The sequence below is a fragment of the Myiozetetes cayanensis genome, unplaced genomic scaffold, assembly GCF_022539395.1.
Source record: "Myiozetetes cayanensis isolate MyiCay16 unplaced genomic scaffold, myiCay2020 scf1, whole genome shotgun sequence".
NCBI lineage: Eukaryota > Metazoa > Chordata > Aves > Passeriformes > Tyrannidae > Myiozetetes > Myiozetetes cayanensis.
This window is the reverse complement of record NW_026086604.1, coordinates 93,924,846-94,189,703: the sequence shown is the minus strand read 5'-3', so window position 1 is coordinate 94,189,703 and position 264,858 is coordinate 93,924,846. Positions and strand designations below refer to the sequence as shown.

General features: G+C 38.3%; 4 protein-coding genes across 8 annotated transcripts; 3 read left to right on the top strand and 1 right to left on the bottom strand.

The window, feature by feature from the left end:
* Positions 1-13,162: 13,162 nt before the first annotated feature.
* On the bottom strand, positions 13,163-37,682 carry BRD9 (bromodomain containing 9). Of its 4 annotated transcripts, none has more exons than XM_050324511.1 (18): positions 37,552-37,682; positions 36,400-36,620; positions 34,627-34,759; positions 32,884-32,944; positions 31,822-31,966; positions 30,566-30,676; positions 29,608-29,783; positions 27,467-27,556; positions 26,527-26,659; positions 24,201-24,276; positions 22,838-22,933; positions 21,947-22,079; positions 21,027-21,138; positions 19,380-19,418; positions 18,855-18,926; positions 17,441-17,543; positions 15,459-15,626; positions 13,163-14,755 (listed from the first exon to the last, which is right to left on the bottom strand). In XM_050324511.1, the coding sequence occupies exons 1-18, from the start codon at positions 37,622-37,624 to the stop codon at positions 14,655-14,657; spliced, it is 2,043 nt and encodes a 680-aa protein (XP_050180468.1). In that variant the 5' UTR covers positions 37,625-37,682; the 3' UTR covers positions 13,163-14,654. The 4 variants fall into 4 exon arrangements, with proteins under 4 accessions (XP_050180468.1, XP_050180478.1, XP_050180484.1 ...); XM_050324521.1 differs by having other exon boundaries at positions 29,608-29,723; positions 37,552-37,676; XM_050324527.1 differs by lacking the exon at positions 27,467-27,556 and having other exon boundaries at positions 37,552-37,675.
* Positions 37,683-37,794: 112 nt separating this feature from the next.
* On the top strand, positions 37,795-50,551 carry TRIP13 (thyroid hormone receptor interactor 13). Its single transcript, XM_050322553.1, has 13 exons — positions 37,795-38,190; positions 39,728-39,893; positions 40,193-40,322; positions 41,516-41,571; positions 43,309-43,399; positions 44,769-44,841; positions 45,777-45,840; positions 46,083-46,169; positions 46,887-46,993; positions 48,034-48,187; positions 48,370-48,482; positions 49,663-49,732; positions 50,299-50,551. The coding sequence occupies exons 1-13, from the start codon at positions 38,099-38,101 to the stop codon at positions 50,392-50,394; spliced, it is 1,299 nt and encodes a 432-aa protein (XP_050178510.1). The 5' UTR covers positions 37,795-38,098; the 3' UTR covers positions 50,395-50,551.
* A 25,105-nt stretch (positions 50,552-75,656) lies between these two features.
* Positions 75,657-198,650, top strand: LOC126643665 (collagen alpha-1(XV) chain-like). Of its 2 annotated transcripts, XM_050322187.1 has the most exons (43): positions 75,657-75,956; positions 76,076-76,158; positions 117,022-117,569; positions 120,474-120,548; positions 120,976-121,068; positions 126,650-126,776; positions 128,054-128,172; positions 130,324-130,452; positions 131,030-131,056; positions 132,865-132,927; positions 136,951-137,028; positions 138,051-138,113; positions 140,299-140,424; positions 141,808-141,870; positions 144,924-144,959; positions 145,418-145,570; positions 149,564-149,632; positions 152,533-152,577; positions 154,935-154,970; positions 157,419-157,481; positions 158,387-158,422; positions 158,516-158,599; positions 164,580-164,645; positions 166,473-166,508; positions 168,926-168,988; positions 170,965-171,042; positions 171,162-171,197; positions 175,228-175,281; positions 175,362-175,421; positions 177,197-177,265; positions 177,632-177,673; positions 179,882-179,927; positions 180,714-180,803; positions 183,291-183,340; positions 185,098-185,208; positions 186,597-186,741; positions 190,245-190,309; positions 191,472-191,600; positions 191,780-191,839; positions 193,212-193,271; positions 194,151-194,336; positions 195,339-195,454; positions 195,803-198,650. In XM_050322187.1, the coding sequence occupies exons 1-43, from the start codon at positions 75,946-75,948 to the stop codon at positions 196,017-196,019; spliced, it is 3,906 nt and encodes a 1,301-aa protein (XP_050178144.1). In that variant the 5' UTR covers positions 75,657-75,945; the 3' UTR covers positions 196,020-198,650. The 2 variants fall into 2 exon arrangements, with proteins under 2 accessions (XP_050178144.1, XP_050178153.1); XM_050322196.1 differs by lacking the exon at positions 131,030-131,056.
* A 12,914-nt stretch (positions 198,651-211,564) lies between these two features.
* Positions 211,565-245,957, top strand: TGFBR1 (transforming growth factor beta receptor 1). The gene is made up of 9 exons (XM_050308374.1): positions 211,565-211,707; positions 218,697-218,948; positions 219,342-219,584; positions 224,558-224,788; positions 232,045-232,212; positions 232,795-232,951; positions 239,033-239,157; positions 239,813-239,943; positions 241,305-245,957. Exons 1-9 carry the CDS (start codon positions 211,617-211,619, stop codon positions 241,428-241,430), a joined length of 1,524 nt encoding a protein of 507 aa, XP_050164331.1. The 5' UTR covers positions 211,565-211,616; the 3' UTR covers positions 241,431-245,957.
* Positions 245,958-264,858: the final 18,901 nt, after the last annotated feature.

Here is a 264,858-nt window from a genome sequence, read left to right as displayed (position 1 = left end):
GGAAGTTTCACTGATTTGTTCTTTTGTTGATGTTGTTCTTTTTCTAAAAAAAAAGCTCTTCTCTGTGTAAACTGTGTCCTTAATCTCAGCAGATAATATAGGAAGTGCTATAGTTAGCCAATTGTCACAGTGTTTACAACAAATACTTGCCTATTTAAACAAACATTGAGAGTAATTTTCAGTTCAGTGAATATTCTAGCCACTTAGAGCTTGGCAGAAAGCCCTGTAAAAACAGATACAAAGCCTACAAAAAGAAAGGCAACACAGAAAGTACATTTCATGCTTACACTCTTATGGCTGCTACATGACATTAGTCATGGAGTAATGGTGTAAGTATCTAAATAAACATTCAAATAGCGACAAGATTAATTAACTCCAGACTCCAACCCAATTAAAGTGGCTCAAACTGAGAATACTCAAAGCAGTTCTTTACTGTCCATAACCTACTGACAAATTCTGTGCACTTCATTAGTGCAGAAAGCGACTTCTGCACTGTTTGTTCCTCCAAATAGCATCGAACTGGGGTTAATTGGGATTTGCAGGCCCTTACAGATCTTACCAGTTTTAGAAAGGCAGTTGAACATCAGGGAATAAAATGTAAAGGAAAGACCCTGCAAACTAACCTGTCACTACCTTATTATTAGCTTGATATCTTCTGGTACTTAGAGTAAAGCAGAGAAACCCAGTATGTATCCTCATAACATGAAAAATTGATCTCTTTGGTTCCATCATCATACACATGCAGAGTATAAAAAGTAGCAAGAAAAAGGCAGACTGAACAATGGAATGTTCTCAAAGGAACCTGATGCCTCCATAAGAATTTTGCAATTGCAAGTTCTCAGTATTTTAACAAACACTCTTCTAAAGTAGTTTACACTTACTCTGATTAAACCCTTAATTTATGCTCAAGACTGTGATCTAAAGATCAGCAAAGCATATCGTTCTTGTTCATCAGCAGAACAGGAAGCAGCAGCCAGAATCAGTGCTCAGGAAGGTGAGCTAGTTGCTCCTTGGCCAGCCAGGCCTTCCTACTATTAAAATCGTTAATTAAGTAAATGCATTGATTTAAAAGCACATTTTTACCTGCTCAAGGCTCTTACTTATTAGGTATATCAATGGTCGAAGTGTTCTTTCATTCCAGCGTGGGCTAAAATACATTCAGATAAGGTGTGTGTGCACAAACACACCCACAGTGCATCTCAACACCCTCCAGCCAAAAATGGAGAAGGCCAAGACAGTTCTTATCTTTTACAGCAACCCAGGTTGCAAGAAACAAGTTTGGCCACTTCTTTACACAGGTATTTGTAATTTCCTGGGGGAACAATGCCCGCTCCCCACAAGCCACGTGGAATTTATAGGTGAACAAAACAATGCTGAACCACAATGCAGGTTATCAAAGGAGCCTTTCCTGTCAGAATTCTGTTTGCACTACAGAAAATATCTATACAAGCACTCAATGCAACTTCAAAGTTAAAATGACATATTCTAGGTGAAAGGGCATTTACAAATACTTATATTTGGGGGTTCCAAAATGAAGAATTTTTTCCCGCATTAAGATTTTAATCTTGAATCAAAGATCTAGAAAGAAGAAAGCTCACCTGTTGCTTCAAATTCATTTGTAGGAAGAACGTGCAGAACCTGCTATAGTTCCACAGATTTAAAATACCTATTTTTAAATACTTATATGAAAGTACAGAGCTCAGCATCTCACATGCCAGTGTTTTGACACTGTATGGAAATATTCTTTGTGGTTGTTTACTTCTCATTTTGAAACAATTGTTCAATTTTGTATATCTAGGACTGGGCATGGTAGGAAAAAACTGATGTAAAATACATATATATGTATCTTTCTGAAAAATTATAAAGAATTTATGAACTGTTCCTTCAATTTAACAAAGGAAATTTCAAATAGTTGCCAATACCCAGGAGCAGAATAAAGAACTAACAAACAAAATGGGTCTTCTGAGATTAGAAAGATTTTGTTTTATTGAAATACCATGGTCATGAAACAGTCACTGCGGTTCTAAGTACAGTGTTTTGATAAACATGTCTGTAATTCAATTGCATGTCATAGCTCATCAATATCATCTCTTTAATTTTCTGTGGTACAAAGTGATTTCTTTAGGTTGAAAGGCCCATTGAAATCTCTTCCATAGGCTAAAAAAGTGTTTCCAGGCTTGGTCCAACTCAAGGACTGTCTACATCTTTTCTGCAAAACCTCAAAATATACAATGTTTTCTCTCTGCATTGCTGCTACTGTTTTTTCTACTAAGAATAACATGAAACAATCTAAATTTTGAACACACTTTCTGAATTTTATTCCCACTCTTTCGCCTGGGTGCAAGAATGCTTTTGTATAGATTTTACATTTTGCCCTCTTGCAGTGATTGAGATAATCATCTTTCCAGGCACTAGTGCCCACAATTCCAGTATTCTGCACCAAGGCAGCCAAGAAGAATATTTATTCTGTGTCAGATCATTTCAGTACTGCAGGTACAGGGGCAAAAGAACTGCAGTAGACTAGTGTCACTTAATTTTGTGACTGTGTATGTTTTGCTTCAAGTTCTCCAAAGATGCTCTTTTTAGCATTTCTGCTAATACCCAAATGATTTTCCATGTTTCTCTTGCCCTTTACAGAAGGTATTTAACTAAAGGTACAAGTATAGTTTCACAGTTTCAAACCTGATTTTTAATGCAGAAAATGACTGGACATTATGTCTGCAGGTTTCTTTAGTAGCTGTAGACTTCTAGAAATTATTCCTCAGACAATACCTAACTCTTTGAAAAGCAAATCTGTTCTTTTCTCCAAAATATGGGTATGTGTCTCATAAAAATAGTAGTCCTGAGTTTATCATAGAAGCAGCAACATAAAAAACTGCCCATCCATGCTGTCAGTACTATTACCATGTCCTCATTAAATTGCCTCCAAATTGGCTTGAGATTTCTCAGTGGCACAGGTGAGACTGAAGGCAGCTGTTCTAGGGTTGAGTAGAATGGGTCTATATTGCTTCTGCAACAGCAAAAGGAGATGATCTAACATGAGGCAAACATGTGCCTAAGACCTGGAAGGCTTGGTTTAGTTTTCTCACTGCTGTTTGGGAGACAAGAAAACTAGGAGAGGTGGCAACAACTTGCTCTGCCCCACCCTTTCCTTGCCATGTTGTACTCGGGTGCCCCCGATCTCAGCCATTCTTTCAGCAGCAGGCAAGCTCACACTCAGGAGTAAAAAGCAAAAAAATAAATAATGAACACAACCCCAAAGTCCAGAAGAGAGAAGCAATGAAAATAAGGTCAGTAATTTTCATCAGAAGACATTCAGAGAAGCACACTGCATTCCTCTCTAAGATTAATCTGTTGATGAAGAATATAATTGTCTCATGCCTTTTCAGTATATGTCAAAACCAGTTGCCCACTAACTCTGTTGTAAAACTGGAAGTTTCAGTGAAAGATCTGAACACTTTCCCCCCAAATACACTTACCTGATCTCTCCCCCTTAGACAAGAAGCTGAAGGCACCAGAACAAGGAAAGGTTGCTATTTTACTAAGACATGTATGCTGAATGATAACAATCCAGGACGTCATGTCCAGTCTGTAGGAGGCTTTTGTTCTGAATTTTGGATTGCTTCCATGGCAGGAAGTTGCTTCAGTTGTTGCATTAGAGTTTTCTCAGAATCACTATAGCAACAGAAAAAAATGCCTTAGAGCAATCAAGGTTTCTGGTCTTATTAAAAATATTCATTGCTTTATTGTTTTGTGCAATGATCACAAAGTTATAATGAGACCATGCACATGTTTCCTACTAAGTCCATTTCAAAATGCTGCATCAGTTTAAGAAAAGAAAATACAGATTGCTTGTTTCTCTCTGCTAAGCTTAATAACTTTTGTCAACTGTTGAAAATGATTGTTTTCTTCCTCAAACTTACTGTGGAACTTATTCACAAAAACAGAGTGCTAGACTCTAGAAATTATAAAAATCACAAGCTAAAAAAAAAAATTCTACCGTCCCTATCAGGAAAAGCAGTATTTTCCCCATCTCTGGCTTTAGGTTGTCTCAAAGTTAAACCTTTGAAAAACTGAGAATTGAAAGGGATGAAAGGGAGTATATTTGCTCTGTAGAGTGAAATTTCACTCGTTCTGTTTAATGGAAAAGAGAGTATGAGAAAAATTCATAGAATCCGAACTTTGCTTTAAATTTATGTTTCTATTTAAATACCAACATTAGACCTTAATGTTAACTAAATCAAAACTCAATATTTTTGGTTTAAGTCAAATAGTATAGCAAGGTTGATTTACAGTTAATCTAAGATCTTGGCTTTTTCCACTTCTTATATGGATTAGTGAAACACTAATAAGTTAAAAGCAATCCTAAGAGAATTTATTACCAGCTATATCTCTTTTGTTAAAAAATTCTATTTTGAAACACACATTTGTATGCTATTTTAGCCACACAATTATATGAAATTCTTAGCTTACATCTTGACTTTTTCTACAAGTTTGAGTGTTGAGCTTTAGTGTTTTGCCCTACTGCAGCTGAGGATTTTCCTGAGAATTTGTCTTTACCAGCCCCAGATATAGCTAGCAGCTCAACAAGGAAGCTTCAAAGAGCCTCCAATGCTCCTGTCCCTCAAAATCAACAAAACTAAAATATGCTGATGATCTCCATCAGTTCTGTCAGCACTCAAGAGCTTTAAAACTCTGATTTCTAGAAGGAAATGCAAACTGACAAGGAATTGAAAAAATTATTATTTAATGACAAAAAAAAAATCTAGAACGGATGACATGAAATCTTTATAACACAGAGAAGATTATAACATGCATGGTCAAAAAGATAATTTTGATATTAATAAGTTAAAATTGGAAAGTAAATTCTTCCCATTAAAAAAATCATGCCTTTACAGTTTCATAGTTTGTTTTCTTCATGTCCTCAACTGAACATTTTACTTCAAAAAGTTCTTGTTAGTTCTGATTTGATTTAGAAACATAAGAAAACATCTTGCTTTCTGCTGAGTTTTCATACTAGTGTGTGGAACATATATAAATCTCATGTTGAATAATTTATTTTATATCTTCCTCTTCATTCTTTCCACACACTCCACCCTCCCCCCCAACACACACTTCCTTAAAAAAATAAGCATGGTCTAAACTGAAGCTTTTTTCTTCATATTCATAGATCAAGAACTGAACAAGTTCAATTGATTTGATTTTGTTTGATATAAAATGGAAGTTGATATCAACTTATATAATCTTATAGCCAGTGAAACTCTCCATTTTGGAAAAATACTAGTGATGCTTAGTTAGTTTCCAACATCCCCATGTCCCATGTCTAAAATACATTTGTTGCATATTTTTAAATAGAATACTTTTTCCAATTTGGAAAACACAAGACCATAGAAATTCAGAGTTCATGAAGAAGTTTTAAATGGAAATGCAAATAAGATAAAAATTTAAAATAAAGTACTAAAGAGAATAAAATGGTCAGAATATAGCAAAAGAGATCCGGCACTAGGGCAGCAAAAGCATATGGAATAGGAGATCAACATATGACAGTGTGCAGGTGCAACTTTCAAGATAAGTATCTCTAGTTTGAAGCATTTTGCTTCACTTGAATCTCAATGAAAAGTAACTAATTTGTCTGCAAGTCCTGACATTTTACTCAGTGACTGACTATTCTTCCTTACTGTTTAGTTACTCTGATCTTCGACCACTATAACTGATCCAAACTCTCTGACAACAGAAGAAGGCTCAGAGATGATGACCAAATGAACAATTATCTCAGGAAATATTTAAATAATGCTCACCAATTATTGTAGAAAAAAGCTGAACTTAACACAAAGGGGATTGGAGGATACTCTTGTTTTAGATAATGAAGGCAGCAGTGGGGTGTATACCATGAGGTGACTAGTGGAGACTAATGTCTTCCTGTGACAACCAGACCAGCATGGGGGAAGTGGGTATGTGGTTCAGCCCAACAGAGAATATAAAAACTGAGCAACTGATAAAACTTGCTTTAGTTTGTGCCCATTTTCTGTTGTCCTGTCAGTAGGCATTGCTGAGATGAATCTATCTCCCTCTTCTTAACTCTCTCCTGCTGGATATTTGCACACGCTGATGAGACTTTTCTTCTCCAGACCAAAGAGTTCCAGCTCTTTCAACATATCCTTATATGAGAGGTGCTCCACTTTTCCTCACCAGAATCGGCCAGGAGATGATTTTTTCTGAAGCCTTTCATAGAATTTCTGGCAGCAAAGTAGCATGTAAGAACAGAATGCTAGAGATAACCTCCTATGTTATCTCAGTTGCTAAGCTATTGCTTGAGTCAGTTAACAATTCAAAGGCCAGTATAAATATTTATATTTTATTAACATTGGCCAAGCCCTAAGACAAAGGAAGCACCTTAAAAGAGAGGACCTAAAGGTGCAAATAATTTGAAACAGAAGCTACACATTTCTGGTTTAGAAAGACCGTGCACACAACTTAAACTCTTAATTATTCATTGTCATGACCCAGAGGATTTTAAGAACCAATGAAATGTTAATCCCTAAAAAATTATTTAGTAATTTCATTCATCAGGAACGGCGTTACAAATTTTCTGTGTGTCTTATGTCAGAAGCAGTTTAACCTGTAACGAGTGAGTTCAAAATTTTTCACGTTGTACTTTAACGACCAGAAGACAAGAGAACAAAATGCTCAGAACTCTGGCTCTGAGGCAGCATAAAAGGACAACAAAATGGAAAAGAACAACAACCCAAGACCTTCAAAAATATTACAAGCTTCAGACTGATTGTTCTCAAAGTACAGAAGAAGAACCTTTGTTAGCACTTCATTTAGTATATAATGGTCTGGAAAATTATTAGATGGAAGATCTGCCACTACTCTCAAAAGGTAGAACCTGTTTGTGCCTGATAAGGAGAGTGCATTTTGTTGTCCACAATATATGCAACCCTACATACATCCCATTAAGGTTGCAAATATTTAACTTCAGAGCCATTTACACGGATTAACTGAACTGACAAACAGCTGACCTAAAAATGGAACCAGTTCTCTCTACACTCTCTAGTGCCCACTCAGTTTGGCTAAATGTATAGTATACAGCAGTATACAGCAAAATGCACACTACCCAAACGAGAGAGGTCCAAACATGTCTAAGGAAATATATAAATCCACAAGATCCCAAACAAATTTGAGTAATCACCATTTTACTTCCAAATGTCAAACTGTAAATTCCAATAAAATAGTTTCAGCTCTGCCTTTGCACAGCGTGGCAGAAGAGGGAAATTGTCCATTGCTATTTTACCAAGATACTTATTTTTTTTCTTTTCTCTCTCCTGCCTACGTACAGCATTTATAACAGCATCAATTACTTTTACATTCTTACTGATCTACACAACTCATTGTTTGGTTTTTTCAAATTCAATCCTTTAAATAATGGTCAACTTACTGCTCAGCCTACTGCTCATCTAAGACAGAGGTTGAGCAGTGAGAAAGAGAAATCATCTGGTTGCTCACAAGAAAAATGACCAAAGCTTATCCTGACCCATTTCCCCTATCACAGGCTCCTAACACAACATCTATTCCTCCTCTCTCTCTTACATGTTTTCAAATTCTTTTGACCAGGTTCCTCTTACTGCTCATAGTTTGGCAATATATACAACAGAAAAGAGTATTCTAGACACCTGCTGCAAATTTTGCCTCCACTTAAGTGGATCTTCACTGTGATCAGGATTTTGTCCACCATGTTAGCAGAAAAAAAGATCAAACTGTGTACAATAGATACCAATGTTTTGCAGTTCATATAAATCTTGCCAGTGGACAAGGACCAAATATTATATTTTTTCTTTATTAGATTAGCATTCTTCAGTTGAAGAAAAAAAGACAAACATGGATCTTAAAAAAAAATCTGTATAATAAATATAATAGGTATTTAATTTTGCTTAATGTTTTAAAGAATGAGCCTCGTACACATAAATTTTTAGATCACATACCACATATAAAACAGCACAGAATATAGAAAATTTTCCAATTTTCTCTCTATAAATTAAATATATACATGAAATTAAAAGCAGTTAGTGTTAGTTTTGTTATATTACATCCATTCGGCACTCAGTTTACCTAAACTTAAAAGCTTGAATGTAATATTTCTGCTGCAACCAAGCTGAAGATAAGATCAAAGACATTAAAAAAGAATGTACTTGAAGATTTGCATGGCTCCAGGAGTGCTACTGTTATTATTTTTAAATTCTGTGAAGCTCCTGTAGTAGTTTGTTGCTTAGTTTTTCCTGTGCTAAAGAACACAAAGACTGGTTATTGCCAGAGCCCCCATGATTTCAGTGCCAATCCCACCCCAGTTAGTTGCAGAGGTGTTCAGGAGCAGGGCAAATAGCTACTAGGAACAAGTTGATCACTCTACACTGGTTGGCCTGTCATTCCCCTCCCACCTCCAAACCTGCTGCCCATCTGCCTGAGAGAAGCCCAACAAAACAAAGCACTACAACTCCCCACACACACCTAGATCATTGTTCAGAAAAAACAATCCATGCTAGGCTTGAACTAGAGGACACCTCTTGCCCTGGATGAAAACCGAAGTGTTTTACAGCCAGAAGAGGTATCACATGTGCAACACTGAAAATAGTTGCCACACCATGTTTTTGTTTTGTTACCATGACAGCAATTACCAATATTTTGAAGAGAATGACTGCTCACTGACACAACACAAGGACAATGGGAAGGTGTGTTTTCTTCACCAGTCCAGGAAGTCTCATTGTGTGCCCAAATGGAATTATTTCCTATGATGTTTAGGCAAAGTTATTCTTCATCCAAAACAGAAGAGCAGCTAAGCTGGTGAAATCTAATTCAGAAAAGACCAATGCAAAGATACAGTTTCAGGATTTTCCCTCTTCAAATACTTGTTAAGAGGTAGAAACTTAAGGAAAAAAAAGTATAAATATTTCTTGTATTTAAATCCTGTGTCAGTTAGAACATAGAAACACTTTGGCAAATAGGTGAGAAATGTCTGGTTTGGCTTCCTTTTCTTTTATAGTTTTGCTAATGTTAGAATAAAAAACTCTTACTACATTCAAGATACCAGCTTTGGTATGTACCAACTATATTTTTAAAATGGCATCAAAATCAGACTTCATGAGAGCTAGTATGATTCTTCAAGTCTTCACAGCTTAGACCTATCTCCTTCTCCATAGAGAGATAAATGGGAAGTCCTCTGAATGGACAACCTCATCTGTCGTCTCTTTCAAGAATTCCTGAGCAAGAAAAGGGTTTACAGGTCTGTCTTCCTTTCCTAGATCTCTCCTGCATTGTAAATGGTCATGGGATACAACATAGTTAAAGTGCAAGTCCTCAGCTGATAATACAGAGGATGCACATAATTGAAAAAACAGGACTGCAGGCACATCAGAGCTTCAGCAAGGCTGTTAATTACTCACCTATAAAGACATGATGTTTATCAGAACTGTGTTTTTTCCCTGTGTGTTAAAGCTGTCTTTCATTTTCAAACAAAGTAGAAGAAGAAGCACAATTAATAGTCTGTTTTCTTAAACAGATCGCAAAAACTTGGTAATTAGACCTACAGCTATGCTAACTACTCAACCTCTGTTTCAACAAGAATTACAGTGCTGTCATGAGAGTGTTCCATTGACACCCTACCATTTCCTAGCAACAATCTATGTTTTGTACATAAAAAAGTGAATGAAATACTGTGTATCAGTGTTTTCTTTCTCGTTATGCTGCTAAACTTTCTCCCTCTCCTATGTAAAAGAGCCTTGTTTGGATATAATGTAGAATTCCAGACTGTGCTCTGCAATATACTGAATTGACAAAGAACAAGCAAACCTAACAAAAAACAAGGTGTTTCAACTTATCCAAGCTGACCCTTCTAAAAACAAAGTTTGTGTTAGTTCATAATTCCACAGACTCACCAGTTTTCAATCCTGCAATGATGGACTGAGAGCGCTATAAGCAAATACAGCGAAGGGCTTTCTGCTTTTCACAGGGCTGCTTCTGAGGGGTCTTTCCTTGCAAAAACAGCATCTGTTCAAACCCTTCATGAGTCAAAGTACTAAGCAGAAATAATATTTCATTCATTCTTCTATTCCCACTAATTAATCCCCAGTGACAATGGCAGCACACCTGCACTGTCACACATTACTTCTGCAAAGCAGCACCGAGTGCACTCCAAGCACATAATGGCAGCCCAGAGTAACCAGTTCATGGTAGCACTGCAGGATACCCCAACATTTATGGTAACACTGTAGGATACACCAACATTTATGAGTAGAGAGACCTGGACCATGGGTAGTCCAGGAGATTCCACGGAGTTTGGTTTTGTGTGTTTCCTTTATCCAGTATGTGGAAGAGCAACATCATTCTGCCCTGCCTCCTTGCAGATTTTTGCTGAGGACAACTCCTCACCTCCAGTCATCTTGATGGGACAAGAGCTGCTTGGAATTCGTTTCTTCCCTGCACTGTGAGCTGGGCTATAGAGTACATATGGTGGAGGTGGGCACAGTGAAGAATACTCTCAAATTCATGTAAAGATGTACTTGCTTCCTATAGCATGTTATTTTATCAGTATATGAAGGACTTGAGATTTAAAAAAGACCAAAAAAAAATAGTCTGTTTTCCTAGTTCAAAGACATACCAACATTTCTCTGCAGGAGGATATTTTCTGTGATTTATAGTAATTTTTGATCAGTCTAGGAGAAATCATTCAACTGTGAATTGCCTCCTGCTTCCAAACAACTGTGGCTCTTCTTCATCTCCTGCACCCTGCCCCTTTTCTTCCAGTCACCACCTAAGTTAAAGGATCTTTCAAAACCTAATTAACTATAATATTTACGAATACCGAGTTACAAACACACATGCCCTGCTGCAAGATGGGAAACAACACAGATCCAAATAATCTACTTCAGCTGAGTTCTGCAACATTCAACTGGGGGTTTCAACTCACTAGGAATAAATGTCATTCCTTTGGAAATGCCCTATTTCCTTTGGAAATACCCCACCAGTAGCATAATTAGGGAGGTGGGTGGTTTTTGTCCCCTCCCCTTAATTGGACACAAATCAGCCTTTATAGTAAAACATAATTCAAGAAGGGTGGTAGAAGGTTAGAAAAGAAAAACAAACCAGAAAAAACTGCTTGTTTCCATCCATGTGGCAGTAATGGTGTGTAGACTCCTAATCCCGTGGTAGCCAGGTAGATAAAAAGCTGTAAAGCAACAAATACAAAAAGGAGTGGCATGGTGAGGACAAGCCATTCACTATGGAATGTAGGGGTGGAGACATCAGGTTATTTCTGTTGGTCAGCTGTTCAGGTCTCATCTGCATTAATCTCTCATCATAGCAATTCATCCGCCAGAAAGCAGAAGAACTACATGATGGCAAAAATACCCCAGTGCTTTTTCTTTCCTTTTTAATAAAGAGCAAGGGAGACACATCAGGAAGATTTACTATTATTTTTTTCTCTAATATTTTCATGTAAATTTTGTCCCTATACTTGTGTATCTCAAAACAGACCGTGGAAGAAAGTTGTTTCATGCTGAATCCTTGTTTACAAATATGTTTGAAATGTGTGCAGTACAGTCTCAACATTCCCTTTGCTGCCACTGAAATGGCTGTGCTAAAACATGAGATTGATGAGAGATATTCAAAAAAGTAAAAAATTATTCACAGTTATTTAGACCTTTCTCCATTTTCATTGATGTATTCCTATCCTGTGGAAGAACACAAGTAAAGAGATTTCTCTTACCATTGCTTACATCCTTCATGCAACACAGGCTTTGATACAGCAGTATTAGAGGAAAAAAATAAATTGCAAATGAATCTTCAGTGTTTCCTTGAAATCTTTCAATGCATTTAGAACAAATGCAATTTGTTTTCTCAATTTTTTATAGAAACACCCTGGGAAACTCACCTCTATTTCAATGGCAGCATCAGAAATATTCAAACTGATGGGAACTCACATAAAGTGTGTTGACATATGGTGCCACCTAGCTAGAAGATGTTATGTATTACGGATTTATATGTGTTGCCATAGACACGCAGTCCTCTTCCAAACGAGCTAAACAGGAAATACCTACCAGATAAACACCATCCCCTTCTAGTGTATATGGAATTAAATAAACAATGACATGTGTTAAATAAACCTACAGAAGTAAAGCTTTTCAAATTCATAATGTTTAGCTAGGACCATAAGATTACAGGCCTTAACTGGTTATTTCCAAGCTTTTCAATGCATTTTAGCAAGAACTTACAGCCTGCATAGACAAGAGCAAATGAGACACAGCTTAGGAATTTTTTCCCCTTTCAAATAAGTAGGAGAAGGACTGGCAACATTGCATCCTAAGGCTTTTTTTGAAATAAAACAGAATAATTTTGAAAAAGCAGCAGCATTATCCTGGTACAAGCAGAGGCACACACACAAACAGTGAAAAGGAGAAAGAGATTTTCTTTCAGCTTGAGAATCAGTAAAAATGCACTATTACAAACAAGTGACTGAAAGAAGTTACTTCAACCACTTAAAAAAAAATGCTAAAGTTTTAAAGTTTTACCAGAGGCTGCAAACTCAAGAGTCCAATCTTCCCATAAAATATATGAGAACGAGATTTCTGGAAGAAAAACAAAAGCTTTTCTTGAGGCATTTAGTGAGCCCAGTCATGTGTATCAGTACATTCAGCAAACAGGTTACAAATCAATGTCTGCCATTTTTGGGAAGACACCACAGCAAAAACATTTATATTTGCCTCTGGGAAGAGGTTTTGCCCTAAAAGCATTTTTGTCCTGGGGAATATAGGCAGTAGGCCTATTGAGAGGATTGTCCAGCACCTGTAGAACTGCAACTGGAGTGCTTAGTGTTGTGCATAAGTGACATTGCTTAAGGGTCAGACAGGCTAAATAAATAAGCAAACCATCCCCAAGCAGAAAGTGCTTTCTGGTAAGGTAGTGATACAAACAACATACAGCCTTTTATACAACTAACTCATGGAGCCCATAAAGGCTGTTTTACAGAGTTTCAGAAAGCTTGAATGCATTCTGTCTGAAATCCAAGATGAAGATACCAAGTAAGATACTGCATGTTACTTCAGACTTCATTAGTAAACACTGGAGTTTAAACAAAAACCAAAACAAACCAGCATACTACTCTAGAGGAGCATTTTGAACATTCTACTGTGGAATTTTATTCAAGAGCTCAGGCAGGCAATTCAACAGCAAGTGTTTCAATAAAGATTTCCTCACCAACTGCAACTATCACTTAGAGTATATTACAGGAATCAATTTATATTTACTGTATGAGAAATTAGACCTATTAGAGATCAAGACCATATTAGTTATAAAGACACTTTTCAATTAAAATTATTTTAGGGAGCTACAGAGCGAAACAAGGCTGTGTGTCCATGCAAACACTTTCCAACAGTCAACACTGTCACAGTGCAGCAGATCATACGTGTTACTTCCAAGAACCCCTGGCCATGATAAATCAGAATGCAAGAGCAGCAGAGAGACCCACATTGCCACACACATTCCTGACAACTCCCAACAGAAAAACCAAGCTGTATGCTTTCTTCAGCATATCTGCTTTGAATGAACAAAATCTCCCTATTTAGACTTTATCAAAGCTTTGCCATCAGTTATCTGACAGACTTCCTTGATGGTACCTAAACATTCACAGGTGTTTTTCTTTTTTGTTTATAGCTACATGTGGCATGGTGACATTTATCTTTGAAGTAGCATATAAATTCAGACCCAAAACTCCTACTATTTCAGACTTAGTAAAGGAAGCAAATTTTCTCCTGGAAAGAACAAGATATTTGCAAACATCAAAACTGCTTTTCTATTTTTATTAATATTTACAAAATATGGTAAATTTATAACATTTGTCTGCTTGCACATAGCAATAGTACAAAAGCCCTCAGTTTCGCTACTGATGTATTATCCTAGTGTATTATAAAAGTTTTATTTTGAAATTACTGAAAAGCACACCTTATTCAATATTTTTCCCATTCTACGTGTCATATTAAAAAATACAAGTATTGTATTTTCTTGGTGTTTCAAGATACAAGGGATCACAAAAACACCCATCTTTTTCAAATCCAGGGTAGAAGTCTTGTAGTGAGCATTTTACTGCAACTACCAAGTACTGGTTACTCTCAAATTAAGTATCTTCTGCATATTATTAGCATTAGGAGGTGGGAAAAAACAATGATCCCAATTCAAATAGTTCTTTGTTTCTCCTTGGATATGTTCAGATTAAGATCTCAACAGAACTAGTAGATAAATATAGCAGAAACATTTAATGACTGTTGCTATGATTCTGGGAAAATTATAACTTTTTAATTTCTATAAAATACAAATTTTTCTAACACATTATTTGTTGTTTTTCAGTCAAGACTCACACACCAGTAGCCAACAACCTCCCTTAATGCACAAATTGAAAGCAGTTCTTGGTACATTGCTAAAAACACAATGCACTAAGTAGATTTTTCTTTTATTTTTTTGTTTGTTTGCTTGTTTAATCCTGCATATACATTAATATTATACAGGAATCCTCATACAAAAGAGGACAAAATTGAGGTTTCTGTCATGGACAAAAACTTTATAAAAACATAATACAATTAAAATACAAAATATATATAGTACATGTCAGATTAGTTACTAGTGGCATTTGAGGTTTCTGGAGACTGAAGAAATTCATAGGGATCATGAACCATGTCTTGCTGTTCTCCAACACTCAGATGAGAGGGGCTTCCTGTAGAACACAGGGGGAAAAAATCAAAACCTTTAGAAGTACAGAAATTTAATGAAGAGATAGTTATGTATATGAACAGCATGGTTATTCCGTATGTTCAGTTTATACTTTGAAATTATATTTAAATAAATAGGAGATCATGAAAAGGAAACTACAAGATTCTTAGAAATTTAGCTAATCTTTGGAAAAGTAGTCTGAGTTGAAAAATTATACAAAATGCAACTGGGTATCATCCAACCAACATCTCCTACCTTCTCAGAACGGCACCGAATTGTTAAGCAGTTTATCACTGATTTTTACAGTTGAAAATGGAATGCTGTTGAAGAATCCCACTTGCTACTTTGTGCATACAACTATGCTGACGCAAAATAAACATTACATACTCCTTAGTATTTCTAAAGCCATTTTATGCAAGTCCTTATAGGGATTTGCCAGTCAGTATCAATTTACTTCACAATTACTTCAATCACACCTACTCAAAAAATAAGTAACTACAATTAGTGCCCTTAATTCCAGAGGTCGAACGTATGTCTTCTTAGTTGTCTTTGCCATATATATTTAAAAATTAAAACATGATCCTGCAGTCAGTACACTGTTTTATCAGCGTAGTTTCTCCCAAAGGTTCTGTAAATTAAAATGTAAGTTTAAACCAATTTCAACTAGAACACGAGCACTGCAACTTCTGTGACACAGCTAACTTTACCAAGATGATGTTGGTCTCTTTCAGAGGTATTGGAGAGGGAACTCAAATTGGATGAAGGCCGGGATCCCACTCTGTCAGCCTGAGCTTCATGAAGGTCCTGCAGCAGCTTAGTTGTTTCATCCAGATGTAAATGATTATCGTCATGGTCAAGCTCCTTCTTTACTTTTCCTAAGAGCCACCAGTTACCAACCAAAACCCTTAATTAGCATATGTACATTGACTCATGAATTACCAAGTCTTATAAAAAAATTCTAAACTAAATTAACACAAGTGTTTTCTATTACACAAATGACCTCAATCTTGCATTTTCCTTCGCACTTCTAAAAAGCAACAGCTGCAGATCTGCATGATATTGGAAGATGAAGGAAAGTGCCACAGTAAATGGCTGAAACTGAACTGACTCCCTCTAATTAAACAGCTGTAAGAGCTGAATTTGTCTTCCTTATCTTTTAAACTCCAGACATGAAATCATAGGATGGTTTGCTTTGGAAAGGACCTTAAAGATCATCTAGTTCCAAACCCTGCTGCCACAGGCAGGGACACCTTTCACTAAGCCAGGCTGCTCAGAGCTCCATCCAACCTGACCATGAATACTTCCAGAGATGGGCCATCCACAGCTTCGCTGGGCAACCTGTTCCAGTGCCTCACCACCCTCACTGTAAATAACACATTTAGTTTGCAGCAAAGAAGAGATGTCAGTAGAAAGATCACTTAAATATCTAACTTAAAATAGTTATAATAGAACAGGTCATTTATGGAAGCAAAGAAATCTCTATCACAGAAGGTTTTAAGAACAGTATCTTCTCCAGCTATAGTGATTTTATAATTAGCCAAATAAAACTGAAATTGGAAAGAACTCGAAATATGTGCCAATATATGCTATTCCTTCATCTGAAGACCTAAAAAATATTCACTGAGCTTTAAACAGGAAAATAAACTCTTTCCCTTTGCTTTCTTCAATTCAATCCTTACTAACTTTTCAAGAATTATGATAAGAAGTAATGACATAAACTCTCTCTGGAAGCCAACTAATCTAGAAGTATTTACTTCTAGTTCAAAGAAGAAAACATAAGCAGTTTTCAGTGGCACAAGAAATTCACAGTAAGACTGATATGTCTAAACATTATCTATAAAATGGATATTCATTTTGTACTGAATTAAATAAAATTAGAGTGTGCCAGCACAATCAGAGCCTATCAAGGGTTGGACTTGATGATCTCAGGGGTCTTTTCCAACTCGCTTGATTCTATAATTCTATGCTTCTATGAAATCTGTAGAACTCCTGTTTTCCTTTAAGTCTTTCATTACCTTGATTATGTTTTATAATAGATAGTTTGGCCTCTTTCACATTCTGAATTAAAAGCATCTTAAAACATAAGCAGGTTGTTAGCTTGGACGTCATCTGTTAAGGCATTTGACCAGCTCAGCAGCCTGAAGAAATGGCAACAGTACTTCTTGTAGCATTTATAAGATACCTATCAAAGGCATGCATTTGAAACTGCATCCTAATACTTTTACACAACTGCCTTATCTGAAGATAGTCTTTCCAGTGCCTGAAGTTTCTTCTGATTTTTGTTTTGGGATATTCCAAGTGGCGATACGACTGTGCTTTACATACTTACCTAATTCCCAGGTTATTTGAAAGACATCATATGAAGTAATTTTAGCTCATCATTTATGAGCTAAAGCTCCACGCTGATTCTTAAGGTTTATGTTACTATGAACACAAAATACAAGTAAAGATATCAAAATTGTATTTCTTCACTTGTACAAGCAAAGTTAGCTTGGATAGCACATGGATGTCTCAAAGGAAAAACAGAGCAAGGTTCATTTATCTTGTACCAGCCCTAGAATTTTACTTATGTCAAATGTAGACTTGATACTACTTTTTGAACACTTTTTTAATCTTAGCAAATCCAGCTGTCATTTTGTCTGTGGTACAACTAAACCACAACTGATGTCCTGTATATTTAATTACTTACCTAACGAACTTAACATAGAAATATCAAGAGATACATCTGAATATGGTTTCATAGAGAGAAAGTCCAAGTCAGAAGAGTTACTGTCTCCAGCAGATTCTCCAACCTATTAAAACACAAGAAATAGAAAGACTAGCCATAATGACAAGCTGTCATAATAACTCCCTACTGTTTAAGATAAATGCACAAATCCATTCCCTTAAAAGTGTGCATCAGAATGGGGCATCCATAACCATCCTGACCAACCTGAAATTCACAGACACTTCAAACATGCTTCCAGGACAGACCAGTCACATGAATAGCAAGGGATGTGCACAGTAATCTAAGTATCTTTTACCTAATATCCAGAACTGTTGAAACTCAATTACAGACTCAACTCCTTCATGTCTCACAGAAGAACCCTGCTAGGTGTTCCTATCATGAACCACTCCCAGATCCCCCTTTCTATCATCTTCTCCATGCATGAACACTGGATTTATTGATATTTTTAGTATGGTGGGCCTTCTTATACACAGGATCAGCTGGAACTGGCCTCTCTAGTATTTCTTCTATACACTTGCATAATGACGTACAGCCTGCACTACAACAGCTTTGTTTCTTTCCACACCTGTTGCCACACTGCTAATGTAATAGTACAAAGTTGGAAATTAAAGTAAAAGTCACTAAGCTTCAAAACCTATTCTAAACAGAAGTCTCTGAGGATGCCTATTCCAGGAGAAATAAGACACTCAGGTAAACACACAAACAGGTATTATTTTTTAGAAATATGAAACTTCGCACTTTCATGAATTAATTTAACCAGTCACCTTCTAGAGAAAGGTGACTTTTCACAAAACATAAGGAATACTTACAAAACTATACAATTTTATTAGTTGCTATATTGTGATCCATATAATTTTTATGTGAATTGTCATGGAATGCAATGAGTTAGTTCTGCTGTCACAAATAAATTGAAAGATAAAACCTGCACTGCTTAAAGAAAGATTTGATTAGTAGCTGTGAAAGCATAAAAGATATGCGTTATTTACCCATGCTTTCTATGACATTTTCAATGGATGTGGTAAAACTAATCAATACTAATGATTTTTTACAATTTTACAGTAGGTTGAACCTTAAATATTCATCAGCAGATCAAGTATCTTTTTCAGATTCCTAAGTTATCTTTCTGCTTTGGATTTAATTACACATGCTGAAATAAACTGGAGAATACAGAACAATAAAGCCAGTAACTAAAATAGCCTAGATGTCAGAGAATTAATTTTCAGTACTGAAACATTATTCTAGATACTGTAATTTTGATATTCTATTTCAGACCATGCACATCCTTGCTCTCAAACAAAATGCATGTCTCAATACTACTTTTTTTTTTGGGGGGGTATGGTTTTTTTCTTCTGTTGTTCCTCTCCAACCATCTTACCATAATCTGTTTGGAAGAATCCAGACAGGTATTATGCAACTTGTGTTCTTCTTTTATAAGAACTGGCAGAACCTAAAGAATAAAAGAGGATTTTAGATCTTAGCATTTCATAGCTTATGCTTGTATTTCCCAAAAATGTTTTCTAATAATGCTTGTGTAATCTACTGGTTTACCACAATGAGATCCCGGACCACCACAGAACACTATCACATTTTGTGATGTTTGAGTAGAACCTCTATGAAAAAAAAAGACTAGCTCTTCTCTAAGGGCAACCATATACACTCACATAAACACTTTAGAACTAACCAGGACAGCCTCTTCAGGGCCAGCCCAACAGCCTCCTCTTTCTCCTGTACTCCACTTAATATCTTTTTCTGCATTACTATACAGAACAGATGCACATTAAATAAAATCAAGAACCTGAATGCTGGAAGCTCTGAGAACATCACTTTCTCTACCTTAAATGCCCAAACACCTTTTCTAATTAAAAAAATCCCAAACAGACTGAATGTCAGCATAACTTACCTTAGCTTCATCCAGTGGTTTTACTGGGATGTTTCGCCTCTGGAAAGAAAGAATACTAACAATTGCTTGTATTCAACATATAATAAAGACCTCTTTCTTGTACAATTTCAAGTATTTTAGAACTTCATGCACAAAAGAAGGCTGGAGAAGGCTAAGTTTTTCACACATCTGCAGTGCAATTACAATGTAACTGTTAATGTTCTGCAATAATCTAGCATTATGAATTTTAACTAATCTTTGAGTCCCCTTTCCTCTGTTCACAAATTCTATATTCAAATTCAGTATCTTAGTCAGTAAGATATTTCTGTAACTTCTTATCACAAATTAAGGCTGTACTTTCAGAGGTATTCAAATGTAGCAGCATGAAATGTTCAAGCATAAAACACCATGGCGTATCATCACTAAAACACATTTCATCACGTAAAATCAGCGTATATCGACATATCTCACAACTGAACAGCACTTTTAATTGTAAATACCCATTGACCATTTGAGAGGTCTTCAGAAGTTCTCATTTGGAACCACATTCATAGAGCATGGTGGCAAAAAAGATAAGGCACGTTTATAAATCTAAGTTCACTATGTTGTATATATACATTTCTATATGCAGAAGAGTATTTAAAATACAGGGTTGTAACTTTCTGAACTAATCCTTTACATTTCTTCCTGTTTCATATACAATCTTTTTCCTGTAGGGAACTGGTAAAAAATACCCAGAAAATTCTGAAGGATCACTTTGAGGTTTTCATTCTATTGCCTCCTTTTCCTTAAACACCACACCCCTTACTCTATTTCTAAGGGTGCAGAGATTTAGCATAATCTCATTTCCACCACGTCAGGAAGCCTAAGTACCTTCCATCTTCCCATCCTGCCTCTCTTTTTTTTATTCTTCAATCATTCACAATGTCAGCATTTTAAATAGCAGACAATTATTTCAAACTAAGAGTGGTTTTCAGAGTGAAAATAACGTGAAACAAAATCTTGCAGTTTCTATTAGTCTATCTGGTCTTGGGAATGCAAACATTCCCACTAGAATCATACATATTTCTGAGAAAAATCTCTTCTCCAATCTTAGTATGAATCCCATTAGGAAAGTGTTTTTGCAAAGAAGTTAAGTTTTTCCTTCAGACATACTACATGAATTTAAAAGTTAGCACAGTTGGGTAACAGATACCTGTACAGTGATATTAATCTGTTCTTCAGCATTACTTCCACGTTCCAAATAATTAATCCTTCCACAAGAAGTATATTTTGCATTTCAATTAAGAAAAAACCAAAAACCTCAATAAAAGCATTGCAATATAGCTCAGAAGTAGATATGTAAGTCATCCCATTGAGTGACAAGGCTGCCCAAACACTATTCACTTGGTTGGGCCCTGCTGTGTTGCATCCCCCTGCCTCTTCCTTTCTGCAGCCACACAGTGAACCACACTGGAGAACTGATCGAGCCCGAGAAAAGAAAAAAAATTACTCCTCTGTTGATTAATTCAGTCTGTAATTTGGTTCACAACACAGCTGCTTGAACAGCTAAGCTTGACCTGCTTAAACTTACAGTGGAAAGCAAAGCATCTCACGCAACACTGAAAAACAAACAGGTTCGTTCTTGTTCTGAGGAACTTGTGACACTTCTGTGCATCAAGGACACACCTGCTTTAGCTGATAAATAGTTTTGGAATGATCGCCACCAGTGATCTGGTCCAGAAGATCATCCACTATTTTCTTGCTGTAACTTCCAGCATCCTTCACAAATTCTTGTAAGCTAGCAGGAATGGAGATAAGCATTACAGAAAATGTTTATTTTCATAAAAAATACTTCAACTTCAAATATGGTTTTCCCCAACAACACTACATTACAACTATATTTTCTTTGCTCTTAACTCTTCCACATTTCTTCAAAAAAGCAATTAAGGCCTTCAAGACAGTTTTTTCACTTTTCTCTTTGTTAATAATATGTAAATATTATGTAGATAAATGTATGTGTAAGCTTGTTTTTCACAACTACCAACAAATTCTGACTTGAACTATCATTGGTAGTGGGTTAAAAAACAAAACACAAAAAAAGAGGAAAAAGCTTGCAACTAATTCTTTCCCTCCAAGATTATAAATTTAATGAAAAGTGGCATTTTCCTTTTCAAGTATCTTTAACTCTGTTGAAATTCCTTGAAAAATATCACTGTTTTAAAGCCACTGAAAACTATTACTTGCCTATTTAAACTAATTTGCTGCTGGGTGTAAAGCAGAACACTAAAACTTCAGCAACCTGTAATACAGTGCTGTTGAAGACCCTAATAACAAGAGCAATAAGAGCCTTGCAATAAAATTTAAAAGAGTAAATGGGAAAAAAAATACATCCCCCCACCTACAATCAAAAGCAAACAAACAAAAAACCAACACAAAACCCCCACCAACCAGATGAAAGCTAGCTTCAAGTTTTATAGTGATTCATTTTAAAAATAAGTTTTAGAATAAAATATCAGGATTTGAACACTTTTAGTTGGCGTTTAGTCCAAATCACTTTGCATAAAATTGCTAAGAGAAGTTAGACTTTCTAATTAGGAAGTGCTTACCTTAAGGCACACTGTATTCCAGTTTCATCACCATATGCCGAGTACAAGAGTTCCATCTCATCCGGTTTCAAATCATGAAATATAGAGTTGTTTTGCAAGGAAGGTGCTGTATTAGCACTTGTAAGAAAGGTTACTAAGGTAAAAACAAGAGATGAGAAATGATTCACACAAGTGTAAAACACCACTTGGGGAAAAAAATTGTCTTCTGAAATGGATACAGAAAGTGCAGTGTCTTTTTTCTCCAACTGAAATCAAGAGCAATATCTCCAGGACACTTCAGGACTTTAGAATCAGTGCAACTATTTTAACCATATAAACAAACATATTTAAACTACTGGAAAACCAAGAACTAAGTTAACCACCCCATTCCCAGAAATAAAAAGATTCATGGCCACACCTCCTTTTATATTTCTACTTTTTGTATGTGTCTACTTTAGTGTTGGTTGACAGTCAGTTTCTGGAGACCAGATTAGAAACTATTAAAAATGTCAATAACAGGAAAAAAAAAGTCCACAGTCTGCAAAATCCTTCTCATGTAATGCAAAAATGCAAGTGACTAAAAGTTTTTTTCCCTCAACTGTAAGCACAGTTAGTCTGGAAAAATTATCTCTCACAAACAAAACACACTACCATTATTGGAAAGCTTCTAGTGTGGCTGTAACATTAAGGCAAAACATTAATCCATAAGCTTCCTAATTAAGTGATGCTTAATAAGCAAAAAAGTCAATTTAAAACCGCATTCTGCTATCAGCGATTCGAATAATTACACACTATAAGAATAACCAAGTGAACTTTCATATCAAGACAGGTAGAATCTGAAACTATTTTATATCAAGTAATTGCTCAAATATTTAAAAACCAAAAAGCTAAAACATGTCCTTTGGCATTTACCTTTATTTCTTCGTTCATCTTTAAAGCCCAGTGTAGTGAAGCCAGGTAATAATTTGCTTGACAGCGAACTCAGATCCACTGGGTGAGTCTCTTCCTCTAATAATTTGATTTAAAAGAAGACTTAGAAAAGCATTTCATGTGTACAATTTATGGTGAATATTTAGATTTTACTATTCTAAAAAGTTGCAGTTAATATGAAGACTATATGTCTTTTAATCTAAACATTATGCATAGGTACTGTAATTCAGGTTATCCATTTAAACTTCAAACACATGCTGTAAGTATGTTTCCGTGTCTAATTGAAAAGATCTGTGGTTTACTTAGTTATTTCATTTTTAGAGTATACATCAGCGTGTAATTATTTTACTAGCTGATTCACAACCATTTAAGACCCAGATTTTATGAAGTCATAAATGCAGTTTCTTATGTTGATTGAGTGGTAGTTTGTTTATAGAAATCCAGACACTGTTACCATCACTGTCTAAACTTTCAATGGCATAAATTTCAGAGGTATTAAAGCACATGAATTTTATTAATTTTTTATTTTCAGAAATAGGCAAGGGCATGTTAGCAGACAAAACGCTCAATTTCATTCCAGAAGAATTTACTACCAAATGAAAAAGCACTGAGACAATAACAGTGTTAAAGGCTCGTGTCTCCCAAAGTCACTCCCAAAGCACTCCCATATTCATCAATGAAACAACAGATAAGCTGTGAATGAACTCCAATCTCAAAAGGTGAAGAGAAGAAAGTGATTTATCATCATGACGTACAGGAGCATAAAGACTATGACATTTCACTCATTACAGACTTTCAAAACTTCTGCATTTTGAGCTTGAAACTAAAACCAGTGAAAAGTAAAAGCCAATATAAATAGCATAGACTAGTAACAGAACAAAAAAAAAACGAACAGAAAAGATCAAGAAATTAAGCTAATGATTTAAATGAGGATAGAAAAAGGTAAAAGATTATTCTGAATTTGCATCTGTGCATTGCATGTTTTACACAGGATTACAGCACTTTCATTCACCTTTAGACTAATAGGTTTTAACACTACAGTGTACTTGCAGCAAAAGCTTGTATTCCAAGTCTTTATAAAGTTGTAGCAACAACTAAGTGCTTATAAATAGATATTATTTTATCTTTTTACTGTTAGAATAGTAAAACAGAACATCTGAAGAGTGAAAATGTGGAAGGCAAGGAGAAACAACTTTGTGGTGTTTGGGAAATAATGAAAATAATAAAAATTGTTCAAAAAATTAAAAAAATTTCAAAACTCATCTAAAACTACATTGAATTCGTACGTACAGTTATGACTTTAAAATTTGCTAGAACATTCAAGACTAAAAATGTCTGCTTTTACCTTCTGCTTCAGGATCAGATGAATTTACTACGCTAAATAATAAAGTTCCATCTCCATTTTTTTTCAGATAACCAATCTGTGAAGAGAACCACAAACATATAGAAGCAATCATTCCAAACTGTTCAAACTCAAAGAAGGAGTTACGAGAAAAGTATAAAGATCATTTTTAGCTGTATTGGGATCCTGCACTCTGGTATTCACTTTTTAATACAGAGACTCATGGGTCACAACTATTTAACACTATGTAGCAAATGCTTCAGAACAGAAGACTTAGGAGTAAAAGTTCATATATGCAACTCCTTATTCACCTTTCCATATCAGATCTAAAGTTTTCATCCAAACAAACCCAATTCCTTTATCATTAGCATGGAGCCAGCTTCTCTGACTGTTAAATCTAGAATACACTTTCTTTTAGAAGCAGAACTGGAACTCGTAGCCACAGTCTAAGTCACTGCTTATTTTCAAATCTACAATAAACTGCTTGTTTTCATATCTCACCCTTCTAATTAGAAGTACTTTTATGAACACACTGTCAAATTCTTAAAGAGGAAGAAGTGCTGTGCCAGACCTACTGAATCACACAAGCACAATGCTCAAAACGGATATGTGAAAGACAAAAGAGTACACCAAGGCTCTGTCAAGATAGAAGCCAGATCTGATGCAACAAGCAAAGCTGATGCCAGAAACTGATTACACATGAATTGGGCAAAAAAAAGACTAACCTCTCAGTAAACGGGGAAAATGAAAACTATTCTCTCCCTACAGAAATATTAGTAAATACTTTGAAGTAAATTGAAAAATAAATGTCTCCCCTGTTTTGTTTTTTTCTCCCCTCCCTCTGAAAAACTTTAAAACTCTCTCTATACAGGAGGCCAAAGCTAATATTGGCATATAATAAAAACAGAGGTAAGAAATGCTGGAGAGAGAACAAACAGGAAAAACACCTTCAAGTGTTGATGGCAAAAGTTAACAGTGGCTGAGCTCTAAGAACACGCTGATTAACAGCCTAGACAATGAAGAGCTGCACATCTCAACCAACTTTCTCAAAAACAGACTGCATCATCATGAAAAGCCTTTTTAGTGGAGCTAGCAATTAGCAGAAGACTGGTATTGCTTTAAAGAATTTTTAAAAAGCCACTGCTAATTTGGAGGTTTCAAACAGCCTTCAATCCAGCCAGCAAGTCTTCTGATTATCTAAAGAAACAGAAATATACTGAAGCTAAATCTTCACCCACTATTCTTTGAAGCTTCACTTCCTAATCCAGTTGAGCCTAAGGTGACTGCATAACAAGGGCCACTGCTCAAGAAATAGACATTTAAGTTTGAGGACACACCACCACTAACGCTTCAAAGCAAAGTTTCTTCTGCAACAGTTGTTAAAAAATTATGTAGAAAAGTCAGGATGTAGCAACATCCTGATTCTTTTCTCAACTGCAGTGGCCACTAGAGTAAGTGACAGATGAGAAACGAGAACAAGGGTAGTAATAAGACTCCACATGATTCAACCTAAACAGAGTAAACGTATCTCAGTGTAGGTCTGTACTGAATGTCTGTAGCCTTCACTCCAATCCCAGCATGAAGAAATGATGGAATCCACCACCACTATCACACTGCTTAAAAAAACCACAGCCCACAAACAGATTGTTCTGAGAAAACTGCAACAACAGCATCATTGTCCTTCTAACCTTTGGAAGTGTACAAAAGCCAAACACATGGAACAATATCAGAATCACATTCAAGACTATCCAACTTGCTCTCTTATACCAGTCATTGAAGGATGTCTGTATTTTGCATTCACGCTACAGCTGACAGCTACTGCTTGTAGGTACAAAATTACAAGAGGTTACAGACTCTTCTCATTGAAAACTTCTCATTAGAAACAGTAATTTAACACTTAAAAATTCCTAAATTCCTTTGGGGGGGAATGGGGAGCGGGCAGGGAAGGAGGAATCCTAATAACACTTCAACCTATGCATAGGTTGCTTTTTCTGAGGTTGCAACAATAAGAAGAATGTGATGTTATTTTAATCACATGCTGATGGCTGCAATTCAAGACTGAGCAACATTTCACTGCTTCCTGCAAGTGAGTGAATTTCCAAGGATGTTCAACACACGATACAACCCGAGATCCATTTAGGACACCCTGCAATGGCTTTCAGTGGGAACTAAATGACACAAAACAGCCAAACTGGCAATCCACACAGAGCATGCATCCTAAATGTTACAGCCCCAGAAAACGTAACACCAAAGCCTGTCTCCTAGCATGAATCAAAGCATTCAATAGTCAGACACAAAATGGAATTGCAAACTGCACTGTGCAGTGGACCTTGCTGTTGGGCAGATATCGATTGATCCTATCCCGAGCTTCATCCGCTGCATGTTCCACTAGCGCCAGGACATGCTCTTCAGCAGTGCTGTCCGTCAGGCTGCACGCGTTTCCCTCAGGTTCAAAAATGCAGCTACAAAACAGAAGAGGAACAGCTGTAGAAATTAAAAGCTAAAAGGAAACAAAGGGATGAATTCTGGGTTTTCTTAACAGAACAATCAGTCCCACTACTCTCCCAGGGTCAGTCTACTTCAGCACTTTAGTGGAATTATGATCATAATTTAAACTGAAGTTTTGCAGCAGAAGCTGAGAACTACCAAGCTACTGAACTTCAAAAATGTAATAGTTTCTGTACCTTGATGAAAATAAAGGAAGTATTACAAAACGGAGACTGGGAGTAAAACTGCATTAATAGAGGGTGAGTGCTGTATGCATCCTTCGTCTCCCACATGCATGAATATGCTATTTTCAAAAATTCCAAACAGAAAGATGCAGAAATTACTTGATGAGGGAGAGAAACTATGTAACTAATCAGAGAAAAAACACAACAGGCTGCATATCATATTGTTGTTTGCAGTAGGACACAGTTCCCAGTCTAACAGGGAGTCCTTTAATTCCTCTGTTTGTTAGTATTGGTAGCATTCCTAATCAGCATTAATCACACCATTTCTTGTAATTGAAATTACTGAATTTAAAATTATCTTTCTGTAGATCCCTTTTCATTAAAGCACCAGAAAAATAAAATTGTAACAGATAGGCACAGCCAAGATGGAACAGGACATAGGTATTACATAAAATCAGAAGAAGGTAATATCATAAGGACAAGTGTGAAGATATCATAGAATATGGCAGTCTTCATTATATTTTACAGATAAAATAAGCTTGGTATATCAAAATATTTCAGGGCATTATAGGGACATTAGACACTAGGGCCAAACACCTTAGGTACTGGGTAGAGCATCTCCTCACACCAAATCCATTTCTCTCTCCTGGGTTATCTTCTTCCATTTGCTTAGCTAAGAATTTCTCTCTGTATAGAGATTCAGATCCGATACACAAGTAAGTTTTGCTATTAAAGACAATAAAAAGATCACAGGATCATACTATTATGAGACAAATGTGTTATACGATTTTTGTTTCATTGAAACTTCAGAAACGGTGTACACAGCAGGAAACTCCTCAACAATTGGCACTTTCTATCGCATCCTACAGAATACTTGAAGGACAAGAATTTTGAGAGAATGTTCAGAAGGCTGCAACATCCTGAACAAAATTTTCAAAAACTACTTAAACATTAGGATGTCCAAGTGATCAAGGCACTTTTTAAACTACAGTATAGAGGTCTAAGCTGCTTTAACACTTTCCAAGTACTGACTTTACTCTTTCCCTTTTTATAACTGTGAAATACAAAGGCAAAAATATCCACTATTAGGTTCAGTTCTCCCCCCCAAAGCTCTTACTGTTCATCAAAAAGAATAATACCAATCCTACTGATGCAAAAATACAAGTGTTTAAAAGGTCAAGTTCACTAGAAAAAACAAATCAATTCCAACGACTAAAGTTACATAAACACTAAAAAGAATAGGAAGGTAAATTCGTACCACAGACCAATTGCAAAGAAACCGGTGCTCAAACAACATCAAAGATCGGTTCTTTCTAACTGTGCAAATTGTATGTTAAGGTAGATATTAAAGACAGAGCAGTACTACATGGATTGGCAGTGCCACTTTCTTGCTCTTTGGCAAAGTACAAAAATACTCCTGTATTGGAGTTTATGCAAGAATTAATCCTGGGCACCATACAAAACAAATCGTGTATTTCCTAAAAAAAAAAAAAAAAAAGAAACAAGAACCAAACTACCTCCCCCTCAAAAAGGTGCTTTCAGTCGATTTCTATATACAATTCAAAACAGAAGGAACAAATGACATTTTGTTAGTTCTCCATTACACAGCAACAAGTATGTTTGTGTATGCTGTCAACAGAATAGTTTCCACTAAAAAAATTACTCTATTTAAAAATTTTTTTTGAAGATACATGTTGCAGTCTTCTATTTCCACAAAACAACTGCATTAAAATACCACTTCTTTCATCAGACATTAAGAAGGACTACAAAAATCCTTGAAATGTAAAAGAAAAAAGATCTGGCTCATTAGAACACTAAAGTTCACTTAAAAAAAAAAAAAAGAGACACGACATTTCACTTTTTTTACTTTGAAGGTTTAGGAAAGAAGCCTGCAGAACATATCCACACAATCGGATTATTTAAGACATAACTAGTGACGCTCTGTTACAGGTTTTCTTCCTTAAAATTGCAGCTGATATAATGCTTTACAATTTAAATTCAACATCTATCTTCAGATGTCTATGCAAGAACACTGAACAAAAGTTGCTTGTAAATTAGTTTCTGCTTAGATCTCATAAAATAAGTTGACTAAATTTAGATTCAAAAAATTTTACTAAGATTAGATTTTAACAATAAAAACATGACTTTGTGGAATGTGGGTGCCTATTATTACCTGGAAGACTACTATTGCCTAGCAATGTTATTTTATAAAAAAATTGAATAAGACATTACTGGGGAGATGTTATCATCTTCTCCAGAAATAATCTCCTGTATCTACACATCATGCCAGATAAGGTTGAAGTTAAATAAAATCAGTCACTGATCTGGGACCACTTTGCCCTCCCAGAAAGATCCTGTTACATTTTGATACAGTCACCCATTTTAGGAAAGGAGAAAAAAGGGACAAAATGCAAAAGGTATTTGTGGCTATATTCAAAATAAAGTAATATTTCTAACCATCATGAGAAGAAACTACTCATTACTTAATATAAAGAATGATAAGAATATCTATATAGACATTAACTGTAAGTGTTTAAAAGAATAGGCAGTCATCTTTTGAATTGTTTGTTTCAAGTTGGGAATTCCTGGGTTATATAATGACTTCTGTAAATAAATAAGCAAGTAAAATACAACAAAGGAAAAAGGCTGAAAAGAGGGTTTTTTCCTCAGTTCTTTGCTGCTGTCTAACATTACGAAAGCTGCAACCAAGCAGTAAGCGTGCCCATTAAAACCTTTACCTAATAACTTCTTTATTTTGCTTTTTGGATTTCTTGGTAGTCTCTGCTTGTACAGGAACAACTTCAGGGACAGGTTCTTCAACTGCTGTATCTTCATCACCCAAAAGAGCTGCCTGCTGAGAAAAATCCATGTCCTGCATAAACGACATGCTGCGCTTCAAAGCTAACAGCCGTTCCTAGAATCAGAAAGGACAGAGCGGCAGGGACTTAACCTTTCCCTCATAGCCAAGATGCTATGATAATGGGATGGGATGGGAATGGCCATGGCCTTATTTTGTTCTTAATGTCTCCCTTCCAATGGCGATGCAACATGATTTGGTCATGGTAGCATGGCATCAGAATTTCTGCAGCCCAACTATCAAGAGAGAAACAAACAAACAAACAAACTGCATATAGAAAACCAACTATTTTACACAAAACTTACCATCACTGTAACACACGCGCACACACACACACACACACAAACCATGTGCACACAGAGCAGCTCACCAAAACTTCATTTTAAAAGCCAACAACTCTACTTGAGTAAAAAGCCGATTTGCAACACACCTGAAAACTCCCCCACACCCAACATCTTCAAAAAATTAGAGCTTTCCTGTTTATGCAGAAGTAAAACTTAAATGAGGTCCTGTTCTCAAAGTTTCAGCCAGAAGTAATATTTGACAGTAGGGTTTTATACATGTGAATCTTAATTGCTTCCACTGAGACCAGGGGAAAAAACTCCTACAGACTTTTGCAGTGCAGATATAGTTGAGAAATAAATAAAAATTACTGAGTTATAATAAGACTGCTATTGAGCCCTTAAATATAGCAGCACTAACAGGCACTGCTATGGTTAAACACCGAAGGATAAAATAACATTTATCATTGTCACTAATTATGTTCCTTTTAGGTATGATAACAGCAACAAAAAAAAACCAACAAAGTTTCTGCTTTTTGTTTTTAATAGGTCTCTTACTTTGCTCATCATCTTAAAGCCTGTGTGCAGTATCTTCTTGGCTAGCTTGTAGTAAACAGTATCTGGTCTGTTGTAAGTCATTGCATTATCACACATCAGTTTAAAATCTGCCTGTAAAAATACAAGACAAAAGAACTGTTAGAAATTCCAAGATCTTTATTAAATAACTGGAAGATACCATTCCACCATGGTAGCTCTGTGGCGAACACAGTAATATTTTAGCAGCAAATTCATGGAATAAATGCAAGCCAGAAAGTAACAAAGAAATGCAAACAAGCCTTTTTTGATTCTTCAAGATGCTGCCAAACTTCCCTTTTTAAGTAGTTGAATAAGACAGTCCAGCAAGCCAGAATTTAGAGACCTGAAGGCTTTGCTGATGGCAAGATTATTATAAATACTTTTATACTATTTCCTATAAACCTCTATAGCATACCTAACAAAACAGAATAATCTTTGTCAAAGCACTTGTGAGAAATATCAACCATTCTTTGCTCACCTTGCTGGATCTTTCAAGAGAAGAGATTAACCCTGAGAAGCAAGCCAATGCTCTCTGACAAGTTTATTGTTTTATCAACACCACTCTAGGAAACAGTAATTCTGAAGGCAGCTACTAGAACTTCATGGATCAGTTAAGGAAAACTCCTTCCAGGAGCTGGTGATATCATGAAAAGATTTCCTACTGCACTCTCTGTAAGACCATGGTGCATCTAATAAAGCATTACAACAATAATAATATGTAAGTTAGCTAAGGCAAGTTGCCAATAAATTTGCCAAGTAACTTTCTGCCATTTCAGATGATGCCATATGGAAAATAAGACAATTAAAGATAAAAAATACGTAGTTGTTATTGACTCCTATACAAGAAGTTTCAGTATACTCATAGTTTTCTTGCAGACAAGTCAAAATTACATTTTAATCAATCTAACCAGGTCTGGATCCAAGAAGGAAATTAAAATGAGAGGCAGGGAGAGCTCCAGGTTCTTCAACCACTTAAGTCCTTGTGATAGTCTCACTCCTGTTTCAGTTTAGCAGCATGCTTTCCATAGAACTTTAGAACATGTTCTTGGTATCCACAGTAATTTATAGTAGACTGCAGTAGAATCTGACAAATCCAGAGTATTTGTAACACACTGAATACACAAAAGTGCTCAGTTCTGAACAAAATGCACATTAATTAATGTCAGAAAGGTTTCTACAGTTAAAAAGAATCTTCAGTTTCTTATTAGCTTAGAAATACTACATCTTTATTAATTCACCTTGAATTCAGTGACTGATTTGTATTCATTTGCTGCGATTTTTTCCTTCATCGTGCCAAAATCCATAGGGTGTTTTATTATCATGGAATATCCAGGAGCGATGGCATCCGTGACTGGAAAAGCGAAAAACCCATGAGGATCTTTCCTAAAAATAAAAACAAGACATTTAGATTTATAGCAGCAGGCAAAACAGTCCCTGTTTTTAAACCACATTAATGATGTAATAGTACTACTAAAAAAAGAAAAAAAAACACTAAAACCGTTTTCATAACACAGAAGCATGTTTGAAAAATTTTTTTATAAGGGAGAGCATTTTGATTATACCTTTGTAGACTTTTTGAAACACATTAAAAAAAGTCTTTCAATTCAATGATCAAATGATTAACTCAAGCTAGTTCTTGTATTTTTTAATTAATTTTTGTATGTTTTCTACATCTCTACAATCCAAATTGGTCTTTTGGCTTCACTGAGTAAAAAACCTCAATTCTTCTTGTTCATAAGGCCCTCTAAAAATAAACACAATGTTTAATATTTTTGAACTAGTTCCAAATTCAGCTTATTGCAATGTAATAAAAAGGATTTTTTGTTTTTTACATGAGGTACAGGCTTAAGATCTTATTGAAAACAGTAAAATAAAAAGCCCCTAAGCAAATTAGGGGATTATCAAGTAAGCAGGTATGAATTTATTTTGTCTTTGACAGAGGACATAGAAATAAACATAATTAAAACAGTTTAATCTTTTAAAGTATTATAGAATCATAACTGGGTTTTAATCCCTAAATTAAATCATTAACGTTTAATAAATTTAAAATGGCAATTACACTGGCCCAAAACGCTTACTTCCCTGCTAAAAGCTAGAATGGCAAAGTTGGTAATAATTTTCCCAAACTAATCTTTAAAAACTACCGTGTCTGGCACGATTGCAAAGGTTAACAGATATACTACAGTCAGTCTTCAGGCACTGTTTTCAAACAGAAAGCCAGGAGAAGAAGTTCTAAAGTAGCACATATAAATATGCATTACACACTGTCGACACAGTTGAACATACAACACGGTTTATACCTTTGAAGCTGGCGAAGGAAGTGTTCTAGTAATTGTTGGATTGGTGTGCTCTCATTTTCAGCTGCATTTTGAGATGAAAACACAGATAAGTGCAATGAAACAGAATATAGGTATATTTATTTAAAAACATAAATACCAGAGAGAACATCTCAACTACTTGTACATCTGAAGCTCAGTGAGACAGATTTCAAAGCAGAAGCACATCAGATTTCTAAGCATACAGCACCTATTTCTTCTCCTTTACTATTTTCTGAGCTTTCATCACATTAAAAACTAAGAGACATTAAATCAGATGTAATGCTAAGTCTAGTAGCTCTAAGAATATATTTTCATAAGATTACAATGTTATATATTTTTACAGGAAAAGAAAAGTGAAACTTGGTTGCTGAAATCATGCAGTTGGGAAATCCACATTCTTACAACATGTTATCAGTGCAATTTTAATGGTTTCTTTACCATTAACCCCATGCAATAAGCTTCTCTGAACCTTTCAATCACCGAGTGACAAATAGATGCAGATTTGCTGGCAAGTGAGGTACTGATTACAATTTCACTTCCTGTACACGTACAAATAACACTATTAATACCACTTGTTAATTACCTGTTCCATACACATAGTTCAGAGAGACTGCCTTTAATGTGAAGTTTGAAACACTAAACAAGCAGCATGCTGAAATCTAGAATTAAAACTCCAACTCTTCACCATGATAGTGGAGCGACATTTCCTTTCTTAACCGGAACAGGCAAGGTAATTTATATGCTTTCAAATATCATTTTACAAGCAGATGAAAATAGAATAATAAAGTTTTTAGCCTGGCAGTTTTCCAAGGTTCCTGACTACCCTGAGACATAAAACTCTGACCAGAAAATTTCAGTTACCTTGACAGCTGATGGCCAACAATTTAATGTGCAGTCATAATTAGAAAACTTCCCAGTGAATTACTTGGCCAGTCAAAGGGTAGTCTTCCAAAGACAAGACTCACAATATTCCTAAAGACACAGCTTTTGCTACCAGGTTCCACGTTAAGCATATAACTTAGAAAATTATGTATTTGAAAATTCGCTTAAGTAAAATTTCCACTGGATAACACTGAGTTTTAACTATCAAGCAACAGCTATAGGTAGAAAAAGCATGATAAAATGTGAAATGAATAAACACACAGAAGTTGCCACAGACAGTCCATAAATATTTTGGTTGGTGACAAGAATTAAAGAAGATTGGTCAATGAAAAATAGGGTGGTGGGGGTGGGGTCTATGGTCTTTAGAGACACTCTATCACAACTTCCTGTTCATTAAAACAGAGATAATAAAAGTCCACATAGGTTATAAAAGACTGTAACAACAACTAAGCAGTATTCACAACATTTGCTTTGCCTTGAACTAAGGAAAACTTAAATTTCAGACATTCTGATCACTGTTTGGTAAATGTTAAGGAGAAGACATTAGGGGAACACTGTGCACAATAACACTTTTATGCTAGCTTTATTCTGCCAAGTAATAGAAGTCAGAGACAGATTTCCTTGGCAACTTCAGTCACCTGAAAAAAAACCTACTAAAACCTGTAAGCACCATGAGGAATATTGACTTTTCAGACAGCAGAAAGTTCTAAATGCTGGAAAAAGTAAAGTCTCTAGATTTCAGCAAATCTTCATGAAAATTTTACATTTTGGTACCTTTGACAAAACTTCGTTGTGCATGCTTTTAAAAACAACCAAAACTATTCAATTTCTCATGCTGCTCACCTGGTTGAGTTCTGCATGCTCTGACAGGACGATCTGGAGGAGGTTCAACCTCTACTTTTTTCCCAGGATCAAAGTCATCAGTTTCTCCTTCAGTGTCACACTGTTCTTTCTCTCTTTTCCTCTTTTTCTCTTCCTAGCACAGCAGGAAGAAGGCATCTTTTAGAAGAACGTACTTGGAATGTGCAATCCCACACACCAAAAGGAAAGAGACAGTGATTTCTTTCATTTGGAATAATCATTCTATATCTGAGTCATAATATGGTTTAAACAACACTGCATACATTTTCACTATCACTTTCTCAATTTTCTTCTCCAATTAAAACGAAACTGTTCATCTTTTGCTACCTTGTATTTAACATAATATTGTACTATCATTGCTGTACTTTTACTGGAATAATGTTGAACTCAAGCTGTTTATATGTAAAACTGCACTATAACAAAGGAAGTTAATTTACTATTCCGTAAAGATCAGCCTGTAGCTCTGCTTTGATCAGTGTGCTTTTGTTTGGTACATTGAATGGGAATGAGTAAAGTAGGTGATAATTCAGAAAGCCTATAAAAGAACCATAAGAAGTGTTACCACCACTGTAACAGCGGTGGTAATTAATGACCTCTTCTTGAGCTCCACAGCAAAAGCAAGCCTAAGCCATTCCTGTAATCTTGCAGTCATTATCCATGTTTTCACAGAATAGCATATTTTCATTAGCCTTCTTTAGTCTGCAGTTTTGCTTCTTAGCTATCTGTTAGCTGATTTTAAATGCACCAATAATGAAGTTCTGGGAAAAAAATCCAAACAACCCCCACACTGTAACTTAGTAAAGGCAACTGATGGTGCAATATCTTATATGAAGGACAGTTGTTTTGCTACATTTCGAGTCCCAGCAATACTCCTAAGTGAAACATTTGTACTAAGAAAATTTTGCACTGTCTATGCTGTATTCAAGAGCTTCTGAACGATCCTATGAGATATGTCATTTTCAAGTAATTGAGTCTAACAAATGACAGATGTTAGCCACAAACCCATACAAAGTAGCACCGAAAAAATGACGATATGAGCAAAACTACGTAACAAAAAAGAACTAAAAAAGCACAGAGGTCAAAGAATCATTAGTACACAAAAGAAATGCTATTAAAATTAAATCGTACAAGTCACTGCACTGTCAGTGCCTTCTTGCTGATTTTAATCTAACTCCTCAAGGTTCAACATAGACAACTAAGGTGACCACACCATTTGCTACTAACAAAGCCACAAAGCCTTGCATGAAGGCTATTCTAAGAGCCAGCCTAACTATTGTACCACAGTACTCAACAGATCAGAGCTCAGAAAGCTGTTTGGAGTAAACATACCAATTTCAATGTCCAGTAACTTCACGCATATCTCAGGAAGAGAAATGCAACTAAGATTTATTTGAAAAGCTGAAAATACCCCTGAAAGGGTTGCAAAACATGATTGTGACCCAGGTGAAATACAAAACATCCAACTTAAAAATGGAAGTATTCATTCAAAGCAGATAAATAAGAAAAATAAGCAGTTACAAGAAGGAAGCTTTTACTTTGTTCACAGACTCACAAGTACATATCTCCTTTAAATAGCAGAAATATACTAATACATATGCAAAGGTTTTCTAAATTTATAAAGTGCTGAGTGCAGACAGCAGGCTCCTTGGAATAGTGATTTAAACAAACAAAATCTCTGGTACTCTGCACCAGATTTTAGATCTGATAAGCAAGCTTGGTGGCTGATATGCCTGAATTCTAAAACTCACAGCTTACCTTTCTCTTTCTTCTTTCTTCATCATCTAGATGCTTTTCTTTTTCTTTCTCAGACTTTTTTTTCTTTTTTTTCTTCTTTTCTTTATGTCGTTCTCGCTCATGATCTGATCTGTCATCGTAGTAACTAGAATCATGCCCTGACCCAGAGAGTTCGGTCACTTCACTTCCTCCAACTTTAAGCACCAGCTTTAAGGGTTTTTCCAAAGGTTTATCCACATAATCTAAATAATAATAATAAAAAAAAAAACAAACGCCAAAACCAACATTTCATAAATGCACAGGGAGATGACAGCACACAGCAATTACAGAATCACATAACCAATTAGGTTGGAAAATACCTCTGAAGTCATTAGGTCCAACCTATCACTGAATACCATGATGTCAACTAGATCATGACACTAAGTGCCACATCCAGTTTTTCCTTAAACACCTCCAAGGACGACAACTCCACCATATCCCTAGGCAGCCCATTCCAATATACAATCACCTTTCCTCCAAAGAGATTCTTCCTAATTCCAACCTGAACCTCCCCCACTGCAGCTTGAGGCTATGTCCTCTTACTCTAACACTAGTTCCGTAGGAGAAGAGCCCAATTCCCACATGGCTACGACCTCCTTTCAGCTGTTTCTACAGAGTTATAAGGTCATGCCGGAGCCTCCTTTCTTCAGGCTAGAGACCCTCAGCCCTGAAGCTTCTTCTAGAAATACTGTTTGTAAGAATTTGCTGCAGATCAAAAATATACGCAATACATTTGGAAAGAAAACACCACCTAAGAGTCATAAATCCAAACTAACGAGACAGTCGTTCAGCACATGTTACGCTGTGATTTTCCACCAACCTTGAACACGGAATAAACCGACTCCTCGGCTTCCCCTGAAAAACGCCGCAAGATCCTTGCCAGAGCAAGGTGAAATTAAGCATCACTCGAGCACCGCAGACGCCGGATCCCATCAGGAAGAGCCGCAGAAACCGCCCGGGCTCACAACCCACCCCTCGCCCCCCAGGCCGCCCCCGCCGCCGGCAGCCCCGGCACTTAAAGCCAGGGCCTGTCCCTGCGGGCCCCCCAGCCCCGCAGCGGTGCCGCGCCCCGCCGACAGCCGGGCCGGAGGGAGCGTCCCGGGCACAAAGAGGGACCCCCCCTCCAGCGCTTACCGCTGTAGGCGGTGGCGGAGGTCGAGCGCCATTCTGCCTTCTCCGCTTTGTGCTTCTTGTGCTTCTTCCCCATGGCAGAGCCGCAGCCACAGCCCGAGCCCGCACCAGTGCCGCCGGAAGCGCCGGGACGGGCGGGCCCTCCCACGGCGGGCGGAGGAAGATCCGGGTGAGGGACCGACCGGCCCGCCCTCCCCGCCCGGCGCGCCCTTTACGAACGCTGTGCGGCCGCGGTGCGCTGCCCCGGCTCCCTCCCGCGCTCCCGGCATCCTTCCCGCTGCGCTGGCGCGCCGCTCCCGAGGCCGTGCCTGCCGTGCGGGGATTCCCGGTGTCCAGCGTTGAGGCAGGAGCGGCCCGGCCGAGCTCACGGGCTGTCCCGAGGGCCGACGTCGCCATCTCCTGAGGGAGGGAAGTGCCGATCCCGATCCTTGCGGTGGGCGAGGTGCACGCGGCCGGGGCGCCGGGAACGGGCTGGCTGTGCCCTTGGGCGTGCAGCACTCCTTGGGGTTTGCTTCTCCTCGGTATCGCTTTTCCCCTAGGAGCGAGAAGGATGGATGATGCCGCAGGAGAGCTGAAGCAAGCGCTCCCAAACGTGTGTGAGAACGTTCAGATCCATGTGGAAGTTCATCAGAAATCGAGCAGGTCTCTATGATCGCCCTGTAACTTTCTGTAACTTGTGCCTGTTTCCTTTTGGCCTCCTGCTGTGCATCCTCAGGAGCCCGCAGGATTCTGCTCTGCCTTCTCTGTGCTCTCCCATGAGCTTCCGTGCGTCTCTTCCTAAGATGGAACAAATCCATTTCTCTCAATTTCATCTGATAATCAAGTTGGTGGCCACATTCAGGACTTGCTCTGGTTTATCCTTGCCTCTCTTATAGCAGAGCTTGAAACTGCACACAGTAGTCCAGGTGTGGTCCCATAGAGGCAGTGAATGGAAAGAATCGCTTTCCCTAATGTTGACACTTTTGGTGGCACAGCCTAAAATAAGGTTGTCCTTATTTCTAGCAGGGACACACTGCTGTCTCACTGCTGTTTTGTCCACTAGTACCCCAGGCCCTTTTCTGCAAAACTGCTCTTCATCAGGTTGACCTCTGCTCTGTTCTATTATCTGAGCAGTGAATGGAGAGATAGGATTTTATGTTTACTTTTGTTGAACCTCAAGAGGTTCCTGTCAGACTATATCTCCAACCTACAGATGTCCCTCTGAACGGCAGCCCTGCTCTCTAGAGTACTGACAGTATCCTGCTTTGGTGTTATCCATAAACTTGCTGCAATTGCTTTCCATTCCATTGTCAAAGGTGTAACTGAGGGTGTAAAAGCAGTGTTAGCAGTATCCCCCCACCTTTTCCAGTCTGAGTTATTGGCAGCAGTCTTTGTGTTAATAATCATAACCCTCTGAGCTGGACAGTCCAACCACCTCACTGTCCATTTATCCAGTCCTTATCTTACCAACCTGGCTATGCAATGGGAGAGCGTGTCCAAGATGCTGCAAAAATCAAGTTGTAAAATATCCACTGCTCTCTTTTTGTCAGGCTTAAAAAACAAGGAGCTTGAAGTTCGCACTGGTTATACATCACTGAAATTGCAAGACTTAAGTTAAAGCCTTTCAGAAATCTTCAAATGGTGTTCCTTTTCCTGTAGCTTTTTTCCTTTTACTGGAATTCTCCTTATAGTATGTCCCCATCCTGAGGTGTCAGCTGTCCTCAGACTTGAAAGTATAATGGAGGTTCCAAGCTAATCTTACCAAATTCAGTCTAGTAGCTTGGCTGTGAGTTTTTCTGTTTTTCCTGCTGAAACACAATCAGATTGCATAACTGATTTTCATTCTTGAAATCTTCTAGCTGTGTCATTCTGTGTCCCCTGATATGACCTCAAACAGAGCAAATAGTATTCTTTGGATTGTGTCTTTTAATGCACAAATTAAAAACAAGTATCAAGTTTGTTGCTTTTGAAAACAGACTGAATTTGATAGTGGGGTTTTTTTCCTGCAGAATGTCATGGGGGAGTTAAGTGGGGTTTTTGTTGGTTTGTTTTGTTGTTGTTGTTTTGTTGATTTTGTGCGTGTGAGATGGAATCTGTTTTCCATGAAGGCTTAAGTGTATGAAATAATACACTCTGACATGAATTCATACTTCCTTATAAACATCAATGCCATGAAGTAATGGTGTTCCTTTCTCGTTAGTGTGGCCAAGGAAGAAGATATTAGGATGAGTGTCCTAAAGCTGTTGAACAGACATACCATTGTGTTCGGTGATTACAAGTGGACCGAGTTTGATGACAGTTTCCTTAAGAACAATGTGCAGTCTGTGTCGATTGTGGATACGGAGCTGAAGCTGAAAGACAGACAGGTATTTGCAGTCAAGAATGGACAGGTCTGTTCATATGCCTCTGAATTAGTTGTAGGTAGACTGGTGGTGGCCTGAGGACATAAGCAAGACAGGATCTATAAGATGACATCTTATTAATCTGACTAACATAACCAGGAAAACGTAGCTAAGTTTTTGGGCCTACACTGCTTAGTAAGGTCTGAAACAGAAACAGTAGGCTTCAGAGATGAATGCCATCTTAGAACTGTATCTTTCTTTTGTTATAATTAGCTTTGAATAGGAAATATGATGCATTAGAAGTCTTTTCATGTTCATTCTAGCCTATTGACTTGAGCAAGAGCAGTCTTTCTCTGCATATTTTTCATCTGAATGAAGAAGGACCAACCTCTGAGAACCTGGAAGAAGAGAATGAGGATATCACAGCAGCTCACCACTGGGTACTCCCAGCAGGTACCTGTGTGATATTTCAGAAAGGTCTAGAGCAGTTATGATGAAAGAAAACTTTGGAAAGGCTGGAAGTGTTTAAGGGTTACCTGTTAAAGGTATTATCTGTATGTGTTTTTTAACTTTGTCCTTTGTCTGTGGAACCAATATATTTGGACTTTTTTCTTTATGGTTTTGACCGAACTGCTACAGGCGTTCCAAAACACATCATTTATTTCTGTAATACTCATGGATGCCTGGAAATAACTGGTGTTGTGGTCTAAAATGTATAGTCATAATCAGAAGCATTCAAGTTTTTAATCCTACAAGCTGCATTCCAAGTTGTAACTTGGAGACCCACAAGAAACTCATCACTTTAAATAGTCATTTTCCAGAGCTCACTTCTGGTGTCCAGCCCCCAAGGCAGTGTCGCTTTTATATCTGAAACAGACAAACAAAGAGATCCAGAGTCCTCAGAATGTTTTCTGAAGAGAAAAATAAGGCAGTAGAGCACGACTTGCCTGTTACTATCTTGAGCTTGGGGAAGTTGGATTCTATACCTGGAGGGAGAAGCACAGGTGTGAGCTTAAGCTCAAAGAGACAGTTATTCTGAAGTGTTTCCTACTCTCTCCATGTTTCAAAATGCCTAACTATCCATTAGATTTATTTTCAGAAAGAAGTCAATCTGATACACTGACACTATTCTTACGTTATTGTGGTTTATAGTTGTTCCATCTATTTTGCTTTTCTTTGCTGAAAGTTAGAAACTAACTGCTAGGAATGACTGATACTCAAATGACAACTTCAGTTTTTTGTGCATTATTCAGCCATATGCTTTTTTTGGTTCTCTACATCTTGATGTTAATCCAAAAAAAAAAAAGGCAAACCTGAATAATAAAAATTGCCTTAGAATGCTCCTCCCACCCCAACTTCTCATAGCTCTCTGTATTTTTCCTTTCATGTTAAGAAACCATTAATTTCTCAACACAATAATTTGACAAATTTGAGCAGTTTGAGAAACTGCTGAATTTGTCTGTTAGGAAGTAGTGTTTGAATTTTGAGAAAAATAACTCATGAGATTTTTTTTACAGATATTTTAATTGCTCTCATTTATCTAGTTTTAGTTGAGAATAATTTGAAAACTGCTTTATGTTCCAGTGGTAGGCTACAAGTTTCCAGACTGATTTATCCTGAACAGGTATTTAATATTGCTTTTCCAGCTGAATTCCATGGCCTTTGGGAAAGTCTCATATATGACAGTGAAGTAAAAGCAAATGTAAGTTGAAAATTAATTACAATTAAGATTGCTTGAGGAGAAGTAAGAGCTGAAATGAGGCCTGTTTGAAGTTTACTGCATCCCTTGGAGACGTGGTGGGTGCAGATTAGGCAGAAGGGAATGGGAGTTTAAATGTGTGTTTCTGGCAGCAGCTAAACAATTAATTGGCTGGCAAAAAAAAGCCAGCACTGTCACTGTTCATAAAATGCACATTGAATGACTGGAGTTTGCTTCCACTTGAATGCTGGTAAGATGTTTGAAAGAAACAGAACAGTTCCATGGGGTCATTTTTTGGCTCAAAGATTCTGTGCATTCATCAAAGGTTGTGATGGTAAATGCCACAGCTTGTAGAATCTGGAATCTAGTAATTGTGATGTGACTATAGACCACAAGTGACTCAACTCAGTTGTTCTTATGTCAGCACTCATTAAAATGTTTATTGTACTTCTTAAAAAAAAAGAAGCTTCTGACTGACATTTTTGGACACAAATAATTTATTCATTAGCTTGTTTGTAATACCATAGGTGCAGTATTCTCACTTAAGTTTTTATAAACAAATATAGCAAAGCAAAACGTTCCAGTGATTGTCCTTCTTCATTTATAAGGTAAATATGAATAAACATGTCCACGTTTGTCTAATTTATGACACTGATTTCCAAGTCATCTATGAAATGACAAGACTATCTTATTAGACTTGCTGGTGTACTAAATAACAGCAAGCTGATCACTGTTGACTGTAAGTGTATATTGGTAGAAAGAAATGGTTGCTTTTAATGACTAAAACTAGGACTAATTCTGTAAAAATAATTGTGACAAATCTTCATTCTTTAAAGCATGGAAATGCTTGGGCATGGTTGGGTTCTATGGGCTCTGAAATGGTTGCTGTGAATTTTCGAAATAGTATGGTCTGTGTCCATGGAATATTGAAAAACATGTGGATTAAGTTCAGTTGGTTTTGCTGTTGTGTAACTGCTCCACCGTGAGCATGAGATTTTGCAGGAGTACTGTCGTATTGTCCTATTAACACCTTTGGATCAAAAGCACGTTACAGGTAAGAGCGCCAGAAAGTAATGTGGTATCAGGTGTTATGATAGGTAAAAGTCAGTATAGGTTCACACCTGAGGTTCATACTCATTTTGTTGAAAGAGTTCTCTACTTCATACTTCTAGAAATTCTAAAATGAAGTAGCAGGATTTTTAGAAGCAAGCATTCAGGGAAGTGTATAAAACTTCCCTTATTTGGAAGGGTTAAACAATCTACAAATGTGTTGCAGTAGCTGATACAAATGCTTCAGTAAAAATGAAGTAAATTGTTAAAGGAAATGCTTTGGTGGGCTTTGTACAACAAACTGAACAAATGAATAGCTGTACAAACAGGACCAAGAGTTTGAGTCTTTGACTCTCTGTACTTGGACAGCTTGTGTTTTATGGATGCACTGTAAGTGGGACAATGGAAAATGAAAATAATTTCCCTTCCTTAAAGCACCTAATTTATTAATTTAAAAGTTCTACATCTCTATTTGTGCCCAGTACATGCTATTTGCATTCTTGGGAGTAGGACAGAAATTAATTCCCATACTTTGCAGAAATAAGTTTGCCCATAGCTAAAAGACATGAGCTCTTTCTTTTGTTGTTGTTGTTGTTATGAGTACATAGTAGGCATGATTAGAATATTGCTGCTATCTGTAATTGTATTTGCTCTTATGTCTCTGTGTCTATTTTTCTCCTCTTCAATTAGTTACTTGATTACGTGACAACAACATTATTATTCTCTGACAAAAATGTCGACAGCAACCTGATATCGTGGAACAGAGTTGTTTTGCTTCATGGTAAAAACGATCTCTCTTAAATCAAGTAGATTTGTTGGCCACCTGTTTATACTTTCCTTCTGGCAAAACTTGTATTGCAGGCCTGTTGTAGTGAAATTAGATGATAAAAAAGTAGCACGGAAATATCCTCTCTATTATGCAAGTTTAAATTAAATGTAATGTCAGAGTAAAATCAATGTTCCCTTGTACTATGCTTTGCAGGAATTTAAATTCTAAAATTTACAGTGCAGTGACAACTGTGGGGTTTTTAATTTTCATTTTTAAGATATTGCAGCTTTTTTACATAAAGAGCAAAAATAATGCAGATACTGAAAACATTAGGCTGCATATATTAGTTTCACTTCTATCCCAGTATTAAATATCTTGTTAGTTATGACTTTATAAAAACTTTGAGGAAACTGGGAAATCAATCTGTGTGTTGTGGTTTTGACCCTGTGTGTTTTATTGCCAAGTTTGAAGGCAGTACTCTCAGTAATTTAGTTGTTTCCATGAAGCTGTAACCTTCAGTCAGTCCTAGCTTACTGTGGAAGTTATACCAGAAATGAGATTAGCATCCACAGAATCCATTTGCTTGAAAAATGCAGTTTGCTATTGATTAATTGCAATAACTGTCAATTTAAAAGCTGCAGGATTTTTTTTTTAAACTATTTATTTCAAACTGTTAGCAATGTATTTACGATAGTTATATTTAATAACGAGCTAATTATTGTGATCACTGTAACGGCAGTACTGTCTTTGAATGAAAGTACTGTCATTTGGTTGACATTAGCACTTTGTTTATCATCCACACATCATTTTCAATAGATCCATACTCTTGTATGAATCACTGTGCTTGTACTTGCCTGTTTTGGAGAAAGTCTGTGTAGATCTTCCATAGGGTATCAAGCCAGATCCAAAAGGTTTCTTCCAGAGCATACTTCCCAAGATACTCTGGATTGCCCCAAGGAAGAAATTTCCGGGAAAGTGGGCAGCTGATCAAACTGGTCGTGATATGTTTCCATTTTCCATGTTAGAAGAGAATGTTTCAGGAAGATACAAGTTTAAGTGTAGCACCAGTTGTTGAGAATGCTGATAAGCATAAGCCCTGCTAGGGTGATACACCTTTCTCTGTGACTGTTGAGTGTTTTAACTTTACGGTGTCTGCATACAAACTGGTACACTAACTATACTAATAACTGAAAATTATATAAATTCAAAGGTCAGCTCTGGAACTGTAATGGAATAAGGAATTTTCTCAAAATATTCTGGTCTACTGTGTTTTTAATCTACAGTTAGTGCTGTGATGAAATAGAGTAGTTAAAAAGCTGTTACATGTCATTAACAATCTGATGCAGATTCTATGTAATGTATGGATGTGATTTCAAATCAGGCCCTCCTGGAACTGGGAAAACTTCTCTCTGTAAAGCGTTGGCTCAGAAGCTGACAATTCGACTGTCATACAGGTGATAATGTTTTTGAAATTTTTCACCTTAGTTTACTATTGTAAACTGGTTGTTCTTTTTCACTAGCCCAAATATATGTAATATTTGATTTCAAGTAACTTGTGCCAAGTGCTAATATCCTTTTTTTTATACTGCACCCAGCTAGCAATAAAATTGATCTGATAGACTGTCTAGGATATTTAATGCTTTTTAAAATGTGTCATTGTTTGTGCCCAGGTGTGTAAAACAAATTCCAGTTACAATATAGTAATTTGTGCTCACATTGTACATCAATGAATATTAAAGGGCAAAGGATCACAGATTATTTTGTTATTTCTATCTTCTTGTCCAAAAAAGCCTGTTCTTAACAGGTAGCAATTTGTTTTGTACTTGGGTTGTCCGAATAATGCAACCTGCAGAGGTCAGTTTGTATATCAGACAAGTAATATGCATTAGCCTTAAAGTTTATAGCAACTTAACAAATTTATTTACAAAAATAAATGTTACAAAGTGTAACGTAAGTAATGGGAGTGATCTGAAAGTTGAAAAACATGGGCTATATATTGTGTGGTCGAGATATTTTGTCATAAGGAGATCCATGCACAGCTAAGTAAATAAGTTTCCTACTTTTATATGAGTTCTTGCTGTACTGAAGAAAATCTTACATGAACAGAAGATTAAAGCAATTAGCATGGTAACTGTTACTTAAACTATATTTAAATAGCACCTGTTCTAATGGAGACATTGTAATAGCAATTTAATGTGAAGAATTTTAGTGCGACACGTTGCTGGAAATGACAATTGAAACAGGTATTATGTCTTGAAAAGTAGGTAATTTAAGGCACTAATTCACAGAATCCCAGGGTCAAAATGGCAGGAATGAGACAGGAGTTAATTGATATAGCTGACTTTTATTTAGAATAGAGTTAATACTTCCTTTTCCCTTTATACTTTAGGTACAGGTATGGACAGTTAATTGAGATAAACAGCCACAGCCTTTTCTCTAAGTGGTTTTCTGAGGTATGTATTGATGTAGCTAATTAAGTAGACACTGGGTTTTAGAAATTACACTGTTTCTGTTGAGCTTGTTTCATGTATGCACCGGAGATTACTCACAATAATTAACATGTTTGAGAATGCTTAAATAGAAGTTATATTGAAAGTTATTTAAAAAAAAAAAAGATATTTCCATCTTTAAATATGGTAAGCCTTGGAAAGTTGTGTGGTAAGGAAATAAACATATGCATATGGTGTCTTTACAGAGTGGCAAGCTTGTAACCAAGATGTTCCAGAAGATTCAAGAGTTGGTTGATGACCAAGATGCTCTTGTATTTGTACTGATTGATGAGGTATGATTCCAATAGCGTTGTTGTACATAAAATTTAGCAGGAAGTAAATTGCTGGGGAGAAACTGTAATAGTGCTCATTTGTAAAGAACAATAAAAGCACATCTATGCTGTTTTGTAAGCTACTTTGTGCAGAAGAGTGAATTTTAATCTTGACTGCTGCAGATTTGAGAGATTTGGAAGGAACACAGTGCAATTTAGCAGGCAAATTAGAGCTGAAAAGGAATTGAAGCCTTTCTTGGTGGGACTTCCTTGCTGCTGTGTGTTTACAAGTGGAGTAAAAGTAGCCTAGATTTGTATTATTTGTAGTCTTCTATGTGTTGTAAAGCTCCAAAATACATTAATATGGTTTAGTTCATTGTCTACATTTTCTACAGAGTTGCATACATAAGGAACTCAGTAAGTAGGTACTTTACTATCTTGTTTTATTGAAATTCCTATGGGAAAGCTCATTCTAAATTCAATATATTCATTATTCTGGTGGTGTGTTCCATTTCACTTTACTTCATTGACATGCCTTTCCTTCTCCCCCTGTAATTTCCTACTTAACCAAAGATTTTGAAGATGGAGTTTTAGATACCAGACACAAGCATCTGAAGGTATATTGGCTGGGTTATTTGTTTGCTGCCAGGACGCCAATTGTGCAGTCTTTTTGGTTTTTTCTTTTGGTGTTTGGTGATTTTTGTTGTTGTTTTGGTTGATTGGTTTGGGTTTTTGTAGGTGGAAAGCCTCACAGCAGCCCGCAGTGCCTTCAAGGCAGGCACAGAGCCTTCAGATGCTATTCGTGTGGTGAATGCTGTACTGACACAAATAGATCAGATTAAAAGGTAAACTCATATTATTGCAACAGCAAAAGTTAATTGACAATTTCAGGATTCCTACTAAATTTCATTTCCTACAAAAACAAATTGGTTAGTGAACTGTTTTTTGTTAATGATGATAATTCTGAAAAGACATAGGAGTAATCCAGCAGAGTATTTTGCATGTACCTGAGTGTACAACCAAATCACCAGGCTGTATACTTCCCTTAAAGATAGGGAGAGAAAAAAGACAGATCATCATGATCTTGTCTCTTGAAGAAACAAGAATAAGATGAATGAAGAATTTGTTCATTCTGTACTGCTTCTGGGTGTCAGTCTAAAGCAGACTTGGACAAAACATGGTTTAGAAGAAATTGTTCATATTGCTTGCTCCACTTTGTGTGCTGGATTTAGTGCAGCATACCAGCTTTTTTTTCATTCCTGCCACTTCCCTTTCCTTATTGTACATCCTTGTCATTGTTCACAGAACAGTTTCTTAGTATTTGGCACTGTCTTGCAGCTAATTAAACATGTCTTATTCCTATGTGAAAGCTGACAGGTTTCATCTAAAAACAGCTGTGGTTAAGAATGTTCTTTCATTTCTTAGAACAAGGCTATGTTCTCTTTTAAGCTCACTCTGAAGTCATTTGCAGTTAGAATATGTCACATTGCCCGTTAAACTATATGCTTTCTATTAAATTGAAACGGAAAACATGTAGATTAAAGTTTCAAAATTATGAGTCTTCATTTCAAAATATTTTTTTTTGTTGTAGAAACTATGCCAATAGGCTCTAGATAGTTAGATAGTTAATGTATATCACTTCTAGAATAGGATTAGAGAAACTGTGGACACTTGAGAAACAACTAAAAGAAAGAGACTATGCATTGAAATAGGCTGGTGGTAACTGGCCAAGAGCTTGAGATCGTTTAATGTAATTGCTGGTTGACAAGAGGGATGGGAGTGCTTATTGCAAGAAATTACAAGAGTCATAAGAGGGAAGGTCTTGATTTGCCAGTCACAAAAGGAGATAAAACATGTGACCTAAAAATCTGCTTTTGTCTTGAAGGTATCCCAATGTAGTTATCCTGACTACTTCAAATATTACGGAGAAAATTGACATGGCCTTTGTAGACAGGGCTGACATAAAGCAATACATTGGACTTCCATCTACTGCAGCAATATTTAGAATATATCTTTCTTGCTTGGAAGAACTGATGAAGGTAATATTTAAAAGCAAGACTGCAAAATGTCCTATTTCAATATGTTTGACATTTTAATCATACTTCCTAAGTAGCAAAAATGCAAAAAATTTAATTCCTTCTCTGTATTTCGACTCCTGCTGTAGAATTTAATTTTGAATGTATTTGTTTTTCACACAACAATGCATAACTCTTCTTTCTAGTGTCAAATAATATATCCTCGACAGCAGCTTCTGACACTCAGAGAGCTAGAGATGATAGGCTTCGTAGAAAATAATGTGTCAAGGCTAAGCCTTGTACTAAAAGAAATCTCAAGGTAAGATTCTGACATTTTACTTTTTTTCATATATGTGTTGAGTTGTGGAACGATGTGTAAAAGTAACTGAATTTTAGAGCAGTTAGAGTTCTGAAACATTCCAATTTTTTTCTATTGGGGATAGTGCAAAACCTTTTAGGGGACGAAAAGTGGAAGAAATCATGATTTGCTCACATTTCTTAGTCTCAGAACAGGCTTGGCTTAGTACTGCTTCTGGTTTCTGCTCTGCCATTTGAAGTCCTCTTGGCAGATTGCTGGCTGGATTAGTGAGATGCCTTAGGTTTCAGTGGATATTGGGAATTGTAACGCAGGTTAGCAGAAATAGCATGGCCCTCAGGTCCTGCTAAGAAAGTGTCTTGAAATACCTAGCAATCTACTAAATCAGTATTTAGCATGGAGATGTGAGTGGGCAGAAGCAAGGGGGAAGGGAATGAAGCGTAAATGGACAGTGTTGTGGTTTTCTGAGGATGCTCAAAGAGCAAATAGTCTTTCACTGCAGCTTAACAGTTCTTGAATCAATAAATAAAAATTATATTTATGGTATCAAGCAATATTTTTTCCAAAGTGCTGGTCCCTATGGAACAAAATAACATAAAGTTAGCAAAATGTGTTTTCTTTTTTCCTGAAGTATGCAATCTGAACCAGTGAGGAGTGGAGTAAAAGCAAGTAAGTTTTTCCAGGGATAGAGGTTTGCCTTTTATGAACGCAGAGTCGTGCTTGGAGAAGACAAGAAACATATTTCAAGTAGGTGAGGTGAAGGAAACTGTAAATGGTGGGTAGAAAGAGGAAAAGCAGTAGCCATGAGGTCCAAACTTCAAAACAGATTTTTTTTCAAGTCCTTCCAAGAGTGGTTATGTCTGTACCATACCCTTTTGGTGTGGACATTCCCCCAGACTCATGAGATATGGCACAGTGATGTGAAGGGCGTGATGTAAGCATTGGCAGGCAACTGTGACCATGCTATTTCTGTACTCTCGCTTCCTTTTCCGTACTATGCGCTATTGTCTCCTATAAGCAGAATTTGTCTCTTCTCTTCCTGCTGTGAATTGTGGTGACCTGCTGAATTGTGGTCTGAGGGTTTTTTTAGAGCAACTTAGTGGAGAAACAAGAAAAAGAAAAGGTCTTCTTTTAAGAGTGGACACTTAGCATTTAAGCAGCGCTTGTCTCTGTTTTACTGTAGAAGAAGTGAAGGTCTTGGTGGCCGGGTCCTGAGAAAACTTCCTTTCCTAGCACATGCACTTTATATTCAAGTAAGTTTATTATATTCAACTGAGTTTATTGTATTCATTATAATTTAGTTTGGGTTTGAGAAAGGCAGGAATACATTTGGACACTGACTGAAGAAAAAGATTGGTCTAAACTCTCCCCGCTTTGATCTAAATTTCACTGCTTTGTAGACTGCAACAATTATGTGCTGACCATTACCTAAAATGGGATTGAAGAAGTGATGTGGGATTGACTTGTAAAGCAGCATTCTACTTTTAATTAAATTAATGAATATTGATATTGGTTCTCTGATAATTCCTTACTGAAAAAACCCTCTACCACTTTATAACTAGTATTAATTTGTTAAAAACCTTTTTTAAAGCAAATCTACAGTAATAGTGATTGACTCTAGACCTTGAATAGCTTGAATTTGACTTTGCCATGCTAGCTTTTTTAAAATAAACTTGCAATTTGTTTTGTAGCATTTTGAAAAATTTGTAACATGGAAGTCAAATATTTCTCTTATTGATACTGTGATTTTTATGTTAAATATTATGTCTGCCTTGCCTATTGCTGTAGTGTGTCTAACAAAATGTTCTCTTATTTTCAGTCCCCCAGTGTTACAATGGCAACATTTCTTCAGGCTCTTTCACTTGCAGTAGACAAACAATTTGAAGAAAGAAAGAATCTTGAAGACTCTGTGTGATACTCTACTGTTCTGTAGTTGACTGCATTGTTATATTTTTCATACAAATTGTGCAACATTTATGCATCTGTAAAATAAATTGTCAGCACCTTAAAAAACCTGGAATACCCTTTTCTAGTTTTTAAAATATTCTTTAATAAACAATTAAGAAAGTTTACAGCCTCTTTTTCAAAGCTTTATTTCAAATGTCATTAAGAAGATTGTAAAAAGGTTTTGTTCTAAGTCAGTTACCTTTCGCAGTTACTAAAAATGGGCAGACTTCTTTTCCTTACTTCTTAATCACTAACTTTCTATCCATGCCTCAGGTTTTATATTTCTGGTTTCTTTTATATTTTTCATAGTAATAGACATTCTCTCTTTAAATCTGATACTTCTGCTATAAATGCAGTATTTGTTATTGCTTTTGAAATAATGAGGATGAAACTGGGAAGGGTTTAAAGTGCTCAGTGATAGATCAGACTTTTTATACTGACATCTCTTTATCTTGAAATTTAATGCAAATTATTACTTTTTTTAATTACATCAGATTCAAAAAATTTAATGAAGAAGTTACTTAATTGTATTTTGTAACACTAGGGGAATTTTTTTTTGAATTTGTGTTTTTGCAAGAATGTTAACCAGAGTGGACCATATTTTCTCCATGAAGTGTAACTAGAGTTAGAAGTTAAAGAACGGTTCTTTAATGCATGAAGTTTGGTTTGGTGTTGTTATATGAAAAAGAGAAAGGGGGACTTTTTACAAGGGCATATCGTGATAGGACAAGGGGGAACAATTTTAAACTGAAAGAGGGTAGGTTTAGCTTAGTTATTAGGGATAAATGCTTTATTGTAAGGGTGGTGAGGCATTGGAACATGGGATCCCTGGACTTGTTCAAGGCCAGGTTGGAGGAACCTGGTCTAGTGGGTAGAATCTCTGCCATGATAGCGGTGGAAGTTGGAAGTAGATGATCTTAAGGTCCCTACCAACCTGATCCATTCTATGAATTTTAAGGGAGTTTCCAGAATAGTTTTCCTTAAATAAAGATAAAATGGTGAGATTTAAGTTGATGGTATCCAGTTGATGCATGTCTCCCACAATCTTTTACCAGAAACAATAACTTTCTAATCTGTTAACAGATTAGTTTTAATTCTGCTCAAAGCCACTAGATGGCAAGAATGAATCCTTGAGATTCAGCAAGTCATGTGAGAGTGGGAATGCTGACTGAATGTTTCCAAAACCCTAATGAAAAAGACTTACTTTGCCACACTCAAAATCCCTCTTCAAAATGCAATGTTAGCTGTAATGCAATGTAACACCATAGAAATTCTCTACCTAGCCTAATAGAAAAATTCTGGGATTTAAAATGTTTTGCCAAATACAAGGAACCTGTTGCAGAACTCGGTCCAAAGATGAAAAGCAGTGAGTTCTCTATGCTACAGCGGAAGTTATTTTGCAGTGTGCTTTAACCATCTCATCCACTGGGTGGTGTGTTTAGAAAAATATCTGGGATCTAGGTCACTATAAGCACAGATGATGAAATATTAAACCTGTTGAATGCAAAGACTTGCAGCATAAGCACCTAAAATGTGGAATTTTAGAACAGTAATCCTGAAACAGAAAAGTAAAAACTTTTCTTTTTCTTGCAAAAAGCAAATATAGATCCTTTGCAAAGGTGAGCATAGCTTATTTTGTGAGATATTTCTGTGACTGATGTTTTTTCAAACAGCAAAGATTGTCCATTACTAATCCACATCCTATGACGTGATTTGCAAAATTTGGGTACAGAGATTGAAGAGGGAAGGCTCTTATTACTTGATTTATTTGCTGGAAATGGTGCAAAGACTGATTTTTTTAAAGTGCATCTTCAAAGTTTCAGACAGTTATTTAACTTCTGAGCTGCAGAAATAATTAATTTCAAAATGATCCTACTTTCATGGCTCACTGTCAGTGCAGTGTTGCGCTTCATAATTTTCAGTTCAGAAAGGAATGAGAACCCAGGGTAGAAGAATCAAGGCCATACACTCAGAACAATATGATGATTTTAGAGCAAGTTTTTGGAAATCAACAGAGGTTTGGTATTGCACTTCACAATATGCAGCAAGCTAGGCTAGGGAGATGCTGTTTTCCAAGCAACTTTTCTTTCCCCCAGATATCTTTTGTTATGCACAGAAATAGCCATAATCATTAGAACTGCAGAAATATTTGTACAGTAGTTTGCTCTGGAAGCCCAATTACGACCCTGTGGAAGAAGTCAAGAGCTGTCATAGAAATATCTTTAAGGATTTTTGCTGCTAGAGAGAATGATCATCAATTTAATCCACCTGAGATAATCATTAATCATTAAGTAGGGCAGTTCCCTTACTTCAGTTGGTAATCCAGGCATAACACTAGGCTGCCACTCAGCCTCCCAAGCAACCCAGGTGTGAAGCAAACAAAAATCACTCTGCTCCCAGGGAAAGCACAGATGTTAGAACTCCTAATCCGGAAACATTTTAAGTAAACTAATTCTAAAAGTTAATATTTTCAACACACTTACTGCACAAATAGAATTGCCAGGACCTACCACAAGTAGAAGTGCACCAAACGGGGAGCAACATCCCTGCTGATCTTTCCCACCAGAAAAAAGCTGTCTAGGGGACCAAGTTCCTCTAAGAAAGCAGGCCCTAGTTCTGATGGCTGGAAGATTATCCTGTCAGCTCAAATGAAATGTAAAACAGATTTTGAAACTGGACTCAAATATTTAGTCTTTTAGTAGGACGCTTAACTTTAAGTAAGATTGCCTAACTTTTTGTGACTGTTTGCAATTCTAGCAATCATTTTCATAAATATGTTTTATTCATGTAAAGCTGGGGTTTGGATTGTTTCATTTGGGGTTTTTTTGGGGGTAGAGATTGTTGGTTTGTTTTGGTTTTTTTTTTAATAATCTTGTCTTTAGACCCTGTCTAGTCTGTAACTCACCTGCACTAATGAAGATATTAGTATACACTGGTTTATCCTTCAGCTGACGTATGCTATTCAGTTAGAACCTGTGGACTTACCTTCCTCAGACTGCAAAGAGCTGCCTATAGGGTATTTATAGAGTGCTGTTAGAGGCAACCAGATCTGGTGATATGGGTTATAGAGTTTTGTCAAGCAGCTTTAAAGCAATAAAGGGTTGATGATTTGAGAACCCTGCAAAAACTTTGACATGTTCAAATTCAGAAAAGCACCTATCTGGAGTACTTCAGCCTAGTCCTTTGCTTGAGTCGCTCAGGAAGAGACTGTTTAACATCTGGTGCCAAAGTTAGGTTTTGAAAGGGCATTGGTCCAAAGTCTGTGACAGTCTAAAGGAGTTTTCTTATAACAGATTTTCATTAAGCTGCTGTTTCATCTACTTGACACATCTGCTGTAAAGCATCTCATCTGAACTGCTCTGCATGCTTCTCTTCCACTTAGTCCAGGGAAGTCTGGAGTTTCTAATGGAACCTAACTAAATGACAACAGAAGAACTGTCATGTGTGCACACAGAAGCTAAGGTGTCTTTCCAACTACTGGCTTACTTATGTTGTTTTTATTGCTTTCTGTTTCTTGAATTACCTCATTATGTATCCCTTCTGACAAGTCCAGATAAGTTGTATGGCCTTATTTCAGTGTTTAAGCATCTCTGGTACAACCACTTAGGTGCCAAATTAAAAATTAATTTCTGAGAATACCAAGCTCTGTAGTATTGAAAACATATTTACAAATAAAATATGATAAAGAGAACTCTGAAAGCATTTCCCCTTCCCAAAGGTATAAACTTGACTGAACTGAAATCTCAAAAAAAATCAATCAAGCCAACAAACAATTGATTGAGCATTCTAGGAAGGTTCTTGATCAGCCCAAGGAATTATGCAAAGCAGAATCAGTATGACTGATAAGAAAAAGGGTATGGGAATACATCAGAAGTTGTACAACATCATTGGAAGGAGCAGAACAAAAAATCCTTACAAGAGAATATTTCTTTGAAAAACGAAGTTATTTGTGTGAATAACTAGTGAGATCACTGATACAAACCAGGAATTTTCCCATGAAGGTGATGATTAGGCAAAAAATGCATTTACACAAGCATGTCTATATGAGCCTCTCTCATTGTGGTAATCATACTGTGCAAATTAAATAAATGACTCCACGAAGTCTTTCAATGAGAGTTTGCAACTAACCTATTTTAGTAAAATTTTAGTAAAACCAACTTAAACTTTGGATTATTCTAATTATTATCCTTTCTCAATAAAAGAATTTGGAAACTTGACAGAAAAAGCAATCTGACAGTAAGGCTGGAGTCTTAGGGGGAATAATAATATTACTTTGAGAATTTTGTGTAGGAGTTTTAACATTTGTTCTGCTTTCCTCTTTTCTCTCAGGAGTATAAAACAAATATTGGGAGTGGTGCCATGGGAACTAGAAATGCATTTACTTTTCTGAAAGCCCTCTTTTCTGCATTAACCTGCTACCAATTATTATTTAACATTCAATTCTTATTTGTAGATTGAATATTAAACATAATGTGGAGCAACACTTGTAAAATGAAACAGTAAATTATGTCAAGTTTTCACATAGCTAAATCAGGGAGCCTTTGGGGACTGTAATCTAGCTCCAAATGGAATAAAAGATTCACATCAGCTGATGGCTCTTTTGACAAGGCAATTAAAAGTCAGGCGCAGTTATTCTGAAGTTTTTATATCCAAAATCCAAATTTCATTATCCACATCAGGGGTTATTTCTTTCTCAAGACACTAACTATGAACAGGTTTCTCACCAAAAAAAAGAAGTGAGTAATCAGAAGCAGAATTGGTAAACTTTCTGCTGATGCTTTGATTAAAGAAATGAGAAGACAAGCAAGAATCTTTGACTTGGGAGAAAAAAAAACCAACTATGCAGAAAACAAACAAACAAACAAACAACAACAAAAACCCCACACACAAAACAAACAAAGTCCACACTCACACCAATTTTCCTTTCTTTTTCTGGGGAGTATGCCAGAAGGTAGCCAACTTTTGGCTTTCCTTTTGGGGGAAAACCTGTCAGATGCAAAACTCTTGCAGCTCCATGTCCCCAAGTCCAGCCAGCCGCAGGATTGAGCCCACATCCTGTGCTGTGGGTGGAGGCACCATGTCTGGTGTCTCAGTGCCATTAAGGCAGCCCTAGTGCACTCAGAGCCCTGACTCCTGCCTGGTGGTGTCGGCCCCTTATAGCTAAATGGGGTAAAAACACCTCAGATGGTCTTCTTTGTGTGGTGTCTGCATTTTGAAACAAAATAGAACTCTGATGAGCATAGGATTGCCTGCAAACCTGTTTTGCAGCTGTTGCAATAGTTTTAATACTTGGACTCTTGTCCAATGTAAAATCTTCTCCACATCCTTGGCTGGGTTTGGAACCTTCTGAAGGCAATTAGATTCATAAATGGGAGGTGATCCAGGTTTCACTTCTCTGAAAGTGCCTGTGGGATTCACTTTGTCAAATAAATACTATTTTTTTTTCTTCTCTCTGTTAGCTTTGTTCTTCTACCATTTTAGTATTTTTCTTTAGTTTGCATTCAATACTTGCAGCAGCATAATGTGTAGTGTTTATAGTTCTCTGTTACTGTTCTTCTTTCTAATCATCCACATCTGTTAACTGGGAAGCTGGAGTGCTCAGCAATTATTTACTGAGGTGATTAACTAAGTTGCATTTTACAATATTTGAATTTTTTTTCAGTTACTGAAATAAAACTGAATGTGTATTGTGGATATTTGCACAGGGCTAATTACATTACTGTTTTTCCAGCTTTGTTCAACATAACACTAAGTATTTTCACAAAAAGAAAAATCAGAAAATGTGACTGATATGCTTGAGCCAGATCATTGCTGGTTTTATAGCAGCCTATGCCTGGCCTTGCTACTGATTGTTAAAGAGCTTTGAACAACTTATTTCAGCTTTATGCAAAGTGTATTGAGGTAGGATTCATGTGAGTGCCCTTAAGAACAACCTTCATATTTCTGTAATGCCTGTGCTTTCGAATACACGGGGGTGTTAATGAAAACAGCTCTGGGGCACAGGGATGCAACAGTGGAGAGGAAATCTCGCCCTGGCCACTATAGCAGCTACATTAGGCTTGTCAGAAGACTCAAACTGCCCAGCAACCAGTGAGGTCATGGTCAAGATGACACTAATTAATCACAGCACAATCTCCTGGCCAGCGTCCTATTCACACACCTGCCTGGTGGTGGTGTGTTCATTCTGTTCATCATCAATTTCTTTATGGCTGTGGGATGGGCTTTACGAAGAGAGTTTCTAGACCCAAATAGCATCTTCTGAAGGACGTGTAAAAGGCAGACTTGGTATTGGTCTCCTGCTGAGAGGTTCTCACTGCTCGTACCTCAGGACTGCATGTTGGCAGTGTGAATGGGCCCTTACAGGCCTCCTCTCCTCCAAAAGCCCCTGTGGAATCACAGACCTTTCCAACAATTTGTACTGGAAAGGATTTCCAGATGACAGCTGGTCCAACCCCTTGCTCAAGGTAGGACCAACTTAGGTCAGATTGCCTATGGAATATCTCCAAAGAAAGAATTTTTAAAACAATTAGCCCCATTGCCTCCTGCATTTGCTCACTCTCACGCATACAGATGAGCAAACCTGGGCCAGGTTCCTGCAGTTAGCACTGTGGTTAACATCATACACTGTGCTGACAGTGGGACACATGGGTAGGCCCAGAGGTCGAATACACTCGGATTTTGTACCCATGAAGGAAATAAGGAGATGGGTTCTGTACTCGCCTCCCTGAAGGAAAAACAGGGAGCTTTATTTCACTCTTCTACAGAACCCAGACGGAGAAAAGGCTTCTTCCTTACATATTGTCTGTGTACTACCTGACCTGCACACTGCTAGACAGACTGGCTACTGTGTCCTTTTCTGATTGCGTTTCTTAATGAAAAATCCTTGTCGCAAAGAAATCATATATATTTTCATTTTGCACTCCTGTGTTTTTATGGAACTTCTTATTCTTAGTCATGCAAATAGTATAGTCGTTCTCCAGGGTAAGCCTGGACAGAGGAAGAAGGAAGATATCATGTCTCCAAATGCTCTTTAAAATGCTCTCCCTGTCTCTATGCAAAGAAAATCCATATTTCAAGATGAAATCTGACTCTAACATTTAGCTATTTTGTTCCTTATATTAAATCTTTTCTGTAATATTATTATCAGTTTACTTGACACACTTCTTGATAATAATGAATTTAGTCAACAGCATCAACCTCCTTGGAAGTGATTTTTTCACTTCTTGTACCATATAGATTTGTGTTCATATTCCTTTAGAATATAAAAACTGCTCATAAATTAAGAAATTTTACGGTTTTTTTCTTGTTGAGGTTTGTTGGAGAAATACAGAAAAACCAGATCCTGAAAATATAGCAAATCACTGAGAAGTGACAGAAAAACTGGATGTTCTATCATTACTACAGCTATAGAATATTGCTTCTATATATCCACAGGAAGAGCTAATCTATAAGAACCACTTTGTTTTATCCCAAGCACCTGTGATTTTATCACTGCATTTCTTGACTGAATGACTCTGACTTATAGACCTGGCTTTTTCTGGTCACAAACACCTGTAAGAACAAATATTTAATTAATATGCAGTATACATGTGTGAATGCATATGTACAATTTTTTTATACGATCAGCCCATCTTAATTACATAATACAATATTTGATTATTATATTAAATTATGCATTATGTTATATAGAGGTATAATGACGGTTTGTATTTTATATGTGGCTAACACATTGTACTGAGCAAGGAAATAAAACTGTTCTGCTTTGTGCACATTTAGTGCTCTACTTTGTGACATATTTAGTACAGCTGCACATGTGGTGTTTACTCAAAGGAGCCAGTAAATTCCTATACCCTTAATATTCATATCAAGAAAATGTGAGGCATTAGCTGTAGTGAAAGAAACCTTCTGTTTATGTGGAGGCAAGCAACTTTCATGCACTGCTTTGCTCCTGTGCCTCAGAGTGAGCTTGGGGAGAACAGCTTTCAATAGGAGTGCGTCCATCTGCTGTAACCTGTTTAACATCTAGGAGGTCTTTCCTTTTTCTATCATAGACTACACACTGTGACAGAGACCTGGGAAGGTGGGTGTAGTCCAATCTTTCAAAATATTTTTTATAAATTTACAGATTTACTGGACATGAAGAAATAACTGACAGTTCTTTACTCATTTTACTGTACTTTTTCAATTTGAAAATATGCAGTGCAAGGTGAAGTACTAGCTTGGAAGATTCTGCTTATATCTGAATACATTTTGTGTTGTTTTCTTTATTTTGTCTCATGTGGGGGAAGAGTTCTGTGGCACGATGGTCTTCTTCTGGTGTTCAAAACTGACCAAAAGAAAGAAAGAAATGGTCTTTCTCTCCACCTCTTGCTGCTCCTGGCTGTACATCCATGCAAATTCCTCTTCCTGACCCTGGCTCTCAACTTCCATGCTGTAAGCCAAAAGTTCTTGCTTGCACAGCAGAAATGGACATAATAACCCTTTGCCAGTTTAGTGACCTCACAGAAGAGTGATGTGTGTGAGAACTGATGAAAGACCATGGACAGATTTGTACTGATGGAAATCTCATTTCTAGGCTTTGGCTTCACAGCAACTGAAAACAAACTTAGTGCTCACTGTCACGGTCTTGTACATCTGCTGCCCCTGGCTGTGGGTTCCTGCCCTTACATTCTACCTTACTCTGATCTTGCTCTGAGTCTTCAGTTGCTTAAGTCTTTGAGAAACTACACATTTTGTGTTGGAACAGTTTTTCTGATGGCTTAGTACAACCCCTGTTCATAAATCTCAGTGGGCTTGCCAGTGTATCTATGGTGGTAGTGGACAAGAAAATTTTGGAGGCAATAGGCAGAAACAGTGCACTGGTTTGGTTTTTCCCAGGATACTGGCCCTGCTTACAGGATGTGTGCTCATTAAAATCTATGAATATTTTTGCTATGTGTTTTCCTTTATCAAAAATAAAAGGTGTACTAAAAGCACACAGCCATTTTCTTTTCAGTGGAAAGTACATGAATTCCCCTCAAGTGATCGCTCTGCCAGCACAGAATTTATTTAGAAGAAAGTTTTGTAAAATGAATTTAGCATGTCCTCTTATTTTAATGAAACTATAAGTTTACCAGGATTCTGAATATCTACTTCTGAGAGATGAACCAGTTGTTTTATAAAAGTCTGTGTGCTATTTCTGTTTAACAGATAAAAAGAAATGAGAAGCCACTGGAGGCAAGCTCTCTCCCAGAGCCAACCTGTGCACGAGATAGAAGTCACTAGAACCACCTGTAACTCTCACTGATGAGGGCCAGAAATGGCCCTAGTTCTCCTTCCTGTATTGCAAATGTATTTTGGGGAATTTTTTTTCCTGCTGACAGGAAACCAGACTGAAGAGTTCTCCTACTTTGGTTGGTAGTTTAAACATCAGATACAAGTGTAAAAAAAAAAAAAAAAAATCTAAATTTATTATTCTGGAAATCCCCCAGGTAAGAGCAGATATAGATTTTTAGTCCAACAATTAGTTACTGTTACATTTTCTATCTTATGATTAAAGTGACTAATTTGTTTGCAGGTTCAGTTTTTGGAATGCACCATGGGATTTTGGGTAGAGCATATTTTCTATGTTTCTGTGTCACCCTTTGCTTTTCATTTAATAAATAGTAAACTAAACTTTCAAAATCTAAAATTTCACCTTAAAGGATGGCTTTCTAATTTCTATTTTTTTAACATGTAAGGAACTGTTTAGAAATCAATATTCTTCTTAAATGCAGAAGCAAAAAAAAAAAGGAAAGTAAGTACTGACAGTAATCTGACAGTAATTTCTATATTGTGGAGAGCATCATGCATCCCTTTCAGGAGGTCTTGTTAGTGTTGAGGGCCAAAGAATGTAGGAACATATAAATATTGGAATGATAAATGAGTCTTACTCTAGACAAACATTCACATTAGTTCTACACAAGATGTTTGTTCAAATTATTTTTACTAAAATGCCAAACATCATTATGTAGGCACTCCTAAACCTGTTTAAGTCTGGTTTATATTCAACAGTGTAATGAACTCACAGCTGAGACAACCACAATCACAGTTTTCAAATATTTTCATTTGAGTGACTGCAGGCCCTGCTTATGCCACATTCAAACTATGTGTTGGTTGCATGAATCCTGGAGCAGACATTGTCTACAAAGGAAATTGTATTTCTAGCATAACCATGTAATGCCATGCACCAACAGCCTTGATCTCATACTTCTAGCCTTTGACTCCTGCTCCAAAGGCACTGCTCTAACATATTCTGCATTCAAAGTATTTTTCTGCTCCTCCTGTTTTCCTGCTTCGTGCAGGTGTGTCAGATGGGAATATTAATAAAGTCAGAGAAAGTCAGTGAGGTTTGGGTTGGAATCAGACCAATAGGAGTGCAAAAAAAAAAAAAAAAAAAGAAGGAGCTAACAGATGTGACAATCTATGAAGCAGTTTCCTCACTCTGCCTGTACATGTCCTAGAACTTGTGGGAACATTTGAGATCTTCAGAGAACTAGGAACACTTCTTCAGGGTGCTTGCTAGAGTCTAGAGGTATTTGCTGGTAGCAAACTTCAGCCGTTTCTAATCACTTCTGCCAACCATTCCTTATGAGCTGACTGCAAGGTGTAGAGAGAAGCTCACTGCCTACAGCCACGTGGGACTCATTATGGGATGCTCGGCAGAAGCATCTTGGGATTGATTAAGGGAAGGACTAAAGGTGGAGATAGATGGGCCAATCACAACAGTTTGGGGAGGAACAACCATGGGAAAATAGATGAGTGAGGGGGAAAAGGGACTGGTATGTGTAAATAGGTGTCTGGTCAGGCTGTTTTTCTGGTCATTTGCTGCCTTAAGGCGTTCTCTAGTCTGTGTGGATGTGTGTGTATGGAGTTTAAGTGGCAGGAACTGGACAGGTCACAATTAAGTCGGAGCTGTATACTGCAGAGACCTGAGGGTGTGTGAGTTGGCTACTGGAGTGAGCAGAAGGTTCAGGCCAATTTCTGGAGAGACTGTAGTGCCTGGGAGTTGGTTGTTGGCAGGGCTATAGGACTGGACCAGCTATCGGACAGAATTGCTTGCATGTGTTATGTCCCTGTGTGTGAGACAAGTGGAAGATCAGAGGATCAATGGGACAGCAGCTGGACAGGCTGCATGTTAGGATGGGCTTCCATCCTAACCAGTCACGGGAAGAAACAGGATGGGGCTCTCTGTGTTTGTGAGTTCTGTGCTTTTTGTGTGTGTTGGTCTGTGTGACCTTGTGGGCCTCTTGGTAATACATGCTCAGTCTCACTACTGGCAGGACCTGAGGAAAAGGCGCTCACCTCTCTCAGGCCACTGGATTTGACAACCTCTGATAGATATTCATTATATTAAACCTTCTGAATAGTCACAATGTAAAGGACTTTTTTTTTTTTCCAGTCACTGTAAGAGAATAGATAGGATTCTGGATTTCAGGACTCAAGTTAATATTTTCAAGAAAAAATGATAAGATAAAGGTTATTTAATGTAAACTGTTCTTTTTTTAGAGTTGTATAAACTCAAAGCTCAATTAAAATATTTTTGAAGTAAGAAAAATTAATGATTCCTGTGTTTTTCTCTAAAAGAATTTCACCAAAATAGACATTTTCCTAAAATATCCTAACATATGCATTTTTTTGTAAAGCTTGGACGCATTTTCAGCTCACCCTAATGGAGATAGAATTGTGATGAAATAGCATAGGCCTTTTGGAGCCTGTGTCACAGAGCAGGACTGTGTGCTGCTCTGTAAGGGAAGGTGAGCCAGGAGCTGAGAGTGATGGCAGCTCAGGTAGAGAGACACCTTGCTGTCCAAGGCACTGTTCCACAGCACCTGAGCCGGACAAGCAAAGCAGGGTGCTAGTAACAAGGTCTGTTCACAGTTCCAGCTGAGGCAAAGCAATCACTCAGATTCCTCAGGTTCCACTGAGGAATCTAGTCAGAAAAAAACAGAGCCAGGGCTGGAGATGAGGCTTCAGTATAGGTCCAGAGTCCATCCAGGAGACAAGCTAACTGCAAGGTAGGTCCAAAGCCCTTCCAGGAGATGGTAACAGAGATAGGAGCACAGATAGTTACACTTGCAACATACCCCAGAGACTGAAACCCCTGGCCTGATCTTTGATACAGTTCTTGAGTGAAAGTCCTTGAAGAAGCTGCTTAGAGCAATTACTGCCTATTGGTTCACTCCAGACCTTGACTGTCTGCTGCATTCTGCATCAAAGCACAGTGATACTATTGTCTTGTAGTTTTTTCATGTATTTAGCTTGATATCTCACCATTTTTTTCTTTTCACTGTCACATGAAAGGAATGAGCAACTTAAGGGCACACTAACAAAGGGACAATAAATCCCTGAGAAAATGTTACTGAGGAGAGGAAGTTCATCTAACACAGCTGCCAAGAATGAGGCAAATGACCATCTGCACTGGATTATAATGCTTCAGGAAAGCTAAAATGAGTCTGTGCTAAAAGAACCTTCTGTTAATCTTACTTGTTTTTTCCATTTCTCCTTTGTTTACTCTTTCTTGGAGCCAAGGAAACACCAGTTTTTTTATTAGTGCAAGCAAGTGCTTGAAAAATTTTTACTTTTTTATATATACTAACATCAGGGCTAGTAACAACAAGAAAACAATGCAAAACTTCAAGTGTTTTTTGACAAGTCATCTCTGTAAACACAAACTTGGCTTGAAACAATCCCTATACTCTGCAGCAGCAGCTGCTTTAGCCAGGAACTGGTTTATTCAGTGCTATTTGTAGGACTTCTAGAGGAAAAAAGAGAAAATTCTTCAGCAACAGAGCAGAAGTTCTGTGAACAGCACATAGCCTTGATCTATGGAAGGACTTCATAAACCTGCATAGGCTCTCTATAATTGAATACTGGTCACACCTTACTATATGCACTCAGTTTTCAAATTTTTTTGGGCAATACTCAAGAAAAGAGTAGAAGCTGGGCATGAAGGACAGAGAAGAATGAACATCTGGAAAACTAGCATTTTGTTGCCCTAGTTAGCAAATATGATTGTTAAGTATGTCATCTGGTTTTTGTTGTTTGTCTTGTTTTGTTCTCATCCAAGAAGCAGAACTTCAAATAACTGCCATGCTTCACTTTTGGAAAATCTAAAATCTAAGAGCTGTTTCTCCTTGTTTCTCTTACTATGAACATTCAGAAATTTTTCTTTAGCTTTTTTTTTTAAATAAATCCCGCTAGTTTTGTTTGATTGATTGTTACATATATAACTTTAAACTGCTGTTTAGTTTTTAAAAAGGTTGAGGTTACCTTCAGTCTTGGAAGAGGAAGAGAAATACCTCTTCTCTCTCTATTGCTGTACAATGCAATGACTTGTGCATGATCCTGACTGATGTAAAAGTAACATGCAAAAATATATTTTTCCTTCTTTGGCTTACTCTTTGCAAAGCATACAATCTTAAAGGTTTTCCTGTTCTTTTGTTGGTGTTTTTGTGTTACCAGGACATCAGAGAAGTGGGGTTTACATAGTCATTGTGGATGATCAGAGGTTTGTGGCTGCTCCAGCTGAGCAAGGCAGTTAGAAGAAAACCCTGAAACCCAAGTAGAAGGTCTACACATACATACCCTTCAAGGATGGTAAAAACAGAAGTGTTGTCAGGTGGTTTGGCTGAGCAACAGTATGAATAGATTCGCTTATCCTTATAGGTAAGGAATATTTGATGTCTTGAGGAGTGACTGACATCGTTAGTGTATTAGCTCCCAGTTTATACCACAGTAGCAGGTATCACAGTACCACAGAGGGTACCACACTGGCAAGTGTAACTCTGTACCTTGGGCTTGTTTCAATTAATTTAGTCCTATCACATAAACACAAGTGGAAACTTAAAGCATGTTAATTTAAAACTGATAAGAAGAAAACACTGAAAGGGAATGACGGCGGATTTTTTTTCCATTTGAGAGTAGATGAGATTTCTAGAAGAATGCCGGGATGTTCTGTATGTGTGCTGAGGAGAAATGCTTGTTGAAGCACAGTATTGGCTTATGCCCTTAAATGGTTTATATTTGCTCAGTTTTGTTTGATTTTGTTTGATTAGCTACTACAATTTCCTACCCAAGTTGTTCTCCTTAGGTTCTGTTATATGGAACTTAAAATAATTCAACAATGTCTGATGAAAAATGGTTTAAAGGAATGAAATGGTGTCGAAACTGGCTTTACATCTTATGAGAACATGGACAGACAGGTGAGGACTTGTAATCAAATGAGTGATGGAGTGGATAAGGGGAGTGAAACTCAGGACTGTGGGAGATTGGTATATTTTCTTCACTGTTCAGCTGGTTTCTGAAGCAACGAAATGTGATGACAGGGTATTCAGAATAGTGTTGAGGTAATCAATGTTCAGGTATTACAAGACTGTACGTCAGGTAGGGATAAAACAGGTGGTGAGTGAGTTAGCACTTCCTGATTTGTGCATTAAGCAAAGAAGAAAATAATGATTTTGTAGATACAGGCCATCATAGATAGACCCAAAAATCCAGACGGAGAATATTGGCATGGGATTAATTAATTTACTATTTCTAAGTAATTTTTTAGAGTTTACTTTTTAGGAAGCAAACAATGCATCTGGCAGAAAGAATTTGTGTCATCAAAATGTAAACTAAGTTTTTGCAGTTGTTTGGTTTTAACCTATAAACAAAGTGAAGCTCATTGCATCTCAGCAGCAAAGGGAGAAAAAAGAGAATGAATCCTTTAAGCTGATTTGCTAACAACAACCACAGCAATTACAGGTAGTGAGAGTCTTGATGGATGGACAAAACAATTTAGACAGTCTTGGCTAGTGTCAACAAAAATAAACAGAGTAGAGCTGTCAAAGATAGAAATTTCCTAACCCCATAGTGGTTCTCATGGCTTGTGTGGGAATGAGATTCTCCCTCCCACTAGGCTACTGTTCCTACTGGTATGAAGGCAGCAGAACTGAACTCTGTGTCTCTTCTGAATGGAGGTGGGGCCATCAGTGCACCAGTATTGCTCAGAGTCACTGCTGCAGCACAGCAGAACACACAGAAGGTGTGGTGGGAAACAGCATCTGCAGTTCTTCACTTAGGGGGATAGATGATGTAAATCTCTAGGAAATCAGGAAACATATCCTGCATCTCTCTGAAGACAGAAGCAACCACCTCTAATTACAGGCCTTGTCTTATCTGTGTGAATTCTTGTAGCAGTACTGAACAATCCTTGCTGCTGTGTCAGAAGTCACGTGTTTGTCCAAGTTGTGGAAGAAAGTCTCTTTGTCCTTTTGCTTGGTTTTGTGCAAAGCATTATTGGGTGCGTTTTTGTGCCAAACACCTCTTCCTAAAATAAAAACAATGACAAAGAAAGTCAGACTTAAAACATGAGAATCATGTTGTTGCTCAAAGTTTGTTTTGCCCGCATGATATTTTTAAGATCTATAACTAACTGTTTTTTCAATTCTGGTAAAAGAGTCAAGCACATGGGTAATGTGTTTATTTCTGTCTCATAACTGTGGGTGGTAGCTATCCTGTAACAGTCACACTCAGCGTAAACACACTTTTTGTCCCGCTGGCATTGTGTGTTTCCTTTCTGTGGTTCTTCAATGCCAGCTTTTCTTTCCCCTGCTCCCTTTAATTAGAAGTCTCACTACCTGTGGGCAGGTTTCAGTTTTAACCTCTGCTGCCTACTCCTGAACGGGCATTCCAAAGGTCTTGCCCAGAAGGTGATCAGAAGAAGAAAAATCACAATCTGTAATGGGAGGATAGGCAATACAGAAGGCAGAATTTACTGTATTTTAAAAAGCGAGGGAAACCAGTTCACAAAATTGCATGAAAATAGTCTACCATTTGGAAAGAATTTTCCAAAATCACACAGATGAAGTAGAAATGGACGTACTAGGATAAGAGCAAAGAATGCATTTATCTGCTAAAATCTGATGCCAGACTAAAGTGGCCATATACGGTCTTTAGTTTTAAAGTTCTTTGACAGATGACTATCTCAAAGAAAATTATTCTTGAAGAAAAAATTCCATTCTGTAAACTGAAAAGTGAAACTTCAGACATTAAAATTGACATTTTTATTTAAATTGAGTTTTGCTTTGAAAGCTTTTTTTTTTAATGTCCCTTTAGTCTTAAGAATAGATGGTATGGAGTTTTTAATTTTTTTTTAAATAATTTACCAACAGAATGTTTTAAAGATTATTTGAAAATCCCTTGATCATTTTCTGCTTTTGAGTAGAATTAGTTTTCCTAATCATTACAAATTTCTTCTATTTTTAAGATAGTTGGATACCTTAATTTTTTCTAAGTAGTATAACAGCAGCTGAGCTATTGGATAAAGGAGATTTGAAGAGGGAAGAGAAATATTTTTCAAAGATCTTTGTGACACTGCTGTTCTGTGTTAGCAAATAAAGCACCTATCTGTAACACAGAGCCTTGTCACTTTGGAAATGAAGTTTGGTGTTCACCAGAAATATATTTTATACACACAAGTATGAATAGATCATCCTGCCAGCAAATGTAGCATTCATATTGATGGCCATCATATACAGTGGCCTTGACTGACATTTTTCCACTGACAACTGGTGACAACTGCACCTTTTAAACTTCATGAGCTCAGGAAATTCTGTTCTGACACCTCTAGTGTTTGGACATTTCCTCTTAATATGTGAATTTTTTTTTCTCTGAACACATCTTAGTTTTAATTTATATCTTAGTCACAATTAATATCTTATTTTCATCTTTTATGTCCTATATTCTGTTTAAATTTTTTTAAATGTCCTAAATTCAAAGCAAATGTATATTAGGTTAGAGGAAGAATAAACAATCAGCTTGAATATAGTATTCCTTCCAGTAAAGGACTCCAGCTGAGAACTTGCTGGAAGACCTCATCCTCATGGCCAACAGCAGAGTGAAACCATCAAGACTAGGACCCAGAGGAACAGTGGAAGGGTGAGTATAGCATCAGCAAAGGGTTAGAAGCTAAGATATTTGTGTGCGTGTTCAATTTTAATGGTAGTATTGCTATTACTGCATCTTTTCCTGTACATTACTACTCTAGCTACTTTATTTTTCATTCTTTTTCTGCATTAATTAGGTGAAGACTAATGGTGATCCTTGAATTAGACTGTTAAAGATTCCATTGTATTAACGATCCCAGAGACACAGATGGCTGAGGTGGGAAGGGATCTGGGAAGCCGTCTGGGAATAGGTCTGGTCTAACCCTGCTGTTCACACAGGAGTAGGTTGGAGTTGGCTGCTCAGCACTATGTCTGTCTGGATGGTTCCTGAATTTCTCCAAGGATGGAGACTCAGCAACCTTCCTGACCAACCTGTGACAGTGTTTAATCATGTCACAAATGTTTCCTGATGGTCAGAGGGAACCTCCTGTGCTTCATTTTGTGCCTATCGCTTCTGCTCACCGGGAACCAGTGAAAAGAGACTGGCTCCCTCTTCTTTGCACCTTCCCTTCAGGTATTCACATACACATTGATAAGTTCCCCCTCTGAACCTTCTCTTCTCCAGGTTGAACAGTCACAGATCTCTCAGCCTTTCCTCATAAGAGAGATGCTCCAGGCCCTCCATCATCTTTGCAGCTCTTCATAAGACTTTCTCCATTATGCTCATATCACTTCTGTATGGGGAGCCCAGAACTGGACACTTTACTCCATGTGTGACCTCACCAGGGCTGAGCAGAGGGGAATGACGACCTCCATCAAATTGCTGGCAACAGGAATGGTCTGTAGGCCATCCCACCGTGTCTCCATGACTACAACAAGATTACAACAAGCCCTGCAGCTGCACACAGATCTCTAAATCATCATGTTTATTCCCTGTGCTATGTACATACACTTCAGAGAGTCTCTCTAGAATCCCAAGAAACCCAAGGGCCTGTATTTTTCCAGTGATGTTGCCTTGGTTACACGCAAATTCTGGAGGTGCCCCTATTTAAGACTCATTTTGTTGATTTTGTGCATCCTTTCTGACACATCACCTCACGCTCTTTGCTTATCAGCCTTATCCATCTCACTCTCACCGGTCTGCTGGTAACTCTGTCCCTTCATTTTGACTCCTATTTTGAGTCACTTCTTCCCAGGCCAGCTATCTGGTGGCCAAGAAGCCCTGTTTATTGAGGTGGATCCCATTTGTCCTAAAATTCTAGGGTTTATATATTGCATTCTAAGAGTTCTGGAGTCATTTTGCCCATAAACAAGATTCTGAGTGTAGCAACCAGATCTGGAAAAAAATGTTGCTGTGTTCTTTGCTACCATGCACATCTCATCCTGATCATTGTCTTGGTCTAAGAGTATATTTAGGACAAGTATGTTGGGTAAAATCCTCACACTGTAGGCATCTGAAAACCTTTTTCAATAAGGTCAGATTTTTAATCTTTAGCTAAGCAAAGTACTTGTACTCCTTTTAACTATGAAGGTGGATTATCAGTCATAGAATCATAGAATGGTTTAGGGTAGAAGAGACCTTAAAGATCATCTCTTTCCAATCCCCTGCCATGGACAAGGACACCTTCCACTATATCTCGTTGCTCAAAGCCCTATCCAACCTGGGCTTAAATAATTCCAGGGATGGGGCATCCACAACTTCTCTGGGCAAGCCTGGGCCAGTGCCTCATCACCCTCACAGTAAAGGATTTCTTCCAATATCCAATCCAAACCTACCCTCTTTTAGTTTAAAGCTATTCCCCCTTGTCATGTCACTACATGTCCTTATAAAAAGTCTCTCTCCAGCTCTCTTGTAGTCCCCCTTCAGGTACTGAAAGGTGCTGTAAGGTCTCTCCAAAGTCTTCTCTCCAGGCTGAACAACCCAAGCTCTCTCAGCCTGTTTCCACAGAAGAGGTGCTTCAGCCTTCAAAGTATCTCCATGGACCTCCTCTGGACTCCCTCCAACAAGCTCCACATCCTGTCCATGGCCCAGGACACAGACGGCTTTCTGGGCTACAAGCACGTATTGTTGGATCATGTTGATCTTCTTGTCAACCAACACCCCCAAGTCCTTCTCCTCAGGGCTTCTTTCAATCCATTCCCCACCTAGATGGTATTTGTGCTTGTCATTGCTTCAACTGAGGTGCAGGACCTTGCGCTTGGACTTGTTGAACTTCACGGAGTACACATAAGCCCAGCTCTCAAGCCTGTCCAGTTCCCTCTGGATGGCATCCCTTCCCTCCATTGTGTCAACTGCACCCTGCAGCTTGATGTCATTGGCAAACTTGCTGAGAGTGCACTCAATCCCCTGGTCCATGTCACTGACAAAGATGTTAAACAGTGCTGGTCCCAAGACTGAGCCCTGAGGAATGCCCCTCATCACTGGTGTCCACTTGGGCATCAGGCCATTGACTGCAGCTCTTTGAGTGTGACCATCCAACCAGTTCCTCACCCACTGAGTGGTCCATCCATCAAATCCATGTCTCTCCAGCTTAGAGACAAGGATGTCATGCAGGACAGGGACAAATGCTTTACACAAGTACAGGTAGATGACGTAAGTTGCTCTTCCCTTATCCTCTCCATGCTATTGGGATGATTTGCAAAGCAGAAATTTGTGAAAATAATCTAATGGTGATTAAAGATTCGTGGTTGGTTTAAAAAGTAGGATTTTACCTTTCTGAAAATCCTTACTTCATATAAACCAGTGCAAAAAGAGGTTTGTCCCAGTGTAGGAGGGAATGCTTTTTACGAGTCTATTTCAAGGCAGTGTAAAAAGTAATCACTAAGGTCACTCCTTGGGTCAGACTCTATAAATATTTTTACAAGGAAAATATTTGAGTCAAGTTAGTTTGCACAGAACAGGAGAGGGATTCTGGTGAAGCTTTCTACTTGCTGTGTCCTGTGATATGCCGTGTGTGTATGTGTGTGTGTGTGTGTGTGTGTCTGTAGGAAAAAATATTTCTTCAGCTCAACTGAACATGGAGACCAACAGCGAAAGTGCTGCATATAATTCTTTTTGGGTTTATTCATATAAAAGGAATGTGTGACATTTAGTCTGAATGGAGCCTTTCAGTGCAATGCATGTACTTAATATGGGTAAAGACTTATTTTTTTAAATATGCTTTAAAACTATGTACCCTTCTGCTAATGATAAATTAATGTAATATACCAATGGGATCAGTGTTGCCATGCAAGTGAGTTTAAATTACAAGCAGAACATCTACTTACACTTGGGTTTACAGCTGTCCCACATGCTGTACTGAATAATTTCAATTGCTTGTACAGTTTCTGAACACTGACTTTCTGTCTCATGCCAATACCATAAACTTCACGAGAAACAGCTCAACCATTTCTGGAAACAATTATTTTTTTGAGCCTAGTTAATAGTTCTAATGTTTTGGCATTTTAGAACACTAATCTCAAAAATTTATAGGGGCATACTGACACTTGCAAGTGCCATTTGAAGTACTTAAATATCCTTATTCATAGCATATACTACTCGAACTGTTAGAGCATTACACGAGTCATGCTTTTCTAATAAGTTTCATGGATGTCTGCTTATAACAGAAGTATCACAGAGTTTTTCCTCTTCTTGTCATGCTGCCTGGTGAAAGACTGAGTCAGAGTCTACGCCTAAACATTTATTCTTGGTTTACTTGACACATAGTGTCAGGTAACTTTCCAAAACTTCCCTTTCCTTCTGCTTTCTAACTGGCTTCCAGTGGTCTTAGCTTTGTCATCACCTCTTCCCAACTTCTTATGCCAGGCTTTTCACTCCATCTTATTCTTTTTGCACAACTTTTTTCTGTATTATTCATCCATTCTCCTCATCTTACCCCTCTGTGTGCCCAACAGTCCTGATCTCCTCCCTTTTAAAAATTGTCTCCCAACATAAGTATTGATAGGAGATTCCTTTCTTTCTAGGGTTTCCACTGCAAGCTTCAGGTCTCTGATCTCTCTTTGCCTTCTTTGCCAATCAGCCCCAGCTGAGTGAAAGATTCAACATTTTTTCACAGAGTGTTTTTTATAATACTGTGAGGGAGGGATAGAGTAGGCAGAAAACCAAATTACTTGAAATTAAGTGCTAAAGAGCTAGAGAATGCCAGCATTCTTTGGCTGTGTGACTTTAATTTGAACCCTTCTGTAGGTTATAGTACAGCCTTGTCTTAATGTACACTCTCATTCCTTCATAAGCATATCTTAAAAGATACATTTATAGCCTTTTCTAAGGTGCTTTGTTTAAAGGAGAAAAATGCAGAAAAACAGATATTGAAGCATTTGTTATGCTTGTCAGAGTGTATTATCAAACCTCTGTGAAATTAGCCATTTAGCAGATGATTATATTCAAAGCCAAAATGTCATTCAAAGTTTCTAGAAGAATTGATATACCCTGCAGCAAACCATCACTTAAATGATGCACTCAGAATGATCGGCAATACCTTTTCAGGAAGCCATGACACAAGAAATGAGTCTGTGTGTGAACAACTGGCTAAAAAAGGGGCAAAAATGTGAGGAATATACAGACAGCCCTTGTAGCAAAGATTGGTCACCATTGTAATCACACAGAGATTGCACTGCCTGCCTTATTGTAGAATCAAAGAAAGGTTTGGGTTGAAAGAGACCTTAAAGATCATCTAGTCCCAAACCCCCTGCCATGGGCAGGGACAGCGTCTCCTTAACTGTATTGCTCAGAGCTTCATCCAAGCTGGCCCTGAACACTTCCAGGGCTGGGCCACCCACAACTTCTTTGGACAACCTGTTCCCGTGCCTCACCACCCTCACAGCAAAGAATTTCTTCTAATATCTAATCCAAACTTACTATCTTTCAGTTTAAAGGCATTGCCACTTGTCCTGTCACTACATGCTCTTGTAGTCTCTGTCCATCCTTCTTACACGATTCAGCGAGGACAAGCATTTACATGACGTGCAGTGAAGTTTGCTGATGATGGGCCAGATTGTAAAGAATTACAAATGGGTCTTCTAAGAGTGAATAATTGCAGAATAAAATAGTAGATTAAATTAATTTCTACCATTTGTTATCAAAGTGGGAGGAGAAATCCTAATTACACATAAAATTACCTCCTAGGTGCAAATTATTGAACTTATAAATGTTCTATGAAAATGTCATCTTGGCTGCAGTTAAGAAAACACATCAGTTGTGTTCCTCATCAGGAAAAACAGAGACCATTGCTGTGTTACTCAAGAAACCTTGGGATTATTTGCATCATGTGCAGTTATGATTTCCCTGACTCCATTACAGATGAAACATTTTGTCCAAAACCACCGAAACTCTGAGAAAGGCTAAGAAGATATCTAGAGATGTGGAATGGTTGCAGCACAATAAATGACTAAGTTCACACTTAGTACAGAAAGAATACAAGAGAAAAGGTATATAAAAGAGGCTTCTGAAATCACAAAGGGCATGGAGAAAGGAGAATGGACACTGAATAGGAGAACCCTATTCATTTCAAGAACTTGGAGACACTGAAGAACGTCAGCAGGACCCAAGTTGGAAACAAAGAAGCGGAGACTTCTTAATGAAAGGTGTAACTGAGCAGTGGACCTCCTTGGCAGGGGATATTGCAAATGGCAAATATTTGTACATGTTAAGGAGAAATCTAAGTAAAAGAGAAATCTTTTATTCTCTTCTAGTGTGGTTCTTAACTCACTCAGGCCTTCCTGCAGACTGCTTCTCTAACACTAATATTGCACAAGAATATTCCTATGAGGAATTATTGAGGATTATAGAGGACAGAAATGTGCAGCTAAGAAATTTCTGTTGCAGCAGGAAAAAAACAAACCTCTGATGATCAGAAATATAAGAACAGCCAGTCAGACTAACACAGTGAATGGATAAGAACTGCAACAGCAGAATTGTTGCCTGACATTTCAAGTCTTAAGGAATGCAATCAGTTGACAGAGCTGGGGAAAGTAAACAAAACTTTTGCCTGGAAAACAGAGATTTTTAACCATCAGGAAAACTCCAGCTGGAGACAGTACTGAAGGAACGCACATATCTCCTAATTCAAAGAAGTCCTCCTGTGAAAAGGAAGAGACAAACAGTAAGGTTTATACTGCATGGATGTGTACAAATGTCATTGCCCTTGTGGTGACCAAGATATACATGGATAGATAGATAGATATAGCAGATACAGAGAGCCTATTAATATTTGGTAATTCTTGGGACTACAAATGAACACTGGAAACCCAAGAAATCTCAATGCCCTACAGGAGTGGGAATAATAAACTGTTTGTATTTAGAGATTCCTCCACTGCTGTCCATTCAAAATTAACAGCCTGCAGAGGTTAAGAACATACTTTGTCTATAGCAGTACTAGAAATGTTAAGCATTGGCCAGACATCCATGTTAAAATGTCAAGCAGAAACTGAAGGTGCTCTCAGCAGCATTTCATGGAGATCATCTATCTGCGTGAACAGCATATTACCCATGGGAGAAGGAGAGGTGTTTCTTCCATTTTTTCTATGGGTTTTCTAAAATCAGAGGAAAAACCCACCTAATAATTAAATCTTTGACACTTATATTGTTAAAAAAAAATCATAAATTGTATAAATCTACAGGCTGATTATACATTTGTCTCTTAATTAAGTTAGTCTACTGTATGACACCAAAGCAGACATGTTTTGGCTATGTATAGACACTGGACAAAAACTATATTGCAGCAGGAGGCAATATGCAGGTAAGCCTTTTGACATTTTGTGTACAGAGAGATAGAAACTTCTTTCTTTTCTATTGAAAGAGGGAACTGAGTTAAAAAGTAGTTTGAAGGCCTAATAATGACTCTTGCTTAATATTACCTGATAAAGATGGAAAAGTGAGTCAGGCTGTATGCAAATACATTTTCCATGGATGCTTAAAAACACAGTATTTTCTCCTATGATAACACATATCTAGTGTCTAAGATAAAGGCACAAGACAAATTATTTTTTTATATGATTTGTCCAAATGTTACAAACTGTTCCTATAGGCAGCACCACTGGTGGTGGTAACAATGGAGATATTTCAGGGAGAGAGAAAGGGAAGAGGTCACAGCCTCCAGTAGAAAAGATGAATGATGAAACTTTTTGTCAGCTCTGATATAGTACTATGGGACTGAAAAGGGTGGACCCTTGGTCCTCCGAAGGAGATAAAACAGTGTGTGTGTTTATAATAAGACACTTGATTAAAAGACAGTTTGATCTCTCGCTTCCTTGTCATTATGGAGAAGGTGAGTCTGTGGCTTAGTTAAAAATATAACAGGAGAGAGCTGACCTATTATGGTTCTTAACCTAAAAGGGGAGTCTGAGGCAGAATCAAGATTCTTGATCTGTATTTCCTAATTTAATAAAATATAAACAAATAATCAAACAATCAAAATCCACAACAACAGAAAACCACACTCAAATAAGCCCAATCACAAACCTCCCCTAAAATAGCCAGCTAAACAAACCCCCCCAAACTAAAGCATTTTATTTACCATATAATTAAATGCTCCTTAATTCTGTTTATTGATTGGGATTCTCCTTTCATTACTGAAAAAAACTCCTGTCTGTCTCCTGCTCTCCATCCTAGGTAAACCCATTTTTATTTTTGACTCTCCTAAAATGATCTCCAGCACCTTTCAGCCTAGATTTACTAGGAGCCAATTGGTCTCTTTCCATATGCAATGCTTTTCAGGCTTCCTTCTGTCCCAGTCAAAAAGTGACAATTGCAGCCTTTGTTAAACAACTCTTGACTTAAAAACTCTCTGGTTAATCTCAAGCATATTCTTGCAGAATTTCTTCTTTGAGCAAGAATTAGCTTTGAAGAACTACATGTGGAAAAAACGCTTTTCACGAAGGTAGGGGGGAGGGGTGAAATAACACTTTTAATGGAAACTATTAGAAAAGCTCAGCTACAGGATCTCTATATGTACAGCTGCTGAGGTAGAGACAGACTCTTCAACTACATGCAGGGCATAAATCTTTGTAAATAGGAGAATTGAACTTAGAGAATTTGTCAGCTAAGCAGTGCAGCTCCCAGGTATATGTTGCCACTTAACTGGGGCTGCACCGTCCTGCTCATATCTAAAAACTTACTTGTGATAAAGTTTGGCTAAAATGGCCAGGAAAATGTCCCATTCCACATAAGTATTTATATCACTGGCCATGTAATGCTGGATGGAAGGATGTTAGAGGTCATGTTTTATTGGATAAGTAAGTGGAGGTTATGACTGGGCGGGGGCTGCAGAGAGGGAAGCTGGAGAAGCTGTGCTACTGTCTGTCAGGGTACACAGTAGTTAAAGACAAGGCTGGATAACGACAGTGCTGGGATGGTGTACAGCAGTAAGGGGTGTCCATCAATAAATAAAGTAGGAAGTTTTCGGCAGTGGTCTGACAGGAAAGTCTACACGGAGTCAGATTTCAGAGCTGGAGCAGTGAATTGCAGTGAGTCACACAGAGAGCCTGAGTGCTGCCTTTGTTCCACTTGTGTCTGAACGCTGGAGGAGAAACAGCGGGCTCCAGTTTTTATTAACTTCTTATTTTCATAATCGTAAAACTCATGTGCACTGAACTTTCTCCTCACTTCAGTTCTTTCAACTGACTTTCAAAAAATGCTCTCATGGTAAGAACTCTTGCTTCTAAATTTTATTTTTTCTTTTTTTCCCCTTGTGTTTCTGTATTACACTCTTTGGTCTCATTCTTCCCCCACCCTCATTTTTTTTTTGGGCACACCTGCTCCAGGCATGCCTGGTGGACCTGGGACTTGCTGCTACTGCTCTTTGGCTTGTCAATCCGTGCTGGTTCAGCAGCTCAGATCATAGAAGGTAAGACTTCTCCAAATCATGTTTATAAATTAAGAGTAAACGTGAATTTTAAGATATGCTTCCTAATATGGAAAGAGACTCTACATTTCAGATGTTCATTTTCTCTGCTGCTTACTATCCATCATTTTGTACAGGAAAGTTGCTGCAAGTTAAGAGCTTAAATTCCCATTCATTCAGGATAAGGGGAAATAAATACATTGGTTCCCCAGCTCTAAGGCAGCCTATCGTGCCTGCTCTCTCAATATTTCTTCAGAGTTTAATGATTAACAGAAAGTACTTAAAAGAAATGCAGAATGCTGAATGTTTTTACAATTAGGATGGATGTATGTGTCACTCTAGACATATCAGGAATTTGCCAGGCATGGTGTGAGTGCAAAGACATAGATGCGATGCTTGTTTCAGTGCATAGAGATTTCTCCTGGTGTCTGAACAAATTGTAATTTTCAAATCTCTTGAGTTAAGTGTTCAGTTTTATCAGACCAGTCTTTATGAACTTTCTGTGAAAAGTCTTGTGGTAACTTCAGATCATATGTTCTTGTAACAGAGCCAAATTCCTCAGCATCTCTGGAAGACACAGCCTCACATTTAACTAGTGAGAGAGAACAATGATTTAAAACTTTACATGCAATTTTGAGAAAAGTGAAAAAACTTCATGTATTACTTTTCCATTATGAGCAATGATACTCATGTCAAAAAGCTTTTTTACTACCTTACAAAAAGTAATTGGAATTTGTCACATAACTGACCCCTAGATAACTGTGAGATAGGAGCATTAGGAATTATTGATGGGAAGTAGATATCACACATGAAGACTTTAATGTTACTCAGACTGGTTTTTTCCTTTTTAACTGACACTGCCATAGATAGTGAATCTGAAAGCCAAAGCTCCAGGTAGTTATTTCAGTAAGGTAAACAGCCACAGCTTAGTTATCACTAACAAATGCTGTAAGTACTGATGAGAAATATGTAGTGCTGTATTACATGTAATTAATTAAAGGAACTAACTGGAACCAGCTATTAGAATTAAGAAATGTGTATCTGAATAGTGACAGAAACACAATATATTGCATATCCATTGGAGGCAGATCTGTTGCATCAGGTGAAAATGTTTTTCTTGAGATGATGAATGACAGTCTTTTTTTTTTTTTTTTTTGGTGGATCTATGCCTGTTACTATTTGGTTCTTTAAATATCCTACCCTGTGAAAGTCAGATCAGAATTCAGAAGTAGGAAAGATAATCCCTACTCTTTCTGAACAGATTCCTCCTGTGCAGAATCTTATTGCTGCTAGTACTCCTAACCTTACCATGAATGAAGTGCAAGTCTCCTTAGATCACTAGGGACCTGGAGACTGCCCTGGAATATCTTTCTTCATGATTGTCCTGGCCTAATATTCCCTAGTCACTTATTTGTTAATACAAAACTCCTCTTCCCAAATGTTTACTGAATTTTTATTTAACATCTGATTTTTAAGTGCTTGACATAATGGGGTTCTCACGCTCCTCCATTCCACAACATTGGACTGTGTTATAAGCAATATTTTCCTGATGCTTGATTTAAATCATTTCATGTCCTGAAATCAGGTATTGAGTGCTAGAGATAGCAATAATCTTCCTTCTTTTCTGGTGCTTCAAATCTATGACAAATATAAATTCTTCCTGTAACTGCTGAAGAGTGAAGAATTTCATACTTCAAATCTTTTACTCTAATTTTCACAGAAATAACCTCATTTGCCTTTCTCACAGTTCCTTTTAGCAACAGAGTGCACAGAAATGAATAGCATATTTAAGATGAAAATGTTTGGAGACACAGGGTGATGAATTGACCCTCAGGCCTTTTGCTGCTAAACATGTGCTTTATCCAGTGTCCTTTTCTCACTGTCTCCTTTAAGATTACTGCTTTGCAGGATTCTCCAGCCCAATGATTAATGCTGCACTGCTTTTCTGAGCCCCACCTCTACTCTATCTATCCATAGCACAGATTCATATCTCTAAATTCCATTTAATGAAAGAGAAACTGTGAATGAGTAAATGTGGTTTTAGAGGAATAGTGCAGGTGCCTTCTGTTGTACCATTGTACTGGCTATATGCAAAGGAAAAAAAATGCCTTGAGATGATCTTGAGTTGGTTAAATAATGTCAAGAAAATTGCTCAGGGGTTGAATTATTCACTGAGGGATGGAGAAGGGGTAACTTATTTTTTTACCAACCTGAAGTCAAAGCATCCACCCTCACAGTTTAGAGGAGAAAAGTTTGCCATCTTTGCCTTAACCATCTTGTCTTCTTGTTTTCCCCAGGGGAGCACTGAATTGCACAGCAGGGTTGAGGGTGCAGATTAAAACAGCAGCTTCAGCAGCCCTCCAGCAGAGGGCTTGAGCTCTGCCATGTCTTTGTGAGACATACATGAGAGATATTAGAAAGATTAGTTAGAAAATGTTGATTGATTTCCTATCAGGAACAGTGTTTTGACCAAGTCTTTTTCTTCTTGAAGAAATTCTCTAGTTATGAATATTTCCTAGAGAGAAGGAGAGAAAAACTAAAGAATGGTAGGAAATTGTAGGGGGAAAATGCAGATGGCAGTCTTTGAAATTGTTTGAGAACTTCTGGGTTCTAATTTAACTTCTTATTGAACTTGTGAGGTGTTGCTTTAATTTCCAAGTCCTACAATGTGTGACTACTGCTTTCATTGTAGAATGGAACAGACAATACAACATTTAAACCTTATATTTAAAGTAATGAACTATGTTTAAAATTTTGAAATATTTAATTCAGAACTTTAAAATTCAGTTGCACAGTCTGCAAATTGATGGGATTTGGTCATTCTTTAACCAAAATTTTTGAGAAATACTGTGATCTTGCTTTAGACTAGAAGTGAACAGGAGTTCTGAAATCTCAGCAGATTCTGTGAGTTAGGATTCTGAATTTTTACTATCTCTGTTGAAAGATTTTAGTCCATTTCTAGCTAGCTTTACACATGTACAAAAACATAAGGAATAAAATGCCTTCTTCCTCTTCAACTAAATACAGTATAATTTGAACTATGGGGGGCTTTTGCAGTTTTTCTCCTGTTTTCATAAAAATTGTGCAAATATAGTACCCTATTCTACTTGGGTTTGTGTGGGAGAATTAAAGATATGTTGGTGTCTTAATAAATCACTTCATCACTTCACTTTAGTTCAGTTGACAATTAAGCCTGTATCTCTCTGTTCATGAAAGCATAGTCTGTCTTACCCTATCTGGCACTGCCTCGTGGTGCATGTACTTGACTTTTAATTATGCCTGATAATGTATCTTTGACTTACACTAATTACCCTGGCTTCTTTTTCCATGTTTTGCATCTCTAACAACAAATTAAGTTAGTGACTAGAAGGTACTCAGAACACAGTTCTCAGAACACATGCTGGCACCCAGGCTGTAGACAGAACTTAAGCTGGAAAATCTCAGTGCTAACCCTGAAGAAGTTTGAATGACAGACTGCTCCCTATGACTTGCTCTAGCCACTTGCAGAAGTCACATTTATCCTTCTAGGTTATCTAGTTAGTTGTCACTGTCTCTAAGTTCTTGGCATTGAAATCACTGCATGTGTTTAAAAAATAAAAAATAGAAAAAAATGTTTAAATGTATGTGGTTCTGCAATTTATATTATGTTTATGAGCTCTAAAAGAAGCTTTACAAATTTCTCATTGACATCTGGGTTTTATTATTAGCCAAGCTGAACAGTGCTTTCTTGGCCTAAGTAACATGCTTAGCAATAGTTTACATAAAGCAAATATTTGTCTCTTTCATTGGCTCTCTGTACACAGAAAGGCTGTCATTAGGCTGTTGACATAAACTTTGCACTCATGACCTGCTGAGTTTATTGGAGGAATCCTGAATTATTGACTTCCATTGGCTGATGATCAACTGGTGTTATTCATACAAGCAGCTAGCTGGAACTTCTCTTCATGATGAACTGACTAATGAGTGTAAACAAACATGTATATGCATGTAAAATCTTATTTCTACCAGGTAATTGCTCTATGTGCTTGAAATGTTAAATCTGTGCAATCACTCATGATAGGGATGGTTCAGTCCACTCTTTCCAAAGACAGAACACATTTACAGTGATTCTGGTCTGTATGAAGCACAGTGCTTCACAAAGAGACCTTAGATGGCACTATATCCTCTTGTACCAGACTGAGCACTTGGACATCATCAAACTGCACTTGATTCTAAATTGAATGAGCCACTGTTATCTGTCAGGCACATCTTACAAGCTGTTACCAGCTGTTGTGCATGCTTTTAATGTGGAGCTGAGCCTGGTTTCATGGCTGATAAAAGGTCTTTCCATGCAAAACATAGTAATTTACTATAGAAAATCAGTTGGGTTCAGTTGGGGTCATCTCTTTCAGCAGCTGAAGACATTGATAACAACAGAAGAACAAACCTGATTTAGAAAACTTGTTCCGTTCTGTCACTTTTCTAAATGGATTCATTTTCAGGGTAACACCCTCTACATGTTAATTCTCTTGGAAAAAAAACTACGTGTTTCCTAAGCTAGTCTACCAGGCATCAGAAGATTTTTTGAGCCTTTTTTGAGGCCTCAGAAGGGGAAACCATCTGGGATGGATATAGTGTTATAATAACTGTCTTCATTTCCTCTCTGAAGACATCCTGGTCAGGTTGGAAGCCTGCAGTAGGAAGTTGTTTCCATGATCTAAATAGAACTCAAAATGTCATTTGTGCTTGCATTTGCCACTAAACAGTGTTTGAAGGACCATTTCAATGAATGAGCATCATGAGAAAAGATTTCATTGCACTGTTTATGTTTGGGATATTCAAAAGGTTCCAAAAAACTTATTTCTTATAGTAACGTTAATTACCAAATCAGACACTCTTGTTCTGGAGGCTGCCTGTGCCTTTGGCTGTGATTTCTTCCCCTTTCCTCTGCTGTGCTAGCTGTGGATTGGTGTGGTTTTTCTTGTAATTGTATCTCACATTTGAACAAATTCATGCAGTAGCTTTGCCAATTTATGCAGTGTGCCTTGGATAGGAAGACAATGAATTTTACAGTTTAGTGAAATCTGATTGCTTATTTGAGATGTCATTAATGTTAGCTATTTAAGAGAGGATGTCTATCATCACTATTTTTAAGTGCCTAAAAGTCTTTTCCCATTTGGCCAACCCACACAATTGCAGGTTAAATACTAACCAAGTTAGCCAACAATTTAGACTGTGGTGAATTCTGTTCATGTAATCTTCCCATCTCTAGTAGCTCCTGTTTCCAAACCTAGAAACTCATAAATGTTGCAGACAGTAGAGTGCATGTAGAATTTTTCCAAAGAACAAGTAAAATGGGCAACCCTCAATTTTAATGTATTTGCGTATGAAGAGTGTGAAAGGACAGGTACAACTGACAGAGCTGAATGTGCCCTGCCAAATAATTGCAGTATTTTAAAGGAATTTTGGCTGGTTTACACTCCTGTCTAAGAAGAGATGGGATCTGAATGAAATTCTTCTGAAGGGTTCTGAGAAGAACCAGGGTTTTCTGGAGGAACTCAAGCATGTTTTTTCCCAAACATTGAATGGATAGAGGCCTGAATCTGGTAACAGCAATTCAGTGATGAGATGTTAATTTGAACTGCATCATCATTCATGGTCTTCTGCTTCATTTTCAGTACTGAAGACAAAATATTAACAAGAAAGTGTTTTGGTCAGTTCATTCTGTACTTGGGAGCCTCCAGGGTCTCATGACTCTCGTTCTACCTTCCCTGCTGCCACTGAATCCGCTTCTTGCGATCATCAGTTCCTACCATACTGACTTGTAACTGCTCAGATAGGATTAAATTCCAGTCCTATTTGGGGCATATCTTTCTCTGATCTATGAAATCAGAGTTCCATATGTAGTCAGGATGTCTGGCTCTACTTCTTTAGAAAGCTAAATATAGCTTTTGGCTTTCTCTTTTTTTGTGGTCAGCGACTAAGAGGGCATTATACTACCTGGTCATTGTTCATTGCATTTTATATTCACTTTCCTTCTTACAAGTGATACATATTACCTAACTCAAGGAGAACAGAATCCACCCAGAAATAATTTTAGTCCTGTGCTGCCTGCTAAAGAGTAAGTTTATGACTCTTGAGAAAAAGAATAGTGCTCCAAGACATGCTTCAAAGTTTCCTACAAGCTGTGGATATTCTGAATATCCTGTAATTGGGGTTTACTGCAAAACAGTTTCAGAACATAAACCAGCATGACATCCAAGCTCTGAATCATCTCCAGTGATATTTCATATAAGTAAACTCAAACAGTAAAAGAAAGCATATGAGAGTTGGAAACAGGGTCAGGTGCCATGGCAAAAATATAGAGAGACTGTCTGATAGTGCAGGAATGAGGTCAAGAAAGATTGCAGGGGCATGGAGACAGACCAAGTACTCAACACCTTCTTTGCCTTGCTTTTTACTGGTAAGATATCCCTTCAGGAAACAGCCCCTGAGCCGATTGGGAAAGTCTGAAGCAATGAGGACTCAGTAAAGAAACATTGAAACCAGATGGACATCATAGGCAAGTCCACAGGACCTGGTGGGACACATCCCTGAGGGCTCATCAAAGTGATTCACTTTCTGTTTAGGAAGTTCTATTTTCTCAGACTGTCATTATATTGTGTTCTAATTAGATAACATATTTAACTACAAAGTACTACATGATTTTTACAGACTACAAAGTAGAGATATCACTTTTGTTCGGTGAAAAAAAATAGTGGAAGATGACCAACAGAAGCTCAAAATTGCCTTGGAAGAAACCAGAAGTACCTCACCAAAACTAAACAAACCAAACTGAAAATGCCTTTTAATGGAAATTGCTACCTTACAGCAAACTTACCTGGATGTCTCAGGTAGAATCTAGTCCCATAATTAAAAGTGTTCCCTGCAAAAGTTTTACAACTTGTTGAGCCATAAGCCATACTCATGAGAAAAACAGGCACCTAGAAAGAGCAGATCAGTTTGGGGTGGGAGAGGAACCATCTAGCTTTTCTAGATGTATTATTTTCTCTTCCTTGATGTTACCAAAGATACTGAACCAGGTGACAGTATACACCAAATTCTTTTCCACCCTCCCTCTGCCATTTTACGTGGATACTGTGTGTATATATGTTTGATGTCTTCATTTGATAACCGACAGCTGAAAAGCATACACTACAGGTACAACATTTCTAGAAATACATTATTTTAGAGTTGTTGCTCTTTGTCCCTGTGTTTCTTTCTGACCCACAGAAAAGTTCTGTTGTACTCTCAGTACTGTTACGTTGCATTAGAAGGTGAATCTTCAGGTGTTGTGGACAACTGAAACAAATGTGCTGGTAGCTTGCTAGACATCACTGTTTACGTGGTGGTCTACAAAGCAAACTGAGGGGAAAATTATGCAAAATTCAAGGCTTTCCTAGGAATCCTTTCATATTTGGAACTCCTAACATCAAAGTATCCATTGATCAGCCTCAATAATCCTCCTTCCAGTCCATTGGCTGGATCATAGGGTGAGGTGTGAGGGAATGGTGCCTCCTCACAGTAAGAATCTTTATTTCTGCCCTCCCACTTTGGTTAACTACATACTAACTTAATACACTGCATCGCTTCTGGGAATATGATGCTTTTTTATTCTCAAAGGCCCAAAGTGTTAGCTTTTCTTAGCCTTTCCAAAAGCTGTTCCAGTTCCATCTGTTTCAACACTTTGCCAAACCAACATATCTCTTTACTTGGTAGGAGGAACCACTAATCTAGAATGAATGCTCCACAGTAGTACTGCCACTTTGCGGTGCTTGTGGGTGTGTCTGTGTGTGACTCTAACCCTTTCCTGCATTTCACTGTAAAAAACAAGCAAACATTTCATCCTGTTCAGACTAGCTGTGAATGTGCTTTAAGACACGTGGTTTCGTTTGTTTTTTTTTCATTTTCTGTCTTTAGTTTCTTTCACATGCAATTACAGGAAAGGTATATGACACATGAGAGTTTTGCAAGTTTTCTCAGCTGAAAAAATCTGGCTCTTGATGAAAATAACCTATCAGATATTGTAGTGAAATGGTATTAATGTAAAAACACTTACCTGAAAGAGTTTAATTAGAGTTCTTTAAAGTATGCTATATTAGTGTATAATTGTGTTTGGTTTTGACAAAAAGTAGTTGACTGAACTACTGCTAAGGTGGCCTTATATTATAATCAAGGCCTTGATTCTCCATGTATATTTCTTGCCTTTTTTTTTTTACTATTTTTTGCTAGTTGTTGGGGGTTTTGTTTATTTGGGGAGACCAGGATTTTTTTTCTGTTGCACTTATAGTGAAACATATATCAATCATAAGATGCAAATCTGATGAATTGGTACCAATATGGCAACTTCCTGGTCCAGAGATATGATAAGAGTCAGGGAGTGGGGGTGGTGTTCAATATGAGTGTAAACGTGCATAAAATTTAAAGGATGCACTCTTAGTAGAAAAATAAGCAGAACACTCTTGACCTGAAGTATTGTAGCTCCTTTTCTACATTTCTCTTACAGAATTTCAAAATATAGAATGAAATTGTGGTAACTCTGTTAATGCTTTGCCCAAACCAGCTTTGACTTGTTCAACAAGAAGCTTTTCATTTAAAAAAAAAAAAAGTTACTTGTATTCTCATATTCTAGGTGTCTTTCAAGACATATTGTTTCCATACCCATTGCAGAATTCCCATAAAGAGTGTTCAAAAGAAGTCATTGCCTCCTTTAGTTCTAATACAGTCAGCAGAACAAAACTTCACTAGTAAATACATGATTTGGTACAAATCCCTGAGATAGCTATGGGGCAAGCTAGACTACATGATTACTTTGTCTTGCCCTCAGTTCTGTGCATAATTACAATACTGTATCCATACACTGAAGTATTTTGGAAATATTAACTATCCCTGTGTGATATGTTTATCTGATAGGAACAAAAGTTGGTTTTCCCCCCTCTGAATGAATACTTAGCTCTGCTATGTTTTCGGTTCTTTATGGATAAATCTTTAAATGTAGGACAGTGCAACACAAACAATGCAGACTGGAATCCATGAAGGAAAATCTGTTAGAATTGTCCAAGTGGTTGGTAGGCAGTGTTTATTTCCTTACTAAGGAAGCTGGGGCAACTGTGTCCTTCTGGCTCACTTTGGCCTTTCCATTTTTGATTCACAGTATGCAGAAGGAGCAAACTTTGCATTTTGAAACCAGAGGAGGTGGTGAAGCACTCAACACTTGTCTCTACATCCTCTGCACAAGGATCAGGGAAGAACTTGTTCATAATACCTGTACCTATCCTGAAGTGCAAGTGAATCAGTTTGACAGGCTTTGTTCTCTGCATTCTCTATAAAGGTTATGACAAAAAGAGTTCTCAATTGACAGATTACTTAAAATACATTTTGAAGTTTAAAATGCTTTCTTGTTCTCTGATCTTTCAGAGCCCACAGTCAGACAGGTTACACTTACCACAAACTCTGTGGTCCATCCTCCTCTGCGACTGTTGCACCCTGTCTCAGAAAGACTCTGTCACAGTGACTACGGTCACAAACTTCAGCTGTTTGGGACAGAGGCAGAATGTACCTCTGCATTAACACAAGCAAACCTTTATTGCAGTGACTGTGGTGACATTTGCTCCTGAATTATTGTCCTTCTACTCTTGCACAAGTTAAACGCTCAATATAAAAAGTTAAGTCTCTGATTTCAAGAAGTACTTCTCAAAACAAAACACATCCTGAGCATGGAAAAATGTCTAAAGACAGAAAATTAAAAACTGTCATATTCACCATATGGCTAGCATGATAAATATAGTACTTAAGACCAAATGCATTTTCCTGATATTCTGTTCAAATGCATTTTCATTTTTACAATACAGAAGAGTATGTCAGAGAATTTCTTCTCTGGAGTTAACCTGGAATAAATTATTTTAAAACACTATCCTGTTCTGTCAGATATGCTTGCCTCAAAGTAAAAAAAGAAATAGTTCAGACCTAGAGGACTCTGTCCTAAATGGGGCAGACTCCTAAAATATCAGTTTTGGTGACTCTGTGATCTAAGCTGTGGTTTATTGTTCTGATTCTGTGTTATTCCTGCTATATGGATATGTAAATGTCACAGAAAATAATTTAGGATAATCACCAAACATCATGAAAAGTTTCCAACCTGCGATATATATGGATTTTTAAAACTTCAAGCCAACAAGAAATCCTTGCTGAAACTGGTGCTTTATTCATCTCCTAAAAGTTAATCTCATACATAAGTGGTTGTAGGATCAGGGCTTGAATAAAGAAAGAAGAGTATGTTGGAAGATTAAGAAAACAGGCACATATTTCTTCCCTTAGTTGCCACAAATTTATAAAATGCAATCCAACCTAGCACAGATGTACAATCATTGTCTTTACCACTTTCTTCTAATTTTAACTCAGAAACAAACACATATGTACTTCCCAAACTGGAAATCATTCCCTGCTGAAAGAAGACTTGTGCCTATCATAGTTGTGACTTAAATCACTAATAAATTCTTATGTGTATTCCTCATTATATAAAGTTTTACAGCAATGTGACCTTAACAAAGAATTACTTGGCAGAATTCTGTCTTTCAAGAGTAAAAATTACTGGACTTAAAAATTTCTTCATGGCTTTGTATTAACCTGATGACACATTTGATGTTTCTCTAGATACAAGAAAGTTTTGATACATAAATAAGGTTTTTTTCATTTATAGTTTTTCTTCATTTAGAAGCCATTTCATGAATATGTCTGTGCTCTAAATATACACTCTTATTTTCTTGATAGCAGGTGTAGGCTGTCAGGGAGCACCAAAGGTAGTCTTCCCTGTAGTGGTGAGGGAGCTGGAAGCCCCACATGTGAACAAGTGACCTCACCAGAAAGGGTGCAGTCCCACAGTTACGAAGCAAAATGAGTGGAATATGTTTGTTGATAGTAGCCAAGTTCAGCCAAGAGTCCGTATCATTGCACAAGTCCACAATGATAGGAAGGTCCAACGTCAAGCCAGGAGTACAAGTTTTTACTTAAAGGTCTGGGTTGTGGTGAGCAGGACTCATGGCTGGACATGGGCTAGACAGCTGCAGCATAACACAGGCAGGAGCCAAAGGCAAGATCCTCAGCTTAAAGGGAACTGCCAAAAGAAGGAGCAGGAGGGAAACTCATTTCTTGGCACTGTTTTTGCAGGGGTTGTTAAATGCACACAAGACCTACAGCTGTCATAGAACAATAAAGCCTCTGTCCCTGCTCTGGAAATGAACCTCTTTGTAACTGAGATTTTAGCAGATTTTAACACACAATGGAGATCACTGTCTTGGTTACCTGTCATGGTGCAGAATTAAAAAAGATCCTCCTGGTTTTTACTGCAGCTGAAGTGGTTAGATCATGGATGTGCATATTATGTGCCTTTGTTGCACAGAAGCAATAGTGCACTACTGCACTAGCAGCAATTCTTGTCAGATACAAATGCCAGAATGGTAGGACTCTCAGCCCTGACAGATGGCACTATGTGATATCCCTGGTGCAATTGTGCTGTTTGATGTCTGTCCCACTTAGGGTGGGGAGGAAGATTTGTGAAGGTTTGTGGTGCAGAGCAGAGCCCCACACTACTATGGACATTGTATGATCTGGAGATTGATAAGCTTAGAGATTTCCCTATGCAACACTCCCTCTTTTTATCAGCTTGTATTGTAAATATGCCAGAAGTTACTCTGTCACTGATGATGATGATGATGATGATGATGATGATGATGATGATGATGATTGCGATAATGATCATGATGATATCTTTCTAGGTCCTGCGATTTCCTGCTCCATCATATTCTTACTGATCTATTTACACTTACATCTGAGGAAAAATATTCCCATTTGCCAAAACAGAGAACCAAATATTCTCTGGATTTGGAATCCCATTTTAACTATTGACATGAAAATTAAAAAATAATGTGGTAAACTAACATAATAGCTTACAACAAGAAGATCTAATGAGAGTTGTGTGCAACTCCTAATGATTTGGGGGCAACATAGCTTACACAAAGATACAATGATATTTTATCCAGAGAAAACCATCTTACCTTCTTATTAGTAATTTGTTTTTAACTTTGCTGCCTTGTTTCTGTTATTTCAAAATGGCATACAGAAAAAGTTTGAGAGACGAAATGGCATGTGCTCCTTGAGAACCTCCTTCCTTGGCAGACAAAAAAAAAAAAAGGTTGAAGTTTTCTTTACTGTGTCTGACAAAAGCCAGCAGCCTTGTAACTGTAAAACCTCAAGTATTTCAGAGATCAGTTTTGTCTGTGTTCCCAATGTCTTTTTTTGTGCCAAGGGGCTGACCAAGTCCATTGTAACTGTCCTTTATTAAACTGTATGGTAGGAAATATATAAAGGAATGTCCGCAGTGTTCAGAGAGAAATTGTATTTATAACTACTTCCAACCTGCTCTTTCTCTACGTTAAAGCATTTTATCCTATGGCCAGCTGTTCAAACATGTAGCTCTGTGTACGTAGAACATTGACACTTTACTTTGAAGTCTGGATCCTTTCAAAAGAAACTGCCCTCCTTTTTCTGAACTCAGTATTGGTGCTGACTTCTTTCCCCCTGACTATTTTGAATTTCAAACAGGTGAATGCAGTTTTGCAGTGCTTGAATATAACTCTTCTCAAGGAAAGTTGATTGCAATGCATTTTGTAGAGAAAGTAATTTTATTTTCTTAGGCGTTTTTGGAACACCTCTGACCCCTGGCCATAAACCAGCACATTTGTGATGGGAGGTGCTCTTTGTACCCAGAGTGAAGATACACAAGTGTGACACAGAGGGCAACAGTTGATCTGCAGAGATTAATGAAGGAAAACTGCTTTTGAATATCTGTCAACTTCAAATAATTTTTGGTTGCAGCAGATGGTCTCCAATTACTCCTAAAGGAAATGAACTTTTATGTACTAATAGCGGCTTAGTTCTTCTACTCCCCTTCATCAGTGTTCATGTGGATGAGCTGAATGCTAAAATTGATGCAAGAACTAGGAAGGACTTCTTTAAAAAATTGTGGATGGAATACAGCTCTTGTTCCTCCAGGCACAAGCTGACCAGTGAAAAGATGCAATGATTTTTCAAGATTTGAGGGATTTAGTTTTCCCTGTGGGGAATCTATTCCATAATTACTCATTTCAGATTTTCTTGTACTCTAACTTGGGCACCAGCCATCACTGAAGACTGAAGAGAAAAACTTCTTGTGAGATAGCAAGTGGGTGCCTTCTGTGTTGCTAACAGCGTGTGGCTCACGGTGTACAGAAAAAAAGTTGGCACCTGCTGAGGCAGTGCTAGGGATTTTATTTACCTCTTTTATTTCTATTGCAGACCAAATTGGGTCTAATTGCTCTTGGATATATCCTTGCATTTGAAACTGTGCCAAGGCAAAGGCAAACCTACTATGATTAAATGCAAGTTTTATGAGCTTGTACCTTTGCCTTCCTTAAAAAGGTTTATGCTTTCCTCACAAGTTTCAATATGGAAAGACTGCAGAAGTGAGAGTGAGTGGCAAAATCAGCTTTATATAGATTTAACTCCAGACAAAAGTCAGCATTTGCTTTTCTTAGGCATATCTGATGCTTTTAAAAATATCAACAGCTATAATAATTTGGGGTGGTTTTTTTAATGTAAAATGAAAATTTGACATTTTTTCAACAATTTCTCCCCCTTCCCTCAGTAAATTCTGAAATGTTACGGAGCCTTAGAAACCTGTTCCAACATCTCCCAGTTTGATTGTGGTTCCTGAGAGTCCGTTCCTGAGAGTCATGGACTGTGAGAATGATCAACTCCCAGTCAACCCTGAAATTGTGCAGGACCTGCTGCTCAAGCTGGATCTATGTTTCAGGGCTTCTGTACTTCTTGTTGTGGAGCTGAAAGCAGAAGTCCCTGTCTCTGGGGATTTCTGAATTATGAGACTGTCCTGAAGCCATGAACTTGAGACGGCCAGGTGACTTGGCCAGACTATGCCAGACCTGTCAAAAGAAGCATACTTGTGTTTTGGCAGAAGTTCACTGACATTATCAAATTTTCTAAAAATCTTTAATCAGTCAGCTTTTTAAAAAGCTCTCTTCATTATAAAAATCCTTCTCAAATCACTTAGGAGAAAAAAAATCAGAGCTTTGTACCTGAATAACAGGAGTATTGTATGTGGTATTTATTGGTAGAAAATTCAGGCAAGCTGGATGCTGAAATGAATAAAAAAGTAATGGAAAAATGGGGCCAGCGGGATTGAAATCTTTGCTGATCTCTGCAAACTTGGATCCTAAACCAGCACGCAGTTTGATAAGGCCATCAAGAAGACCAAGCATAGATTTGAAAACAGAAACTGCACAGAGAAAAAATAAGGGCAGATGGAACTTCCTGAATCTTGCCAATATTCTTTTTAACATAAGTGATTGGGATATGACCAAACTGTTGAGAGATATGACTAATGAGTGGTTCAGTCATTCTGAGTTTGAGTTGGAAATGTTTGGTAGACACTGGAGTGGAGTCAACACATTTGTGCCAAGAACTTTGAAAGATGGCTTCACTGCACAGAAATTAGAGGTTGTCCCACATAATTCTGAGTGCTTTATAAAAATTGTTATGAATTTCACAGATGAAGATGGGCTTCCTGATGTATTGAACACATACAAATTTTTGAACACAGGCAAAGATTTTTTAAATTCCCTGGAACCTTACAAATACTGTTAAGATAGATGGGACTTCCATAGAAAAATCTCAATCACAGAAAAGCATTTTCAACTACCTATATGAAGGGATTGTGAATTTGGTGCAAAAATTTTTTTCCAGAAGTTCTGACAAAAGTTTGAGCTTTGAGGAAGAAAGGAGAAAAAGTCTTAAATTACAAACCTTATAAATATCAAAGAGGACTTTGATTTGACCGGTTTTGAGTTTTTCTATTATCTGCAATGAAAACCTACCTCATGAAATTTGCCAAGTACCTGATTCCTTGTGTTTTAGTAATAATAACCATAAAGATTATCAGATGCTTTTATCTGTCTCTCTTAGCTGACTTATATGGGAAGTGTGAAATCACTGGAAGAGTTGAGAGATGATTTGGTTTTCTACATTTTGTAATAAGTTGCACAAACTATTTTAATTGCGTTCAAATGAGAGAAATATGCCATGCACTGCAAACTCCATAGCTTTTTTCCTTTAGCACTATAATGGCCCAAGAGCTTGATCCACTGGGCACGAAGTGTGGATATGGTTATTGCTGTCTTTGTTACAAGAAATCATATAAAAAGCAGGTAATCAAAGGGAAAACATTTCTACAATGGCTATAAAGTAGATTAAAAGTACACAGACTAAAGGTATGCCATATCAGTGTTTCAATCATTTAATCACAGTCTAGCATCAATCAGAACATTCAAAAGCAGAAAAATCAAACATAAGACAGACATGGACCTTCTTGAGTGGCTCCAGAAAAAGAACATGAAGATGATGGGGGGGATGGAGCACCTGTCCTATGAGTACTGATTGAGAGAGCTGAGTTCGCTCAACCTGGAGAAGGGCAGGCTTTGTATCACCTTCCAGTACCCAAAGGAGGCTTATAAGAGAGCTGGAGAGGGACTTTTTACAAAGACATGTACTGATAGCACAGGGGAATGGCTTTAAACTAAAAGAGGGTAGGTATAGATTGGATATTAGAAAGAAATTCTTTACTGTGAGGGTGTGAGGCACTGGAACAGGTTGCCCAGAGAAGCTGTGGATTCCCCATCCCTGAAAATGTTCAAGGTCTGGCTAGATGGGGCTTTGAGCAACCTGGTCTAGTGGAAGGTGTCCTGCTCATGGCAGAGGGATTAGAACAAGATAATCTGTAAAGTCCTTACCAAAGTAAACCATCCTATGATTCTATGATATTCTACCACTGAGCAGTATAAAAATAAATTTAAAAAAAGATTATACCACAGTCAGATGTCAACCACTGTCTCACAGAACTACCATCCCTCCCTTGCAATATGGTAAAGTCCATAGTAAATCCTCGTAGCTCAGGGATGGGTTCTGACACACAGTCTGATTTATCACAAGAAGGTAAATTATTGCCAAGTAGTTTTGCAATACATTTGCTAGGCTCACTGTTTGCTTTTTATAAGCAAAAACATAAGCTTAAAATGAAAAAGCAATCAAGACTTCCTTGGAATAATACTTTGCAATGTTTTCAGTAAGATTCTGCAGGACTTCTGGGAGTTGTTAGTTTAAGAATATGTATCAGAAAATTATTCTGTAACATTTGCCTCATTTGTCTTATTTTTTCTCTCCATATTCTCCACGTTCTTCATTCAATCCTGTTGCAAGGATTAAAACATTTATAATTCTTTTACAAAGTATTATCTTGGTCCTGTGCTCATTTATATGTTCTCTGTTGCAGAGTTTTTCTGAGGCTTTTGAGGTCATAGTTCTCTGAGATTACTTCTTATATATCAACAATAATCCTGTCTAATTTAATAAATTTAACATAGAAGAGTTGCTTGATAGAAATATCACAGTTAACAAGATAAAAGAAAGATTATACTCTGTAGTCCTTCTAGAATAATGCTATCCATGAATTTGTGAAAGGAAAGCTAACATAAATGCTATTAATGTCTGTCACAATTTGCTTCTGCAAAGTGTTCTGGACTATATCACTTTGAGTGCTGTTAGCATATACAACCATATCAAACATGTTAATTATAAAAAGAAAACCTCCCTGCTGCATGGAAAATATTTTCCATCATATGATCCATTCCACAGTGTATATGATCAGTGATGACATAAAAGTCTGATTTCCTACTGGTTGTAGTCAGATCAAAGGATTATACAAGGACTTGACAAATCAGTTCTCTAAGAAGCACAGTAACAGATAGATCCACTAATATCCTGTATCACAGAGCTGGAAAACTCATCTATGGCTGAGAAACATCTGTTTTAGTAACTGTGCACACAAAGTTGCTTTTCCTTTCCAGTTTAAACAAATAATACTTTAACCATTAGCTTTTCTTTGGGGGGATTTACTGCTACCTATCAGTAAGACATCTGTTAGTTTTTCATGGTAATGACATTGGGTTGGATTCTTTTGCTGTAGCTCTGGGAAGTTTCAATGAGATGTGAATTCAACATAAATTTAGCCAAAATAATTATAATTCTGTAGTCAGGAACAATGAGGATATCACAAGATAGCAGAGGCAAACTTTATCATCTTGAAAGCACCAAGATGTTCAAATTAACCATTAGTTTTGATTGTCAGAGATCTCTTCTGGAAATTTCACATTATGAATAAGAAGATAGCACAGCCACAGGTTAGGAGAGTATTTCAATATGTCCTTGCTTTTAGAAACATGTGTACTCATATCAGTGGGATCATGTCCCAAAAGGCACATCTCTAAGTGCCATTCTGAACCAGTCAAAAAAACACTATCCCACAGCCTACTTATATCTTGAGAAGAGGTTTGAAAACATCCAGTATCTTCTGAAACTGGCAGAAGCAGAACTTGGGGAGCTGCTCTTCCACGCTTCCCAGGATTGTGTCCATATAAATTAGTAGAATGGAAAATACCTGGCAAGCAAAGCTTTATTAATGTTTAGGTGTTTGTAGCCTTGTTATTTACCATACAACTAATGGTATGGATTTTCATTGCACTCCAGGAGCCAGAGTCCTCTTCTGTGTTTCTTTTTTACTGTAATTCCTATTCACTCTTCTTTCTTAGCATTTGCTGCTTACACCTCCTTCTCGCCCCCATGTGCTTCACTATAAACTTTTTCGAAAAAGTTTCTTCAAAAGAAATGCTGTCTACCACTTTTTCACTCCTGCAAGATTTTTCTAAAGTCATGTTACTTCCATAGAAATCAGTGGAGCAGGTTCCTGTCTTCAAGTGCATATATAGAAGTTTGTACAACGTAGTCTCAAAGTTCTCAGAGCAGACTTGTTGCCTCCTAAAGTTCTCTTTAACCTACCAGTAATATCAGTGACCTATCAGTGAGTAATGGCAGCTACAGAAGATGATTTTCTGCCTTTAAAACCAAATAATGGAAATACAGGTTGAAAGGAAAGGAAGTTTTCCAAATTTCTACTCAAAAGGGTCTTGGTCATTACTAGATCAGACCAGATTTGGCTTAGCCTGGTTAGACTTGAACTTCCTAGATGTGATGTTCCTCCTTGGAGATAAATATCTTAACACTTCTAAATGGTTGATATACATGGCATTGCCTATATAGCCTGGCAAGCAGTGCTGGCAATGTCATCCTCTTCTGAGTTACAACGCAGTTCCACCCTGATATAACACTGGATTCCAGTCACTGCAGTGTGTAGGTGGAAGGGTTTGTACTCCATGGCTAAGGAAGAAGTACCTAGTTTTATTATCTTTATTATTTAGGTCTGGTGTGAGCACTGAAGAGATGGGAGTGAAAAATAAATTTCTGTTTTAGAAATGAAGGGGTTACTTAAAGGGATTACTTTTATTCTTTAATCAAGTATTTTTACATTACGTACTCATTTCACTGGCACTGGAAAACAATTTGTTGTGAAATGTGTGCTTGGAGAGTATGTTATATAAGCATAGAATTATGACTGCCCCCAGTTCTAAATACAGTTTGCAAAATCTGTTCTTAAAAATGTAAGAATTACTGAATGTGATTCTAAAATAAATAGTTTTTCTCCTCATGGCCTCTTATAACCCTTAGCTTGCTGGGGATAAATGAAGTGGAGCTGTAAAAAAAAAATTGGTTAATGGTTAATATAAATATTATTTTTAAAAAATTAATATAAAATGGTTAATAATGGCTCATTTTTTTTCTGCACCTAGAAAAACATCTTTCACAAAGTGTGAATCCAGACTACTGCAATTCAAACAGTAACTCCATTGATCAGTGTATGGAAGTAAAGAAATTCCTATGGAATGTAGGAAACTGTAGCATCAGAAAGGTAGCCACTGGAGCAGCAGTTTGTATAAAGGAAACAGTCAAGTAGTGTGTGTTTTGAAATAAATCCTATTATTCTGTAACTGTGTTTTAGATCTGATGTTGACTGAGGCATTTTACATTTAGATGATACCTTTAGCAGATGATACTTTACAGGGCTTCATTTTTTGAGCTAAGACACATTTTGCCATAAGTGATCTGATTCACAAGCTAAGCAATAAACTTCCATTGATTTTTACTGTCAAAATGAAAACTTAAAAACATATTTAAAAATGTTTGTCAGGAGCATGACTGCCATAATTATGAATGATGAAATTTGAAGACATGAAGAAAGAAAGTGAAGAAGGATTACATTTAGCCATCCAATCAATCTGCTTCCTCTTTCAGCTTGGTATCCTCTTGGAAATTAAGTTTAAAAAAGTATTCAAAAGTAATTTCAATTTTACATGTCCCTGGCTCTAAATTTTTAATAGTTGAAATTACCTGTGCTCTGTAAAGCATTGTTTCTTTTCTGTAGGGAAGAATGTTTAGTTCACTGAAGAGACAGAACTCTGGAAAGGTTCCTAGAACCTCAATATATAAATGATGGAGTAATATATGTAATGAAAAAATCTCCTGTGGATTTGGTTATATTTAACAGTTTCCAACGGTAAAGAAATTGAAAGGAAGGACTGAAAGTCTGTCAGCCAAGTAGAATAATTTCAGTAGTCAGGGTCCGACCCTCTGAAAGGGCTGAAGGATTTATAATTCCACATAGAAGTAGGCTACAGAACAGGCCAGTCCAGGAATACACAAATTCCAACACTGAGTTGAAAGTCTTTTCAATATTAAGCTTATTAACTGACCTCAAGGCTCAGTCCTAAGGTATTGGCTTTACAGTACCAGTGAAGAGTCAATCAATCCCTGGCAAACTGTAAAGAAAGACTCTACAAAGCCAAACTAGAAATTGCTGCCTTAGCATTAAGTGACAATATTTTTATACAATTCCAGAAACCTTGGAATCTAAATTTATTGTATTGTAAAACTATGCCAGAATTATAATCCAAAGACATTTGACATGGATTCATGTTTTGTTTTACAATGAGATTAAGTGCATCAATGCATGTCTTAAAAGAATTACTTGTATATCATAAAAATTTTGTTGTGTTGCTTTCATCAGTTAAAAATGGATAATTAAAGAACAATGTTGTAAACCAAACACAAAACTGGAGCATGAAAATAATCAGAGTTCACAAGACATTTCCAATCTCTTTTGAGGGACTTTCTTTGGCCTGTACAAAGTCTCCTTTTTACTCAAAAATGGCACAGTCAGTTAATTTCATTAGTGACTATGGTGAGTAAATGCTACAATCCTGTTAGCTGTTAATGACCCAACAGTAAAATAAATTTTCATTTCCAAAGGGAAGTACACTATTTTTCCAGCTGTCTGTGGAGGGTATGTGCTTTGTTTTTCATTTTTCAGCACATTATTCCTCTGCCTTGTGTCCACTGTTTGGTTTTGGGGTGGTTTTTTTTCAAGAGAATAAACCACAACCATTCCTACTTGAAGCGCTCCACCATCTCCTTCATGCTTGTTGCATTTGGGTGCAGGAAGCATGCCAGAGAATTAGGCTTCTGTTTTCATTCTGTCACACTACTGGACTAAGTACAAATACAAGGGCTCATTTCAGACTTGTCTTAATGGAAATGCATGAGCAATAAATATCCGGTTTTAGTCTGAAATATCTATAGCTGCCACATAGGCAAACCTGGATCAAGCAGCATAAGGCCCTGCTGTTAGCAAACGCTTTACCAACTGCTTCAAAACTAGACTGAGCAGCTCTTGTTCAAAAAAATAAAAATCCGTTACCACATACTGTTTTAATGTTTATGGGAATTCCAGAGTGGTTGCATAATTTGAATGAATTTGTCACACTTGTGCATTTTGGATTATGTAGTTTCAGAAAGAAAATTTGTATCATTTTAACATGACAACTGAGCAAGGTAATTTTTTTTTAAAGAAGTATATGTATCTGTACATACATATCTATACACATGTGTATCTCAGCAGCAGTGTTCAAGAGCAGAATACAGGCTTGTAGGCTTTTGGTGCATCGCTCTGCTGTCATGGTTAACTTACCTGAGCAGTCTGGCAGTTTGCACAGCAAGGCTTATTCAGTCTCTGGTTTTTAAACAATTTCTCCTTAGTGGCACATGTTGAAAATAAAATGGGACTTCCAAGCGGGAAGAAAATCAGTGGCTCTCTCCACTACGAAAACTCTTTCAGTCACAGAAGCACAGAATGGACCAGGTTGGAAAGGACCTCTGCAGGTCATCTGGTCCAGTCCTCTGCTAACCAAGGGCCACCTACAGCTTTTTGCCCAGGATTGTGTCCGGACAGTTTCTGAATGTCTCCAAGGATGGAAACTCTACAAACTTTCTAAGTAACCTGAGTCAGTACTCAGTCATCCTCACAGTGAAAAAATGTTCCCTCATGCTCCAAGGGTTTCCTGTGTTTCAGTTTGTGCCCATCACCTCTTTACCCGTCAGCAGGCAGGACTTAAAAGAACTTAGCTCCATCCTCTTTGCCCCCTCCCTTCATGTGTTTGTATACATTAATAAGGATATAATAATAAGGTCTTGTGCGTCAGATCCTTGGTACTTTTTTGAGAACGTTGCCTCTAATAGGTACAAAAACAAGAGACTTCAAAGGATTCAAGCTTTCTTTTCTCCAGCCACATTTCCTGTGGAAAGCACATACGAGAGTGTGTGTGTGTGTGTGTGTGTGTGTGTGTGTGTGTGGTTTTGTGTGTATATAAAAATTTGTGTATTTATAAAGAAGCTACGTCAGGTTCCTTATAGCTCATTTTTCTTTAATTACAAGGAATTCTTTCCTAAAATATGAAGCCTTTGATGCTATAATCAAACCAATGGACAAGGATACCACTTTCTGCAAAAGTGTTTATGAAGGCAAGGAGAAGTCTTAAAAGAAAGGACAATGGTGAAAACACCCACTCTTTTTTTATCTAACGTTTTATGCTGCCATTCAAATACAGCAATGTTTCAGAAGTAGATTGTTTATTAGCAGACTGTTGCCATTAAGTGTGTTTCTAAGTACGTATGACTTTTAGTGATTAACAGTGGTCACTATTAACCACGAAAAATTACCTAACAAGATGGCTGTAATAAGATACTGGCAGTATTGCTGGTATTGCTTTTGAGCACTCTTTTTCCTCCTGATCAAGATCCGTATCCTTCTGTTGGTTCCCCCTCAGTCTGGCACAGGCCCCTCTGCTGTGACACAGCTCTAGATATCTACTCAGTGTTTTTTAAAAACCTGTCCTAAGTTTCTGACCTATCAGAAATCTCTAGGTCACTTCAGGTCACTGCAGATGTTCAGATTCCAGATACGAGAGTGTAGCCAAATACATTAATATATTTTGTTGGACTTCGGCAATGCGGTCATGTAACAGAACCACAACATTTCAGATGGAGAAAGAGACATCCTGTCAGATCCAAGATAAACCTCTTGCCCTGTTGAGTCTGAAGTTCTGTAATTGCATTTTATAAGCCAAAATAATTTTATGATTCTTTTCCTTACTTTAAAATAACAGAAAAACCCTACATAGGACCCCACAGGCCATATCAGCTAGTTCCTTGGTGTTACTCCAAATCAAGCAACACAGCTGCCAGAGAGACCACTGGGAACTGACCTGGCTCACAAAGAAGCTACTCGTTATGGAAAAGTGCTTGGGGATGGTGTGGGGAAATTGATACTTTCTATCTCTGTATTGCAAACTTTAATGTTCTAGTTGTACCATCAACATTCAGCTGCAATGCTCATGTCAGATAGTAATTTATGTTTCTGTAGAACATATTCAGGGTTTTAAAAAGAGAGTGATGATTAAATAAGAAGGTAATCAAATAACTGATGAATACAAGTTTGGGTTTACCATCAACCGTATGTTTCCACATTTGCAGAGTCTCAGTTTGGGTACTGAGAGTACCTGCTGTATTATATAAAATTGTCATAGCTGTACTGAATCATAGAATCAGATGGTTTGGAAAGGACCTCTGAGATCGTCAAGTCCAACCCTTGATCCACTACCACCACAGTTACTAGACTATGGCCCTAAGTGCCACATCCACTCTCTTCTTAAAAACCTCCAGGGACAGTGAATCCACCACCTCCCTGGGCAGCCCATTCCAATGCCTGATTACCTTCCCTGTAAAGAATTTCTTCCAAATATCCAACCTAAACCTCCCGTGGCACAGCTTGAGACCATGCCCTCTTGTCTTACTGATAGCTGACTGGGAAAAGAGACCGACCCCCACCTGGCTACAACCTCCTCTCAGGTAGTTGTAGAGAGTGATGAGGTTTCCCCTGAGCTTTCTCTTCTCCAGGCTAAACAACCCCAGCTCCCTCAGCCTCTCCTCACAGGACTTGTGCTCAAGTCCCTTCACCAGCCTGGTTGCTCTTCTCTGGACCCGCTCCAGCATCTCAATATCTTTCCTGAACTGAGGGGCCTAGAACTGGACACAGCACTCCAGGTGTGGCCTCACCAGTGCTGAGTACAGGGGAAGGATCACTTCCCTGCTCCTGCTGGCCACACTGTTCTTGATGCAGGCCAGGATGCCATTGGCCTTCTTGGGCACCTGGGCACACTGCTGGCTCATGTTCAGCTTCCTGTCAATCCAAACTCCAAGGTCCCTTTCTACCTGGCTGAAACTACCAGGATTCACCCCATGTGAAAATCAGTTACACTGCTTTGTTTTTTTAACAAGTACAGAGCTTCCAAGAAAAAAACAATTTAAAAGCAATTGTTCCTCCTCAATTTTAACAACTGTTTCAGGTTTAACCTATTACAATATTACTAGTACTTGAATGCTTTTTATTACAACCACATTTTGTGTATAGAGTAGCTTGTAAAAAGAAGGTAAAAGCTTGCTGAGTGTAACCAGAACTCCTAATGTTCAGCTTCTAGGAGATGAACCTGAACATGTTGAGGTTTTCTTGGTAGGATTTTGTAACCTGCTGGAAAATCAATAAAAAATCAGTGAAGCTACACACCCTAAAACTGTGACACAGGAAGCTGCACCTACTCTGTTTTCTAAGCAATCCACATTTATCTATTGAACCATTAACCTTGAAGGAGGACTAACTGAGACAGCTTTGGATTTTTCCACAAGCTGCTCTCTTTTTAATCAGATTTTCTGGTGCCTAGAGTTTTCCTAAGATACAATTTTCCAGATGATGAATTGTGATTTGACAGTGGATTTAGAATATGTATGTCCAGACGCATCAGCTTCTAGGTTTCTCATGTAGAAGTCAAGTTGCAAATGTGGACATTATTGAAGCTGTATTCTCCCTTCACATGTTGCATGCTCATAATCTATTCAGCTACAGAATATACTTATTTCTCAGACACTTTGTCCAGAAGAATGGGTTATCTCTGTGATTCCAGAACAGTCATGTTAATTGCTTCATGCTCAGAAAAGTGTACATGGGTATTACTTTTCAATTACTAGAACAGCTCGTAAAACAAAATAAAACCTATATAAGCTTAACATTCTTTTCAAAGACTCATAAGAGAGAGGGAATATTTACATCCTGTTCACTTTACATTTTCTTAATAGGTCTGAAAATGTAAGTAGGAAATGGGAGACAGAGAGGGGAGGTCAAGAAGATTGTTGTGATGTTTTTGTTGACACATTCAGAAGAGACTGAAGACTGATACCTATTGGTCTTACACAAGCTTATTAATGTTCACAGGTCTGGCAGTAGTTTGTGTAGCATATGCCACAGAACAAGATTAAGCTATGGTATGTTCTCAGGGAATAGGGCTACAGCACTTCCTATCCCATTATTCATGAAGCCTACAGTTTGAAAATCGCCTCCTGAAGCTGGAGCCCTGGGCACTGGATGGCATGTCTTTGTCCAGTGTTGTTGGCAAGAAGCTGCTAAACAAAGTCAGAGCAAAGATCAGGTCATATTTGACCATATATGGCATGATGGAGGAGGAAAGTGATTCCTGCTGGATGGTGGAAGAAAAAAAGAGGTGAGAGCAGACAACTGAAAGGATCTAGAGAACTTGCTGCTCAGAACATGGAAAACATAGCCTTTAGGCTGCATGGTGCTATAATTTCCACCACCTGAAGACTTCTGTTGAAGTCTGACACATCAAAGTGTATGCTCCGATTCAGACATAATTAAAACTTTATGCAGCATAGTTGTGCTATTACTAAGGCACAGCTGTGCTTATCATGAGTGAAATTGGTGAAACCAGTGTTTAAAAATACAAATGAGGGCTCAGACAGTGAAAATAAAGAGCAAAGAATATAATCAAAGCCAAAAAATGCCAACAACCTAGTGGTTTGTTCTTTATTATGTTGATTTCTTTTTTTGACTTTCTGAGTATTCAGTTCAAATAAGCCTTAACAAAAACACAATAAATTCTAAGGACATAACTCTTTTTATTCTCATCACAATGCTAATAGCCTTGAGAAAGTAACCTTTGAAATTTAAGCCATAAATACAACATTTTGTGTCAACCAACTTTTTTTAAGCAGAAGCCCGGTATGCCAAAACAGTTTAAATGGATTTATAAATATTGGATACAGATGTAAATCAGCTATACTCTTCAAGTTCAGGGTAGCATGCAGTTGAGAATTCTCTGGGAAAGACTTTCAACTGTATATCAAACATTAAGACTTCAGAATTACTGCTGTATGCAACTTTTATCTTTTTCATCTTTTGGTCTATTTTCAGCTCTTGGATCAAATAACATTTGACTGAAACGAAAATGTAATATTTACCAAAAATAAGTGTTCGTCTACTCTCTACATACTCTGGAGGAAATGAAATTATTTTTGGCCATACACACGTAAAACATAATATATTCTTTGTGTCATTACAAAAAAAAGTTCACTTTTTCCCCTTTGGTCATGCAGCTTTAAATCCTCCATAAGATCTAACAGATGATTCAGTTATTCTAGACAGGATCTACTGATTAATTCACATTGTATACAAGCAGTAGAGAACTGCTCTTGAGGGCAATAAGTTGCAGAGACATAAAATTTGGTTCAATAATTCTGCGTGATATAGAGCTGCTACAATGGATATTATCAAGATTGAAAACTGTATTATCTTCTCTTTCCCTTTGAGTCAGTGATATCACTGTTAATTATGATCTACCTGGCAATCTAGTCTATCTGATTTAGTTTTCAGGCAACGATCAGTGTTGTCATACCTAAATAACTCAAGTTTTGGCACACATAAATACATATAAAGTCTTACATGCTACAGTCTGATTGAAACAGTGAACTGCATTGATGAAATATCTGATCCATGTGGCTTTCCAATGTTGTCGTACTGTTCCTGTTGTATTTCCTGGGAAATAGCACGAGAGAAATGCTGCTTTGAATCAAAGTTTGTCTTACCTCTCTCAAGTTTCTCAAGCCACTGCTTGAGACTACATTTTGGGTCATGTGATGAGGGGTAGGTGAAGATGGAGTGAAGAGGGGTAATGCATTCCTGAAAATGCAACTGGACTGTGGGAAAAGACTTCTGGTCTTTGCCTACATAGAATAACACATTTCATAGCATGGTCATTTTCTGCATGGTGCCTTTTTGGGAAAAAAATCAGCAGTTTATTGGTGTTCCATGGTATTGTTTTGGTTGAAAGTGGGGTATTAAAACAAAAAAATTACCATAAATCTTGTTTGTAGAACTTCTCATGAGTATATTGACCTTTTCAGAGCTGTCTGACAGAGATAGCAGTGAGGCCAGTATAGGCCTCTGTGTTTGAGGATTTATTTTGAACTTCTAGTAATTCTGGTTGTCAAGAAAGTTCCAAAAACACGGATAATGTAATGTCTGAGGCTATGCACATCTGAAGCCATGTATAAGTAAAGTCCCTGCACTGTGTAACTCCATCTGTATGAATGGGGTGAAATACCTACATCCAGCATCTCTTTTTATTTCGTTTGTCTTCTAAAGAAAACTTCTATATTCATCTTACTGAAGATACCAATTCCTCTAATAGATGCTCTGCAAAATATTTCTTTATGAAGACATGTAGCTAAAATCAGATTTGCTTAGTTTACTGTTGCACAGGATCATATGTGAAGCCCACAATGGAAAATCTGTGGTTTGTAAGCAGTGAAAGCAGTTACTCCACTGGGCTGAAAAAAACCAACCTGCTGTATTTGTGTTCAAGGGGAGATCTGTAGGCATGTGTTACAGTGATACATTGAGTTTAACCCAGTTTCACAAGGAAACATAATATGTAATTGCAACACATGTCTTTGCAATGATTTTTGAGTCTGCTTTGATTCAAACTTGTATGCACCAAATTTGATAAAGACACAGAGACCTGATGGCCTCTAAGTCCTTACAGGCCACATGGATCAGGAACAGAATAAGGGTGGGAAATGCTATTTGTGTCTTCAGCAAGAGAGGGACTGTTTGGAGAACCAGCAAATTTCCATAAGATGTCTTAAATGCTGGAAAAGCTTTAGTGAGTGTTTACCCTTTCCCAGCAACAGAATCCAATCATAACAAAAAATTCTAGGAATTTATATCAAGGAGTCATTTTAAAACCAGAAGGTCTTTCACTTAGGACTTTAGCCAGGATTTCAATCCAGAACTTTTTGACCAGAAATGACATTTTATGATATTTTGTTTAAAATCGATTGACTTTTTAAAAATTTGGTGCAATCATTGGGAAGAAAAAAAACAAAAAACAACAACAACAACAAAAACAACAACAAACCAAAAACAAAACAAACAAACAAAAAACCAAGATGATAATTAAAATGTGATTTACACTAAGATATAAAAGTAGTATAATGCAGCTCTTGGGAAATGAAATTCTTGGGAAAAAGGAAGATGGAAAAAGGATTATGTTGGCTAGATTTTATTTCTACATTTTTACTGGTGCATTCATGCTATAAAAGCATTTAGCTGTCAGAAATGTTAATGTCCAATACAAGACGTACTTTTATTATTTACTATTCCCATATTATCTATCTCGCAATAATTTTTCAACTTCTCTGAATCCTAGCCATTTATAATATCAAACCTATTAGCTACAGAATTCAATACAGTAAAGAATATATGAGAATATACTTAAAAGGATAAAAAAGCAATGATAAATGCCAGGTACACAAATTTAAGAACAGTTATGAAAGGAATGCTCCTAGAAGACAATAGAAGTTCTCCTAAGGACTTGAAAATAAAGCTTAAGTAACAAAATACCAACTTCTGTTGCTTAACATAAAAGGATGGATAGCTTAGTCATCTGAGAGAGGAACACAGTTCACCAAGTGTCAAAGTGCTGTGGAAGAGTCAAGGTCACATAAAAATTTCTTTAGTTTTCATTACTTTACTAGGTCCACAGACCTTAATCTTTAAAGAACAAAACCCACCACCAAAAACAAAACCCCAAAGCAGTAAAGACCAAAACAAAAAAAGTCAAAACACAACCTCAGTAACTACAATATTTTTACTTCTCTATCCTTATCTAATCTGACCTGGAACTAAGTGGTTTTCCACTCTCAGGTTAGTCTCATAAAGTTTTGCGTAAAGCTCTGATGATGTCCTATATATGTATCAGTCTCCATCACTCAGAGACCATAACAGACTGTAGAAAATACAAAAGTATATATCAGCTCTCTGTTTTAATCCTGTCCCACTCAAAAATTCCTTGCAAGCAGCCTTTTCCAACATATTTGAGCTAATCCTTGTTGTGGGGTTTTCTTGGGCTGGCTTGAGGGTGTGCTCGCAAGATCAAACTGCACACAGCATAAAGAGTTGGCCTGAAGGCAAGCCTCACTGAACGTACAGACTCTTACTGCTGTGATGGAAGAGATATCCTGAAAGTGGGATGAGCAGGGAGCATGGCATCTGCCTTTTTGTAGCAGCACTGACTGTGCACATCATGGTCTGGAGCAGGATCTTCTGACAGGAGAGGGCTTTCTGGGTCACTCACAGCATCAGAGGAAAAGCAGAAATACATGACAAATTACACATGAGAAATATAGGGAGACGGTAGCATTTCAGATCGTTTGACTGAGACAAGAGACAAGGTGTACCACAGCAGGTGTGAGAAGTGAAGGAGCATTTCTGGGTGAAGGTTTCTAATTTTCATAGAGCAAATTATAACAAATCCCACCTGCCCTTATCTTTCTTTCACCCCTGTTCTATGACAGACCCTTGTAGTGGGGACAGAGTCTAGCGAAGACAGCAGGGGCAACCACAGGAGCTGCTGATTAAGTGTTCTCTACTCTTGCTTCCCATTCAATCTCTTTATATGGGATGAGAATTTATATGCAGGTCAGTGTGCCAGACTATGTCAGCGTCCGTTTTTCCACATTTGGGCAGAGACTCTTTGCTGGCATGAGTAACTGTTAAATCAAGGAAAGTGTTAGCTGCCTCTGCAGTGTTCTAAAGAGAGCTGCCTTCATCATCTTAGAAATACATTTGTTTTTGCAATGAGGGTGTTGGTCATGGCCTTGCAAGAATTTTTTCTTTTAAAATTCAAGACAAAAAAGGAGAGGGAAAGAGAAAAGTAGAACAAAAATTTTTTTCCCCTAAGAAAACACATACTTTGATTTCCAAGGTCATTGTGAAAGAAAAAGTGTAGCATGATAAGTCACATCTGTTTTGTTATGACCGTAATGGAAATTAAAACATATGCTAGTTTAGAAGTTGTAAAAGAGCTTGCACAGAAGACACTACTGGTGACTCAGAAGTGATGTTCTCTCCCTGGCCAAAGCTCCTATCTGATTTATGAAGTGCTATGTTGCTGCCTAGTGGTGAAATGCAAAAGCTTCTGCTCTCCTGCAATCATTAATGGCTACTTGTCCCTCTAGCTGGCAATCACAGTGTCCATACCATAGTTACATATGTGCATCGCACATAAATTTTATTTCATAAAGTCACTGTCCAACCTTATCACAGGTGCCTACTATTGGACAGCTGCAATATTCAATGCAGCCTCTGTAATACTTACACAGTTTAACTTTGTTCAGTTATCTTAAGGAGGGTGGATGTCCTAACAAGTCTGGAAATCTTTTTCCATTAAAGGTATCTGTGCTATTCGCCTTTGCTTTTTGCGCTAGTGCGTAAGGAATACATGGTATTTATGCAACCATAAAGAAAAAACTGAACTTATATGGACCTGGTGCATCCCCAAAGGATTTTCTCTTACAGAAAAGAGAATCATGTTTGAAGGAATTTTTTTCACAGGTAACTGAATGGCTCAAAATGCCTCATAAGCCGTGTGAAACAGGCATGAAAGGAGTAGAGCAAGTGAAGTGTCAGGGGGCTGCAAAATCAGAAAGAGAAACAGGATTCTGAGTTTCCAGTCTTTCAGGGTTACCTATAAAAAGTTCTTCAACCAAACATGCACTCACCCCCATACCAACATTGCAAAATACTGTGGATTTAGAAGCCTGCAAGGGCAACACAACAGGGCACAAGCAACCCTAGAGAGTTGTGGAGTGCATTAATGGGTGTGATCATGGAGCCAGTGAGGAGGTGCTGATTTACAGTCAAGGAAGAAGTGGGAAATGTGAAAAATGGAGGCAGTCTTTGCTATAGTGATCATAAGATAATGTTCATAATAAGACTTTTTTAGGACTCTGAGAAGATGAACCAAGGCAAACAAGTAGCATTACAATTGTATATATGCCCACACACGTGCACGTATAGTTGTTCATTATTATAAAATTACATGGGTCACTGTGATTGTTTGACCTTAAATATAGCCTGGGCCACATGTTGCCCTATACCATGGAGTAGATAATGGATAAGTTTCAGTCTCTTGACATTCTGGTTAACAGTTCAGTTAGGTTTGCCTCACCACTGGGGTTGAGTTGCTAAATATTTCCCACTTTTGCCTCTCATATATTTCTGAGGAACATGAATATTTGGTCTCTGTGCTATATTTTATATTCTATACTGTTGTGGCTCAAAGAAATCAATGTGATTAAAACACAGATTTTGTCATTAAAGGAGAACTGTTCATTGAGTGCACATTAAAAAGTCTTGGATTTATGTACAAAACCCCCAAATGTGCACAAAAATGTGTAAGGAAGATAATCTAGACAAACAACTGTCAAAACAATAAGAAAATAGTCCGGTATTAGATGGGGGGAGGGGAGGATGGAAGGCTTGTATGGAAGAAAACTTCTCTTAATTCGGTGGTTAATTTGAAATCATTGTAATGAAATAAAGTTTCTCAAAGAGGATAAAATGGGGGAAAAACTAAACAACCAACCAAACAGTACTTTGTGCAATATAGATGCATATTTAATTAATCATATTTAGCTCCTTTTGCCCAGTAGAGGGCAGAACGGCAATGACGTAAAAGCAAGAGCTGGCGCAAAGGGTTGGAAAACACTTTACACAAAGAAACGCCGGCGCTGATCTGGCGTGTCAGTAAGTACCGCAGCTCCTGCTGGATGCAGCATTACTTCTGCGTGCGCAACACCACTAGAAAGCCTTTCTGAGGTTTCCTGAGGCATCTGGAAGGAAATACTCCAGCCTTTAATACCAACGTATTCTATCCATGTTTTCCAACAGTGTATTAATGACAGCTAAAAATGTGTTCAAGCTGGGTAAGCAGAACAAATGCTGTTCTTCCTGGTAGCAGCAGTGACGCTGCTTCTGTTTCATGAAGCACATCTGGGACTGTGCTAAAATATTTCCCTTCTTCCCTTTACAGTACTTGATTAAATTTTATTGGGTAGATGTGGAAATCCTTCTCTGCTTTGTTTTATTGCTATAAATATTTCTTGTTAACTGCAAAATAAATGCACTTTGGTAGCAGGGAAGAAGGAATTCTCTTACTGCACCTCGTAACTGCACCAAGATAATGTTCTATTATAATTACAGGGTTTCGTTGAATGCAGAGTAGAGGCTGCACAGGCTGTACACTATGCCTTTGAGACAGAGATGATTTATTTATGCTGCTGGAAAGGGAGCTTACAACCTAGAGTTATGATTATTTGGACTGGAAGAGGACAGGGAAGCAAGGTCAAGGTCAGCTTGGATCAAGTTTACAGACCCAGAAGTGCCTGATCTTGGCTACTCTGAGCCTGGTCTGGTTTTGAAAGCCTTCATAGAACATAGTTTTTATTGCATTTACTTAAAAGAACATGAAAAGGGGCTGCCAACAAGGCTCATACAGCAGTGAACATCACTGACACAAGGTATTCTTTCACAGGGTGCAAGGTCAAGCACCATGGAGCGAATGCATTTTTACAGGCATGGGCCGGGATTACGGACAGCAGCTCTGATAAAATTGTCTCAACAGGAACAGGAGGAAACACTAGGTGAACTTAAGTTATAAATTAAAGGGAAAGTAATAAGTTCATTCAAAATCCAGCACTCACCCCACTCCCATCCCCAGACCTCTGGAACCATCCAAGCCCTCTCTTGACCGAGTTAAAAACAGCTGCCATGATTTTAGCAACAAGCTGGGTGGCTTCTTACATTTAGCAAATAACATCCACTTGAACATGTTATTCTAGGTTTTTTATGTACCCGTCATGGTTCATTAACCTGGAGCAGAACTGGGCTAAATGTGGCAGCTGATTTACCAGAATGACTGTGTTAAAAGGCATTTCTAGCTAAAGACATAATGGAAGAACTAAATGTGACAATCCTTAAAATTTTAACCGAACAAATATTACTGCTAAGAAGTAACTGTTTGGGGCCAAGTATGGCAAATAGTTGTAAATTCAGTCTTTGCCTTTATGTAGTTGAGATAGTCCAGCTCAAGCATCCTCTCACAGAATGGAAGAGAACATTTTGGAGGAGTGCAACGTGTTCGTCTCACCATACACTGTCAATCATGTTCTTTTGCTCAAAGGACTTGTCAATATTTCTTTTCTTTCACACTTGGACCATTGGAATGGTATGCTTTAAAATGGGGCTAAGGTGGGTAATTCTGTGTATGTCAGAGATGAGGGCCTTGCCTTTGAGCTCTGCTTCAGATATATTTCCTAGTGAAGAAACCAAGGATAAAAGTACACTGACAAAGTGTCCTTATTGAGAACCCTGTAATCTTTGTAGTAGTAATTTCCTAAAGCCTGTATGGTTGTATATTTTATACCAACTTTGAAGTTAGGTTGTGTGGAAGTGCAGTGTATTAACTAAAAAGAGGGACTGTGGGTATTCCAAGTTTTAGATGAGCTCTCATAGACAACAGGAAATACAAATATCCTAATCCAGGTGAAAGGTCTCACCTTTATAATTACTATTTATAAGAAAGGTCCAGATTCTCGTCATATTCCTAAAGTAGCTTTTAATATAAACATCGCAGTTCATGATAACATTAACAAACAAACAAACATACAGAGGCAAGTAAAATCAGTCTTGGTAATAAAGTTTCATATGTCACTTCACCTGTGCTTGTTAAAAATGGGTCATCAAGTACTTGGATCTAATAAGGATGCTAATAGTCTGATGAAAAGCCTGCTAGGTTCACAAGGATTCTTTCCACTACTTTCAGTGCACTGACATTGATCTGGGGTCCCTAACACAGGAAAGACATCCACCTCTTGGAATGAGTCCACAGGCAGAAGGGTCACAAAGATGATCAGATGGTTGGAGCACCTCTCCTTTGAAGACAGTCTGGAAGAGTTGGGATTGTTCAACCTGAAGAAGAAGCAGCCTCAGAGAGACCTTATAGCATCTTCCAGTACCTAAAGGGGCTTACAAGAGAACTGGAGAGGGACTTTTCCCAATGGCATATAGGGATAGGGCACTTAAGCTGAAGGGTGGGTTTAGGTGAGATATTAGGAAGACATTCTTTACCATAAGGGTGGTGAGGCACAGGCACAAGTTGCCCAGAGAAGCTGTTGACACCCATCCCTAGGGCCAGGTTGGATGGGGCTCTAAGTAACCCTGTCTAGTGGAAGATGCTTTGCCCATGGCAGTGGGGGTGGAAGTAGGTGATCTTTCAGGTCCCTTCCAACCCAAACCATTGCATGATTCTATGACGCAGCTTGATCAATCAATGGTTTTTGATCAGGCCCAGCATTGGTACTGCCCTCCTCCATGTGGGAAAGCATTAGGAGGAGGCAACCAGGATGAGGTCATGCGTGTACACAGTCCAAAGAGTAGTGCTGTGGGCACCAGGAACTGTGCATCCAACCGGGTTCTGTGTCCCACCTAAACTGACCAGGCATTTTATCTGTATCCATGCTCTTTCAGTGATTCAGGGATCTTTGCTACTGCTCTCAATTCTATAGCACAGATGCAGCCTGACCTTTGGATATGTTTTTCGTATACATCCATGTATTTCAATTCAGGTCCATTTTCTGTAAGGGTAAGAGTCAAATCTCTGTGTGTAGACTGTGAGAGAGTGACATACCCCCAGAAACTCTTGGGTTGGAGCAAGCTACCTTTTTGGTGTCGCTGGTTACTCTCTGCACTCTTTCTGTAAAGACAGCTAAGATATCTGAAGGAAGGCTCCTAAACCAAAAGTCATAGGTGGATGTAATAAATTATATGAATCTGGGCCTTCCTTTGCCTTCTTTGTCATTTATAATACTCTGTTTGTTCTTTAACATTTAAAGCAAATGTACCTCCAAGCAGGTAGTATTTTTCTTTCCTCTGCACTTTATCCCTTGTGAGCAGTGGAAAAGTATTTTGGATTCCACAGGTTTGCAATTTCACCCTACCTAGGTAATTACATCCAAAAAATGCAATAAAAGAAAAAGAAAATCCAAACCAGCCTCTAATGTTGTCATCTACAGTACTGAAACACTTCATATACTGATTTACAGGGTGATTTTTACCACACACTGATGCTTCTCAAATGGTCCCTGAAGCTACTCAGTGGGAATTGCCAGGTATTTGCAAAGTCTGTAACAGTTCCAATCATAACATACAGTAACAAAAAATACCATCCCAATTTATGGGATAATACTTTTTGAGAAAAAATAAAGCTAATATTAAAGCTACTTCTGTACTACACCTTCCAGTGCCCCGGTTTTAGGAAACATGGACATAAATGGGATGAATTCTGAATGCTCCCCAGTATCCAGTGCCTCAGTAGTAACACGTTTGAAACAAAATTACTCTGTTGGCTTAACGGTAATTAAAATAACACAGCATTTAGCTATTCGTGTAAGGGAATAAGAGAGTATTTTTATTCTAACATAATTGCATCAGGAAGACATTAATTTTATTAGAGATAATTGAAAACTTGTGGCTGTAAGTCTGTATGCTGCTTTTAACTGTATCTGTAGGCCCTCATAAATCCATTAATAGTTGGGTGCCATGGTTTGGACCTGGCTCCCAGCCAAGTGCCCAAACCCACAGCTGCAGTCTCCTCTCTCTCCCTATATGAACACAGGGCAGGCAAGGGGAGGACAAGAACAAAAAACCAAAAGACAGAAATAACAGAACCAAAGCTTTATATATAAATATATATATATATTTACACTTATATACAGTTCCAATACTATATACATACAAAAAGAGAATCCCAATACCCCAAAACAGATAAAGAACAGATATACCCACTCAACGAAGAATTAGCAAACAAGAACCAAATACTTTCCTTCAGAAAGCAGAAGTCTCTCCCTTCAAATCGGGAACGAAAACAGCAGTGTCTCAAGGCCTACAAGGCCTACACAAGTAGCTCAGCTATCAAGGTACACTGTGCACCAGTATCTACTAAAGCTCGGTATCTTTGAGGATCTGATGTACCACGCCATCGAACCCACACCGTCCAGTAAACTCTATTATCCTTCTCGTCCCTCTCCTTCTCCTGGCCAAAAGCAGGGCCCCTCTATTGATCCTGGTCAGAGCATTCACTGTCTGATCTTTGCTGTGCCTCATGAGAGGACTTTTTGTCATCATGGAAACAGACCTCAGATGCAAGAATGCATCTCAGGGATGGCAATTTTCTTTCCAGGACATCTGCATCAACTACATAGATGACTTTCTTATTAGTGTTCTTTCGTCTTAGTTCTCTCACTCAGGCTTTGAGCTTGGAAGTAGGTTCACCATCCCACTGTCTCATGTCTTCTCCCTGATTACGCAGATAAGACCACAGTGCATTACGTGATCTACGTTTAGGGTTTTCTCTCCTGCATGTGAAGGAAGGAGATCGTGAGCGAGACCAGGACCAAGATCAAGAGTGTGATTGAGACTGTGATTGATACCGTTCTACTGATCTGTATCTGTAGTCTCTGTAGTCTCTGTCTCTGTAGTCCCTGTAGTGGTCCTCATATTCGAAGTACTCAGAAGGTCTCTCTCTAACAGGTGGTCGTTGGTAACTGAGATCAAAACGGTCTCTAGGATCTAAGTTGTTGGCCTCTACATCTTCTTCAATACATCATAACACAGTACACAGTTTGCCCACAGGCATTGATCCCACTGTTGGGTGTATCAATACTGCCAAGGAAGGAATACATGATGCAGGAGTACCTTGGAGTACCTTTCTCCACATAGGCAATGAGCAAAGGACACCCTCTGGCTCATCATTGACACTGTTGTATTGATTGTTATTATCATATATAAGTTCCAACATTGCTAATTCTCGTAAGTACTGGATGACTCCTTCCACCTTAGTCCACTTCCTTGGGTACCACGTTAAATATTCCCTGGATGGGTACTTCTTTTTCACACTCGTGACAAGCCGCACCCAGAGACTGCATAAGGTTTTCTTGTCTGCAATTAATTTGTCAAGTTCGTGATCTCCAGCAATGGATCCTAGTTGTTGTGCTTCATAATCTTCCAGCAGGTGACCTATAGCCCCATTGTCTCGGCATCGGAGCAACCAGGTAAGAATTCGTTCACCAGGCAGGCGACGGTAACCTCTTCGTAGGTCTCGAAGTTCTGCTGGGGTCATTGATCGCCAGCTTTCCCTTTCTCGTTTCAAGTTCATTAGTGGAGTACTAGTACTGGTATCGGTATTGGACCCTGCTCTGAGATCATCTGACTGGCTTTGGTCTTCCATTGTTCTTTGAGTTATGCTTGGGGGCACCTGTATCCATGACTTCTTTTTCACTACAGGAATAAGAGTTGTCTCAGGTGGTGTAGTTTGAATCCCATTTTCCATAAAATCCATAGTTTGGGTTCCAGTTTCAATGGGACTAGCAGAAGCCATGCTGGTTCCAGGTTGCGTCTGAGTCCCAGTTTCAGTGGACTTAGTAGAGACGGTGTTGACTCCAGGTTGCGTCTGGATCCCAATGTCTATGGACCTAATAGGAACGGCACTGTTTTCAGGTGGCATAGTTTGAGTTTCTGTCTCAGCCTTAGGCCTTTGAGAGTAGTCAACAGCAGCTCGATAAGCACTCGCCAGGCCCCAGTACAAGGCAAAGAATTGCATATTTGGATCATCATATGGAAAACACCCTTCTGTTAAATGACGTGCCATCTTGTCAGGATCGAACACTTGTTCTGGCATGAAGTCCCAAGCAATGGGAGGTGTCACACGTCCTACCAACTTGCCAAAATTTACCCACACTCCTTGCCATCCAGAAACTGGCCTTTCCAAAACCCTTCCCAAAGTTCCAGCGAGTCCCCTTGAGGTCCAGCGTTTCCTATAACAAGGAAAGCAATACAACACCACCCTTCCAAGTTTAAATAACATTTCCATTGCCATCATCAATAATAGCATTGTTGCTAAAAAATTTAGGTAAGGATCAGACCTAATCCTAGGGGGCTTCATTACTAGGCCTTTGATGTCAAAATTAAGGAGAGGAAGAACTTGGTATATGCCATCCAGGAGATCTCTCAGGGGGCATCCCAGAACACGTATAAAAATTGCTAAAATGACAAAAAAAATTAGTGGTAGAGCCATGTTTATATGTTCTTTCTCTCTGTTCCCAAACAAAAGGTATGTTTATATAAACAAACTTCTCTTGGCAGTTCTCCGGTAATGTTCCAAAACAAAGGACTATGTTTACACCAACTTGGCTGCCTTCCCAGGAATTGTTTACACCAACACACCTTACTTGGCTGCTTTCCCAGAAACTTAGCCAAAATAAGGGTCGTTTCCCACCCAATGCACCAAAGAAACTGTGATGGTTTGGACCTGGCCCCCAGCCAAGTGCCCAAACCCACAGCTGCAGCCTCCTTTCTCCCCCTATATGAACACAGGGCAGGCAAGGGGAGGACAAGAACAAAAAACCAAAAGACAGAAATAACAGAACCAAAGCTATATACACATAAATATATATATATATATTTACACCTATATACAGTTACAATACTATAGATATATATAAAAAGAGAATCCCAATATCCCAAAACAGATAAAGAACAGATACACCCACTCAATGAAGAATTAGCAAACAAAACCCAAATACTTTCCTTCAGAAAGCAGAAGTCTCTCCCTTCAAATCAGGAACGAAAACAGCAGTCTCTCAAGGCCTACAAGACCTACACAAGGAGCTCAGCCGCAGGGGTTTGCCTCCTCTCTCCAACCCTGCCAGAAGAGGTCTAAAATCTCTAACTTCCTCCCCCCTTGTATTTATATTTCTGCTTACGTAACGAATAGAATGGAATACTGGGATATAGGTACTTCCTTAGTTATGACCTGGTATCCAGGAAGAGGCCTAGACCTAAACTGTTACACTGGGGATGAGCTGAAAGGACAGAATTTGGCTGTTTTGCTTTTCTGCAGTGGATAGGTGCAAGCTTCAACCCCAGCCTCACTGAAGTTCAAACATCTGCTGAGCCTTCTGAGCTGTATGTTACTTAAATAAAAACCCTGATTCTTTACTGTCTTTTGCTGCCACCTTTTACAAATGCGTTTCATTTGCCTCAGAGGCTCTGCTAAAAAAGCAAGTGTTTGGGGCTCTGTGTGTTACTGTTTGGTAGGTGACTGGGAAACTGCTGCTAGACTGCGACTTCACTTGTTGTGTGGGGAGAATGAACAGCCTTTTTTGTAATCACCAAATCTTCCTTTGAGGATGGGAAATGGGAAACTGCAGTCGTATTCATTATTTTTGCTTCTAGATAGCATCCTGCTATCCCAGTCTCATAAGCTGATTGCTGACCACAGTAGATATTGTCCATCTGCTTTCTTGATCACTTTACCATGGCTCTTTGGATGTAGGTTTGGTGTGTGTTCACAGTTCCTATATATTCCTTCAAGATTTCTATTTTCCTGACCTTTTTACTATTGTGCAATGGCTTATACATTTTATTTGTAGTTGAGGTTCCTTTATGTGTATGTATGTGTGAATAGAAGACATGGATCAATATTAGATTCACAACCAAAAAATTGTTGACTATGTTTGACCAGAAAAAATGTATGGCCATTTTTCAAACTATTAAGAAGGGGAAAAAATCTATCTGGCAAAGCATTTAAAAATGCCTAAGGGAATTGGTTTCTGGATAAGGAGCTAGTTTTTCTGTTTCTAAACATAGCTTCTATATTTTAAAAAAATATTTAAGGGAAATTGCTTCTGTGAAGCACATCAGCCTTTTTCCAGTTAATGAGTTTTCCCTGGAAGTATTTAAAAGGTGATGATGTAGCAATTGGAGACATGGTTTAGTGGTGAACACAGTGACTCTGGACTAGATGATGCTGGAGGTCTTTTGCAACATTTATGATTCTATGTTTCTATGATTATAAAGTACAGAGAAGATGATACATCAGGATTAATTTCACCTGTACAATTTCTTTGCAAAGCCACAAGTACAATGGAAAACACTTTGCAACACATAGCCCAGGCTGGTACTGCATATGAAACAATAAATACTGCAGTTGAAGAAACTCTCTCTAGTTCTTCATCAGAACCAGCTTGCCAGTTTTCAGAGCAAAGAGTGAGATTCTCTTATTTTGCTTGATTTTAATCAGGTATTTCATGTGAAGTTTTTCAGTTCATTTTGTTTGCAATATTCAGATGGACTGTCATACCTTTTCCATTACTATTCCATTTGGATTTATTCAGCCTATATAGCCATTAAAGTTACAGGTAACTGAGTAGTTTACAAATTGAAAGAGGAGCTCTGTGTAGATTCAGACCTGAATCGCTCATTATGATTTAAAACCTTTTTTGGTTTTTGTTTTGGGTTTTTTTTTTTTTTTTTGGGGGGGGGGGGGTTTGGTTTTTTTGTTTATTTGGTTTTGTTTGTTTGGGGGTTTTTTGCTTACTTTTACTTCTTAGAAGGAAAAAATTGGTAGAAGTTTTGTTTCTGGTATGCTGCTAGAGTCTACCTTCCCAAGGTTTTAGTTAAAATTGGGTCCAGATATCTAGCTGTTGTCATTGCTCCTTCATTACCAGGCAGGAGTTGTCTCTCTCAGCGCGTTTGGCAGACATACATAATTCTGTGTGTTTGCCAAAACATAAATACTCTCATTTCAAAACATAACAAATACTACTCAGAAATGAAAAAATTAATTTTGATTGCTGAATAGTATCTGTTATGTATGTAGTGCAACTAAGGAGATAAATATGAGAATAGGACATAAATAAGATCTAACGTCTGTTGTAGAAGCAAGTGCTAAAACAAACCCACAGTAAATTTTATCCTGTTATGTGAAACTGTTTTAGAGAACTATTATTGTCTTAGTTTGTGAGGATAAAGGATCTCAGGTTATTAAAAAACAAAAGGTTGCTCAATTTCCACTGAATCCACTTTGCAAGCACATTGAGCATTTTCTGTAGCTTGTGGACATTTGAAGTAAATACATCTTTCAAGAAAAACTCGTTGCCATCCAATTTCACCAAATGTTTACATGTGCCTTATCTTTAACACACAGGCAACCTCAGTTAGTCAAGGGACAAGTCAGACACAAATGACTTGTCTAGATAGTTAAATATGTTTAAGCACTACCTGAACTGTGACCTGAAGTATTAGAAGTATATTTGCTGGTATTATGACACTGCATTTCAGTTTTTCAAACCTTTCCTAAATCATTTAAATTAAATTGGGCTGTGCACCTAAAGAATAAATGACATGTTTTTTCCTCATGCACTTTGCAGAACGAGGCTCAAAAGGACACCTTGACCTCACAGAGTTAATAGGAGTTCCTCTTCCTCCTTCTGTCTACTTTGTCACCGGCTATGGAGGGTTCCCAGCTTACAGCTTTGATCCGGATTCCAACATTGGTCGATTGACAAGTGCTATAATACCATCGCCTTTCTACAGAGATTTCGCTATCGTAGTTACAGTGAAACCAAACAGTGATCGTGGAGGAGTGCTGTTTGCAATAACAGATGCCTTCCAGAAAACAATTTACCTGGGACTGAGAATTTCACCAGTTGATGACAGCACCCAGAGAATAATTATGTACTACACAGAGCCTGGATCTCATATCTCCAGAGAGGCTGCTTCCTTTAAAGTGCCAGTGATGACTAACAGGTGGAATAGGTTTACTGTGACTGTTCAGGGAAATGATGTTGCTTTGTTCATGGACTGTGAAGAATATCAGAGGCTTCAATTTCAAAGGTCAGCTCGAACCCTGGTATTTGAATCTGGCTCTGGGATATTTGTTGGTAATGCAGGAGCCACGGGATTGGATAAGTTCACAGTAAGTGCTGTCTGATAAACTCACATGTGTCAGTGTTTAATGCATGTACTCTCTACCCAGAAAACTCTGCTTTTATCCCATGTAACTTAGTTATATCCCAAATGAGGTTAAAAATCATATAGTTTGTATTTTCCATACCTGGCTAGGCTTTGGACAGTGCAGAAATATATAAACTCTGGTTTAAAATGCAAATGTTCTGAGAACCTCAGAAGCTTATTAATAGTCCAGATATTAAGCTCCATGTTCAGCTTGAATATTAGAAACTTCAGAGTAAATATGTCACATAAATTTTTATGGTCTTTCTGGGAAAGGCAGAGTTCAGAGTATCCATGTTTTTAATTTCTGAGAATATTACCTTACTATAAAGTCTATATTTTAAACTCCTACTAGTTAGGTACTCATATTCAACATCAGAAAGAGAACTGTATCATCAGAGATAAAGATATTTGGAAGATAAAGCTGTATTTCTACAGTTTATGCATTATTTGAAGCTTATCAGGTGCTTTAGAAAAATAGAATGGACCAAAACCACTACTACAAGGCTCTAAAACCTTCTTAGCTGGAGTGCAAGCATCCTTCCAGCTGCATCCTGACTGGAAGTCTCAGCCACTGAGCTTGCAAATGGAAATGTGAAAGCAGTCATTATGAGTGAGATTGACTCATTGTCAAACAGAAAGCGAAATGTCACACTTTTTCCCTCTTGTTTTTGTAATTCCCTTGTATTTCAAAACTTGTGCAGTGTTTTGTAAGATTGATGTCTTTTCCCCTAAATTAGTAAAGCAGCAGCGCAAAACCGAGTGGATCCTTTTCTTTAGAGAATAGAGATGTTCTTACCAGAGTTCAGGGGTACTGACAGCTTGTGAGCTCCATCTGGTAAGCAGCAAGGATAATATACGTTTATCATTCATCTGACTAGTCTAAACACCTAGAATTACACGATTATATTGATTAGCAGCAAATAAGTGGTGGAAATTGAAATGTAGGAAGATTGCCTTCTACTGTTCTTAGACAGGATGACTGGAATATTGTGGATGCCTGATTAGTAAGTAGGATTGAGAAACATTCAAGAAAATGAGACTGCTCTGGTACCCCACCAGGAAAACACATGTGATGATCAGTTGCTGAGGTTATCACCAATAAATCTGTAAATATATTGACAGGAACACATGGCGGATTACATCGTGATGCATTCCCACTAAAATGGGCTGTTCTGTACGTTATATCGCGTACATAAATTTCAGCCAATATTCTGATTGTGTCATTAATACTAATTGTGACCTGTACTCTAGGTCCTGTGCCTTTATTTCTTCATCATATTGCTTCATCATACCCTATTGCTTTTGGGTAGAAAAACTAAATGGCTGATCCCTCCTCAGACTCTGTTTCTATGCCAAGAATTGTTTACATCAATTGCCCAAAACAGAAACAAATCACAGCAAATTGTGCAAATGAATAGATATCAGTTGCTGGTTTGCTCTGGCTAATGGGAATTCATGTTTCTAAGGCTCTGGTTGTCAGACACAAAAGGAACATAATTATCATCAGATTTATTGAAACCAAAGGAAAATGTAACCCTGATGCTTGTAAAGAAAAGTAGAAACCAAACAACATCCAAATATAGCTGAATCAGTGATGATGCCAGGTGCTACAAACCAGCTTTAACAGGGAAGGCAGCAGCAGGCACAAGACCCAAAGAGAGAATACAATATCTCGTATCTATCGTCCCTACCGTGGCAGACTGAACCATAACTTTCCTAGTTGGAATGATTGGCTAACAGCAACACTTGAGAAACAATAGAGCTCTCCATTTTGCTTCCTTGACCATCCAGGGCCACAGATTAGAGCAAGAGGAAAAAAATGTGTTTTCAAAATGTGGTTTGCTTGTACTTAAGCATCACTGCTTAAGTGTCTGGTTGTACCTCCTTTCATGTATGGTTTTTCAGTGAACTGTTAGTTAGTCTGACACTGGTAAGTATGTGAGTTGTCTGTTAAGTTTTGAGAGAAATAGGAAGGTTGAGATTACTGAGCTGCTGTCTCAGAATGCCAGCAAACTCAAGATGCACCAACTGCATGAGTTTCATGGTCTTTAAAGGTACAGAAATTAGAGGAATGTTAAAGATAGAATCACAGACTTTATTCCTTTCTAAAATATTCTAGGTCATGTGTGTTAGGTAAGATGGCTCTTGATTTGAATATCCTTCTTTCTGCCCTATGTGTGCTACATGTCTAACCATGAGATCCCAGAACAGTGAAATGTCCCTCACGTGTTTCTTAAAATACTTTGAGTCTTTCTAATCCAATAAACAATAGTTAAGTGTTTAAAATTAAATTGTTACTGCTCCTTCAGCATATCTGAGAAGTATAGTTTGTAACTCTGGAAAAAGAAATCTTTGTTATCAGGAAATCCATCTCCTTTATTTCCTCTCTGGCAAGTTTTAAGCTAGTTTCTCTCGGAACCACTTCATCACTTATTAGTATTCCTTTCCCATCCTTTGTCTCCATTATTAGGGGTTTTCACACGCCAATTTTGGTGCTGCAATGCATTTCATAACTAGAAAAAGGAGACAGTGCTTTACAGACTCTAGGACATAATCCAGGACAAGATCCTTCACGGGGGGCACTAACAATGCAGTGTGGCAATAGTAGTGTCATTGGGATGTGGCAGCCATTGTATTCTGTCAGCTTCAATTTTTTCTACAGTTTGCAAAAGAAAAATGTACAAACGTATTTACGTGTTTGCATAATTATAAAAAAATTTTATGCTTCAGACAATTGTCAAGCAAATCAGAGCACAGTTTGGGGTATTTTGTTGCTTTGTTCAATTCCCACCCCCCAGCCCCCACCCCCTTCACACATGCCACTTAAAATATTACTTCCTTGAACTGGTTTTGATGTTCCATGTAGGGTTCAATTCAACATCTGACAATCAAATCTGACCCAAGGGCTACTGAAGATCATTGTGAAGATGATGATCCTTATGTAAGTATTCTTGTAAACACTTACTCAGTGCCTCAGAGATTTCAAAGTAATTTTCCATTTGACATTTTTAATAAGCCTAAAAGTAGTATTTCTTCTTAGAAACATTTTATCATACTTAAAACTATCTCTGTGTGTGAATCATTTTTTTTGGACTATACAGCCCTCAGAAATGACTTTTCAAAAAACATCATTTTATTTTGTCTAAAATAGATTTCAGAAAATGAACTAAGGCTTTCATTTTTCTGAAGGGTCATTTACATGAAATGCTGTAAGCACTGAAGTAAGTTCACATCATAATGACTCTGAGGCTTCAACAACTGAAAAGACAAAGGTGGTTTTTTTCTGCATTGAAGGTGCTAATTCCTTGGAGATCATGTTTTTTTCCCTGACTTTTATGAACTTGCTCTCATGACTGGGTTTTGCACAGGCTTCAGGGGACAGCAGTGGCAATGGCAGCATTCAAGAACATGAAGTTTCTGAGGCACAAGGCGTCCTTGCACCTTCCCATCTTCCCATGAGGGTAAATTTATTTCATTTCATTGCTTTAAATTTCTGATTTAATATTACTCTTTTAGATGATGAAGTCTGGATTTGATCACTAGTTTTTCATGTTTGGCAACTTCCAAAGGCTCCTGTGAGAAAAACATGCACCATCCATAAGAATGACTGTACTGTACCAGATCAAAAATCTGGTGTATTTGACACCAATCAGCAACCAGGGCTTTGGGAACATAAATCAGATTGGGAACATAAATATGACACTTACCGGGAATACTCTTACTCTGCATCAATTTTTATCTCAGGAAATGCTGGAGCCAAGAATATATGGGTTTAGTGGACCTCAGATGAGTTTTTCATTCTTTAATTTCTTGTTTTGTTATTTGGATTTTTTGAACACATGCAAATTTTCCGATCCTCAGATTCCTGCTGCAGAATTCCTTAGCACATTTAATGACAGGTTTTGTGAAGGATGTAAACCTTTTGGTTTTGCCCTTCTGAACACGCTAACTGCAGCTCTCATTGGGTAGTTCATCAACTGGAAAATAGAGTGAACTGTTGTTCCTTACCATAACATTTGTGATTTTAGAGATACCTAATCACTTTGTTTTCCCTCTCTCTTTTTGTGCCAGGCTTAAATGTTCCACTCCATTCCTCACAATGAAACCTTCTATCCTGCTAGTATTCTTTTTTTTTTAATCCAAGTATTCATTGATTTCTCTAGAGAAAATCAATAGGTTTGTGAGAAACGAATTTACAGAAACATGCTCACATTTCCCTGATAGAACACATACTTCAGCTCTCTTATTGTTGAATCCTTCAAGAATCCATGGGTGAATTCTGTTTGGTTGTCATTCACTTAGTATGTTTCCTACCCTTTTCATAAAACAGTTTTAGACATATCCTCTGCTGAGTTTCCCAATAATACTTTTTGCAGGAATTTTAACTCTTCCAAAGTCAACCTGAATGCAAGGAAACCTTATTTTTTTTGCTGTGGGCTTAAAGTTCTCTGATCACTCATTTTAAGTTTGTTGAGTGTTGGCCTGGCCTCCTGCTCCTGATGTCTTTGAAAAGAGATTAATTATTAAATTTTATTAATATTTATGCATTTTACATATAGCTCATTAAACTCATTTTGGCCTGCTATGTACTTTTCAAAGAATCATAGACTAGCCAAGTTTTGAGAGGGATGTCCTGTCTAACTCCCTTCTCAAAGCAGAGCCAGGTACAGCAGGAGGCTCAGTGAGCAGCTTGTTCAGTGCCAGTGCGTTTCAGATTTCCTCAAGGATAGAGGCTCCCCTGCCTCTCTGTTGCAATGTAGTTTTTTACTGTCATACAACCAGAATTTCTTGTATTTTCACTTGTGTCCATTGTCTCTTTTCCCTTTGCTGGCTACCACTGAGAAGGATCTGACTCTGCCTTCTTTAATCCCTCGTATCAGCATTTTGTACACATTGATAAGACTGCTCTGTGCCTTCTTTCTTGAGGCAGTCCTTCCTCTCTTATCTTCCTCTAATATGTCAAAAGGCAGCTGGCCCCCAGCCAGTTCTGCTGCGTGGGGTAATTCCTCACTGTATGCAGGACTTGCATTTTACTTTGCTGAACTACTGCAGCCAGCTAGGGTTCTTCTGAATGGCAGCAAAATCACCCAGTGCTTGATGGTTCCTCTCCATTTTGCATCACACCTCAAAATTTAATCCAAAAATCTTACTGTGCTTTGACTTTTTCTCATTTGGATGCAACTGCAGCTAATTCAAGAAAGATGTCTGGATAGCTTCTCTATTCAGAAAAAAAATGAATTCTTTTAGCTATTATTTTAAGTTTCTGTTTAATAACCTTCTTGCACTGTTCAAAATTCCACACAGCAATAGTAGAATTTTTGGGGTTTATTCCTCCTTCTGAAAGATGTGATTTAATTCCAGCTGACCACTAAACACTACACAGCCACTCACTCACTGACCCACCAACGGGATGGGGAAAGAACTGGAAAAGTCAGAAAACTCGTGGTTGAGATAAAGATGCTTTAATAGGTAAAACAAAAACCAGACACATGAGCAAAGCAAAACAAGGAATTAATTCACTGCTTCTCGTGGGTAGACAGGTGTTCAGCCATCCTCAGGGCAGCAGAGGTCCATTGCATGGAAGAGTGACTTGGGAAGACAAATGCCATCACCTTGAACACCCTCCCTTTTCTCATTCTTCCTCCAGCTTTATATACTGCAATGACACCATATATCCTGTGTTATCCCTGTGGTCAGTTGGGGTCAGCTGTCCTGGCTGTGTCCCCTCACGGCTCCTTGTGCACCTCCAGCCTCCTCACTAGTGGGGTAGGGTGAGAGGCAGAAAAAGCCTTGGCTTTGTGCAAGCGCTGCTTAGCAATAACAAAAACATTCCCGTGTTATCAACGTCGTTTTCAGCACAAATCCAAATACAGTGCCATACCAGCTACTGTGAAGAAAATTAACTCCACCCCAGCAAAAAACAGCACACAAGAGTGTTGTTTCTCAGCATAATCTCAGCATATTACTTGCTGTTGCAGAGTACAAAAAGTAGAAACTTTCTGTTGTAATGAGCAAGTATTGTTACACTGCTGAAAATTAGTGACAGATCTATGAATAGGGACCTGAAAGTGTAATAGCAATCGTTTATCACTATAGACCACCCCCAAGGAGTAAAAATGTGACATTTTCCTTTAATTTTCCAAGCACGTGAGGTCAGCCTTGGGTGCCAAAATGTTATTTCAAGATCTGACAATGGCAAAGTAGTACAGCAAGGTCATGCCTTCTTCAGAAGACCTAGAAGTTGCCTAGAGTTGAATTCCATAATTAAGCTCGAATTAATACCCAGAAGGAAAAATATTACAGAAAAAGTATTACAGAATATTATTTATTATTTGCTAATAATGACGTTGTGGTTGTCATAAATGAAGAGACAAAAGATACCTTTTCCTGATTCATCTCTTGAAGACACAGTTGTTCATTGAAGATTATATCATTACAAACATTTTTGCATTCAGCTATAATACTTCCACTTGCTTTATTTTAATTTCTCCACAAATTATTATCTGTTTTGATGTTATTTTAATTTGCTTGTTGAAATGTTTTTAAGACTGTCTGGGAAACTGAATAATGCTTTAAGTACATAAATAATTTTCTCTGAAGTGTTACACTGTAATGTTAATAAAGAAAATATATAGATATATATATACATATGGCAGATTATTGCCCTTGGACAACAAGAAAAAACAAGCTTCACATAGCTCTTTTGGGTTCTTCAGACACTTCTTTGGTGGCAGATTGTCAGTGTCTTGGACTGTGTAGAAATAATCTTCACTGTGTCTGTGTGCAGTCCCAGTTAGTACTACAGTAACTCTTTGTGTAAGCCAGTCTCAGAATGGATGATGATACATAGGTTTGTGAGCCAACTAATCATAAGCCTGAAAGGCCAGCAAATTACTATTCTCTTCAAAATGCAAGAACTTCATGTGAAAGTATTTCATTGGATTGCACACATATTTTTTCTAAAATGCCTGAATAATTTCAAAGGCTATACCAGGATGTCATTATGTAGTCTCCTTCAACAAAGTGCTATTGTTTAATGCTATTGTCAAATTAGAATCGCCTAAAAGCAGATGAGTCATGGGATTTGTATGCCTTCCAGAGTGACTACCCATGGAGTTTTAACGGGTTTATTCTTTAGAAATATTAAGCAAGAGACAGAGAAACAAATGACAATTTAACAATCAGTACAACCACTGAAAGATGTTTCTGAGAAAGTTTATCTTCTACTCTGAAAAACAACTGAAAAATAACAAATCAGCACTTCAAAGCAAATTGCTATGCTGAGCTGGAATGAAACAAGCCAAAGGTCATACTTGAAATTATATCTCTGAATAAAGACACTTATCAGTGTTTATGGTGTATATTCTAATTTGTATTTTTCTAGTAAGTACTTCGATACTATGCAGTAAGAACAGATAGCATTATTTGAATTAGTTCAGAATATTCCCATCGAGGAAAATCCTCAGTTTCTGGATTAGGATGTATGGATGGATGCCAAGAACTGTCAACAAAGAAACCTAAACCATAAGGAGACGGTCTAGGTTCCATAGAAAGTCTTGTCTGGTATAACCAGAGGACAGAAAATATAGTTTTTCTTTATAACTCTCAAAGCATTCCAATCTTTGTCCTAGTGTTCTTTTATTTATCTTAACGATCAGCAATAAACATAAGGAATGCTGTACAGACTGTGCAGTGGGCACGTTCTGAATTGTGTGAATTATTTTCTACTGTTCATGTGAAGTATTGGTTACTCTGCATCAGCAGGGGGACGTCACTGGACATTGCATTTTAAGGGAAAATTGGTCTTCCTTTCCAAAGTTGCAAAGATCCAGTTTTAATAAAGATTTTAAAATATAAAACCCTGTAATACATAACTAGCTTAACAACACACTTCTACTGTGATTCAGATAAACAAGGTGCATAAAAAAGTTTATTGGTCTCTAAAGATTAATTGGAATTGAATGAGATGAAATTGAAACAGAATGTCAAGAACAAGAGGTATAATTATAAGAGAAATAAAAGCAGAGGAAGCATGAATTTGTTTCGTCCTCAAGTAGAATAAATAAATCAAATGAAAGTATTTCCATTAGCTATAGTGGGGATCAGATCTGGCCCACTGTGGAAAAGATTTCATTTTCCCTTCAAATGAAGCCCTAAAACCTATTTTCAATATGTTTCTCAATAACAAGAAGTATCCTGAAACTTAGGATGGTGCTACCTCTCTCCCTTTCGCTGACAACTCAAGAACTATTTCAGCAAACCCTTATTATGCCATTTTACACATATCAACCTGGTTCAAGACCAGGATGCTTGGCCCAGTAATTCTGTTCCAGGTTACCCTGGTAACTTCACTTTTAGATTTTATTTCAGTTGCATATGCAGGCTTGCATGAAGTAATCTCCTCACTCCACTGAGACAGCCCTTCTCCAGGTCTCTCATTCCAGCAGGGAGTAGGCTCTTTACATTCCTGCATGCAGCTGATATGAAGCTGTCGAAGTGGTCACCCATTGCCCACCCACAGCCAGCCTGGGGAAGAGGGTTGTATCAGCCAGGCACTTAGACCTGCAGTAAGAATTCTACATTTCTTGTGGTTTTCTTCCTCTCTAGCGGTTTGTCAAGTGTACATCACTTGCTTTGGAGGAATGGAGTTGAAAGATACTTTGCTAGTTTTTCCCAGGATGCTTGACCAAATTGGTGTGAGTTCTGCTGATAAGCAGAAACTAGATAAGTACTGTAAAGAGAAAAAATGAGATAGAAGGTGAAATAAATTAAAAACTTCTAAATGAAAGAGTGTACATATATTGACCATTAATAAATTTTGGTTTTCATGATAGCAATGACAGTTAATATTTCTAGGGGAAGCATAAGTGTAATGAAAGGTGCTGGCAAAATAATAATTGAGAAAGATCTGGAATTTTGTTTTGCTTCACAGATGTGGCAGTTCTGATCACTGTACTTTGAGGAAGGTAATCTAGTGATTCTTACTTCGAAATATGTGATAAGCCTTTAGTCTAAACAGCTCTTTGGGATTTTTTTTTTTAGCCTGAGGATACGTTGCCTGAGCCGGTGGAAGCCCCCCCAACTATATTGTCTTATTTGGAAGAAAATGATTTCTCCGGAAATCAGAAATCAGAAGAAACCTCTGAAGCAACTAAATTTAAAGAACAAGGCACTGCCTCGGGTTTGGGGATTTTATTTGGGGAGAGGGGTCTCTAGTTCTCTAACTCTGAGTCTATCATTTCCCTGCATATGAAAAGCCACTGTCACTTTGGGTGCTGCCAGGAAAGGAAAATCCTATGGTTATGTACATCCTATGTGCTAGAAAACAATTGGCACATCAAACGTTTGGTCTTTGAAACTGCTGTCTGTTAGACTGCAATTTCTTAGTAGTAGCAAAGGTAGCAACTGCAAAGTGGTAGCAACTACAGCCAGTGTTAAAAACACCTATCACTTTTTTCTCCATATAAGGGTATATCTCAGTCTCACTGTTAAAAATGCAGAGAATAGGTTTACCCTTCTATAGTGTGAAAATTTTAGTCACAGAACTACAGTTTACATTTTGAAATTATAAAAAAAAAAAAAAGGAAATTGGATAAAGCTAAGAAACTGACCTGAGGAGCTGCTGCTGGGACACTCTACAACACTCCAGTAAAGCGCAAGCATTAAGCAAAGGGAATGAAAGGAGAAAAATCCTTTTCATTCTGCTCAGGTCAGTAAGAACTATGGCACCTCTTGAGACATACCTTTGCTAACAGTCGTACTGGCTCTGAAGCCATGTGGCACCTTTAAAAGGGATTAGGATGGGTATATATTTGGTGACCTGTTAAAGTAAAGCACAACCTTTCATGTAAAACTGAATACTGCCACTGAATAAACAACTATATCCTTCTTCTTTTCCCTGCAAAGAATGTGAATCTGCCTAGTGCACCAGTAGGGTGTTTTGGATGCAAGCGTAGGCAGCAAAGCTATGAGAGTAAAACATAATGCACCGAGGAATCCAGGCCTCTACCAGCAAGACAACTTCAGTGCACTCCTAGAAAGCAAAAAGAAAAGCTGGTTATATTAATAAGGCCAAAGATAATGGTTTTATTTAAATGTTACACATACTTCAGATAGTACTTGTTGTACTTACCTCTTATTTTTTATGTTATATAGCTGACAAATAGGCAACCATTAGACTAGGACTTGAGGCAAAAATTACAATGCAGTACAGCCTTGCCCTTAAAACAGACATTTGGTTTGTAATTTTATTCTCACTTTTCTCTTATTTTCTTTCCTTCTAAAATTTTCAGAGTTATAAAATGACTAATATTAATCTTTGAAATGTGTTATGGTCATAATCTAAAAAATTACTTTCTTCATACAACTTGCAGCATCTGTCTCTGATAAATCCCTCTGGGAAGGTTTTATTTTGCTCTCTCAATAATAAGTGATTATTTTATTTAGATTCAGCTGTCATGGAAACTGGACAGGGAAACATCGAGTCTACTACTGTCACACAGAAAATCTTAAGAGAAGAAGATGGCTCTGCTGCTGGTGTTTTGCCAGAAGTAAGGGAAGAGGAGGTCTGTATAATGGATTTGTCATATACCTTATCTTTTTGTCCTAAGAACAGGAAAATCTATGAATTACAGGTGTTTCTCTGAGTTGGTATCTCTAGCTATTCCATCGTGGCAGCATGGCACAATAAAAGCTACTTTTTAAATTCTGGAATATCTTCTCAAGATATCAGACTGAAAAGCATTTAGACTACACAGAAGTTTGCATCTATAACCATTGAAATAGGCTTGAGATTTTTGACTAACAAAATGAATTTGTTCTTTTGGGTTTGCCTTTTTTTTTTTACTTTTACATCTAAGAAAGTGAGAAAAAAAGAAAATAACCAGCTAATCCTCATCATTAAAGTCCACGATTTTTATGCCCAAAAAGAAAACATCTTGGTCTTAGTCAAAGTCACCACCTTGCAGGTGAAAGTCCTACTTCCTTCTCTGAAATAGGACATTAAACAGATTTAAACTTACACCAAGTGCTTCTGTATGAAGTACCAAGTGCAAAGAAGTCCTTCATTATCACAGTCCTTCATTATTAGGTGATCCAGACAGAAGACTGACACTAAATTACACTAAACTTTGGGGGAATTCATGCCTAAAATCTGTCTCAGTGGTTTTCCTTAGTTGCCAAGAGAATAATCTGAAAATTTATAGTTTGTTCAAATTATCTCTTTCTAAACCCAATCGTACTTGAATTACCATCAAAGAGGCTGATCCTCTATTGAATGTCTTGACAAGGGAATGACTGCGTGGATTGCACTGGAGAATTGTCTGCAGCTCCTAGGTATTTCTTTAGGAAAGCCTTGTATGCTGCCTCTTGACAGCTGCATGCTTTAATATCCTGAGAAAAATCCATTAAACAAGTAAGAAGTAGCTTTCCTAGCATTCACAATAAAAAGATACTTAGACTAGTAAATTATAGTCATCCTCTCTGGTGAGATATTGGACCTGGAAAGATAACAGGTGTATTGATTTGTAAGGTAATGCGTAAACTGAATTTTGTGGGATTCTTCAAATTAGAATTACATATGTCACTCATTTGGTTGGAATCCTGTGAGCTGGCACGTGCGAGCTCCAGCTAATCGAATACTTGCCCTACTTGTCAGCATACTTCAAAATAATCAGCTGGCAGTACATTTTTCATTAATTAATATTCCTAATCCAACAGCCACCACAGATTTTTCTAAGCAGAAAACAAATAATGACCTTTCCTTCCTCTTGCCTTCGTGACTTCTGTGCCAGAAGTCCATTCTTTGTATTGCTTTAAAGTGTAGTCAGTTATGACAGCTCAATTACTGGTCTTTAGGACCTTTGCTTGTGACAAAAGCCAGAAAGATCTTTAAAAAATCAGCTAACAGTTCTTCTGATGAAAGCTGTCATCCTCTTAATTTTAAAATGCTTGGAAAGTTACTATATTACATCCCTCCTAGTTTCATTATCTGCTAATGGAACTCAAAATATTTCATCAGTGCTATAAAATATGAGTAAATCCTAGTGTTTATTTCAAAATACAGTAATGACTTCAATGTTCCATGCCGTACATTGGATTTTAATTTAAATATGAAATAGTGTTGCAGCTTCATTCCTGAAAGGTTTTATTATGTTCCTGGAATGTTTTAAATTATTCCTTTTATTATTCTCACTTTCTCTTGATCAAATACCAAATAGCAATATTTTGGTCTTGTTTGCTGTCCATTTTTACTCTTTGCTATCAGTTTCCTTGTTTCATCTTCTGTTATATTTTTACCAAACTGGACATATAACCAGTTGTCAGTTTCGTAGATCTTGGGGGAGTAAAGCATTCCTAAACATGTCTATTTTAACTCTCATAATTTTCTCCCAAACAGACTCAGTCTGTGAAAATAACCTTTTTCAAACCTACATTATTGATTTAGACCGTGAAGATTTATGCAGGTATAAAATTAGATCATGGTCATCTGCATCTCGGTAACCAGCTCAGTGAGCAACTTATTTGTATGTGCATGAATGAGCTCTAATATGGAATGCCTTTGATGAATGGAATACACTGTTTGTATGGTGCCTATCAGCTTTGTGACTGCATTGAACAGGGGAAGGATTCTGAGAGAGAAGGGAGGGGGAAGAAAGAGAGAAAAATGGCAAGAGTAATGCAACACGTGTTTCATATTTCGTATTTTATTTATTCAGGACCAGAAAGGTCAGGAAGTAGAGGATGGGTCCACAGGATCTCTAGGAGGGTCAGGAGCAGAAGATTTGCAAAAAACCAATCAAGGACCTCCTGGACTTCCAGGGAAACTTGGACAACTTGGTCAGCCTGTGAGTAATTTTTATCTGTTGAAAGAATGGATGTTAGAAAGGGTGATAGCCAGCCATCACACATGTATGAAGGGCTGTAACTGCACAACCTTACACACTGGCATCAGGTGTACTTCTACAAGATGAGTTTTAGCCCATCAACCACCAGGAGCATCACGTCTGCATTGCATGTGTCAATGGCTACACAAGGGCCTGATGAGTGACAACTATCAGAAAGCACAAGGCAAACAACTTCTGTGCCATCAAACAGACATTCTTAGAGCAGTAATTCCACCAGCTCTCCCAGCTGTCAGGTTTGAAAGAGCACAGAGGTGCAGAACTCACGTACCTCCTTCAGTGACTACTGTATATCCAGCATATTTCACACTTCAAATCCTTCTGAACCACCAGCACAAGACTCATAGGGTTAAACAGAGGTGCAAAACAGATCACACTGTAGCATAGTGTTTGTTACAGTTCTGATTCATTATTTTGTCCCTGCACAACACATCAAAATATAGTTAAATGCTTTACTCTTCTGTTGTTTCTATGTTACAGTTTTTTTATATTCCCTTCTAACAAAGATGTTTTATTTTAGGGCATTCCTGGTCAGGATGGGTTACCCGTAAGTACTCTTTTATACACATTTTGGTTAACTAAATTTAAAAAAATGTCTGATACTGTTTTTGTATACTGCCATGTACCATGGCTGGGAGCTTCCTGTCCCTTCCTGCCCTCTGCAATTCAACCTCAAACGAAACTGGTATGTTGTAAGATATTAAAAAATTAATTCAGTAGTCATTCATAGGATGCATTATTCAGCCCCTTCCTGAATGCTGCCTTCAGACTTTGGTATGTACAAAGAAATTCAGCTGGGTTTGAAAATATTTAGCCAAGACTCAGGTTACATGTCATTAGAGTGGTTTCAGACAAGAAGTTTTCATTTACTGTATTAACAGAAGCCTGACTACTTTCAAGCAGGATATTTTCAAAGAAAATTCTATGAAACCAATATATTTAGAGAAAATCCTTCAAATGTAATTGAAATGCTTCAAAAGCAATTGTTTTGTCCTTGTGAAACAATCTTATTTCCTGTCATAGACATTTTGTTATATCTTGTGAAATAAACCATTGTCTTGTATTTTTTATGGTTACTCTTTTGTCCATGTGCATCTGGGTTCCAATCTTACACTATACCTAAGCAGCTTTCTTTTGGATTGGTGGGGTTTCACTTAGCAATAAAATTGCACTAGATTTATATTGGTCATGTGTTTGCCATTTTTCTAAAAATTTGCTACCTTTTAGTCTCACTGATACATTTTTCTCCATAATGACTTTATACAATCCATCTTTAAAATTACTACAGCTCTAAAACTTGACCAGTAGAGTCCATAAACACGTCTGATTCCAAAATGCCTTTAGGGAAAATACTATTTATTTGTCTTCTGATTTTTTTTCTTCAGTGCTCTAACTGAATTCATAAATAACTACATTTTATAATAGCACTGGCTTTAAAGCTGGTCGGAGTTCTTTCTAGCCAATTAACAAGCCTCTATGAGGAAAAACATATGTGTATTATATGTAGTCAATATGATAAGATATATCGGAAGGTTATTTGTGATTCATTTGACTGGTGAAGTTTAGAATGGAAAATGGTGTGAAATGCTATCTAGTACCACACATTCCCTGTCAGATGTATGTCCTCAGGAAGCATCCTACTGGGTAGAAACTGAATAGATTAAGGTGGGTCAAGACAAAAAATGCTTTAGCAAATGGTGGCAACAGGCTAAAGTTAACAGTATGATTTGGTGCACTCAGAGGAGCATTTTGCAGTAGTGTTTTACAAATGCATCTCTCTATTCTCTGTTGACTATCACTTCTGTATGAAATCAGAAGTAAATGTCTTTCCAGTGTCCATTTCCCCACAGTTTGAAGGTTGTCAGAGAAGATGCAGAATTTTAGCCCAGAATTTACCTACTGTAGGCATATTCATCAACTTTGCAATATTTCAAGATTTTCTTACTTCTCAGATAAGTAAATGCCTGAGACAGAAAATCTGAAGAGGACTTCTCAGACAGCTGTCACTATTTGTTCTAACAGAACATTACAGTTTTCAAAATATTTGTCATCAGTACTGTGATGGTCCAGTTGGCAACCTGTCAAATCTAAATGCAGTCTTCCAAGTGTTTCCATCTGTATCCCCCAAACAGGCTCCTCTACCCCTTTGTTGTGGGAAGAGTGGTGAGAGGTGGTGGTGAGAAGCACATTTTGTGCACTGCCAGCTGCACAGAGGTCTGAGTCCCCAGTCTCCTTCTACTGCAGAAACCAAGAGTTAGAATCTAGCACCCTTACATCCAGCCTCTGCTGGAAGTGTACAACCTGTTTAACCTACACAACAGATAATGTCTAATTTTAAAAATTATTTTCTTTTAGGGTAAAAATGGACTTCAGGGATTGCCAGGACTGAAAGGAAAAGCAGGCCTAAAAGGTGAAAAGGTATGTGTCCTGTTAATAAACAACAATTAAGTACCATTTTGGCTTAGAGATTCGTTAATTTGTACATATTTGTATTGGTATAGTCTGGGATAGACAAAAATATGGAATCATGGGAAGAATTTAAGCATTCTCCTGTTCATTCAGGAATGCATGGAGGTCACCATAATGGAATCATAAATATTTTCCAAGGATATGAATAAATTTCAGCAATAGAAAAAGTTGGGCTTTCACAGGGGAGCTAAGGAAGAGATATTGAACACTTAATAAAGAAAAGTCAATTGTTATGTATAACTGCTTTGGCAACTTACTCCACTGGCTAAGTGATTTAACTGAGGCAGTGTAATCAGGTTACTCTTAGGAAATGAACATAATTGAAATTAGAGCTAAACCATCTGAAGTAATAACTTGTATGTCTTCTGAGATGAAGTGAGATATAATGGATTATATTATATATATTTTATATGTTATTACAGTACACGCTGTACACAAAATTGGTATACAGACAGCAACTCCAAGTGCCAAATTAATAATCCCTTTCACGTGTTTACCAAAACAATACAGTCACTTTCCAACAGAGATGAATTATCTACAGCACTTACCAACCAGTTCAGTGCTTCTGAAGACACAATCACACAATCAGCACTGAGAATAATACACAGTTTCTAGGTTTTACTGATAATAACAATTCCATATGTAATATTGGCAATTAGTCACATATATATGTTGGTATTCTCAAAGGCGCATGATGGTTCAAATAGAATAGAAATATCCTGCAATAAATGAGTTAACAGGGTCTTGAGTGATGACCAATGTATGTCAGGAATTAAGGTCACAATAGTTGCCCATTTTGGGCAACACTGTAACCAGAGAACAGCATTGCTTGTATGGTTTGAGAGGCAGACTGGTTTTGCCCCAGAAAGTACATGGACTCAAGAGCCTGTCAGCCCTTGCATGAGTGGGCTGCATGGCAGGGTGAAGCAATGGCTGTTGTACTTTTGGAGAGCCACCATGGGAACAGTAGATATTGCACCTCCTCGTTGGCTGCATAACCTGTGGTACAGCAGTTTCTGAGAGGAAAGGAACCATCTTGCATAGTCCCATTGGTGGCAGGGATTCATTCTTGCTTTCGTTTGAGCTGGCACTGTTCCCAGACATGTTGCGTCTGGAATATTGGTCAATGCTTCACAACATATCTACACACTTGTCAGCCTTTCCTTTGATGAAGGCCTTGAGCAGAAGTAGAATCTCTGGATGTAGTCCAGAACCATAGGTACCTCTAGTCCATTATTCTCTATTACTATTCACCCCATGGGGCTAATTTTCTACATTACTCTTTCCTGATACAGCCCCATTGCAGATAGTGCCTTTCCTTTCTATGGACGCCTTTGAGGAGCCTCCTTTCGTTTCTCTGTGCTGTGGAACTACTATAGTCCCTCTAGCAAAGGGTCAATTTCCCTATAGTGTTTGCCAGTCACACTGTGGAAAAATAGTGGCCTAAATGTCATTCAATAATTAGCTTCTTAGGTTTCCTACAAATCTGCATTGGTCCTTCTTGTGACCAGAGTAATTTCCAGGGTGCTTGGTACTAATATAAATAATTAATGTTAGGAAACTGAAAATTAGCCAAGCTGCTTTTAGTGAAAACAAAGCAAATGGGAAAGATGTCAAGATTATGGTTGTTTACATTTCTTCTATTTATAAGCTAAGAGAAAATTAGCAAATGCAGCTTTATTTTGCAGCTGCTACAGCTGCAGCTGCTGTTAGGTGACCATTCTGATCTTCAGCAACAAGTGCTACAGCTACCCTGCCAAATGGAACAGGTCCAGGAACTGACTGATTTGCTGATGCTTGAAACTTGTGAGCATGGTGATGTTTTCATGTAAGCATGTACAATGTTTTGGCCCATGTCAAACAGACCTCTCATGGACAATGCTTCAAGGGCAACATTAGCTGTTAACTGTTCCCACTATGCTGCAAGATGAGACTGTGCTCCTCCTGTGCCATCCAGTAGGCTTTTTACTTTGAAATACTCATGCTGGTGGATTGAAATACAGTTCTCATGTTATTTCATGAAAAGTGCACAGAAACCCATACTCAAAATACTAGTTTTGAACATACTCAGCTAAAAGGAGGCCCAGGGCCACCTAAGCACTGTGAGCCCAGCCAGTCTCTTCCACCTGACCTCGGGGTCAAAGAATGGTCCCCAGCCTTAGTTTATTGATTAGAATAGCCATGAGAAGGAGAATATTAGTTGTGGAGAGCTAAAGCTATATTGGGAAGTAAAAAACTTCAGTAATCTATTCCTGATTACTTTTATGGCTATTTTAGTAAGGACATGTTAAACTTAGTTTTTCATTTTAAAATTTGGACTAACATTTTCAAGGGACACTTCAAAGAGACATTGTGAAAATAAGTTAACAAATGGGCACTAAAAATCCTAAGAATAGGTTCAAAACCACTAAGGAAAACTGACAGCTTCATATGCAGAGCTTTTTCTTGGCAGTACTTTAAACAGACCCAATTCCTGCAGTAGGAAGCAGGACGAAGAAGAAGACACTGCTCTGATCCTCTTTTACACATGTGAATAATTTTTAAGTTAGTAGCTGTTCAGAAAATCATTTCATTATCCCAATCAGTGTGATTTCCTGCGACTGGCTGTGTTCATAGGGTGAGTAAAGTTTAAAAAATTATCTGTGCAAACACACAAAAATTCAAACTAGATATGCTCTACAAAGAGAGTCTGCATTTTCTTCAGTATAATAATATTTAAATTTGTGGAACTACCTGCCTGTTTCTGGTTCTTCTCATTGAAAATGGAAAGCTGGGAATGAATGGGGTGCTACATATCAGTGGAGAGTGGGGAGCTGGTTGTCACTTTTCCACTATTCTGCACAGAGATACATTCATGAAGATGCTCCTTATGGAGGGAATGGTTGCAGTTAGGCTTCCAAAACTGACTGCAATCCAAATGTGAGAGCTGGGAGGTTTTTGTCTTCCTCTCAGTACACACAAAATGGAAGAAATTGCATGAAAACAAACACCAAACACTGAAGAGAGCTAATGCAATAATCACTGGAAAAGCAAAGTATATGTTAAAATTAATGAAGACCATCTGTAAAATAACACACTGGCAGACAGTAAAAACAGCCCCAAATGAATTAAACACATTCTCTGTGGACATGACTGAAGTATCACTATAGGAACCATTTGACAAAGCCACAGAGAACAAAGAACTGAATGAATACATTTATCTAATTAATTCTCAAGCATAAAGAACAAGTGACCAAGAGGTAGGTAAAAGTCAGTGTTTCCTGCTATGTAACTGAATATGTGAATTTAGAAAACACAATTAAAATGCTCATAATCTCAGATAGTAAATTGGCAGGTTAGAGGGTAAAGCACAGATCAGCAGAGGCAGAACCTCAGCTCCTGACTCCAGTGAAAAACAGTGGACTTGAGCTGAAAAATTATTAAAATTCACAAACATCTTAAGCTGAAGCAGTTCAAACCAGCCCCAGCAAAATGTCAGAGGTGATGTAAGAAAGCCAAAGTAGAAGAGATGGTACTAATTATAAAAGAAAATGACACATATGCGAACAGGGTCTTTAATTGTGTTGGCAGTAGATAAAGGTCAACACATAGGAAAAAATCACAATGTGGAGGTATTGGAAAAAGCAGTACAGATCCGTGGTGTGGCCACACTTATGGATTCAGTTGTATCCTAAAAATGCAAGTTCCACAGTAAAACTTTATTCTAGCAAGATATATTCACTGTCTAATGCTGTCAATGCTGCTTGTATATTTGCAAATTCACTGCAGAAGCTAAAAAAGGATCTTTACCAATGCAAAGATCATGTTTCTTGAGAGCTTGTCTTAGAAATGAGCAAAGTTCAACCCTGCTCATAGCGTCTAAGCAGTCACTTTTGTTGTTTCTTGTGACTGGAAATCCACACAGATTGTAGTTAATGCTTATAGTATTTATATGGTTAAATCCTTGCTGATTTATCTTTATTCCTGTTTCAGGGTGATCCCGGTGAGGGATTGCCAGGACCCCCAGGACTACCAGGACCAGCAGGACCATCTGCTCCTTCCAGAGGATTAGTGAGTATTTGGGGGTCTCTGTCAATGAGCTCAGCTTGCCACAGAGGAATCCAGAACTAGATAGGTTTTCTCTGGGAAAGTAGCCCGACTGCCACAGATAAAATCGTGTCTTCTAAAACAGACATGCAGAAATGCAAATAAATGTCTGATTAAAGCGTGTGAGTACTGTCAACTGCATAAACACCCAGTATTCTCTGACTTCAAGAGACCAGCAAGGCAGCTCCAGATCCCTAGGACAAGGTGCTCCAACACTTTACGCAGTCAAAGGCCACTTCTATAAATGTAGCAGTGAACACCAGGTCCCGCACCACCTTAACTTTCTTGTTCTCTGTGATAGCAACTTTCAAGGTCTTTAATTCTGGAATGAAGTGGAAGAAGTCCCAGTGCATCCTTAACTCCCAGACTTTTGAAACATTAGCTTTTGTAGTATGATAACAGATTCAGGTAGAAGTTCTCTCTGTACTTTGGTTTTTAGTTTTGCAAAACATACAGAGCTATGAAACTCATCAAGAACTAAACACTAAAGTATTTTTTTAACAAAACATTTTAGAAAAAGCTTGAGTATAATAATTTCTCCTTATAAAATGCCTCTTCTGAATCCAGTTGTGGGAATCTTAAAATCTGGCTTTTTAACCGATAGGCACATTCTAGGAAACAGCGGTTATTTGTTAGGTATGTATTTTGGGATATTTTCAATGTTGACAGTTATCTTTCTGAAATTAAAATTTGTCTGAGATATTGCTTCATCTTCAGTTCACTTAGTCATGTAGCATAGCTGGATAGCTGTCACTGTGCTCATAGAGTAACTGCAGGTAAATATAGTGCTCAGTGTCTGCAAAATAAGATGGTATGAAACACCAGAAATGTGACTGAAATGTTTTTGTAGTATTATAATTTATTTCACCAGTGGCAGACTGCTGCAAGGATATTGACTACAGCTGTATTTCCAGTAACTGTCAAGTGGTATTTTCATTTGTCACCTTTAGAAGCAATATTTTAAAATGGAATTCTCCTAATTTCAGAATATACTGGAACCTGAAGAATCAGGATCTGGAGATATTGACAGAGAGACTGAAATTTTAAGGGTAAGTATATGTTGATACTTCTCATTAACATAGTAAGGAGCTTTATTTTACTCCTTCAGATCGTAGAAGGTCAATTTCAAAATGCAAATTTTGTACGTGCTTAATTTATGGCGTCCAGAAAGTATTTGTAGGGTTTCGTTTCAAGATCTGAAAAGGCCTTAGTGCATGTGAGTGGGGAAGAAGTATGAGAAAGAAGAAGGAGGACAACAAAGAAATAATAGCAAGAGGACTTTTTAAAATTCAAAAATGCTTTTAATCTGATTCTGAGAAGACAGTAAAAAGGAGAGAGATGGCAATCATAGATTCATAGAATCATAGAAAGACTTGGGTTGGATTGGGATCTTAAATGTCGTCTTGTTCCAACCCCTCTGCCATGGGCAGGGATACCTTCCACCGGACCAGGTTGCTCAAAGCCCCATCCAACCTGGTCTTGAACACTTCCAGGGATGGGGCATCCATAGCTTCTCTGGGCAACCTGTTCCAGTGCCTCACCACCCTCGCAGTAAAGAATTTCTTCCTAATATCTGATCTAAACCTACTCTCTGTTACTTTTAAGCCATCTCTGCCTTGTCCTATCAGTACATGCTGTTGTAAATAGTCCCTCTCCTGCTGTCTTGTAAACCCCCTTTAGTCACTGGAAGATGATACTGTTCTTTGGTCTTTTGTATTTAGAGTACCTGTCCTAAAAAAAGGAGTGTTGTCTGTATGAAATGCTTTACAGTGCAGCTTTCTGACAAACTGAACATCAGTAATACTGCAGCTTTCTGAGTTCATTAAGTTTCCTATGAACTCCAGGATACTATAGCATACTGAGGCCTCTGCTTTGCAACACAACTAGTGGTATTTTTCATTCTCTCAGACTGGTTTCTGCCTCAAGACTTCTGTTTCTTTTTCTTTTTTTCTTTCTTGTTTTGCTCAATACCTTATTCTCGAGGCTCTTCAGGAGACAATTCCCCATGCTGAAAGTTAGTTATCTTGCCTGAATTAGGAGGCTCTTAAATGCCCTGTGTAGGTAATGAGACAGGTGAGTGCTTGGAAAACTGTGTTGACTGTACTGAAAGTCCAAGATGACTCTCTTCCTAACAGAATCCCTTAGATGACTGTAAGTCAGAATTAAAGATTTCTTGAGCTTCAGTGCCATGGCCCAAAAATTCAAACTCTCCAAGTTTGCCTACTAATGCAAGCAGTAACAAGGATGGACTTGCACGAGAGAGAATACTTGCAAACGTACTATTTCTCCAGAAGTAAAATTTCATTCATTTGATTCAATTCAAATACATCTACTCATGTCTAGGCAGGGTAGATCTTCAGAGCAGAGGACATTTTTACAGCACTAAGCACAATAAAAACTGACCATGAGTAGAGATTCTTAGTGCTCCAAAAACAGCATGGAGAAGAAACCCTTTGAAATGGTTGTTGAGAAAAAACTAACCACTTCCCTCTGTACAATGATCTCTTGGTTTCATTATGGTTAAGTCTCTTAACTTCAGATTGATCCTCAGGATATGTCTAAGGTCTTTACTGGGTTACAGAGAGTTGACACAAATCCTTCTGGTTTTCAATTTCCTGCTTGCTGATGCATGCCATGAGGTGGCACAATTCAGAGAGCAAGGGTGAGGAAGGTGTGGGAACGAGTTAAGCCCAGCAGCACCTGCATTCAGTTAATTAGGATCAAAAAGGAGTGTTTTGGCCTTGACTGATGTTTTTGATAAAGAGAGCGCTGTGTTCTCAAAGCGAACGCTGCTTAATGGTCTGCATGTTTTGTCCGTGGCTGAATACAGTCAAACATGATACAAGAGTGTTGAGAGGGGATCAAAACATCAGTTTAGGATGATCCTAGGAATTTCAGTTAACTAAAAGACAAAACGAGGTGCTGTTTAGTAGAGAATATGAGTAAAAGGGGAAAGCTGTAAAAGATCAGCAGACAAATCCCAAAATCGAACCCTGTGTGGTGTGCAGCCTCATTTCTCTCAGCGCCCATATTTGCCATAGGAGGTCAGTGTGACCCTACAGAAGGAGTGTGTCTGTGAAACTGAAATTGGTTCTTAATGAAGAAGAAGTGGGGTGGAAACCCAAACTGAGAGTTTTATGTACCCGAACATCATGTGTGAGCTTTTTCCTGTTCTGTGTATATACAAATGAACCTGGGTTTGGTAATTTCTAACAGTGCTGCTGATTTATCCAGGGTCTTCCTGGGCCACCAGGCCCTCCAGGACTGCCTGGTCTTCCAGGAAAGCCAGCACCTGATTCAGGTGTAGGACCTCCTGGGTCACCAGGAGAAGATGGAGCTTCTGGGAAACCAGGCCCTGAAGTGAGTACCCATACATGATGTTGTTTCTGTCCTGCGACACTAAGTTCTAAGGTTTACAGTCTATATAAGTCCTTAAAAAAAATTGCAGAATAATTTTTATTTAAGAAGTTGGTTTTTATTCAAATTTTGCACAAAAAAAAAATCGTGTTATCTAAAGCACATTACTTCACAGCAGGATGTACATTTGGCAGACAAATACTGGTAATATGGACAAGAATAATTAAAAAGTAAGAATCCTTTTACCAACACTGAATAAAGCTAGGTATTATTTTTATATTTACATCCATCCCAAAAACAGATGAATAAATAAACCAGGCCATAATACACACCTGTAAATTTAATTAAAGGCTTTCAGAGCCCAATTTAAAAAATGTAGGCCATGCAAAATAGCATGTAACTGTTACCTTTCTTGCATGTGTAGTTACTGTGGGCTGGACATCAATACCTGTACTGACTGATTGGTTGACCCTACAAAGACAGTTTTTCCCAGCCTACCTACTGGCTCAAAAGCATGCTAAGTCATGAATACAACACAGGAGATTGGGTGGAGAATTTAATATACATTTTTCAAGGCACAATTAAAGTGAGGTATCATGAACAATCTGAGCACCATCAGCCAAAGCAAAGTGGCAGTGCCCTTTTTTCTACAAAAAGACTTTTTAGGAGTACTTTTCCTGAAAGGGTAGGAATGCACCTGCAGGCTCAGCAGCCCAGGGACACTTGGCAAAGTGAGTCTGAATAAACCAAGCACTCCCCTGCATGGGGATGTGAGACCCAGCATCATTGTTCCCATGCTGGGGTATCACTGGAGTTGTGTGAATCAAGACCTCTGTCACCATATTGGCTTCTCTGTTTGCAGTGACAACACAGAAGCCTCCTGTTTGACACCTTGCCCTCTGTATCACAAAGGCTTTTAACAATTCTGTGATTACCTGGCCACATTCTGATTTTGTCCATACCAAGGTTTTCTCAGCTGGGTCTCATCTAGCACTAATATTGCCAAAAGTGTGGATAACTGAGATGCCTGGGGATTTTAACCCCACCGCATCTTTTGTAGTGTTGTCAAAACCTTCTTGGATAGCACCATTGTTTTGCATGCTAGTGTTATATCCACATCATGCTGGGTTTTGGTTTTGTTTACTATTTTATGATTGTTTGATATAATTTTCTATTAAAATATATCTACATACTGGTTTGGTGCAAAGCCAAACTCTCAAAAGACAAGGAATAAAAGTGGTAAAACTTAATGGTGTGAGGTACTACCTGGTGCTACACATTAGTCTTTGATAATGCTTTATCATCAGCTGGTCCAAAATACTTACATGCATGTGCTAGAAAGTGGGCTCTCGAATGGCACTGCCTTAGATTCACTATCATCCACAGGGTCCTCAAGGTCCTCCTGGTCGTGATGGAGTGGTTGGCCCACCAGGATGGAAGGGAGAAAAGGTAAGTTAAATGTCTGTCTTGCTCCTACTTCAGTGGAAAATCTTTGTCAATTCTAGGCTGCAAAAATCATAAACAGTTGTCCCTGTAACACATTAGCAGCTGGCTTCAATATTTTTTAATGAAATCCAGCTGCTAATGACTTATTAGAACACATCTCGACAGACATATTCGAAAATCCAGAATTTCCTATTGGATACTGCCTCATTTTCTGTAGCATGCAATATTCAAAATGCAATATGAACTACTCTGTTGTGATTTGCCACTAAAAAGCCAGTCATGACTGGGCTCAGACAGGTGAGTCTGTAGGGGGAAAAAAAGAACTCCAGCTAGTCCAGCCTGATACAGACTGACAGCATGTTATGTGACAGGTGAGGAGAGTCTGAAGGAGCTCAAACCATTTAATGTGGCTAACAGGAGACAAAAGCATGGTTGACTTTGGCTGGACACCAGGGGCCACCAAAGCCACTCTATCACTTCCCTGCTCAGATTCTCTCTCAGACAGAGAGAGAATGTGATGAAAGGTTCATGGGTTGAGATCAGGATAGGGAGATCAACCAGAAATTACTGTCACAGGCAAAACAGACTCAATGTGGGGAAATTAATCTAATCTATTGCCAATCAAAAGGTCAGAATCAGATAATAGAAATAAAACCGTATCTTAAAAACATTTTCCCTCAACCTCTCCCTTCTTCCCAGCTTTAACTTTACTCCCAATTTCTCTACCTCCTCCACCCCAGTCAGTTCAGAGGAATGAGGAGTGGGGATTGCAGTCAGTTCATCACATGTTGTCTCTGTACTGCCTCCTCCTCAGGAGGAGGACTCCTTACACTCTTCCCCTGTTCTAAGATGGTGTCCCTCCCATGGGAGACAGTCCTCCACAAACTTCTCCAACAGGATTCCTTCCCAGAGGCCACAGTTCTCCATGAACTGCTCCAGTGCAGGTCTCTTCCACACACAATCCTCCAAGAACAGACTGCTCCAACATGGCATCACAGGTCCTTACAGGAGCCTGCTTCCAGCGCAGGCTTCCCTTCCTTCCTGAAGGAGGTCATAGGCCCCTTCAGGCACCTCCACCTGCTCCAGTGTACTGCTCCTCCACAGGTTGCAGGTGGATCTCTGCTCCACTGTGGACCTACATGGGCTACAGGGGCACAGCCTGTCTCACCATTGTCTTTACCATGGGCTGCAGGGGAATCTCTGTTCCAACACCTGGTGCATCTCCTTCCCTTACTTCTGCACTGACCTTTGTGTCTGCAGGGCTATTCCTCTTGCATATTCTCAGTCCTCTCTTATCTGGCTGCATTTGCTCCTGTGCAGTAATTCTTTTCCCTCCTTAACTCTCTTGTCCCAGAAGTGCTTACACTGTCACTGGTTGGCTCAGCCTTGGCCAGTGGTGGGTCTGTCCCAGAGCCGGTGGCATTGGCTCTGTCAGACATAGGGGAAGCTTTTGGCAGCTTCTCACAGAAGCCACACTTGTAGCCTCCCCACTACCAAAATTTTGCCATACAAACCCAGTATGGAAGGCTAGTAAGTTTGCATTTTAAGTACTGAATCCATATTTTTCACCCCACTTCAAGAAGGATGTGGAGAAAACAGAGACAAAGACTACAGGATAATTTCATCCTCTAGTGAGCTTCTACAAGACACTTGATGCACAAGAACTTGAAAATAGATTCCCAAGTGTGCATTGTAAGCTCACATACCGTAACAGAAATGAAAAAGCAAGTCTTAAATGGCCAGAATATTGATTTATTTTTGTCTCTGAAGGCTGAAGGTTCTTAGTTGTGATTTCAGAAGCCTGAGGTTGTTCAAAGTTCAGCCCACATGGGAACTAGCAGCTACCCAGAAAACGCAGTATGTAATATTGCAAAGCAGGCACCCAAAATCTGTATCCAGTGTAATCAGTGGTATGTGTTTTACATGAAGGAGTCTAAGAATAGAAAGAAGTCTAGCTGAACTAAACTCAATCTGAATTGCATACTATAAGAAGAGAGTGATGTGGAAAGGGAAGCGATTGGAAGAGATATTAAATTTTCCAAAAATGCATAATCCTCAAAAAAGGGACAAAACTCAGATGTTTTGCCTCACTGACCATGTTTTACTGCATTGTGTATATTTGATTTAAGTACTGCATATTTACATCTGCTCTATACAATCCCCAGCACACTGGCATAATAGAATTTTTTACATTTCTTCTTCTAATTTTTTTCTGAAAACCTTGATTTAATCTATATTACGATATCTATTTTAATCATTATTACCAATTAATCCAGGGAAGATTATAGGGAGAAACTGCAGGATGGACTGGAAGTAAATTTAGTTTGGAGTAACACTTGACATGGGATTTTGCCATTGTTTTTGGAAGAAAACTATCATTTTACCCCTGGTGCTTACTCACTTTTTTCAGACCTTACTAAATTAGTATTTCTGTTGAGTGAGTAAGGACAGGAGCTTGCCAGTATAACAATTAATTCCACTAGATTCAGTGCCATTTGGAAAAGAAGTATTAGCATGCTGTGGCCTTCTGTCTATTCAGTGAACTAGAAGTGGAAAAAAACAGTATGTAAGTGAAGTGTATAAAAACAAATCTTGACAAAATCTTGATTGCTGCAGAGGAACCTTGAAATCATACTAGTCATCACATCCCATGTTTGGAATGGTGTCCTAGACAACATGTGTGGGATCAGTTTCCACTTCTTATATCCCATAAGAATTTTTACATTTGCATTCAGAAGCATGAGGATGTGACATGCAATGCTTAATTCTGTGTGCTCCAAACCTTTAAGATCTGCAGCAATAATTAAAATACAAGATTGTGTCCTGTCAGCATATCAGACCAGAGCTGTTAATATGTTATTATAACTCCTGAATTACAGATAGTTTTCTTTTTAACGATGAGATCTGATGTTTCAGATAAAGGGCATTTACGTAAAGGGCATCAAACCTGCACAGAAATCTGTAGCATTTTTATTAAGGAAAAGTATCATAAATTCGGTTTTCTTGCCTGTCTAATGCTCTTACTGCAAGTATTTAGAATTTATTTTCTTTTACAGGGTGATCAAGGTCTTCCCGGCTCTGTTGGTCCAAAGGTAACAAAAAGACAGTGTCTTTACAGAGTGACAGTATCACTCTGATACAGCACATTACTGAAAAGGGATGAGAAGTCTTAAAGATTATTGTTGTGAAACCTAATGAAGTCAACAGACTTGGCTTCTCAGCTGGCCAATGTACTTCCTTATGAAGCATGGCCAACAGATTGAGAGAAGTGATACTCCCTCTGCTCTCGTGAGACCATGCCTGGAGTACTGTGTCCAGGGGCCTGGGCCCCAGAGCTGTCTGATCATCTTCATGATGACCAAGGCCAAGCTGGACAGGGCTTTGAGCAATCTGATCTAATGGAAGCTGTTCCTGCCCATGGCATGGGGATTGAAACTAGATGAGCTTGAAAGTCCTTTCCAACCCAAACCATTCTGTGCTTCTATAAACCTACTTACTTGCATCTAATTATTCATATTAAGTATATTAATAGACTGACTTTTTATTTTAGGGTGATACTGGAGTCAGTGGATCAATAGGCCCCAAAGGAGAAGCTGGTGCTCTTGGGTCTCCTGGGAAACCTGGACCACCAGGACCTCCCGGGCCTCCTGGGCCCCCTGGACCTCCTGGACCACCAGGACTAAGCTACGGCTTAGGATTTGAGGTACTTTGCAATTATGGAGTTTGTTGTAAGTCTGAATATATTTCCTCCAGAGGAGGGACAATGTGATCACCTGTGTATTTCACAGGTATTTGAGGCTGAATTTATGGCAAGGAGAGTAATTTTTTCTAGATTGAAATTTGCCTCAGAGTAGCCTACTGTTACTTTTACATTTGACCATATGGTTGGCCATGCTTAGACCACAGAAGTAATTTACTTTTTTGGGCAATATTCATTGAACTGTTTAGTAGTAGCACTGTTCAGGTGCTATTTTTTATGCTTATATCATTGCTAATATAAAATACTCAAATACTCAAATACTGTACTGGAAGGGAAAACTTCTTTAGCACTTTTTTTCATGTAAATAATTAAGAGCAGCAATCTAAATGTACACAGAGACTTGACGGTATTCATCAAAATGGAACTCCAGGCTCCCCTAAAGTTATGACATTTCCCATGCTGTCACTCATGAGGCTACAAGTTTAGTTTAGATATGGCATGGTGTAAAGTGTAAATATAGAGATACATGTTGGTTATTTCTGACTTCATAGGCTGTTCTATGTAGAAGAAAAATGTTCTATTAAAAATAAAATTGCAGATGCTACTCTTGCTACTTCTGAGAATAATACCTTCTTCACTGTAGAACATGAGATCTGGCAAACTCAAGATGAGTTTTACATATCATTTGAGAGCTGCTTGTTAAGATGGTCTTGTTAGAGCAGAAGGTGGCTTTGCAGTTCAGAAAGGCAAGGATTGAACACCCGGGTTCAAGAGCTAGAGCTGCTACATTAACATATTTGTGAAAAGAGTTTGAGGAATTGTCTATATCAATATTCACGTACATGTCTTCCTTTTTTTTTTTTTTTAATTAATTCTTTTCCATGCATTTTTCACTTCTAATTTAGCTGTTTGGCTCAGGAAAGATTTTTTAGAGAAAGATTTATGTCATAAGATATAATAAAAGTTTGCATAGCAGCTGAGGGCGGTTTCATCAGAGAAGTAGGCAATGTCAGACCAAAACTACTGCCCATCCACAGAACTGCTGCAGAAAAGTGGTGATGTTTAAAAGATACCAGTTTAGTTACAAGTTTCTCCTAGTATCTGCACTACTCATTCTTTTGTTTCTCTTTTTGTTACTCTAGAGACACCTTGAGGTGTTACAGAGGTGACAACTAATGCTTATTTAGAGATGTATTTTGCTTTCTGATGTCTCACTGAATAATATTCTACTATATACACTATTGGTGAATAATCTCAGTAGATTTCAATGGACAAAAAATCTCTCCAGCAGTTCACAAGTTCTTAATTGCCATCATTGCAATTGTTAGCAAGGAATAGCATGAAGTCTAAGTGTGCAAACACTCCATTACCTTAACTTAGACATACCATAAAGACTGGTACAGAGTCTCCCCTCAGTAAAGATGTCCTTGTCTCAGAACAAGTTAAGGACCGCTGGTAAGTCACATCTTCAACCCAAGCCTGGTCTGAGTCTTAGCCCAGGATGATGGCTTCTCTGACTTAAGTCATCTTCTGTGACCCTTGAGAGCCCAGTCTTGAGAGGTTCTTCGCTTTTCCCCATTCACACTATTTGAAGTCAACATGGCCTCATTATGCCCCCAAAGAGTTCCTCTGCAGTTAGGTACTTAGCGTCGAATTCTGACACTTCTGATACCGAAGTCTCAGAGGAGCAAAATAGGCAGATGAGCAGGAGAGAGTGAAAAGTGGAAGTCCCCACTTTTATGGATTCAAACACAGAAGGATCTCAGCTCTAACTACAGTAAAAGCATCTTTAACTGGCTTTATCTTGAACTTCATCTAGTCCAAGCAAAATTGGCATATTTGTCATTTCACTGTGAGGAATACTACTGTAAACAGGCTTGCTAGTTCTAGCTGATCTTTTGAATGCCCACCTCTACCATCTGTTAAGACATCACCACGGTCTGCCAGTTTGTTAGGGTGACGCTACCTTTTGGTTGGCAGTCTGTTTATTGCTGTAAGGCTGTTTCTGCAAAACATTCCTGTTAGCACTTGTTAGCATCTGTGATCAGCTATGTGCAAAAACCAAATGGCATGGGGTTTGCTGGCACTTATGCTTGCCAAAAGAACAGTTTGAGCTGCAGAAGGTGCCTGGTAAACCCATTAAAAACATGCAGATGTCAAAAGAGATGGTGTGTTACATAAAGCAGGCATCAAGCACTGTCTTAAAGGGAAAAACAGACTGGCACGGTGAAGTCAAGGGAAAGGACCCAGAAACACAATTTGTGGTTTACCCTAAGCAGAGAGTGTTTGGTTAAACAAAGGGAATATAATGACATTTTCTGTTGGTATTTGATACATTGATGGCTGATGATGGAGCAGAATGAAAATCTGAGTAACATTCAACCTCAGGTGAAGTTGTGTGAAAAGTCTTCCTTGGCCCCAAAAGGAAGGACCTGATTCCAGCTGTGCATTCCTTCTGCTTCTCTTACTCCTGTGGAGCTGGCAGAAAAGGGAAAAAGATTGAGATATGTCATTCTCAGTGGACTCAGATCAGCTGATGTTTTCCGTAACTTCGGCATTAGACTGTCCTTCAGTAGCAGCTTAAGCTCATCTAATTGATCTCCCACCCTTTCCCTCACACCATCTCCAGAGTGCGTCGCACTTATGCTGATCTTAGCCGTTTCAAGTCACTAACTAGCATAAAGCTAAGTAGGCAAGGAGTGTGGGTCCTCTAAACATGATAAATTGATACAAGGTTGGTTATCACTGAGAGATGGAGATTCTACTTTGTTCCTGTTCCTTTTCCCATCTCAGACACTCCTGACACATGCTTGCCCTTCACACGCACTAACAACCAGTGTTCCATCAATTCTTCTAGCAAGCCAATTTAATTTACTAAAATTTTAGAGAACCATCCCAGAACCATCCCACACCCAAAAAGTAACGTATTTTCTGCCGTTTTAGTGATGTAAAGGAAAGTGAGAGGATTCAACACATGGCACTGATGTTGAAAATGAAAGCTATATGGCTCTGAGCAAGGAAGTGGAACAAAGAAAGATTAAGATTTTCCCTTTTCAGAAAAAGGCAAAAATTAAACCAGCACAGCTGCAATTCTACCATTGATCTGGAATGTCATAGAACAATGAAAGCTGGAGGGAGATTGCTGCTTTCTGTGTAGTTTCCTTTAAAACTGCTAGAAAATCTCCACAGAAATATGGATGCTACTCTCAAAGACTCCCACTACACAGTGACTTCTTTCTGAAGTCAGCAGAAGATCATGGCAATGGACAGTGTGCTGGAGCAGGTGACCTATAAGGAAATTCTCAGGGAACCAAGCTTGCTTAAGCCTCCACCCCTGGGAAGTTCCAGGGCCTGAGGAGACAAAGCCCCAAACAACCTGATTTGAATTTAGTGTTGACACTGCTTTCAATAGAAGGTTGGGCTAGGTGGCCTCTAAAATCCCTTTCGACATAATGAATTGTACATTTTTGTGATGGAGCATTTTTTTTCTACTCAATTTCAGTAAGTTATATTTTAGGCAGGCATTCAGCATTCAGTTAGGAAGGATCTTCATTTGTGAAAAATTTTTGCTGCTCTTACTGAACTGTCTGTGAGTTCTTGTGGCCATAAGTCAGTTCTGTGACCCTTACTAGTCATTATGGTGTTTTGGTAGCTGGGTGGTAGGTAAATGCTAAACAGAAAAGTACTGCTACAGAATGCTTAAACATAGTACATACTTAAAAGTGTGATGCTGTCTCACTTCTGCCTGAATCTGTGCAGCCTGAAGTGCTGGAGAAATGGTGTCAAATTGCCAAGATAATAAAGAACAGAGGAAGATCAATACGTTTTTATCACATTTGAGTGGAGCCTATCTCCAGAACATCATCTATTGGTCAAAAAAAGGTTAATAAGAAAAGATAAAAATATATGTTTCCAGTTCTTGCATGACTCCAGAAAACAGAGCAGTTACAAAATTATAAATTCTTAAATTCTGTAGCATTTTTTCTCTTCCGTTAGGACATGGAAGGATCAGGTACCATTGGTCTGTTAAGTGAATCCAGAATTCCAGGATCAAAGGAGCCAAAGGTAAGTGGATGTTTTTGGGGAAAGGATTGTAGTTTGTTGTTGGGTTGCTGAGAGATTTTTTCAAATCAAAAATATCCTCCTTTCTGCTTTTTGGAAACATATAGCCTCAGTCAGCTATAGGTTTCAAATCACTACACTGGACTGGATTCACTTGCTCTAGAATGGTATTACAACAGCTGTGTCCTCCAAAGAATATGGATGGATACCTCATTAGCTAATGATTTTTAAATTATGCTCTGGTATATTCTTGAGCTATTAAAGGATGAATATAGTGGGTTTCATATTATTTAGCTCTCTATTTCTTTTTTTACCCCAATAGATTCCCTTCTTGCATATGAAGATGAATTACATATAGGAAGATGAAACTGAAATGTTGTAGTTTGACAATCAAATGGGCATAATTTGACATGATACTTTGAAACAAAAAAATTGTTCCCAATAGTGTGGATTAATGTCACAGAAAAAGATATGCTTTTTTCCTCCATCACTGTGTCTCAGGACACCTTTTTCTAGTGTGGGCCACTTTTAATAATCAAGTAGGGAATATGGGAATATAATGCGTCAGTGCCTACAGATCACTTGGATTTAATTTCATTCTTAGCAATAGCATCAAAACTGCAACCTATGATGCCTTTCCCAAAGCAGGCAATTATCCAGCATTACCCTGGCCAGAACTGTCTGCACTGTTCTAGTTTGGTCTTCAGATGTCCTAGCCCTGCGCTCACTCCAAAAGAAATGTTTGAACTTTCAAAGCGTAGATTTGTAAGGATGGTTCTTATTGCCCAAGTTTGGAGAAAGTGCTGCTTGCTGCTGACTTTGGGTTACGATAGATGGTAGACTGAACACTAGGCAACAGTGCACTATCACTGCAAATAAGGTAAACCCCGTACCGGAATGTATCAGAAAGGTACAGATGTTGAGATGTTATTGTTATAGGCCTTCCCTCAGGGCTAGTGAGGCTGCACTGAAGTACTGAAGCCATTTTCTTGTACTGACTACAAGAAGGATGTGGAGAAGACAGACCAGAAGAGACTTGTACAGAGGACATGTGGCCTAGAGTCCATGGCCAGTGAGGAGAGGCTGAAGGAGCTCCAGTGGTTTAGTCTGGCAAAAAGGCAGACCAAGGCATGATCTGACAGCTGCCGACAAGTCTCTGAGGGGAAACTGCAAATATGATGAATCCAAACTGTTCCTTGTAGTGTCAGATGGTACAACAAGGGGCAGTGGTCACAATTCACAACTTAAGATGTTCAGGCTGAGACTTCAGAAAAGCCTGTTCCTTAGGAGGCTGGTGCAGAACTGGGGCAATTTGCGGAAGACCTGTTGTTGGAAGTTATCAAGACTTTGCTGGACAGAGACACTGACCTGATCTAGAGCTGGTGGCAGTTCTACTTTGAGGGGGTTATTGGATTAGATGGCCTCCACAGGCCCTGTATAACTCTGTTTCTGTGATTCTCTGAGTCATCAGAAACTAACTGAATACAGGGGACAGGGGTTACTTTGAGCAGCTCTCTACTGTGTTGGTTTAAAGTACTAATAATCATGAGCCACTGAAGTTGTAGCTGACTCAGTTTGATAGCTTAGAGACCTTTGACCCCTTTTATGCCTTTTCCTAGATACTAAAAAAGTGGCACAAAATAAGTTGCAAAAATATGAATTGAATTTGTTAGCTGAAACAAGCTAGCGTCCAAAACCAGGGCCAAAATTCCCTACTCTGACCTCCCTTAATGACAGCCTTACTCTCATTTTTGGTTTTATAACAGGCTTTGTTTCCAAGTCACTCAGCTATAAATATTCAAAAAATGTCTTATTGCAGTTGAACAAAATTTTCCTGTCACTGCTCAATTAGTCTGCAAAGTTTGAGTCAGTAGAAGAAGACAAATAACAATTTTGTCGCAATCATGAGAATGCTTTTATGTACTTACTGGTACTGCATTATGAGCCACTTACACTCATGACAACTCCAGAGTCCCCAGCTGCGTTTGGGTGAAAACAGAGTATCTGCTTCTAAGAGGATTGCAACTCAAAGCATCTTCTAGGAAATATATTACATTTATTATCACTATGTGTAGGAAATAAATTACATTTATTGGCACTATATTTGTACCTGTTGAAATTTTTATTCATCTTTTTTTATCAGAAAGTGGTGGTTATGTTTTGAAGTATCAAATTTATTTTCTCTGTAGGCTCAGTTCTCATTTCCAGGGTTTCTATTCTCTTTCTTTCACAGATCAGTGTAAATTTTTGTTCATGTTTTAGCACTATTTAGTATTAGCATTTATTAATGCCTTCATATTCCAGATAAAGACCACTTAATCACTTTGCTGAATTCCTTTTTTCTTCCATTCAACTTTCTAAAGGGATCAATAATGAACTGTTGTCCGTTTTACCATTAAAGAGTCATAATTGTACTTTACAACTGATGTCACCATACACAGACATGACATTTGCATTTCCAAATCTTGTTTGAAACAAACCTTTTGAGAAACTGCTTTTAAACCAAGCAAGACTGTGTTACCTCTAGACAGGTAACATATGTTAATTTTAGCCAAGAAAGCAAAATCAAAAAATTGTAAGCAATAGAAAGCAATGCCTTGCAAAAAATGCAATTTAATAACTTTTTTCTATTATTTTGTAAAAATATGTAAAGTATTCAGTGACAACACTAAAGTTGTATTTGTAAGAAGAAACCTTAAGATCTTTGCATGATAACATAGTGCAAGGCAGTATTTTTCAGAACAACCCTAAAACAATGCTTACATTGTATTACTCTCTGTTGATACTGCTGGTCTCCAACATTGTTTTTGTAACAGTTGGGGTTATGAATTAGGTTTTTTTCTGACAAAAATTATTATGAAATGCTACATGGACTTACTAGTAAATTCAGTGTGTTTTTATAGGGTTCTGTAGGAAGACACGGACAGCGTGGACCATTAGGACCAAAGGTACAAACACTTGAAAGCTAATCTATTTGTCTTTGGCATGTATTTTTTATATTTTTTATTTCTATATTTCCAGAATTTGCCTAAACAAAATATCTTCCATTTAAGATTCTACTTAGTATACTAATTAAGTATTGGACATGTTTTGTTCCCCTTTACACTGAGTATCTACCCAGAATGTGCATTATTAGAATTATTTCACATTACACCAGAGCAATGAGTAAATACTAGATGGGCCATTACATTCCATGACATTTTTGTTTAATTTTTTTAGGACATTTGGCAATTTCTCTTTTTCGGTCACTTATACATCAGTCTGGCTTCCCAGAGGTTACATGTATAGTGTTGAAAGAGAAATCTGCAGGAAGAGATGTTCTGGCATGATCCTAGAAAGAAATATGAAAGCATTCTGAAAGGTGCTGAGGACAAGAAAGGAGGTGTCATGACCACTTTGCCTTGTTTTGGATTTGAGCTCAGTAGTGACTGAATTTTTCCACTTTGATGCTGCTGTTGGTTATGTAATGCATGAGGAAAAATGGAGAGATGAAAAACCAGAGAAGAAAAGGGCAGACTCACAGAATGGGACCTTAGACAGGAAGAGGCTTTTCCTATTCCTACATAAAGCTTGAGTACTGTTCAGGTTAAAAGTACAGCATGGCAATACCTTTTAAGCACCTTAAACTGTGAAGTCAAAGAAATTCAAAGTCTTCATTGCCCTGAGAAATGACATTAGCATTGAAAGAGCAGGAATTGGAAGACAATAGGTGGGGCACCCTCCTCTTCCTCTAAAATTTACACCTGAACTCATGCACAGCAGCAATCACTGACTACTCACTGCCAACCATAACTGCAGCTGACTCCTAGGGCAACAGCCATCAAAGATCTGACCAGCCCCCTATGTCTAGAGTCGATGGAGCTCAGCCTGTAAGGCTGAAAAAGTCCCTCCATTGGGTACTACTCCTGTTAATGCTGTAGCACATAACTTATGAGCAAAAAAAAAAAAAGAAAATTTGCACAACACGTGTTGGTGAGTGATGCTGCAAAAAACTGGCAAGAATAGATGTGCTCTCACATGATGCCCCTCTGTGCACATGAGTAGGTGCTGAGTCTCCATGCTGAAAATACATTTTTTTCTTAAGAACTTATTCTCTGCCCTTAGCTAGAAATTTTTTTTCTAAGACATTATGCTTTACTAACACTTCAGAAATGGAGGTAGCATGATTCCTAGGATTCAGGAACTGGACTGGGACTGAGAAGAAAGTCATAAACCTTGGCTAAGAGACTTCACCATTACCTACACTAATGATTTAGTTGTTGAGTCTTGAGTCACTCATCCCCAAGATTCAGGAGAAACCGAAAGGAACATATTGCCTGACATTTTAGAAAATCAGGTGTACTAGGGCAAAATTAATATAAAGTGTTTATAATACACTATCATTCTCATGGGTATGAATTCTACACCCACTTTTCATGATTATAAATTACTTCACTAGGCAACAGTAGCAAAATACAACAACCACCCACTTCCAAAAACCAAGAGCTAATGCATCACGAGGAGTTGAAGGTATCGTTCTGTTTCATGCAGCCTTCACCATTCAAATACCCCAGAGTAGTACAGCTGTCAGAGAAGACGTGCTGTGATCAGTTTTCTCTCTTTCCTAGCAAGTAAGCATAGATCCAAATTCTGCTTTCACTTTTATTATTATGAAAAACTGGTTTTGTTTAAAAACAGTCTAGAGTCTTCATGCACTCATGAATACAAGCACTCCTAAAAAGCAGCAAGCATTAGCATAACATTAGAGGCAATGGCTGTAGCTCCTTGATGATTTATTCCTGCTTGTCTTCTCTGTCTCAAATGAGGAACCATGTCCACTGAGAGCTAAAGTGCTCCAGAATCAGTCCCAAAGGTGAAACAGTGCATTACATAGTGGTATGATGTAGTGACTGGGTAGGTGGAGAGAGCAGTAGTGTGGGAGAAACTGAGTAAACTGTTTTGAAGGAAGATGGTGAGTCCTTTGCAGAGGAACCAGGTTGCATTGCTAGACCTGAGGAATGTTACCATGTGCTGATTTCAGACATCAAAATGAAGGTTCGGGTGTATGGCTTGGTAGATGCTCAGCAAAATAATGTGTGGTGACCAAAAACTGTTGAGATGTGGGTAGCAACTGGGAGGTTAAACCCCAGAACCAATTCACAAATGTATGCTGAGCATCACTTTACCAAAAGTATTCTGTATTTTTACTACCCATTTTACTCATTTAGTTCCCTTTTTTTGTTAGGAAAGTATAAACATACATATTTAAAATCCATGCAGCTATTGTTCACTGTAGTATCTGAGCCCTACTGTGTCTCTGTTTCAGGGAGAAAGAGGCAACACCGGTCTACCAGGTTCAAAGGTGGGAAGTTTATTTAACCCAATCTAAAACCTCAGCCGTTTCTTTGCTCAGTTTCCTTTCATCTCTTAATGCACTCCAGGGAGAATGAGCATTTCTTACTCTATCGGCATATTGAAGTCCAGGATGGCTTCTCTGAGAAAACAAAATCCTTTCTCTGTTGAATTGTGATTATTAGGAGCCAGTGTAACCTGGTGCTTAAGACTTCTGCTTAAAATATGGTTAAAATTGCATTTTAGAGCCTCGGGTGAATGATGCCATAGTGCCTTGTGAGGCCCTTAACATTTTCACCAGAATAAAAATTAAAATCAGCCAAGATTATATGTAGAAAGCTGAGTTCCACATGCCTTCTACTCCATCATATCATGGTGTGTAGCTTGCACCCCACACCAGAGCACTCCACTCATGACACAGATCTGTGCTGATCAGTAGCAGGTTCATGGCTATCTTTACCCCTGCCTATTCAGCTCTGAACTCCTTTTGGAGCCCACCTCAAAGCTCCTGTTTGTGTCTGTGCTGCTTGTTGCTGTCCCTGGCTGACCTGAGCGCCTTTTGCAGGCATTAACCAGCAGAGAGCGCTGATGTAACTCATAGAAAATGAAAAGATAAAATAAAATAAATTAAATTAAATGAAACGAAATAAAAAAATAAAATAAAATATAAAATAAAATAAAAAAATCTTCTCTTGCATTTGGGACAGCACTGAAATCAAGAGTTGCTCTAGGAAAAAAGATAAAAGCAATTATGCTTGCTGAGTATTTACAAGAGTATTATCACAGTCTTCTAGCAGCATCTGCTTGTTTATTTTTTTAAAACAGACAACAATGTAGCATGACTATGCTTGCCATAAATTCCATCTGCTGTACATATTTTGAGTGTTGTCATTTCACAGAGATATTTTTCAGCATGATAATTAAAGCTGATGCATGACACATAGGACAGTTGTTTAACTCTTCTTAATCTGTTTGAGACTACAGAATATTTTCTTACTTATTATACATACATGTGCTTTCTTCTGAGGTCCTTGTTCTAGTAATTATTATTGTCTGATGTGATAAGTACATTTCAAGTATGTATTGTAAGTGGAGTGTCTACAAGGCTATTTTAAAAATAATCAATTTATCTCTTCAATCTTCAGATTAAAAAAGATGTTAGTCCTCTTATATTTGAGCAATGAACTACATTTTTAAAATATGGAGGGAGTTAGAAATCAGGATATCTCTGAATACATTATTTGCAATGCATCTTACATCTGCAATTTAAATTTTATTAGGAAAATCAATGGGAGAAATTATTCAGTGTTTGTAATAGTGTGGGGGAAAGCAAGTACCAACATGCCTGAAATGGCAATACTCTGTTGCAGAAATGCTGTTGGTCCAAGGTTATTTTCTCTGCCCGATTACCTTTGCTGCAGATACTTAAAATTCCCCACAAGCACAGAGACTTAAGTCCCAAGTACCATTTTTACTAGACATGCAGGTACCTAAATCCCAGTAGTTGCTTTGATGCCTGAGTTCCATTAACGTTCAGAGTCAACTTTTATCTTGCACTTGTCTATAAAATGAAAAACAGTGCTTCAGAAATTATATTTTATTCCTGAACCACACACCTGGCTGATCACAGACAAAAACCAGAAATAAGTGAGAACATCCTTTCTTAATGAAGTAGACATACTAAATCTCTTATGCTGCTACTATCTACTAAACAAACAAACAAACAAACAAAAGGAAAAAGTCCTCCAAGCTGAACAAAAAAAACCAACATACAAAACAAAACAAACACCAAAAAACCCCCCACCAATCAAACAATCTAACAAAAAAAAATAACCACACAACTAAAACAAAATAGGGCTAATTGGTCACTTGGATGAATCATTAGGCTGCTCTGTGTCATTTTCTCTGCGCTTTCATACAACACAGGGAAAAACATGCAAGAACTGTAGCTCACTGTTTCTATGGTCCTTTAAGAGCCTTTTTTAACCATTTTTTTCTGCGTTATCGTTACTGCTTCTGTTTTTCCCATGGAATAGAGTGTCATATACAGTCCTATATTTAACTACAGTAGGGGCTATCAAACCTTTTTGCCCCACATACCAACTCCTGAAATGCCTCTCCCTTCTCTTCCTCCAGCCTAAGAGTCACCTAACTGAAGGATGGAAATAAATCACCAAATGTATCTTGGGGAAAGCAACAAAATTCACTCTTTTGCTAACCAGAGGTGGGAGCAGTGAAGAACGACTGAAGCTGCACTAAAAAACACAATCCTGCTCTGGAGGGGGTGAAAGAGAAGGAGGGGTGGAAAGAGCAGATGACTAATGAGATAATGCTGCTCCATAGAGGCTCCCCCAAACCTGCCGTTAGTCCATATCTGTCCCTCCCCAGAGTGGCAGCATCCTGCTTGTATGAAACTGAATATAATTTAGGGAGAATAACAGTATATTTGTTGTGACAGGGAATGCCGGGTGCAGATGGAAAACCAGGCTTTCCTGGCATTGCTGGGCATCCCGGAGATGTGGTGAGTAGGGCTATCATAACCTGTGATCACGTAACACACACTGGTGTGCTACGTGATCCAAAATCTATGTCTTAGGGATCAGCAGGAGCCGTAACAGTACTTGCTAGCAGAGTGTGGAGAGCTGGGTCAGCATTTGTCCTGCTTAACCTGGAGCAATTACCTCAGACAGCAAACACAGGAGCAGAGTGTCCCTTGCCCATGTCTCCCTCATCAGTCAGAAGCGATAAAGGCATCTCCAGAGGCTAGTTCTGATTCCTCAATGCTCCTTCTGCTTTTAATTATTCAGAAATCAGCTCTGCTTTTAATTAGAGGAAAGCCAACAGGCTCATAGGTGATTTTAATGTACTTCTCATGCCTAAGGCCCTCGAGGATTACAGAGCGCTTTGCCTGGGAAGTCCCACAGATTCCCTGACGCCTTTCTCTCACTCGTGCCAGACAAACTGTCTGCATCCCAAGCACAATGAGTTGATCAAGCTTAGAAATAACCTGCCTGAAAGATGACAGTTTAGCTTCCCTGTGTTTCTCTGTCTGGTCCACTGGGAAATCCCAGACACAACTGATGTGGTTAATGCTGGAAAAGGACAGCACAGCCAGTTATGGCTGATTTCGGCACAGTGAAAGAAAGGTTCATTGAAATAATTCCCAACTAATGAAATGTTTTGTGCAAATTTGCTTCTGGTTGTCTGTGAACTCTGTCAAAATTCTGGAAAATACCTTTAAACATCAAATTCTCAGAAGGTCTCAGTTGAAACCAGTTGGCCCTATGTGTGGTTTAAGAGAGCTGAGGATTGATCATTCCATACCTGCAACTTGCTGTTGCACTTTTTGTGAAGCTAAAGAAAGGACATTTCACAATTGTTATTTTTAAATCACTTATGATTTTTTTTTTTTTTAACCTCACATAGGGTCCAAAAGGGGAGAAGGGTGACCCAGGACCTCAGGTGAGATTGTGTGGATTTCGTTCTTTCCAAAAAACCTATGTGAAATGCAGTACTTGGTATATAGGTTTTCCACATGTAATGCTTTTGAAATAGGGTGAACCAGGACAGGATGGGAACAGTATTGTGGGACCACCTGGACCACCAGGACCACCAGGACCAGTCATAGCAATACCTGAGGTAAGTGTGTTTGTCAGGTGTTGAAGTCTGTAACTCATCTTGCAGAGAAGGGGGCGTGGGCTGTTAACAAACTGGCAATTATGCTGTTGATATTCAGGTCATATGTCCACTCCTTAAAACGAAGAATCTCAACATGTCTCTGTATCAAATGGATTTGTTTTGAAAAGATTAAATAGAAAGAAAGTGGACGAAGAGCTCACACACAATAACTATTTAAGGTCATGTTGAGCACCCCTCACAAAGTCTAGAGGTGATTCTCCAGGACTTGTGAACATCAAATAAAAGTCAACATAGAAATACAAAGTTGGGAATGTTTAACTAAGCAAAGAGCTCAAGACACAGCAGTATGTAGGGGAGAGAAGTGTTTTCTGGCAGTTGCCTACTATACAAATGAGAGCACTGATTCTGTTGTGTAAGCAAGAGCCAAAAGCAACCGAAGGATAAAATAGTAGCAGCTCATAAAAACTCTCCAGTATCCCTTAGATGCACATATATTTTCAGTTAGTTTTGCTTTGTGGATATCAGCCTTTGCAAAAACAATATTATTAGCAGTAATGAAGGCTAGACATTAGGATGAACCCCATTTCAAGCTGACAACGAAAATCCTTGTAGTTGGCATGATGTGACATTAAGGTCTGGAGAAACTGTGAGTGAGTGCAGGAAACTTCACCTCTGAGAGACAGAGGTGCCTGAAACAGCCAGACTTGTCCATAGGAATGCATATAAGGAGAGTAGGAAGTGATTTCTGGTTGCAAGAAGGGAAAATGCCCAGCTGAGGTATCTGTATTAGAGGAAGCTTGGCACCAGCATTATCATAAAGCTGAACTACAGATAACCTTTTTTTGACTGAAATAACTAGGTTTTCACTCAGGTTTCTGCTACTGAGAGCAAATATAGGGTCCCACAGGCCACATCACCCACCCCAAAAAAATTGTTTTCTTTACAAATTTATTGGGATTCCATGCCGAATCTTAGCATCTTGGATCCTGAGTTTTAGATGAGCAGAATTATAGATTCACAGGAATGTTATCTGTGTGAAAATCATCTAGTTTGAAGTCCTGCTCAAAATGGGACTGTCACCAGCTCAACACTTTATCACATTTCAGTTGGAGTTACTAGGAAATTCCTCAATAGCTGTGATGGAAACGCTGATGCAAAATTCATGTTCTTTCTCACATCCCTGCCATGATGCCACTGTGGGACCCTAATTCTTATCAGTGATTAAACAGCTCTGTTTGCAGTAATTATAAACCTCAGTGTGTTGTTCCTTAGCTCATTTATACTTGAAAAAACACTGTGAGAGTCTCAGAGGGAGGACTCAATGTATTAGAACTGTAAAAATGTTACTGAAGCTAACATAGCAAACTAATGACACTAGTTTGCTGCAGGCTGCATGGCTCCCTAACACATGATAGTCACAATTCATACATCTGTCTAGTGTGTAGCTATGTCTGAAGAAACCTAGCGTACATCCTGTAAATTCTCCTGAACTATTGTATGAACTACCTTTACCACACATTACAGAAATGTATAGAGCCTGATAGAAGCTGTATTGCATTAAGTGTATTACAAATCCATACAGAAGCCCATATCCTTCTCTAAATACTTTGGAGTTTTCAAAGTAACATCTCTTAAAAAATCAGGAGCACAATATAGGTGACATCATATACATTTGTAGCAATCAGGTGTTCTGGGGTGGTACAGCAAGAGCCTCATGTGCTCCAAATCCTTTGTGTTGTTAATCAGATGATTTCTCTGAGGACTTGGTGTACTGGATTTTGATACAGTTAATTAAACTAATGTGGAAGTATACGTCACTATGTATGACATGGAATTCTAGCTACCTCACAATTGTTTGTGTAAGAACAGGACATTCTATACATTTGCTGAGGTAGGTTAAATTGTCCAAATGTGTTCTGTTGACTCGGTCTCTCATCTTTCGTAGTTTGCTTCAGATACGGAAAGAACTATTGCAAGCAGACCTATCAGTGTCAGTTGGAATTGCAGAACTAAAATAAATACCAGTGCCAGCTGTTGTAATGTGGATATTGGCTTGATGTGGGGTAGAGCAGCAGAGATCAATTCAGTGACCTAGGTGAACCATGGGACAGTTAGAGAGATCACTCCCCTGGTCAGGGTCATTTAGTTCATTCATTTAACCATTGTATGGCCAAGGACAAATACTTCTCAAGCTACAGAATTCCAGTGGACTGATCCATCAGAGTTGGAAGAATGTTTTCTTAGGAAGGGCTGTGGGACTACAACTAAACAGATTCTATGCTTCTTGACCAAAATAAAAACAGTAAGGAGTTGGTGCACTTTCAGTATTGTTGAAATATTAGGACCTGATATGGACAGCTGTGGCTCAGGGCCAGGACTCACCAGCATCTGGCCAATAGCACATTGATTGAACTGCACTGAAAAGTGGACCTTGTTTTCCCCCTCATTTAACCTGATCCTTGTGTGAACTGAAGAGATTTGGTTCCTTCAGGAACTTCTTCTAACACAGTAAAAATACATGGTAAGATAGAACTGAAGCCTGCAGTGTAACCGATCCATTTCCAGGCTTGTGCAGTACCCACCAGCACTCAGGGGGCTTCCCGTCCTTGCTGCCTCCTCCATTGCCTCCTGTGATTGGTCAGGAAGCCTGCTCTGACCTGTCCTGTTTAAAAAGTGCCCCTCTGTTTGCTGCTCTTTGATATTCCAAAACAATCAAATCAATGTTTCTCATCCTGTATTGGCTATTTCACTCTTCTAGAGCATAGTCTCTGATGCTCAGTGCATTTTCAAGAGTGGATAACCAGAAAACTATATTAATTGTTGCTATGATTTTATCACACAAATGTAGTTGGGCGTAGTACAGAAGTAATTTTGAACAAAGAAGTATTATTGGATTTAAGTTTCAAACTTTTACACAATTATATTTGGCTACCATTATTCACCCATGGAAACAAAAGTCCTGGAGAAAGCCTTGAAGAAAGGTTAATGTTAAGTGTGTAAAGTAAAAGTCAAAAGATTTTGTTCCTTGTGTTCTTTCTGTAATTCTAATACGGCCAGAAGAGTTGTATTGCTGGATTGTTGCTACTAAAGCTGTTTTCACACCCAAACCCAAAGATAAATAACTATACACTTGGAGGAGGTTGTGAAGAGTACAATCTTTTTCTCTTATCATCACTCTGTTTTCAAATCTTCTTCAGTATTATGTACAGTTTTTTGACTTCCAACCACAATTTCCATTTGCAGATCAACTCTGTTTTTAAAATATACAATGTGCCTGATCCCAAACTCAGCAAAACCTTTGGGTTTCTTTCTAGTGACTTCAGTATAGTTTGGATTGAACCCAAAAACAATGAATACTGAGTAATTCCACAATGAAAAGACAGTGTAAATCCAGGGCTCCTGGATTTCTGCCACCAGCTGTAGATAAAGCAGAATGATTGCAGCAGCAGGACTCTTTTATTAATGTCATTAATGTAGCAGCCCATGTCCTGATCCCTTTCTGGGCAATATACAACTGGAAATAGAGTGGGACTAAGAGCACCACGCTCCCCCTGAAGCAATGTAGCAGATCTCATGTAGGCTGGGAGATGGAGTGCTGCCTGCAGGATTTAAACTGCCTTTTTATTTGACAATTTTCCACTGGTTTTTATAGAACATGAGGACAGGGAGTGAGAAACTGCACGCAGTAACAGTAATAAGTTTTAGCTGCATGAATTGTGCACAATATGACCTCAAAGCACAGAAAGTTGATCACACACTGCCATGCTCAGATAAGATAAGACAGGATAACTTAGAATAGGATAGGATAGCACAGCATAGCATAGCATAGCATAGCATAGCATAGCATAGCATAGCATGTGTGATGTGGCCAAGATCTGTCCTCTTTTGTGTTTCCTACTTCACATACCAGATTAGAAAAATAGTATTCAGAGACTCATAAGCATTTTAGAAGTGATCTCTGGTCACCTCCTATTCAAAGCAGGGTAGCTTTAAACTCAGTTCCTGGATACTGTGTTCATAACAAATGTTGGAAAATATTACAATCTGATAGCATCGATCTGCACATGATAACAGGCAGAAAAAGAGGTATTTGTATTTCACAATATCTCAGTGACAACAGGTTTATTCATGTGCTGAGTAAATCCCTGGCACCTGAAGGTATGCCCTGCCCTGGCCTTGTGAAATTCAGATTTACACTACATGGCATGGGAATATAACACTTCACACAGAGCCTTATATAGAATTGGATGGCATGGTTTACCTCTTAAGCAAATGCACAAGTTGAAGCTTCCAAGAAGATTCAGCATATACTTCTGAATCCAAGAGGATTTAGGCTAAAGTGTCCAATGGGACTGTTGGAGTGAAAGAAATTAAACAAAGGACAAAAACAGTAAGGACATTTTTTCACCTAGAACACCTATGTGGTTTTTTCACCTATGTGGCACAAGCACTTACATATTGTCAGTCTTGAATTGTACTGTAAGACCACATGATATAATACTGGGAATACCTATTTAAACCAGAAAGGTGGCTATCTGAAACCAAAATGAAAGCCTGAACATAATATCAGGACAAGAATCTGATAGGGAGCAGCCAACATGGATTTACTAATGGCAGTTCATCCCTGATTAAAATCCTTGCTTCTCTGTGGACAAGAGATGGGCACTGGAATCTTTCTGGAATTTGTAGACCCTGACTTTAGCAGGGCTTCCGATGCAGTCTCTTACATTCTTGCTATGACCGAACTGATGACGTATGAGGTCAATAAGAGGATGATAAAATACATGGAAAAATTGTCTAATTGATGGAGTCAGAGAGTTGTATAAGACTGCTTCTGGAGTACTGTATCCAGCTGGGAGATCCCCAGGACAAGAAAGATATTGACACGATTGAGCAAGCCCATAGAGGGCTGCCAAGGTGTTCAGAGGACCAGAGTACAGACGGTCTGCTCAGCCTGGTGAAAAGCAGGCTAAGGAGAGGCTTTGTTGCTTTCTACAACTACCTAATCAGAAGACACAGAGAAGATGGAAGTAGCCTGTTCTTGGACGTGTAATATTATAAGATATAACAGACCTAAGTTGGAACATGGGAAATTCCAATTAAATACAAGTGGAAAATTTTTTACCCTGATGATGATCAAATACTGGAACCGATTGCTCAGAGCAACTGTGGCATCTCCATCCTTAGAAGTGTTCAAGATTTAACTAGACAAGGCCTTGAATGACCTGATCCATTCAGACCTGCGTTGAAGAGCGTCAGACCAGAGCTCCAAAAGTCCCTGTCCACCTTCATTATTGTGATACTGTGATGGAATGCAGATGGATGCAGAAATCTTGGGCTGATGCAGAGCTCACTAATTCTGGGATAGCAAGCAGTATAACAGCATTGCTATTATACTGCTCTGTTCAGGGATCTTGAGACTCCGAGCTGATTAGCGTAGGTGCTGCTCCACATCCAAGTGACTATGATGTTTGGGGGATCCAAGCTAGTTTCAGACACAGCAGTGTGATCAGAGCTTACTTAGGAATCACTGCATGGCACTGCATGGTGTGATGCAGACATGCCAGAATATAATTATAACTTCAACTCTACAACAGAATGAGTTTGGTCAGACTGATTCATTCTGAGAATGCCGGTGACACACTGGAGTATGAAATCTTCATTTCGATTTCTACCTTCCTGAGGAAAAGTGAATTCAGGCTGCAACATTTGGTGTCATAGCTTTCAAATTAAAAATGGGAGTCAGTTAATTAAATTTTTGAAAGCATTCTGAGATCCTTACTTAAGAAATGTAAAACGAATTCTATATTTTGTTATTCCCAATGTATAACAAAATTAGAAGTAGAGAGCCTTCTCTGTGGCCTTATTTATGTGGGTTTTTTCCATAGTTATAAAAAGATAATTTTCTGTAAATTTCTAAAAATGTGTGTGCCTTAGATAATTAATTTGAAATAACCTGTTTCTTAATCCCTTTTTTTAGTTACTACTCAATGATACAAATGGAATTTTTAATTTTACTGTCATTAAAGGACTGCTTGGGCCTCCAGTGAGTATACGCTGCTTTGTTAAATTTTCAGATTTACTCTATCTTCAATGTCTCCTTTTAAGTATCAGCTAGAGATGAGTTTCCTGTGCTTTAAGATTGTGTTCCTGCTAATCTCGGCACTAAACTCTGTAGAAGTAGTTTAGGGCAGAACTGAGTTCTGTGGGAAAAACTTACTTTTACACATTTTTATGAAATAAAGAAATTGGCATATCTCTGATTCTGGGCTATATGCTCAGAATTACAGAAATGTAGAACTGTTGAAAAAATAGGGACCAAGGTTTTCATAGCACTTCTCCCATTTTTTTCCCCCTTCTTGTTTTTCAAGTCACAAAATGTTGGGGTGGAAGTATTTTGGTTATTTCTGTTTGAGACTGCAACTAGCAATGCTAGACTCCTGTGTATGACTTTAGTCTCACAGCAATTAGAGCTGTGGATGAAAAACTGGAAATTTTGTGAGAGAAAACAGACGTGATATTCAGGTTCTGTTTTGCAGCTAGCTCCGAAATAGTTCAGTCAAATGTTTGAAATTATGAATGCTTTTTGGTAATGATTTCAGGTTCCTAGGACTGGATCCAAGGAGAAATCTACCAAGCTGTGGAGTCTATCCAAACTTGCCCAAAAGTGTGCAACATGTTGCACTTAGCAAAATCTTAACTCCTACAAATTTAAGGAACTTACTTCACAGCTAGTTTCACTTGTAGACATTTCTTTTTTTTTTTTTATATTTTTTCTTGCTTGTGAGCACAGTTGTCTCCATCACATTCAATCCCTGATGAAATACGGAAAGCCAGAATGTACACAGCCAATAGCAGAATTTTACTCAACGTAGCCAAAGTTTGAAAAAAACATGTATCTCATTAATACATCTGTCCTCAAACAAATATTTACTAAGTCTGTCATTGAACTGGAAAGAAGGGCACTAGTTCCAACAACAGCTTGTGACCTTTATCTGCTAGTCTAGCATGGCTCTTTCCCACTTGTTACATGATAGAACAACTTATGTTATCGTGGCTGCATCCAACTGTGCTTATGGTAAAACTGTTTTCACGGAAGGTTTGTTTCCTAACTGATTCTCCTAATCCCTGGACATAATAGGATGCCAGGATAGTATGGACGCTCTCATGTGAGCTTTGTTACTGCAGGTAATTGCCATGCAACCGCAGCAGAAATGCACTGATTTGTAATAGCTATTAGAGTCACATTCCCACCAAAAAGCAGATCCTGTAGCTTGAGGCACAGTTGCAATGGGAAAGGTTTGAACCTCAATCTCTGAGCTCACCCTAGTCAGGAAAGAGGTGCAGCCTCATAGTGGGTAGCGTAATAGAAATCCCACTATTCTAGATCTAGATCTGACCTAGAACTGAAGTATCTCTCTGCACTTATCACAGCAGTGCAATCTTAAATATGCCCAGTACAGATCTCAATCAATGCTTCTATTCACAGCCTATTACACACTCTATTTTTTATGCACAGACATACAGGAGAAAAATGGCAAAGGTGGACAGGTTATTGTGGTCTCTGTGCTGGCATCTGGAAAAGATTCAAAGGAGGCTGAATTATGGCTGCATGCCTTTAATATCTGGAAACTGTCACCTTTTCTTCAGCCTTTTTTAAATAGCTGTTCCTTCAGTTTTTGAAAGTAAATGCTAAATTAGAAGCATAGAGCATAGCACAGCTCTCACAGTGTTACCAGGGACTGAATGAGTGTCTTAATTCAGTTGCAGATGAGTTGATATTCACAAATCACACAATATTTGAAAAATGCATATTCTGTTTTACAAATCTGTAATACATGTTTGTAAAGGTGTGGGGGTTTTGATTTTGCAGGGGCCAGATGGCAAACCAGGTCTACCAGGATTTCCTGTAAGTATTAATTTCCTCAGATTTAAGTTTTTTTCAATTTAGTTTACTATTTTAAAAATTTGTATTGTACACAATTTGCACAAAGTCTGATGAATTTTAGTATGGGAGACTGGAGGTCTTTATGGAATTGCCAGCTATGGTAGAAATTGACTCTGCTGGAAATGAAGTATACTTTGATATGCTTATCTCAGTGTCACTTCTGTAGTTTAAATTGAGATGCAATTGAAGACAAATTACCCAAGGAAAGACCTATGCCATAAAGGAGAAACAAATGGAACAAATGGACTTCTAAAAGTTATCTTTATATGTATGTGTAATTGTGTTATTATTTAGGCTTTTTTTTGTTACCACTACAGAATACAGTAAAGCCCTATGAGACACATCCTTTTTATTTTATACTTTAGGAAACATTTATGATGTTTTTACAATAATGTACCGGGCCTACCATGTAAGCATTGCACAATCTTAGTGCCGTATTCTATGCTACCTACCTATTGTGTTCAGACTGCCACACCATGCAAACATATAAAAACATCTTCATAAACGACTTGGATGCAGGACTTGAAGGGATGTTAAGTAAGTTTGCAGATGATACAGAGTTGGGGGGAGCTCTTGACTCCCTCAAAGACATGGAGGCCTGCAGAGAGACCTCAACAAATTAGAAGACTGGGCAATCACCAGTCACGTGAATTTCAACAAGGGCAATTTCCTGATTCTCTACCTGGAATGGAGCAACACCGGATATACGTATAGACTGGGGAATGAGATACTGGAAAGCAGTGCCGTGGAAAGGGACCTGTGGGTCCTGGTCGATGGCAAGTTGAATATGAGTCAGCAGTGCTCTGGCAGCCAGGAGGGCCAACCATGTCCTGGGGGGCATCAGGTAAAGCATCGCCAGCTGGTCGAGGGAGGGGATTGTCCCGCTCTGCTCTGCACTGGCGCAGGCCTCACCTTGCATATTGTGTGCAGTTTTGAGTGCCACCATATAAGAAAGATATTAAGCTATTGGAGAGTGTCCAAAGGAGGGCAGTGAAGATGGTGAAAGCTCCAGAGGATAAGCCATACAAGGAATAGCCAAGGTCACTTGTTTTGTTCAGCCTGGAGAAGAGGAGATAGGGGAGCCCTCATTGCAAACATGACAGGAAGAGGAGGGGCAGGCACTGATCTCTTCTCTCTGGTGACCAGTGACAGAACTTGAGGAATGGCATGAAGCTGTGTCAGGGGAGGTTTAGGTTGGATGTTAGGAAAAAGATTTTTCACCAGCAGGATGGTTGTGTGCTGGAACAGGCTCCACAAGGAAGTGGTCATAGGACCAAGCCTGACAGATTTCAAGAACATTTGGATAATGCTCTCAGGCACACAGTGTGATTCTTAAGGTGTCCTTTGCGGGGCCAGGAACTGGACTTTAATAATCCTTGTAGGTCCCTTCCAACTAAGCATATTCTATGATTCTGTGATTATCTAACTTATAACTTCAGATAATATTGCTCATGCTATTGTATTCATATTCTGTGTAACATGATGGAATTATTTTCCCTGGTTATGATTGTTTTACAGTTCAGAGCATGTGTAGGGTCTCAGGATTCTTTGTCTTTTGCCTGAGAATAGCTAAGGAGAAAACTGTGAAAGCTGACAAAAGATGTTAAGAAAACACTGGCAAATTGCCCAAAATTTTATACAAGGTTGTTTACTGAGTCCTGGATATTGTGGTCTGCATAGGAAGACAAAGAAATAAGGAAAAAACTCCTTTAAAATATTTTTCATTTGAAAAAGAGCAGATACTATTTAGAAAGGGATATAACAAATTCTTGGTTTCTCTGTCATTTACAGAATCATGTAGAAATTGTGTAGACTTGAGTTTGGTTCTTGGGCAAAAAAAAAATGCTTCTGAATGCACTTAAAATGGCAGATTGTAAAGCACAATTTAATCTGAGTGGAATGCTTTCACCGTGAACAGATAAAGAAATTATCTTGTTTTCAAATAGATAACTTCGGTTTCAGATAATTTTGTTTTGGGTTTGTGTTTTTTTTTTTAAACATACTGTTAGTTTCAGAAATTCTGTTGAAAATCAGTCTGGCTAAATGATCATGAAGGGAGAGAATAGAGTATGGAGGAAATAGAGAATTTTACGTTGAATTTACACTTTTATTAATGTTTGCATATTTCCCTTTGTGAATGCGTGTATCATCTACACTGTGATAAATATGAGAGATTTTTCATTTTGTTCTTTCTCACAGGTTCTCCCTGTGTGATACTTGGTTTAGGGAATAATCAGATTCAGACAGCAATTTATGAGAATTCTTAGACTGCAACCAGAGTGATTAAGTTAGAGTTTACCAGTTATTGAAAATTATATGGCCTAGCTCCATAGTCTTAGCAGATATCACTATGGATTTATGTGCTTGTTTTTGCATAGGGCCCTCGGGGACCAAAGGGTGATACTGGTTTGCCTGGATCACAAGGACCCAAAGGACAACAGGTATAAGAACATACAAAGGGAAAAGTACATGCCAGGAAATGTTTTAGGTGACAAATACTTAGTGACATTAAAAGTGTAATGATTCTAACTTTAGTAGGGATTGTGATGTTAATAAATTAATGTGGAAAATTTACTAGGTGGAAATTGGAAGTGCTAAACAACATCCCTTGATACAAACCCACTAGGAGCTAATGTTACTGCCCTCACGTTGAAATTCTAGAGTGCAATATGCACTTAAGTCTGCATAAACGTTAAACATGACGTGACCTCTTCTTGCCACCTGATGCTGCGTTGACACCTTGGGATCCTATCCAAAAGGCCAAATAAAAAAAAGATTGATCTTTTCCTCCTCCTTTGCCTACAGAATGAAGGCTGCAGTTTTCAATTCCCAAAGAAAGTATAAGACTTGGGGAGCTCTCTTCTTGGGATCCTTTCTCTTATTTCTTCATAAAAAGTGTGTATTTTATAGCACTCCTGGGATGTTACTAAAGGCTGACTCTGCTAGTTTTGCTAGAACTATTGCACCTGTTCTGGTTTTCTTCCCCTTCTCATCTGCAGGAAGCAGGGTAGAGGAACGTCTAATGTCTTGAGGATAACAAAAAGAAAACCAAAAACACTTTCAGCTTATTTTCTCTAAGTAGCTGACCTCATTTTCTCACAAGGAAGTCTTAGAAATGGTTAATTGTGGTTAGAAATGGGATTGTATGAAAAGCATCTTCATTATTCAGAAGGAAACATCTCAGGCCCCAAATACCAGTCCATTTTTCTCATAAGGTTTCCTGTTCTTTTACAGAGTGCATGAAATGATCAAGTTCAACCTTGAAACTGGTTGTGTGGGTTTTGGCTTGAGTTGTGGGGATTTTTATTTTTGTTTTTTAGTTGACACCTTTTTTTTTTTTTGACTTCTGCTGTTCACACTGGTAAGAACTCAAAACTCTGAAGCCATTATGTTTTGCACCCACCAAAAACATAGTCATGTATCTGAGGCTGTTTTTGAGGCATGAACACCAGGTTATGGTCAAGAGTGATGAAGGTGGTAACCACAATGAAGCTGTACAGACACTAGGAGCATTTTACTTTAAGGATCATGAAATTCAACATCACATCCATAAAATCTCATGGAAGATAAAGTCAGTGAAGCCAACCAAGTCTTAGGGAGACTCCAAGGTATCCAAAGTATCTTCGGAGAGACTTCAAAGACACCAAAGATTTATGAACCTGTAAGAGGAATTGAGTTATAGCACTTACAACTCAGTGAAAGAGCTATAATCTGGACTGTCATTTTAATCACCAATGCAAGTGTTAGTTTCAAGCCAGATTTCTTCCATGAGATCTTGGGAAAGGTGTTGTACCAAGATACCCAAGCTAGGAAGAGGAAAATTACAGCTGAAGATCCAGAGTGGGAACCATATGCTAGCACCAAGAAGAGATAATTCTTGGTTGTAGGAGTGGAATGCACAGGGTCACGATTTGAATGCTGGGAACTGGTCTTCATTTAATGAGACTGCATCATGCCAGGCATAGAGTGAGAATGATTCATGCCTTTGTGATAGTAAAATTGGAACATTTACTGTTCTATCAAGATTTTACATTTCTGGCAGAATTTGCTGACCATTATCTAATCTGATGGTAGACAAGAAGACACCAGTAGCCTGTGTAGCCTTTGACAAAGATCTTTTGTGAACACAGCACGTTTCACATAGTTACTCTATGGAGAGTAATTTAAAGTCTTTTTTAAAAAATAAGTACTTATTCATCTCAGGGTGATATTTTTAGTGTACTTTATTATGTTTTAAGAAAGATCATCCCTTTTCTCCCCCAGAATCAATCTTCACCCTACTCTCACTGATATCGCTTTATTTTTGGTATCACAGCATGACTAATCTATCATGCCTCAGACAGCAGTCATGCTGTTTTGACTTCTTCTGATTCATGGAGAACTGCTTTGTAAACAGTAATTACTTTGATAATTGCAGGGTGAAAAGGGAGAACCGGGAGCAATCATTGCTGCTGATGGATCTTTAACTGAATTAATAGGAAGAAAAGGAGAGAAGGTGAGCTAATACTGTGATGTGTTCCTGCAGAATGTTTGGTGGCCTTGTTACCAGCTACTTCTGCTAGACATTGCAGGAATTCTCCTTGTCATTTCTCTCTGTGTGTCTGTCCTCAACAGGGTGAAGCTGGAGTGGTGGGACCGGTGGGACCAATGGTAAGACAACTCCAAAGACAGGTGGCGCTTGTTTTTTTTAATTTTGATTTGGTTTTACAGATATTAGTAAATGTCAAGGTAGTTTGTTTGGCTTTGCATTCCTCCTGAGAAGGGATGATATGGAGTACTACTGCTTCAGGGTGATCAGTGTCCTTCAGAAAAGAATGTGGCCATTATATATGTGGTGCTGTAAACTACTGACTTGATGCAGAGCTTAAATTCTGGTAGCACAAATGTATCTGTTACTATCTAAACAGGCAGTGAATAAACATCAGAGCTAGAACCTTACCTAACTTATGACTGAGAGAACTGGAGGCTATTTTAGCCCTGAAATAAAAGGCTGAGAGGAGCTCTAATTGCTCCCTGCTGCAGCATGAAAGGAAATAATAGAACAAAGTCAGGTCCTTCTCAGAGATGCACAGGAAATAGACAAGTAGCAAAGATCCTAAGTTCCAGCAAGGGAAATTTCAATTAAAAAAAAAAATTCAGAGTGAAAGTGGTTAAGCACAGAAATAGGTGCCAGAGAGAATGTGGATTGTAGAACAAAGTGCTGAGCGGCATGACCTAACTTACAAGTTTGTCTTACTTTGAGCAAAAGGTTGTGCTAGAGAATCTCTAAAGGTCCTTTTCTATCTAAGTTATTCTGTTTCTATGATTTACATTAGAACAACTCACTGCACCAGCTCAATTACTGTCGATGTCAATCATTTGCAACTGCCTTGGATTGACGAAGCTGCATATTGGGCAGTAGAGTCAGACCATGTACCGAAATCGGTATTTAGAGTCCTTCTTTCATGTGTTTGGTCTGATACTTTTGACTGGACACAAAATGTTATGTGAAAGCACAAGAAATTACTTATAAAATAAGAACAGTTGCCAAGACTCAGGGCACCAATTTCTTTTTGTCTAATATTCCAAAGATCAATGATATCAAGTGTTTCTTTGCTTCTGCTTTTGATGTAGCCTGGTTGATGTTGTGCCCAAGTGGTTATTAGTAGGTGTTGACATTTCTGCACACCAAGGCATGTAGGAGATTTTTACATTAGTTTCTGTAGTCTTTAGAAGGGACTAACCAGCTGTGCTGAGTAACTGCTTTCTTAATTACTGTGTACCAGAATACCTGATGGGACTATCCTGACTTACCAGAAAGGGAGTTGCTTTTCTCCTCCTTGTATGACTCCGAGATGAGTTGTTCCTTTCACCTTGACACAGAATAATTTTAAGAGAAAGTGAACTTCAGAGATCATCTAGTCCATATCACTGCCTAAAGCAGGTCTGTTTAACTCGAACTGGCCAAGTGAAGTTTTCTACAATTCTTAGGATACAAATTCCACAATCTCTCTGGGCAGCACATTCCAGTATTTTACAGCCTTCAGGGTGAAAGAAGTTTTTCCTTATATTTATTTGGAATTTCTCGTGTTCTGGCTGGTGTTCATTGCCTCTCATTCTATTGCTGTGCATCCTATAGGCATATCCCTTTTCTTTAAGCCCCAAAGTCTGTGTTTACATCTCCTTTTGTGCTGCCATGGGATGCTTTCTACAGTTCAGCAAGCAGACAAGGCTGTTCAGAGGAAGTTCTTCCCAGCACTGGTGCGAATGATTACACTGCAGGAAAATTTTGCGCACAGTACCTGTCTCAAGGCTTTGCTCAGCCAATTACTCTTCTTAGTGCAGAACTCCAGTTTGATCATCACTGCTAATACGGCAATAAATTTTGGTGTTGCCCCATAGAAAAAAATCCCTTTTTACTTGATGTGAGTCCTGTGAAGAAAAAATATACAGACTTCAGAGTGCTGGTCCACAGACTCTGAGGCATAACTTATCAAAGGTTTTACTACAATGGTTCTGTTCCATTTTGCACAAAGTAAGACTCTTTGTGAGGCCCAAGAACAGCTCTGAGGTATTTGGGGACTCTGCTCTTTCCTCTCTGCTGTTAGACCAAAATGAACTCATAGACAAGTCTCCAGAATTTAAAAACAAATCCCTACTCATTGCTCCCCTCCTTTTCGAGACTTCAGCTGAACAGAAGAGAGGATCACAGAAGCCTGAAGCACAGAATGTTACAGAGAAGTAGTAGTTTGGTAGATGAGAATGAAGGATAGTCAGGAGGTCAGTACCATTGTTAGCAAGAGCAGAAGAGACAGACTGAATCCAACCTCCTGCCACAGGAGAAATTAAAATCTTTTACCTGCTGGATTATGTTGTTCCCTGTCAGTGAAGCAGATGATTGCACATTATTGAAGAAGAGCCCTTAGTAAGAACCTCAGTCTGCCCAAATCAACTCTCTGTTGGAAATGAAATGTCCTTTTCTGGTAAGCAGTCTCCTGTGGCTTCCTCACTTCCTTTTTTCACTTCTGGTTGTGACTGCTGGCCTCTATCTCAGGGAGTCACTAACATCTGTCAGGACTGGGCTGGCACTTGGACAGAGAAATTAGTAAAGGTGGTCTCAGCATAGCCAACTCTCACACTGTTAGTGTTTATTTGAAGTCTCAGTTAAAGCACGAGATCAGACATGTCTCTTTATTTGAACTAAAAAAGGAATCTGTTTCCAATCATCTTCACTGCTGATTGAAGTTCAGATTTGCATATTCTTTAAAGGTTCAAGTACCAGAGAGTGAAATAGAAAAATGCCTCATAAGATTTTGGATTCCTTTTTCTTTTTTTTTTCAAACCTTATTATCGGATGTGGTAGCCTGGAAAGGTGGGTTGAATCATTCTGAAAGCTTGGGGGGACCATATTGAAGCTCACATCTGCCAGAGTCCACCAGCAATCTCTTGCCTGATTTAGAACAGAGGTGTTAGTCTTGATCATATGGGCAGAAATTACCTTCAAACAGGAAATAAAATAGAAGATTATTAAAGATTGTACCACCTTCAAACAATTTCAGCTGACATTAGTGAGCTTTAAATTCTGATTACAATGGGGACGTTATGAATCAATGTGTTCACATATTAGCAGTTTATGAATCTCAAGTCCAATCCAGTACTCAGTTTTGGCAGGATAAAAATTGTAACAATTAATCCATGAATTTCAGCTTTATGGTAAGACAAATGATCTCATCATTATCACTTAAATTTTTCTGAATGTACATATCACTTTTCAATGAAATAATACTACATGAAGGATTAAACACATCCATTGTCAGCTATAAGTAGTACCTGTGTGAGATCCATAGATGGATTATTTAACAAATAATGCAAGAAGGAGTATCTTTTAGCATTTCACCAGACAGAAAAAAAGGAAATGAAACCATAAAGGCTGAAACATATTTAAAGAGATTGTCTAGACCGTTGCGGTTTTGTTGAGGTTCAGGAAGCTGACAGCAGTTGAAAGTTTGTAAACCCTCAGATTTACTGCTTCTTGTTGATCACTTACTGGCTGCCTAGAAGCTGCATGATTGCAAATATTCAGTCATAGACCATCCACAGTCCTGGACCACTTTTCTCAGGCACCTTGCTTGTTCTCCCTTTTGGAATTAACTTGTATTACTTCTTGAGGCCTGATGAGTCAATCACTCCTGTCTAAAGGAGGAACTGTTCTGTTTCAGCTGTCAGCCCCATGAATCCATGTACCCAGGATGAAAAAAGGCATGTAGAAGCCTGGCACTGTATGAATTCTGAGACTGATCCACAGACATTTCCTCATAGGGCCTAATTAAAACATAATTAGAAAAGAAAAAGAGAAAGAAAAGAAAAAGAAAAGAAAAAGAAAAAAAAAGAAAAAGGGAGACGCACAAAGCATACATCTCTAACTTCCTTTTTTTCTACTGACTGATACATTTAATTTTTCTTTGGGAACCCCAACTTCATTTCAGATAGGTGATCTTTTCCAAACCTGAGCTGACTGTTATATGCAGTCCTCAACTTGTGGGATCACAGAGCAGAGCAAACAGAGAGGACATTCTGTGAGTTCTCTGCAGGCAATCACTGATTTATTTTTAACACAGATGTAAAAGTATGCCTCTTATTCTTAATAAATAAATATATGTCAACAATATGGACCATAATCAATTTTCTTTTTTGTGTCCAGGGACCAATAGGACCTACTGGACCCAAAGGAGAACTTGGTTTCCCAGGACGTCCAGTATGTATTATGCTTTCAAGTGGAAAAAAGATAGATGAGTTTGCTTCTGACACATACTAAACTATTTCTACTTATTTCAGGGCCGTCCAGGACTGAATGGACTGAGAGGTGTGAAAGGTGATCGAGGTGAAGCCTTTAATGTAAGTTCTTATATGTTGCAATTAGCTGGAAAAAAAAATGTTAAAATCTGAAGTCTAATTTATATTAATTCCTTTCAATTGATGATGGGACTAAAAACATGAAATTATCTAGAAATAATTATATGTTTCTGCTACTTTTCCTATCTAGTAGCAATCACTAAAAAGTCAACTTCTGAGTCCATCTGGACATTTCTTGCAGATATACATACTTGTGTCAGCTCCCAGGTGTAACAGTTATGTGTGTGATTCACTGCTTGCATAGCTGATTCAAATAGCTTGGATAGATAGATCTTGGATTTCATTTCTTTCATATATATCAAGGACTTTGTGATCCAGGCCACCAGTTTGGCCACTCACAGTGTGAAGGTACTGCCACAGGCTCTTAGCTATCCAGCGTGGGAACAAACAGCACTTGAACATATCATAGCAAAGTGGTGTCAGCTTTACTAACAAGGAGACACTCGCTAATACCTACTACCTGCTTTAGTTGCCATGTACATGTATCTGAAATAATGACCTCTGCATAGAGGATAATATATCCATGGTCACCTACAACCTGTAATTATGGAATGACAGGTGGTGAACCAAGCTCCTGGTGCTGCAAGTCTGGAGACTGGACCACACAACAACTAACACTGCTGAGTATAAGCAATAAGTTTCACGATAGCAGAGTAATTTGTGTGGTTGTTCTGATGTTATGGGGCAATCTGAGCTAGAAAAATTGGTACCCATACTACAGCAGCAGCTAATGGTATTTCATCTGCATCAGAGATAATGCTGAAGAAAAAGACAAAGGTATTTTACTGTGTTAGCATAGAGTCAGTATAGCTGTATTTCAGTAGAACACTTTTTTTAAATGAATTCTATTGTATGAAGCCTCTGGTTCTACTTTGTTCAAAAGAAAAAAATATGCGGCCCACAAACTGCAAAGCACAGTCTATCTGGACAATAAATATAGTGACATTATATTGCTTTATTTGAGTAACAGAGGGACTGATAATCGGTGAGCATCTAAGTATCTTCAGAGAAAAACCAAAAGACCAGGTTCTGAAGGTTGCTTATACCTCTAGAAAAAGCTATAAATAGAAGTTTAGTTTCTGGAAGGTGAAAACAGACAAATTAGACAAATTCTGATTGAAAGAAAATTACAGAAAAGGTGACTACACACCGGCAAAAAATGTTAAAGTAGATTTTCCATTCCTTCATGTCTTCAAACAATATTAAAGTTCATTTTCTGGATTGTCTGCCTTAGCCTAACAAAACCTCTTATAGCAAGTAACAACTAGGTGAAATACATCAGTCTGACAAGTTAAAGCAAATAAGCAAACAAAACAGGCTACATGTTCTAGTAGTCCTTCCTGGAGTGCTCAGGGAAGATAAAATCTAATGGATCTCTAATTATTGATGAGATGGCATATGTCACCTCACAGAAAGTTCCATTGATGTGGACTGAAAGATGAACATGGCATTGTGCCAGGTTTTCAAATGACACAGTAAAGAGTTGACATACATTTTTTTTTAAAAGACCAGTCACGCCTCCAGTCTAGCAGGGTTCCTTGGAGGTTCTAGTTAGCAACGTACTTATCTGACTGGCACCAGAAAATATATGAATCTTAGCAGTTTTGAGAATCCTAGATCACTGTAGAAAACCCGATTTTCCTTGGATGAGAGGTCCACTGTCTTTAATTTAGTTTCAAATTTCAGTGCTTTGGGGTTTCTGGTTTGGGGTTGGGTTTGATTTTTTTTATCTTCCTTCTTTCACTTTGTCTAACCAGGGCCTTCCCGGCTTGCCTGGACCCCCAGGGCCTCCTGGACCTCCAGGACGTATACTTTATATCAAAGGAGTAAGTACAACTGGAGATCAGTGACTAGTCTATCTCTGTAGCAGAAATGTGCTGCCCCAGTAGCAGTTCGCAAAGGAAAATATCAAAACTTGTTTCAGGCAACACAGTTTACAGTGCGTGACCTTGTTTGTGTGCAGAGAAAAAAGTTTCATAATCTTAGTCACTGTCATGAAAAGGTTTTGCCCTCCCCCACCCCCACAAAGAGGAACCTGATGACAGACCTGGCAGCAAGCTGGGCTCTCTGCTGAGGAGGTGCTGATTTTGTTTCCAGGCTTTGTCCCATCATCTCTATTAGATCTGTATGGTGTGTTACCTGCTGTATTATACCTGTGCTCATGAAAATAATTTTCCTCCTGTTTTCAATAGACAGTTTTCCCAGTCCCTCCCAGACCTCATTGCAAAATGCCAGTAAGTCACACACGGAATCTGCTCTTAGCAGAATGCATGGCCACGACAGAACGTAACCAAAGCAGCTATACACCTAAACATGGTAGCTCTGCAGCTTTGCTCCCCCTGCCTTCTGCTTTGCACCAGGGATGTGTTTTACCTGTTCCTCAAGATAACAGATTTTCAAGTGTTTAGATAGCTGAACTTATCCATATATAAAATATATAACAGAACTACAAATATTATACTCTTTTGCTTAAAGCACTTTGATTACTTGGTTGTTCTAACACTTTTAATGCCTTCCAAAGCTTGTGTTTCCATGGTTTAAGAGCTGCTTTGTGGAGCTGAATGTGTATGCATACAGGTACACATTTTTTTTGGTTGTATAAGTAAATACTGTCCCTATGTTGTTCTCATTTCCCTGTCCAAAATATGATTTAGTATGTATTTCGTTGTGGCCTGAAAGATGCATCAGAAAAGAAAGATCATGTTCTTTACTTGATCCTCAAATGCAGTCTATTCACATATAAACATTTATTAGCTCAAGAATGGCAGCAGGTGAAGCTCTGCCCCTGTTTTCCAAAGGGAATGACAAAGCCTTCATTACCTTTAAAGGATCTGCTGTTTCACAGGTAATGTGAAAAGAAGGGGGAAAGGTTTTGTATTTTCAGAAGACCCTCGTGCATTTTTTGTTTAATAAATCATGGAAATTGCACTCTACAGTGAATGGTGAAGAGAGTTCAGTCCTGAAAGTACTTTCACTAGGGCAAGATCATAATGTTAAGCTGTGGGTTAAGGAAAGGATTCTGTCTGAGAGCAACAGTCCTCCCCTGTATAGGGTAACATGCACAATGGTTGTTCTACTTTTCTGCTAAACAGTATAACTCAAAATAATACTGTACCCTCTCCTCCAATTTCCATTCAAGTTCTTTTCCACTTATTGTAGAGAAACAGCCCTTATGAACTTTCTCTAAATTAATGATAAATAGGCATTACTCTGTGGTAATCTGTCATTTCTACAGTTTTGGCCTACCACCTCCAGGCACCATTTTTTTACCTCTTTGAATTCCTCCCTTAAATCTTCTCATTCCCACTGTGCGACATTCTTGTATGTTAATTACACGTGTCCATAGTCACATATGTATTTGTCAGCATCACCTCTGAAACCTGACTGGATGAGGCCCTGAACAACCTGATGTAGGTGATCTTCTTCTGGGCTAGACAATCTCCAGAGATGCCTTCCAACCTCAACTCTCCTAATATTTTCTGTGGAATGATTCAAAGAAAACAAGCCTGTTTGAGCTGAATTACAGATAATAATAAAATCTACCTTTCAGGAAGGTTACAATTGGTGAATAATAGCAGTAACTTTTACGTGCACAAGTAATAGAAATGTGTGCTTATAAACATCTCTTCTTGTACCTGAGTAAGCTGGATAGATTTATCCTACGTTTGTGAATAATCTCCTAAACCTATCCGAGTTTATAGAAAGAAGTCTGCTGTTCATGCCTACATAAATGAATGTCGATAAAGAACTACAGACTGAACCCCACCAGTTTTCCTCATGGGAACTGAACTTCTGAAGTTAATGGAGCTATTCATGTGAGTAAGACTTCTGCGGGTTAATACGACAGGATTAGCCAGGTGCAGCACCTTCATTTTTTTCATACACTTCCTTAGATTAATGTAAGTAGTACTAGCTAGTACTAAGATTTCCAAGTACTGTGCCACATTTTAATTCTTGCACTGTCCCTATTTTGAAGACAGGTAGCAGAGGTAAGTAGCATGCCCACTGTTACAGGCAGCTGGTGTCAGAAGAGGATAGACTAGAATAGCTTCTGCCTCCCAGTTGTGGTCTCAATGCATCTGGAGCATACGTTAACATCAGACATAACATAGCCCTGATCTGATGAAAAAATTACAAACACAATCCTACAGTCAAAAACCAAGTCCTGCTTTCAAATACAGTGGTGTAAATTCAGAATTGTTCTTGGAGACTGAGTTTTCTGATGCTTCACTGGCACAACTAAAAGTAGGATTTGCTGATGCCTCCAAAATGCATGTTTTGCTGAAAGCATGTTGCATGTTAAAGAGAGCACCATCCTCATAAAAACTTGATCAGCTAGTACTCAGACCCTGTCAAACTGAGTGTTGTTATAATACTTCCTATCATGCAAATGTACTTCCATTGCTTGATGGATAATTTCTAATAGATTTATTTGTCTGCAGGTGAGCACTTCCTACCCTGGAAATCAAGAAGCTCTTAATGAACATGGTGAGTAATTCTTGTACCTTGGCTTAAATAAGCTCGTAATTAAGTGCTTTTTGCTTTTTCTTGGCTATTGCATAACTGGATTTGTAGGAGGGGAGAGGAGGGGAGGAGGGAGGGGAGGGAGGAGGAGGGAGGGAGGGGAGGGGAGGGAGGAAGGGAAGGAAGGGAAGGGAAGGAAGGAAGGGAAGGGAAGGGAAGGGAAGGAAGGGAAGGGAAGGGAAGGGAAGGGAAGGAAGGAAGGGAAGGAAGGGAAGGGAAGGGAAGGGAAGGGAAGGAAGGGAAGGAAGGGAAGGGAAGGGAAGGGAAGGGAAGGGAAGGGAAGACTTATAAATCTTGAGGAGTGCAACACAATTCCTGCAAGATCTAATTTTAGAGGTTCTCTGTCAGAGGACTATGATTCTATGCTGCTATATTATCATTTATTAGTTTGGTTTATAGCCTGGAGATAGCAGAAGATGTGGGATGCAAGATGCAGTCATAATTTAAGAACTGTTTCTGCACTTGCTGCAGTGAAATTCACAAATGCAATAAGAACAGGTTTGTTCGTAGGGTCTTAGGCTAAGTGGTTAGGGAAAGGAGAATAAACACATGTTGGGGTTGATAAGAGAGGAAAATTGGGCAGCCACTCAATGATCATAAGGAGAGTGAGACAAGCCAAGCATGTGGGGACAGGAGCCATGTGCCCCACATGTATGGAAAAGTCTGCTGTCACTTTCAGTGTTTTGGTTGTCACTGCTATGGTCTCTGCTGTTTGTAAGTTCTCATGAGTTTGTGATGCTTTTATGGCAGGTGATAAAGCAAACAGAGATTCCTGGGGACTGCACGGTTCAGCACACTTGAAAGGAGAAAAGGGAGACAGAGGTGCTCCAGGACCACCAGGTATCCTAAATTCTAAGCAGAGATTAAGAACATTTTCTCTTCTGTACTGGCTTATCCACCATGAACATCTATTCCTTTCCAGGTTCTGTATTGAATATAAATTAATGTATCACAAGTATTTTTGCCTGTACCTGATGATTTCAGGTGCTTCATAGGGAGAGGATTATGAGATGGTTATGCTTATGACCCTACTGTAAAACTGCAGCTGGTGCAGGTTAGCAAAAAAAACCCACAAGAATTCCAGTTAGACTGAAAACTAATTCACCTTTCAGCTAAAACAACAGAGATTTATTCATGTGTTTGCTGACCAAATCCAGTAGGTCAATTAGCTTCAATGTTTTGTCAAGTTCAAGCATGGTAACTAAGACCAACTCTGTTGCTGCTCTAAAAATATTCCTGTTTGGTTCTTGCTTATTGATGTAGTTGCTAAAATATTCTTTCATACAAACCAGTTGTCTAGGTCTCACAGATGTCCACATAATCATTGACAGGGAAAATTCACAAACCAGAAGCTGCATTATAAAAGTACAGTAATCTTTTGAAAAACCTTTTCTGAGGTGCAGGTGGCTGAAACTCTTCCACTACAACATCTGTTGAGTTCCAACAACCAGAAAAGCTTTCTGATCTGTCATGTTTGTCCATGCAGTGGATTTATTTTTAATTCTTACAAAATGTCTCCTCTCCAACCTTACAAACAGGGTCTGTTAATCGAAACCATGCAAACATATGAGGCCAACACAAAAAGTTGGTAAATGTCTGACTGTGCTTTATTGAGCTACTTCGTATAGAGGTAGGTGTAGTAACTATCCAGAGTGCAGGTGCTACGCTCCAACCACGTGAGATGCTCCAGCACAACCCCAGTTTTTCTGGCTGGAGGAACACAGTCGAACCTTCAAAGAAAACAGATTTAGAAATATACAAGGAGAGCTTATTTTCTGTATGAAGGAGATTCTTTGTGAATCCTGGAGCAAGTGGAGCTAAAGGAAAATCAGTGAGGTGAAGCAAGATGGCTTCTTGCCGGGCGAGCATTTAAATCTGATAATAAGCGAGTTCTCTTGATCCGGGGACTAAGTCAATTTCTTGGGCAGATTCCAGATGTGAAAGCAGTGTAGCTGCACATTTTCTAAAAGAAAGTTCACCAAAGATCTATGACTTTATGATTGTTGGGAGGACATGATTTTGCCATTGATTGTGCACATGCAAAATGCTGTTAGCAGTTAGTCCATTCAACAACCTCTTAAAACAAAGTGAAATGAAAATGTCTGGTCTGTCAGCAGAAGCCACTCAATAAAGTACGTTTCCCTCTGGCTAGCGCTAAGATCCTTAAAGGTCCTGCCAAAAATTGCCTACCAGGCCTCTACTGAATGCCTACAGAAAAGAACTGGACTAGGTTTGCCCTTTGAGAAACCATGTCAGTCAAACCTCTCTGGCTGTCTATACTAACAAACTAAACAGCCATTGGCTTCATGTAACTTGTTCAGGCCTAGTCTGCTTGCTGGTCATTCTATGAAGACCACAGATAATACCCACTGTAGAGATGTAAGCAATATCTGAGAAGGACACCTACCATTCCATTCCACCTCTCCATCCCCTTCCCTCACATGGGTCACTGCAGCAAGCTGTAACTGGTAGGGTTGGAATAAAAGCTAAATATCTTCCATACTGGGAACACATTTCTGGTCCTCAGTACAACTGTACAAAATGACTTAATTTTATCTGAGGTGACATACTGAGATATGAGCCCTATGGCTGGAACCAAAGACCTCAGAAATTAGTCAGAACACATTTTAAGACAATACATTGAACTGTTATGGACAGCTGTAAAATGGTTTGGGGAGCTTTTTTCCAAATGTATGCTGAACAGATAATATTTGAAGGCTTTTTAGACTTTTTGTGCTGCCTTGATAGCTTTGGCTGACCACCACTGACAAACAACTCAACACAGGTGGTATAGCCATTGAATCCAATATTGGTTTTCATTGCAGAAAAATGTCAAGGAACAGTTATCATACAATCAGCAGCACAGCAGCAACACTGTGGCTTTCTCGTGTCAGCTGTGGTACTGTCTTTGCATGGAAGACCACACAAGTACTGGTGGATCACCCCACTACCAGCAAAACATATGAAAAACTTCTTTTTACCTTGGTTTTCATCAAAGGGGTTAACCTGGATGCTTTTCTTTCACCCCTCTTCCCAGCTGCTATGTTGTCACAAAACAGATTTTTTCATATTTGAGCCTTCGTTTTTACTAATTTATCTGAAATTCACAGTCAGATTCAGAAGTTATTAAGGTAGAGGAGTGACAGACAGGATAGGGCGTGTAAGTCTTGCTTTGTTAGGAAACCAAACTAAAAATATCTGTTTGATTTAAAGGTTAATACTATTAGTGTAAATAGTTTTCCTTTGAACTCCTAAACCAGTAATACCCTAAGCAATGCTTTTAAAAAGAAAATTACAGTTAATTATTGTATGTTCTTCATTTTTCAGGTCCACCTCTGCCTCCATCATATTTCAGCCACTTTATTAATAGCATAAAGGTAATTATATCCCATTTGTGTTTGAGGTCTGTTAAGCTTTTTTTTTAAAGTGTACTTTACTATAAATTAAGCATAAAACAGTGTAGCATAGTGAAATACACAAAACAGATAAGAGCAGCAGCAATTACAAATTATATTCATTTCTTAAACTCCAGCTGCATAGGCAGGTTTATTACAAGCATAGAGGTATCTGTTGTCAGTAGAATATAAAGATTACTCTTGAAAAAAACTTTATTACTGAAAAAAACTTTTTTGCTGAGGCTTTTTACCTTCCCAGTGGTATTAAAGTGAGTCATAATTCACTGTTACCTAACATATCTGCCTTAAATGAATGCTTTTGTTTCCATGCCAGCTCAGGTAAGAGACATCCATTACCTAATGGGCTCCTAGAACATTGGGCAGGGGGGCGGGGGAGCATGGAAATCACTCCCATGTCATGCTATTTATCTTTTAAGCACACTGAATAAAATTAAATGATGGAAATTACTTTTCCTGGAAGCTTTTACAGCAAAGATGTATCTGGTCTCTCTCTGTTCTGTTATTCTCCTGTGCTTCAAGCGGCTGAAAAAAATGAATAACAATATGATATTATTTAAAATGTTTTTAAGTGAATAAGGCTCTTTATCAGCAGAAGATCTGAAAAAAAATTGAATCAAGTTATCACTTAATGATGCCTCCAAAAGTGGTGTGGTGACAGTCTCCTTGAGGGACTCTTAAGTGCTGTCCACTTTCTGGATTTTTGTTTCTGCTTGGAGGAGTGCACCTAAGATTCCTATGATATAAAGTTCCCCATGTATGCATGGTAAAGCAGGTATGGTTTCTTTGACCTTAGAGTGTAATGTCTGTAGCTTTACAGCGTTAGCTGCAAAGAACTCATTTTTCATTTTCCAAAATGGCCTGCCATACTGATATCTTCAGAGTCCTGTTTACTGGGAAACTAAAAAGACTAAAAGCTGGAGGAGAAGCTACACACAACCATCTCCTCTGGCTGTCTGCAGATACCTGCCATTCTTGCTTTGCCCTTTGCCTCTTCTATTCAAAGGTTTGTATCTCAGAGACATGAAACAAAGCAGGCGAAAAGAAATTGAAGGAAATAAACTATCAGACAAACAGAAGGGGAGGAAGGAATGTACAACTGCTGTGGTTCATTTTGCAGATCAGAGATAATGGTTTAGTACTTAAATTACTCTTCTCATTCATTGTTTCCCAAACTAACTGATAATCGGTGATGAAGGACTGAAGACATGCAGTTCAATGTGTCTGCAATTTTATGTGGTGTCTCTTTTGTTTTCCTGGTACACATCCCCACCCTCCTCTCTCATTATATGCACTGTAATCTTCACTTTGCCACATACTTTCAAACACCTCTCCTTTCCATGTCAGTATTGATTTGCTCTTTCCTTCGTGATGGAGAAAAGCAGAAAGCCAGGCTTTTATGCTTCCTCCGACTTCCTCTTTGCCTTCAGCTACAGCACATGACAAGGTTTTGCTGGGGAAAATAGCAGGAAACAGCAACAGAGACATTTTCTCTGCCTCCACCTAACCCCACCTACCCTAGTCCTGAGAGAGCCTTGCAGCCTCGATAGAGAAAGCATTCCTTTTCGTTCCATATCACAGAAGAAGGAAGTGATGTTAAAAAGATTTCAAGCGGATGCTTTTCTTTGTTAAGCTCGGAGATTTTGTGTAACTTTAAAAGATCAGTGCATTGAGTTCTGATCTCACTTAGCTCAATGTTTTAAAATACTTTTTCTTTAAAGGGTGAAAAAGGAGACAACGGAGTCACTGGTGTAAAAGGAGAAAAAGGAGAACCAAATGGAGGGTTTTTTCTGACAGGACCTCCTGGACCACCTGGAAGACCAGGATTAGTTGTAAGTCACACAAATTGTAGAATAGGAATATTTGTGAGTACCCATTGTTTTAATCTAGAAAGCACTAAAAAGAGACAAACATCAAGATGATACTAAGAACTATAGGAAAACTCATATGCTAAGCATTAAGTGAATAGGAGAATGTTATGATAAGTGTAAGCACACACACTTCACTGTTGTGCACCAAATTAATTTGGTATGAAATATTGATGTAACATTGTGCTCGGCTCGCTAATAGAACTACATCAGGAGGTAGATCATGCTATAACAGCATTTCAAATCAAAACAGCATATATAATTTGTGATGCTACTACTTATACTCCCATAAATGCCAAAATAGGCCATATAAAATTAATCAGAGGCTGACTTGAAAATTATTGGCCATCTAAATAATTAATCTTATTTTTCTAGTAATGCAAAAATATGAATGAAAAGTCCAGTGTGTACCCATCTGGATTATTCCTGTGAAATTCAGCCACTGTCTAATTTCTACCTTTCAATTTTATCTTCTGGAAATTGCCACCACAGCTGCTTTGGAATAAAATGTACTAATTCTTTAGTAACTAGTGATCCCTGGGATCTGGCAACAAATATGTGCATTGCCATGTCTGTGGCAAGAACCATGAATGGGTGGATCACAGCTGAGGACGAAGTGTTAAGTTAACAAGACCACCTTCAAAAACCTTCAAAAACCCCTGGTGCTAGTCCACACTGGCTGAGAACCATCTCCCTCCTTAGAAACTGTTCTAGTGCCAAGAAGGATTTGGATGGCACAGCTGAGCTTGCACGACTGCAGGCCAGTCTGAGCACAGGGAGCATAAGCTCCTTCCTCTATCAGGCTGAGGGCCTGCTATCAGGCTGAGGATACTGCTAAACTGGAAGCAAGGAGAGTTGGAGCCTTTTTAATCTGGAAGTCTGGCAGCTGAAGTGATTAAGGGCTTGGAGCTAATATTTTATCACAGGAGGGAGAAGACAACAGTCTTCATGAGCTGTACACCCTGCACAGACATACTTTACATTAAGGCTTCCACCATGTACCTTCAGACAAACTCTTGTGAACACATCAAAGCAAGCAGTCTCAACACGAACAGGGTCAAGATTCAGGACTTTGAGACCACTGTTGAGAGTTTTGCAGATATCAGCTGCTCAGGGATAGGTGTGAGAATTTTCAGAAAGCTTTCTGAAATTTGTATTTTTTACTTTAATTCAGTGTATGGTTAAAATTTTCGTTTTCCATTAAATCCATGCCTCCTTGAAGAAAATTACACACAAACTCATGTCTAAATGGCAGTGTGCTGGCAGGCATTCAGAAAATGTTGCCACCAGAGATCATGGCCCTGCAGTAGTGAAACCAATACATTCAAGGAAATACTTTTCATCCCCTACAGGGACCAAAAGGAGACTCAGTTGTTGGCCCCAGAGGACCTCCAGGGTTACCTGGCCTACCTGGCTTACCAGGTTATGGAAAAATTGGACCTCCTGGCCCACCTGGCCCACCTGGCCCACCAGGACCCCCTGCAATATATGGTTCAGGTGAGCTTTTCACTGTGTATAAGAGTGTATAGCCATGTGCCCACACCCCCTACGTGATCAATTCCTTCACACCCGGCAGGATGACCCACCTGCCCACTCTCTCTGCGTACCTGAATCAGATTGTTCCCCACTCTCCTCCTGCCCTCCACCGATTTCTCCTGGAGGTGAGTTGGAACTGAGACAACAAAAGGGACAATTTCTCTGCAAACAGTTTTCACTAACTAGTGCCATGGGGAGTGTTGTTGCGTGAAAGATTTTACTGTGACTGTGTTTGTGGCTGGGAGGAAATCTGCATAATAGAGACAGGCTGTCTTGAGAGCTTTGCAAAATCCATCAAATTGAGCAGTTGGCTAAATTTTCACCAAAACACCCTTCTTGTGCTGAATGGAGTTGAATCCAGCTGGTGGCTGTCACAAGGGGTTTTCCCCAGGGCTCAGTATTGGGTCCAGACCTGTCTAATATCTTTATCAATGATCTGGGTGAGGGGATCAAGTGCACCCTCAGTCAGTTTGCTTCCAAGTTAAGCAGGAAAGTTGATCTGCTGAAAGGCTCTACAGAGGAATCTGGATCAATGGGCCAAGGCTAGTGGTATGAGGTTCAACAAGGCCATGTTCCAGATCCTGCATTTGCATCAAAACAGTCCCATGCAAGCCCTACAGGTTTGGAACAGAGTGGCTGGAAAGCTGCCAGTGGAAAGGAACTTGGGGGTCCTGGTTGACAACTGCTGAACACGATCCACAAGTGTGCCCAGGTGGCCAAGAAGGCCAATGGCATTCTGGCCTGTATCAGAAATAGTGTGGCCAGCAGGACCAGGGCAGTGATTGTTACCCTACACTCAGTATTGGTGAGGCCACACGTCAAAACCTGTGTTCAGCTTTGAGTGCCTCAATTCCAGAAGGACACTGAGGTGCTGGAGCAAGTCCAGAGAAGAACAGTATATCTGGTGAAGGTCTGGAGCACAAGTCTGATGAGGAGAAGCTAAGGGAGCTGGGGGTGTATAGCCTAGAGAAGAGGAGGCTCAGGGGAGACCTTTTCCCTCAAAGAAGGTTGTAGCCAGGTGGGAGTTGGTCGCTTATTCCAAGTAACAAATAACAGGACAAGTTGAAATGGCCTCAAGTTGCACCAGGGGAGATTTGGATTTGATATTATGAAAAATTTCTTCACCTAAAGGATTGCAAAGCACTGGAATATTGCCAAGCACCAGATTGCCAAGCACTGGTTACGCTTCCCTGGAGCGTAACCATGGTACCTGGGGACATGGTTTAGTGGTGAACTTGGCAGTGCTGGGTTAACAGTTGGAACTGATGATCTAAAGAGTCTTTTCCAACCCAAATGATTCTCTAGTTCTCTGTCGAAAAAACAGTACCCACAGTAGTCTAGAATGAGACTGCTGGAGAACTGCTTCTAAAAAGTAGTTGCTACACAAATGCTGAATAGAAATGAAACTTTGGGAAGATTGGTTGCTCTACCTTTAATGATTTTCAACTTAATGGAGTAGAAAAGGAGCAAAATTTGCCATAAATAGTCCTATCAGGAGAAGAACTTTGCAAACAAGGTGGAATCAAAGGGAATATGTGGCTATAAACGAAGAGCCACAGTTCAAGAATTTGTGCTTTTGACTCCTTTTGGGTCACAAGTTTGCTGTTAATGTTCAGCCCTTAGATCAGGATGTGGTGGATGGGGTCCTGGACTCCTCTGACATTACTTGACAGGTCTGCCTGAGTGAATGACTGATTCCTCCCTCTAGGAACTGTGCCCAACATGGGAATCCAGCCAGGTAAAACCAGAGCAGAGCATTCCTTAATCTCATCCGAAAATGTTATACTAATAGAAAGGGAATTTTTAACTAAATTGAGAAGCTGTAAGGCAGATCTGTTCTTCCTAAAGTTTGGTCAGGTCCTGTGAATACTTCTCTCCCTTCCTGAGAACTAATGATCAGCCTGTTTCCCCTCAAGGCATGTGCCTCCAGCACGCTGGTTTGGGGAGGAGATATCTCTGTTTCCAGTTTGTTCTCTCCAAGTATTTAACAAACCTGGTCAGTCTGGTTTCTGCAGCAGATATATTGGAGACTTCCAATCTGTCATCCAGTAAATATTAGTAATTTAGTGTCTGTCAGAAGTATTCATCTTCTGAATAATATTTGAGAAAGAAAAAAAATCGTTAATATGTTCAACTTTGGAACATGGGCTTTATGTCAATAAGCTCCTGATCATCATGGTGTGGACAGATCCACAGCATCCATGAAGTCCATTAAGGCCTTCAGGCCTTTTGCTGTGTAATTTATTTGAAGCACTTCTGAATATTAGCTACGAGACCCAGACAGACGAAACAAATTCTTATTAGTATCCCATCCCTATACTTTTACTTATCTTCTCTGCCATTAGTCTTCATCATCCTCCTGCACATTTTCCTCTTTGCTTTGTAAAAAGCTTCTTTAGGTAGCACACCGATGAAGGTCCATTTTACTAAATGTTAACACAAATGCTTATTTATTTTCTATCTTCAAGGTTCAGTTATCTCTATTAAAGCTCTTACTATCTGTAGTATGGGGTTCACATACTGTAATATGGGGTTCATATATTTTAATATGGGGAAGGAGGAGTAGCTTGTCTGCAGGTGAATAGCTCTGAACACTTCTGAACACCTCATGCCACTGGCATGAAGGACCTGCTCTGGAGTATCTTGATAAATGCCTCAGAGCATAGGTTCTTCAGTTTGTAAAAGCGGATTTCAAGTCTCCTCTGGGTTTCACAAAGACAAACAAGCAAGGTCAGTGTGTAGAAGCTCTTTCTTCCAAACAGCTTCAAAGCTCTAATATCATGCCATGCATTTGCACAAGATGCTTGCTTTCACTCTTACATATCTTTCAGTCTTTGCTGCCTTAAAAGAAAGAAATTTTTACTCCAAAAAACAGGGACTTCTCAGCTCAAGGTGAAGAAATTCAGTTTTGGAGTAAAGACAGGTACTACTTATTAGATAGTGTGGACTAGTCTTAGAAGTTCAAGTTCATACCTCCAAATAATTCTTTATTGCTTTGAAATGTAAGCTGAGCTTACAAGTAAATTTTGTATCTAAGGAAAAGTATTTTTTTATTTACTTTTAGAGCAAAAGATATAACAACGCCCTCCAAGTTTATATGGGCGGGAACTAAAAGTTCACCCTCTTCCATATGCACATCAGCAGCAGCTCACAGAACAGCATTCTGGTCAATTCAAGTGCGTCTGGCTCTTCATTTGCAGAGTTTCTATAACAAATTACAACCAAAAATTTGGCCTTAACCTCCCAAATAACAGAGAAAAGATTAGTTTATCAATGCTTTTAAAAAAATCTTTAAGAAGGCATTTTCTGTCATTGACTTGAACACAGCTATTCAGGACTTGACTATGGCTATTTAAAACTTCCACTGCCCCTAGACATCACCATTAAGTCCTTTCCTTTTGTCACTCACATTCTCTCTCAAAAACATGTCCTTCAACATGTATTGTGTGTTTGTTTTATTTTAGCACCTGCAATGCCTGGGCCACCAGGTCCTCCTGGAGAGCCAGGATCACCTGCCACCAGGAATCTGGTAAGAGACAAAATAAAGAAGCTGTTATTGAAAGCTTTCATCAAATTTTTTGGTGCTCATCAGTAGCACTGAAAGAAGAGCAAAAGTTCCTTCCTGTGTTTTTGCTTACTATATTGTTTTATGAACCAAAAAAATTTTGTTAGGGAATCCATAGAGCTGAGAAAAAGGATGAGAGGAGAAGTCTGTCCCTTGCCTTGTTATAAAAGCCTTTTCAAATAAATGCAAAGATTGGTGGCATGCTAAAGTTGCGGAATGTTACATATTCCATGTTCAAAGCAATGTCTCTGAGTGTGGCAACTGAGATACTATGTGAGATGAGACAATGCTGAGATACTAGAATAACTACTGAATGCCCAGTTTCTATGAAAAAAACACTTTACAGTACTAGATTGAAACCCAGTAATATAGGTGATTTGATTCTAAGATGAAAACTGTAGATTTCCCTAGCAAATCTAAAAATCATTGCGCCAGAATATACATATAAATTTGTTTCCTTTTCTTACATCGTGAATCAAATCAGAATTGGATCCCAGGTATCCATGAAGTAGAAACACCATCTAAGACAGAAGTCCCTTCAAGCTAACAGAGGGCAGTTCTCAGAGGAAAAACAGATATTCCAAGACTGGTGCCCCAAGGTAGAGGACTGTAGTTACACACTGCTGTCTCAGATAGGAGGTCCAAGCCCACTTAGGTAAAAATTAAGATTAAAAAACAGTATGCAAATCTACAGTAGGGCCTGCATTATTCATAAAGCATTAATATGCGTTCTGACACCGAAGAAATGAGAAAGAAATTATACTCAAGTATCTAGAAATTACACTCTCCCGAAATTTGATAAACTACTTGGAATTCTCTTCTGAACTCTGCATTTTGATCTAGTATGCTAAACTGCAGCAGTGCAATGATCTTCACTCTGTACAAAATTAACTTTTGCTGTAGTTCTAGTACAACCCACAGAATGATGATGCTGGTATGCCAAAGTAACAAGATATTTATGTTACTGAAGCTTTATGGATTAAATTATGTAAAACTGACTTTATAAGCATTTCCTTTGGAAGAACCCTTGACATTTATGTGTTCAAATGAGACTTCAATTTAACAATTTAACTTGCTAAGTGTTTTGTGTGTCTGATGAAGTATGTTTCCTTTTCCTATCTGACAGGTTACAACATTCCAAAACATTGAGGGTATGTTGGAAAAAGTCCATTTTGTAGCAGAAGGTACACTAATCTATCTGAGGGAAACCAGTGAGGTTTTTATCCGTGTTCGAAATGGATGGAGAAAATTGCAGGTACTATTGTACTACGTCTTAATCTTTTCTAACTCCCTTACTCACAATGGAGTTGTGGGAGATATTTTTACAGAGGTAGAGTAGTATGGATACAAAGGTTCCTTTTTTTTTTTTTTTTTTTTTTTTAGAAGCTCCTGATGAAATGGTTTTGGTTTACTCTTCTTTTTTGGTTCTTTCAGCTTGGTGAGCTAATTCCTATCCCTGCTGACAGCCTTCCTCCTCCAGCCATATCAAGCCATGTAAGTACAAAATGAACCATGAAAAACTGAATCTAGATGTGTGATACACTTGGCAGAAATTGCATGCAGATCACTGCACAACACGATTTTCCATTGAGATTTGTTAGTTCTAAATAAACATCCTACCACTACATAATCTTGCAAATTGGTTTGCATTGGACATTCATCTCTTTCCAGTATCTTCTGAGATTCCAAGACTACAGAGACAAAGCAACATTTACGAAAAGCAGAATTAAGTAGGCTGCCAAAAAAAAAAAAAAAACCAAAAAACCAAAAACCAAACAAACAAACAAAAAATGAAACAAAAAACCAAACAAACCGAAACAAAAAAAAACCAAAAAAATCAAGGCCACAGATTTTTGTTTCATAATACTGAAGTCAGTCATATGAAGCCCTGATGCCCTTCCAGGAAACTCAGACAAGTGTTTTTGAAAAGCAGATTTTCTTTAAAAGATTATAGTCCTGTATTCGGTGTCCCACAACCAATGCCTTCATGTAGCTTATCCCACAGCGTTCAGAGGGTCTATTCTAATGCTTCAGTTGTCAGTTTGAACTTGACCCCATTCTGCAAGTTATTGTACCAACCTGCATGTGAACATGCTGTCTGTCCCAAAAAAATTGCAGGAGGATGAAAACCAAGAAGTGGCAAACTGGATAAAGAACAGTATTGTTGACAACAGGTTAATTGGTCTGCTGAGATAATGAAAGCGCAAGAGAGTGCTAGGAAGGAGCAGTGAGAAGGAAGATGGCCAAAAAGAAATAAAAAAGGTTAGAGTAGGTCAGGGAGAAATTCATTTAGTACACTGGGAAAATGTCTAGACCTCAAGTTGTAATAAATTTTCTGCAGCCTCCAGCTGACACCACAGGAGTTTCTCATGTGGTACAGCCGGTGGCTGGTTACTCATACGTGCTGTAACTGAAGAAATAACTTTGATGTTCCTGAAACAACTAATATTCCCACCACTGCATTTTTTTGTTTTTCACATCCTCCATACACTTTCAGTTTTGATTTTAGAATCTTGGCATTTAGAACTGCTCTTCTGCCAAGAGAGGGCTTCTTCTACGCAGGATTCCAGGTGTGATCCAGCGCTAATAGTAGCTCTGGCAGAGCACTATGGAATGGGTACATTTGGGTCTAGCAAAGCTACACTGCCCAGGCCAGCTTTTAAACACATGTTTATGTGACACACCAAGCTGATGATATGTAGATAAAGTATTCTGGCTAAGTTGTTTGGGACTATTTTTCAAAGGCAGGACAGTTTCAGATTCTCCAGTGTTCAATGTTTGCTTTATTCAAAAAGTTACTGAGTGTCTAAAATTCTGATCTCTGTAGCATATTTAACATATCTGTTTGCTTGTGTTCAAATAACAGGGATTTCAGTCTATTCCAGCACTGAGATCAGTATCAAATATGAACAATGGAAAACCAGCAGTAAGTATGAAATCTGTATTGCAACTGCATAGCTGTGGTTTGAAACGTGATGGATTGCATCTTGAGGGAGAGTTGTGATATTTACTCTTCAAAGTCAGAGCTTTTACTTTAGAAATTTACAAATACACTTTTTTATTTTGTTTGGAAATCTCAGACAGAATTTTAAATTGTTTCCTCCAAATCTATTTTCATCATCCTAGCCCCTTTCCCATCTCAAAGAATCCTGACTCTGAGTTAGGAATAACTCTTCACTTAGTGATTGTATCCACAACACAGAGTAACTTTTAAGTTAACAATAGTGTAACAATTAAATAAGAAAAATATTCATTAGAGTATCTCCTATCTATGTGTCACTGCTTGTTTTAGACAGACACTTTAGAACCCAAGCCTTCATTTAAAAGACTTTAAAATATTCAGACAAAGAAAACAAAGTAAATGAGTTATATCTAAAAAAAAAAGAAAAAACCCACCAAGAATGCAGATCACTTCTTGCATCTTTGCTGTTATACTTTTAAGCATGCTACTTGTATTTTTGAATGATATGTGGTTAATTCTTACTACTTTTTTCCATACTTGTAAGATTTGGGATTTTATTTGTGTGAAAACTCTAAGACTTCTATATGAAATTACTAGCTACTTTTAAAAGAATTTTAATTTTTAAGAGTATATAATATTCACGGTTTCCTTAATAATTTCTGCTAAGAGCCTCACAGCTCTGAGAAATATGATGTTATGGCAACAAATAATTTTCATACCTGTTATGAAAATTACACGCTCTATGCTGGCAGGAAGAGGGGGCACTATTTTGTTTACAAAATGTGTCTTCCTAGTGCTGTAAACTTCTTTTAAAATGGTGCTTTTTCCTCTTTTTTCCTCTAGTTGCATCTGGTGGCTTTGAACTTCCCATTTTCTGGTGACATGCGAGCGGATTTTCAGTGTTTTCAACAGGCCCAACTAGCAGGTTTGACCTCTACCTATAGAGCCTTCCTCTCATCACATTTGCAAGATCTGGCCACAGTTGTCAGAAAAACAGACCGACACCATTTGCCAGTAGTCAATCTTAAGGTAAAAATGAGTGCTTAGTACTTGTTATATTAGGATAGGCTGTAGGTGCCCCAAAAATTTTGGAAATAACAAAAGCACAAAGTTTCAGCCCAAAAATTTTACAAAGAAGCAACTTTGCTTCAAATTTCACAGTCAGGTTCAAGAAACAAAAAAGTAGTGATGCAATAGAAAACTACTGAGCTATTATGTTTTACCTTCTAGCATGATCATGGAGTACAGTAGGATAAAATGCCTATTTTTCTCATTTCTAACTAAAATGCAAATTTTGTGCTTAGGAATGAAGTTGGATTTACCCCAGTGAAACAGAGAGGAGAGTCTAGAGCATGAGTCATTTTGTGGTCTCACATAAACAGACACACACTAAAACTGAGGAAAACAAACCATGTCTCTGTAGCATTGGCTGGCTCCCAGAACAAACGGCCAAACAAACCTACAGGAATAACACATGATGCTTGAAACATGTTGAGCGGATGCTACTCTGAAGTGCATGCAAATACAGAGCCTTGAGAGAAATTTGTGAAGACAATATTGTTTCAACTTTGACTGGAAAAACTCAGAAGGATTGTGAGATGTAGCCCAATGCAAAGTTTTGCCTTGAACATTTGCAACACCTTTCATAAAATTGTGACCTTAATAGAAGTTCCAGTACAAGTTATCTCTAGATTTTCTCCATATACCTATACAGTACTTACAAGCAATTTTTCAAACAGTGCATTAGTAACAAAACGACAGTGGATGATCAAGGTGAATTTTTGGACTGACAATAGAACAGAGACAACTGTGAGGCAAAGCCATGGATCAGAGAGCATCTGTTTGCACAGAGAAGACAGATGAGACGAGTTTGTTCAGGAATATCATGCAGAAACTGATGAGAGAGCTGGAATCATAAGTGTCCTTAAATGCAGATAAGATTTTTGATTTGTAGATAAGTCTCTAAAGGTCAGGTATGACGCAGATTTGGGATTTGTTTTGTTTGTAAAAGTAGCTTTGACATTTTAACAGGGAGAAACCCTTTTCAGTAACTGGGAATCTATATTTGATGGAAACGGTGGACAATTCAACATTCATGTTCCAATATACTCCTTTGACGGGAGGAACATCATGACCGATTCATCTTGGTGAGTTTACATTACCCTTTATGTTTTACATGTTACACGTAAGGGGTTTTTTCTACTTTTACTAGATAGTAATAGAAATAGGGGCAGTATCTTGAGACTACTAGAAATGTGATAAAAATTTCTTGCTTTCCTTATGCCATTTTTCTTTTCCATTTCTGAGAGTCTAGGAATGGGATAATAAGCTGTGTTGTCCTGTCTTTCTCTCCTTTCTGTCTTCATCTTTAGCTATCCAGTGTTCGCTTCAAGCAGAAGGAATGCAGAAACACAGGTCACCACATATATAGGTGTGCAGTTGAATAAAGCAAACGAGATTTTGTGAGGAAATAACATCTTAACATTACCTTTCAGGCCTCAGAAAGTAATATGGCATGGATCAACAGCACATGGGATTCGACTGGTTAGCAACTACTGTGAAGCCTGGCACACAGCTGATACGGGAGCTATGGGACAAGCGTCACCGCTGAAGACAGGGAAACTTCTTGATCAGAAAGTGTATAGCTGTAACAACCAGTTTATTGTTCTCTGTATTGAAAACAGTTTTGTACCTGATCCCCAAGGAAAATAATTCACCTGTTGCACATAGGAATATTCCATTCAATGACGGAAAAAGATGACACTGAAATTTCATTTGCAATGATGTAAATATTTTAATTTTTGTAATTGCACATTTCAGGAAAAAAAAATAGCCAAAGAAAACATACCTCAACACAAACCACATTCCAGTTAGGTGGAACATCCAGTGCACATATGGCTGGCTTAAAGCCCTTCCTTCCACTTGAACCCCATGCGGTTCAGTGTTTGCCAGCAGCTAACTCACAGCCCAAAGTCTTTCTGGCTGAGCTGGAGGTCACTTCAGGGCATGAGTCAAGTGTGGTCTATGAGGAAGATCCAGTAGCCTGTCTTATAAGCAGTATGGCTCAGCAAGGCTGCTGCTGCTTCACAACCGAGAAGCTGCATGCTCCATGCTCTTCTTCTCACTTGCATAGATTTTGAATACCCAAGGCACTGTTCATATATATGCATATATACATACTGTCCCTGAGCAAATACTGGAAGGCTCTTACACCTTACAGGGCTCACATTTTCAAAAAAAAAAGCTTTGAGAACGAAGGCGCTCATCTCCTCTTAGTTTTAGTGGGAGCTGAGTACCCGACTCCTGTAAGCTTGTACAGATCGCAGCCAGGTGCTTACACAGAAATTTAGCAGCTTCCACATCTTATTTCAGCTTTTTTCTTTGCATATTCTAGGCATAAGGCTTTATGCAGGAGGAGTGAATTTCACCTAGACAAAATCTGGTCTTTATTTTGGTGCTACTGTTACCAGGAAACCTGAAAGCAATGTTAATAGAAAACATCCTGTTTTACTGGTAGAACTGTGCAAAGTAAACGCAGACAAATGAACCATCTGACCTTTATTTATTTCATTGTGTATTAGAGGAGTAATTTCCTTTTGTGTCAGACTTCCAAATGAAATATGTCTGTCCTGGTTTCTATAAAGTGCGTTCTACACATTGTTATCCCACTAAATTATATGTAAAGTGATTTTCCTTTTTGTGAATTTTACCCTTCTGACATTCACATAATTAAAGAGTTGTTAATATAAAATAACTACAGCAATGATAAGAATGATCAGGAAATGGTAATTCTTCACAGACAGTATCACTATCATATCTGAAGTCTTTTACTGTTATATTTGTCTGCAGCATACTTTAAACAACATATTTACTTGTATTTTATCAGGAAGTGACTATGGAGGTCAAACTCCACATTATCATTTTTTTAAGATTTAATCTTGAATCTATGTTGGAAATACATGTTCATTTGCTGACAAATAGTATATTAAATAACTAGACAGCTACCTTCGACAGACAAAAGCAAATCACACTTACAATACTAAAGTCATATAATTATACAACCAAATATTGTGAAATCCAGCTTTATTTTTCCAATTCATTATAAAAGCTTATTTCCCAGAGTCAGATGAATGATATCTTCTCATTTTTTCTGGAAAAGCAAAAAATGTAAATTACCCCATTATTACAACACGGTAATAAGGCAAAGGCTATTTATATCACATTTAAAATGTGTGCATAACAATTCACTGCACTTATTTATTGTTCACTTCCCTAAAACACTGAGCACTTTTGTGCAATGCCAAATTCCTTCAGTTCACAGAGTTGGAAGAGTTGTATACGTACAGCAGGGTTTCACTCTGAGCCACAGAAAGTTCAAGGGAGAAAATAAAGTGCTTTTACCTGCTTTAAGCAGGAACCATCTACTTTTAAACCTTTAACGGACATCAGTGTTTCTGCTTGCAGCCAGTCATCATCATCATTCCTTGCTCTTCCCCTCCTGAGCTAGAGCAGCCCTCAGGGAGCTGATTATCTCTTAGCCTAGAGTTGCAGTGACAAGAGGTGACAGGGTGATGGGATCACACAGAATAGCTCCATCAAGGGGGAGGAGAGAAGAAATGTGCAGGTCTTAGGAGATACTGAACTAGAGTTCAAGTTGGGTCCAGCAAAATGAGTCCAGAGTTCGGTTTGTGCCAGTCCTTCTACGGAGCTAACCCGGGAACTGAAATGGTTAAGCACCATCAATAAGTTCCTAGAGAACTCTCATTGTTTGCTTCCCACCTCTAACATTAATCTGCAGGATACTGCAATTTATTGCACATCCTTTAACTGAATACAGAGCAAGGACCATGCACTATCTTGGTTGCTGTTGTGCTGAGTTCACGTGATATGATCATGCACCAACAAGGGAGATACCAGTCTGTTAGAAAGATCAGGTTTTCCTTGGAAAAAACCCACAAAATAAAACACATAAACAAACAAACAACCCCAAAAGCCTCTTTTTGTCCCTTGTACCCAGAGCCAGTGATGTTCATCTAGACTCCCTAGTATAATTGAAAAGTAACGTTCATCAAGGGTACGACAGGAAAAAAAAATAGCCCAGTACTTAATTAGCTTTATTGAAGTACAATACCTTTTTTCAGCATGATTCCAACATGAAGGTCAGGTGCACTTGAGGAAGGACGTTTGCTAGTTCAGGTAAGAAATTTTGTACAAAGTAAATTAATCACCAAAAGAGCAAGGCTGAAAGTGGTAACTGCACAAGAAATCAATGTATCCGTCCAAATGAATGACATCAGAGTGTCATTTAAATAAGAGTTTGTGTTTAAGAGGAAAGCTTTGCTTGACAACAACCATTTATTTTGAACTTTGATGCACTTTAAAAGGAAGAATTTACCTGCTCTTTAATATCAAAAGCAATTAAGACTCCTGGGTAAAAAATGAAAATATTTCTTCATTGTGTGTTTCATTTCCTCAAGGACCATTCTTTTAAAAAAGTGCAAATACTGCAGCAGATACCCCCCTGATTTAAAAAACTAAAACACAAACCATACCTGTTATCATCACTGCTTTATGCAGCCAGAATATAACTCCTGCCAGCAGGGCAAATGTGTATTTACAAATTGTTAACTCTTTACTATTTTGAAAGTAGTACAACACAATCAGTAATACATCTGTCTGAATTGACTGAACACATCCAATGGACCTTGAGGTATCATCCAACAAATTTTAAAACAATTTTTTGACCTGAAATTGCAAGGGTTGGGATTTTTTTTTCTGAATTTGTAACACATCCTACAGAATTGTTTAAAAGTTGGTGTGAGAGAATATAGTTTTTAGTCTGATTAAGAAAAGGGGGAAGTCATACTGGATGAAAGTGCAGGAATGTGCATGCATGCACATATAAATGCAGGCACACTTATCTCCAAATACCTTTTTTCCTCCTTGCCACTTTATACCCCATGACTGTGTTAGTCTTCGCCTCACTAGCAATTTTGACCTCATGCATGCAGGTAAAATGTTGTATTAGGATGGAGGAATTTCTGACAGTCAGTTTAAAAATCTGAGCTCAACAAAAACATAGCTACCCCTCGAGTCACTTTCCTACAGTTCTGTTCTTCATGATTCCCCCACAGGTTCATATTTGTACTGAATTGTGAATACCCTAACTATTGTGGCCCACTGATTTTGTTAGCAGTATGTAATCCACAGATCTTTTCCCCTTCTCATTTTGGGGGTCTTTTCTCTGGGCAACGGCAAAACATGTCATGTTACCATTTATCAGTAATGTGCTGCTGTACCCAGATGATCTACAGTGAGATGAGTGGTTTGTAAGCAAACCTGTGAGTTTCTGCAGTGCAACATGTAAATCTCAAAGGACTGATAATTAACAAAACTCTTCTTGGTGCGACCAAAGGCTGCCCAGCCTTGTCTCGGAGCTGTGCAAAGAAGAAAGAATGAGTTGCAGTATGTCCTGCCTGAAGATCACAAAGTTCCTCTTCTTTTGTGTTGAGATGTAGGTGTTACTTGCAATTCTCAGTACTCTCCTGGAGAAGAGAACCTGTCTTCTAGATTTGAAAGGAATTAGATGCTAGAATTGCAGTTTCATTTTGGTGTTCAAATCTTGGAGTTAATAGTATGCATGCATCTTAAAAGACATCTTATTGTTATTTGTTGGTTTGATATGTAGTCAGAGCCTGCACTCTAACAGTTCCTCTCTGCTGTCTCTCCTTAATGCGTCAACAGTAGCTGTCCAGAGAGAAATATTTCTAGATGAGCATCTACTTAAGTACTTTCCTACTGTAACCTGAACCTAGCCTTCCTTTTTTAACCTGTCAGAGGACTGCTATTTGCTGCGTCTCAAAAGGCCTATTTTGTACCTCAGTACAATTTCCACTGTTACCAGTTGAACTAAACCTTTTACTTACCAGATTCTCTTCCACTGTATTCATAATTAAAAAAAAACCCCAAACAAACCAACAAACAAAACCTACTAATTCTACTCCTAATTAATAGCCACACGTACATACAACCTAACGTGGAGGTGCACCCAGAGTGGATGGTTCAGCTCTACCTGCTTTGCCTGCAGGAGAGGAAAAAAAAAAAAGTCAGAACATCTCTTCGTCCTGTGTGAGCAAGAGAGAGTAATGGAATTAAAGACAATACAGGCTGTGGGAATTTCTACATTGTGCCAGTTTGCCTGGGGTAGAGTTAATTTTCTTCACAGTAGCTGGTATGGGGCTGTGTTTTAGCTGTGTGCTGAAAACAGTGCTCTTAACACAGGCAGGTTTTTGTTATTGCTGAACAGTGATTAAATATCACCAAGGTTTTTCTGCCTCTCACCCCCCACACCAGTGAGGAGACTGGGTGTGCACAAGGAGTTGAGAGCAGACACAGCCAGGACAGCTGACCCCAACTAACCCAATGGATATCCCAGACCATATGGCATCATGGTCACCATATAAAGCTGGGGGAAGAAGAGGGAAGGGGAAATATTTGGAGGGATGATGTTTGTCTTCCCAAGTCACAGTTCTGCATGATGTCCTGGAGATGGCTGAAGAATGCTTGCCAATGAGAAGCAGCGAATTAATTCCTTGTTTTGCTTTGTTTGCATGCATGGCTTTTGCTTTACCTGTTAAACTGAACCCATGACTTTTCTCACCTTTACCCTTCCAGTTCTCTCCCCCATACCACCCTGAGGGAAGTGCTCTGGCAGCTGTGTGGGGGGCTTAGTTGCCAGCTGATGTTAAGCCATGACATACATGTGAAGTCAGTTCAGCATCACACCCTGGTACTGATCAGAGGTAACATTATAACCTTTCCTCACTGGTCTCAGGGGTACTAATAATGCTCCAGTAGAAAAGGGAGTGACAGCCCTGTTTGACCTTACATAAGAAGTAGCCAAGATCACCAGCAAATTCAAATTCAGACCAGGATTATGATGACAGTGCCTCTGCAGGAAGGGTAGGTTTTGTACACTGCACTTGGAGTACGTTCACATGAATAACAGCATAATAGCTGTGTTTTCCATGGATCACTAAAATTTGCTATGGCAGAGCTGATCTGAGTAATTAAAACATACACTACTGGCATAGCTTAATCATTTGGGGGGTTATTTAAAAGTGTTTTCATCCTTGAGGCTGAAAAATTCCTATCTTGTTCTCCATTTCCATCCAACTAAAATTTACAGAGATTCAAAAGAGCAGACATAGAACTGCTATTTCTGCAAAGGCTTCAGATCCAGCGAAAGCTGATGCCATGCATTAATCCATGTGAATTAGAAATGGACATAGGGACTTGTGAATGAAACGTAAAAAAATACTTACTAGTAGGCAGAGTTCATTGAGATTCATAGTTGAATGTGTATCCACTATCTCTATCCCCACTTTACTGTAATTTGTCTTAGAATGGTAGAATAATGTATTTTGGAAATGGTCTCAGAAGGTCATCTAATACAACTACCTGCTCAAAGTACAGCTAAGCTAACTTCAATGTTAGATCTTCCCAAACTGCAGGTAAAAGAACTGAAGGTGCAGCAGTGTGCTCAGATGCCTATGCCTCCATTTTAAGGCAAGAAGTCAATACTATATGCCATGATTATTTTCTGTTAGGGCAGGAAAGCGTCTACTTGAAGGACAGAGAGAATTGTCACCAAAGTCAGAAGAGATTTGTAGTCTCAGCCTCTAAATATTATCTCCTGAAGAAAGACCTATTTTACTTATTATGAGGAAAAGGTTGTGGGAGAGAAGCGAGATAAGGTAGCAGAATCTAACTCAGTCACCTCATAGTGTACACAACCTAGCTATTGATGATATAGCAGAGGACACTGCAAGCCTTAGGCACACACTAGCAAAGTCCTGTTCTCAATCGAGTGTCACACAATGACAGATAACAAGCTACTCATTCTGTCAAAGTCACTAAATTACAGTATCTTTCTTACAAAAGCCCAATTGCTTATCACCAAGAGAAAAGGTTAGGAGAACTGATGAACAGCCTAGAGGAGGGATCAAAATAGTTGCATCCTCTTGTACTGGTACACTCAGTAAGACATAAGGTGGAAAGGGAGAAGGGTAAGACAAGTAAAAAGGACTGGGGAGGAGGAATAATAAGGTTCTGAAGTTGCAGTGAACTCTATGAACTCTATGAATGAGAAGCTAGAAGGAAACAGGAAATTAGCAGCTCTGTTTTGGATCTGTAAAAGCAAATCCAAAGGCAATCCAAGCTAGTCTACAGGTTGGAGCTACAAAAGAGACAATGAACTTGGAGGAGATGATTGTGAAGAGCATCCCAGTTAAACCTGACATGTCAAACACAGTAATGAAAAGAATTTATGTATCCATGTCCAAAATTCATGATCCTCTAATTTCCCCTCAGCCACCGGTAAATATCCATAGGCAGCTGTGCTGTCCTTGACACTTTAGGCTATTAAGAACAAGAATCTCCTTCTGTAGCTCATGAATAAGAATCCACAGCCATTGAAATAGCTCCAGAAGGAAGAACGCAGAGTAGCACTCCAAATATCCTTAATTTTGCAAATAAGGTCTGTGAGCACAAATCACTTGAGCATTAAACCTATATTTTCCATTTGAATAATAGGTTAAAATGTAACAGCTCCCAGGTATATTTTTGCAGAAAAGCTCTGATTCTACATAGAATCTATTAACTGTACGAATTTAGGCAATCGTGCTCACAAGGCTATCTGTTAATTTTTAATTTAATGAGCTCCCTAAATTTAAAATAAGTTACTTGTAAACTACCGAAACCTATTTCAAACAAAGGCAGGTCAAGATAAGAAGAAGAGCAGCAACTTTCAGCCAAAGTTAGAGCCTGCTCAGAAGTCAGTCCTAGTTCACAAACAAGAGAAGTCTAAACTTCTTTTAGCCTAAAGTAAAATACCATGGATGAATGTGGTAACAATCCACCTATTCCACTACTTCTGGGAGAACTTGTAAGTGTCTTTCTTTATTATCAGTAGTGCCCAGTAACAGCTGTGACTCTCCCATCCAAGCCAACTCAGAAGCACACAGAGAAGTAACTACAGGACAAAGTTAGAAGAGTACAGGACAGGAACCATTTGAGACTCAATCACGCATTTACCGTTTTTATAGCAATGTTCAAATTCACACTGCATTTCAGGTTCAGGAGGGTTATGGCAGTTTCATTTCACAACATTCTCATTTTGCTCACAGGAAAGCAATATCCAGAGAACTAGAATTACTCATCAAGGGCTTCAGTGACTAAGATGTGGTGTGGCCCAAGAGAAAGGATGATCTCATGTTTGTGGCAACAGAGCAGTGCCTAGAGGAATGTGATTCTGTCCCTGATTCAGTCACAGAGAAAAAGTTCCACATAAGTGGATCCATTTTTGAGTAGGTTACAAATAGTGTGGAGTAGATCAATATGCAATACCATGAGGGTTAAAATAGACCTAAGTCTGTTCAACCGGATCCAAACACTTCTGTGTTTCACATCCCACATTCTTCCTTGTGCCCACAGAAAGTACAAAGTATCAAAAACACCCTGCAAGTGAAAGCTACTTGTTCCTTTCTGGTCCGTCCTTTGTTTTGGCTCCTATGTGATAAGATATGGGTAAGTGTCAGCAGGAAGGGAGGGCAGAATCCCATAGCCTCTTGGGCTCAGAGAACAGCTTTCCTACAAATGCTAAGAAGTATCTTTTCTCAGCCAGGCCATGAGAACAAATTAATTCTGGTGTGTTTGTAGGCCAAGCCATTTTAGAGAGTTAATCCAAGTGGAAACTAAAACTGTATCTAAAAAAAAGCCATAGCCTGGCTTCAAAATATAATACTTACACAATTCTTTGACCTTTAGCAAAGTTCTAAGAAAATCTGTATCCTGGAAAAAGATAGAGCATTCAGCTTCCCAAGAAAATCTGTTATTCTGAAAACTAAGAGCATAATAGACTGTACTTCTAATGAATTCAACCACACCTACAAAAGGAGTAACCTTCTCTATGAAAATAAACTGGAACAGAATGATGCACAGAGATACTCTAATTCTAATCTTTTGCCCTACTGAGTCTTGAACAGTTACTAGGCTCTTAATTTTCTGTCCTGTAATACAATCATTAATTTTGATAAAATTAGTCCCATGACCAGTTAGTTAAAATGAAATTATCTATTTGCTAGTGATGGATTTTCCTTTCTCATCTTTTACTCTTCATTAGATCAAATAAATATATATTTTAACTACCATAATTTCCAATATTTTGTTGGTAGGATAGTGCAGTGCCATGATGTACATGTTCCTGACCTTTATTTAAAATGCTCCTTTTTTTCCTTCATTTTATCCTGTCTTTAAATTCGATAAAGTGATGGTTTTCGATAATGGTCACCTTTAAACACCATGGACAACAGACAGTTTGGTATGTGGGTGTGATGACAGTATTTTCACCACTACTATTGCAAAAGTTCTAGGATATGTAGTTTATCTAGAATCTTAATTTAACATTCTTACAGCCTCAAGAGAGACAGTTTCTTCAGTAATCTAGTATTCAGTCTACTAGGACTTCTTGGATAAAAGTCAGCTTTTGGAATTACACTCCAGGGATATGACTGATGGAAAATGATCATGGTAACAGAGAAACAGAATTCTGAGAAACAGAATGAAGTAAGTTATTATTTGTAACCAGAAAATGTTGTTCAGGAGAATTCCTGGGCTAACTCAGAACTGAGAACAACATGAATTATTATTTTTGTATAGGTCCAGTGAAAAAAGTCTTCCCTCTCAATAATGTCACTTGGAAATGGAGAAATAACTAAGGACTCAAGCAATCTCAAAATTATATATTCTTGGAGAAAAGTTAGAAACTTAATTGGTCGAGAACTAGCAAGGCACAAAGCTCTAAAAAGGATTTCCACCATCTCTCTTGTCACTGAATTATTTGTCAACTTATTCAAATAGATCTTTAGCCTATTTTTGTCTTTTTCATTTTTTATTCCCAAGTAGTTAAAAACTCCATGACTCAAAGGAAAAAATATCTTTTTAAAACACACTACAGGAAATCTCCATATAATTTTCTTGGTCAAGGTATAGCAACTTTAGAGTGAACTCTTAACTACTGTTTGTAAATGAACAAATGAAAAACTACAGCAAATGCTGCTTAGAGAGACAACAGAAACAGGATTTTGAAACATTCAAGTAGAACCTGAACTGTGATAGAAAGTTTGATGCTATCACTGCAGGTGGCATACAGTCACATGCACTGAAGAATGAGAGTGGATAGGGAATACATAACAAGTCTAGAAAAGCTGCAGCAAAACAGGCAATTCCAACAGCATGCCATAGAATAAACTCTCTCTTCTCTCATTCCCAGTTTGAAGGGTTAATAAATCAGTGTCAGGAATTAATGAATGAAGGTGTGTTATTTTCTTCTCTCTTTTATTTTATTTTTATTGTGAGTTTAAACTCTAGTGAACAAGATGTTTCTTTAATGACAAAGCAAAAGTTTTATTAAAAATCTGTTTGTTTTGGGTTTTTTAATGATAATTGATATTTAATCCAGGCTGTGATCTAGATCCCCAAATCTAATTTTGGGGTCTTAGCAGCTTATCACCAGAATTCCCACATCCTACTCTAGGAAATTTCTTGTCTGCTATGAGCCCTAATTCCATGGAAGAAGAAGTCAAGTTTGTCAAGCCCACAGGATGCCTGCCTACTAATGGGTACACAGAGATTTACAATGGAAAAACCTTACGATCTGTGCATTGCCAGAGAGATATCAACTTTTGGTGAGTTACACATGTGGCTCCTCCCCTACTCAAGGCAAAACTGAGTCCAGTCTCAGGAGAAAAAACAACCTTTCTTGAAAAGCAGAATGATATATATTATTACTTGCACCCTCAATTTGGTATGAGTAGTGTTAAAGCAGGTAAAAGCTTTACCTCCACAACAAAAAGAGTATCCCTCCTCAATTAGAGACAAGCTGCTTTAATGCATCTGTCCTTTGTTGCAGTCATAGGTGAGATGCCCATGCAATTTCAGAGTTACTCTAGCAATATAAGATCTTCAAACAGACAATGACGTGCAGTCTACAGCAATTTCCAGACATCGCTGATGTCAGCCTTTGTGCTTCAGGCAACCTCTCCCTAAGCTAACCAGTCTTCCTAGTCACTGCTGTGTTTATCAACATGTCTTGGACCGTACACTTTCAGCATGAATCAGACCTCTCTGTAGCGAGACTCACAGTGGACACCACTCTCTGACAACCTGACTTCAAATGAAGTTGGATTAGCGCACGTGTAGTAAACAAGCTCAGCAGCTGACGGGCTTTACAAGCTGGACTGAAACACCAAGTTCAAGAGTTTTAACTGCCGTTATTGAGGTCTGCTTAAAGAACTTAGGACACTATAACATGTCAAAACCTATTAGCTATAATAAGGAGGGTGTTAGCTGGAAGGATCAAGCTGATGTGGTGTGTAATTCAGAGATATGGCACCGGTGTGTTTCACAGACTGAATTAAAAGCAAAAAGGGTTTCATAAATCTTAAACTTTAACTGGTCTTCTGTTAAAGGAGATGATTAACTGGCTTTTCAGTAACTAAGATCTCACTCTTTTCAGCTTTGGAAACACTGTTTATAAAGGTTATAAAATGAGTAATTCTGGTATTTCATAAAGCAGTGACTTCAAAAAAGTTATTCCTATTGCTTGTCTCTGATTTAGCAAGATCACAGATCTTTGTGAAACTTTCAGATTTGTGTGCTTACAGAAATTGCACGACAATAAGCACTTTGATCTTTTCTGTCCTAGTTTGAGTAAAACTGCTTGGAAAAATCAAGGACTGGGAGTGAGGGCTGGTGGGGGGGATTTTTCAATGGTGTATTCTGTTGTTTTGATAAATGTTACACGCTTCAGTACTTTTCCTCTTGCTGAGTTCCTTGGTGAAAGTAATTAGCAAATATCATGATGCGCTGAATAGTTCTTAAAAAAAACCCAACCAATGAACCAAACAAATGTATAAAATTTAGCTCATTACCATGGGCATAGAATTGTAAAAACTGTAAATGAAATTCTGCAACACCATTATTTCTTCTTGCACTAACTGTGCATATATTGTTGTTGAGAGAAAGATTCATTAAAATTCTTTATTACCTTGATACAGTACCTCTTACACTGAAAGACTAATAGTCATCACCATTAACAGTATTTCCTATCAAACTTCCATACATTTTTACTTTAAAAGCCAAAATAGTTCTATTTACTAGTTCCTGTTTTCAACCTATAACGCAAGAATATTCATATTCTTGATCTTTCTCAAAGACTAATCTATAGAACAAGTTGGTTTATACAGTCGTCTATCTCACCACTTGTCCCTTTCCAAAATTTCTTTTATTTTAATGTTCTATGTAGTTTTTTGTATGTGGGGGTTTTGCATTACAAAGTTCTGTTTGAACCTTTCATGCAGTTGCAATTATTTTGTTTTCCATCTCCCAGGAAAAAAAAAAAAAAAAAGAAATATTCAAAAACTGACAAGAACTCTTCCAAGAAATAAAACTAGCACACTAGCACTAAGTAAAAATTAATTATTTCATCCTCTCTCCCTATGGGTACTGCACATGCTGTATGAATGACACATTCTAGTATAGAAGAAAGAAATTAATCAGTGTTTAAATTGCAGATATTCCCTGTATAATAACCTGATTTACTCAATCTAAAAAGCAAGGATTTTTAAAATAGGTCCAACCACTTCGATAATTTAAACAAATCTTAAGAAATTAGGGAGTTAGTGTTTTCTGTGTAGTCCTTTCTTTGTGTTCTACCTTGCATTTTAAAAGTATGATTTTTGTTGCATATTCCTATAATTGGAATATAATTATGTCATAAATTCACTAATTTGTGACATAAATGAGCCTAGGCAAAATGGGGATTTTGCCTGTTCTTCTAAATATATTTCCACTGATGACATTATTTCCATTCTCAGTAAGCACTGAGGACTGAATTAGGTAAGAAGTGGTCTGAAGGATTCCTTCACAGGCAATACTGAAGAACAGTGTTTAGTACACCCAGTTAAAATGTCATAAACATAAAATGGTGATGAATTGTTTTGTATTGAACTTGGTAAATTTGTACCATGAAATTGTTTTTTCATGCTATTTTGGCAGAAAAAGGGTGAGCAATTATTGTAATTTTGTAAAATCTGAAATCACAGAATAGTTATCTTCTTCCTAAATAAAATGTCACTTTACAGAAAGGCATATCTTGGAAACTGTTCTGCTGACTGTGTCATTGCCTGTCTGAGCCTCATTTGCCCAACTAGCATGTTTGAGGATGAACGTAACTAGATGCAGTCATCAAGAAGATCATCTTGCTTTCTTCGGATTGGCATTCAGTTTGTTTGCAGACAAGGGGAGAAACTGATGATTCAAATCTTCTCAGGCCATCATCTTTATTTTGTAATTTTTCTTTAACTGCTCCATTTTATATATATAGAAAAAAAAAAAAAAGATTTTGCTATTACCAAACAGGACATGTAACATGAACTACCTTGCAACTCAACACATGAATTTAAGTATCTCTAATATAGCCCTCCCAAAGATGTCAGGTACCACCCAGATGAGCAAAGCCCCTGCTGCACTAAAAGGAGTCATGAAGCTAATATAAAGGAATAGGAAAACCTAAACGTTAGAAGACGGGAATTGACTGCAGGAGTAACAGAGGGAGAAAGATGATGGAAAAACACTGGGAAGAATCTTACAGTGATAAGGGGGAGGTAATGGGGAAAGGTGTCAACAAGAACAAGACCCAATTGTCTACCAGAGACCTCTTAATATCAAGAGGTTGTATCTTAATCAGAATTTCTTAGACCCCCACCTTAATCAAGACCACAAGCTGCAGTCCTAAGAATCTGGAAACATGGAGTAGAAGCATAGCAAGAAAAGGGGATATTCTGGACATGCAGGACTCATTTCAGTAGCTTTGTTTCTGCCCCACATTTACTTTGGTTTTTAAATCTAATGCACACAAGATTACAGACAGGTATCCAGGGACCAGGACACAGGTATTTCTTCAGTACTGGTCTTTACTTCATGCATTATATGAAAGACAAGTAAGGCCTGGCAAAAAACCCAAACCATTTAATTTGTGGTGGCACTGTTCACCACTTGGAAGTGATTTGAATCCATCTTAGTTGGTGAGTTGTTACCTGCAAGTTATTGATTTATTTTATCTTTTCTATGGCCAGCAGCCAAACATCACTCAGGATGTTAATTCAGGATGCTCCCCACAGGACTGAACTGGGATCCCTGAAAAAAAAACCTTCACCATGTTCTGCTTCCTGTTCCCTGCCTTCCTTCAGCTATATGGTCTGTGATCCTTCCTTAAATCCAGAAGATCTGTGACAGGGAAATGAATAGTGGATTTCCTTTTTTCCCTGACCATATAATTTTCTTAACTTATAGTTTCAGTGCTCTATATGAATTTAAAAGGTGCCTTGGGATTTGAGCAATTTTAACAGTGTTTCAGTATTTCTTTCTGATGCTAGCATATATATTTGAGGATTAGCCCTCTAAGTAGTTCTACATATGGATAACTAAGAACATGTTTGCCTGTTGTTTGCTTCAGTAGTTCATTACAGCATGAATCTATATCAAATCCAGTCTTTTGGTTCAGCATCTGTCACAAAGGACATGTCATTAAAATGTTATTTTGCAAGAGAAAATATAAATAGGATCAGTTTCTGTATGACAGTGATCATTAGAGAGAAAGAGAAAGAATTAAGAAAAATTTACATCACTTCAAAAGTTAAGTTAGCAAGATTCTTACCCAGGTGAAGTGTACTGTAGGAGAAACAAGACGTTTTATAAAGGCAGTGTTGGCTGAACAACTGCAAGCAAAAAGGAGACAGGAGTTCAGTGTGACATGGCAGTGAATGTGGTACTGGGAGGTTGCTGGCCTGAATACTAGGAACTGAGAAGTCACCATCTGGCACACACAGTACACGAGGCTTGCAACAGTGACCGCAAGTAACGTGGAAAACTACCCGTGACCTATGTGGCTTGGCCTGTGATGGGAGGGTCACAAAGCAAGCAAAACAAGCAACAGAAGCGGTATAAATGCATATACTGAGGGCCTCTGAACTGATTCAGGGTCCGAACACAACAGTCAGTCAATGGAGCTGAGGGGTGGAGTGGATTCCCAGGGCAAGCAGATACCTGCGGGAGTGGTGACCTGATCGCAAGAGGGAAGAGGAGAGCCTCTCCTCCTGCTCTGCCACCCGTGCTAGGCTAATAAAGCTGTGGATAAAAGTAACAACCTCAGTAACAACCGATCATTTTCTTCACGGGGTGGATTCTCGTTGCCCCAGGTTGTAAGATACAAGTAGCATCCCAGACAGCAGGTACGTGGACGGCGCAAGTTCGCCTCCGATTTCCAGTTAACTCCTGCAGTGACGTGCAGACTGTGCCATAAGCCGGGAGCTGCACACGGGGCTGGAGCCGCTCTTCCCTCGCATGGTGACAAACCCTGCGGGCTGAGCCCTGCGGCTCCCGGTGCTCCGGCAGGGCAACCCCCCCGCTCCCGGATGGCGGGGCTGCCGCAGGACCGGCAGCGGGAACACCGGGCTGTCCCATGAGAAGGGGAGCGGGCACATGCTGGGGGAACGAGCTGCCAGTGCCCGTGCGGCACAGCCACAGCCGCAGCCCGCCCGGCAGCCCGCGCAGGAGCAGCCACGGGGCTCCGCACGCTGCCCCCCGCCCACCCGCAGTCCTCACAACAGGGGCAACTTCCTAGCTTTTACTCCGCTCCCGAGGCAACCCGAGGGCTGCCCAGCTCGTCCCGCACGTCCCCCTCCAGTGGTCCCCGCGGGTCCGCACCGCAGCGATGCCAGCGAGTCCCTCCCCGCCGCTGGCAGCGCCGCTAGCACCTCCTGGACGTGCGGGGAAGCTCCGTGCGTGCCCGCCACCGGCTGCTCTCCCGCCGGGACATCCCCGGTCGCTCTCCGCCTCCCGGGTGCATCCCGGAGCCGCGCGGCGGGGACCGGCTCCTGTCCCGCCGGGACGCCCCCGCTCCCAGCGCCCCTCCCGCCCCCGCCATGAGGGGGCGCCCCCGCCGCGGGTCGCGCCCCGCTCGCGCCGCCTGTTGTTGTCCGGGCTCCCCGCGGCCGCCGGGGGGCGGGGCCGGGGCGCGGCGGCCAATCAGGCGGCGCCGCCGGCGGCGCGTCGGTGGCAGTGGCGGCCGGAGCGGGCCGGGAGGGCGCACGCAGCGCGAGCGCCGCTCCGTTGCCCGCGCGGGCGGGCGGAGCGGAGCGGGCGGGGGGCGCGAGGCGGATCCCGGCTCCGGGCAGTCGCGGCCGGGACATGGCGGCGGCGGCGGGCGCTCGGCGGCGGCGGCGTCCCTGGGCCCTGCTGTGCCTGGCGGCGGCCGCGCTGCTCTGCCCCGCGGCGGCCGGTGAGTGCGCGCGGGCGCGGGGGAGGCGGGCGCGGAGGGAGGGAGGGAGGAGCAGGCGCGGCGGCGGCGCCCGGGGCGGGAGGGGGGCGGGTGGGGAGAGCGGCGGGGGGCTGCGGGTCCCCGCCGGTTCCTTTCAACAACATGGCGGAGGGGCCGGCTGGGGCGGAGTCACCGCCCCCCCACCCCCGGTGTCCGAGCCCGGCGGGGACCGCTCGGCCCTTTGTTGGCCGAGCGCGGCGGCGGCGGCGGCGGCTCCGAGGGAGGAGGGGCGGTGGGAGCTCCCCGCCGCTACCGCCTCGTCCCCGCCGCCCAGCGCTCCGGGCGGTGTCTGCCCGGGGTAACTTTCCCGCGACCGCCCCGGCCCCTGCCCCCGCGGGGATTGTGGCCGTGGCCCGCGAAGGGAACTTTGTTATCGCTGGCGGAGCACCCTCGCCCCTCCCTCTCTCCCTGCGGACGGAGGAGCCCCTGAGAGCCCCCCGGCTCCGGCCCGGGGTGCGCCGGCAGCGGTAGGAGCGGCAGCCCCCGGACGCTCGCTCGGAGGCGGTGCTGCCTCGGAGCGGAGACGGAGGAGCGGGCGGTGCAGATACGTGTTGAATGTTCCACGTAGCGGGAGTGACAAGAGGCTGCCCCGGCTCCGGTCGCGACACAGCACGGTGTGCCCAGCACCTCCTGGCCAGGGTGCTCGGTGAGCACCAGGCTGTGTGAAAATTAAATCCCTGGTGAATATTGTACGGCGAAGCGGTTTTGTTCCTCTAGCCTCTTTTGTACCTATGGTCTTTTGCGAGAGAGATCTGATATCAGAGCTGTGCTTTTGCAGAGCTAATGCATGAAACACGAGTGATAAACAGCATTCATAAGTACAAGAACTGTCACTTTTTTTTCTTTTTTTCTTAAGGCCACTTCATTCTGTAATTAGCAGTTTGGGACATAGGTCCTAACAGGGTATACAACTGTTTGAGACATTAATCCTGATTTAGGTTTCAGTTTCTTCTGTATTAAGTTAGATGATGACGACAGATACACAAAACCTGCATTTTATAAACAGTCCACTTATTAAATTCTTCTGTAGTTGGATTATATATTGCTTTGGGGTTTAAAGAGGAAGTGAGAAGCACCACAACTTCTTCAGTTACAGCTTCGATCTGGATCTTGACCATGCTGTTCATAATTCAATCTAAACTGGTACTCATGCTGTAAAAAAATAAAAATAATAAGTACTTAAATAAAGTGTAACTTGCTATACTAAAATATGGCGTTAATCACCCATATTCTTATTGAAGATGGTAGTGAATCTCTGATGTGGAAACAGTCAAATAAGTTCAAATTACCCGTGTGTTCTTGAAAAGGTGCGTCAGGTTTTAATAATTTAAAGCTTTCTTATGTAACAGATTCAATTTAGATGTTGACTGAAATTTTACTTCGATTTTAGCTTTGAACTTTTCCCTTTTAATGCCTCTCATCAATCAACAGTTTTCCCTTAATCTCAAGCATGACATTAAAGTCTAAAAGCTTTATTGTGAAAACAAGGCAATAGACTCCCGTACAAAAGCTTAGGCATGGTAGTGGTGGTGTGTTACCTTTTGTTTAAAAAGGGAGAAATCCTTTCTGTCCAAGGGGAATGCGGAAGGATCCAGAGTGTTTGATCCGTAACTCATAGAGAGGCCCTGGTACTGGTAAGGAGTTAATTTGCTGAACATTGTGCCTAAGTTGACAAAATGAAAATAAGCTTTGTGGTTTTCACTAAGTCTTTATTCTCGACGATATTCCGGGGAGTCACCTCTTGGAAACTCTTGCAATCACATAATTGCTTCTAACCTCAAATAGAGATAGTCATCTGATTTATAAGGTGGAATGAATTTAAAAGTGCAAATGAAGATCTTTCCTATTTCTGTTTTTGTAACACTAGTAACATTATAACCTAGCCTTTTAATTTTAACTTTGTTCTGTTTTTTATTTATGTAAATATGTAAATGTATTTATTTATGTATTTATTTATATTGTACTCTTCTAGGAAAGATACACTAACAATTGTTCTGGTATCTTGCTGTAAGCGGCATGAAAATACCTGTGGGTAGTGTTACCAATGAAAGGCAAAAAACCTGTAGTGCCATTTGGCACCTGCACTACAGAGAATATAATACTACTTTTTTGAAGCTCAGATTTTACATGAGGTTTTATCATTGCTTGCAAGTTGAGGGTAGGGCCTTAATAAACTAGGTTGTCTGTTTTCTTGAGTGCATCACTTTGGTTGGTAAAACCTGCTGTTTGCAGTGGAAGTTTTGCTTAACAAAGATGAATGAAAGATGTATGTGAAAGTTTTCCTGAAAACTTGATATCCAGTGCTGTTACTTAGTAAGAGTTAAACTTAAGTAGTGCATTTGTGAGAAAAATGCATTAGTGAAGGTCATGAACTATCATGATTTTAAAAACTGTACCTATATCCCAGATATTTTAAGACCTAAGCGTTTTTGTGTCTTGAGCTAGAAGAGTTCAGAGCAGATGATTCAGGTGTATTGCTTGAGGAGATTGAACTAGAGACTCAGAAGCTGACAGCACTGTTCTGTATTATGCTTTTTTGCTTCTGGCAAATTTTATTGCAGAGGGAAAAAACTACCAGTGAACACTACAGCTCTCTTGCTCATCCTCCCAAAATCTATTAATCTCTTGCACAGCACAGCCATACTCCTTTATCCCTTGAAACTCTGCATCTTGTGGAACCAAGAGATCTAATTGTTCTTCTGGTGAAATTTTTGTTTCAAAAATTGTATTTTCCATGAAAGAAGAGTTAGATTCTTCTCTTGTGATATTATTTTTTCACGTAATGTTGGTGTTAGGGTGCTGAGAGTAGTTGTCTTTTTTAAATTTGTAAAACAAAGATATATTATTAAATAAAGTTATTATTATAAAATTGTTAATTGCTTTTAATGAGTTATGAGTTAGGGTTGTTGGGGTTTTGTTGGGGTTTTTTTGTGTTTTGGGTTTTTTTATTAGAGTACCTCACAAGTTTTAACTGATGTAATGCCCCTTGTTAGCATCCTTCAAGAGACAACATTTCAACATATGACTTCCAATTAAAAATTCTTTGGCTGAAGGTGGTGTTGTATGCTAAACTGTCTAGTTGAAGTAATTCTTCAGGATGTTAACAAACATTACATCCTGATTCATAGGGTTTTATGTAATTCTAAAGATAAAGACTGCAATTTTCTTACTTCAGAAAGAACAGATACAAAAAAGACTGTTTCAATAGATAACAAATGGTACAGGCTTGTAAAAAGTTAAGTGGATGGGGTGTACTTAATTCTCTTCACATTTTGTGTATAGTAATAATATCTGAGCTCTTGGGAACCCGCTTATTTTAAGTCTTGTCCAGCTGCATGGTTTCAGGATCTCGTTTATTCTGCCAGTTTGCTTAACCCTCACCAGGGACTTTCCAAGCTGCAACACCCATGCAAGAGAGACTTCTTAAAGGGAAGACAAAACTGTCACACTCAGAGTCTGAGCAATTACACAAGTAATTGTGTTCATCATGAGAGGTTAAATAAATCAGATTGAGATATGAGAAGTATGTTGTTGATAACTTCTGTGACACGATATGTGTCATAAAGCACACACACACCCACTTCCAGAACTGTGTTGTCTCTCTGTTTGCCTTTATGGTAGTCAGTCATACAGAGCAGGAATGATTATGTAGAATAGGCCTGGTGCACGGAGAAAATGCAATAGAGAAGGAACTAGATCACAGTGTTGACCCAATTTTTGCTCTAGGCTATGTCCCTGGTTGTCTATATAACTTTCACTGCATTTATGTAGCTTTCTGTGCTGTAGTTTCCCAAGCCTTGTATCACTTAAACAGACATGACCTTTCATTACTTGGTAGTGGAGCTTCATGCTAGTGGTTCCATCCAAACACTATTGTAATACTTAAAAATAAAATAATTCTCTGACATGGAAAACATGGACTAAGTCTTTAGTGAAAACTTGTTTTACTCCTCTTTTAATTTAATAGTTTTGAAAGAGCTCTAGAGTTCTTTGTAATAGTAGATTTAAAAGGTGTTTTCCAAATTTGTATTGAAATGCATCTTACCTGAAAGATGTTACTGGCTCTATAAGATCAGCTTACGTCAGAGTTGTCACTCTCTCATCCCATTCTGTTAACAATCCATTCTAGAAATGTATGTATTCATTTAAGTGAATGGGGAGACCTGACTAATTTCTGTCTGAGTTCTTAAAATTACTACAGTGCATCTCTGAGAAGAGGGACTACTTGGAGACAAAGCAAAAATTTATGTCTCCAAGAGGACAACAGTATGGTTTGGGTTTTCTTATATCAGCTAAAAGTGAAAACACTTCCTTATAGGAATGATTTAACTGCAGTTGGTCCTTGGCATCTCCTCATCTCATTGATGTTAATTGTCATCTACAACGTGTTCATGTGGTTGTAGTCTGTTGTTTTACCACAGATAACTGGAGAAGGACACATGGACAAAGATACTCCAATTTCATATTCTCTCATCCTGGTATGGATTTGCTGAAGAGGCTGAAATAGTTTTCCTGTTAGTAAAATATGGAAATTCTACTTTTACCTGCTTGAGTTGGAAGGCATGAGGAGTCATAAGTGGCCAAAGTAGGAGGGGGCCAAAGCATTTTTATCGATTTTTTATTTTTAAAAGTATGCCCACTAGAGAGCAGCAAAAACCTGTATTCCTGGGAGCTTTGGCTGATTCAGCTGATTAGGCATTGTCTTCCCCTCTTATGGGAGGGGGAGAGGAGCTTCAGAAGGAAGTAGTGATCTACTTGTGCAGAGGAAATCATTCTGTTGTGTGTCACAGCGTACCGGGTCTCCGTAGGAGAGGAAAAGGTAGTGGCATTAAGCAGGAACAAAAGTTTATATTGTATCGAAGTGCTCTAACTGAGAATTCTGTAGCAAAAGAGAGGTGGGAACCAAGCGAAGGAGGAAGATGCCAATGTGTTATTTAGTCATGATTGTAACAGTGTGTCTGTACAGCCTCCAAGATCAGGAAGATGAGTAAGTTTAACAAGGTCAACCCAAACGTAATTTTTCAGTTCAAGTAACTTGGCCTCTGTACAGTGACTAAATGTAAATATATCTCACTGAATATCTGTCTTTTGCTGTAGGCATTCGGATACATGTGTAGTTACGATGAGCTAAAAATACCATTTAAGTAGAAAAAAGGGTCATAGATGAAGCAAGTGAGATAAAGGCACGCTTGTTAAAAAAGTTGCAAGAAAGTGTGTGAACATTTTAGAAAACTTTTCAAGGTTTTAGTGGGTTAAAAATAATTTCTTCAGGTATAAATTGCCAAAGGCACAGCAACAGGAAAATAAATATTGAATGTCCTTATAGTTAAGCTCTGAATAAAGACTTGCCTTGCTTCCCTGGTGGATGGGGGGTAGAGATATCGGTGGGAAATTGCATCTTCAAAAAGTGGCTGTTAAGATTCACCTTCCCATGTGCCAGTTCTCATTTCACCTCCCTTCTAATTACTTTTTTTCAATAACCTTCATAGTAAACAAATTTTGCAATCCCATTTGTGGGGTTTTTCCCCCTCCCTTTTTCTAACTGGTCTGTGTGCTGGTAGTAGGGTTATCTTGCTGTAGTGGGTCCTTAAAACTTGATCATGTCTTTTCAATAACAGTAGAGGATGATTTGCATTTATCTGGTTTGATTCAAGACCTTGCAGGAAGGAACTGTTTTTGGAAAATGTTTCTCAGAATCCACACTTTGAGATGATATATGTATATATTTGAGATCAGATCACCATTTATTTAAATTCATGATATACAGTGATAGAGAGGGTGTAAAATCCAAGGCAGTCCAGGTGGTTATATCAAACTCTTCAATTTAAGTGAAGTGCCAGAGTTCAGATTTGTGGGACCTTTTGCTTTGCCAGCTATTAATCCTCATGCTTTTGGTGGAGGTTTTGTATGTGCTCTTGAAAGATACTTTTTTTATGGCTCAGTACATTTTTTAGTATTTTGATCATAAATGTTTACTGTTTTAATCTTTCTAAATTTCTGTATTTCAGTCTTTCTTTATGAATGTACACAAGTCCCAGGCTAGCTTTTGCCCTCCATGGGTGAATAAGTGGAGGCAGAGTGTATTGATGTTTTTGTTGTTGCCACTGTACTGTTTTCTGTCTGGGTTTGGTCCTGTAAATGCAGGAAGGAATGGAGAAAGAAATTAGAAGTAGTAGCCTTCCTTCTCCAAGAACTTCTGCGATGCAAAGAATGAAACCTGATCATCCTAGAGATGATTAGCCTGTCATTCCTGCTTCCCTCCTCCATGCCCCCTCCTTTACTACTGCAATTGATAGCTTTAGTAAATCATGAACTTGAGTAATATAAGACAGCATTTTCCTGTGGCTGCATAAATAACAAGTCTAAACCACCACATTCTGCTTCTGTGACAGGGTATGCTCTCAGGTCATGCAGGGTTTGGTTTTTAATGAGGATTAAACTTTTATATGCCCTTTTGACGCAAAATGAAAACCATCAAGTAATGTATAAAGTAATAATCTTGGGTAACCAGCAGCATCGTATTTGTCACTTATAAAAGCTGTACCTGTGGTTATTGTGGGGAAAAATGGCATTATTTGTATTTGGTTTGAAAATAGCAGAATTGCATGCTGTATATAATATCGTGCTGTTTAAAAGTCTGATCTTTAGTGTGAGGATCTGTAATGGAACTTCTTTACCAGAAGGAACATCTAGGATTTCAACCTTTCTGTTTTAATACATCATTGTGTAAGGAGAGATGACATCAGCTTTAAATTTTATTTTCTTCTGCTTATCTCCTAATTTTTTTGTCCCTTGTAGTGTTGTCCTTTAGTGTTTTGGCTCTGTGTTTGTGTAACCAAAAAGATTACAGACCTCCTAGCATTTTGAATTTATATTTCTTTAGTCATTCAAGTTGTTTCTCAACTCAGAACGTGTACCAATACTAACATTAATGTTTTTTCTCAATACAGAATTAGAGTGTTACTGCCATCTATGTACGAAAGACAACTTCACGTGTGTGACAGATGGAGTATGTTTTGCCTCAGTAACACGAACTGCAGACAAAATAATACACAATAGTATGTGTATAGCAGAAGTTGATCTGATTCCCCGAGACAGACCGTTCGTTTGTTCCTCCTCCACCAGAGATGGAGTCTTTACTGTGCCTCATTGCTGTAACACGCCTCTCTGCAATAAAATAGAACTTCCAATTCCAACACCAGGTAAGGGAGGTTTTGGCTGGTTTTGTTTTTCCTTCATTTTTTCAAACAGAAAATTCTGTAAGTTTCAGTTTTGAAATTTGTAGGTAAAGTTGAAGGCCTACAGTGCATCTTACGTTCTGCAATTACAATTTCATGATATTTGAATAAGAATTGTAGTCTTCTGGGTAGGAATGTTAGGGCCAGTTTTGAAGACTTACAAAGTTAAATGAAAAGTGTGAGTAAGCACATTGGGTTTGTCCTTTGTAATACTTATTTTGATTCTTGAAATGTTTACTGTTCAAAAGAGTTAACAAATACCTTGAAATAATTTGAATATCACTGTTGAATATTATAAATATAGTTACATGAAGTGAAAGAAATAGTTTTACCGTTTTCTTTTATTTTTACTGTCAGGCCCTACTCCAGGAAAAACAGCTTCTAATCTAGGACCTGTGGAACTGGCTGCTGTCATTGCTGGACCTGTCTGCTTTGTCTGCATTTCACTGATGTTGATTCTATATATTTGTCATAATCGTACTGTAATTCATCATCGTGTGCCAAGTGAAGAAGACCCTTCATTGGATCGTCCCTTTATATCAGAAGGAACTACCTTAAAGGATTTAATTTATGATATGACAACTTCAGGCTCTGGTTCAGGTAAAGGCACACTTCTAGTAGTTATTACTCTGTGTTTAAAAGCCTTATAATTCATCTTTCTTTTTTTTTTATATTGTCAAATCTACTCAAACTTATAATTAACTGGAAAAATGACTAGAAAAGCGACTTCCATGTAGATTCATTCAGTATTAATGAAGATTCAATGTATGGAAATAAGTGAAATAAAAGAAACATTGAGTTGTTGCTACTGTTCCTTATCATTCTTAGAGTAGCGTGATGTATATATATGTACGTGTATGTATATATATATATATTATATAATGCAGAGAATATCACAGTCATCTATTATAAGTGTTTTGTTTCCTGTAAGGCTCAGTCATTTACCTTTTTATTCTGCACAGTATAGCTAAACTACCATCTTCTATGGCTTTTAGATAATTTGTAAAGGATTTAATTTTTTTAGCTTTAAATTGGAAGTTCATTTATAGGTATAGCTATTGGTGTATGAAGAATATTTTGAATTCTGAGTTAATATTTTAGGCAGTTATGTTTGTTCCAGGAAGGATACAGGGAAGTAAGAGACTTAGAGAATATGGAGAGTCAGAGATTTACATATCTTGGAATGCAGAAAGATTTGATATATAATTGTTACACTATTAGGACCATAAAACTCCTTATTTAGTGTCTGCAGATACAGACTTTTCCTAAAGAAGGCTGAAAAGAAATTCTAATTAAAATTCAAACTTAGTTGCCAGTTGGTCTTTTCATTTGTTATCAGGAATATTCCTTCATTTTCCTTCTGGCATTCTTCCCTGTGCTGCTTCTGAACCTCTCTTTTATGTTTGAAAACTCTGGAAGTACTTCTTCAAAATAAGCTCTTGAAAAGCAGAGAATCCAAGTTAGAAGAAACCTATGATTCTTCTTCTGGAGCAAATGGTTAGAAACTACTGACTGTTCCCTTGCCTATTTGCAAATTACCCTTTAAGTAAAAGCAGCATGCTAGGGAATTAGCTTTCACAGCTGAATTCAGGGCACTCAAGCTAGTCTAGACTCCCAGAGCACCTGACCTATTATAGTATTTGAGCACTGGCTACTGGTGAATGCATCAGAGGAAGAAAACCAACAAATGTGGTTGATTTTTACTTACCCCTAAGGAGACTCTTTACTAATTTGCTTTTATGCTTGAAAGACAGTCACGTTTCTTATAAAACAAGGCTGGATGTTTCCTTAAAAGGGATCTTTTAGCTTCAGCTTCAGTGAGTTCCATGTTGTTGAGCTGTTTGTAAGGCAAGGATTGGCCTTATTTACTGTTCTGTACATCACTGTGATTATAGCAGTGAAATAGGAGATACTTCAGGTACTTACTTTCTATACTGTTGGCAGTATATATGTTTGTAATGACTTGTGCCATTGTTTCAAAATTAGTCAGTCAGTGACTATATAAATTCACAGTGCCCTCACACTTGAAATTATAATTTTCTTGTGTCCTGAAGTAAGCCTGCAGCAACTGAATCTTATTGAAATGTGTGTTTTAATCCAGACTTTGGGTACAGCACATTTAAAATTGAGAAAACTGTGCATTTATGGAATAAACTGGGGGTGGAAAAGAGGGCTGCCAAAGGGAGGAAAGCCACAGCTGCTAATTAAAACAGTGCTTAACCCTGTGAGAAACTGAACTGTGTGAAAGGGATGGTGTTGGGACAAGAGATTGCAAAAACACAATGGATATGTACAGAATGGGCAAAATAATCCAGACCTAAGAGGCACAGCTAAGGCAGTGTTTAGTTTGGTGACACAGAGGCTATGTTCTGCTCCTGAATTCATACTGAGGGACCAGAAGAGCTCATAGTCTATAAATAAAAAGGATTCTACCAATTTTTTTTTTAATTTGGTATTCTCTAATGAGAGGTGTATAAAACCGAGAAATGATCAAAACTTCCTATGAGCTTCCTATTCAGATCAAAAAAGGAGTTAGGATTCATTTGCTACAGTGGTGAATAGTAAGCTGCTATCAATTATTCAGTCTTGACTTACGTTAGTGTTGCCTTGTTGTTCCATGACGAACAAGACCTGAAACAAGTAGATGCTTCATGAAAGAAACTGATGAAACATCTAAAATAGATCCTTCTGCTGGAGCTACAACTTCTAAGAGAAGGACTGCAAAGTCTTTTGGAACTGAGAATGATTTTCAGATCATGATGCAAATCTTTAAATATCAACTACATATTGTACAGACAGATGGGGATGCCCATCTGTTACTCTGTCTCACAAATGACAAAGTAACTTAGTTGCAAGGGAGTGAAAAGAATTGCCTAAAATGGGGGGGAAAGCTTTGACTGGTTCTGGTAGGTAACTTCAAGCAGGCGCTATTTAGGAATCCAGAGGGTCCCAAAAATCAATGCAAAGTTGAAGTGAATTTAAAGCTCCTTAAGAACTTCAGCAATTCATACAAGCTTGAAGGGAAAGAGATTTTTCATTGTCCATGGGATGCTGGGTTTTTTATTTCCTTACTCTTCAGAGAAAGTTTTCTGGGCAGAGACTTACAAACCGGAACAAAATTTTAGCAGCTGCTCTTGTTGGCTACCTTTAATGCTTTAGAACTTAATTCCTGAATTATCCAAATTAGTTACAAACTTCTTATGCATTGGGCAGTCATTAGTCTAAACTAATCAGAGTATGGTTAAGATATGGAAAAGAAAAAGAACTTTTTTCTTTCTGCTAGACTCTCAGAACACTTGAGGATACTTTGATACATAAAAATTATGATGAAGGTTTCAAGAATAAATTGGATGACAATGGCTGAATACAAGGGGTTGAATCTTTCTTCATGCACAGTTAAAGGGAGCTGTATTCCAAGAACCTGAAGTATGGTTGTGCCCAACGTGTATGTCAAAGGCTGAGGCTGTAGCTGTCTCGTGTGAGCTGCTTTTCAGGCAGTCTGGCTTACAGTACAGCAGATGCTCAAGTTCCTGGCGATACAGGGCTGTGTTTCCTCTATAGCAAAAGGAGGAAACTGCTCATTTGCAACAGAAAGTCTGTAATGAATTGCTATGAATGCAAGATAAATATGGATTCTAATCTTCTGGTTTTGTGAGTTGCCAAAAACAGAAGCAAGTTGAATCTTGTGAATACTGTAAAAATAAGTATAGGAGTAAGTGGGTAGATCACAGTAGGGTTTTTATCCTATTGTGACATGTTAATGTGATGATTGAGGGGTTGTAATGTGAAATTGAAATGCTTCATGTCTGGAAGGTTTAGAGCTTAGTATCTGTTTAGAGGTTGGCTGATATCCTTGGACATTTTTTAAACAAGGAGGAATGTCTATAGCAAGTTCAGAGCAGTGCATCTGAAACTGAAAATGTACAAACGGTTTTCTGATACAGCTGTAGGAAAAAAATACTAGGCCTATCACCCATTTCAGGTACACAAAATCAGCTTGTGCTTGATAATTGCCAGTGGACTTTGCAGTAGTACATGAGTTCTAGAAGCTTTCTATTGCCAGTGAAGTCAAATTTTCCATTTTCAGGATTGAGTTTGGTCCTGTAGTTGTTCTAGCCTTCTGTGCATTTCAAAAGTCTGTCCATAAAGAATGCAAGTTAGGCTTCACAGAAGAGCCTTTGTGGTTTGGGCATGCAGCACAATTGACCTGAGGACAGCTATTACAGTAAAATTTTAACTTTCCCAGTAGAAATTATTGCAGTACCTGACAGTGATAAAGTCACTGGTGCGATGTGCATTTTTTTCTCCTTCCTTTCTTCATGTAGGTATGTTTTCATCACAGATCATACAGAAAATTCCTGTAAGGTCTAGGAGTCTTGAACTCCACTGAGCACTATGGTGGTTTAATTTGCTCTCCTCAGACTAAGATATAAGCACAGCAATGATGCAAGACCAGATCAGGTGTCCTTCTAGTGCTGTTGTTAGCAAAGAATGTCCAGAGATGGACAAGAATTAGTTATTTGAGCTATTAGATGGGATTTATTTTCTATAACATAAGGAAATACAGGTGTTCTGTCAGCTATTGGAACAGCGATTATGGAGTAATAGATTGTAAAGTGTTTGGTTTAAGTGAAATAATCCTGTACCAAAAGAGCTTACTGTAAGCAGATAACCTGGCTGATGCATTCATCCTGCAGTGTAGTGTCAATGCAGAATCCAGTGACAAGCCTCGCGGTTACAACAGGAAAGATTTAAAATCAACAAAAACCCAGTCTGGTTGAGGAATGCCAGTGCTTGTATAAAATTACTGAAACACGTTAAGAGGTGCTCTGTGCTAAAAGCATGTAGATATTCCAAAGCTATAAAATCTTCATGAATGTAAACCTTTTTTTGAAGTATAGTTACTGCAAGGCGCACAAGAATGGTCTGTAAAGAGGAAAGCTTCCATTACAAGGATGTTTTCCTATTTTGCAATGACTTGGGATTACTAAGAGGCTACTGGCATACTTGGGCATGAGTGTAAGTTTTCAGCAGTAAGTGTTGCTTATAAGTGTGGTTTAACTTTTAACTTAGAAATGGATGGTCATATCTAGTGCTAAGTAAATTTAATCATTAGCAAAAGCTTTGTTCTTAACCTGCTTTGCCAGGAGAGTTATGGGCAGATCCTTTTTCCAAAAATAAAGTTAAAAAACCCACAAAAACCCAAACAAATAAGCAACCAAAAAAACCCCTCCATCCTGATCCTGATTGCTTCATCGTTGTTTCTTTTTTTCATTTAAATAAAATATTATGGATAGCAAGTGTCCACATTCTTAACTGAAAGGAAGTGTGTGTCATGTTTTTAACAATAGTAGAGGTGATTTGTAGCATAATGTCCTAGACTACTTGTTTTGCTGGCCTTTAAGGTTGAAGGCAGAATCCTACCTCTGCTTGTTAGGAGTTCACTACAAGCTGAGATAATGTGCATTTGAAGAGAAATACCTTAATGGAATAGGATCTCGTATTTAGTATTTGGGATAAGTGCTTGTTTTGCTACAGTGATATTTAAGGTTAATGTAAAATCCTCTTTTCAGGTTTACCTTTACTTGTGCAAAGAACAATTGCAAGAACTATAGTACTTCAAGAAAGCATTGGTAAGGGTCGCTTTGGAGAAGTCTGGCGAGGGAAGTGGAGAGGAGAAGAAGTGGCTGTGAAGATCTTCTCTTCAAGAGAGGAGCGTTCATGGTTTCGAGAAGCAGAAATTTATCAAACAGTTATGCTACGCCATGAAAACATACTTGGATTTATAGCTGCGGACAACAAAGGTTGGTGATACTACAAATTCATTTTGCTGTGTCTGTAGCTGGTCAGAACAGACAGTACATGAAGGGCAAAATAAAGTTGTGAGGATCCTGTTAAGAGTAGCAAAAAATGATTTTGTTACTAGAGCATTTCAGGGTTTGGCAGGCTTTTCATAGGTTTAATGAAGGAAAAAAGTACATTGTCTCTTTTCTTGAAAACATACTTTCTTTACATTTGTTTAAAATGCTTTGGTATCGAAAAGGAGGTACCTTATCCTGTGACCCACACATCTGTTGAATACTTGTACCTGTAATTACCTACTAACCTAATAATATAAATGCTTGGAACCAAAAGAGGTCTTGTCTAATCTTGTTGTCCTGATATAAAGTAGGAGGTAGAAGATTTGTTTTTAAGGCTGAGTTATGAGAAGTTATTCTTTCAAAACTACAGTTAAAAAATAAATTGGAAAAATAGAATTAATGATTTGTTCGTAGAAGTAAAAAACTATACCTGCTTCATGGAGTTCTCCTAGTAAGTCTTTAAATATCCACTAAGAGGAACAGTTTAAACATTTTTTCATCTTGATTTGTTGTGGTTACAGTAGATTAAAGTTTCTTGGATTTTCCTGCAGTCCAGCTTAAGATGCAAGAGTTTGGCAAAACCTAAACAAGTTTTGAATTTCTTACCTTAAGGGGAGCTAAGATGTTGTACTGTTTCGTTGAGTTACTCTCATCTGAAACTGTATGTTTCACCACAAATGGCCTTCGACTTTTTTGTGAAGAAAGGATTAATAGAAAATTCTGCCACCTTAAAGAGGAGTCAAGAATTCACACACATGCTGAATTCTTAAAGGGCTCTCAGTTTTGTGGGAAATTCCTAAATAGTTTTAGTGTAGTTGAAGTACACGTGTAAATAGAGGGTTTTTCTAATTACCCTTAGATTAACTTCAAATTTCTATATCTGTATAAACCTGTAGAATTAGGACAGAATCCAAGAGATTATGTGGAACACTTCTCCAAGAAAGGATTACCTGCAGTTAACTTACCCCTAACAGATATTTGTGCAACTTGTTATCCTCCAAGAGCTTGCAGATCTACACCATTCCAGGCAACTTCTTCCTGCAGCTTATTATGCTTACCATTAGAAACTGTCTTATTTTCATGCTTAAAATTGCTGTCTTGAAAATGCTGTTAATAGTACCTGCAAGAACTTGAGGTTTTTCTGGTGGACCTACTGGAGTATCTGGAGCCTGGGTTTAAAATTAGATTAGTTGCATTAAAACCACAAATGAAAAGCCATTGCTGCAGAAGCTTTAGCTTCCATATGTCACTTAAAATCATCGAGGATGTATTATGATACCTTGGCTATAACTTTTAGCAAAATCCATCAGTGGTTAAGCATACTGGTCTCTCATTTTGCCCAAAACCCTCAGGTAGTTTGTCCCAAAAATACCCTTGACTACTTCTCAGAGGAGATATGAGGAAGGCTTCTTAAATGGTTGGCTTTCAAAAATAATTTCTTGATTACTGGTTCAGGTTCCAGATGAAATAGCGGGAAATTCCATTTGACTTGATCATTGTTAGATTCCTTATAATATAATGTGATATGAAATTGTTTCTGGTTTCTACTGTTAATATGCTTTACATACAAAGAAGAAATCCTAAGTTGATAGCTCAGGCCATTATTGAAGGCTTTAGGGCTTCAGGGCAAGGGTCTTCTATTTTCTTGAGAACTAGTTGGTGACTGGTTTACGAAAAATGGATAAAAACATGTTTTGAAAATGCTGCTATTCTTGACTTTTTTCTAAGAGTACTGCTGTCTGAGCAGATGTAGAAAGCTGTGTTATTTTCAACCCATCAATGCAGAATTAATTCTCAGTGTAACCTTCTACATTCTCTCAGTGAGGAAAGATGTATACACCATTCTCTCTCTGGGTTAAAAATTCAATCCTGAATATTGAAGGAGGTAAATACTTCAACTCTTGCTTAGAATATTTCAGGCCACCTATATCCCATTAAATGGGAGAACCTAGAGGGACACTTATGGGGGTAGTTCTTTCAGTTTAGCAGGTGTGCTATCATGGTACTCTGAAAGGAGCAGGTATATCACAAATTTGCCTTTAGACACCAAAGGCTTAAGAACATCTGTTAACAGTCTTTCATTGTAGATGCTGGTACTAACTGATAAATACTTACTAGGTGCTGGGTGCAAGATGAAGTATTTTTTCACAGAAATAATATCTGTCAAGGATTTGCATGCATTTCTCTATAGGGCAAACTGCTGAATGCATTCAGGAGTTACTACAGCCTAGCTGGAATGCACAAGGTCATTAGACTTTAAGATGTAACTGCATGTCTGAGACATTGTATACATGACTACAAGAGATACAGCAGTACAAGTATTTTTAAAAATTGGCAAAGGACTAGTACAGCAGAGCTTTGGAACAAAGCCATGCTGCATTTCTTGCTACTACTAAAGGCATTAAGTAGGTCTTTCCTCTTACTGCAACTGCATGTTTTTCACAACTGCAGGGGAACATCTGTCTGGCCATTGTAGTGTACAGTTGCTGGAAGGGTTACCTTTGGGTAGGAGGGTGTGTGTATAGATTAGAGCTTGTAACTGTCTTCACTTCTTGTTCTACTACACCATTTAGACAGTTCTCATGCCTTGATGGCACATTATCTTCCTCTACTTCCCCAGAGCTGCATGTTCAGAAGGCTACAGGAGCTGGTCCAATCTGTCTGCTTCCCATCCCATAATTTACTGGGAAATACATGCTGCTATTAAGCCAGCTTGAGAGCTGAGAAGCAATGAATGATTGTAACTGCAGTTGTGCTCTGTCTGACAAGTATTTGCGTTGTGGGTAGCTCTGTGCTTAGCCACAAGTGTACACTAACTTTCAAGTACTGCTAGGTCAGGGAAATTACTTTCAGGGGCATGTGTTGTCTTGTTATGAACCACCTAAACACACAGTTCGGTTTTTGTGGGGGGTTTTTTGTTTTGTTCTCTCTAAGCTAGATACTTAGCTAAAGTGTATCAAGGGTACTTATCTGTGCTATTCTACTAATGAAGGAGTAGTGACAGCAACCTTGGTTTACAGTACTAAAAGTTTCTCTGGGTTAGCTGTCTTTTACCATAACTGTGTAGTCATGTTACAACTAAGATGAGGTCATGTACTGCGCACTTTCAGATAACTTTATGCACCAAAATACTTTGACCTTCCTTCCACTTAACTGAAAGCCGCACTTCCCTTGGTGGAAGTTTTGTTCAGAGTACCTTTCACGGTAAGCAGATCCCCAGGAGTGATGTTAAGCAACATGCTGCACAGAAATGAGCAGAATTCCTTCCTCTTGAGAAAAGTAATATTTGAGCCATTTATTCTTTTTGAAGCTTTGGCTTTAGCCTGAGAAGAAGGAATTTGACTGGAAGATCTTGTTAATCTATATGGCTCAAGTGCTTTTCATCAATTTAATCAGATGACTATCTCAATTTAATAGAGTCAAGCTGTTTTGTGAACAAAACACCAGTCATCCTTCAGTCACTAACATCTCCCTGAATATCTCATTTCTAACAGCTTTCTTGTTGCAGATTCCATCTGAATCTTATATTTTCACTGCTTTTTCATGTTGGTTTTTTTTGTGTGTGTATGTTACATTATCTCCATGCCAAAAAAGGCTAAATCTGTGCTTTAAAACACTTGACACGTGACATGACACTACTGAAGACATACAATTAGGCAGTTTCTGTAACTTCTGTATGTTCAGCTTGTAACATGTTTGAAAACTTGTACCAAGCTTGTACCAAGCAATACTGTCACAGCTTAAAACCTAGAATTTTATTTAAAAACAAACATGTACCACATCAGAATTTTTGCTAATACCAGTGTGAAAGAAGCAGTTTTCATTTACATGAATTCAGTCAATTGAATTTTAATTGAAACTTGATTATATATTTGATAAAGCAATTGTTATAAATTCTTCTTTTCAAGAGGCAGCCTGAACTTGCTTGGATGTCAAACTGTAATCAGTCTCCTAACAACAAGTTTGAAAGTTTCTATACTCAGAATTTCAATTTTTTTTTTTTTTTTTTTTTTTTAGAATTGCAAAAGGAAAACCTTTTACCTCTGAGTGATTTTGATGGTCTAAAATACTTCGGGGTCTCTTGCAAATAGATAAAATAACCATAATTAGTCTCTTAAATATATTTCTAATAACATACGTAATTTTTTTTTGTAATTTTTGTGAACATGCTGAAATTGCTTGAGATTCCTGATCATTGTGTGTATATAAACCAAATTAGATTACCTTACCATATAATACTGTGCTACTGTATGTAATTACAACTGAGTGTAATTACTTTTTCTTACCTGATAAGGCAAATCCTGTGATTGAAAGCTTCATGACAGATGCTGTTTACTCTGCAGCCAAAAATACTCAGGGTCAGGTTAATTATTACTTGGTAATAATTAACTATTGTCAACAGTATAAGAAGACTTAAGTTTATCATAATGTGTTCTACTTAATGTGCTAAAAAGTTTTATAGCTTGTCAAATACAGCAAGGCAAGGAGAACATAGTAGGTCCCATCTGATAGCTGGACATTGGATCTATTACTGCATTTCAGCTTACATGAATAATTAATATTCATGTAAGCTTGGATGCTACACTGTCTCTTATTAAAATCTGATTGAAGGGCCACAAATACAACATGTAAGAGGAAAAAATCATGGCTCCTTTCAGAATGGATAGTAAGCCCAGCTTTATATTTTCTTCTTTGGAAGGAAGGTAAAAACTGAATATTAAGGCTTGCAGGTAATAAGTAAGATAAAACTGAAGTAGAAGTCTGTAATCAGCGGCATATTCTCCTCTTAGGTGGGCATGTAGAGTTATGAGAGGGGAACTTTATGCAAAGGCACCATAGTCTTGATTCAGGGCAGTGATAATTATTCAAGAACTGACATCTTTTAAAGAGCTTATATAAACACAACAGATCTGGTAGATTAATTAAAATTAGTTTAATTTCTCACTTTTTGTTGTCTAGTTTAGACACCTGCTGAGGTCTCCCATTCATAAGAAACAGGAAAAGAAATCAAATAGAGGACCAAGTAATGAGTGTGCAATGCCCAGGAGAGCATTATTTCAGGCAATGTGGGGTCATAAGTCATGAAGCAGTAGGATAAAACTGAGTGAAGAGAATATTCTGAAGTGATTAAGTTAGTTTACTTTGAACTTTTGCAGCTCTTTGGAGCTCTTCGATTATATGTATTTGAGAGTATCTCTTATGTGCCTGTGGACTCCTACCTGCTTCTAATGGGTCTATAAGATTGATTTAGTGAAGCTAATACTGTTGGATTGACTTTTCAGAGACCATAATTCTCCTTGGGAAAAGTCACATTTAATACTATGCGGAGTTAAATGAGTTCATGCTTGGATATTGCAAAGTAGCAAGAGAAGGAGCAGTTTTAATTAGAAAAAAATTGAAGCTATTTTAAAAAATAATCTTTAATTTCCTTATTCTTTGTTAAAAATACAGAACTTGGGCATCCCTTCTGTACCCAAATCCGGGCATATTATAAGACTCTTCCTGCTGCAATAGCAGCTTTCTAACAGCCCTTTAAAGGTTAGAGCATGTGATTGCTTTCTTTTGCCTGTTTAAATTAGCAACTTATTATTATTTTATTATTATTTTTAATATATTTATATATTATTATTATTTATTAACTTATTATTAACAACTATTCTGTAGCAAGCTAGAATTCTCTTTCCATTATGGGAATTGTTTGAATGTAGATTAGTCTTTTATTTCCCTACGCTGAAGTATTTGGAGACCTTTTATTTTATTTTTCCACTACTTTTAGTGGTGTCGCTGGCCTCCCTAGGAATATCCAAGTAAAAGACAAGGTTTCAAGTTTTCCCATGCCCACTGAAGTGTTTATTAGAGATTAGCATAAGTGCTTCCATGAAGGTAGTTTCTGTCAATCTGTAGATCTGGCATTTTGTGCCTCTGGCTTTCCCTGGGGCAAGTGTGTTCCTTTGAAACTAAAAATTTTTCAGTATGTTTATGATAGGAACTAACTCCTCACTCCTGAATTTACTTTTCTGATTCGTGTTCTTTGTATTTAGTTCCTGAGTAATCCTTAGGGACTAATACATAATGAGACACCTTACTGACTTCTGCTGAGTGTTCTCACTTGTTCTCAGTACATGGGGGTTGTATAATTCAGGATAGAAGTCCAGATGAAATCTTTTATGGGATGATGAAAGATTCTTCTTCAAAAGTTGCTAGCTATAAAAACACTTCTCAGGTTTGCCACTGGAGAGTTACTTTCATAACAAAACCAAATTGGAAAACCTTCTCTGGGTGTATTTTTACTTCTTAGGTGAAAAAACCTTTTGCACCCCTCTTGATTTGGATCTCTTAATAGTCTTCTCTATATGGCTTAAACTTCAAAGTATTTTGTGTCCACTACTTAAACAGTGTGAATGATAAGAACTAAGTTCTTATCTGTCATTTATTTGCCCTGGAATATCTACACATGTATTATGGCCTGTCTTGTTTTTCACAGTTCAGTGAGAAGTCATGCAGCAGGCTGGTTTTCTCAGTGTTTTTCTTTACTCTTGTGCCTCCTGGAAATCTCAATTGTGGCCAGCAATTGAGAGGTCACTAGAGGAGGGATTTAACTTTTTTCTTGAAGTCATATGTCCAATTGTTGCCTGTAAGCGTCTACTCTAGGAAGAAAAATCCACCAGCTGCTGGTAACTGTGGAAATTGTCTCCCAGGTTGAGGGCACGTTATGGGAAGACTGAAGGAGTTAGGGAGCTTAGCTTAAAACACTTTTTTTAAATTAATAGTTAGCCTGGACAATATTGTACTAGACTGATAGTGACAGGATTAGTTTTATGTTGTGCATTCAGCACGGTTCCCTGCCTCCCCCACTCCAGCAGAAAAGTTAGGGAATGGCAAGACCTGGCTAATAACCTGAATAGTTCACTCTGAATATTCATCTCAGAATTATGGTGACATGAGTTTTCTATGGTTTGTCTTCTAGTTTAAATAAAAGAATACTTACTAAGCTATTCAGAAAGTCTCCCAGGATATTGTCAGCCCTTACAGAGGTGTTTAAATGCTACAGGGATAGAAGTAAAGATTTAAGAGTCTAACTTGCTGAGTTTACTTGCAAAACGTAATTTGTACTTCATAAGCATTGTATAAAAGTAGAATATGTGGTTTACTTGTCTTTTGTGTGTGTACGTGTTATTCATGCCAGTGTTATTTTGCAGACAATGGTACATGGACTCAGCTGTGGTTGGTGTCAGACTATCACGAGCATGGGTCACTCTTTGATTACCTGAACAGATATACAGTAACAGTGGAAGGAATGATAAAATTAGCTTTGTCCACTGCCAGTGGTCTTGCTCATCTGCACATGGAAATTGTTGGCACACAAGGTAATCTTACAGTTCTTCAGTTTATCACATGGATAATACTGGTTGGTTTTCTGGTTTTGTTTTTGTGTGTTGTTTTTTTTCAAATGACATATCAGTAGTTCATTCTACTATGTGATAATTTTTAATTAATAGAACTTAATTTGGAAGGCTTTTTGTCTTCCTTTCTATGGCATTATGATGTAGCAATCGTTCCTCCAAAACACCTATTAAAAGGCACCAACTAATGGTGCATGTAGTATCTTCTTAACTTCAAGTTGAGACAGCACTAAGGGTCTATTTCCAGAAATGTTAGAAATTTTTTTTGTGGGAAATAATATGTGTGTGCTATAAATTTTTGCAGGAATAGGGAAAGGAGCAATAGAGTGGTGTGATATGGTAAACATGAGGCACTTTCCTGAACAGCCAGGCAATCCACAATAAAAGGTTTCAGGAGTTACCTTCATGCATGTAAAGTGTCAGAACTGGAAGGAGTTCTGTAACTTCAAACAAAATTTGCACCAGGATTAGAATAAAAGCAGTTTGATTTTATTTTATTTTTTTTTTTTAAATACAGATATGTTATTTCTATTTTTTCCCTTCCAGGCAAACCAGCGATAGCCCACAGAGATTTGAAATCAAAAAATATATTGGTGAAGAAGAATGGAACATGCTGCATTGCAGACCTGGGATTGGCAGTTAGACATGATTCAGCTACAGACACAATCGATATTGCCCCAAACCACAGAGTGGGAACAAAAAGGTAAAATCATTCACGTGATGTGTCAGGCAACTTCTGTAATAAAATGCTATGTTTTTTCTTGTCCCATATAGGTTTTTTTGATATAAATATAAGCAGCAGGGAAATGTAGTGGCAGATATAGTTAGACAGTAAGAACTTTAAAGAATGTTAATTGTTGGTACGTGTAAAATACTGAAAACTTGCAAAATACTGTAGGTATAAGTATGTATTAAAACGATTAAGAGACTTCATGACTGATGGCGTAATAGACTCCAGTGCTTTATTCTTGCCTTGTGTTGCATGAAAATGTTACACTCCTGCTTGACTGGGAGTCAAGCAAGTGAGATAGGATGTTAACAAATGAAAGTAAAAAGCTGGGTTTTTTCAGTGTGAAGCCTATGTGGTAGAACATAAAAGGTGCAGAATCTTGGACACGTTCTTTCTTGGAACCACATTTTTGAGAGAAATACAAGAACTTAAAACAGCAGTCCTCTTTGTCATCTAATGCATAGATAGAACCATCAGTGGATGAGTCAATATACTTTCTTTTAAAAGACTACTTTTCCATTTGAAAATACGGATTTTTCTTGCCCTTAAAAGAATTTGAAACTGTTTAATTCCATCAGCAAACTGCAAATTAACTTACTGGCTGTAATTTATCATTGCTGAACCTTCAGACAATAATAACTGGAAGCTGTTCTGAGGAGAAGATAAATTTCCTTTAGTAAGCTGTACAGCTACACAGCATACAGAGATAGCAGCACTAACAGTGAACCATAACAACCATTGGGGATGTGGGGAACTTTTTGTTCTTTTGATGCCTAAAGGTTCAGTGGTATGACAAACTGAAGTTTGGACACTGGTCATGGAGAAATGTGTGACAGCCAAGCCTATACGCCTTAGCAGTGTTAGAGAAAATTCTGTGTTGATGTTGGCCAATGTCCAGTCCACACATAAGAAATACTTTTGTTATGTATCTCTATAGGTGGCAATATTGCAGGGGAGGGGTGTGATGGGCATTTTATTGTGAACTAGGATGCCCCTTCAACTGTGTCTTTGGAAGGAAAAAACCCCAAAACATTATTTTAAGGCCCGGTCAACTAAAGCTTTTAGAACATGTACTGAAAATTTCTTTTTCTGACAGTTACATTGCTGAAGTTACTCTTTTCTAAAGCTCTGCTGTACTATTCCTTTGCCAGCTTTAAAAATACCACACAAAGTGTCAGATAGGATTTATTTTCTGAACTACTGCTACATTACAAGGTACTGGGCATTATTCCTTCTCAAAGTCCCTAGTAATCATTGGTAGTGAAGCAGCAGGCTTACTTTGGAATTTGTCATTGCAAACTTTGCTGCATGCAGGGCACATACCACGTGTGATTTTTGTCTTTTTTACTACACCTACGTGCCAAGAAAAACAGTGTACAAATCGGTTAGTCTAGTTAGTTAGTTAGTACAAATCTCTTTAGTCATTGAAGAAAGAATCCTTTCAGCTGTGTCTGTAGATCCCACTTACCAGATCTCTTCTTGCATAGGCATTATTAAATTGCTTATTCATCTGCCTTATGCTTCTTCTCAAGGGTAAAGCTGTAGCAACTCTTGCTTTACTGCAGTGGGCACCAGCAGGACTAATTTGTTTCCCATTTAAAAGACATTTGTCATTTCTACCTCTCTGAAAATTGCTCATTCTTGTAAAAGGCTTGGTCCCCTCTTCCTCCTTCTTGTGCATTCTTAGGTAAGTAACTCTGCACCTCTGATTAATTTTTCATAGTACAGGTCAAGTCTTACCTGTTCAGTGACAGTTTTAGCTCCCGTTGATTGTCACTGCTGGAAGCTCTTCTGCACATGGAAGCTCCATGTACAAGTTCAGGGGGATTTGACAAAGTTTATATTTTTCTAATTGTTATAAAAATGCAAGCAAACTCACTCTTGGGTGAGTGATTGAGGTGTTGAGTCAAACTAACGATCCTTCTTTTCTGCTCAGAGGCTTAGCTTTACCAGAGGATGTGAACTGTATGCTTTCACAGCTCAGCCTGCAGCTTTCATAGCTCAGCCTGCAGCGTAAAGCAGGGAACATGAGCTTTAAACTGAGAAGGAAATAGAATCCCTCTCTCGCTCCCTGAGGCAATTAAAAAAACCCTCATTCTCTTTTTATTTCTTTTAAAAGTATGGCCCAGCTGTTAGTTTGGGTAGTTCAAATAGGCTGTGTTTAAAAGAAGGTTGACAGCAAATTCTTCCTTTACATGGGTGCTTCTCTGAAGTTTATCTGAACCAAATATGAGCAGAATTCTACCTTCTGAGTATAGGCTTAATGAAGATGTCACACTCGGTATCGTTGTGTATGGGTCCTGTTTGATGACACCAAGCTCCCTCTATGTTGTACAGGAAATTTAGGCAATTAATCCTGAGCTTTTGGACCAAAAGGGATGGGAGAAAGAGGTCAGTAGGCACCTAAAGTTTGGCAAGACCACGGTCAACATAATTTGTAGACTTGTGCTTTCATTCTTGGATGATACTGAGCTGCAAACCTTGTTCAGAAGGTCAGAGTTAGTCTGTGTAGAGTAGCTCTCTTCCAGAACCTAAAATACTGTTTCTGGCAAGCGATGCATTTCCAGTGCATAAGCTATGAGGAGATGCCTGCTTCTCTCCCTTTTGTCTAACAGCCATGAATGGTTCATCTGCTAACCTCATTTAGATGACCTACTTGCCTTTCACCTCTCTTCTTCCAGCAATAGTCTCTCAGACTTTTTGAGCAGTCACCATTCAGTGTTATGGAAGCCAAAGCCAATCTAAATGCATTGATCGAGGATCATGGTAAGAGGTCACTTTGCCAATAAATTCAATGGAAGTCACACTGGGGGGAAGGAGGGAGGGGTTTTTTGCCACATTCAGGCCTCTTATAGTCTTAGATGTTAAAACTCTTGTCCTTAGGATGATTTACAGAAGTTGAGACAATCTCCTTCGTTGCTTGTTTAAGTGATTCTGGCTGACTTCTTGCACCATGGTTGGGGTTTTTGGTTTGGTGTTTCTTAAGGTCCATCAGTCTTCTCATCCCTGTGGGATCTTAAGATAGAGCAAATATTTATGCTTTGTGCTAAATTCCAAGCTGATTACTATACTGTCAAGCACATGAAGTAGCACAAAAGTATCCAGTAATGCAAAATCCTTGGAGAGCATCGAAACACTCACCACGGTCTTGCATTCTTGATTGCAATGTTTTTGATATGGTGGACCAGAACAATTTGAACCTTGTCCATATTAAAGCTTGTGACATGTAAACTTAACTTGACTCAGCTTCCATTCAATAATTACTGTCAAAGTAAACCTTACATTCCACTTTAGACAGTTGTCCTCTGCTTGTGATGTGTTTATCAGTTGTGAAGAATTGGTATGCCTTAGAAGAACTCTTGTGTCAGCAAACCTTGTTCTGGGTAGTTAGAACAGATGTAGCTACTGGTTTTGGGTTTGCTCCTTTTTTTGATAGCCCTTGCCTCCTTGTGTCGTTGTAGTTTTCATAATACACAGTAGTGCTGAGAGAGTTCTGAAGGGTATGATAATCCTGAAATTTGTTTTAAGTAGTGTGTCTTGTATTCTGTGTACCATCCATGGTACTGGAAAAGAAAGAAAACCCTAGTATTATGTGATTAAATGAAATCATGCCTAGGTTTCTGTGGCTGTTCCAGGCACTAGAGTATTCTACTCTAGTGATCTATGTGTGTTGCTTTATTACCAGTCAACAGTGCTCTCCAAAGCCCTGGTGCCATTCTTTGCATGCTTCATTAATGTCAGCCTGGGACTGATGGGGCAGTGATGTGGAGAAACACACTGAACTCTGCTAAACATTACATGCTGGATTTAGCTGCCAGAGCTGTACCAGAATGATAGAGCAAATACCACAACTGATGTTGACTTGATGCAGCAAATACCATTCATTCTTTCCATCAGCCAGTTAGGATGCTGCTGTCAGTAGCTCTCACAGTAAGGTCCACACTGACATTTTGCTTGACGTTCTCACATTAGGCTTAGTCACTAAACAAGGTAACAATGAGTTGGATGCCATGACCAGTTTTCAGTCCTCGTTTCTCAGTTGAAAATTTGTCACAGGTTTGTTTTTTAGGTTTGCCTTTTTTTTTGGGGGGGGGGCGGGGGAGAATGTGGATAAAGTAAGCTTGTGAGCATTGTGAGCACTTCTTAAAGTGTAACCCAAATAACATTTACTATTATGATGAAGAATGAGCTACTGCAGTGGTAGGGAGCCTTTGTTCTCAAGGAATTTTTAACACTGCTGTTTTTTTAACCAGGACTTCACACGTATTTCCTCTTTAGTCTTGTTAGGGGATGTTTTAAGTGGTTGCTATAACTTGTCAGATTCCAGGAACTGGGGCTTCCTCCTGCCTGCCCTCTGGAGCCCAGCTGGTGTGTCCTGGAGGGCTGGGGCTCTGTTCATCTGAGGCCCATGGATGCGGCTGCTGCTTTCTTTCTTGTATTCAACCAGTCATACACACACATACACAATACTGACAGGGCTGATTACACAGATTGCTATGCACCATGTGCTGTCTTCAACACCCACATAAAACACTGTCAGAACTTGTATAAAACATAAGTATAGACAGCCAAGTCTCCTTCCTTATCTTCAGCTGATCAGGACTGAACTTCATTACTGAAAAGCACACACTCCTTTCTGCAGCCTCACAGGTCCATGCATGTTTATGAATCCCTCAACCATTCCTACAACACTCTGTGTCCAATGCTCTCTTTGGTGCTCTGTGGGTCTCCTACTCGCCAGCTGGATTAGTGCACAGTAGCAAACAGATGATGTAGTCATATGCACCCTACATGCGTGGATACCCTCAAATACCAGTGTGGGCCCTCCTCCTGTCAAACATCCCTGCCTAGGCCACCTACTTGCTGGCCTAGACCAGCTTGAAGTTTGCCAGAGAATTCCAACCATGCACACCAGCCACGTATACCAGGTTTGGGGAAATGCAAACCACCTGGCCCAGCCTAGCAGCTGGCACCCAGGCACATAAGACCTGTGACTCCCACTCCAGTTGCTGGTGCTGGGAGACCTGTACTCTGCTTTTCTCATCCCCATTCTCTCCTGTAGCTGGTTCATGTAGGGTGTAACTGTGAAGCCTCTGACCCATGGTCCCACTTCAGTGGGACTGAAGCGGAGACCCTCATTTACTACAGTTGCTGGCCACAGGGATTCCTTCACCTGCTGTCTGACTACAGTTGCTCACCCAGAATTTATTCACACTGGTCCTCCCGCAGTTGCTCCAGATATTTGGTCTTAACACCTGTGGACCTGTGCTTCTAGGATCTGCATTTCCCTTTCTGCTACTGATGTTGAGACTCTCCTTTTCTCTAGTTGCTTGTGACCCCAGGCCTGAGGGCAACTTCATCCCTTGTCCCACTCCAATTGCTAGACCTGAATTCACTAATACCTGCCTCCAGTTGCTTACATATAGTTCTTAAAAAACACGTGCCCGTGGGGTTGACAGTGAGATTACGCAGAAAAACAGGTTTTAATAAAATAGGGTGCACTGGCAAGCACGTGCACATTGGCAACCTTTTATGCAACTGACCCCTTTGCTACCCTTTTCTATCTGTTGCCCCACTTCTGTTCCCTTTCTCCTAAACATTCCTTAATAAGCATTGCATATTCCCACAGGCTTCCCTTGAATATCCACAGTCCTCATGTTCTTCTTGTTTTCTGTTTATTAGCATTCACAGTGTCCAGACTGGGCCTCCCTAAAGCTATGCATTTCTTAGTAGCCTATCCATTAGCAAGTGGAGACTTTTGGTCTTTGTTACTGTCTCTGTTATCCATTGTCTGTCAGGTTTATGGCTGTACTTGTTTATAATTTCACATTTACTTTTTCCCCCCATTTCTTTGCTTGTTCCTCTCAGTTTACTTATCCCCTTTGCACTCAAAGGTCTGTGATTGGATAATCTTAATGAAGCAGATTTTCCTTTTTCCCTTTTTCCACATAAATATTTTAATTTGGTTTTGAGCTGATCAGTAGTAGTGAACTTTCTCTGCTCTAAGTGTTTATGAAATTAAATGTGTTTTTTTTTTTTTTTTATTGCAAACAGGTACATGGCTCCTGAAGTTCTAGATGATTCCATAAATATGAAACATTTTGAGTCATTCAAACGAGCAGACATCTATGCAATGGGATTAGTTTTTTGGGAAATTGCTCGGCGGTGTTCAATTGGTGGTACGTGGCAATCTTTACAAAATTGTCCATACTAAGAAGTTTTAAGTAACGTACTCAAACTTACTTAGATTCTGAAAACAGTTTGCTCTAAAAATAGTGCAAGGTAATAGCCAGTATGTCTCAGACTTTCTAGTTGTTAATCCTGTAAATGATGACTGATCTACTCAACTTCATTCTAAACTGAGGAACTATACCTGTTGAAGAATATTTGTGTCTTTTTTTTTCCCTAAAACTTTATATAGAGTGGAGAAAAGGGTGAAGTTAAATGTTCTGTGAGCAAGGGGCAAACACCACAAATAGGAGCTAGCTAAAATATGCTCAGATAACATCTATACCTTATTTAAAATGAGGCATGCTGTTATTAATTATATGCTCTGAAGAAGCATGTCTTTAGAATAGCATATGAAAAATTTCACAGAGCTTATATCTCTTCCAGTTTTATAAATTTTAAATTCTTCAAGGTTAATGTAAATGCTCCCAAGATATGGTTAAGGATTTTTTAATTATTATTTATTTATTTGTCAGTCATTGTAATGTAAATTTTAAAAATAAAACCCAAAAACTGGTTTTTCTTCCTAATAAGGAAGACAGCAAAAAAGAGGAGAATATGTCATCTAGTGTCATCTAAAATAAAGCCATTTTCAACCTATTACAGGAATCCACGAAGATTACCAGTTGCCATACTATGACCTCGTTCCTTCAGATCCTTCTGTTGAAGAAATGAGGAAAGTTGTGTGTGAGCAGAAGTTAAGGCCCAATATTCCAAACAGATGGCAGAGTTGTGAGGTATTAACTAACCTTGTTAAAGCTGCTTTAGTGGATGCTAGAGCTTTTAGTGATTTCAGTGGCTTAAAAACTGTGCTTGTTTTTGAAGGGAGAAGGGCTGCTTCTAGGAGAACTTAATTAATTTTGTTCTGATCATTGTGGCTTTATTAAATGTCATTGTTCCTTGGTTATACACTAGTATTTAAAAGTATTTTCATAAAAACTAATAGCTAACCCTGAATGCAGGATTCTAGAATCCCTTCCTGTGAAGCATAGGTGATGCTATTTAAATTAGAGCTAGTCTGAATTACATTATACAAAAAGCATCATTGCAAATAAATTTTGCAGTGGGGAGTTGTACTGTGTCTAAGTGGAATTGAGTTAACTTCCTTCATAGCAGCCTGTATGGTGCGGTGTTCTGGATTTGTGACCAAAACAGTTTGACAGCACACTGACGTTTTAGCTATTGCTGATCAACACGCAGCTTCAAGGCATTCTCCATTTCTTATCTGGGTTGGGGGTGGACAAGAGTATGAGAAGGAACACATTTGGGACAGCTGACCCAAATTGGTCAGAGGTAATATTCCATACCACTGCTCTGGGAACCCAGCTAGGGCTAGAACCAGTGCTTTCTGATTCACAGCTTAGCAGAACAGCTGTGGTAGGCTACAGAAGGAGTAAGGGATTGATAAGATATGATGTACATGAGACAGAAGAAGGAACTAGGTTGTGGCATGTGTGAAATGAATGCATGGGTGAAGGCCTGAGATAAGAGATTTGGGAAGAGAATACAGGAAGGAGAGAAAGGTGATGATATGCACTAGCAAGCTGTGGAGCCATTTTCTTAAATGCACTTCCTATCAGTGTAATACCGTTTTCAGTGTAAAATTTTGGAACATCTTCAGTTTTTTTGATTTGCTTTGTGAATGCTACTACACAAGTAACAGACTTCAGAGTATGGCTCTTTAAAGGATACAAATACTCCAAAAATTTTCAGGAAGACAGCTGATACATTTCCTAATTGCTTTATATTGAAGTAACTCCTTAACTGGAGGTACAATAAAAAAGAGTGTATTTTTGTCTAATGTGAAAATTCAGAAAACAGTTACAGACAAGCTACTAATTTTTCATTAAAATGTTTTTTCATGGGCCAAAAGCCTGCTGTAAAATACTGGGCTTGCTCTACAGTATTTAGAGGGTTTTGATTTTCTGTAAGTAAAGTAAGAATTTGATTTTTTTTTTTCCCAGACAGCACACTCTTCCACGCAGCTGTAGTACTGGTAGTAGACTTCAAAAATGCATGAAGAGGCTAAGGCAGGACAGCGTTTCCCTGGGCTGCATTGGAACAGCAATACATATAATGACTTGTCTTTCCTTTGCAGGCATTGCGAGTAATGGCAAAAATTATGCGGGAATGCTGGTATGCCAACGGAGCTGCCAGGCTGACAGCTTTGCGCATTAAGAAAACATTATCGCAACTCAGTCAACAGGAGGGGATAAAGATGTAATCCTGGATTTGCTACCGAAGAACACTGTAAAAATCCCTATCTGCACCAGAGTGGCGTGTTAAGATGGTTAATTGTTCTACCTCACTGGGGGAACAGAAGGATATTGCTGCCTTTTAGTACTTCATAGGAACGTCACGTATTAGGATTTTTGTGGATGTGCTAAACAGTTGTGTTGGGTCCTTTCTGTGCACTATGAACCTCTTTCCCAGGTTACTTACAAAACGTCATATATTCTTGTTTTATTAACTTGTAATTTTTTTATTTGGAAAGCTGATAGCTGGTTTTTACTAGTTAACTGTGCTAAAAGTAGGAGGTCACTACTAAAATGGAACCGGTTCACCATATTGTTCTAAAGTGCATTGATGATTCTTCAGGCAACTTCATTCCTGGCTGGTACATTGACTATTCTGAACCACTGTCTCAATTCCTTGATTCAGATTGTGAATGTACACTTGGAGTATACTTTGCTTGCTATTAAGGTAGTGTATCTTTTGGACTCTGACCTTGACTTACAAATTGACCTCATTCAGTTGTGGGAACATAACTTATGCAACTATACTTTATACATGATTATTGGGGTTTTTCCACTTTTTCAGAACATTACATTGCCTTCAAAATAGATTGTATCACACCAGTAAGTGCCACTTTTGAATCTTTTAATGCAAAGCAGTAGGAACATACAAAGCCTTTGGTACTTTTGGTTTCAAAAATAGAAGTTAAAAATCAACTGTTCCTTTGCCTAGCTAAGATTTAACTCTCACTTGTTTCAGCAACATAATTCATGGAATATTTTTAATTTTACCAAAATCTGACTCTTGATACCACTGTAGGAGTTTTAAATAGTGTAAGCTGGTAAATTCACTGTCATATTTTGTAATTGTCAAGTTATGAGTCATAATTATGTAGATGATTTTTTTTTTCTCAAGCGGTACTTCTAAAAAGCTTGAAGTACCTCTCTACTTCAGAAAAGTAGCAAGAGTAAAATGTTCTTAAGGGAGACCTTGCTTCAGTAAGTCAAACATGAAAAGCATATTTTCTGTGTAGTTCTGCTGAGTCTTAAGGCTCAAAGAACAATATTTGCAATTAAACGAGGATTAAGTGCACCTGTAATTAGAGAAAAGTTATTTGAGCTTTTGTACTAGAAAGGTCAAAGCTGCTTAAAAATTTTATGTGCATATATGTTGTGTGCCTCATACACAAAGTGGTGAGCTACAGAAAGTGGTGAGCTTGCAGGTCTTTGGATACAAATACCAGAGGATTCCAGCAATCCTCTTCATATGAGAAGAACAAAGCTTATGGTGGCTTGTGTTGTCATAAGAACACAGAAGAATATGCGTGGCCTTAGTCAAGATTTTCCTGAGATTTTAAGGGTATCATAAAATTCTCACAAGCCTGTATAGAAATTGAGTTGCTTGCTGCCCAAATGTGCAACTTCTGGAGGGGGCTGGAAGAATTAATATTGAAAATTCTCCTTAAAAAACTGCTGTTACCAGGATATTTTAGTTGCAGTTTTAGGAAGAGTCTGGTTGACCTTTGGTTTCATCAATGCCTAAAACAATCTGTAGTATTTCAGTGTGGAAATATGCCTGGCAATTAATATGCCCCCTAACCTCCTACTCTCAGGACACATCAGTACCCATCCCACTACACAACACACATGGCAATGTTACCTTTGCTTCCCTTTCCTCCCTCAGCCCACTGAGAGTTGGTCACAAAGCTGGTAGCAGTGGTTGCTGACCAGCAGCACAGTCGAGATTCTGTTCCATGGTCTGTGATGTGTGGTAGCTAAAGCAGTAAGAAGAGTGGGGCCTAGTAAGAAGAGGCTACATAGGTGACTTAAGCCTTAGCCAAGATAAGCCTTTGCACTTCACTAACTTCTGTGTATTTCCTTTTTCATGTTGCCTGCTTGGAAATCAGTTTGGTTGATTGGGGAATTACAGACCCTCAGAAGTTGAATTGGAAATAATGAAATGCTTTATTCGGCCACCTTTATGGATGAGTTTACTCATACTGGAAGACAGCATTCAGGAGAAAAGGAAGAACTAAGGGAAGTTCTTGGAAAACAGGCTTAAACATACATACAGCTGTCACACTTGTGTTTGTTTGGCATTATCTGACAAGTCCGGCTTGTGTGCTTCAGGCCTCCCTCAATCAGAACTGAATTAAAAATTACTTCATGTAGGTATTTAAATAAACTATGCCTTGGTGCACATGGACAGCCATGCACCACAGCATTTTTCAGTTATGACTGTTCAGAAAAAAAATCACAGAATATGTTGAGTTGGAAAGGACCCACAAGGATCATCAAGTCCAACACCTGGCCCTGCACAGGGCCATCCCCAAGAGTCACACCATGTGCCTGAGAGTATTGTCCAAATGCTTTTTGAACTCGGTCAGACTTGGTGCTGTGAGTGTTCCTGGGGAGCCTGTTCAGGTGCCCAGCCACCTTCTAGGTGAAGAACTTTTTCTAAAATCTAACCAATGTTTGCATCTAACTTACCTCCCAAGCCTATCTACATGGCATGTCTCTCTAACTAAACTTCTGTGTATCTAGGCAGGTATTTAAAGAAAACAGATCAGCATCAAAGTATGCCTTATTGTATCTCCATGATAATGTCATAGGCTTCCTATTTAGCAATTTGTTAACTTTTTGGTAGCTTTGTTACATTTTCATACATGTTTTCATAGGTGTAGTTGGGTCTTTACCATAGATACAAATGGTATAGATCATACTTTAGAAACATCAGGCTCCTCATCATGCCTCAGATCTGTATAGTTGTCTTGATGGTAACATGAAATAGTAACATAATTCATCAAATAATTTTTTAGTGGCTTTTTTAGTACCCACCAAACTTTATCAGCATAATGTCTAATTTCCTAAAGTATAAGGAACAGTTCTGTGTCATTTTAAAGGGGATCTACAGCAGCTGAATGGCAATATTGGATGTGGATTATTCTGTCAGCTGTACAGTGGCTTGTTACATTGTCTCAACCACCTGCAAATCTTCATTCTCCTGAATTACCAGCAACTACTTTTACTTTGTTCTGACATTTCGCTTTGTAATAGAACTTTGCAAAAACAAAGCACAGAAGGATGCTTGACAGTGTATGACATTAGGAGCAGTATTTTGGAACAACCTTATTATTCTCGTTGGGCTGCAGAACAGGAAAATTCTGAATAGAGCTATATATATCCTCGGTTCTGACACCACAAACTTCAAGCTTTGTTCTTCTTTTCCATTATATAAACTGAACACCTTTTACAAAGGCTGTGTCTGTATATATTATGTAACTTTAAATGTTACCTGTGTAAGATCATATCTTATATATATGGACACAGGTACACATAAGTATTTTTTAAATTAAGATTGTAATATCACCAGATCTGCTCTTGGAAATCCAGGGGGACCAAAATATTTTAGCATTCAAAATATTAATTTTGTATCATTTCAAGTATATACCAAAACAGTTTCTAATTAATACTGATGCAAATGTTTATTGTAAATATTACATACATTGTACATCACTTAAGTTTTGCTGGATTTAATCAATTTTACATGTTAGTAGCATTGAAGCCTCAGTTTGGTTTACAGACTTGTGACCAGGTGGATGTGGACATGGAGAAAAGGAGCATTTGAAATGGTCTGATGCTGAAAAGCCTGAAATGTCATTTTTGAAATGCTGGAATTCTTCAGGGACCTTCCAACCTTAAAAGCTGGAATTCTGGGAAGTTTCTCAAGCGGACTTTCCAAGTGTGACACACTGCCACCCTCCAGTGGTTCCGCTTGTAATCCTAAGAAAGACTTTGTATATAGGTAAAGACATTGGGATTGACCGACTGTATGGGGACGTGAAGGTGTCAAATGAAGTAAGAGGCTATTTTATTTTTTCAGTAATGGCTCTGAGTGTGATTGCCATGAAATTCACCTTTTAGTTAGTTCCTTGTTTGTTGTGCCATTGAAATGATTGCAAGGTGTTGATCATTGTGTTTAAAAAACAAACAAACAAAAAACCCCTTCACCATATCAGTTGCTTTAAACTCAAATTACCTCTTAAAAGACCAAGGTACATTTACCTCATGTGTATATAATGTTTAATATTTTTCAGAACGTTCTCCAGGTTTGCAGTTACATGTTTCTAGAAATATGGGTATTTCTAAATTTACAACTTCAGCGGTACTAAGTGTATTTTCTGGTGCCCCAAAACACTTTAATTTTCTGTATTTTAATGTATTAGCAAGTTTGCTGCTTTGTCACTGTAGCACCTGCCCTTACATAGCTGTGTGGATACTGCCTTGTAAATTTTACTTTTTTGGATGATTTGAGAATCCTGTACAGATGCGTGTCACTTTTCTAAACCTTACCAAATTGTGCATTTCCCTTACATTTCTGAAAATATGTATTGTATTTGTAGAGTATACATTTCAATGGATTGTAAATAGGATAGTAGAAGAGTGGATGCTTATGTTAAGTGCTAACACTACAGTAGAAAGATTAAAGCAGTGAAAATAAATAACTTTTTTCAAAATGTGTGAGTTGTCTTTCAGAGCCATTAAGTAAAATGTGGCTTTACTGTGAATTCCTTTCCTCAGAAGAAATTTCTGCTAGTACAAAAATGATAAAAGAATTTGTTTGCTGAGGCAATCTGTCTCATCTGTGCTGTGCAGATAATGTGCCTGCTCTTCCTTGTGTCCTACAATAATTGTCCTACAAGGGTTGAATTGTCCTACAACAGTTAAATAAGAATCTTGCTGGTGCATCTCATCTCCTGGACAAAATATAACTCGGGACAAATTGTTCTGTCTCTACATTTATATTTGCATAGAAATAACAGCTGCTGAGGATTTCAGACTACTTAAACAGTTCCAGGCATCCCAGAATGGCAAGTTAAATCAGCTTATGTTGGAGTGGATCATTTCTGTGCAAAACTCTGGTTTAGGCTCCTGTTATATTTCTCAGGGAAACTGAAGATTTAGACACAACAACAATAGGGCATCTTGCCCTTCCATAACTTTTTGTTTTAATTTTGGCTTCGAAATAACCAGACAGAATTACGAAAAAGTACTTGTTACAGCAACCTTTCTCCAAAAGGGGAAGCTGTAAGGTGTTCAGAGAAGGCCAATAGCTATGTCAAAACACTGTGTTCCTGTTCAAATGCTGTTACAGGAGGTATGATTATTTGGCTGCAAATGCGTCCCTCTCCTGTGAGTGGCTAAAGGAAGTCAACTGCAAGCAACCAGAACTCAGTAAAATCCTGAATCCCTCTCCTGCATCTACTAGTAGAGGAAATATAAGGTCTGGAAATAGCATCGTAATGTTGCTGTTTACCACACTTAGTTTTTATTAAATAGTCTTCCGTGCTTCATGCTTTGAGGGCTTGAGCCTAACAACTGAAAAACCATAAACAGCAAACAATTACCACAAGTAATTTAAATGTGGAGATGTTTTAAGGTCATTTTAGAGACACTGAATTCAGAAGGTCTGCACGCTGGTTTGGATTGCAAGTCAGCGTGAAGAGGTAGAATTTCAGCTGAATTTTTAAAGTGGGTAGCTGTTGAAATGACTTCTTTTTAATACCCCACTGCACTGAAGTAATGAATGTTTTCTGTAGGTACAGCTAACAAGAGTGTATAAACAAACCGCTTCTATGCAGTGCCAAGTAAGTATTGCAATTTTCCTTTTATCAATTTTTGTGATTTTTTTAACAGATACACATTAATTGATGTACCCAGTAATTGTAGTATAGCATCAGGGTGGTCTTTATACTATGAAAATAGTAGAAAATAGATGCCTTTTAAATTAGGAAATCAAAAATTCCAGATTTCTCATTCAGTGCTCTTACTAGCTTTTTTTATCTATCAAGCCAAGCTGTGATGTTTTAACTGGAACTAACAGTGTTCTTTGTTTTGCTGATGAGACATTAATAAAATCTTACACTGCAAACCCATTTACCCACATGATGGGCTGCTGTGGTTTTGAGTCTCATAATTCTGTTTTGGAGTGGTTGGAGTTGTTCTAGGTTGTTTTCCAGGTTGGAAAAAAATGTAGGCACAGCATGTCCTTTGTTAACTTGAGTAGACTGCAAATAAAGTGTCCAGTAGTGCTTGGGAAATTCACAGCCATGAGTCTTCCTGAGAGGTTCTTGAAAATAAGATTTAAATCCCCAGTCTCCAAGATGTAATGGTACCAGAAATTGTTACCTCTCTTTTGAGAAGTAAAAAACCAAAGCAAACTGTGCTGATGGGTTCCTATACAGGAGTGCTGTGTTTATTGGTATTAAAAGAGCTATGTGGATGTACTTTCAAATTGTTTTAAAAAGAAATAATTTATGCTAAAGGCAGCATATTCTATACATTTCAGATTAAAAACAGATGGTTTCTTTAGGCCATTTGAAACCTGGCTTGAGTTAAAGAAACTTCTTTAATATGTTGTTCAGCTGATAAATGTTTAGGTACTACTGTTTTTCACATCATGTCACTCATTTTTAGAAGGTGAACGGCAGCTTGGATCTTTTTACATCCAGTGGATCTTCTCTGCTGGGAATAATTATATTGGTATTTTTTGTTGCCATTTATGTGCATTTAGTGTCGTAGTATGGAGAAAGACAATTCCAGCACTCATCTTGCTTTCTTGCTTGCTAACTTTCCCTCTCTGCTTTAGCTAATGCAAAATTCTGCGTGCTAGCATGTGTGTTGAGTCGCTGGCACTCAGCTCACCCCCTGTCTCCCCACAGTTGCATTTCCTGCTCCATATGAGAAAGGCATTTGGAAAGCTGGGGGCAGTTGGTTTATTTTAGTTCATTTGAAAAGGTACTCTTTCTCTGCAATTTCTCAAACTTTTCTTGCTTTTCTTACAGCCTGGCTCTTGGAGACTTTCTTCTCGAGTAAACTTCAGTGAGAAATTTTATCCCGGTCGCAGGTCTCACTCTCCTTGAAGTCCTACCTTTATTGTTTGTGAGGGGAGAAGCATTTTCATAGACCATTCCTGACATGAGCTCCCTTACTTGTGCACACTTTCACACAGAACACTTCACAGGTGGTTGTTTTGCTTTTGCTTTGGCCCCTTATCTTTGAAATGTACAGGATGAAACATCTCTATTGTGTGCTTGAAGTTTGCAGAATAAAACATCTCTGTTGATATGGACTGTGACTCCAGTATCCTTAATGTTCAGAATCTCCTAGATTTTTTTTTTTTTTGCATAAAGCAGTTCAGAAGTATACAGTAAAATACAGCAAACTGTAATGCTTTATTTCTTCTGCAGTGATGTTCTGTTTGAATAAGTTGCAATTGCAAGACTTCATTGAGTGACTTACAGAAGTATACCTCTGTACTGGTTTATGATACCATCCTGGGAAATACCTAAACACTAACTAGATGTAATTTCTTTAATTAAATTACTTGGGAGAAAAAGAAGAAGGGTTACAAGACTAGACATCATTCAGTGTTGTCCTGAGTGAAAGAACCATTACCATGTTATCCCTATTTTAACTGTAAAAAGATAGAAAGCTGTTCTGGTTGGAATTCTTAAAACCAATGCTTTAAAGAATACTTTGTTTACAGTAGCCCTTAAAAAAACCAAAAAGATAGAATCAAATCAAAAGACCAGCAATGTCACTTTGAACTCATTAGCATATATATCAACATGTGTTTCCTTCAGTGTCCCTCTGTTAGACATAATTACCAAGGCAGCTGCACTCTGGGGTAAATGTAAAACTTGGAAACTGTAGTACTATAGCCTTTATAGATTTAAATTGGTTTGAGTTTCTCATTTAGAGGTTAATGCAGTTCTGGGTTATGACAATACTAATTTCCTACAGAATGCATATTTGATTAGAAAGCTAAAAAAATTAGAAGAATTTTGAAGACGTTATTTGTTGTTTTGGTTTTTGTTTTGTTTGGGGTTTTTTCACTCCTGAGGGTTTTAGTTTCATTCACATGCTTTATCTGTGTGGTATTGGAAGAATTAGCTGGGGTGCCCAAGGCAAAGACATGCACTTCTGAAGCAGCAGTGGTGTTTAAGGAGCTTCCAAGACAAAGCTCTGTGTTACTGATTCCTAAGGCATAACTGCTCTGCCAGGGGGTCTGGTCACTTCCATGTGTTTTCATGCATTTGCTTTTCCTTGCAGTCTTGAGCACTACTGGAGGTGATTTATATAGGCCAAAGTTCAGGAAGGTGTTGTCTCTCAAGGCAATCTGTTTACAGTGTCTGAGATGGAGTACAGGAACTTTATAAATTATTACAGATGTTTCACGTATGAGCGACTGATCCCTCAAATGCAGACCTTTGTGCTTTTTCTGGCTCCCTGTCAGCCTCTTTCAAATTGTCTCCCTAGATGAATCCTGACATTTGGGAAGTAGGAGCTACAAGTCCTTGCTGAGTATGCAATCATGGGCCTGAAAAAGGCGGTCAGGCTGAAAGAACATTGCTCATCTCAGTTTTGAAAAAGGGAATACTTTGAAGAATTAATGGAAGAAATGAAAGCTGATTCTTAAGCAAAATTCATCATGTCAGGCCCTGTGTTGGCAAATGTCCATAAAAGGAAGGAAACGGTATCTAAAGTCAGAGGCAGTCACAGAGAAGAAAGGAGGTGAGACAGCTGGACACCAAGCAACTTGGTGTTGCTTGGGCACAATTTAGTATGGATTGATGGCTTTTTACCTAGCCAAGCACTTCCATTCACGTAAACAAGTATCTGTCTATTCACAACAGCATTGAGACAGTGAAATGCACACTTCATGAGAAATGAAGTCATCTTTCTCAAGGAAAGCTTGGGAGTCATCTGACAAGCTAAAAATAATTATAGAAAGAAGAACATCATAGAAAAGAACATAATGCAGGTGTTTTTGAAGCTCTGTAATAAAGGAATGGCCGTGCAAAACCATGAATGTGCTCTCATGCAATAAAAACTCAGAAGACATAAATATGATAAATCAAGGATGAAAAATCAAGGCTAAGAAAGTGAGAAAGAAAGAAACAAAGCTGTATTGCTAGCAGTTCTCATGCCATCTGTGCATACAAGGAGGTGCCAGACAGAATTGTGCTGACACATCCTCTTTTGAAGGGGATGTTGAAGATAACATAAGTAGTGCATTGTCTGTACTGTCAGTTTTGGTCTTTCATACAGAAAATCAAACCAGAATCAGTTTGTTTTCATATGGACTTTGAACAACAGCAACAAAAGCACACCAAAACATGGAGTGTTGTAATATGGGCAGCTAGAACACTGAGATAAAGAGAAAGCACAGCTCTCCAGTAGAGAAAAGAGGAGTGAAATAATAGGCACTGAAGGAGAACATGCTCTTTATCTAGAAGAAAAGCCATGATTCTTTTTGTATATCTATAGTGAAAGGACATAAAACAAGCTGGAAAATAGTGATGTAGTGGATTATGTTTCTACTGTGAATGTAGGGAAAAAGTTATCCCTGATTATTGCATTCTGCAAAGGGCATCTTACTGATAGCTTCACGGACCCAGAAAAAGCAGTGAGCTTTATTATCCTCGTCTCTGATGAGGCTTCTTCCCTTGCTTTCTCAGAAAAGCAACAAATAGCTTTATCCTGTAGCAAGTAATACCAGGCAGCTTTAACTGTGTCTGCAGACACAGTCTGTGTTTCAGTCTCCCACTGCACACTCTGATTAGCCCTGCAGTTATTCAGGCAAGGACCACAGTTAAACCACGCGGGACAGATACAAAGTGAAATAGTAGCCAAGTGTGTATCAGGGAATGTAAAGACCATATCTGTATGTAGGACAAAGATTTGCTGCAGTCGGGTAAATTCCAGCATTGCTAATGATTCCAGACATTTACAATTGTATTACAATTACAATTGTATGTTCATGATTGGAAAAAGTAAGTTTTGCATTGAGGTGTAGTTTTGTGCATGTGCAGTCATGTCATGCTGCAGTTAGCAGAACTACACTTGGATCTCTTGGGAAGAGGAAGATTGTTCTGCCGGCAGGTCCACAACTACTGGGGTTTTCCCTGAGTTTACAGCACAGTATTCTCCCATCTCATTCCAAGAGTGAGAGAAATGACATGCAGGACCACACCCTCAATAAGTCATGTAGTTGGATGTTGTTATAACCACTTCCATAACTGGAAGACCAGTGAGAGAACATTATTTTCAAGGCACAGGTGTTTCAATTTTTATTATTCTGGTTAATGTAATTAATACACAGATTAATAAATATGAAACTTTTCATGTGTTTGTTGTGTAATTACAAAACTGCCTAAATACAGCAATCATTTTGGTGTGGTTATCATATGATTTATTGTCTCCATGCTGTTGAGGTGTTTTGATGTTTTGATTCTGGTTTTATTACAACTGACAGTGCTATTTAGATCAAAAGAGGATATTTCCTTGCCAAAAAAAAAAAAAAACCTCTTATCTACAAAGACACAGTACTATTCTGTGCATTCAGTTCTTGCAAAGTATTTTTATAAGTCTCAGTCTAGTTCTTCACTGCATTATACAAGCCTGAAGTTCGGCATCTCCTGCACTCAGTTTTGTGTGTGTCTTATTGACTCCTAAATTAAAAAAAAAAAACTTTCTAGAGAAGAAGGATTCATTAAACAGATCAAGAAATCAGACTCTGGAGAAAAGTGGTTTTCCTTTATTCTCCTTGCTGCAATACCTGGAATTTTCTGTCAATGTACTTAGTAAAAAATTGGAACAATGTACATTTTCTTATTTGACTGCCATGTTCAGGCAATGTGTACTTGTTGCCCCTGTTCTGGTTTTTTGTGTTTCCTGAGTTTCAAAGGCATGAGCCTGACAGTCATGTAGGTAGATTGATTTGGTATGTGGAAGAAACAAGACAGGCTACTATGTAATGATGTCTGCCCCTGGTTTATGTGGCTACTTCATGCTAAGCTGCAATCAATCAGAGGCAATTAATTTCTTTGCAATGAGTCCTCAAGCTTCTACAAACTTCAAAACCTCTCTGGATTTGGAGAAAGTTTAAGTTAGGTGAAGTAAAAGCAGGTATGGAAACTGTCCTTTTCTTGTTTGTCATAAGCCCTACTGTAGTGTTGCTAATTCTGTCATTTTTGCTATCACAGTCTGTCACAAAATTGATCAAACTCAAATGCATCAATTGTATGTAAACATTTATGCTGAACATGTAAAATAAAATATTTGTTTTCTAAATATTGTGTTTAATACTCAATGAAAAATCTAGTTGATTTTTGCAAAATAAGGTTTTCTTAATACTGATGGGGGAGGGAGAGCCAATCTTAAGAGCTGCCGGTCAAGAATTCTTAAACTCTTTAAAAGCTGCTCTTTATTTCAATGATTTATTTCTTTAGCTGGGGGAAAAAAATCTCTCCCCATGTTTATGAATTGCTAGATTATTCTTGCACCTCAGGAAAGGGCTCAGCACTACTATTTTTACTGCAAAAATGCTGGTAGATGTAGGTAGATCAAGAGTTAATTGTATCTTACAGCAAAAATGTAAAACTGCCAAATCAAAACACTTTGTCAAAACTTACGTCACACTTGTGAAGCATTCACACCTGAATTTATGAACTTTAAAAGTCTACCTTTAAATAATTTGATACACATTTTCCCTGTTGAAAGGCACGTTGGATTTGATAGTTACTCAGCTGTTTTTAGTGGCCTGCCTATGTATGGTGCCGAAACAGCCATGCTATTTCACATCTAAATGCAATTGTAGTTAGAATCATAGAATCATTTGGGTTTGAAGGGACCTTAGAGATCATCTAGTTCCAACCCTACCTTCAGGTACTGGAAGGTGCTCTAAGGTCTCCTGTCTTCCACATGCTATGCATCTATATCACAGGTGATGTACAATTGCAATTTAGTATTAGAAACCACCTCAGTTTCTCAAGTCATCTTGAATTTTAAAGTATTCAGTAGCGTATCATTGTCAGTTGATTGGACGGGATTACTAAATATGCAGTGCATTGTGTGTTTGAGTTACTGTACTTAGTTCGTTGAGGTAGAAGGTGGAGCTAGGGTGGGTGATACTATGCTTTGTACACAGCAATGAAAGAGCTCTTCTGTTGGGCTTTTGGGTTGTTTTGTTGTTTTTCTTGTCAATTAATGCCACAATATCATTTTTTCATTCTTGTGAGTCTGTTTAGGGAACCACTTAACTCTTTGAGCTTCACGTTTGGACCTGTGAGAATAATAATAATAATATATTTGCTACAACCTTAATTAATTATTCTGCTGCAGTTGAATTAAATGTTTTGGATAAGATCAGCACTGTTGGAAGAGGGAGAATGAGAAAAAACAGTTGCCAGCTCTACTTTCCCTGCTGAAGATCAAAGCCACCAGAAAGCAATAAAACTTAACTGAGAGTGGAAGTTCACTTCTTATGAGTCTTATTCTTCCTCAAAACTGAACATTTTTGCTTTAGGCACTGGAGAGACATTGTTTCTTAAGAAGTGAACAGCAGTGAATTTGTTTACAAAAATCCATTGCAATGTTGCAGCTAGTTGGTCTACTGTCCAGAACACTCACAGCACCCCTTTAAAATCCTGACGCCATCTCCTGTCTTTAATCATGTTATAAATGCTAAAAAGCTGCAGAGAACAATAACCAAAGTCCTTAATACACATCTACTTAAACTGTGTCCAGCACTGAAAATAAAAATATATAATTATTAAACACTTTGTTCTTTTTTTCTTTTTTTTTTAAAGAAGAGGACAGAAGGGAGAAGCTGGAAAGCTCAGTGTCAAGCAGAGAATGTTGTTGTGAGAATCTTTTCATGAAGGGATTAAAAAATTCATTATTTAATAAGACTGACATTTTTAGTGCCATACTAGTTCAACATGAGTGTATACCGGTACCATTATTTCCAAGTTAAAAGGGCTGATTTTTCAGATATTTATCTCTTAATGAGAAAATCTTAGTCATGTCCTTTTAGGGTTCTTTTTAGAGGGGAAAGGGAGTTATGTTGTACTTCATTTTTGTCCAAGCCTATAATTTACTTGAAATTTTTGATAAAGAACTTTTGAAGTATTTGAATTATATGGCTTTGAAACATTTTTTTCTTACAAGCCTGTAATTTTTCAGATAGCTATCTCTGGTTTTGTTTGCTGTTGCTTAAGCAGAGGTTAGGAAAGAACATGCACTGTATGATACAGAGGCTTTTCATTTCTTTTTTTCAAACTAAAGCATAAAACATTCAAGCTCCCTTACATGTTATGGGACCAAAGGAGAGTGCCAGTTATGAATCTGTCTAAAATTATTTTCATAGTTTATTCACTTACTAAAATCCTAATAAACCCCAATTTTACTTAATAAGTTGGTGTGCTGGTTTTGACTGGGATACAGTTATTTTTCTTCACAGTGGCTGGTATGGGGCTGTGTTTTGGATTTGCACTGAACACAGGGATGATACTAAAGAGAAGTTTTTGTTATTGCTGAGCAGGGCTTACACAGAGCCAAGGCCTTTTCTGCTTTTCGTACTGCCGTGCTGGCGAGGATTTGGGAGTGAATAGGAGGCTGGGAGCAGACATAGCTGGACAGGTAACCCAAACTGACCAAAGGGATATTCCACACCATATGACATCATGCTCAGTATATAAAGCAGGAGGAAGAAGGAGGAAAGGGGGGATATTTGGAGTGATGGTGTTTGTCTTCCCAAGTAACCATCGGGAGGTCCCTGCTCTCCTGGGGATGGCTTAACATTTGCCTGACCAGAGGAAGGAGTGAATTAATTCCTTGGGTTTTTTTGCTTGTGTGTGTGGCTTTTCCTTTCCCTTGTTGAATTGTCTTTATCTCAACCCATCAGTTTCCTGACTTTTACCCTTCTGATTCCCTCTCCAGTCCTGCTGGTGGGGGAGTGTGTAAGTGGCTACGTGGTGCTTGGCTGCTGGCTGGGGTTAAACCACAACAGTCAGAGAAAGAGAAAAGTAATCTTTACAATAAGACCTAGAAGGAGCAGATTTCTTTCCATGGAATACAACACTTACTGATCAGTGTGTTCATAGTCATTGGCACAAAAAGGATGGTTGATAAGGAACGAGGAATGTGTTTTGATTTTTTTTTCCCCTTGAAACAAACGCTGGAGTTAATTAGTAGCTCTACTGATAGATTTAGCGATCCACTCCTGCCATATCAAATTATTTTCAAGTGCAAGCATAGTAACACAAGTTAACAAGAAGAATTTCCTTTTTCTTTTAGGGTTCATTGCATCAGACATGACATCAAGAATTGCAGAAGAAATTCAGCCTTGCTACCACAAAAATGAGTCACTGTTTAACCACATGCAGTTCATAATTTGTAGTTGTTTAACTTTTATACTTTTTTTTGCAAGTGCTCTTGTATATCAGCATATTAAAATATTTGGAACAGAGGGTAAACCAGCAACAACACATAGGCATCAAAAAACCAAAATATCTATGTTCAGAACTGTGCCACAACATTGCTGACCTAGGTAAGGAATTTTCATTGTCTGAAAAAGAATCTCCTTCATAACAAATCCTGAATTGCAAATAACTGTTCTTGTTTTAGTTGGTAGATCTGTCATGTATTTAAATGAGGAAAATGTAGCAATTACTGGACAATAATTGTATTGTGTACAAAACACTATATGATATTTAGTCTCAGGAATAACATAACAATCTGATCAGAAGTCCTACTCTTTTAACCTAATACCTCACAAATGATAACACATGGTTCATTATTCATTCACTTGTACAGAGAAAATGCCAAACAGGATAAGAAGACTATAACGAAAATCCTTAATGCCTGTTTCGTTGCATTGTAACTCACAAAAGAATGTAGGTCTTTTACTTACCAATGTTGATAGTTGAGGTGATTAGAAAAATAGTGATACAGAAGCAAGGCAGAAACCTAGCAAGGATTCCTTCTCAATAAATTATAAATATTACTAGAAACTATTCTTAATCTAAACTGCCTTTATTCATAATGGTTTTTTAAACCTTCCTGATTTTTGTCACTTGAGATTTAGGATTAAATAATAAAATCACTGAAAAATTATTTTAACAATAATTTAAATGATTATGTAAGTATTTTGATAATTCAATTTAAATAATTCAATATTTATTCATACTAATTAACATAAGTAGGAATAAAATATTATTTCATTTTGTAGTATCCTACATTTAAGATCCTAAACTACTGCACATCTATTCATAACTGTGGAAAACTAATGCTTTATATTTTGGGGGGATTGAGGTAATTTTATTCAGCTATGTATTTTCTGCTCTGTGCTTTCTCAGACCTCTGCCATACATTTTTCTGGAAAAAAATAGTTCTATAAATACATTTAACTCGAAGAACAGATTTTGCTGAGATTTACTGCTGTCAGTCATACACTCAAGCATCTGCAGAAGCAATAGAGAAAGGAAAAGGTATATAACTAATTTTCTTGAAATTAATTCTACAGGTTTATTTTTCACTTCTTTCATAGTATCTCTAATTCCTTTGGTTTTAATTATTAGAACAGACTGTTTTCATTAGCTTTTCTTTTAAAATCCCTTATGGAGCAAAGAGTAGTGGTGTCAGGAGGTTGCTGCAGTGGTTGTGAATACAGCACTGCAGCATATGGAGTGCCTGCCCAAGGCAAGAGCAAACCAAATTTCTCCTGCACTTACAAGTGAAGTAAAAAACATTCTCATTTTTTATCTTGTTTGTAACATTTGAGGCCATAATTCCTATGACACGTAATACTAGTTTGTTGCTACCGTATCTTAGAATACAGGAGGAATGTGTCACACAGAAAATGAATGGAACAGATAGACAATAGGGATTTTGAACTTTGTGCTAGAAAAAGATGAAAACTAGGAGGTTTTCAATGTGGGAGATGAGTCCTGATGTTTAGAAAATGTTCTCAAATGCAGAGCGTTTCCTAGAGATAAAACAGTTTTGTTAGTGCTGTCTTCTGTGGTGGTTAGGTCTTGTTCAGATGATGAAAATGTAACATTTGGTTTTAATCCCCAGAAAGTGAAAAATCTCAGCAGCTCCCTTTGTTAGGTTTATCTTCCAGCTCACGCTTACAGGTGGTCACTGTCAAAGGTCCAGCCAGAAGAAGGGTGCTTCCAGCTGCTCCAAGTTTGTCTATGAGTACATCCTCCATGCCCAAAAAAGGCCTTTACAGTAATGTCTGCCCTGTTAGTGAAGGTCCCATATATAGCCTGGAGGTCTTTGTGGAGATTCAGGGGAAAACAGACCTGAAAAACATTCTAGAAATCATCAATTCTTTCACAGTCCTCCAAAGGGAGATAAGCCATATCCATGTGCTTTGTAAATGTTCACCTAGACTATTTCTGAAAGATTTTCCAGACTCTTTCTGTTGGATATTCTACAGCTTCCTAAGGCAATACATTCCAGTACTTCACTAGCCTTATCTTTAGAAAGTGGGGGTTTTTTATGTCCAATCTGAGTTTTCCTTGCTTCAGTTGTGAGGGGAAATAAGCTATGTTTGTCTCAGCTTTTCCATGACAAAATGCTTGCTGACTCTGGCTTGCTGTCAGAGTAGTACTCAAAAATAATGTTGGATAACTCATTTCAGGGTGTCGTTGTTTGAGGGTTTTTTTCCCCCAAACACACAAAATAAAATCGACTGGTGTAAAAATTCTTATTTATTTCCTTTGTCCTTCTTCAAGAGAATCACTGCCCACCAAGTCAACCTTCCAGCATATTCCCAACCCTTCACAAGCTGTCAAAATAACACCAAGTCCCACCATTGCTTCAGCTGTTTCTTTTAATTCCTGTGATAAGCAAACCACCTTGAAGTACTTTGAAGGCAATATTCTATGTTTCGCTTTTTCTCACTAAGTGATATAGTCAGCTAGCTAGCAACTTCCAGAAATTTGGAATTAATTACTTCAAATAATTTGGAATCAATTATTTTCGGTAATTTGGGTGTTGGAGCTTTGATGATCCTTAAGGTCATTTGAAACCCAAGCCATTCTATTATAATTTCAACATTTAATTAACATAGATGAAATAGTTTGCCACTTCCTGTTAGACCATCTCTACTTTATTGTAGCACTTCAGCCTCCCTATGTACCTGATGTGGTATTAAACAGATAATACTGGTCAATTAAATGTGATACTGCTCATTTCAAGAAGTATGAATTAAACTTCCATTTTGAAGTATTTTTTACCTTAATTTTAGGCCTTCCAGTTATGCATTCCCAAAGACCTGATGGGACATTGGAAACAGCCCTAGACTTGGCACAAGACAGTACATGGCACCAAAACTTCTTGATGGCTTGATTTTGGTTGATGGCTTTGATGCACACAAACATACCGACATAAGTTCATTTGCTCTTGTTCCATGGACGATAACAAGAACATTCAGTAATGGAGAGTTGGGAAAAAAAAATTAAAATTAGAATTTTTCTAAACCTGTAAGTAGAATTACAGATGCCTTGTCATTGAGTTAGTGTTTTAGTGACTAATTAGAAATACTAGAATTGCACTACTAGTACAGAGACTGTTTTGTTAAAATAATAAACAGAGAAAAAATAACAAACATTAACTTTGCCAGCCAGAAAATCCACGTACCAGCATGCTCTGCTTACCTGCATTGCACCTGGAAGGATGCCCTCGATGCTTCCTAGAAAGAATGAGTTTGCTCTGTTTGCTGTATTTTTACCTTTTTAGGAGCAAGATGGAGTCTTTAGGCATTTTGTAGAAATAGTACCTTCAAAATCGCACACTGTTCTTTAAGATGGCATGTTTTGCTCATATGTAAGGTATTCAGAAGCTGCAGCATGCTTCACAGGGATACACGACTGATACCATGCTCCTCTGGGGAAAATCCAGGGAATGTAAGAGGAAGGGCAAGGAACACAAAATTCCTACAAGATTTCTTAACTTGTTTTACTCCCGTTGTTGCAGATCTTCTTGAGTTTATATTCTAAGTGGCTTTTCAGTGGTAAGACAATTTATTTTTTCCCCATTTTGGTTTCCTACCATGAATGTAAAATCCTTCATGTCCTTTTCAAAGAAGAGGATCTCAGGCTGGTTATTACAAGGCTAGTAATCCAGAGACAACCAGCTGATTATGTGTCCTGGTTATCTCGGTCTTGCCAATAACACACCAAGAGCTCAAAAAGTGGATTATATTATTTGTTTCAATGTTGGTTGATGTGATAAACAGCTTATCCCCACAAATACAAAGGAGCACAGAGGCAGCATGGGGAATCCCTATAGCCCAATAAGAAGAACGGAGACCCTGTTCCAGTGCTGCTTTGGGAAAGCCATCAGCTTTCTGTCCAGCTGTGAGACCCAGGTAATGAATTTGCTGCTGGAGAGGCTCTCTGGGTCTAGTCTGTGGCTGCTGGACTTGCCACAGCACATTTAGGGGAGGATCCAAAGGTGGGGAAAGGGAGGGAAGGAACAAGCATAGGAAAAGAGAGGGAAAATGGGATAAAATGGGCAGGTTGTGTATGGACAGGGGCTTGGCCATTACAGCTAAGGTCATTATGCTTTGGCCATTACATGAAGTCTTCGCCTTCTCTCCTGTCATATCATGAAACTTCATTTCTAACTGCTGTAAACATACTTTCATCTAAAGACAGCTTTTTCTTTCCGAATCACAGAAGAATTTAAAGTACTATTTAGGATCGCATTTCCCTATTTTTCTCATATTTTCAAAGCTAGGAGGTAGGTACAGAACAGCAAAAACCACACCAGAAGGCTTTCAGACCCTGTAAGTTGTTTTAAAGATAAAATTTTGGGTCTGTTTTTGAAAATACTTTTGCACTTCTAAACGTACAAGATGTAAATGCGGCTTGATAAGATACGATTGATAACGTTCCCCTTCCCCAGCTTTCATCTCACTGATGTGTCTTCCATATTTGCTATGTACTGAATTAAAACATAAGTAATAGCATAAGGTAAATAGGCATAAAAAGAATCACTTATTTAATGTGTGACATCACTAAATCATTACTTGATTTTCCTTTTTGGCACTAGCAAGAACACTTTTAAACCAAGCTAATTCTTTATTTTCTCCTTTTAAAATGCTATATGGTGGACTTCATTACATTTTTGAGAGGTTATTTATTCTCAGGCTTTCCATAAGAATAGTGAGGGCACACAGAAAGGTGAGGGGCTCACAGGTTTTGTCTGGGATGTTGATACCCTCATCTGCCTCTGTTTCAATGGAGGAGCTGAGCTTTGGAGGATGACAATCCACCAGGATAGCTAAGGATTTAGGAAGAAGCAGCTGTTGAAGGAACTCAGGAAGGTGAAGTATGAAGTATATACAATGCTTACGTGCTTCCAAGCAGTCAACATGTATCTTCCAATTTCAATTACAACTTTATGTTTCTTTATACAGCTCTTGCTCTCACTACCCTGCTGCCTTGTCTCAGTGCACGGCTCCCTGTCTACATTTTTCTCAGACATATGTGGCTTCTCTTTCCTAGCAAAGACAGCAGAGTTCTTTAATAACGTCCTTCACTCTTAAATTTAATATGTAATTTTGCATATATATATTTTTATTACAAACAGTTACAGAAGTTGGAATAAATAACGAACATTTGACATTTCTATTAAGGTATTTTGAGAAGCACTCAGAATTAATGCATACTAGCAAAGTTCTACGCTAATTCACTCATGTCACTCAAGCATAGGTACAAATGGGAATAGGCACTGATCTGTAATTCAAATAATTATAGTGTGATCCTGACAGAACTTGCTAGGTAATGTATGAAATAGCAAGAATAAAATAATTTTATTTTAGTTAAACTGATTAGTTTTATCGAGTTTAACTAAAACTGATTTAAATAATATGACACAAGCTGGTTGTAAAAAGTGGAATTTTATGTCTTCCCCTTCCTTTTTTATTTAATCTGTCAGTCTACATTGATTTTTTTTTCTGTTTAAAACTAGAAGCAACTGCATAATTGTCAATTAGCAGCATAAATGATTTCATACCACCCACACCCTTTTTGCAGAGCTTGCAGACTGCTCATACAGAAATATATGTATAGCAGTGAATGAATTATACACAGTTCTTCAAAGATTACTAATTGAGGGAGAATTATAATTGCTAAAATATGGGAAAAAAAGGAATAAAGCTCTTTGGATGCTTTAAAATATCTCACTGTATGTGCAGGTTATGATGTAATTTTTAACACAATTTCATAGTACAGAAAAACATACAAATAACCCTTGGAAAATATTCCAGCAGCAATTTGGTCCTTAAACACCATATGGAGGAGTAACTAATCCTATACACAACTAGATGATTCAGTGGGATAATCCACAGAAGAATTTCCATATGGCATTCTCAATGTTCTTCCAACACATCCTTTTCTGTCTCCAGCCCACGCTTATGATATGCAGATGCACTGCTGCTACTGAAGCCTGAGCTGAAAAGCAAAATGAATAACCATTTTATCTGCATCCAAAGACATAGATGTGTCATCATTTGCTAAATGCTGTTATTTGTCCTCTTGGATGGTGAGCCAAGGCCAGAAAGAAGATGGGATTTCAACTAGCAAAAGCACAGCCCATCTCTCTATGGTAGAGGTGTGCTGGACTTGAGCTTAGATTCAGATATAGATCATTAGGATGGTTGAAGGATTTGACTGGACGGAACATGACTCCATCTGAAACACTCTTTTTCCGCATTCTGAAGGGATGAATATTTTAATTCTCAAACTCCAGAATCTGCCCGTATAACTTCCCTCATTTCCAAGTTCTCAAATGGAAAAACAACCTTTTTTTTCTTCTATCAATCCCTTAATGTTTTTCTAGAAATTAATTTGGAATGATCTGTTCAATTAGAGAGTCTCTTACAGGTACTCCCCAGAGTTGCTAGCAACCCTGGCCTACATGCAGGAATCTTGAAGGCAGCAAACTGATACAGATCCATTAATACATACCTCCATTATAAAGAGTACACAGTACAGAGACTACAGAGCGTACAAAGCAGCACAGAGAATAAAAAGCATCTGACCAAATACCATACATGTATCTTGGCGCCTTTTTTAGGCATTATTTTTAGCTTCACCTTCTTTAACACGGAAGGATATAGTAATTACACTTTACTGATGAAGTTCTTCTACCCCAAGAAGAAAGAGAATGAATGGTCTTGATGCTTCCATCAGTTCTCAACCTGGTTTTAAATCATCCATTTCATAAACTCTGTTACCAAGAAGTATATTTTACTTCACTCAGCATTCTCATCTGAAGAGAAGCAGACATTGCTCTAATCCTGTAACTGATTTCAGGAGCTTAAAATTTAGAGTGACAGGTAACTTTAGTTTCAGGTCGTTTGCTCTGCTGAGAAAAGTTATGCAATGCAAAGCATAGACAGATTTTTAATGGTACCTTCTATGAACATCAAAACTGCCTCTTTCAGCAAACATGAGATCTATTTCAAATTCCTTTCCAAAACAATAGAATAGTTTCTTAACTTACACTCACTGATGATGACAGAATCTTATTTACTTTTTTATTACTTTCACAGAAAATTGTAATTAATTATATACTTCTTGATTGTTTAATCACTTTCAGTTGGCTAGCCTTCCAGACTTGATGTATGCAACATTAATTATTTGCCTATGGCAAAATTTTATGAACTCTAATATGCACCACATGTTCAACTTGCTCAAAATTAATTGCAGACATTGTATTTAGCATTAATGTACATATTTATTGGCTATAATTTCACATCTGTGTTGCTTTATATACAGCATTATTTATCAGCATAACTGTACACTGCTTCTGATGCCTTTAATAGCAGCCACCAAACCCAGCTTTTGTATTTATGTTTTGCCTTTTAATAGAAGTCTATAATTTTAAACCCAGTTTTCTGGGTTAAAAAAAAAAAAGTAATTTGAAAATAATTATTTTTTCTTATTCATCATTAATTAGCTGAAAAGTCAAATGGAAAGTCCTGGCTGAGATCTAACAGGGAAAAAGTAAAGTTGCTAAGCTTTGCCTGAATAAGAAGGTTTGCCTGTTTAAGAAAAAAATCTCTTTGAAAGAGGCTTTGTTGTGGCAATCCATCCTTAGCCTGAAGAAACAGGCAAGGGCCTCACTCACTAGCAGCTTGTTAGGGACAGTCCCATGACTGGTCCCACAACTTCTATCAGTTTGCACAGAGACAGCTTTACATTTGAGGCAGCTGTAAAGCCCTACCTAGTTCCAACCAGAAGATGAAACAGAACAAGCCCCAGCACAGGGAAGCTATTCAACAGACGCTGAAAAACTGGCACTGGCTTATCATCCAGGTATCTCATTGTTGATACACAGATTAGACAAATTAATGCTAATTAGGGGAAGTTCATGAGTGTTGTAAGTACCTTTCCAATAGTAAGGTGTACATATGCTGAGAATTACAGCAAAGCAATTATATACATCTCATATGAGATACAATATGTAAAATTCAAATATAAAACTCTATATTTTCTGTCCACAACATACTGCCACAACAACTGTCGAAATATATAGAGACATGCCACATGAACAATTTGGTTCTCTGGATTTAAGGAAAATGTGGCATTGTTTTCCTTTCTGAGGGGATCCTGATCATGTCAGATCTCTTTCAGTAAAATGTGTTTGAATTAGTAACTTAGACCATGACTAATTAGAATCCCCATCTATTGCTAAGGGAGACTTCAATGTAACACTTAGAGAAACATTCAGCAATTTTTAGGATAAGAAAGCAGGACCAAATGCTACTCAGCACAAAACATAATGAACTAATCATTCAAGATAATACAAAAAGTGAAGCTGAATGAGCAGATATTATTATATTCTAATCAACAAGAAATACAGCCTATAGAATAAAGTATTCTTTTTCCTTTAGCAGTTGACAGGAGCAGCAAAAAACAATGCAGAAGGCTTGGTGTCTTATCACCAGACTTTAAAATTATGTGGTCAACATATTTGCAGCAAACTGCTTTACACTGAGTATTCAAGCCCCAGAATTCCACTTCTCATTGTTAAATACTGGGTAGGAATTAATTTCAAATGGATTCTGTTTTAAAAAGGCTGATCAGCATGGTTTAACTGGAAAACAGTAGCCTGCTGATTTAACATCCAAACTCCCAAGGAAAAAAAGTCTTTGCTTTCTAGAACAATTAGGTTAAACTTTGAAAGCTTACATTATTTTGAAGTTCAGTTTGCTGCCATAAAGTTAAGGAAATACTATCCCTGGTCTTGGATATTTCACCTGGAATTGAAGAGGTGACTCAAAGTGACAACACACGACTTTTCAGTTGTCAGACCTACCTGCCTCTTTTCTCTACCTGTTTGCTTGTGGGGTAAATTATTGTTGACAATGACTTTGCACATAAATGGCACACAGGGGAAGCAGGCTTCACAGTGTGGAATGGCTATGGTGCTTGATGGCCAGATGTGTGAGGCTGTCAGAGGTGCCTTGTTGTGCTGTTTAGCAGTTTTATGCCTCCTTTTGCTGCTATGAAAAGAAAAGCAGGATTTTTTTCCAAGATTCAAGTT

What these genes read in the sequence shown, in the direction of transcription:
- TRIP13 (XM_050322553.1), top strand. Translation starts at nt 38,099, where the DNA reads ATGGATGATGCCGCAGGAGAGCTGAAGCAAGCGCTCCCAAACGTGTGT. An exon ending in TGAAGCTGAAAGACAGACAG is followed by an intron (nt 39,894 to 40,192) that starts GTATTTGCAGTC and finishes TGTTCATTCTAG; the next exon opens with CCTATTGACTTGAGCAAGAG. An exon ending in GTACTAAAAGAAATCTCAAG is followed by an intron (nt 48,483 to 49,662) that starts GTAAGATTCTGA and finishes GTTTTACTGTAG; the next exon opens with AAGAAGTGAAGGTCTTGGTG.
- TGFBR1 (XM_050308374.1), top strand. Translation starts at nt 211,617, where the DNA reads ATGGCGGCGGCGGCGGGCGCTCGGCGGCGGCGGCGTCCCTGGGCCCTG. An exon ending in GGAAATTGTTGGCACACAAG is followed by an intron (nt 232,213 to 232,794) that starts GTAATCTTACAG and finishes TTTCCCTTCCAG; the next exon opens with GCAAACCAGCGATAGCCCAC. An exon ending in ACAGATGGCAGAGTTGTGAG is followed by an intron (nt 239,944 to 241,304) that starts GTATTAACTAAC and finishes TTTCCTTTGCAG; the next exon opens with GCATTGCGAGTAATGGCAAA.
- BRD9 (XM_050324511.1), bottom strand. Translation starts at nt 37,624, where the DNA reads ATGGGGAAGAAGCACAAGAAGCACAAAGCGGAGAAGGCAGAATGGCGC. An exon ending in TTCCTTCGCCAGCTTCAAAG is followed by an intron (nt 31,967 to 32,883) that starts GTATAAACCGTG and finishes TTTTATTTTTAG; the next exon opens with GAAAGATCCTCATGGGTTTT. An exon ending in ATCTGATCCTGAAGCAGAAG is followed by an intron (nt 22,934 to 24,200) that starts GTAAAAGCAGAC and finishes TCAAATTATTAG; the next exon opens with AGGAAGAGACTCACCCAGTG.
- LOC126643665 (XM_050322187.1), top strand. An exon ending in CAGGATGGAAGGGAGAAAAG is followed by an intron (nt 141,871 to 144,923) that starts GTAAGTTAAATG and finishes TTTCTTTTACAG; the next exon opens with GGTGATCAAGGTCTTCCCGG. An exon ending in CCGGTCTACCAGGTTCAAAG is followed by an intron (nt 154,971 to 157,418) that starts GTGGGAAGTTTA and finishes TTGTTGTGACAG; the next exon opens with GGAATGCCGGGTGCAGATGG.